Source organism: Numenius arquata, chromosome 8, assembly GCF_964106895.1.
Source record: "Numenius arquata chromosome 8, bNumArq3.hap1.1, whole genome shotgun sequence".
NCBI lineage: Eukaryota > Metazoa > Chordata > Aves > Charadriiformes > Scolopacidae > Numenius > Numenius arquata.
Window position 1 is genome coordinate 50,271,608 of NC_133583.1, and position 246,037 is coordinate 50,517,644.

Here is a 246,037-nt window from a genome sequence, read left to right on the forward strand (position 1 = left end):
GGGGCCGCAGCCGGCGGCCGAACGCCCAGGGCCGGCGGCGGCCGGGTGAGGAATGGCGGAGGGGGCGAGGGAGGGCGAGGGTAGGACCGGCCCCGGCGGCCCACCGCCGTTTAGGCGCGCGGGGCCCGGCGAGGCGGGGGCAGGCGGCGGGGTGCCCGGCGGTGCCGCTGCCCGTTCAAATTCGGATTCCAGCCGGCCGTTGGCAGCTGTCAGCCGGCGGCCGGCAGCCGTCCTGCTCGGGCCGGGCGGGCCCCGCTCCCCCGGTGCCGTCCCCGCCTTCAGGGCAGCGCGTCTCTTCGCTCTCGCCGGGACCTGCGCTGCCCCCGGCTGGGCTGCTGCGGGCCCCTCTGTCCCCGGGACACCCCCCGGGCAGCCGCGGGGTTTGCTTTGTGGCAAGCCTGGGCTTTCCTGGGCTCGCCAGGCCTCCTCGGCCGTGTCGGTTGTGGGACTGATTCTCTGAAGTGGGCTGGAGCGTAAGTGCGAAGAGGGAGTTGGGCTGGTGCCCGGTCACCGCGTCGCGGTGACCTCCCGCCGCTCCGGAACGGCGTTTACTTTGTGACCTAAAAAAAAAAAAAAAAGGCAGCTGTTTAGGGTGGTAGTTTTTATTTCCACGATGCGGTTTGGGTAATTGGTGTGCTTTACCTTGTGGAGAGCGCGGTTTTGGATCTGTGCGTTATGGTGGGGGTGGGATTGTGCCTTTTGGAAGGATGACTGTTGGGAGAAGGTGGCTCCAACCTCAACCTGGTTTTCTTTCTCAGGTCATGTAGAAAAGCAAATTTAATGTGAAGATGGGACTGTTGGTGTTTATGCGTAACCTGCTGCTAGCCCTCTGCCTCTTTCTGGTACTGGGATTTCTGTACTATTCTGCTTGGAAGTTGCACCTTCTCAGATGGGAGGATTCAAGTAAGTATGAGCACCGTGTAACTGTTTCTGGGCTCCCTAAAATGTCTGTTAAATAGTTGCACTAGTACTGAGGAGGTTCTGATTTAGTAGTATTAAAGGGATGTGATTAAGCCCAATCAAATGCTGAAGCTTTTAGTATACTTAAGGGGTTGAATTTGTGATTACCTAATGCTCTTTATGGCTTTACTTTTATTACTGAGTACAAAAGCAAGTTCACGCTCTATAAATCTAGTATTAGAGCCTTCAGTTCTCAGAGTATTCTGTGTTAGTTTATGATTCCTAATTGTCAAAATAAAGAGTTTGTGTGCTGAGGCTTTTGTTCCTTGAATCTTTCTGTACATTTAAAATATCTAAGACAAGGGTTTTTTTCTCTGGTTGATTTTTATTTCTTTCTATAATCACATGTACTGGTTATCTCATCATCTTACTTTGTCCTTCAGAAATCCTCATCTTCATTTGTCTTCCGTGTTATTATCTGCCAACTATGTTACCTAAAATGATATCTCTCAACCGTTTTAAGTCCAAAGAGACATCTGACCTCATTGAATACAATCTGAGGATTGTACTGTGCAGTAATGCCATAGGAGGTTTTAATTGCAATGAGATATAAATTAGGCTGTTTGATTGCTCAGTTACTGCTCTTATTTTTGGTTGTGTTGATTCCTTTCTTGCTTGCATGTGAGAATTACATATGGAAAATAGAAAAACAAGAAAATAATTCCCTCCTCTCCCACTCCTGCCCAAAACACAAGCCAGCCTTTTTTGCAGCTGTTCCACAGGCTGTTTCTGATGTCTCGCAGCCGACCGTTGCTCCCTGGATCAGTGGCTGAGAAACACTGATCCAGAAGGATTGTTTTTCTGTCTGACAAAAAGCCATCGGTCAAATTCCATCTTCTCTGTGTTGCATTTCTGTGCATGCAGCTGGAGGTTTCTATTGCAATGCTTATTAAACTTAATACTTTTCTACCTCTACCTGCTCCATATCTGTTGTTATGTGGTCTAAGAAGTTTTGCCTGACAGACAATGACTTGGATATGACATTTGCACTGATGCAATGTTTTTGACAGGAGGACTGCTAAGGTGTCATGTACTAGAACAGGTATTGAAAGACTGAATTTGTAACAGGAGGTGCACGGCGTCTTTCTGAGCAGGGATTGTTTCTTCAGGTTTCTTAATTTCAAAAATCTTGATTGTGACCTTCTGAAAACTAGCACTTTTGTGGATGAGGTGTAGAAAATCTTTCCAGCATGAAAAGAAGTAAAGAATGTAGTTAAAAGAACAGTTTTGCCTTACCTGCCACCACATGGTGGTCTGTTATGAATTTATACCTCCTGCCATCCGTTGCTTCCTTCATATCCCCAGACATTGTTGGGACTTCCCAAGGCCTGAGAAAAGTCCTTCAGGCCACAACTTGTATGTGAACTTTGTTAAACGTGGAGGAGAAGCTTTGTGTTTATGTGCCATATGCCGAGGTGCTGGGGTGGGTTCTAAATTTCTTCAAATTTTGCCTCTTTGGAATTTGTGCCTTTTAGCTTAGTGTGCCATTTGTTATTTTACGCCATGTCAGTTCCTGGGAAGTTTTGGCTTAACTGTGCTTTGTGATGTAGTGTTGCAAGTCTACATGCAAATATTGTGGATTTCTGTAACCATCTCTTACCCAGAAAGATGACTTAAGTTGCAGCCTATTTAGAGTGGTTTCTGTTGAGCCTACTGGCTGCTTTTGTGTACCCAGGATGTTCTGACAGGAGCACTGTGAGGTGGTATCGCAGACTTTTTGTTAGGTGTGTGTCTCCTTCTTTCTAATCTTGTGTCTAAAATGCATTCTTCGTTTATTCTTGGGAGTTGCGGTGTTTGCATTAAGCTTCTTCAACATGTACAAAGCAGTGATGCTGGGTTGAAGATTTAGCTTATTGGTCTTTATCAGTTGTCACAATTGATATAGGCTGTATCATTGTTCGTTTTCTTCCAGACATTTTATGAATTGTGTCTTAAATATCAGATGAAGCTCCTTGAAATATTAGTGTAAACAGCAGTCTAGTATAAGAGGGCAAAATTTCATGTGATTACTTTTGAAAACAGTTAAGGTGGTACCGGTTTTCAGTTGATCTTCAGGGTTTTGTATGTATCCAAAAATGTTTTATTTATCATGTAATTTTACATGAGGAACCTATGCAGATTTAAAATTCAAGTTTTAAAGCCTGTATTGGGGAACTTGATATGAAGAGTTAATGTTAAGCTTCTATAAATAAGCTCTTGGAAGTTAACAAATGACAGAATTGAAGTTGTTCATTTAACCATGATTAGGCTTCCTTGAGCATGTGTAATATGATACAATGTATAATGGTGCAGTTATACTTTCTATTTTGTGACGGAGACCCTTGCTTAGTTCAGTGGGTGAGACAGGTGGTGCTTGATAGCTATTTGTGGTTTTATTTCCTGAATTACAATCCAGTATGTGACCTTGTAAATTTCCTTAAGATTGATGTGATAATGCTGATGTCCCAAAAGGCAATGCTAAATTGGATGTGTTAATTTTGGGGTGCTTAATAATCTGAGATTTATTGATTTTACATCTAAGTTATCTTCTTATTAAATTATTCTCTCTTTTCTTGTGACCAGTGTCTTATTCTGTGTAGCAGTGACTCCCTGGCTTCAGTAGTCACATTCATCTTTTCTCTGTTCCGTTCTTTGTGCTAGAGGAGGCATGAAACTAAGCTGATCCTGACATCTGACACCCTTGCAATCTCTTCAGAGACTGGGTTTAGTAAACTTGACACCTGTATTTAGTAACGGACACAAACAAATTTGCCATAGCTTTGGTGAAAAATATTTCTTGCTGCTGCTGGTGTGATTTGTTCACTTAATGTTTTAGAAAATGCCTGCGTATGTTGTTGTTATGGCTAAGTTTGAATGGTAACTTTGTAAGGAATCTGGTGATGCTGAGAGACGTTTGTGTATTTAGCTGCTCAAGTAAATGAATAGTTAAAGTAATTTGTTTATTTGCACTTCTGACACCTCTAAGAAAGGAGGCTAAACTTCTGGAGAGGCTGAAAGATAAACATCAATGTCTCTCTTACCATCTCCATTTAACTTTAATCTGTCCTCCTTGAGTGATGCCATAGTGAGTTCTGAGAGATTGTTTTCCTTGCTGTGTGACTCTACACCTTGCCAAAACACAAAGGAGAATAGGAAAGAATTAATTCTCTAAGGCTTATCTTTCCTGTGACAAGAATAGATTGAATTCAGCTAATGTGAACTAATTAAGGTTGAATTAAGTTCAGCTGCTGCTTCCTTTCAAGACAAACCTCCAGTGACTGCTACCCCTTTCTCATCCTTTTAGTGAGTGTCATGGCTGGCTACTCTTCCCCAAGCCTGGTTTCATGTCGGTGGCAATATATTGTTAGTTCTCAGAGTAGTAGCAAAGTGCAAAGAAGTGGTGTGTAACACTGTGTGAATGCAGGAGGGCCTTTGAGTTCTGGTGATCGTTGGGAATATGTGAGCAGTGTTTAGGACAGAGGTAAGCTTTCCTTTTTCTTTTTCCTTTCCTGGTTTCTGTAATGCAGCTTCAGTCTCTGACAGTAGAGGTAAGAGATGTAGACCGTCTTTGCACGTTCTTCCCAGACGGGCAATAATGACAGATGCCCCAGCCCTCTGATTAAGAGTGCTGAGTTGTGTGGAGGTGTGCTAAGCATGTAGAACTCATAATGTGATGTGGGAAACAAACAAGGAACTAAAGTTTGGTATCAGGTTTAGCTGTCACGTACATTCTAGAGGGACCCTGCAGCAGCAGATAATCGTAACTCTGTTCATTGTGTTTCTGGAGGGAATTCTTACATAGTAATGGTAGTGAATGGAGCAGGTTTTGAAAATCTGAGACGTGCCTCTTCCCTAATAACTCCGTGTCCTATCCGTTCCACCTCTCCTGGTGCATTTGAGTCTGAGGAGGAAGGAAGATTACTATAGTGTGAAGACGACAGCACATGGGAAGGTGCCCCATTCTCTTTGAAAAGGAGGATGGGAGGTGGAGTCTTGCTGCCAGTGCCTCTTAGATTTGCTTTATCAGCTTGGAGGAATGCATTTTTACCCATAGCTGAAGGACAGAATATATTCATGTTAAAATTTAATACTGATGTTTGTTACTTAACCTGGTACCTGTATAGCTGATTTTGCAACTTAAAAATGAATGTGTTGGAAGGAAGGAATGATTCCATTAAAAAACATCCTGACTATGGAAATACTGGACTCATTCCTCCAAGACAGCGCTTTTTTTTTTTTTTTTTACCCTCTCAAAGTTTTGAAATACACTTGGGTTAGGGACAGTGTCATGCTATTTTCCTGTTCTCTGTTGTATTTCTATCTACATTAGCATTGAATTAATTTAAAGAAATATATAAATATATACTCTGCTTATGTACTTTTGCCAAAACCTAAGTTAATACAATTTGTAGCTATAGATTTTGAGCTTGTCAGTTTGAAAGTGGCTTTTGAAACATCTCCAGGAATATTCTGTTGACGTCTCCATAAAGAAATCAAGTCACTACTCTGTCGTCTGTTGCTCCATGTTATTTTCAGCTCTAATTCTGGAAAGGCAGCCAAAGAGATAAAGCTCTGGGAGGAGATTTTCTGAAGGTATTTCAGGACCCTTATCCTTTTTATCCTTTTTTTTTTTTAATGTCTGTTTCCATGGGAACTGAGGAGACATAAACAGGCAAAACTGACTCACTTCTGGTTGCAGGTTTTTAGTCCGCTTGCATTTCCATGGAAACCAGTCTCGCAGCAAAAAAGACTAAATTAATCAAAAGCAATCAAACCTTTATCTTTAATATAAATACTGATTTATCTCTTTTGAAGTGAAATGGTATTTTAGTGAGTTCTTGTATCAGGGACTAAAAATGTACTGAAGAAATGGATCTTTATACAGGGGTTTGGAACATGCATGCTTTTTTCTCATGTGGCTAAAGCCTCACGGTATGTGTGACGGTATGTAGTGTATGTGCAACTGTTGTATCTTGAGTTACTAGGGGTGTCGTTTGTTCTACGTTAAGGGAGTGGATCTTGCATACACAGACATCTGACTTCTTTTCATTCTGTTGTTTAATGAAAAGTAAATGAAAAGACATTCAGTCAGTGTGTAAGCAACTAGGCAAACTCATCCCCTCTGTGGAGAGAGGCATGTAATAGATTCGTGTTCAGACCCTCATCTCTGGGAGTTACTGTCCTACTTGCATTTGCCAGAAGAAGGAAATGCAGGAGTGCTCCTATTTAAAAAAAAAAAAAAAAAAAAAATCTCCAAGCCAGCTCAATTTGGCATTGGGAGCATAGATCTCTGATGAAAGCAGTTTGAGCTAAGCTGGCTGAATTTATGGTTAGGTGGATGAGGGAGCGTATCCTTTCTTACTGTAGAATTGCAATACACTCATGCCCCTGGTGTGAGGGGTGGCAAGCAAATGGTGATGGTAACCATTTCACTTGCTCTGCATCCATCTATGGCCTTAGCCTTAGGGTGTCTGTGTTCTTTATGGTAGACTTTATTACTGTTGCTGCTGCTCCCCAAGCTGAAAAGCCTGAGAGACTTTACCCTTGTGGGCATTAGCTTTTTTTTTTTAAAAAAAAAGCTTTTGGACAGTATTATGCAGCTGTGTAAGTTTCCTGAAAGAGTTGCTTTTTCTTGCTTTGCAGGAATAAACTGCGAGCAGCATTGAGACAGATTATTGTGAATTCACTAATGTTTGAGTTATTAGTAACTTCAAGGTTTGTTTCATCTATTCAGCTGTTCTGTAGTCTGTGTTAGTGCTGTATTTATTGCACCAAAATTGAGAACAAATGTTTAGAAAGTTCTCATGAGATGGATCCAGCTACAGATTTAAGGAATCTCTTTGCTACTTTTGCTTTAGGGATTTGAGGGTCACAATGGTGCTTTTTGAAATGTTAAAAAAAGGAAGTAATGTTATTGAGGCAGCAGTGAATATTAGAAACAAAGATGTGAAAATAGGAGCTAAAACAACAGTTGTCTGGTGTGAAGTAGCTTAGTTTTTCTAAGAATTATCCTGTTGGGCTGAGATGTTCCACTTGTGTTCAACTTCAAACTGAAAACTTTAGTGTACTAACTATAGTGAATGATTTTCTTACCAGTGCAGAACACAGGAAAAATGGATTTAGTGTCCAGAAATTGTTACTGCTGTTCAAGTTACTTTGTGCTCCCTGTTAACCTGCCAGAATAAGAAACGTGGCTAAACTTAAACTCCTGCAACTCGGGACATTCAGTTGCACTGGTATCTTTCACAGTTGTAATTGTGCCACCTACTTTTCACTTGGCTGGAGACAGATGTGTATGTTCCTGATGCCTCTTGCTCTGGCTGTTTGATGGAGCCGCACAGAACTGCCTGCCCTTTTCACCAGAGGCAGCTGCCTGTCTGCCACCAGGACAGAAGAGACAGGCTACTCAGCGGGTACGAATCAGAACTTTTAAGGTCTATGAAAGAGTTAAAAACAAAATCACGCATGCTTCTCTGTGTTTTACAAGGCAGTGCTTCACAAGTTAGGCCAAGGAAGGAAGGGGAATAAAAGGGCTTAATCTTCTTCTGACCTGTTACTGCATATTTACCCAACATTCTTTACAGCCTTGCTGTACTAGGGACTCTGCTGTCTCTCCAGGAATTTCTAGTGCTGCTGTAATGTTAACAGTGCAGGACAAAACTCTGCTGGGGCAACGAGAAATGATGCATGACAGAGCCGTTGAGGGAGGGAGCAAGCATAATGATACCTTGCCCTTGGGATTTCTTCAGAGGAGGAAAACTCCCTGAATGCTCTTCAAGCTTTAGGAACCTATAGGGGCAGGTTTAGTAAAGGGCATTAAGAGCATAGTATCCTAAGTGCTTTGTGGATCAAGGAGTGGCTCTAATGCCACTGTGGCTGTAATGTACTCATCTTTGTTCTGTCTTCATTTTAGCTTTTTTGGCTCTGGGTTACTGTTTTAGTTCTGAGCTAATGTTGCCTTTTTAACAAGATAGAAAAGGAAGGTGCAAGAATACTTCTCCATCCCCCTACACACAGCTGGGCCTCAGTTTTGCATCCTAAAATAGTAAGGTGCTTTGCTTCTCTCGACAACAGCAGCCTCGTTGCTGTTTGAGTCCCTGCTTAAGCCTTTATACTTCCCCCTCTCCCCATTTGTGTGGCTGGCTGATGGGTGCTGTTGGGGAACTTGCCCAGTTTAAAACAGAGTGTAGTTTTATTTGTCTTGCTCAGTTGACCTTAACCTGACTTCGTGTTTCACTTGCTCAGCTCTTGTGCGTTTTCTCCCTGTCAATTGCAAGTCTGGGAAGGGTATGTTCCTATGACTTTTGATAAGCTGACTAGGATAGTGTTCACAAGGGCCAGCACTCGGTGTCTTACATGCAGCCAAAGCTGTGTCCTCGGATAAAGTTTTTCAGAGGTGAAAGTCATCAGCCTTCCATGTTCTGGAAGGTACGATGCAGTGAAAGCACTTCACCTCTCTTAGCAATTGCTCTGCAGCTGAGTGCTTTCAGAGGTGAAAGGACTTATTCATCTCAGCTGACTGTGAACCCTGTAGCAATGAGTTCAGCTGGAAACAATACCTCCCTGTGAGGACTGTCTCATCTGTGTTAGTAAGTGGTTCTCTGCCTTTCCTCCATCTTGTCACTGTACATCCCCTTGGTGCTCAAAGCACACACCTCAGACCTGTCACCGTTGCAGCAATGGCTATTGTGCCTGAAGGTGCTACCAGCCTTAATGGAAGCTTCATCCTATCGCTCGTTTGATAGAATAGATCTCACGGACTTTCTCCATTGGCTTTAATACAGGCAGGCTGACGTTGGGCACCTTTCATGCCCATTTCAATTGTGCTTCACATCAGTTCTGTTGATGTTGGGGCAATAACTTGTGGCACAAAGGAGCTAATACGTGATTTGTCTCGAGTTGGACAGCTGGTGCTGCTGTGATCTGCTGACCGTGGTCTTAGTACTGATTCTCACCATGTCTGTCACGCTTAGTGATGTTTTGCAGAGGAGATTTTTCCCAGATTATCTTCTGCCAACCTTTTTGGTGCTCTTGTCACTGTAATGTCTCATTTTTTTCTCATTGCAGTCTGGGTTTACATCTCAGTGTCAGGCTGAGGCAATAAAGCAGGCAAGCCTGGGTATGACTTGCAAGGACAAGTACAATTGGGTCATGAGGTATAGCTCCATATGAATTATGTATCTCTTCTGCACTTTAGAAGGAATGTAATTGTGCACCCAGGCATCAAGCAAAAAGTAATTTGTACTGTGTGTGCATATCCTGAATAGATGTTTGAACCCGAGATAGCTGATTTCAAGTGGTTACTCCTTCATGGCACCACATGATTATTGCTCTTGTATGCATTGCTTTCTTGAGGAAGTAATAGCATCAGAAGATAGTGCTGAAATTCTAGTCGGGTACAGAAACCCCACAGGATGTTTCTTAACCGGTTCTTGGTATTTTGAATAACCAGATGCTTAGGCAATCTAAGATAGATAGATAGATCTGAGAGTCAGAATTTAGCATTTCTTGCCCTGTTCTAAAAAAAGAAAAATCAGTATGTGTTAAAATTAGAAGTTTCCATTTTTTAAGAGCTTATAAACATATATCTTGATTATCTTTAACTTTTTTTCAGATGATGCTAGGATCCCTCCTACTTTAACTTAGTCCCTGTTATGGCATGTCTTTTTTTTGCAGCTATTACCCTGTGGATGTCGTGTTAGGGACACTGATTAAACATGAGGCTCATCTGAGCTGCAGCAGTGCAGTAAATATGCCCCTTAATAGCTCCAATACAGTGTAACTACAGAAAAGTTTTAACTGGTATCTTTTCTAGCTATAGTGACTGTGCACATTCTGAGGAGTATCTTTGTTCAAAATATTATGTGCAGATGCATGTATGCTTTAAAATGCATAGTGAAAATGAGATGACACAGAAATCAATAAAAGGTGAGTCTTCCTCACAGGTAAGTAGCTGATGGCTTCCTACATGTGAAGGCTTACTCTAATAAACGTTGACAAAGTTAATAATTTATAAGTGTAATTGCATCTTTTTATCTTTGTCAGAAATGAATCAATCACAGAATAGCTTCAATACTGTACAAGTCTTGCTTTTCAGCTGTGACTGTATGTAGAGACCCTAATCCAAAAAATGTACTGAGACACATTTTTTAGGATGAAGGGTGATAACTTAAATAGATTTGACTCAGGAAGGCAGAAGAAACTGAGACACAGGAAAGTGAAATTATTATGAATTATGTCACGTAGCAGCTCAAGGGTAGAGCTATGAATAGAATAAAGGTCTCAAGGTTCTTGAGCTAGTGTCCAGTTGGCCAAATCAGGCTTTCTGCCCTGTAATTATGCATTCTACATCTGTATAGTTCAAGAGAACAGTAGTATGCTGAAGTTGCTTGCTTGGGGCAAAGATCATCTGCTGAAACACCAATATTTCAAAGTACTGTATTGATAAAAAAACTGGTGATGGTCTTCATGGGCAGTGCTGGTGGCTTGACATAGGTACTGTAATTAGGGTGTGATGTGGGTAGTGTAAGTTGCTGCTGGAAGATGCCCAAGATGCAACTTATGGAAATTCCTTAAGAACTATGTGTACAACCTGAACAGTAGTGAATGCTGGTTTGGGGTTTTTCAACCTTCAGATTAACCACATCAAAGGCACTGTACTTCATGCTTTCCAGCTGTATTAATATCCGCCTTTTTCTTTCTAAAGGTAGTATTTTTTTTAGAATGGAAAAGTTTAATTTTGCTTTCCATACAAAAACATAGAACTCTCTCCTATTTAAACTTTTTTAAAAAAATTAATATGTTCAGGCACAGACTAAGCTTCTAGAATTTCTGCTCAAAGGATGAAAAAACTGAGCTTTTAAAAAGAAGGGAATAATGGAACAGTTCAGGCAGTTTTAACCATAGCAATCACTAATGCTGTGGGTATAATTAGAAATCTAATTACTGTGAATTTAGTTGCTAAGACTTTTCTGCCTTTTGAGACTTGCCCCACACAATTCTATCAAGTTCCAAATAGAGCATAGGCGGTTCTCCATTATACTGCTAGGAAATTACTAATGCTGCTTTTTTCTGTTAGCCCTGTTGCTGTAATCTCTGTTTAGAAGTGCCTTATCTGAACATTGGAAAGGCTTTTATTATTTTTAAATATGATTCATTATAACATTAATTTCTATATATTTGAGTTTAGAGCTTTTGTATTTGGGTCCAGTGCTTCATTCAAAGCAGAAGCCTGAGTTAATACAAGGTAAAGACTGCAAATTGAAAATGTGGTAAATCTGATTGAATTTTCTACGTTTCCCTCACATTTAAGGATGCTTCAGATGTAGTTTGAATGTTTCTAAACTTTTGAAAGATAAGTTTGCACATTGGAAAATAGGACTTATTTGCATTACAAAAATACAAAAGCTTCAGTACTGTATAATAATATATTATTTCTGCTTGCTGCATATTTTGCTTCCCATAAAGTTAGTTTTATAATTAAAGCATATTGTATTATTTGAGAAATAGTTTGTGCTACTATGAATAGAGACCATGCCATTATACAAAGGGACTGCCTTTAGGCTGGTGTTTCCTGACCTGTGAATGCTTTAAGTCTCTTGATGTAGTTACTAAAACTTTTCTTTTTTTAAAGAAGAATTAAAAATAGCTCATAAACTAGGGCTAAGTACTCTTTGTGATGTACTCTCCTATGCAAATTACACTTTCTGCTTCAAAGGATGGATGGGTGAAGGACTAGAAAAATCTGCTCTTCTCTAGTGATTTGCTGCTGTTCTGATGCAGCCTTGATGCAGACGCAGCATTCCTTCTTGTGATTAACTGTAAGTGGGGCTTGAGAAAATGGCAATTGAGAAGCAAGAGGAACCATTAGGTGAAGAACAAAAACCTCAGTATTGTGAAGTTCACTCATTTCTAACAAACTATGACTGTAGCATAAAAAAGAATTAAGAAATTTTTCTGCCGACTTCAGTGTAATTTCAGGAAGTTAGGGCTACTTTGATTTTATTTAAGACTTAGCAGTGTAGCCAAAAGGTTTAAAAAAAACCCCTCTTGGCTGTTGTGTATTAATTGCTGGTTTTGACATAATGCTGTGCTAGTGTAAGTATACTTTGTTCAGCAGTCATGGGTGTTTTTTGTGCCTTTGCAGGAATGGAATTACTAACAAGTAGCTTTCCTTATCCTTGTTCCTGTTCACGCTGTTAACTAATCTTGCGATGGTTTCCTTCTTCAGGGACCTGTTCATAAAATGCTTGGAGAAGCAGAAGTTGCATGGGCTGTTGTGTGGTTTTCTTGTTTGTTTTGAGGAATTAGGTTTTAATTTTTTGGGGGTAAATGCTTTAATCTTTGTAAAGACTAAATAACATGGTAGGGTAGGTAATGTGAAATGAACGCTGGACTTGCTGTACTGGAAAAGTTTCTGCTGAGCCCACGGCTAAGCAGCTGCTGCTCCTCTGGCTTAGGTTCAGATACGCTGGAAAACTTGTTTGTATAGTGAATTGGACCAGGAAACTGATACAGTGTGAAAATACAGAGGCCTTTTTCTTCCCTCTCCCTCCACCTCTTTAGGAAATGTTATTTTTAATCCACGCCAGGCAGGCTGACGTGCTTAAACGGTATTTTTGCTGAAATACTCTTGAAGCCACGCAGGTGAAGAAGGGTCGTGCTTGAAAGCCTGTAGCTGGTTGAAGCGTGTGGTTATTGCAGGTTCCACTTGGGGGCAGCAGATGCCTTCTGCTTCACCCCCTTGCCAGCGCTTCCCTGCCATGTCAAGGACTGTTGCAAGTTGAATAAATATTATTTAATAAAAAACAAAAACAAAACACTCCCCACATGTGTTTATCAACGTTTACCCCACGTGATTTATCAATGACAAACAAAATCCCAAAACAACGCAAAAAGTACAGCATTCCTCATTCCTTTGCAGTTACAAAGTGGCAGCCACCATTCCCTGGGTGAACTTTAGTGAGTGCTACCTTAAAAAAAAAACAACTTCCATAGAGTCACTTGGTTTTTAGAGTAACTTAATTTGGAGGAACCTTGCTATTCATATCCAGTCCACTACTGTTGCCAGTAGCTATTTTCATAATCTGATCAAGTCCCATCTTGTGTCAAGTTTCTGGTTTTGCCTCCTGACACTCCTATTCAGAAGGTCTTTTAGTGCCTTATGCTAATAGCTGGTGGTTTTGTTTTTGTTTTTGGTTGTTTTTTTTTTAAATTCCATTGAAATTATCAAGCATATGCCCAAGGAACCTGAGGGGAGTGGGAGACTTTACACAGGGATGTAAGGGTTTGGGTACCATGCTTGTGTTATGGCAGAGGGAAGAAAATCTGGAGACATCTAAAATTCTTAGGAAACCAGGCTTTGTTAATTCAATCATTTACAGAACAGCTCATTTTATTTAAAGGACTCTTGCACTAGAGGAGAAAACACTACATAGTTAGAACTCTTCTTCTATCTCATGTTGTGATGAAAATCTGGATGTTTCTAATGCTGAATTTCTTCTTGCAAACAGAAGAGAAAATAGAGAATGAAAGACAGATTTGATAATTTGAATTGCTTTTCAGCAGGTAGAATTTATGTGGAAACTGAAGACCAAGAAATGGTGAAGTCCTCTGTCAAGTGATGATGACATGTTTATAATTTTTACAACAACTACTGCTGTTAATTTCATGTACTTTAAGGAGAGAATCAAAATATAATTTGGGAGAGACAGGTTTGTATTATGAAGCACACCTGTTGTATATCCTTCGTGTTTCATGGCAAAACCTGTATGGGTAAAAAAATCTGTATGGTTCTGCCCCTCCATCACTGATAACACTCATATAACAGCTATGTCATTGACGGTTTTCTTTTACTGTTGTTTCTCCCATCCCACGTTCCCATCTTCCTGCCATGTGTGACGTTTGATTTCCTGAGACAGATGTGCTGCCTTTTCATGTAATAGTACCTGCTAAGATTTTTCTGACATAAACTTGTCTGACTACTTTTCAACCTATATATAAGTTTCTGGTACCATCTTCCCATGGTATTGAGCTTCCCAAACTAATTGTGTTGTGTGAAAAAGCACCCCTAAAGCCTAGTTAAAACATAAATGAGTTAAGAAGATGAGGAAAAAATTTAGTTTTTCTAGAAACATTTGGTAAACTTGCCCAAAATGAAGGGCAAAGTGGTTTGTTTGTTTGGGTTTGGTGGTGTTTTTTTGTTGTTGTTTTGAAAAAAGTGATTTAGAAGATAGTGTTGTGAAGGTTTAACTCTGGGTAGAAGTTACGGTGAGAGTCTAAGAATTTATCTGGGTTCAGAAAAGAATTTAATATCTATATAGAGGTTGGAAAAACTAAGAATGTGTGACTAACCAGGATTTTAGGAAGCCAGATTTGGAAAGAGAATGAATCTTACTTAGGTATTAAACCTCTTTTTATGTGAACTTACTAGGAAAAAAAAATATATTCTGATTGAAGGGTTTCTTTTAAGGATGGCTCCGATGTGGCTGAACAGAGGCATATTCATTTCCTGTGAATTTTTGCCCTAATCTTAGTAGTGGGTGCTCTCAATGGAGGGATTCTACTGTATTGACATCTGATGATTTTAGGTTCCGAATATACCCTTTTAGGAAACCTATTCCAAGTTGCTGCGCTTGTCAAAATGTTTCCTATGTTGTAAGCACCTAAAAGATTAAGTGTACATTATTTCTTTGAAAGCAACTCTTTTTTGTACTTGTTAGGTTTACATGTGGTAACTATTGATATGAGATCAGCTTGAAGATGAAAATAGATTTAGTCTAGCAAAGCAGGGTTAAATTTGGAATTAGACTTGGGAAATGCTCAGAATTAGTCGGTGGTTGATGCTGGTGTCTTCTCTGTTACTTTCTTCGATCATTGTTTTGAAACTCAGGTTGATTCTGAGAAGTAAATTAAGGCTCATTTGGAGTGACCAATCAATCCCGTCCTGATTTGCTTTTGTAGGAAGTTAAGAAAGCAGTGTTTTTCTGGAGCAGAATCTCTATTCTGTTGTTTAAAACAGAATCCTTTTTGCTTCTCTCTCACCTGAGTTTATTTATTATTTTTTTTTATGGGTCCACTTAGCCATTATCATTGCAGTCTTAGTAGTAAAAAAGAGCTCTTTTACTGAATGTAACTGCAGTGTACTCTCACATTTGTATGCACACAAGTGTAATGTGCAAAGTGGGGAAAATACAGTTTTCATCTTGTATTATGTGTCTAAATATAGAAATCTAGAGGAAAATACACCTACATTCAGTAGTCTTAAATATGCCCTTACTGTCCAATTCTTTCTGGTTTAAAATAGCTTTCAAAAAATTTCCAGTGCTTTTAAGAACAGAGCAAGACTTTGCAAAATTATAGGATAACATTGGTTGGAAGGAACGTAAGGAGATCTCTAGCCCAACCTCCTGGGCAAAGCAGCATCAGTTGTTACATGACATCAGGTCTTTATCCAGCCAGGTTTTGATAACCTCCAAGAATGGAGACCACACAACCTCTCTTTACAACTTGTTCCAATGCTTCACTGTCTTGATGGTGAACAGATTTTTCTTTACATCTAGAATTCTCTTGTTTCAGCTTCTACCCATTGTCTCTCATCATCTCACCGATTCAGGAACCAGGCTCTGTGTTCTTGGTAATCTTCCTGCAGATGCTGGAGGGCTGCTGCTTTGTCTCCCTGAAGCTTTGTCTTCTGCAGGCTAAACAAGCCTTGTTCCCTCAGTCTCTCCTCATAGGCCTTGTGTTAGTGCTGTGGTATTTGATCATCTGCACAATCCCTTGTTTGTCTGTAGCCCTGCCTAGAGACCAGGCATGATGCGTTAAGACAGAGGGTTTATTGTCATTTGAAGGGTGTTGTGTTGTTTGGTTTTTCTTTCCCTAACTATCTTCCTGCTTCACATCAGTTAAATCGTTCCATGTACTTTCTGCTATTTCACCTTCTGTTTCAAACACCTCTTGATTGTGCGTTTGTTGCACAGGAGGTGCATAGTATTTGCATTGGAGCTTACTGAAGAAATGTCAGATCAATGAAGGGGCACTTAACATTGAATGTACAATATTGAATATACAGTAATGATATAGGTAATGCTGTTGCTACCACAAAAGCCTTTTGCTTCTCAAGAGGCGCAGTCTAAAAGCAGTCACTGCTAAGGGAGTATAGAACAGAGGGATGAGTAGAAAAACAGACTTTAGGCAACCTATTCCATGGTGCTGTAGTAGAGAAATTTTTCCTAATGTCCGGTCTGAATCTCCTAACCTGTAACTTGTGGCCGTTGTCACTTCCTTCCCCTGAAAGACTCACAGGATGATATGGGCATTAAGTTTTCCATATGCCTGCTTTTTTTTTTTTTTTCCCTATGAATGTAATTGTAGGTAGAAAGTGGAGTCCTGAAGGCAATGTGAGAAGTGGAGATATTATTCCAAGATAATCAGGGCTCTCTTGAAACTCCAGAGCTCAATAGCTGAGAAAGTCGGTGAGGAAAGGCAGTGCTGTTTGTACAATATTACTAATTTAGTTTCTGAGTACTTGACATGCAGCTATTTAGTAAGCTCAGAATAACAAAGAACTGTTTGGAAGAGGATGGCTGTTACAGACCGCTGTGTAATCAGATGTCAAGGACTGGTGTGAAGATGATGGTTGCAAGGGAGGACATGCATGTGGTAATTGGTTCCCTCTGGAGAAGACAGTGCTGCTGAAAATAGCTGGGTTGGGTGTGAACACTGCATTTGAACTGCTTTTACTGCTGCCAGCTGTCAATGATGGGCATGCCTGGGTTGTGAAGAAAAATGTGGGGATATTTATAGCATTGAACACAGGTTTTATCTTCACTGAAGTGACTGCAAATTTGGGTTTGCAACCAGTTTCAAGGTGAGTTGTGTGACTACAATGTGGTGCATACAAGAGGAGTAGTGTCCTTAATGCCCTTAAGTCCCTTATGGACTTGTGTTTGGTTTTTCTAATCCTTTTGAGCATTTGTAGTGCTTATTCCATCATGTTTCAACCTTCTGGACTTCTTTCTTCACCTCCCCCTAGTTCTGCAGTTTCCAGAATAGTGCAGATGTTTTTTTCCAAACTATTTTTGAGGTAGTTTATTTTTTTTAGTCGGGGATCCACACTAAGCTGTTTAAATCTCTCCCATGAATTACTTCCTACACCACAGAGTTTTAAATCAATGAAGACTTGAGGTATTCCCTCAGTTGTGCAATAAGATGTGTGCTGATGGTGACCATAGTCTAATATGGTGCTGATTCATCTGCCTTTTGAGTCCTTTTAGCCATTGCTTGCAGTTGTCTGTCTTTGTCTGTAGTGACTACACCCACAGTAGCATTGTCTCTTTTCAAGAGCAGCTCCAGTTGTTGTCTCTTTTCAAGAGCAGCTCTACTTGTTGTCCTTCAAAGGTGAGATTTCCAAATCATGCAAGCTAATAATCAGTGACAGATACCATAATGTCTGCTCTTCCAGTAAGAGTTGAGGAGTATATTCCTCTTCTAAGCTATTTTCTCTTAAAGTGACTTTTATCAGTTCTTCCTCGAGTGTGCCAGTGTAAACTTCATAAAACATTTTAATTAAAAAACTTTATTTGTGGTATTTCCTTTGTCTGTGTCCAGTGGGAGCTATTGGGATGAACGTTTCCAGAAGGCTTCATTTTGCATTGATTGCTGGGTGGTTCCCTTCCTACATCCTGTACAATATGAAGCTTCATCTCTGGAATGTCTGTCTGGTCCTGTAAAATGTTGGAGGAAATGTGGTTATATGCTGTGATTTGGGGTATGAATCCCCTCCTATTGGATGTTGGATGCTGTACTCTTAGACAGGATTATAAACACATGGAGGTGCTTCTTGAAGATAGGAGCAAATCCAAGTTAATCACTTTTAATTTCTCTCTTTCCCCATGTTGCTTCTCCATCAAGGCAAATGCTTTTGGCTTATCTTAAAGGATAGACTTGAAAGTGTCTCAAATTTCTAGATGAATGCTGCGCAATTGTACGGAGAAAGATATTATGTTGCTGTGATTGTAACCATCTTGGGACTTGGGCTATATTGAACAAGTCTTCTGCCAGAAGGCAGAAGCCTCCTTATTGCTGTCCTGATGTTAAAAATGGATGAAACTTTTTTTTTTTTAAAAGCACTAACAGCAGAAAGATCTAAGAATAGCAGTCCTGAACAGTCAGACAGTAAGGAATGGATGGTGTTTAGTTCCAAAATATGTATTAAAGTTTAAAAAATAATAATTAGTATGTATTTTTAACTGGTAAAATATCACTTATTTTCATATTTATGTTATGTATCTCGGTGCAATTAGCTTGCATTTTTGTTATCCTGGCCCTCTGTCTTTTAAGCTGGCTACCTCACTGGCATTAAAAAACAACTGTGAGTGAGCTGGAACTGTGAGGCAGTTTCCTTTCCTGTTTTATAACTGTTCAGTTACTTTGAGATACTTCAATTAGTTTACAAATTAAATATTTATTTTCCTGTGGGTTTTTTAGTATAGATTAATGTACTTCATTTCTAGTAGTGTTTATTTTCTTAATTATCTGATCTTAAATATTGCTGCTCATTTTAGAAGCCGTATTTTTTAACAATGGCCACTCAAAATGTTTTCCTTCATAAAAAATTGTAGAAAATAGCCTTGGAAAGAACTGTGGGAGGTCTTTCTCTAGGCCCTTAGAAACAATATTTTTAGCATCATTTTATGCCAATGTATGTCAGAAGTACTCCATGGAATCTAATGATGGAAACTTGGACAATCTATCCCAGTGATTATTTATTCTTCCCTGTAGACTGATTTTTTTCATGATGTCTACTCTAAATCACTTTGACTGCAATCATGTCAATGGCAAGCTTTTCTCATCCTCACTTTTTTTTTTTCCTCTCAATATGTGTTTATGTATTGTACGTTAGTTGATAGACTTCTTTCAGTCTTATTTTCTTCAGATTTGGGATTTTTAATCTTTGTAGTGGAGAAATTTTTTTTGGAACCTAATCATTGTAACTTCTAAAGACTCTACAACTTGTGCATATATTTCCTGGAGTGTAGTACTCCAGGATGTATTTCTTTGCAGGCTTTATCTGTATGAGTAGAGTAGAAAAATGTGGCTTGCTTTTATGATCTAGTTCATGCTTTCCAGTGCAAAGACATTGGGGTTTCAGTATCTTGGTGCTGATTCAGACTAGCTTGCCGTTCACTATAACTCATTCTAACACCATTATGTCCACTTGGAGGTATTGCGTTCCCTTGCCAAGGTTCAAATATTTCTATACTTGCCATATACTTGGATGTCTTGTTGCTGTTGCTATGGAATGTGTAAAAATGTGGTTCTGAATCTGTTCTCATGCAAAGACATGAAACTCCCTTTGAAGCTTAAAAAGTTGTGTCCTTTGGTCAAAGGCAATTGACTGCTGCCTCCTTTCAGAAGAAGACACTTGACTGGGTGGAAGTGTCTTGTTTGCAATATCATTAGGGACAACATGTTTTGTTGGGTTTCTTTCAGTTTCAAGCTCTGTAGACACTTTCTGTCACGTATCCCTGCCCTGATATGTTTTCTATATCGTGCATATAGTATAGGGTTCTTTTCCAATGCATGTTGTACAACTTTGTTTCTTGTCTTCCCAGTACTGAAGGATTTCTGTTTTCTATTTTTGAAGACAGGTGGTGTGTAGTTCTGGATTATATGTATTCGTTCACAGTTCAATTTTGAGACAGTTATCTTAACCGCATTATCTAATTAGAGCATTCCTTGCTCTTGCATGTCTTTTCCTCCTTGCTGCTTGTTCATACAGGCATTCTGTGATGAATATGCCTGTGCTTCAAATCAAGCTTAGGAGCTTTATTTGCCCTATAGTGCTCATATAGCCTGTACTTATCCTCCCTCCCCTTGCTTTCCACACGATGTGAGAATAACAGTATGTACACCCAGTTTCTGAATTTCTGTGCTGATAAAGATCATCAGCTAAACACTGTGAGGGTGGTGTTTCCTGAAGTTCGTGGCTTGTACTGAGGCTTCACAGTGACTCTCTGTGAACGTGTCTGGAAACTTAGTCCCAAGGAGAAGCAAAGGGACTTTCTGCCTGACATCACCTTTTCTGCTCTTGCTGTGCTGAGTCTGCAATGTGATGGCCCTTCTTTCAGCTTGGGGATGGTGGGTGGTCATAGGATAGAGGAGTCTGCCTGTGTTGTTACACCGGGGCCATCTGCAGATGGGCTGTAGTCTTCTTCAAGTTACTTTTTGAAGAACTTCTGATAGAACATTTGGATTACTCTGTGATATGTGGCTGTTGGATGATGTACTGATTTTTAAAATCAAAAGGCCGCTTTTGGCATTATAGAAAGCATCCAGAAAATATTACTGTTCTGTTAACTGGCTCTGGTCTTCCTTAGAGGACAGTATTCAATATTTTTTTTAAAATATTTTTTTAGTATTTAAAATTATTTTTAAAGCTAAAGTATCTCCCATTTTCCAATCACTGAAAAAAGTCTTGGGAAAAGAAATAGATTAATATCATAACCAACCCAAAACATGGCCCTGTAGTGCAAAGAAACCCACAAACATATTTACAGGAAACTAGGTAGTTAATGAATAAAGCTAGTTAGGTGTTCTTGGTGCTGTGGATGTTCCTGATGGTCAGGGCTGGGCTTCATCTTATGCTATGCTGCTTTGGAACAGTAGAGGGTACTGTTGGTGTAAGATACAAAATGAGTTTTTTCACACGAAGTTTGGATTCTTTTTTGCTCCTGTTATACTGGTCACTGGAACTGTTGACATGTTATTACATATTCATCTTTGGGTTGCCGTCTTGTCTTCAACCCATCCGTTTATGGATTTACTAAATAGCTTTGTGGACAATCCTCTATGGATGTTTTCTCATTATTTTTGCTGTCACAAAAAGTGTTTCAAAGATATTTCTTCTGATGTAGCTTGTTTTTCCTTTAGTATTAGGGAAAGACTGCTCCTTTGTTGTTCTAGATTGAGTTGTTGACTATTATGGACAGATTTCCAGAGAGGGTTTTTCTTCTGGAGATAAAATATTAAAAAGAACAGTAATGGTTTGGGGTCAGAGCTGCAATTATTCCATCTCTATTGTTGGACAGCCTTACAACAATCTTTCCTCCCCTGTTTTATTTACCACATTCTTACATAGTCTCTGGCCGCTGTTCACCACAGTTGTGTTTTATTTGAATGTTGACAGGTGTGCAGTTATTTAAGACCTGCTTTTAAGGAATGTTACTGCTTTGCCAGGGATCATTTCAGTTCTGTGGAAAGGACCTGAACTTTCCAAATCTAAATTTCTGAGGGTATAGTTACATGGTGTGTTGACTTTGGTGGCAAATCTGCTGTAAGTAACTGCGTACTAGTATTTTAAGGAGTACTTTTGGTGGCTTTGTCCCAGACTTTTTCAGTGATCTGGTTTCCAGCCTCCCCTCACCCTGTTGTCCTGGCACAGCTGTGCTGGGGGTAGTTGCAGGGCACACAAGGTGTGGAAATTTCCTTGATTTTACTTTGCTGCAAAAGTACTGTGTAAAGATGCTTTGAAGTTGGTGTTAATTTGGGGTTGAAATTGGTAATCCAGATTGGGGGCAAGACACCTTCAGTTTGGTCACTGCCAAATTCTGTACTGTACTGTAACCTACTTATGCTGTTGGAAATCCTAATATGGGTTTATTTGTTGTTACGCTGGCAAAAAATGCTGCTTTCAAGTAACATTTTCCACTTGACAAAATGATTTAAGCCATAATGTAAGAAAAGACCCCTTGTAGGTAGATGGTGAGTTAGTTACTACAGGATTTGTTGATCTAGATATAGTAGGAAACTCATCAAAGCCCCGACTTCTTCAGCTGCTGAGTCTGTCTTCCATTATGGTTTGTCCACATTGAGATAGTATTACTGGCACTACAGTGTGGTTTCATTGGTGAAAGACCCTATGTAGACAATCTTGAAAGAAATTTTATTCATAAATCCAGTTACTAAGTTCATAACTGTTTCCCCAATCTGTCTTTCACATTCTTTTGCATGTTTGTGGGATGATAGGGTAGCTTTTGGTGATGGAGTTACTTGGGAGCAGAAAGCAGAAGGGGGTTAAGCTAAGACAGAGGAGGAGTGGATAGAAAGGTATTGGTGTGCTTTTAGGCTTACGGAGAACAGTGCTACAGGCTATGGGAAACAGTGCTAGCACTGGTTATAAACATGTTTTGAAGCATCACTCTTCTCCTTTGAGCTTCAACCATAACCCTTGTTTCTACTGCTTGCCTTGAGCCAGCTTTTTCTGTTCAGCTGATTATGTGGCAAACAATGCCAGCCTGCTCTAAAACAGCAGAAGATCGGAAGGGAGAGGAGGTTTGACAGTTTGACCTTTCATCCAGGGGAGTCCTTGCAATGGCTCAAAGGAAGGGGCATTGGGGATTGCAATCAGGGGCTGTTCATTTGTGACTGCATTGTGAAGCTGTGCCTTCTGTGGCACTACCGTTTAAATTCACTAGGAGAATGCAGGGCAACAATAATCCATCTGCTTGAAATCCTCTGATGGGTGAAATTTCATGGGGGAAGTTGTCAGTGCAGGACACTTCAGTCACATTGAACAATGGCAGAGATCCCGTGAGCTAACTCAGGTAATTCCTGATCTGGGCACTCCAGTTTGCACACTGTTGTGTTAAAGTGGCTGTTCCTCTTGTGAGAGCCAGTAGTAAAGAACAGTTTATTATGGGTAACAGTTATGACCTCAACAGGATCATTCTTGGATTTTCGGTCCTGGACTCAAATAGCTGTAACAATACATTTCATAATCCCAGGAAGGAAACTCTTTGTAAGTGAACTCTAACCTTATAGTCATTAGATTTATCCTGTGCTCAACTCAGGATAAATTCAGTTCTCACTTTGAAACTCATTGTTAAGACTTCTTGCCTGGCGTAGCATTACCATCAGACTGGAAAGTTTGTCTTTTTTGCAGTTGACTCCTCTGCATTTAATTTGTTTTGAATTAGTCTGATGTGAGTGGAAGTACTTGCTCTAAAACCCTGAGAGCAGTGCTGATTTAGAACACGGGTGTTTCATAGAGTCACAAAATAGCTGAGACTACAAGGGACCTCCAGACCTCATCTTCACCCTCATAGTAAGATTGGGGTTTTTTTGTTACGTTTAAATATAATTTCCTGCTCCTCAGTTTGTTCCCTTTGCCTCTTGTCCTTTCACTGGGCGCCTCTGAGAATGAGTCCATCTCTGCCTTCTTTACTCCTTCCCATCAGGTTACATTACTAAGATCTTCCTGAGCCTTCTCTGATCAAGGCTAAACAATCCCAGCTCTCTCAGCCTCTCTTACGGCAGATGCTCCAATCCTTTAATCATCTTAGTTTGCCGGACTTGCTCCAACATGTTGATGTCTCTCTTGTAGTGGGGAGCCCAGCACTGGACCCAGCCCTCCAGCAGTGCCTCCCCAGTGCTGAGCTGAGGGGAAGGATCCCCTCCCTCGCTTGCCTGGGCAGCCCCTTGCCTCATGCAGCCCAGGATGCTGTTGTCTACCTTGCCATCAGGACACATCGCTGGCTCAGTTCAGCTGCTCCACCAGAAGTCCCAGGTCCCTCTCTGCAAAGCTGTTTTCCAGTAAGCTGGTGCCCAGCCTGAACAGCACAGGGTTATTCCTCCCCAAGAGCAGGACTTTACATTTCCTTTGCTGAACCTCATGAGATTTGTCTGCTCATTTCTCTGGGCCTTTTCTATACTTTTTGTCAGCAGGTCCCATACCCCATTCAGCAGGAGCCCCATGTTTTCCCCAGTCCTCCTTTTGCTGCTAAATTACCTGTAGAACCACTTTTGTTGCCCTTCATTTCCCTCACCATTTTCAACTCTAGGCAGGCTTTGACCTTCCTAAGCCTGTCTTTGCACACTAGAGCAGTGTCTCTATATTTGTCCCATATCTTGTAAGCATTCTTCTTATGTTTAAGTTTTGTCAGAAGCTCCTTGTTCATCCATGCAGATCTCCTGGTGCCTTTGATTTCCTGCATGTTGGGTTGGATCATTCTTGGGTTTGGAGGAGGTTATCCTTCAAAATCAACCAGATCTCCTGCACCTGTCTTCTCTCTGGGCCCATATCTTATGGGTTTCTCTGACGCAGGTCCTAAATAGGCTGGATTCTGCTCTCCCAAAGCCCAGACTTATGATCCTGCAGTTTGCCTTGTTTCCTTTGCCTTGGTTGTGACTTAAGGCTTGCTTCAGTGACTTCTCTGGTTTGAGCATCGCTAGGGTTAATATCTCAGTGCGGGATTGTGCTGGGCTGGCTTGGCCTCATGTTTTTAATCTGAACTAGAAATTTTTGTATCTGTGAAATTTATACCTTGAGTGTACCAGTCAGGCCAGGTCTGGGTAAGTGCTAAGTGTTCCTTCAGAAGACTACACTGTTTTTAACTTATATTTACTGATACATCTGTGCCTTATGTGTGTTGGTCTTATGTACCAATGCTGGTACTGATGCCATTAGTCTATCTGATTCCGATTGCTAGACACAGTTTTACATCTAACTTCCATCTAGTCAGATGTCATTAAAATGACTCCCTTGCTAGACCCATTTCCATCCCCTTATGTGTGCCTGGAAATGAGGTCTAAATTTGCACGGTCTAGCCGTGCCCTGGATTGTTCTGAGATCATGGTATCACCCAAAGTATTTCTTCATGGGGAAGCTATCCTGTCCTGTATGTATCTACAAAAGAAAAACTGGCCAAGAGGAGTTGACTGCACAACTAGTTGAGGAATTACATAGACTATTCTGTTTGTTACAGAATCAAAAATTTGGTCAGTATCCACACGGTCATTAATATGTTTCATGTAGCATGGGTATGGCCAAGGTACAACGGGATTCTTAGGAGTGATCAGGGGTGGTTTTCTCAGTGGAGTTTGTCCAGTACCTTTCTTCAAGTTCTGCATCTTCTCCCCACATGGTTAGCTGTAAGCAGTGGTTGTGCCAGCTGATACTTAAGGGGAGTGGATACACCTCTCTCAAATGCTGTACCTCAGACAGAATTGCAGAGTAATGTCCTAGTTAGTATCCAGTATTCCTGGTCAGTACAGATGGTGAAGCGCTGGCAAAAATACTTGCAAAGTGATTGGAGAAGGCTCTGCTTGCTTTCAGTCACTACCACCAAATTAGCTTAATTAAAACCAGCTGTGGGAAAGTGGTCTGCTGCAACTGATAAATCTCATTTCCTTCTCTCAAGTGTCTGTGGGCCTGGAGCTGGTGATAACTGCCTGCTTGGATGCAGTGAGGATCTTGAGGTGGTTGCAGTTCTCTTCCATATGTGCAATTTTGAAGTTGGCCCTAAATCCCGCTTTCGGCTCGCATTTCTCCATATGGAGTCCTTGGCCTTGAGATGCTCGGGTTTGTGTGTCGCATTGAATAGCATCTATTATGCTTAGTGTTGCCATTACTTGATTTGGGAGAATTAGTGGGCATGTTTGTTTTAGTATGGTTTAGAAAGAGTGTCAAGGTTATCCAGCCTGAGAAAGATGCTCTTTTATTAAAGTTTAAAAACCTCACAAACCCAAAAGAATCCCTTCCCCCACACTCAAACCCTGACTTTAAAAACCAACAGTTTAAGCCATTTAGAAACACACAGGGTTTGGGTTTTTTTCTGAATGACCAGCAGTCCTTTGTGTTTTGTGAACTGGTGTCTCAGGCTGCTGCATTATTCTGCTCTACTCATTGCTGTCTCCCTTCACTTAATCCTCTGCTCCTTTTCCCTGTCATCTGTTCAGTTGTGCAGGCAATTTCACAGTCAAACTTATGGCCAAAAAGTTGCCTACATTGATGGCTTGTCACAAACCAAGAAGAGGCCATTTTCCATTTCTGAATTGATCCCAAACCTGCCAACGTCAAGCTGTTGGATTATTTTTTTTTTTTTGCCAGTCAAATGAAGTTGTGTTAGATGAGGCAGCTGTTTTAGAGTAAGGTTAATAAAATGACTGTTGCCTTTTATAAGGAGTTCTGCTAGTGGAGTAATCCAGAAATGGCGAAACTCTAAAATTTGTGAATCCCAGTGAGCCTGTGAAATCCTGGCTGGGAGCATGCTTCAGCAGGTGGCTGGAAATGCTAATAAGGAATGGGGTCTGTTTTGGAGCGCTGCAGAAGGTTTGTCTTTCCGAGATTACGATGGATTTTCTTTGTGGAAATTGAATTAATTTAAGAATGGGAGTTGCTTTTGGCAGCTCTCAATTTCTGAAGTTCCAGCCTTTGGTGAAGTAGAGTTGGCAGTTTCACATGAACTTCATCAAAACCATTTGATGTTTCAGTGATGCTGATACTGCTGGATCACTGTTCTTAAGCAAGCTGCTCCCTTGTCTTGATGTTTTGATTAAAACAGTCCATTGATCTGGGGTGTTTTTTGCTTTCCGTTTTAGGCGTGGGTTTTTTTGCTTTATTGTATTTTCCAGAGGCCCTGCAAATCCTCTGAAAGTCTGCCTAAAGAGCAAAGCTAATATGGTGTTTCAGAGGCATGACTGAAAAAGGTAGATCATTGCATTGTGGCAGATCTGATCATTTGGAGCTTAAGATTTCTAGTGTTTTAGAAGGATGTGAGGAAAAATGTGTGTGAATGTGTGTGACCAAAAAAAAAAGATTTGCACCTTTCTACTGAACTTAAATTTTAGTTTCTTTCCTTCAACATTGTTCCAGCTTATAATAGAAGTAGTAGTAGTAGTAATAATAATTTCATCTATTGTGTTTGCATGTTGCAAACATGCAAGAGACTTTATGGCTTTCCAAATAGGGTCACTCAGGATTTTCAGACGCAGTACAGCAGACGAGCGTGGTCACACTGCTCATCTGCGTGCCAGTTCTCTGGTAATTTACTGCCTAGTTCTGTTTTGCACGTGAGCTTTGTGTCACTGCAAGCTTAACTTCTGACAGACAATGTGTTTTCAGTACAGTTTATCCTTGGACATTAAGTGTTCTTGTGGCTGGAAGAGAGACTGGCCTCTTTCTTAGTCCTAGCCCACCTTGGGGAAGTGGCAACTTGGTTGTGCTTTTAGCCACTGTTGACTCGGAAACTACACTGAGTTGTGTGTGGGATTTTGTTAGGGTTTTTTTTTTTTGTTTGCTTTGTTTTTTTAATAATGTTTGCTTGGTTTGTGAAACAACTTTAGGCTCAATGGAGCACTTGAGTGGAACAAATATTTCTTAATATTTAACCTTCTGGGTGTCTTGAAGTCTGTTTTCTCACTAGCTTGTTTCGCTGCCAAGTGCTAATTTAAAGGGATTCATTGTATTTTTGTGTGTGGTGTGATAGGAAGAGCACTTTTTCTTTAGATTATCTTCAGCTGTGTTTGTCTGGGGCTGGGCAGTGTGATGATTGACTTCCGCTTCTGCTATTGGAATAACTTTTTCATTGTCCTGCAATTTCTGCACATGGAAATGAGGAGCTGCTGACAGTATCTGGTCCACCTCTGGGTTATTTTTCTTATGTTTTGCTGAAGCAAATTTTGTATTTAAATCAGATGCTTCTGTAAAAGAAGATAACAGGAAACAAGAATCTATATGTGCACTGTTCAAACCTAGTGTGTACTCTTTCTTTGGAGGGCTTTTTTTTGATTGTTTTTTTTTTTTTCCTCCAAGTATGGGAGATTTCATAGTTAAGAGGATAATCTGGGAACAGAGTAGCATTTGTTTCTGGCATCTTTTTAGGATGCACAGATGCCTTCTGGAACATCTGTATTTCAAATTTGCATGTGTCAGTGTTTGTTTGGTTTAGGATGATGCAAGGTTTTTGCATAGACATAATGCCCTTTGTAGACCAGTTAGTGTGGCTGGAAGGTGAAGACAAGTTGAAGGCACATAAGCTGCTCTTCAAGACATTTGTGCAAAAAACATAAGTGGAAAAAAGGATCCAACAGACTTTCTGCTCAGTATCACCTTTCATGTTAATAAATGGTCTGGGTCCTTGTAATGCAAAAGAAAGTTTTGCATTTACCATTTTCTGGAGAAGGTGCCTATAAAGCACTTTTATTCAGGAGCTGGTTCGTGCTCATAAGCTTTTCTTGTGCCTTAGTCCTTCCTGTCATTTGTTTGTGTTCTGGGCAGACACAGGAGAGATGAGAAGTGTCACTATAAAGCTGTCCATATGAGCTTGCTGGCGGTTATTCTGGCAGCCGGGCCAGATGTTGTGCACTTTAAGTTTTTGGGAGGCTTTTGACCACTGGCTTAATATCATAAGTAGTAGATCATTTTCAAACAAACTCAAGAATGTGAGTTTCCTGATGGAAGCATTTATACTTCTGCTTTTGAAGACGGAGAGGTTTCTGAGAACTAGCTCGGAAAAGCCAACACACAGAAGACATTCTTTCCATACTAGGGAGAGAGAGAGAGGAAAAAGTGGTTGAATGGCTCTAGTAGGCATAAAATCAAGACCAGGCTATTAAAATAGTTGTTGTCCTAATTGGCATTAATTGCATGTGAGTATCTTTATTTATGTAAAACAAAGATAATGTGCAGCAGCCTTCCAGAGCTCTCTGGCAGTTGTGTGAGTGTATGTAAGTCACTGTCACTAATACAGTTCTTAGACTGTGCTTTATTAAGGTTAAAAGCACACATCCATTTTAATAAAAATACTACAAGAGTAAACCAAAAATACAAAAGTATTTCTAATGGTGAATGCTTTTTTTTATAGTAGCTAAGGTAACTATATATTTTGTTTGCATTATGAAAATACAGAATTAATTTTCCTTGTGCCAGTGCTGTGCAATAACCTAATCAGGAATTTTAGTGTATTTGTCTGTAGTTTGAAACGGAACCTTTTTTTAAGGATAAATTTAAGGGTATTTTACTTTCTTTATAGCTTCAAGCTGCTAGTTATGTAGTAAAGAGTAATAATTTTTGAAAGTTTTCAGGTGTGTTTGATATGGAAATTGTTCTAAAAGATTGTCCATAAGTTATGTGATGTGAGCACTAACCAAGAATACTGAAGGGAGTACACTATTGACATTTTTCTAATGATTGGAATAAATATTATTAGGTTAAAATTGTTTTAAAAATACTTTGAGAACAATTTGCACCTTTTGAAGTGTGATTGAAAGCAGCCAGAGAGCATTGGCCAATTAATTTCTGTTTACATCCGTTTTGCATCACCAAAATATTTTAGAGTCTGCAAATGACTTAGTGGAGTATTTTTCAAGGGTTTATGTCTAAATGAGTGTTGTCAGGTACTTTAATTAAAAAAATTAAAAAAAGTATTCTTACTTGACTAAATAATGGCTATACTAATGATTATTAGACACATTCCACACAGAATAATGAGATTTACCATTGTTTCACTAGTTTTCTGTCTTAAGTCATGTTGGTGGTTAAATCGGTCGATCCTCTAAATAATCCTAATAGTTAGGTCTGACAGTCCCGACAGTCATACACAGGTAAGTTTAAATACAACTTCCCCTGTACCGCCTGATATATCCAATATACAAGTCTCCTGTTAATTTTCATTAAAAAGCTCTAGTGTTGTTTCATTGCTGAGATTATCGAAGAAACACTATTAGTGACCCTTTTAAAATAAATGTGTTAAAGAATTCATACTTTTGAAGTATTAGCTGGAGGTATACATTCAGAAGAAGATATATTCTGAAGCTAAAGCAAGTGCTTTACATTTCAGTGCACAAATACTGTATTTCTTGATCCTAATAGTGAATCTATTCATTAAAAAAAATACGGTTTCTCTTCATGTTGCTTTGATTAAAGACTGGTACTACCATTGATGCTCAAAAAAATGTTTTTGTACTGAGTTGGTAGTATCTTACTGACCCATGTTTTCATATTTTTCCTGTGTAATTCCTCAACAGCCAATATACGTTTTCTGTCTTGCACATGGGTTGCAAGCTTAGAAGAGAGAAGTTTTACTGTTTCATAATTTATTGCATGTTCCACTATGGAATTTGGGTGTATGTCTGACTTCTTGGTGCTACAATAATAATTGAAACCAAAATATGAGACTTGCCTTAGGATATGAGCTCCTTAAAATACTGAGGATCTGCTTGAGATTACTTAAAGATTTCTCTCTGTCAAGAGAAAAACCTCTCGGATACCAGCTTTGTTGGTACAGTTTGGCCTGTTTGCTTTTGTGATTTTTACGGTAGATCTGTACCTTGTATTCCTCAAAGCCAAGTATATTTTCACTGAACTTCTCCAGCATCTTGATCTCCCCTTCTCCTTTGCATTTGGGGACCATTTGTCCATCTCTTTTGGGAAGAGCTACCTGGTACTGTTAGCCTTCCCCTGGAATAGGGGGCTGTGACAGACACCAAGGAGCTACAGATATTGGATGCTCGGAGTGAAGCACCACGTTGTCATTGTGCCCAGAGTTTCGTTGATCACTGCACTGCGAAGTTATGTAGTAGATCCAAATAAATACTGATCTTATGAGCAAAACATACCAGCCCTTCCTGCTACCAAACAGTTCTTTGGGCACTGTTGAAGACAATAGCAATGTAATATCCTTCTGAAACATTTGCCAGCTGGCTCAGGACATCATATCTTTTCATTCAGTTCATTCATTGCAGAAAAAAGAAAATTGGCATGCTCAGAACATTTTAAAAATACATCTGTTCGGAACTCGCTTAGTTAATTTGCCACTTCATTACGAACATCATGATGGAAAAGGAGCGAAATGCCCAACAGCAAATGTAAAAGTTGGTTAGGTTCCATGAAATTCACAAAAATTCATTAAAGAAATATTACTACATCTTTCAAGTTCTATATCACTAAGAGAGTTGGCGTTTCAATTAAATGACAGGAAATTGAGAGCTGGTATAGAATTACTTTGCAGTTTACAGTGTAACCAGTAGATCTTGATGCCACATGAAATTATTGAGATAAGTGGTAATACTTAGCTATATCCATTCTTAGCTCTGAAGCCTTTTTTTTTTTTTTTTTTCCAAGGGAAAAGAAGCAGATTGTTTATTTTTACAGATAAGAAATGCTTAATTCCATTAAAGGACTTGTTCAGGGTTGGAGAGGTTATAGCAAGATTACCTATATTAGCCGTGTTTTAGATTGGCCATGAGTTTGCAGAGACAAGCTCTGAACCAGCCATGTCTGTGCTCTCTGGGCAGAGTTTGTTCCTGAGCCTCTTCCCTCTGTGCCCAGTTCCTTGCCGTGGAAACTGGCCAGCTCCAGGCTCAAGCCAAAAGGGACCTGGTGTCCAGGCAGAGTGGATGGCCGAGGAATTTGGGTTCAACTCTAAACTTGGCTGTGAAGTCATCTGTCGATAAAAAGGGTGTGTTGTTGGGTCAGCCACAGAAATGGAGAGAGAACCTGCTTGGCCTACTTTAGTACTCTATGCTTTAAAAGTTAGTACTATATAAATAAGGAGAGTATTTAAAGAGCTGCTGACAAGAGCAACTGCAGAAGTTTTTCAACTTTGTACAGTGCATAAGTGAATTTAATATTTAGATCAGCATGAATTTTTTCTATTTTTATAATATTTCACAAATACACACATTTTCAAATCGGGATGAATCTTTCTCTACAGGTGTGTTACATGAAACGAGAACCAGTCCGATCCCACATCTCCGTAGTGATACCAGTGTAGCCAGGTGGCACACGGGACAGGCATTCAAGTGTAGCGCAACAGAAACACTGCAGCACAGCCTTGTTTTAAGACAAGTTACTAAAGTAGAAAACCCAGAACTTATTGGAAGTGTTCTTTACAATCAGATGTTTCCTGTTGCTGAAGATGTGTCCTGTTGCTGAGTAATTTTTCCCTTCCCATAAAGGGAATAAGTTTGAACTTTGAACCCGGGTCTCCTATCAGTTGCAGACAGCACTGGACTGAAACTCGTCATGTGGTTTGCTTGCCAAAACGTGCAGTCCCAGTATTTACTGCTGTAAGCTTGCACATCTGTGATTAGGAAGTGTGCCTGGGCTGTGTGTGTGTCGACTTCATATATTCCTCATCTTAGATATTGAAAATGTTACAATAACGGTGCTCAAACAATACGCTTGAGATTGTAACTTCTTGTGGCGTCTAAGCGTGGGAACACTACTGATTGTTTTTCACAGAGTACATATGTAGGAGCTGAGATTACTAGTAAGAGTGGTCTTATATGTGTTTCCTTTGACCTTCAGTGACACTGTGTGAAGCGGTGCATAGGGGATGTCTGTCAGTGCCTTGAGTTTTGGATAAAGAATATGAGTAACTTGGAGCATCCTTGAGGCTGTGGTACAGAAAATGTTCTTGTAGTGACCAGTGCTTATAGCCCAGAGCCATCTCACTGTGTTCAGAAAAAGGTGAAGTAGGAAAATCAGTTGCACTATAGAAGAAAGAGCTTAGTAAAGTGGAATAAAACAAGCAGTGGAGGGGAACACAACATTAATGCAAAAGCAGGATACTTAAGAAATTAGTAGGGTGGCACTTATCATTAGACAGAATAAATTACTTAGCCCTTCTCTAAATCTGTCTTCAGCAAGTAAAACAAAGCATTAGGAAGTGAAGGATGCTCTGCCAAGTAATTTATAAGTGCAGGCAATTGTTCTTGTGTTTCACTAAATCTGAGCAAGGATGTTCATACTTCAGGTATCTAAGTGAGATCTCTGTGAAACAGAGCTGAAATGATTTAATTCCCTTCAGTTCCTTGGATATAAGAATTATCCAGAATGTTGCATAGTCATGGTAAGAGTGGATTTTTTTTCCAGATGTTTTTTCTTTGGGGCAAGGGATTTTCTGACAATGATCTTGCCAAATGAATCCTGACAGTAGCATGTCTTCTGAGAGTGGCACTGCTTTTGTGAGCTTCATTTTCTGACTAGATGACATATAAGGATAGCTTTTGTTGTTACTGGCCTTTTTGTCACTTAGTTATGAACAGCTTTGTGCTTTAGGTGTTCCTTCCCTCGTATACGTCATGTTACAGAATATTGAACTCAAGTAGAAAATAAATTTTGATGGCTACTGGGGTGTTTGATCCTGTCCTTTTTGGTACTCAGCTGAAAAAGGGAGACAACTGAGTGACAAACCCTTTTCTTTATGGATGGTCTTCTAATTCTGTGGTAAAAAAGAAGCACCTAAAGTCTTTCTTTGCATTCTGACTCTGAATCAAAATTTTATTCTTTAATGTTTTTACTGAAATTGCTGTTCAGGTGATGAAGCTCTGCAGGATATGTGGTCTCTGATCAAGGTCCGGAGGTAGAAATTACATTAAATGTTATTAAATACAGTTTGCAGTTCTGTAGGAGTCCATCGGAGTATCTGGAGAGCAGGGATATGGAATGAGAAGCTTAACAGTGATCATGCATACAAGAAAGCAGTGCAGACCTCGGAGCTTGAGTCTCTGTATGAGGATGTGCCAAATTACAGCCGTATGTCGTGATGTATTATTATATTCCCTGTTTGGCTTGGTCTGTGGAGCGTATTACTGTAATGATATGTGGTATCGAGGCTGTGTTAAGCCTTTATTATTAAACTCTTATAACTCCTGTGGGACTGATGGTTTGTGGTTTCTCAGGACCACTTCCAAAGCAGCACGCAATCATTTTTTTTACGGAATTTTTTTTTCCTGGGGAAGTTGGTTTATTGCAAAAGTCTGGTTTTGTTTTAAAAGGAGGAAAAAAAAAAAAAAAGAAGAAAGGGTAAGAGAAGTTATTGGTTCAGCTTCTTTGGTTTCCAATTGGATGAGACAAATACCTACAAATCCTTGCAGGGACAATTTGTAAAAAGAAAAAAAAAAAGTTAGTGGCTTCTCAGAGGGACTTACTGTAAAAGTCTTGACTGAAATTCTGAAACAGCACTTAGGTAAACATACAGGTTCTTGATTAAATGTGGATTATATAAGAGTATGTTCTCATTCTGTGTTGCCACTGCTTGTTTTCAGTTTGTATATTGCGTTTTCATCAATGATGAAATCAAAGCAAGGACAGTATTTGCATTGGAAGACACAGCTCAAGGTTAACAAAACAAACAGGAGGAAGGATTTGCAGGAGACCGAAGGTGGGGAGCACTGGAGTGGAAAAGGGATGTGTGTGGGTGAAGAGATACAGGGTCAGGGACACCTGAAGTGCACCCCTTGCCTTGAAATACTGTCAATCCTTATATCTGGGTGGCTTATCTGGAGTGTGGTGTAACTGCAGCAACAAATGTAGCCACCTCAGATATGCAGGTTTTTTGTGGTGTGTGGGTTTTTTTTTTTTCTTTTGCTTCAGGACAAAACTCTGCAAACTGTGTTCCTTCAAGTCAAGGTCAGCTCTTCATCCAGTATGAAGCATTGTTGGAACAGAGTTTAAATTTGTTCCCAGAGCAGCATTGAGTCTCTCTGCACAGTCTGCCTTGGAGCTCCTGGTTCCTGAACCAAACAGGATCCTTGTGTGTGTTCCATAGTGGTGAGATCTCCCGGAAGAGGGGTCTCATACAGCAATCCTCCAAGCTCCAAAGGGGCTATGCTGGAGCACGTTCAGGTAGCCCTGCACAACACTGATTTTGGGGGGATGATGGAGCAGGTTCACATGTTGATCCACTTCTTGATGCTGTAGCTGGATGGTGGGTGGGAAGGTGACCCAGAGCATAGGTGACGATGCAACTTTGACGCTAAGTTAACACAAGGTGACCCAAAGCAACTTTGCAGTGTGGCTGGTGATGTCTCAGATGTTGTTATTCCCAGCACTGAGAGTGTTCTAAGTGAGTGTTTCTGCTGCCTTTGCTGTTTCTGATGGATTGGATCCGACCCAGAATTGCATTTGGATTTTGCTGTATCTTGTTTTTTTCTTTTTTTTCTTCTTTTCTTTTTTAAGCTGCTGTAGCCACTGAAAAAAATGACTGTAGCTAATGTGAAAACAGATGTAAAAGGCTGGCATTGTGGTGTGTGCAGCCTTAAGCTGTGCATATTGGCAAGTTATTGGGTGTCACATTTCATGATTTGGGCATAAAGGCTGCTCTCCAGTTAAGAAGGCAGGAAAAAAAAAACCGCTTAAGCTGCTTTATGGAAGCGGGTAGCTGAAAGGTTGGCGACTGCTCCTTCAGACATAAACACTTCTTGGCACCCAAAGCAAGGGCATATGTAAGTTGATATGTTTTACATAGTGTCTTATTAAGTTTTATTTGCCTTTGAAAGCTAGAACAGACTCGGGGCTCTGGGGGAAGGCACTGGGCACAGACTGAGCAGCCTCTTTATCTCTGGAAAAAATAGTCTAGAAAGCTGGGAGGATTGTGAACTGAGTGATATCTGGAAGAGATTTGAAGCTAGAAGCAAAGAAGCTGTTCTTGTGTTCATGGAAGCAGGCCTCGGTATTTGCAAATAAATCTGGCTTGCCTCAAAGAAATGCTTATCTCCATCTTCTGAAAAAAATAACTTGTAGCTTTGAATTGGGCTGAATGTGAATAGCTGTCTGGGTGGAAGAAAGGTGACACAAGATTATCTTCTCAGCCTTTTTCAGGTTCACAGCTTCTTTCCTTTTGAAGTGTAAATGCCAGAATTAAACACAGTATTTTAATAAAGATCCATGGTTTGTAAAATTACTTGCCGGGGAGGGGGAGGAAAGGGGGAGAATTGACTGTAATGCAGGTCATTCACAGCGAATTTGATGTTGAAACTGTGAAACTAATAGTCACATAGAGGACTGGATTGGAACAGGGAGCTCACATGCTTAACTTTGCTTGTAATTTTTTTTCTTTATAGGAGGACGATGATATTCTCAGTTAAGGGAATGAAACATTATACTATTTTTGTGGGCTGCAATAATGGTATTAATTTGATGCTTGTAATACTTTTCAGCCATTCTTGGATAAGTCCTAATATTTCATGCGAAGTGTTTGAATGCAAAATATATTGGAGGAAAATGAACAATGTTTAAATTTGGCATTAACTACAAAGCAATACCTTATGTTGATAAAAGTCTCAAGTTTTTTAAAAGTAGAACCCCACAGAGATACTTCAGAATTAATTGATGGCAGATGAATTTAATGCAGTTAAAATGAATTAAACCCCTTGCCATTTAGAATAATATAAAGATGTCTGAATTTTATTCCCAAAAGAGGAAATATAGTTGTTAAGTCCAGATGGATTTTTATTTTTATTGGAATAGGTTTTGAGACTAGTAATGTCTTTCTTTTTTTTTTTAATGTTACTACCATAGTGTTGGATCTGGGACAGCACAGACCTGCTTTTTTAAAATTGTTTTAAATTCAGTTAAATGAACAGTTTTACTAGTTTATTTTGAAAATTAGCGCTTTCTTATTGAATTTGTAAGATTTGGAAAATAGGTACGAGGATGACCTACGGTACAGAAAAGCCAAGGGCTCAGTCCTATGTCAAGTTACTATCAGCTGAAACATGGTAACTATCCCTGTCTGTGACTGTAGCCTGCCCAGATGTAAGGTGATGCAGTGGGAGTTTAACCTCTTTCCAGCACCTGAAATCTGACCACGCGTGGGCTTTTTGCCTTGCACTGAGGGCTTGCGCTGAGGCAGCTGCTGTGGTGCTGCAAAGGATGCACCATCAGCACATCACCTCTGAGGCCTTGGTTGCAAATAGAAACTTTAAGGGATTCAATCTGTTCATTTAGCTGAAGATACACAGCAGTAGGAGAACTGCCTCTTCAGTTTAAAGCTTCTCATTCAATAAAATTATTAGTCCTATCATGGTGGTTTGTTCTTTGCTGTGTTTCAGCCATTGACAAGTGGGCTTTAAGTTCTGGGCCCAGCTCTGCTCCACTGGTGATGGAGTAGAATTCAGTAGACTTTCTCCTTCAGTTGGGATTGGCATCAAAATGGATGGTAATCAGGAGGCTTACTACCAAAATATGTGTTGGTTTGTCTCAAGAATGCAGCTGGAAAAAAACCCTACCATTGAGTATGGTACCATATTGCAGCTCCACTTGGAACAGAATATCAAGTTATTACTGATACGTTTTGCAAACAGGTCTTAGACTGGGAGTGTGGTATATGAGGAAAATGAATGATTGATAAAGAGGTCTGGATCATGGCATGAGCTAAGTGCAAGCTGGCAATAAGGGCTTCTACATGGCCAAATGTCAAGTTGCATGTGTAAAAACTAGGAACTGGAAACCACAGTTGAAGTCAAGTGTGCCCCATCATATCAGAATATGATCATCATACATCACAGTAACTAAAAGTGTGGGGCATTAACTGATGAGCAAGAGCTGTCACTTGCGATCATGGATAAAAGCGCTGTTGTGATCCCCAGATGGCTAAATAAAAGGGTATCAAGCAGAGAGGCTGTATTTTCTTGATACTTGGCACACATGGTACAAAGGTGAAGGAAAATTGAAATGTATTCAGCTGTGGAGCCACTAGTGTAAGTAAAGATGCGGAAAACATGGTGAGAACTGCAAGGAGCACAAAATACTTGCCCTAACAAACAGTGTCAGGGAAGAGCCGATCGTAACAGGCGAATCCCCTAAGAGGGGACAAAATATTGATAATACATTTAATAAGAAAAAGCTCTCCAGTCTAGCAGTTAAAAGTATATTATGATTCAGTTTTGGTAATGTTGACCAGGCTTATTAAACATAAAATGAATTAATTTTCAATAAATTGTAGGTACTTTGTTGGGTAATGACATTGTGGGTTTTGCATACTCCAGCGTTCTGCCTTTGCTAGATGCCTGTTTTTTTGTCTGGCTGGTGAAGAAGTTGTTCTGCTTCCTGGCGGAAGAGAGCATAAGGAGTTACTTAAGAAAAATAACAAGAAAATGTTACGGCAAGAAATGGTGCTAAGAAAAAAGGGGAAAATGAACTTGTACTCTTGTGTTACAGATTCAGTGGTTCTTTCCTTTGACTCCGTTGGACATACAATAGGCTCAGGTACAACATTGCCTTCTTCTCTATCTCCCACCTCATGACAAGGCTTCTATTTAATCGGACGTGGTAGCCATGTTGGGAGGCAGGTCACTGAGTCAGACTTTTGTGAGAATCAACCATCTAGCCAAAGTGGGTAAATAGGTCCTTTCGTAAGGGTAGTGAAAGGATTAAGGGTCTTAGTGCAACATGGGGACTAAGATGTGGGACCCCTTCCATTACCCAGTAACGCAGATGACCTGGACACGTTACATATGTTAGTGATGCGGTTTGTGCTTCTTTTCTCATGTGAAAGGCATTAAGATGATGTCACCCACCAGCTGAAGAAAAACTGTTCCATGCTACTAAGAGTTTCTCAGCTAAACAAACAGTTGAGTTATTTGGGGAAAGACATCAGGAATGCTTCCAGGAAGGAGAAGGCGAAAGAGTCGTAGTTAAACAAATAGGGCTGGAAACTTTTTTTCTGGGTGGAGATTGACCAGCATTATCAAACCCCAGGGCAAATGCTGCCCAATCTAATTTCCTTTGGAACCTGAACATGACCTTCAATTAAACTGAACCAGAAATAAAAAATTCTTTTGTGTTGGGGGCATTTCATGAAACCAGTAACTATCCATTTGGCTACATGTAATATGTGAGCTGTAGCCGAGGAACACCATAGAGAGAACAATACTGGATAAAATTCAGTTTACAGTGTATGTATAATGATATATGAAGCGCAAAGGAAAGGCTAAGAATTACTCTTATAACTCAAAACCCTTTAAAGATGGGGATATTTACTGTCTTGCAAAAAAAAAAAAAAAAGAAAAAATAATCCAAGTGAAGATTTTATATTTTGTCTTGCTTACTAGCCTTTCCTCTTAGGTTGATAGGGGGAACGTGCTGCCTTCCAACATAGCACCTGTCTTCTGCCTGCACAGTTTGAGAGAGAGCCTGCTGCCTGGCACTAACAGCAAAGCTTGAACACAGATTTCCAACTTACTAACCCTGAGATAGTGGTAGTAACTTGCTTTGTTTACAACACTCCAAATGCTTTCTCTGCTCTCCCTGCATCTTCTCTAAAACTTATATCTGGAAATGGATCTATTGTGGGTGCATGGTCTGGTGTGGGAGTATCGTTAAGGTGCTGAGTGCAGAGTGGATATGTTGTTGTGTTTATGGGGGAAGAGACCCTCTAACTCTCTTTTTCTACTTAATATCAGTCATAACTGAAGTGTGTTGTTGCCTGCCTCCTTCTGTATTGGGTGATGGTTTCTTTAGTCTGCAAAAGCAGGGAGGAAGTTGCATAGGTTTGAACTAGAAATCTGTGAGTAAAATTCAGGGAAATACTTTGATTACAGCTGAGTATACCTGACTCAGCGTACCTACACCGGAGTTATGCTGGATTGACATTGGTACAGCTAAGACCAGAATTTGTCCCGGAGTCAAATTTTTAAATATTACTTATGGATTTTTGTTTTTCCCTATTGCTATTTTGGCTTCTAACTGTTGTGAAAACAGTTAACCTTGTGGATAGCTTCCAGTGCAGGGGATCTATGGAGTTAATCATAAATGTTGTGTTATGATACTACCAATAGGGTGGTAAACTTAGTTATGAAAAATAGTTCGACTGCTCCATGTCTTTTGGAGTTCTGTTAATGTGGAGGGTGGGAGACGAGCTAATATGAGCCAATGGACTGTCTGGGTTTGTTTTTAAAAGAACTGGTCTCTGTTCTGCTTGTATATTGCAACTCAAGCTTGGAGTGGTTAGGAGTGAGACAGTAAAATTTGATCTTTTGTAAACCCTTCTGCTGCAACGAGATTGAATTTCTTCGTTGAAGAAATATGAAGAAAATTCATATATTGGGGAAGAGAGGCTCAGAAATGTCCGAGAGCACTGTATGTTTATTGCTTTCATATTTAGTACTTTGCATTCACTGTGCTGCAAACTTTAACTTGCTCTGAACTGATATGTGTAATAAGATGTCAAGATGTGTGATGCCTGTCCAACTGAGGGATAGCTTTCCTTGTTGAACAGGAAGGAGAGAGAGAAAAACTGTGGCTATTGTGCTTCCGCTGTCCATCCCATCCCACCCTGCTGCAGACCCAGGAAAAGACAGAGCCCAGAAAGAACCCAAAGAAACAATGGCAGCTGCAGGCCCAGCCATTCCTAGTAGGTGATGTTTCAGGTTGGGGTAAGAAGGGACTGAAGTTACATACTTTGAAACATAAAAATACATATACCTTTTTCTTTATTAGTTGGAATTAAACAGCTGTGAGTAATAGTCCCCCTGTTAAGATTTCATGCTGCTTAAAACTAGTACTCGTTAACTTATATTTGCATATTAAACAGTTTCCTAGAATTGCTCTTTTGTATTTGTAATCATGCCATGTGAAGGGCAATGTCTTGTTGCAGCTTCTGTATTTTATTTGAATTGACAACCTTATCTTGGTTTTCCCCTTAACTCTTTGTCCCACACACAAATCTCAGGTTTTCAGGGAGACTGGAAATCTGTCCTTATGCATTTCAGATTAATGACACTATCTAGGTATTCCGGATAAACTTCCTGAACTGAGTGTTCAGAAGATCAGCTGGCTCTGGAGCCTTCAAGTACTGCTTCATGGAAGATTGTTAGCCTAGAGGACATGAGAATCAAATATGCTTGGAGAGAGACTGAACTGTCTGAGGTTCACGCTGTGGTCTAGCCTTTGTGAATCCAGATGTTTTTGTGATTTTCTTTGTAACTGCCCCTCCCTTTGAAAGATAAAGTTTGATGCAGCAAAGATAAATGTTTGATGTGATGTCTAGGCCAGCGTTTCAAGCCATTTCAGAAAGGAGAGTGTCGTGCTCTGAACTTGGGAAACATAAAGCAGGACACAGGGTGTTTGAGGAGACCTAAATTTCATTTGTTTGCCATAGACAGCTAGTACTCTTTTCTTTTTTGGTTTTTTTTTCTTCCCTCTCTGGTTGCTTTGTTTTACTTCGTTGCTAGCAAATCAAAAGTTGGACCTTGAAAGTCAGATTTATACCCCTGCTATTTTTGTTCAAGACTTTTTCTACCTCCTGCGTCTGAGAGCAAGCAAGTTACATTTTTCTGCTCTAAGCCTCATTAGGATAGGAGTGCATTGAATGTGCAACTTTCCCATCTGCTAATGTTCTTGCTGGAAACATTGAGGTTCAAAATACCTTATGGTTGTAGCTCGCACTGTTTAGATGTGTTTGATTGCCGTACTGGGCACTGGTTGTATAGCAGTTGTTCTCACTGCAGGCTTAAAACCCAATCGTTCTAACTTCTCAAGCAACTATGTGTTACCTAGGTCTTGCTCAAATTGTTTGAATATTTTAACTTTGTCGTTGCTTGACTTCTGCAAAGAAAATGGAGTTTTTAAAATTTGGTTTAGAGTATCTTATCTTTTGCGGCTCGTATGCTTGTGAAAGCCTACATGGGAGACAATGCTTCCAGATGCTGAGTTCACAATGATCGTGGAGTAATCATTTGAGAGTTTAGATCTGTGCTTATTTAGGAGTTTGCAGTTAGTAATTCCTTATGCTAAAGTCATTAATCACTATTGCGAGAAGCTGTGAGATCTATGAAGGAAACTTTCTCTGCTTCCTTTAGCTGCTGAAGGTGCTCAGATAACCATTTTGTGAAAGAAGAGAAAAGCCCTGTGTCTGTCGTCCTAAATACAACTTCAGAGTGAATTTGGTGACTCCTTTCCTACGTTTTGGATGAAGGCCAGGAGTTAAGAATACAACTGAAATCGTCAGGTATCAAATTGGTAGAATAGTGACAGATTCCTAGCATGAGAGAGAAACATTGGTGACTTGCAGAAGATCACTTGCTGTTCTTTGGCTTTCTTGATGAGAATCTGGTAGTATAGGAATATACAAACTCTGATCTTTCCCAGATTTCTAAGTTAGTTGATATTAATTTAGATATAATGTTAATGAATAGAATTTGTGAGGCTCTGGTAGATGTTCTTGGTTTGAGGAAAATATTTTTAATTTATAGTGTGGTTCTAGTGTGTTAGGTTTTTTGTGTTGGTTTTTTTTCCTCCAAATTCCATTTCTGACTATCTGTCTTAATGCTACATGGTAGTGATGGGAAAGGAGAGATGAACTTATTATGCTGTGTTTTCCTGCATTCCTGTAAGGTAGAAAATAAATGAGAAAGATTATATATTTTTTTTTCTGCTGGTTTTAGTGGCTTTATTCTGCAAAAATGCTTTTCCCTTTTCATTTTTGATTAATGAAGTTCTACTTCATTCTTTATTTCTTTGAGCTGTAGACTGTGGGAGCTGCCTGGATCTTTGCCAATGACTGTCATGTATCGGTTGCACAGTCCTTACGTGACTTTGCCAGCATGTTCAGTATCATCATCTGTCTTCTTATTAACGCTCTGTTCCTCCAATTGAAAATACAGCTGTGAATGAGTTGAGGTACAAATGCCAAGAAGTGGCTTAAAGAATACCTCAAAATAAAAGCTTTTTAATGGGATTTTTCTCTATCACGTTGGTATCTCTCTGCATCAAGTCACTACATCTTGTAAGTCACTATAAGCCAATATAGATTACTGTTTTGGTAATATTGTTCTTGACTTTTATTAGGAAATACGATACAATTTCTAAAATAAAGAATATGTCAGAAGATTCAGTAGGGCAGCATTAACTCCATTAGCCAAGTGGATACGTGATAGTAAATGAAACAACTGTTTGTTTAGCAAAGGTTGCAGTCTGGCTTTAAACAGATGACTCCCTGGGAAAAGAAAAAGGGCATATGCAGTTCATAGATGGAAATTTTTCATCTTCCTATTGGAGTCTTTCATAAATTCAGCTTAAAGTATACAGTTGTTTTTCTACTGTTGAAGGTTGCTATAGTTTTATTAGAAAAAAATTTGTAAGGAGTTATATAGCCCATAAGGCTATAACCAGAGGTTATAAGGTTAAGGTAACCAGAGCCTTTTAAAATGTAATATGCTAGAATGACCTCTTTTTTTTTTTTTTTTTTTTTTGGTTTTACTATACCTATTTTGGAGGTAAGACAAGTAGGCAAAAGACCTTTCTGATGGATGACCCCTACAGCACTATCAGCAAGTGATTGCTTATTTGTTCTTTCTGTGCCTGGAGGATGAATAATGTAGTTGCAGTGTCTAATAAAGGAGACCCCTCTGGTGTATTGCTTTCCTCAGGCTGTAAAGCTGGGCCAGATGTCTTTGGGGGCCCCAATCAGTCATTACAGGGGGAAAAAAACCACCTTGAAGTTACAGAGCTGGAAATTAATTCCTTTTGTTGCTAAATCTGAAACAATAAGTAGTATCCTCATGATTTTAGGTGTCACCAGGGCATGCAGGGGTTTGTGACTGGAGTCAGATTTCCCCTTTCCCTGCTTTGAACTCACAGGTTTGTATTTCAGTTGTGTTGATAGTGCTTCGTGTATCTAGTTCCATCAAATATGGCTGTTTTCATCAGGTGCAGTATCTGGAAAATGAACACTGAGCTTGGTGCAGCAGGATTGGTGTCTTTAGATCAGTTTGCACAGCCTAGGAGCATTTTTAATGGAAGTGAAATTCCAAGTTTTGCTGCTGATGTTGAGAATTCCTTTATGGTTCTCCTTTTTTTTTTTTCTGCTTAGAATATTGCACTATTTTTTTGCTGAAATATTCCAGGGGGAAGGGAAGGAGGAACATGTTTCAAGTTTATGATGTTTTCTTAAAAATTTAAGTTATTCAGTCTTTTCTGAGAATGAAATAGGAAAAAAAAACAACCCACCTCACAAGAAAATATTGTACCAACAGTTATCAAAATGTTCTCTGTACTTCTTGCTTTGGTCCTGGTTCTCTAGACTAGGCGCTTCAGGTAGGAGTAGTATTGTCAAGGAAGTTCTTTTGCTCCCTAAAAAAAAAGAGCGCCTAAATGAGTCTACGTATTAGAAGTTCTTGAAGAACGATTTTTCTTACTTTTTTTTTTTCCACACACATGGTGGAAATGTCAAATGGGCAGATAGTGCCTTTCCTTGCCCTGTAAAAATATACAGAGAAGGAGCAGAACTGACACCTGTAAAGACAATGGCTTAACCCTTGCAGCCTGGTGCTAGAAGCATGCCTCGCCAATCTGCGTCTGCATAGAACCCCAGTACATTTGGGATTATCCCTGGTGTTGCTTGGATAACCTGGAGAAAGAGGCTGTTAAACTTGTATGCAAAAGAGTAAATGGAGATGAGGAATAAACTGGAACACAGACTTTAGGAGGTGAGCATGCAGTCTGTGGGACAGGGCTACGGAGCCCAGGTGGCCTCAGCTCTACCCTTCTGAACTTGGCTTTACAATCTTATTATTTTTTGCAGTTATTTAAATAGCTTCAGAAAAGAATGCTTTCATCAGTAAGTTCCATCACTGAAGAGGTTAAAGGTGAAAATCCTAATGAAAGCATGCAACATTAAGTCCTTGTTTGTCCAGTACTTTCATTGTTGCTCAGTAATCTCAAGTGGGTTTTTTTTTTTTTAACCCTGGAAGAAAACCTTTCTTTTGTCCTTTTCAGTTGATCCATTGCACATGACTTTTTTTTCATTAATTCTTTCTTGTCTCTTGAGTTCTAGCAGAATCGCTTTACATCAGCTGAACTTTTGTTACTGTCCATATGTGTTTTCTTAGTCTGAGGTGAATGTGAGGTGTTTGACCTTTTTCATTGCAGGGTAAGTCATTTTACCTGGCCTTTGCTACAGATGGAGAACCTGCATGTGGACAGTGACCAAGGCTTAGCTCAGTTGCAGCCTCAGTTCCCCAGAGACCAAACTGCGCTGGACAGGATGAAATGTATCCGGGTGGTCTGAGCTGTTCTCGACAGGACTTCTGTCTCCTGAGTGTCATACCCATTTCTTTGACAAGCACAAACATTTTGAATAGAATAGCTAAAATTGTATGTTCTGCCTTCCCTCCTGGACTTGCAGTTACCACTTAAACACAGAACTAGAGCTGCATATAGCCCATCTTTTTAAAAGGTTTAATTTAATTTTCTGTTTCTGTGGGCGAAGTTATTTGTACTGTGCTTCTAAGTAGTTAGATGCTAAAGGAATTGCACTCAAGTCATCAGTGAAATCATTTATGGGTAGTTTGAAAGGATAAAACCAGTGAGCCAAGTTAATTCCTGGATTGTTGATTTCTGATTAGTAGCATAAGGGGAAAATTTTACGCATTTGCTTGTATATAGTTATATTGGCTACAGATGCAAAATGCAATTTGAAAACTTGATAGATATTGTACACTGTGCTTTATGGCTTTTTGGGTGGTCTGTATGGAGTTTACAGACATTAGATGATGCATTTCTCACTTGCTGTCTGGTAGCTGGATTTCTGTTGGATACTTGGGAGAAATTACCATGCTAATGCCAGCATTGAATTTGGCACAGGATTTGCATCATTTATAGAAATTGCTATGCTTGGCTGTACTTCTGTTCATATAATCCTAATTATATGCTTTATTATGAAGTTGTTGTCAGTTATTAGATTCTTTCTCAATTCCAATCTTCCTGGAAATGTAGAAATGCGTTTTATTTCTGACATAAGAGGACCTCTTGTTCTTATGGGACATGATGAAACTTCATTTCTCATGTTCATTCTCTTCTGTACACTACTGTACCACAATGTCAGCTGAGATCTGTAGCTTCCTAGAACAAGTGAGTGTGTGGTCCTTAGATTGCCTTGCTCTCTTTTAATACTGTTGCTTTTATTCTTCATGGCCTTTCAGTCTATTAGGGGCTGAGAATGTAAAGCCTTGTTCAGATTCTTCCACGATGCTTTTAGTGGGTGCAAAGTAAGTTATTACCTTTACTTGTTTTTGGCTTAAAAAAAAAAAAAATGGAACAAACTTTCCCTTGGTCAAGGATGATTGGGTTAGAGAAAATCCTATTCCATACAGCCATGTAAATGCCTTGTCTGGAGGCTGGTTGGTCAGACATGGCGTGAGCTGGATTCAGACCTACCAACCTGGTTAGATCTGAAGTGAGTTCTCCAGAACAACACCTGTTGGTAGCTCTGCATTGTGCTTCAGTGCAGAGACCTCCTTATGGGGGGGCCTTCATGATGATGTTGGAAGAAGTTGCCCAGAGAAGTTGTGGATGCTCCATCCCTGGAGGTGTTCAAGTCCAGGCTGGATGGGGCTTTGAGCAATCTGGTCCAGTGGGAGGTGTCCCTGCCCATGGCAGGGGGGTTGGAACTCAATGATCTTTAAGGTCCCTTCCAATTCTGACCATTCTATGATTCTATGTTGGCAGAGGCCAACATCAAACCACAGTTAACACGGCCAGCTGGTCCCAGGTAGTTCTTGTTGAAGATGCTGGCATATTTCTGCCTTGTTCTCTATAGCTATTTTGTTCCATTTTCTCTAATAGTCTGGCACTTCTGTATCCCACTGCATGAAAAAGAGGAGAACAGTTTTTCTTTATCAGCTAGTTAACTTGGTGAGTAAGGGTGTAAACTAAGGTGATGGGAGGCGAAAGCAACCTGTTGGTTAGGAAACGGAGAGGTTCCATGAGTGCCAGGGCAGGCTCTTACAGCCAGTGTTTTCAAGGGAGGGAGGGGCAGGAGTGGGATTGCCCCTTGCTGTGGCAGTGAGCTGTGTGATCAGCTCAGTCCATCTCCTGTCATCACCATACCCTGACCATACTGTATTTTAGATTCAAGTTGTACTTGTCTTTGATTTAGTGGGTCTGTGTCTTATTTCATTTTAAATTAAATGCATAGCTCCAGACGAGGATTGCCTTTTCCTGCAGCTGGGCTGTATGCGTTTGGCTTTCTCCAGGTATTTGGGGTTTTATCTGTCTTTTGTGAATCCGGACCGCTTCCAGGCAGCATGTGGGCTGCGCTGTTGTGTGTCGCAGTGACTTTTGGCCCCCGTGTTCATAGTGATACAGCTAAATGATATTGAAAGTCTGGAACAAGACTCTGATTTTTGCTAAAAAGGAAGTGAACTTTGAATCTGTAGTTTAGAGGCTCCTAGTGTCTTCCTTGGGGGAGAAGCATGTGGTAGAGATTCATTTCCAAGCCAGTAGTAACGCTGTGACTTCCAGCAGTCCCGGTGAATGTGAGATGGCCCATGGTTTCTCTGCCTGGAGTAGTTTGCATGTTTCACAAGTCAGCGAGAGGAAGGAAAATCAAGAACACACCTGTGTTTCTAATTTGAAACCAGAAATGTAGTTTTGTTTTGCTATACTTCATACGTTTTTTTTGGAAAGTGCCTGTTGCAAGGTAGTTGACAGATATAATTTTACAAGATTACTTTATACCTCTCAATAATCGTCAGTGGACATCAAAAGTAATGACTTTAAACCTAGGGAAGGTGAAATGCATGTAAAAGAAGGTAAATATTATGAAACATTGCTATGGAGGTATGTCATCTGTGGCACTTAGCATTTAGTGTGTGTATGTTTTCTGGTCCTTTGGTTGCAAAGCTCTTGAAGTGCTGAGTTAATAGAAAGCCCAGGATGTTGTTGAAGTTATGAGGTGGTGTATCTTTTAGTGCATTTCCTCTTCTTGTATTTCCTGTTAGGAAGAAGGGAAAGTTAGCTCGAATGGAGTAAGATTGATGACAGATTGGTAGGTGGCTGTAGACGTTTTTTAAAAAAAACCAAAACAAAACAACGCAATAATAAAAAAAAAAAAATCTCTGTTGCTGTTTGCTCAGTATGGATGCTGGTTTTGGAAGGAGAAAGGGTTAATAAAAATTGAAGGCATATTTTTTTTCCCCAGAATGACTACCTTCCTATGCACGATCCTACATGCGGAGGAGGTAAGGTTGGACAGGAAATAATTTCTTGTAGGAGGAATAAACTGGGAAGTTATGAGGAAAGCAGCACGTTGGGGAAACGCAACTGTCAGTATGGGGAAGGTGGAGGAGAGATGCACAGGTGCATTTCGAACATCAAGTACAATGGGGATGGTGGGTGGCACACGGGTACTGGCAGAGAATGGATGGTATGTGCCAGTATCAAGTGCACACGTGTTCTGCAACTTCTCTTACCTAAGATATGTCAAACATAATTCTTCCCTTGGCTCAGGAATTAAATCTTAATGGGATTGAAATCGATGGCACAGTTTACACTGACCTATCTGGTGCAATTGTTTTGTCTTAGGTACGTGTTTAGGCTTTCCTGTTCTGCCGGTAAGTGACAGCATGAAAAGCTTGTGATCTTGTTGGGTAAACTTCTGCAGCAGAAATTCTCATGATGTTTCATAAAGGAAACTTCTCTGTTTCCACTGAGCTCTTTCTAAAAGTCTATGAGATATTCCCCCCCGCTCCTTGTTTCTTTTAATACATCCTAATGATCCTCCAGATGACTAAGCTCTGAAGGGATTATCTTCTCTGTATTGGTTTTTTTTTTTATTGTTTGGTAGTGAGACCCAGTGCTTCTCAGTGTGAGGAGGTCCCTAAGCTTAATGCAACGTAAGGATACTACACCTTTTAGGTTCTCTTGCATATCTCATGTGAATTCGAATGGTTTTAAATTTTGTATCAAGTATTTGATTTATGAGATCAAAATGTATTCAAAGATGCTGATTGCAAAGCTTAACATATACAGGAGTTACAGATGTTGAGTGACACCTTTGTTTCTGTAGCTGTTCTCTGTTTGTGGCGTAAACTGTGACTTTGCAGTTTCCTATTGAACAATATCACCTGAACTTGAAGCATTTTTGCCACCGTGAGGGACTTTCTCTTGAAGACAGACTGCTTGATTTATGGAGTTATGGGTTGGAATAGACAAGAACTCAAGAAAAATTTCCAAGCTCTGCCACATCAGGACCTGGGACAAGTGTTTGTCATACAGATTGCTGGCAAAATGATTTCTACTGCAAGCAGGAAAGCTTTGTGTATCACTGCATGTGTGATTTCAGTAGTCCTTTGTTTTTATGACTACAGATATCTTGGTTAATTCTAGTGATTTCTAAATTAATGATTACCCACATAGTCTCTTTAGTATTTCCTGGAAATTCAGAAATGTTAATTTGGGAAAACTTGAAGTAGCAATAATCTGTGATAACTGCTGCTAGCGACTGGAAATTACAATATTGCTATTTTTAGTTAGAAATAATTATTGCCCTTCCATAAGGACTTGCTGCTTTTTGATTTTGGTGCCTTTTGCAAAAGAGACACTTGCAGTTTTTATGATATTGTGTCCCTTGCTTTTGTTTTCCAGAATATGACAAACTGGGCTTTCTCCTGAACCTGGACTCAAAATTGTAAGTAGAACAGTAGGACTCTTCTTTGTTTCTGTAACGACACGTTTCTGTTGTAAGCACCTTTTATGTCAGCTGGGCAGTTGGCACACTGGAGTATACACTTCTACCTGGGACAGCCAAGTCCTGCAGCAACCTGGCAATTACAACTTCTTTCCTTACACTAGGCTTTGCTGGCCACTTGGATTGTGATTCACTGTCATTAATTCCTTAATGACTGATGAAGAGGCTATAAATGTCCACCTGAAGCCATGACTGTCAGTCTGCTCTAGATATCCTACTGTTAATCTTCCAAATGAGGAAAAATGTATTAAACATTTGAAAGCAAGAGGAGTGTTAATCTGCAATTTACTGGGATACTTAGAAGTTTATATTTCCTTTCCACTTATTTCTTTAAAAATGGATACTGGTATTTTTCTTTGTAAACTGGAGTGGAAAGAACCTCAATACAAGGCAGTGACCCATTGCTATGTCAGAAGAACAACAAAGTGCTCAAGGATGATACTCATCATGCTTTTTGCCATAAATCAGTCAAATTGAGACTGAACTACTTAACACTAGGGGTCACTAGTGACTCTGTTTCTGAAGTCAACAGCCTTGTGGAAATTTTGGTATTGGGAGCAAAAAACCTACTAAAAACCTTCAGCCTCTACTACTTAAAAAGGCGCTGAAGCAATCTAGTGGCTTTGAATGACTTGAGGATGCATGCCCTGTACAATGTATCATATTAATAGAAAAAACATTCTTAATGTTTAGAAAGTCTTGTTGTACTTACAGGGTGTAATATTAAAGTTTTGAGTTTAGTCTTGCTGAGCAGCTTGAGAGCTTCCATAATGAAATAAAAGCCTCATAAGTGTGTTGGGAACTGCTGTTCAGAGGAAATGAGACAGTCTCTAGGTAGGAGCTTCTTTTACAAAAGCAGCTGGGTACATAAACTCAACTATAGTAACTTACCTGGCAAAAAGGTGCTGTAGAAGAACGTGTATGAGAAGGAATTTGGAATTTTTAAAAAAATTTTATTTTTCCTAAAAGCTCTATATCTCATTCAGTGTGCAGAAAGGATGGTGTTTACTGCATAAATAGCTGCTCAAGGTTTCTTTCTGGTCTCATTTAATGTAACATCCTGGATTTTGTTGCAAGCTGCCTGGACCCCATGCTGGTTGTACAGTTACCAATTTTCTTTATTGAATTTTCTGTATTGGGGGATCCTTGTGATTTAGAGACAATAGTGTATGTACCTGTACAACACTGTGGGATGAGATGGTACATTGTCTTCCATTTATACATGTAGAAGTCAAAACAAAGAGATTAGTCCAAAATTGTGAAGTGGGTAAGTAACCTTTGAACGAACATCTTGGTGTTGGTAAGGGGAAAAAAAGGTTTTTAAGTAGTCTGAATTTTTGTGGGGCTTTTGTCCCCAGACTACTTTGAATATTTTGCAATGTCCAATTTATTGAACATGCCCATTGACTGTCCACACGCTTTTGGCACAGCAGCGTTGGATACTAGCCTGTGCTCTGTCCAAACCACCCACCCAAACCTTTCCCCCTTTTGTGTTTACTGTCCTTTTCTTTGTTGCTTTTAGCAAGTCCCGTTGAGTCTTCCTTCCCCTCAAGCATCCTTTTTTTCTCTTCTTTGCTGACTTGTCTACTTCAATTACAGCTCTGAAACATAGGTTGCTACTTTTTGTACTTTAGTATGAGACTAAGGGAAGTTTTTACCTACGGGAGGGCTTCAAAAACCCTAAAATTAAAACATTCCCATGATAAAAAATTTCCATTATTTTTGATTAAAGAAAGATATTTTTTTTTTTTGGCTACTTAAAAAAAATAATATTTATATAGCACCCTAAATGTGCATGTTTGCTTTTCAAAGCCATAAAGTTAGCTTTTGGAAAGGCTTGTAATAAAAGCAACGTGATTAAAATAAATATTATCAGTTAAGGAGCAAAGAAAGCAAGTACTGTACATAGGTGAAGTCACTTTTTTTTTTACTGTAATTTTCCATTGTTGGTTTTAGGTTGGGTTTTTTCCATTGTTGTTTGTTTGTTTATTTGTTTCTTCTGTGGAATTAAAGCTGTCCCTGCCTTGAGAATGGACCTGATGACCTGCAGAGTTCCCTTCCAGCCTCAATTATTCTATTCATTTATTTTTTTCAATAGCAGGGGATCCAGAAAAAAAATCTGAAAAAAACATACTAAATAAATTTTGAAAGAAAATGAGTGACAACCTTGAGGAAGTTGCTGCTGTTCCACAAGTTGACCATGTGTGGTCAGGGTACCAAATAACTTTTCGAAGTACACACTGAATTTGGTGGAACTTAGTGGTTAAAAATGCTTTCTGCAACTCAATCAAGGTCATACCATCTTAAAAGCACTTTCTGGTTAAAAAAAAATTTGCTTAAAAGTTGAAAGGGGTAATATGTTCTGCACTGATGACTTTATTGGCAGAAATAATTTAATTACATCTGTTGTGATATAATCGTTCTAGTGGAATTTTGCCATAGATCATAACTTCATAGGGTTCACTTAATTGACAGCATGTGAGTCTTGTGTGACGTGAAACACTTGGGGCAACAAGTAGTTTTGTCTCTTTTTTCTTTAATCTTTCATTTATTCAAAATCTGTTCCTGGCTGTGTTAGTTGATGTCATTTAAACTAATAACCTGGAAGAATAACATCTTTAACAAAGGTAGATCTGCATTAAAACTTAAGTGCTCTGACTTAATTTTCAAATGACATTACAGAGGAAAGTGCCATGAATAAATAGTAATGTGTCAATTTGTCTTTGCATTTCTAATTTTTTCATGTATTACTACTTTAGTGTCTTCTACCCTGTACATGTCCTGGGCATGTTATTCAGGTATAATACACTCTGTTGTTGTTACAGCAATGTAATGATTCTGTTCGCTGGTTCTCTTTGAGTTGACGGAACTGGTAACGAAACCAGATTTGTTCACTTCAGAAAGAAAATCTGTCAGAAGTACTTGAGAAGTGTCCTCTGTGGGAACTGTATGTCTGATATGTGCCTTGCTATAGCATTAGGGAGGCTGGTGTGGCCAGGAATCCCACCTGGAAGGGGATGGCCCATTTCAAAGTTACTGTACAGTTGCTTCGTGGAAATGAATGGTTCTGATCAAAAGTCCTGTTGCTCTGAGGCTGTCAGAAAGCAGAATATCAAGAAAGAAGATGCTTCCTTTCTGCTGCCTGTGCTTAGGCTAACTCTTCTTTGGAAAGTCTTTTAGCATTTAGAAAGCAGGATGGCATCCAGGTGGGGATTGTTAATGAAATACAGGATGAGTGGAAAGCTGAGGACATCTGTAGGCAACATCGTTTATGAATTAGTTGTTTCCTTAGTCAAAACAAGACCTAAGGCTCCTCAGGACCAGATTAGTGAAAAAGATCTGTTGCAAGAAGCGTTTCTGGTAGTTATGCTTGTACCAACCATAACATCATGACCAAAATTAGAATATCAAAACAAAATACGCACGAAGTACAGAAACAGGCCAGTTGTATCAGTTTCTCCGAGGTAAAGAGGTTTCCCAAGCAGTAGAGCCACATACCATTTTAAAACCTTTAAGAATAAAATCCAACTTTTATTGGGTGTTCAGAGAAAAGTACTTATACAAAAAATATGATACAATTCACAGGTCTTAATTCTTGGAGGGGCCAATAGTTCCTGAACAATTTAAGGCCATCAATCACATTAGTGACTCAGCCAATGGATTACTAGGTGCCACAAAATGCCAAGATTTGCAGTTGCTTTCTAACATCTCTGCTTGGCAAAGGGTTGCATACTTTTATTATTATTAAATATTTATATTGTAGTAGTTCTTTGAGGCTGGCCAGGTCCTAGAAACAAGAGCTTAATTCACTACAAATTCTGAATCATTCTCTGAGCAGAATCTGTTTGTATTGAATTACAGGAAAATTCTGTAAAAGGATCAGCATATAATCACGTAGTTAATTATAGACTGTATCTTAATGCATATTTAGTGGGCCCAGCTGAAGGTTGCGTGGTCATTTCTTATTCTGTCACTTACTACTCTGTGAATGCTTGGTTTAGTCACCTTAATGATTACTTTGAGTATGCCTTGGCATATTACAAGTGTAGGTTCACTTGTCTTGCAGGTGTGGAAAAACTCCTTTTTTGTAACAATTTGTGTGACTTGGGGACTCTTCCCTTGAGTTGTTGTCCTCATGCTTCTGTATCAGCTTTCCTTACTCTGCTGGCATGCCATTTACTCAGTGAGATGGAAGCCAGTGACTGCTACTTCTGTCCTCATTTCACACTCATCCTTCAAAAGCTATTTTCAAAGGTGCTTTAGCAGTTAGGTTGGTGATTTGATGCTTCTAAACAACAGCCAGAAAAAAAGCTTCCCTTGGGTGATGGTGGATCTTTTCACCTGCTGCCACAGTCAGCTCGAAACCTGAATTTTAAAATCTCAGCTGATGAATGATGGAGGAAGTGTCCCAGGGTTTCACTTTGACTGGTGAAGAACTACTCCCTCAAAGTTTTGCAAATGTTGTAAGATGTGCTGGAGCTTACTGGAATCATTCTTCACTTAATAATACCCACTATTTTTTTGTTTATGTGTTAACTTGAGAGACAAAGTTAATTTTTTTTTTTTTTTTTTAGAGATAGAAACAGGCAAAAAAAAAATTGCTACCCCTCTCAATTAGAAAAAATGACTGTGAGATCAGTATGGTTGACCACAATAACGTAATAGTAAAATAGTTAATATATTGTATTTATAATATATGGTATAAATTTTATATTGTGTACTTTGGAAACTTTTAGGCAGTACTTTATTAAAAATGGGAATATTTTTTCCAGTGGGCTCTGTGCTTTGCTAAACATTCTGTGACACTGTGTATTTGCATGGTTTTCCAATATTATAGGGTAGATATGGAAGGTGCAGCAAAGATATTTTTTTTTGAATATACATAATAATGTCAAACTTTGCTTTAAAAAGAAGAGACAAAAGAAATTGAGTCTTTGGTGGGGAGGGAGGAGGGGAGGGCCAGAAATAACCTTCACCCTGCAAACTCAAAAGAAACTTGATCTATACTTTGAAAAGACCATAAAAATGGAGGGAGTTTGGCCTAGGGAAACACACAGATTGGGTTACTTCTGTTTGTTGAAATTTCTTTACTTCAGAGCTTTAATAATGAAGAACTGAAACAGAGCCCCTTCCCCTCATTTTGTTTCTAGGGTGGGAGGCTGCTTTGAAACTGTTTGTGTCTATGTGTGGTACTTTGCCATTAAGCACTGTAAAAATAAGCAATAAACGTGTTGGAATGCTGGACTTTCCCTGAGCCTGCTGCTGTGGGATTTCTTTGTGCCCTGTTTTCCTTTGCATTTGTCTTTTTGTATTCCTGCAATCCTGAGGGGGAAAAATAAAAGAAGTGAGAAGTCCTAATCATCACCTGCCCTGCCCAGGCAGGGTAAAGAGAGTGTCTCAGGGGCTAAATGGGGGGATTCTGACCATCACAAGCAAGAGTGTCTTGATGCTTTTTCTGAAAGGTTATTTCAAGGCTTAGCATACTTTATGACATTAGTATTTTCCTGTCAGTTGGTTATTTATTTCTCTTTCATTTCAGGTTTTTCTTTGACTTTGAATTAGTGTCCTTCTACCTAATCTCACCCAATCTGTACTAATTGTTTGAGCACTTCAAATATTTAAGAAAACGAACCCTAGCTATTCACAGCGGTTCAATTACCAGGCTGTTTGTTGTTCATCCATCAAACCTCCCACTTTGGGTGGGATGTAACTGCCATCCTTGGTTTTTTTTTGTTTTGCTCTTCTTAGCTCATTTCAGTCTTTTTCAGTTTTGATCCTTTGGAATTCTTGTAAGGATTTCTCACATGAGTCTCAGTTATCAAACTTTGGGATTCCTGTGTTAGACGCAACCTCAGTCGATGAAGAAGAAAAACGCTGTAGAACTCAGAATCACTGACTACTTAGATAGAACTGATTCATTACTTGATTTAAGTGCAAACAAAGTAAAAAAATTATGCTTGGTGCTTCTAAAAGGGCCACTTTCCTGAAGCTGGAAGTAATTATGAACCAATCCATATGGGAAAAGAATGCAAAGCAAAAAATATGAATGGCTGGGCATTGTTTAGAGCACTTTTATACTGTTTGTCCCAACAAGTTCAGTTTCATAAGAAAGAAATGTTTATGGAAAAGCAGTTTTACTGAGAGTATAAGGGAAAACAGTGATAATGTATTTATAGAAAAGGTAGAAAAGGCTGTAAATACGTGGAGTTTTGTTCTGTTTGGATGAGGTAAAAAAAAAAAAAATTGCTTTCCTTAATATCAACAAGAAAAATTCAAGTAGCAGATACCTAAGTTTATGTGCTTTAGAATTGGTATGTCTGGACAACATTCTTGCAAGAATTTCTAAAGAAGTAGCTGCTAGAGATATTAATAAATCTTCAGACACTAGGGGTGCTCCATATTCTTGGCAGAGAGTTCATGTACAAATATTTTAAAAGAAAAAAAGGAATGACTCATAAGCTTTTCCAACCCGTTTTGGATTCTGAGCACAATAACACAATGGCAAATATGAGTTTCCACCAAAAAAAAAATACATATAGTTCCAATTAGTGTACATATTAACTAGGAAACACTTTGTTAGATAGGCTGCTGCTTCAAGTGAATGTCTGTGAAGGTGCCTGGTATGTGCGAGATGGATTTCTTTCTTTCTTTGTATGTTCCTCTTAGGACAGGGTTTACACATTTTGTGCTCTCTTAACCAGCCAGACTAGTTGTATAAAAACTGGGAAATCTATAAAGAAAAGGCTCAGTTCTTTTTTCCCCTCCATATCTGTAAGGTGGAACACTTAGTTTGCATGTAGTTCTTCACCACAGTAGCATTAACCTTATTAAATGTATGTATGTTTGTTTTCCTGATGTGGATATGGTTGCAACTAGTTAACTTTACAAGTTTCTATTAACTGTTTTTTGAGAAAAAAATTTTACAGTTGTTGCATTCACAGAAGGCTAAATTTACTTTAGTAACAGAACCCAATTCACAGATTATCTATAAGCTCATAAACGACATGGGGCCCTCCTCCTGCTTTGCCCTCTGGAGAAGAGCATATGAAAAGCCACACTTCATGTTCTTCCTTCAGAAAACTGTTCTAAAACTGAGAGATAAATTACTTCACTAGTGCATAAGCTGCCCAAAATTAAGCTTGGTAAGTTTCTAGTTACTGAATATCCTCCTACAAAGACCTTCTTGCTCTCTGTATAACTTAAGAAAATTGAAGGGATTGGGCTATCTAAGCATTGGTCATTCCCAGAATTTCAGTTAAAGAGGTTAGAAATACTGCATTAAGACCATTAAAGGAATTAGTCCCATTCTAATTGGCTATACAGTTTTTCTACAAGGACTGGACGTTCTGTGGGATCATGTGTTTTGGTATCTCTTCTGCACCTGCCTGCCTTGACACAGATCCCTTCTTGCAGGTCAGCAGCGTTCCACCTCCAAAGAGAAATGTACTTCCTTTTTGTTTCCCCTTGGAAATGTTTTAGGGAATCCTCATCTGATGGTTGAATGGAAATAAAGTGTATTCCAGCAAGGGAGTGTTACACTGTTCATCAAGCCTGCTCTGAACCATGTCACTTACTCTGAAGAGCATTCCTGCAATTGTATCTAGACACAGCTTAGTTGTCAGCTCCTAATTTATATTTTTCTGTAGCTGGTTGTGAGGAGACTTTGTAAATGGGGTGCATGGGAACAAACAGCTTACTTCACTCAGCCTGCCTCTAAATTTGTCTTCTGCATTGTTGTAATGTGACCAGAGACATCAAAGTGTTGCTGTTTGTGTGTGCTAAGAATGCCATACATAATGCCATACAGGATGGTGATCTGCTAGGTAGTGACATGCTGTGAAACCATGATCATTAGCTTTCTGCAGAGATGATAGGCTAGAGGAACTCTAGGTGAGAGAGACTGAAGGAACCCTGTTAAATATAATCCGGAGGTGTGTTTTATTTCACTTGTTCCCAGTCTTATGACCAGAAACCTGACAGTAAGTCTTGCTTAGTTAAAATCTCTTTATTTTACTGTCTGAAGTTGTTCTAGGACTGGAGGACAAGGTAGGTTTTGATTAGGTTGATAAACTTAGAATATGCTTTTTCCTTGAGGAAGCATGACGTTTCTGCTAGCATTCTTGACAAATCAGCACTGAAGAAGTAGTCTAAAGGACTCCAGACCTGACAAGGGCATATTGGTGGGAGAGCTGGTGGTGTGTGATGCCCATTGCAATGAACCAAATGTGATGAAGGCTACTTTGCAGCAGAAGGGTAACTTACTGCTGCCTCTGATGTGCCATGTCGGGGAGGGAGTTGTGTAGCAGTGGTTGTTGTAAGATGTTTTTGAGGATATGGATGTTTAATTGAATTGTGAGGCCCAGATGAAGTTTTCTGTAATTGCTTTTGAGAAAACCAAATAAATTAATTCTTATGAAATACTTTACATTATACAGAAGCCCATGTGATTCTTTCTCAGCTCACAGCAGAAATGAAACCAGGCAGAAACGCCACTCCTGACACAAGCTGCAGCCCCAGTCCTGCTCTCAGCAATGAGAATCAGGACCACAAAGGAAGGGATGGAAAGCTGACAGAACATGTATGTGCTGTTTCTTTCTTGTCTGCCATGCAATCTGTTCCGGCTCGTTAAAGAAGGATAAACTGAAGAGCCAACTAACAAAATGTTTTTGATTTGCATATTGAACATGTTTGGGTACTTCTGTTTTATTTCAGACCGTTCAATTCCTACTTAGAAATATCTTACCTCTCGCTCTTGAAAAAGGCAGATCTTGAAGACCTGAAAAATGTGAGCAGTGTCCTATACAGCTGCAAAATGTTGAGTGCCTTCCTCCTGCTCCTTTTCATCCTCTTTTAGTGACCCTTTTTTACATCATTGAAGGCAGAAATCCCCGAAGGTGGTTGTGTCACTTGACTGAGTCAGGGCCTCTGATCTGTACAGGATTCAAAGCTGTATTTTATCATCATGGAGCTCAGGCTCAGATGATTTTGTGAAGTATTGCTATTTTGATGAATTAACAAGGAGGAGAGGATAGGGTTTGTCCTGTTGAAAAGTGAAAACTATTTCAACACTCAGCCTTGGAGCTCTCCTTCAGCCTGTGCAAGAAACATCTTAGAAACCCACTTCTCTCTCTTTCAGAGAGCCGTGAATAACCTCCTTCTGATGTAGGACTGATGTTCAGTGAAATTAGGGGTGATATAAGATGAATGGAGGTCTGATTAATTGGGCTGTTCACAGTTCTTTGAGACAAACTTTATTCTGTTCTCTGACTCATCGTGGTTACATATGGCAGTTTGGATGTTGGTTGGATGGCCTTTTCAGACAAGCAGCTGTTCTTTGAAGTGGAAAAAAAATAAGTTATCTTAGCAGAAGAGCATTCACTAGAACAATGTATGGAGTAAACAGGAGAGTTTTTTAATCTGGGTGGCTCTGCAGCTGTTCTTACTGTTAAGAGTTCCGGCTATTCTTAACTATTTACCCTAAAGCAGTTTGGAATTTTTTAGTTTCGTGAGGGCACGTTTAGTCATAGTATCTGCAAAGGTTCTTTCAGGTCAGGATTATGTTCTGTATTTACAGCGAGGTTTCTGGAGGAAACATTTTCTTCCCAATATGTAGCCTTCCTCTTCTTAGGACATCAGTGTGGTACTTACTACATTAGTTGATGTCTGCTTGAATTCAGGACATCTGTCTCTAATATAGGTTAGTGAAGACAGCTTTTTTTGGACTACTACTTCAGAAAGAAGACAGAAAAATTCAGAGCCTCATGACTATATACAGCATTTTGTAAAACTACTGTTAAACCACATTCCCCAATTGTGAGGTCATCTCTACGTACCATCTAAAGCAATTTATTCACTGACCAGTGGTTTTTTCCTCTCAGTTTCAGTCCAGCCCAGGAAAAAAAAAAAAAAAAGCCCTTGCCATTTCCGTAGTCATTTTCTTCTTTGGTTAAGAGGAGTTCAGTTGCTATTCCTTCCCAGGCTGTCCAGATCTTCCAAAGAAAAGTTTAAAGGACAACCTTTATCACCCTTACCCCTGCAAAGTTACCAAAGAAACTGAAAAGGGAGGGTATTGTGCACTGTTCTTGTTAAAGATATGCTATCAGGTAGCTGAGAGACATTTTTCAAAGTGGGATTTATTCCCCTAAGGCTTGTTCTCTGCCAGTTGCCTGTGCAATAGATCTGCTACTGCAACAGAAAGGGTTGAACTTCCTTTGTGGGAGTATGGACCTGCCCCAATGTCTTGTCTCAGAGTGCTCCCTAGAATTGTTTAGAGAAGGAGAAAAACACACCAGTGAGAAGTGATCCTTGCTCCAGTGTTGCTCTCCGGCTTCCGAGGAGAGGAAGCTTTGGTTTTCCTGAGTTGGGGCTGCTGTTAGACCTCTTAATGGCTTTTGATCCCATCTCTACATCTGGTTTCTATAACATGCTGATGTAAAGAAATCTACCAATTACCTGCATGTTATATGAAAGAAGTGCTTCCTTATGTCAGTGTTTCACTGTCTTTAGGATAATTTTGGTTGATGTTCCTGTGATATGGGAAATAGTGAATAATAAATCAATGTTGATGTTTTCAATAGCATTCTTCTGTGCCAGTGGGCGCTCACATATAGCTAAACACTGTGAGTTTCTCTGAAATGAAGTGTTCCATAGCCTGGCTGCGTACTGCAATGAAATGAACTACTTTTCTCAGAAGGAAGATTTGGTGATTAAAACCTTAGTGTAACTGCTTTTCTCATTTGACATTTAACATTGCTAAGCAGTGGATTTTGACATTCAAGTCTACTGAACTCTAATATCCACAGGTATAAAACTGTAATTTTGGCTATGATGCTTTTTAGTTCATATTTCTTTTCCCAGAGCTGTAGCCTTTGGGGCAGTATCTTTGTTTTCAGAGGTACCGATTCCTACTAGTCCGAGTAGGGGATTTCTGGATTCTAATTGGATTGAATTATTTATTCTCATGTCTTTAGCGCTTGTTTGTCTCTCCTGGACTGACACTGCTGGATTCATTATACTACAAATAGAAGAAGAGTGTTCCTGATCCAAAGAAAGCATTGCCCGTTCGTAGATGTAACAGATGAGGGTTGGTGATGAAGACTTAAGGGTTACAGCAACAAAATTATGACATTTCAATTTATCTTCTCACATTCCTTCATTTGGCCAAAAATGGGTGTGATAGGTGAGCGTTTTATTTCCCATCAGGCTTTTAATTGACTCCTTTTTATGGCCATTGTGCTAACAGTTTTGAGAGGTATTTAAATAGAGAATCACAGCACCTATATTTTTGCAAGTTTTGAGAATTACATGTTCTGATATTAGGAAGCATTATAATTTCTCACTTTGGGGAAATAGAGTTTATTTAGACAGTTCTTTCAGAAAACACTTCAGGTAGGAATCCCAATTGACTGCTGAGAGAGTTTTTATTGATTACTAGGTGAGTCCTAATACATCCCATCTCCAAGTAAGTGACTATCCTCTATTAGGATACCCTTGTCTCTTATCTGTAAAACCAGAATGATGATACTACTACTGGAAAGGATGGAAACAAGTAATTTTGTATCTATGGAAATGAGAATAGATAAAAGTCCAATAACATACATACAGGAGTTATGTTGATTATCATCAAGTTACAAGTTTCTTTGTCCAAAGATTAATAAATAGTCAAAAACTCAGGGAGCAGTCATCTCTATATATTTTTTTTCTTTCTTTGGTAAACAGCTGCCTTCTGTGAAAATAAAATTTCAGTATTTCATGCTTTTTGTTTAGTCTAACAATTGGTATTTCAGCCAGTTGTTTTCTTCTTTTTCTGTTTCTTTAAAGACACAAGCAAACCACCTCTCAAATGGACTGTTTTCTTTGCTCCTTATCTGTGTCTATTTGAACACAATTCTGCTTTTTCTCTGTGGTACTAGTCTTAAAGGTAAGATGTAACAAACTTTAAAAAAAGGGGAAAGCTTATAAAAACCAAAGGAGATCAGGGATATTACTCAATTCTTGGAGGAGTATGCAGCATGTGGTCACATACAAAATATGCCATGGACTTTTCTTGGATTTTTAATCTGCATCCTTTAAATCTGGTTTTATAAATTCAGCATTTAGTTTCTTTATTTACTTATTTAAAATAAACAAACAAAAACTTTCTAGCTTGAAAACTTCTCATTTTGTCCACAAGGATCCAACACTTTTTTTAGGAGTTGATAGAAGGTTGTTGATTAAGAAGCTCCAGGGAGGGTTGTTGGATTCTGTGAACTATAAGAGATGGTACAATGATGTAGTCCTTTCTAATAGAGAAATCACTTATAGCTGTATTTCTTAAGATGTTTATGTATTTAGCACTACCAAGACTAATCTGAAATTCCTTCTTCTGCGTAGTGATCTAATTCCTAGTATTTCAAAGACCTGGAATGGAATTCAGTAAGGAAGTAGGATCCTTGTGCCTTTTTTGTGGATGGAAGCCTCTTCAGTGTGTTTGTGCAAAGATGGCATTTCACAAAGGGGGAATGACACTGGCAGCGTGTTAAGGGTCTTCAGCTGTCAGCATGCATTTCCCAAAGGGTGGCATTGACTCACATCATATCTTTGTTCAGGGCTATGGAGGTGGCTTTTGGTGCAATGCCTTTAAAACTTTGTTTTCCTAAGCCAGTTTAATGTAACCTAATATTCTTCAGCTGGTGTTCTTGAGTAGTCCAAATAAATAATTAAAAGTATGTGTTGATAATCTTCACTGTTAAGAAATTAATTTTATGAGAAGCTACAATTCTTGGGGGTGAAGCAGAACAGGACATTTTTTTAGCGTGCATCATATTTTTTTAGAAAGGGATTTAGACCATCTCTTCTCATATGTGGTCATACAACCTCCTTGAGGAATTTGCTTACATACTGAAATAACATTTGAAAATATTTACATCTATTTAGCTGGCTATAGTGTGATAGATGCATTTCCTGTCCCTTCCAGTGTAAGCATTCTGCTTTTCCTCTTCTTTCTATCTCCTCATTCCTTTCTCTTGTTTGTTTAGTTTTTCCTCAGCTGGAGCTAGAAAAATAGCAGATATCACATGATCAGGCTGTGTAATTATTTGAACCAAAGTTTGGAAATTTCTAACAAAGCTGTAATCGGAGTTCCTTAAACTTCTGTCTCAGTGTTTCCAAACTCACGCTCCACTCCTGTTGAACATGGAGCTCCAGCCACCTACCAAGAGGAGGGTTCATCAGCTCATCTTGTTTCCATAGTGTCTTGCACTCAAGGAGATTCTGCCTGTTCAAAATGACATGATGATCATGACTCTACTTATAAAGGCAGATATGGAAATAACATTTTTTTTTTTCAGTCCCTTGCTGTTACTGGTGTATGGGAATTGGCTGCTCTATAGGTGAAAGCTGCTGCTGCTGTTAATGACTTCTCTTTCTCTCTGACTCAATAGCAGTAACTGAAAGAGGGTAAAAGAGCTGCATCGCTAGACCTGCCAAAGGTGTCCTCCCATGCCTTTAAGTGAACTGGTAGTATTTGCTGTGAGGCTGACAGTCTGTGTTGAAGGGAAGACTTGATGGGGCGCTTCCTTCCTCATCCATCTCTTTAATAGAAGCCCTTGCCAGTGGGGAAGGGAGGACTGGTTTATTGTTTTGTTTCAGGGTTTTTCCCCCTCAAATGGGATTTGTTGTTTTACAAGCTTATGAGGTATTATGAAAAAACATATTGAGGTCTGGAAGCTGTATATTTATTAGGCTATAAGTGACAAATACCATTCAAAGATCTGTAATCCTTTGATAGTAACTAAAATAAATGTACACCCTAGCCACTCCGTTTGTGTCTTCATTAGTGTCTTGTTTGGAGAAGTCCTGCAATTTTGAAGCAAATCCCATAATTGTTTCTTACTGTATGCTGATTGAGTTCACAAACTGGTTTTGAAATGTAGCCCTGGACTGGGCCTGGAAGAAAAACTGAAGCTTTATTCCAAGACTCTAGAAAATATAACAATATTTAATTGGCGACGTAGGAGTCCAAACTAAAACTTGGCCTTTTGGCCATGTATATCTATGTATGTGATGGATAGAGCTGGCCCAGGGAATCTGACTCGAGTCCTGCCTAAAATAAAATGTCCTGAATCTCCCATGGTGTAAATATGGGGTCTCGGCATTAACTGCTTTGATTTAGTGATCTGCCCTTTTTTCGTCTGCCAAATTACTTGGTGATATTATTTCATTGGTACTTCATAATAACCACTATGTTTTACGTGCCTTTCATTTTGTGTTCTCATCACGTCTCCTATTCATTCTTCAGGTATCATGACATACACTTTGTAGAGCTGCTGTATAGGTAGGACTTAATTTATTTTGGACCAAAGAGAAAGAAACCCAAAGGCAAAGGGTCAATCTAGAGAGCACGTTGTCAAAGAACTCCTTTTCCTTGTTTCAGAAATGTGTCAGTGTATTTTGTGTGCGAGAGTAACAGCAAGATGAATCAGTCCTCAAATAAGATTATCTCAAGCAGATGAAGTTTTTCAATTTTTATAATCTGCAATTTAGATTCCATGTGGAAGCTAAAGCAGCAAAATCTGTCTCTTAAAGTAGTTTTTGTAATATTCAATTACAAGAGCTTAGTTGTATGCATATTTTTTTTCTAGTAGTCCAAATACTTGAGTTTGTATTACTAATTTCTTTTCTTAAATGGATTTAGATTCCAGTCCTATGCGGATGACATGCTGTCCCTGATCAAGACATGATGAAGGAATTAACCATGGTGACGTTTTCATATTTGAGATTAAAAGAAGACACACATCTGCCAAATGCAAGCAGAAGGAAAAATCTTGTTACTTTTTCTAAATCCTCTGAAAGCAGCTGGATTTTTAACTTATCCAAATTGTGAAATTTTTTTAAGATGGATGTCCACATAAAAGTGTAGAGAAGCACAGAAAATTGTAAGAATTCAGGATGTGTGCTAGTCTCATAGGAGAAAAATCAGGAGGAAAAAAAAAAGGAAGAGCGCATTTTCTTTTTGGTGGAATAAGCCAATTACTTCCCTTTAACTTCACCCTCATGCAGGCACTTGTATAAAAACTGCAGATGTTTAGAGTTACTATGAATTGTTTCCCTCAATTATTCTGAATAAATTTATTAACTTACTGGGTTTTCCCTGCACAAAATCTGAGTAAAATTAAAGGGTTCACAGTGTCATCTAATTGTATCCTTTCTGCTGTCTCCACTAGCTCTTTAGCTGCCTCAACCCAACTGATGCTTTCACTGTAACTGGGAGCGTGAGGGTCAGTGGCTGGAGTGGATGTGCTTGGACCTGGAAGATGTAGAGGAGATTTGCACCTTTGTGCTGTAACAGTCATGATAGCCCTGGCTGGCTTATCACAACAGCCTTCCGTGTGATCCCTGGATTCCATGCACAGTGATGCAGCTAGTGAGATGAAGCTATTTACTAGTAAAGCCCTAAGAAAGTAATATTGTTTGGTTTGCTGCATAGTTCTTGACCTATCTGTTGTAAGCAGCGTTCAGGATTATTAAACGAGAATCAAACATACGCTCTTGTAATGCCGTGCACCGTGCTTTGGTAATTTGTCAGGCAGCCTTTGCAGAATGTACTTTCAGTAACAGTACTTCTTCCATTTGGAAATAAGAAACATAATCAAAGAAGTAGCAATACATGCAGCAGTGTAATAAGTATGCTGTCATCAGATATAGAAGAGGTGCTTATTCATAAACTTTTTCTCTGTACTTTTTTGTTACAGAACTGCGTACCTACTAACAGCTGTGATTTTACAAAGCTGGATTTGTTTGAAAAATTTATAGTTCTCTGTGGGATGCTTCATGTAGAATGTTTTGCAGTCTGATTTATGGAACAGCAAGCTCTCTGAGAACTGTGAATCTTGCAGGAAAAAAAAAAAACCACACCAGAAAACAATTTTATGTATCTGAAATTGTTAGCTTGAATAGCTTGATGAAGTAGCAGGATGGTAGACAGTGGGGCTGTATCCAGCCTAGACGTTTTGCTTTGAGTTGCACCTAATGTAGGCTTAATGTTATGAGCGTGCTCACAATGACACCATGTAATGTGTAATCCAAAGAAATCGAACAAATAAAATGTATCCTCAGATGGATCTGAAATGTCGAGTGCCCGTTTCTAGTTTTCTGTAGCCTGCTGGCTCAATATGTGGCTAGGAGAAAGGAGATGAGCAAATGTTGAATGATAGGAGGTGGCAGCTACAATTGGCTTACGAGAATTGTTCTGCCTCTGGCACTCTGGATCATGAACTTCATCACATCCAAGAAATCTTCACAGCTCAGCCCCTCGGGCTTTAGCAGCTCTGAATATCTTTGTGGGTTTCATAATTGACAGCTCCACCATCAGTGTGCGGCACTGATTGGCATTCTGTGCAACTCCAATGCAGGAGGGTTTCAGCCTACTATTCTTTTGCAGGAACGCCATGATGGGCATCTGAGTGACATTTTAATTTGATAATGAAAGTGCCATTAAACCAGAAAAGAGAAAAATGCCTGTGTTTGTGGCACAAGATATTTTGTGTGACCACTGAGGTCATGTGAGAAAGGCCTGCTGTTGAAATAGTTATACAAGTTTGCCAGCAATGACTCACTACTGTGGTGGCTGCAGATAAATTCCAGTTGCTTTCAACTTGTTTTTGAAGATTTTGTTATTGGGGGTTTCTGAATATTGCTTAAACAATAAAAATGCAGCAACACTTAAGTTTGCTTGATAAAGATTCAGGTTTCCCACATTTCTTCATATCTGAAGTGCTGCAACAAGCTGTGATTTGTACACCCTGCTGTCCCTTTTGACTGTGTCAGAAGGGGGATATATTTTAGCACCGTTAAAACCCTCTGTTTGTCAGCAACAGGCCCTTCCTTCCTGTCCAGTCTGACTGAACTCAGAACACAAATCATTCAGTGAAAGTCTTCAGAATTCAGGCTTCTAGATGCTCATGTCTCAGATGCTTTCTCCTGTCTCTCATTTAGAGATATGTATTACAGTGTCACCTATGGAAACCGAGCTCGTGGATTTGGGTTGTGCTAGACAGTGTTACACCTCTGTCTATCTCTCCATGTCTATGTAATATATTTAGAGAAATCTAGACTTTGCTGTAAATAATCCACAGTGTAAAGTCAAATGTATTATTCTGCCATCCTATATATGAGGAATTGCGATAGTAAAATATTACACATTTTGACCAAAACTATGCAGGAAATCTGTGGCAGAATTAGATCCATGCTTGTAAGCTTTTTCCAGTGCTTTTCATCTGCAAAGGTCTTAAGAAATTAAGTACTTAGTGACTTTTTATTTTCTCCAGTTTATTTCCTCTTCCAGCTGTTGAAGGTTTAGATTTTTGTTCAGCAGAAAAAGATTTTATTCTTTGGGAACTATGTATTTAGGAGGTTTTGTACTGTATCCAGCTAATTGTAAAATTAACTGTCCATCTACTGATCATCCAGTTGGAACTGGCTAGTGATCTCTTGGGCAGTGACCCCAGGGCCAGTACAAGAAGGATAGTTACTACCAGTTCATCCTGAAGTTACTGTCATTCAGATCCGTAATTTTGCAAGACATGGTTCTTTTTGTGTCACTCCTCACAATCCCTCCAGGAACCTTGGCTTCAGCTCAGGAGTCCGCTCACTTGAAACTCTCTGAATCCATGCTCATTATATTTAGCAGTCGTTTGCTAGTTAACTGATATTGGTAATGTACATGTTAGTGACACCTGGAAAAGAAAGCATGGTTGTGATAATAATGGGCTCTGCAGAATTATTTTTGTGGATTTACTCTGCAGATCTGTACTGTCATCTTCATTTGACTCCTACTATTGACCTGTAGGAAAAAACCTTTCATTACTTGCCTACTGCTAACAAAATGGAGTAGCAAATACAATATTATCGTTGCCTACTGCTAAAAAAATGGTGTAGCAAATACAATATTATCGATCGACTCTTTGCAGTAACACTTGCACTTAGCACTTGCAACTTCTACTGAATGTTGAACATCTAACTGTAAATGCATTATTTTTGAAAGAATATTAATAATTCTCATACTGTGACTGACATTAAGGTATCTAATATTACTTTGAAAGCACAAGTGAGTTAACCCTTGTCATGTTTTCGAGAAATGGATGAATGTAAAAATTTTGCAGGTGGTCAATAGGGACACAACTAAAGTTAAATGGTTTTTTCCAGGTCACTTAGAAGATCTATGTTGTAAGTATGTATTGAACTTAAATGTCTCTTCTTGAGTTGCTAATCTTGTTTCTGTACAAAAACTAAATGAAAAAAACCTCCAATATTATAAATTTGGCCCTGAAATCACTAGGCAAGCTGAATTAAGACACATCTTAGCAGAACAGTAGCAATGTCATCTGTTCCAAATGCTGAAAGCACACATCCCTTCATGATATCCTGTCAGAACTGCTCAGCAGTTTGTTTCAAATGCTTGAAAGGTATCTTCTAAATAATATTCTAAATAATACTTCTTTGTATTTTTAACTGTGATCATCCTTTGGAAGAATAACCAAAGCAAAGTGCTGTTTGTTTTCTTCTTTTTGAAAGGCTGAAGTCTAAAATGGTATCTTGATATTTTTCTTCCATGAGCTTTACCTTTCTAGGTATGAAAATCTTTCAGCAAAGCTAGTGGTTTAGTGGTATTTCAGATATCTTTAACCCTAACCTTTGTTGCTTGCCTGTGATGCTATACTGCAACAAATAAATACCCGTGCGTGTTTGCTATTATTACTCACAGCTGTTTTTCAGTGAAGCTATAAGGAAAAAAATACCCTAGAGAGTCCTGACTCTCTACTTTTTTTTTCTCAGGCCTCCAGAATTGGCATCGAAGTATGCAAATATCTCTGAGGGAGTGTGCAAGCCTGGTTATGCGTCAGCTCTCATGACTCTCATCTTCCCAAAGTAAGTAATTACTTTACTGGGGTTTTTTTTTCCCTCTTTTCCTGATGACTTCTCATCCTTCAAGGTGGGTGATCTGCAGAGATTGGATTGAAAACTGTCATTACTCTGTCACTTGATTGGTTGAAGGAGAAACTGGTGTTGAAATTGTGGGCTATTTGAGGGGTCAGTGGCAATGACTTAATTGATTTTAGTCTGACTGGGAGTCTGCTCAAAGAGTTCTGTGTGTTGAATAATAAAACAAATTACATTCTCAGTGCCTGATACAGATGTGTGGTCAAGCTCACTGCTGGTATCAGATGATGCAATCCTTAGGAGGATTAGGTCATAAAGTGACAGATTAAGTTATCTGGAGTAGTAAAGAGTGGTTTGGTTTTTGTTGGGAGAACAGGGTAAAGCATCCCTTGGGTGCATGGAGGCTTTGCAGTAGTGTTTTCCAAAGAGTCAAAGACATTTCATTAACAAGTTGTGCATCTTACTGTGTTGAGAAGTTATTGTTAGCTGAAGTGTTACTAGTTTCTTCAGAATTTATTTCCCTCTGAAAGGATGGAAAGTTGTAGTACCGTTTGATGACTGTCAGAAATGAGGAATGGAATGATAACAGATGAAGCAAAACTTACTTTTACATTTGGCTTATAGGTTTGTCTAATGCGCCATGTGGCTTCTGCATTTCAAGAAGTTTGTAGAATTGCTGGAAGACAGTTAAGAAGATAGATTGGCAAAACATAATACTGTTGAGGCTCAAGGATCTCAGTTCAGCTCATCAAATGGAAAATTTTACTGAATGGTTATTTAACCTTTGTGCAAGCTTCTAATGCATGTGGAAAAGATGCTCTAGTGCAGTGATCTCTTTGGCAAAAGAGGTCGTGGACTTCTTAACACAACTGACACTTTTCTAAAAGATATTTTATTTCTTTTTGAGGAGGGAGTTTCCATGACTTGCACATACAGAGGTTAGGTTGGGTGACCATGGCCTTCAGGGCAAGCCTGAAACTGGTGGTATCTTCTTTCTTTGTTGTTATTGGCAAATGTGGTATCTGCGAACTTTAAAAATTAAAAATAAAAATCTGACATTGCCTTGTAACCAGCACATACACAAAACACTAAGTGTTGAGATTATGTTCTCCATCACCAGTGTAAAACAAACAATTATCAGTATTGTCTTCTGTGTGAATTTTGGAACTCTGTTTAGAATATAAATAAATACTAGAACTGAAGGTAGATACATTATCATCCTCTTCTTTTAAGAACTTTGATTGCTTTTAAACCTGTGTTTGTATACATATTAAATGTAAATAGTATAAAAGAGGAATATAGGGTAATATAACTGTGGTAAGATGCCTGAAGTTTAAAGCCTTCCTTTCTTTATGCAGCTGAAACATAATTGCCCTTTCCAAGGCATGGCTGTTGTTACATATTGATTCTGCAGAGGTAAATTATATACACGGAAGAAGGAAGACTGTTTAGTACAGTTAAGGCCAGAAAAATACCATTAATGGTCCCTTATCCTGATTTGTTTCATGACACAGGACATGATATTTTCTTCCAGTAAATTCATCACAGAATGTTATTTATTCTCTCCCTGAGTAGCTACTTACAAATCACTGTTCACTCCCCTTCTCCCAGTAGCTAACTGCATTGAACTGATGCCATGCAAAGAGGTCATAACTTGTCTGTGATCTAACGAGGTGGTTGTTCTCATGTTCATACGTTGAAAAGTCATATTCATAGTTCTAAAGGCAGCTGGGGATTTATATTCGGTTGCTTCTCTAACGTGAAGCCTAAACCTTAGTAATGTTGACATTTTTTTCCAGGATGTCCTTTGATTCTTTATTAATTGAATTCAGTGTTGGACACTTCATTATCTTACCTAGGATTGGTGTAAGGAACTACTGGCTGCCCAGTAGTTTTGCAAAGAATTCCATGCTACGCCTCTGAGTTGTTCTCTTCTGAAACTTCTCTCATACTCAAAAAATTATGCAAAGTTAATATTACCAAGCCAGGTATCATAATTTCATATATTTAGAACTCTTAAAGCCAAATTAGCTTGCCTGTTGATTTAAGAATTTGAGCTACATGATTTCTTTTATTCTAGCTTTTGTTTTCAGTTGCTTATATCATTAGGAAAACATCTCTGTGGCTGACATTTTTCAGATTTCGTTGCTACAAAATGTCTGCTTTTGTTGTTTTTTTTATTATTTGTATAAAGTTGGTTTGGCTGTTTTCAAGCATGAATGAAATGAATAAATGTTTTCCCATTCTAAAGGTTCCTGACTTTCTAGTGCATTTTTAAATGTAAATAGGCAAAATATGATGGAAATAGTTGAGATAGAATAAATATTTTTCAGAGGATGTAACTCTTCTTGGTAAGTGCTTCTTTAATGGTAAAAATGTGAGTTCAGACTTTACCAAGCATAAGCAAGCACTAGACAGGTTAAAGAGCAATGCCCTGAGAAATCTCAAAATGTGGTTTCTGGTAAGGAAAGACTAAGTGAGGGTTTTTTTTATGAGATCCTCGGTCCATCAGTTCTCATTCTAGCAATGCTTGATGCCTTCGTCAATAATCCTAGCTGGAAAAAATCCTAGGTTAAGCGTGCAGATGATACACTTACTGGAGAGTACTAAATGAAGGATTGGTTACTTTTAGAGAAAAATCTGGATTGCCTGATTTAAATGGCCACAGTCCAACAAAATATATGTAGATATATCCAATATGAAATAAGACATCTGGGAGGAACAAATGCAGATTATACCTTCAAGACAGAAAAAATTGTCTTGGAAACAGACACAGGGAAAGCTTCATGTAATCTCAACAAAAGATCATAGCTGAAACACTATTTCAGGTTCATATGTACACGCATAAGTTGAGAAAGTTTGTGTGTAGCACTGACTTAAAATTAAAAACCCCAACCCCCCCAAAACCCCACAACCCAAGACTTCTAGAATACCATGTCTAGTTTGATGGTGAAAGTCCAAGAAGGGAGGGGAAATAAGAGATTGAAGGAAAGCCACAAAAATGAACAGGGACTGGCTTTAAACAGTAAAGTAAACAAGGCTCCTAGAAATAAGTCATCTTTCTGAAGCAGGAGTTGTATCCAAATGAGGAGAATAGGAAAGAGCATTAACTTTGGCAAGTTAAATATAAACCATAATGAGGTAGGCCAAAAAATGTTGAGGAACAACTTTTTATAAAGGCATAAAAAAAAATTTAAAGCTTTTTGTCTAACTGTCAAAAGCAGAAAGTCTGCCAGAGATCCTGATGGGCTGATAGATGATCTTAATATTACATGCGAGCTAAGGGAAGGTAAAGCTATAGCAGAGAAGTTATTTGCATTGCTATTGACCGCAGCACAGTTCCCACGTGGAGCCTTCCTTTCTGGGGGACAAGCTGGGGGAAGCTGACAGAAGGTTGACGTTTTGGAGCAAATTGGCACAATGAATTGCTAGGAAAAGTTCTCACTTTGTGAAGAGCTCAGTGGTGAAGTTGCTGAGTTACACACGGTTGTGTATAATCATTGCGTAAATTGGCCTTAGAATGGAAGAATGAAAAGCAGTAAACGTGTCAGGCTTTTCAAGAGGGCCCCATGGAGCGTTTGGGAAAGTAGAAACTAATAGTGAGCCTGGTTTCTGTCTTAGGCACTTTGGTAGAAACTATTTAAAAAAAAAAAATAGAATTAATGTTTGTTCACAGGAATAAAGGCGATGATAGAGAGGAGTCCAGTTGTCTTCTGCGGCAGGAAGTCCTGCCTGTACATCTGCCCGTGTTGTTTGAATGAATCAACGATCACCTGGAATAATGTGTTCAGTTTTGGGCCCCTCGCTACAAAAAAGACATTGAAATTCTGGAGTGAGTCCAGAGAAGGGCAACAAAGCTGGCGAGGGGTCTGAGAACAAGTCTTGTGAGGAGCAGCTGGGCGAGCTGGGGTTGTTTAGTCGGCAAAAAAGGAGGCTGAGGGGAGACCTTCTCGCTCTCTACAAGTACCTGAAAGGAGGCTGTAGCGAGGTGGGGGTTGGTCTCTTCTCCCAAGTAACAAGCAATAGGACAAGAGGAAATGGCCTCAAGTTACACCAGGGGAGGTTTAGGTTGGATATTGGGAAAAATTTGTACTCTGAAAGGATTATCAAGTATTGGAACAGGCTGCCCAGGGAAGTGGTGGAGTTGCCATCCCTGGAGGTATTTAAGAGATAGGTGTATGTGGTGCTGAGGGACATGGTTTAGTGGTGGTTTTGTCAGTGTTAGGTTGATGGTTGGGCTTGATGATCTGAAAGTTCCCTTCCAACCTAGACGATTCTATGATAAAGGTGATTTAACTAATGTAGTATCTCTGATTTCTTTTTTAAAAAACAAACAAAAAACTAACCAAACACTTGGTGTTTCAAAGACTTTTGGGAAATTAAAATCCTGTGGTAGTTAGGTAGTGACTAGGTAAAGATTGGAAGCTGTATGGGAAAAAAAAATAAGATTGGAGGATACAGGTATGTTACTCTTGGAGTCCTCTGGAGAACGTATGCTGGGGTCTCTGCTGTTCCAAGTTCGCGCTGTCTGGAATGGAGGGTGAAAAATAAACTGACACATATTTCCAGGTAGCAAGACCAAAAGCTGACTGTGAGAAACATCACCACTAAGTGATGGGGCAACAAAATAGCAGGCCAGTTCAGTTCTGATAGATGCAAGGTAGTGTTTGTTGAGAAGATTAACCTGACAGCGTATACCTAATGATGGACTTTAATTATGCCTTGGAAATCGGGAAAGACATCTTAGAATTACTGTGGATGGTTCTGTGACTTATTGACCAGTGATAGTTGAAAGACCATGGATATATTAGGAGGTAAATGCAAAAAACCCGAGAATATGTTATGACATTGTATAAATACCCTTTGTCCCTCCATCTTCAATAACACATCTAATTCTCTTCAACTAATGTTGAAACAGATCTAGAAGAATTAGCTGTGTATAGTGGTAATAAAGACTGAACGCAAACATGGAGCTGTTTCCATGCTCAGGAAGAATGACTCAGGAAGACTTAGACTTTCCAATTTGAGGTAGAGGAAGCAGAGCGTATTCACTAGTCTGTGTAACATAGTGAATGGCATGGGAAAGGTGTTTAGGTGATTGCTTGTCTCTGTGCAAGATTTGGAGGTATTAAATGTAAATATTGCACACCAGGTTTAAAATAAGCAAAGGGAAATGCTATTACGTGCTATTTCCAGTTACATTTTTCTGAGAATGAGTTCCATAGTGGGCAAAAGATTAAAAAGAATAAAAAGACTGACAGTCAGGTTCTGTTGACTGTAAGGATTCAGAAACAGGCATGGGTATCTCTAAGTTACAGGAGGCCGGAGCTAAATGGATGTTGAGGGCAGAGTGTAGCTTTATAGATCCCCTGTTTCTTAGGCTTTTTACTGAAATATTGGCTGATGGACAGACACCAAGTATTGGGCAAAATGGACATTTGGTCCAATCCATTGTGCCCATGCCTGTGTTTTTGTTTTGTTTGATCCTGGGTTTTTTAATTCTTATGCCTTAAGGGCAGACTGGCACAGCTTCAGAAAAACATGCTGTCATCTGAGTCACGGCAGTGGCTCCCCACCAAGAGAAATGGATGCATGATCTCAGTGTAGGAGCTGGCTGGCTGGGCTGTATCTGCTGCTCACTGTAAATGAATAAGTTATCTAATTTTTCACTTTTCAGGACAATACGATTCTGCCTCTTGCAAATCTCCCAACAGTCAAAGGGCCTGAAGTAAGGTTACTGGTTTTGGAATGATACAAAAAAAATGACAAGCGTCTTTGGTAAAATGGCATCAATAGGTCAGTGAATTAGACTACTATGCTCAATGAATTAGACTATTTTTAGTAGGTCTGAGGTCACCTACAAGTCTGGAGCTAATGCTTTGACCTTTTTGTAGAAGGCACTAACTCGTGTTTGCAGTGGTAACACTGAAGTCTCCTGCATGTCTGGCCTTACAGTGGAAATGATGCTGCCTGTGTACAGTTCTTTCTATGCCCTATTCTTTGTTGAATGAGAAAGGAGACCTCTGCCCACAGTTTGCGGCTGACATGCCAGCCCGGGACAGTTCAGCTACTGACAGTTTTCCAACCACAAGCTCTTGTAAATTGGCAGCTAATACCAGAAATTAGAGGAGGCAGGAGAGAGGGAATGTCTGCAGCCTGCGGCCTTGTGAATCTGTGTTTGGTAATGGGAAAGAAGTATCAAAAAAAAGATAAAGAGTATCTGAAAGGGTTTCAGAATAAGGGGGAACGGGGAAGTTCAGTATACAACAAATCTATAGGTGTTTTAACCAAAACTGTGAATTTAACATTTGTGATTGTGATTTGATGATATGACTGTTTTTAGCACCAAGGATACGCTTGTAAACATCTCTTTTTAGTCAATTGGTGCTAAGAAATAGTCTTATATGAATCACAAACTTAAATAAGTCAGTTTAGAAACAAAATCAGTTGTTTTGTTTGATTATTGTGGTGCAAACTTCCTATTGATTAGCAACTGGTATTTTCTTCACAGTTTTCTTATTTTTCAATACCGCCGCCTGCTCTCCACTCTGAGGAAAAACAGCTCTCCTGTAATATTTTCATGCTGAACTGTTTCTTTGATACCAGAGCTTGGCAAAAATTTCTTTGCCGTTGCTGTCTTGCAGGTATAGTTTATGCAGCTTTTATACTTTCGGAAACCCCCCCCCACATTCTTACATGCATTTATACGTGCAAATGGCAAATAGGGCTTCAAGTGGAACTGAAGTGTTAGGAAGGGCTTTGGTAGGGATCAGGATAATTTAAAAATATGGTCCCTGCTTCCCCAGTTGTTTCCATATCCCCTTCCAGGAAGCTGAGCCTCTTATAATAAGCATACAAGAGCATCTTTCCATTCCACACTTTCCTGCTTTCTTACTTAAATATTTAAAAAGATATATTTTAGAAAGAGAATTTTTAACTCTCTGCTTAGAACTGACTTTATTAATGTTTGGCTGTCTGGGTGCCTCCTGCGTTACTGCCATACCCAGCATGGGCTTGTACTGAAGTGACAGGGCATGAGCTCAGTGCTAGAGACTGTCAACGCAGGTGACGGCTGCTTCCTTTGTGATTAACTATTTAAGGAGAGCAGGGGAAGCCAAAGGATGGCAGCTTCATGTGGTTCGTGCAAGCTCACTGAAGAAACAGGCTGGATAATTAGTTTGCCACTGAGGATTGCTATGGGAATTCAAAACTATTCCCTGACTGTAGCGTGATCCATCTGCTGCACATAGTGGGTAGTATCTCTTAATTTTTTAAGATACATAAAATTGTATATATATGCTGAATTAGTTATTGATAGTAGGGGTGGGTTGTCTTCTGAATGCGTGTTTAATGTACATCTCATTTTGAAATACACTGAAGTCGTTCCTTTTGTTAATTTGAACTGTGAAAGCAGCATGTGTCCAATGAAAGAGTGGATACTTCTTGAGGCTCCCACTGAAGTCAGGGTCCCTGTGTCCCAGGTGCTGCTGTGAGAAAGACTTTCTGTTTTCCGTCAAAATGAGATTGTTCCTGTTCTAGGAACAGGGAGTAGACAAACCCCTGTCCCTCCTTTAAGTCTCTTGCTCTGTGCTTTTGTGTTCAGGAATAGTGTACCATGATGGCAGAGATTATTTCACTGAATTTCACTGAATTTTTTTAGAGTTGGAAGGGACCATATAGATCATCTAGTCCAACTCCCCTGCTGAAGCAGGATTGCTTAGAGAATGCTACTCAGGACTGCATCCAGGCGGGTCTTGAAAATCTCCAAAGAAGGGGACTCCACAACCTCCCTGGGCAGCCTGTTCCAGGGCTCTGTCACCCTCACCGTGAAGAAAAAAAACTTTGAGCTTTCAGAGCTCAAAGTTACATTTGGTGTTCCCAGTAAGTGCTGTAATCACAGCTCTGTAAGGAAATTTGTATTTGCCAGTGCCCAAAAGGGTGATTGGGGGTGCCAGAGCACTGACCAGGAGTCTTTATCTCAACTTCTCTCAGACCCCGTATCTTGCTTATTCTGCCTGTTCCTGCAGCAAAGGCAAAGGAAATACTTGTTGTTGCATTATTGAGGTTTGAATTTGCAGGGACAAGTTGATGCAGGCGTATTTTCTCCTGGGCAGCGCTGAACATCATTAGCTTCCCTCAGTTTCTTGGTTAACTCTGGCTAAAGGAGTTCAGGACTCACAGGAGGGGAAAGGAGGGACGAAAGAGGAATTGACGGTGCCCTGGTTGATTAAGCCCGTCAGTGTTTCCCATTGCTCCAAGCTGTTCAGTGCCTGGCTCACGCCAGGGACATGGGAGCATGCTGCTGCTCACGTTTACCTCCTGTCACCTCCTTACTCTGTGTTTTGTAAAACCCAGGCTAAATAAACATATGAGCCGAAACATGCACGCTCCTCAAATCACTTCTGGTGTCTGGGCAGCACCTCCCCACCCAGAGCTCCGTGGCTTTTCCAGTAATACATCTTCCCATGCCGTCAGCTGCTGACCTACTGTCACTGCTGGCAAAAGGAGCATTTTGCACTGCCCTACTTTTCTTTCCGTGTGATTTTTATGTAGTAGTGCCTTTTTATCTCCCTTATATGTTAGTTCTGGAGTGAAGATTTTCTCACTTTTTCACCTCTGCAGTTAGTGCTTTGGGTATTATATACAATTTGAAGGCACTTACCAAGAGGATGTTTTTTAAAAAATATATATTAATGTAGATTTTGAGTGACAGAATTGGGTCAGACTATACAACAGGTATAATTCCTATGTTTGTTTTATTGTCACGTGCTCATTTCAGAGACTTAAATTGCTCTCACTTCTGCCTAAAGGTGAAAAGTGTGTTATTTCACAAAACATTTTGTCACAGCTGGCTGTACTTTAGTGAACATACAGCACAGTCTGTATTTGCTTTTAATGCCCAAACTGGGATTGTTGTCTGAGCTGTTGTTGGTATTTATAATTGGTGCGATTGGATTGCCCTTCACAACTCCCTGACTGCTTCAGTCTCTTCCACCTGCCTTGTCTGCAGGAGGAAGCTGGGATTAAGAGGCAACATTTGATAGCTCATGTTCAGTGTTGCAAACCTCTGGTATGGAAGTGGTGGTAACCAAAGCTCCATTTAAAATGTGGTCGAAAAATTAATTTCTCCATGACAGATTCTCTGCATTCACTTTTTTTGTAGAGAACAATGATCAGGAACGTGATTCCAGAGATAAGCAGATGAAACTGTACACAGAACTTCACTGCTAGCTCTTAAATTCATAGCACTGATTAATCAGCTGGAGCTCGTACTTCAAAACAAACTTCAGTGGCAACAGCTCATTTCTTCACTTCTGGCAGCCTCTGAAGATTAGCATGCTGCTGCAGTCAGTTTGAAATAGATGTGGCATAATGCAAGAGCAGATTTAAAAATAAAAAAAAGGCTCAGGTTCTGTGTCTACATCCCCTTTTCCACATGGCACTGATAGCTTAAGGAGTTCATGCCACCCCTTGTGCTGCCCCATTACCTGAGCTGGCATAACTGCCTGTGGACAGGTCAATAAACTGGGTAAGTAAAATAATCCTTATGTTTGAACATAGTTTTCCCTCCTCTGTCCATCTACTCGTTTTGTGCAAGATTATTTTTAATCCAGATCAGTTCACTGATCCAGTTTATGGAATTACCACATCATTATACAAACCCTGCCAAAGGTGCAGCTTGGGAATGAAGAGCTAAGGTGATGGGACTGCAAAAACTCCATAAGCCAGCCTGCACACCAGGACAAAGAGGTATGGGGAGCTGTGACTCAGGAGGTAGGGATCTGGCTTCACCTTCAGTTCATGCAAGTTCTTCTCTCTATCTCATGTTGACTTTTTAACCTTTAAAAAAATTTGCAAAGCAGTAGATGCAATTCCCATGTGCTGAGCCATTTTTGGAGCTGAAATCTGCCATGCTTAACTTCTCTTGAGTTTAAAAAAAACAAAGTATGTGAAACCCTGTGATGTGCAGGCTTTGTGCCTGAAAAGTGTCTTTGCATTCCTTTTTGTGACTTCTGAATTAAGTGAGACTGTTAGATGAAAGCTGGAATGTGGGCATGTGGACCTTACTGAGCATGTGCCTTTCTGGCTTCAAAGAAGGTGCAGAGCGTATGCGCTCTCACCTCAGTGTAAGTACACTGCATCTGATGCCAGAGTGGGAACAGGACGGGGGTGGTTTTTGGTTTGCATTTTTTTGTTTTCTAGAACACGATGGTTATTTCTAAATTGTGAACTTTAACAAAAAAAAAAAAATAGGGACAGCCTTGCAAATGTGTAAATAAATAACTGTATTTGCGTGAGCATGATGATTGTAACAGAAACAATAAACTTAATCCGTGCCACCAACTAAGCATATTTTATTGTGCATGTGTGTTTGGGCTCTGGTGCTGTGGCCCATCTGCTCTAAAGCTATACCAATAAGAACGTTTAACTTTCAGGAAAAAATCTTGCAGTAAAGATTGCTCGAGGATCTTAATGCATTGTGTGAATGTAAATATCAGTGAGCATGAAATGAAACAAATGAAAAATATCAGCATGCAAGTTAAGCAGTGTATGTAATATCACTGTGGTTTTGATATACGTGTCTTACCTTCTTTTCTTCAGATTCCCCTAAGAAAGTGGTTTTGGGTATCTCCCTTTTTATTAGAACTCAAACTTTGGCTCTCTGAAGGTTCATCTTTCTTGGTCCATCCCATCATTGCCCTAGAGCCCCAAGAAGTTCCCTGGTATCTCTTAGGCTCTGGCTGTCACCAGGGATTTCCCCTTGCCATGGAAAAGCGTGCAGCTTCCCTCAGAGTTTTCTGAATTGTGTTCAAGAATGGATAATTGTTCCTTCTGAACTCCCAGTGGTGGTTTTCATCAGGTTTCCTATCTCGGGTAGATTTCAAGTCAATTTATTTTCCTCTTCTACCTTTCCCTCCTCCTTGCTTATTCTCACACTTTGTTCTATTATTGAAAGATTTCAGGAGTGTCAGTGCATGCAAATGCTGTCACCGAGCCAACGTACATTGGCTAAGAATATGGATGAAAAGCAAGTCTGGTAATTTATGCAAGATTATTAGGCCAAATTAGAAACAGTCTGGGGAGCCCTACAACTCTACATTAGGCAAATGAAGGTAAAAACTGGAAAGATTAAAACTTCTCTTTGTAGCAACGTGAAAAGTCACTTGAGAATGTTGTTCAGATAATATTGTAGAAGCTCTGACTACTGCAGTGTGAACAGCGTAAGCTCCTTTGGCAATTATTTTCTTCGTACCTTTTACTATCATTCTGAGCTAACTATGCAGCAAAGTAAAATCCATTCATTAATTGCTAAATACTATAGAAGCAATGCTGTAACTCTTGTAATAGTCTCAGGGATCACAGTAGCTTGCTGAAGTTCCTGTAGTTACCCAAGAACTCTTGCTCACTGGTTCAACCCAACCCAAATCACTGGTAATGCTGGAAACCAAGGCAAGAGCGTTACTACATACTGCAGCGAAGCTGACTGCAATGGGATGGCATGTTTCACTGGTATTACGCACTATGTTTTTAAATTCTGCTTCTATTTTGCTAAATTCTGAAGATTTATGCATTCAGAAAAAAATTGTTTCCTTTTTTGTGTAAGCTGCCGTAACTTCAAGAATGATCACATCTTTTTCTCTCCTGAAGCACTTTGAGTCATTGATTTACTTGCACAAGAACTGTGTGCAGGTCAGGGGCTGTAGCTTACTCCAGTGTCCAGCTTCTAAACCAGAAAAACTGTGTCCAGCTCCCTTAAAAGAAGTGTTACATTGTGATTTTCCTGAAAATCATTGCATCTACCATGCTAATTTGTTATTCTTCCAAGCTTAAACAACTGATGTAAGCTTCAGACTTGTGTACGTTTCAAATAACGTGTCTTGTGCTGTTCTCGGAAAAAAGAAAAAAAAAAATTAGAGGTTTTTATGGTTTACCCTTTCTAAACTGGTATTTGTCACACCAGTTTTACTATGTTTCTAATCTGTTTATCAGCTGTGCCAGCCTAGGGTCATGTTTATATGAGGGCTTACATAGGAATAGATGTGGAATTGCACTGCTGAAAGTGATGTCAGTGTGATGAAGAGATTCCTGAGAAATAAAAGTAATTTAGGAAAATATCTGTGGCCTTCTGCAGGGCCTCAGAGAGCCTGAAACAAGAATAATATATAAATATGCCTGTGCACAAAACCACAATGCTTTACCTGTTACCCTCCTAAATGAAAAAGTGTGTGTGCATCTGCTTTTACTTTGGGCCTGCCTCTGTTATGGAATCTCTGCTGTCTTTAATGGAAGGTGATGCTGTATTAGCGCCCAGAAGAGTTTCTTTCTGGGCTTGGATCTTCTTTCTTTTTTTTTTTTATTACAGAAGGTTTACGCTGAGTGCGAAGACTGACCCATGGATGAGCTGTTCCAAATATAAATAGTTCCTGTGAATGCTTCAGGAAAGGTGGAATAGTGTTAAGTCACCTAAAAATGATAAGTAAGGGAAAGCTGTTTGGGACACAATGGCTTTCCCTGTCCCTGCAGCCACCACTGGGGTCTGTGATGTGCTGGCTGGGGCGGGCTGGGCACTGCTGGCCCCGAGCCTTTAGCGTGAGCAAGCCCATAGGACAGCAGCTGTTGTGGTGGGAGAGTCTCTGGTTTCTTGGAAAGAAAGGACCAACTTTGGAATGGTCTCAGGGATGTTCAAAGCCACACGAGATGCTTCACCAGGCAGTGAATCAGGGATAAGCAGCACAGCATATATCTGTTCTGCAAGTTTTGTTTATATTGTAAGAACTTGTTTGTAAATGTGTAGCATGACGGATGGGTAGGTATTTAAAGCTACAGTAACCAGCTCCAGGCAGTCTTAATGCAAGCTGTGGCACAACAGGCAACTCCTTAGAGCCAGCGGTGGCCAGCTCTTTTAGCTTTTGATTTGTTTCTTAAACAGTGTCTGTGGAGTTTAGGCGTCTGCAGGGGAAGATTCTGGCCCCAAAGCTCTGATTAAACAAGCCAGCACAGAGTCCATTGTCGCTGGACTTGTTCCTGCTGCTCTTGGAATGGATGAGAAAGGATGTCCAGAATTTGAAGGAGGCAAAGTATGCTTACAGGTCCTGGTTTAAGTGAAGAAAACTAAAATAAGAAAACCACAAACTTTCTCTGTTGTTTTCCCTTGTTGGGGATTTTAGTCAGCACATGTACCAGCCATTTCTTCTACTTTGGCCAGATCTGATCTCGTGGGTCATAATAACTATTTCTGGAACAACAGGATACCAAACAGTTTATAAATGCTGGGCTTGTTTACTTCTGCTCTGTGACTGCTCATTTCACATAGGGGTTTCCTCATCTGTCAAGAGTAAAGAAACTTGGCTGAGTAGACGCATCTGTGAAGAAGTAGTTGGCCTTGCTCTGCCATGGTGTCCTGGCAGATGATCTGTCCTGCTCAGCCAGCAAAAATTTTCTACCTGTGCTCAGCAAGGGAGGTATTTTAGCAGAAAAGAAGTAGTGTCATGGAAGAACTGCTGTGCTTCGCTCCTCCCAGGTCTGGCATCTGTTCCACGTGGAGAGTGGGGGGAAGGTTTGCAGTGCTGATCTTCTCTGTCTCCTCTCTGAGAAGCAGGTTCTTCAGTACTGCATTATTAGGATTTGCTATGACTGGGGGACTCCTAAACCATGTCCAGACAGGAAATGAGAGGAAACAGGGATAATAGTTTGGGTGTTTTGGTTTTTTTCTCTTCATAGTAGTAGGACTTGATTTCCAGTGTTCTACCATCTCTTGTGGGCTGTTGGACAGAAAACACAGAGGCATAATTAGCTGCCAGATATTGCATCCTCCGAGTAGGAAGGAACAGTGATGGTTCCAGCCCGTCCAGAAGAGGAGAGAAATGCTGTGAAACAAGCCATGTCTGGAGCGCACTCTAAGATACAGAATAATTCACTTAGAAATTCAGAGCTGTGTGAGATTTGCGGTGCTGGCTGTGGCACGTTCAGCCGTCATCTGAACAGTGGCTGTGCCGTGATGAACTGCTGAGATGTTTTGATAGATGCCAGTTAGTGGGATGTTTTTGACAGATTTTTTTTGTGATGATTAATGTCACTCTAAGCAGTTGTTTGTATTTCTACATGTTTGTTTTCATTCATCTCTTATTTGTTTCCCTTTTGCAGCAGTGCCCAGTTTACCATAATGAGATTCAGGAAGCTGAAATCAGTCTCAATTAGTGAGGCTACTGTAAATATTTTCACTGACAGAACTGTCTTTATTCAGTTAAGATCTCAAAATATTTGAATGTTGCTTTATGATAAACAGTTAGAAGATCCAGTAATTCAAATAAAGTGATGCTAGGAGGGCAGTTTATTCTGAGATAATCCTGTCTTTAGCTAATCTAAAGAAATCATGCTCTCTGAAGGTGCAAGAACCCTAATAGAGGAGAGGTGAGAAGCATGAGAGGAAATGGAAGAGGAAAAGGTTCCTGGAGACAGAATTGTTGATTACTAGATCTAACTTTATTTAACAAAGTTGTCTGGCCTGTCTAGAAGTGCATGAGGCATTGTTGCCTGCAGTTGATAAACTGAGTAATGATCCAAGTTGCCCGTATCTGGAGAGTGTGAAGCAGCCATCACTGACAAGACCTTCTGCCTTGGTAGGGGAGATGACCTGTAAATATCCAAGACATGACCTAGGAAGAGCCCTCAACAGCTTGTTCACAGTGACCAGTCTATGGCTGTTAGGGGTTAAAAAATTAAGTGGGAAAATCAGTGTTAAGTACCGAGGTACTTAACGTTTTTCTAGAGTTGTGGGAGTCTCTTGCTTCTGCAGGCTATATTTTAAGCATGGCACTGACCTAAGGCCTGGCATGTCAGCCAATCTAAGGAGTTAGACACAGAAGAGTGGAGGTTTCCAAACTTGTCCCAGTTTTCAGGTGTTGAGAAGGTTTTTCTGGTATATTTTATTTAGGTTTGGTTTTGTATTTTTTGTAGATTACAGTGCACCTTCTGCTTGTCAGACCATTAAACAAAATTAAAAAAAAAAAAATTGCTAGCAGATCACAGTTTAAAGTCTTGATTAGTAGCTTGGAAATAGCTACAAAACAAAAGCATAAAATTAACCAAATGCAAACTTCTGAATATACCTGGCATCGATCTTTTGGTTTCATCAGCTGCTAGAAAATTTTGGATGCTTGTCTTGACTGTGGAAGCCAAGTGTAAGCTCCTTCATGCTCTGACTTGATAATGCTGCTTTTCACAGCAATCCTGGGGAGGAAGATGCTTGTTCCCTGTCTCCACCTTCCAAAGTTTGCTCCGTGCCGCAGCCCTGGGCTGGTTTCTCTCTCATGCAAGACGATCACTTCCCTCCCTCTCCCGTTTGTCCTCAGAGCTCTCCTCTTGGCTCCATCTGCCTGTCCGTATGGATGGACCACACGGATTGTGTAGGATGTGGCCCTCCTTTACCCCTCTTGGGCTTCATCTCTGTTTACTGTTTTTGTAAACAAAATAGTAACCTTCAATGTTCACAGCATTTTTAAGTCTTCTACAGCACTTCATAAGTCCTGTATCAGGAAGTGTTCAGTGTGCGCAAGTCCCAGTGCTTCCTACCTGTCTGCAGACTGCCCAAAGCACAGTAATGGTACAAATGAGACCTGAGACAGGTGTCTGCAATTTATTTGGGGAGTTTTGCATCTCCAGCTATCTCATTATGAAACAGCTGGTTCTAGATAGCATGTACCTACCAAAAGCTTAGGTGGAAAACAATGTAAGAGGGCCTAAAAAAGCTCAAGGTCACTTCCAGTCTTGAACTCCCTAGAAGCTGAAGATGGCAGGACTAAGTGTATTAGAAGGTGGAGTAACTGAGTTGCGGGTACGTGGCTTTCACGTTTAAATTTGAGTACAGGCATTTTAGAGGAGTGGTGGTGAAAAGAGCTAGGAGAGGGTTATGTTGCAAGGCATAGATTAGAGTTACGTTTTATGTTTTATGTTTGTTTATTCACATGTGCGTTCTGTATTTCTACCTTTTTATCTAAAAAACTGACTTTATATCAAGTTTGATAGATTTTTCACTTTACAAATTCTCTAGTTTTAGGAAGCAAGGAGGAAGAGGATGGAACGGGCAGACTCAGAGGCAGCAGATAAGACTAAAAGAGCATGTGCTGGTGGACCAGAGGGTTCTGGCTCTCCGGGGCTTTTTAAGGGATCAGAAGGGCTAGGGAGGGAGTACCTTGGTGATTTGCAGCAGGCCAATGCAAAGCTCTGCCTTCCAGGCCCTGGAAACACTCTCAGTTCCCTCTGACAGGTACAAACTGGTGGGCTTCCAGTAAGGGTCAGTCAGGAAAAGACCCCACAGTTCACATCGCCCCTGCAGCGTGACAGCCACCTTTACTGTGCCGAAATGAAATGAGCTAATTTGTTTCCCAGCAGACTAATTGCTCATGGTTTATTATAGAGACTATTTGGTGCCCTGTTCTGAAGACTGTTTGTTCCGGACAGCATGTTTTAGAATATGTTTGTATGTGCTGGCAAATTTTTCAGGTTTTTTTTTTTTTTTTTAAAAAGGTCACCTTGGGTTTAGGAAAGTTTAAAGAGCTGCAACAGCTAAATAGATACAAGAAATTCAAACAAATCCTGAAGGTGGTTGGGCTGTGGAATTCTTTTCAGCTTTTCAGTCTGAACTTCCTTAAATTTGCCAAATTACTGAACTGACTCATTTACATCTGTATTCTAAGGCTTTCCTGGCTTTGTTGCCTACAGCTACCTTAGAACTTTCCAGGTATTTCATTAAAATTATCCTTGTAATATTGCCTGTGTTACGTTGTTCTGGCCTAAACCTGATTCTCAGATTCTGGAGCTAAAATAACTACTGCCATTGTGTAGTTCCTTCTGCTTGTGAGATTTGTGTTGCCTTTCCCTTATCTGTCTAAATGAATGACAGATGTTTTTGCAGGGGCTGGTCAGTGGTATTATGCTGCGTAGCACAATGGGACCTCAGCTTTGGTCCTCAGGCTCTGCCGTGGTTAACGTTGTGAGTAGCATTCCTGGAGGCTAGTGGATTATTCTGCTGGCAAAAGATTTTTCTGCCCTTTCTGTGCTGAGTCTTTCTGACTATTCTACAGTTCTGCATGCTGTACTCTCTGGGCAGCTCTGGAGTTACGAGCTACTGCCTTATCTATCCTTTTCCTTCCATGGTAAACTCTTCTATTTGCCCTGTAGACCACCATGTCTCCTGCTATGCTGTGATACTACAAGCGTGAAAACACTTGTCAGCTCATTCTGGTGAACAACTGTTCATGGTTTCTGTTACTCTCTGTCTCTGAACCTGTAGGAACTGTTTGGCAGCTGGATGATAATGATCTTACTTTAAAATTTGATGTGGTGCCATGTTTTTTGTGTTTGGAATGTACATTGGAAACAGCAGAAATGAGTTTTGGCTGGAACTTCAGTGCAATCTTGCAGGCAGTAAATAACGAAGACTTTAACAGGAAAAGAGAACCCAAACACTTTGTGTTCTGGGTTGGCTTGTATGAATCAGCAAGTCCTGCATCTGTGTTGCTAAATAACAAGTCCCAATTGCTAAATGTAACCCAAATAGTATATCCATGTAGAGGCATAACCCATGGGATTCTGCTCCAAAATTGATCTACAAAAAACACCAAGCTGCCTCCTCTTCACATAGCTGAGCCCTGAGCTGGGACTTTCTCTTTTTAGTATTATTACAGTAATGTGCTGCTTTCTCCTCTTGTTTACACTTGTATTGCTCCTTTTAGTCTCTTGTAAAACTGCTGTTATGTTCATCCTCCTCATTTGTCATACTTCCAGCAACAAGATCTGCCTCCTTTCACTAACTCTCTCTTTTCCACTCTATTAAATCCAGGCTTATTGGCCTCTGCAGGACTCTGTGGACAGTTACTGCCAACCACTTAACTGTTAGCTGAGTTAAACATAAAATCTTTTTTTCTTTCCAAGCAAATCTGGGAACATTCTGACAGCTCATACAAGCTGTTTGCAAGCCTATAGCGGATTTAATTGCAAAGATAAATTACTAGGGGATACTTTCCTGTAAAATATTCGGAATTATTTAATCCTTGTATCTGGGTACCTGAGACTAGGGAGAAAAACAAGATGAGGCAGAGGAGAGTCTGGCAGAAGGAAAAGAAACTCGATTTGAATTCCATGCTCTGTCTGCCAGAGGTTGCCACAAACTACCCTGCGAGTTTGAATGTGGTAAGTTTGAGCAGCATGTTACGTATGTTCATGCACTAGGCGTGAAGTGGTGGAGATGAACCTGCCTTTGGGACGAGGAGGAGCTCATCTGTGGCTCTTGGGCCAGAGCTTGTAGGCCTCCTGGGTAGCTTTATTCTCTCTGTCGTGGCTCTGCTGCTTTGGGGACCAAGCTCTTGCCCCAGCACGGCATGTCACTGTGCATGTGTGACTGCCAGGTTGTCTCAGCGGTTGCTTGAGGTCATTGCACAACGTTCCAGTACATAATGTGGATGTGCTACAAGGTCTCTGACCTCAAGGTAGGTTAGAGCATCAGTCGTTTTTTATGTTGTATTTCTCAGTTGTATTTATTAATTGGAGGGAGGTGGAGTCTATCTAATGCATTGTGACCATCCTACAGGCAACTCTGTGCATTGCAGAAGAGTAAAACTGCATTTTATTAACAAATAACAGAAATGTACAACAATGATAGAAATCACTGTAAAGTGACCATTGTACTAATATAATAGAAGCTATAAATGTTAAGGATCAGCTTCATAGGAACTTTTGACTCCTTTGCTGCCATTACTATTTCTTCTTACAATTTTCATTTACAGATACTCTGAATTATGCTGATGAGGAGGGAAGAGAAGCTCTTAATTTGTTGTCTTTCAGTTTGCAGATAACTGGCAAAGTATTTTGGCCACAGGGAAAGAGAAGAGGTTTTCTTCTTGCCTGTGTCAGTTAAGCATAGTGATTTAGTCCTCTAGTTTGGAACAAGGCAGAAAATGAGAAGACTAGTAATGGGAATTCTTGTAAGGTGCTAATTTAGTGTGGTTTGTCAGTGTTTTCTGCAGTGCTTACTTGTACCATCTGAGATTAATTGATGCAACTCCAAATTTACTGTCTTGGTTTGCCTACAGTGAGGAGATAATTTTAAAAAAAAGCCCAGTAGTTATGTCTGTAGCTTGGTATCTGGAAGACTGAAGGGGAAGCTAGAATAATTCAATTAAAAGCATAAAAGCTCTGCCTGCTGGGACCTGTGCCACAGAAGAGTATAGATTTCTTTTCATTTCTTTCTAAAGGAGCACATCTCCTGCAAGTGCTGTAAAAAGTAGTTATAGAAGGAAGGAAGCCAGCTGAGGTACCAGAGCAATATTCAAAGTGCGTGTGTCACACTCCTGCAAGCATTAGGAGTTATGTGCGAAAATAATCATTACCACAGCTCCGTGGAAGCAGGCAGTATGTTTCACAGCAGACATTAGTCCATTAGTACTGCTGGTGACATTTCTGCAATGTCTAAGGTGCTTATTAAAAGCACATCCATTATAGATTATGCTTCAAAAAGGGGACATCTGTGGGCATGGATCACCTACTGCAACGTAATATTAATGTTAGTTTTTAAAATTTATTTAAAAGAGAAGAATGTGCTCAATGAAGCCATAACTCAGTAATTCTTTGCTGTGTGCCTAATGTTTTATACTGCTGTGGCATAAATGTGCTAAGAAAAAAAATGCATATAATATATTTTTACAAGCTGACTCTGGTTTCTTTTGTGATCAGTTTCAAATCTTTGACTTCAGCATTTCCAAAGTTTAGTCTATACCCATGTTTTATGTACCTTAAAGTCTGATCTTGTAGCTATATATGCTACAGACCTGAATGTGTGCAGTACCTCTGAAATCTAGGCCAAAGTTTTTTAGACTTATTTTACTTAAATTGACTTAGGATACCCACAGTTCGGTTTTCTATTTTGAAAATGTTGACCTCAATCACTGAAAGTTACTAAAGCACAAAATTTCACATGGAGATGGAAAGGTATCCCTCGTGCTGCCTGTCCGTTCAAATGATCTAACAGAGTAATGGTTGAACTGTTCTGATAAAACTTACCTCAAAGTAATTTCTGAGTCAGTTTTGTCATAGGACTATTCAAGACAAAATAGTCTGAGAAAGTTCTAGGTGGCTTAGGAATAAATGTAGCAGAGTTGGTGCCTACTTCACAACCAGGCCAAGGATTAACTTCAGCTTTTCTTCCTCCTTCATTTGGATGGGGAAAGATAATGAAGGAAGGGCTAAGCAGACTAAGGTGCTTCCAGAAGAAGACAACAGGGCCTGCTCTAGGATGGCTGCTGGAAAGCAGGAGGGGCAAATCTCTGGATGAAGGGCAGTTTTCATGCCCTGTGAATTACAGCAGCAGCAGCAGCAGCGGTTTGTGGGCTTGACAGTCTTTGCTAAATCACTGAAAAGTGATGCTTGTGTTGTTAGGAGCCCTGGCTTCACCAGAAGGATTCTGCCAGGGATTGTTACAGTCCTAAGTGAGCTACCTGCTTTTTGGGTGTCCACGGGCTCTTTCATGCCTGGGAGGCTCTGGCCTCCAAGACCTTTTTGCACTCATGCTTTGATAGTACTTCTGGAGAATAAAACCTGCCATCTAGCTGCCAGTGTAACCTGAGTGCTGACTGCTACTTCCTTTCTCGTCTTTTGCTTAATACTTTTTATCAGATCAGCTGGTTTGATGCTGAAATGATGTAGAAATGAAACCTCAGATCAGATAAACTCAAGTCCCTATTTCTTCCATGGTGTGTTTGGATTCAGGAAATGTCCTGCTTTGTGTTGGCCAAGATGGTTCATGGGTATAAATTATGAAACCAGAGCAGATGTCTGAGCTGCATCATTTACAAATTTCTGACCTGTCTGCTAATCACTGCATGTTTCATAAGGTTATTGGGAGCTATGAGTAAGAGAGGAGTTGACAGATTGTTATATTATTAATTTGACCTGAGGACAAACGTGAAGCAACTTCTCTATTTATACTTATTAGTTGTATAAGTTTATATTAGTTTATAAGTTGCGCAGTTTCTGTAGTTTGTCAGAGGACTGTGCTGAAGAGTAGTTTAAAAAAAAAAACAAATTAGGGAGGAGTAGTTGTTGCTTTTACTATCCATTTCCTTTACAACACAACATTTTACAGCAGTGCCATAACGTGCACTCTCGTTGGACGTGCTGGGGTTTCTTGTTCTTTTAGTCTCTGCTCTGTCCTTTCATCCTTGCCTGCAGCAGCACTGTTGGCTCTGTGATAGTCCTGAGTCTCCCGACACAGTTCCCTGTTGTGTCACAGCGCTCTGATGTTCACTTATCAGTTCTACCTCTGCATTTAAACTGCGAAGGTGTTCAGTCGTGTGGGTAGACATTGGGCATTTGCATATTTAGGAGACCTTTAACTAAAATGCAAATATTGAGACTCAAGCTTCTCCATTTTGCTTAATTAATTTCTCTTCTTCAGCGTGAGCTCATTGCTTTCCTTATATTGATTCTGCAGGAGTCATCAAATTTGTACGGGCACCCTCAGTTCAGAGTAAGAGGCGAAGGATTTACACCTAAACCACAAGCCTTGATTGTTCAAATTATCCTTTTGTGTTTTATGCCAGGTAAATATGCCCGTTGGCAATGGGATGATATTAAAGCTACAGATTTCCAGTTTTGTTGAATGGGAAATTTAAGCTGTGACTTCCAGAGGATGAAATCCTTAAGTCATATGCATTAATCCAGTTTTCACAAGCTCTCTCTGGCCAAGCATTAGGTCAGTGGAATAGCTGCTGGTATTGATCAAATTAAATGCCTTTTTTTTCCATTTTGTAATCTTATCGCTTGCTTAGGCTGATTGAGGTCAGCAAGAATTACAGCTTTTGTATAAAATGGAGCTTTAGCAAACCCTTGTTTCTGAGATTTGACCTGGATAGGAATTGAGCTCTTGCAACTTTGCAGTTCCTTGTTCCATGGAAGGAAGGATCACAGAATCACTGACTGGGTGGGGTGGGCAGGGACCACTGGAGAGGGTCTAGTCCAACCCCCTGCTCAAAGCAGGGTCACCTGGGACAGATTACTCAGGGCTATGTTCAGTTGGGCTTGGCTATCATCTCCACTGTTGGGAACTCCATAACCTCTCTGGGCAACCTGTTCCTGTGTTTGACCACCTTTACAGTAAAATTTGGTTTTCTTATTTTGAATGGAATTTCTTGTATTTTTGTTTTTTTCCTGTTGCCCTGTACATAGGGCATCACTGAGAAGAGTATCTCTGCCTTCTTGACTGCCCCATTGGATACTTATGCACATTGATAAGATCCTCCTGAGCCTTCTCTGCTCAAGGCTAAACAATCCCAGCTCTCATAACCTCTCTTAGGGCAGATGCTCCAATCCTTTAATCATCTTAGCTTGTTGGACTTGCTCCAACATGTCCATGTCTCTCTTGTAGTGGGGAGCCCAGCACTGGACCCAGCCCTCCAGCAGTGCCTCCCCAGTGCTGAGCTGAGGGGAAGGATCCCCTCCCTCGCTTGCCTGGCAGCCCCTTGCCTCATGCAGCCCGGAATGCTTTTGGCGGCCTTTGCCGCAAGGGCGCAATGCTGGCTTGTGTTCTACTTGTCCACCAGACCCTCATCTTTGCTTGTCTTACAGTCTCTGCTCCTTCTCAGAGATACCTTGAATAAAGGCCTCATTCATCTTTGAACTATCTTTCTTCCTTCAGTTTCCTTAATTGCACCTTTGCTAATCATTTAAAAAGAACCCCACTGATCAAGAGGTAGTGTACCATGGAAGTTATCACTAAAACTAGTTGGAGGGCTGCTGCTTCTTCGTGCTTCTGCCCGTAGTAGCAGCAAGTATTTTTTGAAATTGCGTTTAAATAGAGGCATTTTGTTTTCATTTGTACAGACAGGGAAGGGGTGGAGGATAGACTGTATATGATTGAAGCCTTAGCTTTCCTCTGTGTCTGGTTTGGTAAATCTGCCCTTCTTTTTGCTTTCAAGCCCCGTACACTTAGGAACGAACTTCAGAACAGTAAAATCTCTCTGAAGCGGTGTCTCTGGTCTCTCTCACTGCTAAACTAATGAGCACTAAATCACCCGTCCTGGACTGTATACATCTAGGAATTTTAAAGAGGCTTAAGAATGTAATGATTGAGCTGCTAACCAAAATGTGCAATCGCTCGTTAAAATCAAACTTTCAGCTGCAGGAACAGAAGGAGTAAATGTATTACCTAAACTTGCAAAGCAACTTGAGAAACCACAAGACAATAAACTTGCTTACCAGGAAAATGCTTTCAAAGAAATATTAAAAATAGACTTCTAAACATTTAGGTGACCATGGTATGACACAGACTAGCACAATCCCTATCATTGAAATTAATGCGGTGTGAACCTATTTGAAGTTTTACTATGTATGTAGTGGCTCAAATCTCACAATTAATTGCCTTTTTTTTTTTCCTGTGACCTGTTGCACCACTTACGACATTTCATTTGCTTTCCTTATATTACCTTATATCTGCTTCTTAAGCATTTTGTTCTCCCCATCCTTTTTCTTAACTTGTTACTTCTTCCTTTGCATCTGTTGTCTTCCACCAGGTCTACCCTGGCTTGCCCCCCGGTGTACTGCTGTTCTTACCCTGCCAGAAATCTGGGACCAGTCAGGCCTCTCCTGTGTTACAAATGGATTCTCCCTTCCTTGGATTTTGTACTCTTCCCAGGGAATCTGCTCTAATCACCTGCTGTAGCCACAGAGATAAATGCTTTGTTGTGTGTGTCTTGCCTTCAATCCCTCTTCAGTATTTGTTGCCCATAGTCTCACTGCTCTCCATTCCAAATGAGAGGCAATAACAATACTCAGTATAACGTTTTTGCCTTCTCATCCCCTAACTTGCTTTCTTTTCATCTTCTACAATTTTTTTCTCGTTCCTTGTCAGGTCTTTTCCTGAAATTTCTGCTCTTCTGTTTGCTTGCCTGCACCCTTACAATACTTCAGGATCTGGATAATTTGCCTCTCCACCTTAGAGAAAACTTGTCTTTTATCCTATTGCACTAGTGATTGCCCTCCTCCCTTCATCTGTCTGCTCAAGGATAACACTCCATTTGTGTCCTTGAGCTTCTCTCCTCCAGTTCTATCCTAGCTTGCTTCCAGTACAGCTTACACTCCTTGAAGGCCCCTGGAAACTTCTAGACCGAGGTTCTGGTGGCTTCTTTGTAGGCAGTCTTTGACCTCTTCACTGCTAAGCTTCAAGGGCCAGTCTCAGATGGGTTCCAAGCAGAATTTAGAGGTACGATGCTGAAATATGGTTTTAAAGAGTAAATTCTCTAGTCCCAGTCACCAGAGAGCCCATTCTGTGGTCTGCGTAACCTTGCATTTACCACTTCTCTTGTTATATCTTCGTAGTTCTTCAAATCACAAGCCAGTGTCCAGCCTCCCTTGCCATTATACCGTACTCTGGCAACTCTGTATTCTCCCCAGTTGTATATCGTGACCTGCACAGACCAGCATCCTCATCTCATACCCCTTAACACAATGAGCACATTTTCCCCACTGTACTTTTCCAGTACTTTCCACTTTTCCCAGCTGTGGTCCTCGTTCCCTGTGTCCTAAGCTTCTGTTGGCTTTTCCTTACCAGGAAGAGCAAATTCTGGCATGACTTTGAGCGCTGCTGAGGTGTGGTACGGCAGGAACTGCCTTGATGAGTATCGTCAGATCCACAGGAACTGGGGTGTGTAGGCAGTGTTTCAGGCAGTTCCTGGAGATGAGCTGATGTGATGTGATGTGTCTTCACAGGATGGGGTGGAAGAAGCAGTGTGACAAGTGATTGCTTAAAACTGGTAGTCTTTTAGGTTGTTCCAGCCAGCAGCCTTTACCACCGTCAAGCTGGCTCTTCTGACGTTGTTGTTTGTCCTTACTTATTTTCTCCTCTCTTCTCTCGCTGCAGCACTCCTTCACAGGTCCTTCAGAAGCTCTTTCACACCCAGCTCTATCAAGCTTCCTCTAGGAAGAGGCCCGCAGAGCTCAGACCTTGGTCCTCTGCTCTTCCTCTTACTCCTTGCTAAGAAGAGGTTGTAGTAGAGAAGACCTGCGTGTCTGCACACCTACTTCAGACCTGCTTTCCGATCTACTCCAAAATAAAATCATAGCCTGTCTCTCTAGGAAGGATGGGTTCTGTATGAGAAAAACATGATGTGTTTAGTTTGCAGAGAGAATACTATAGGTGTGTGCAATTTAGTGAACGGCAGAAAAGTAGTAAATTGCATTAATATTAACCCTTCTTGGCTCTCAATTAAATATAAATAGACCATGTTTCAAATTGGTCTAACCTTATAGACTTTACTGAGACAGGATCTGAGATGCATCATCCTATATTAATACAAGTAATAAAACAGCTATAGTAACAATAGGTTTGTAAGAAAGCAAGAATGTGAATTCTTGCTTTTTTAGGCACTGATTTTGAAGCTGATCAAGGTCGGGAAGAAACTATCTCTCTGGTCAGTTTATTCCACTGTGGCTTAGTACAAAGTTATTTTACTTTTGTGGGAAGTTTGTTGCTGTTTTTTGTTTTAGGTGGGATTGCTTATCTGATTTGGTGTAGCTTTGATGCTTGAAGTAATACATGCCCTACTGTCATGCAATTGAGTAAAAACATGTGCGGCTGCACACATCTTATTCATAGCATTTTTCCAAACCTATTAGCTAATCTAATCTCGCTTAATTGGTTGAGTGATTTCAGTGTCTACCAGAGGTAATTCGTCAACACTTCCCACACAAGACTGGGTCTTAAGTCAGTATTGCTGGATCAAAGCGTACATATCACTGTACTTCCCGCAGGTCAGTAGAGACGACATGTGAATGTCCAAGGCAAAGGTGTACACAAAGTAGAATGGGAGAATGTCACCTACTTCTGTGCTGTCACGTTGATACTCTGAAATTGCTCAGTTGGCCAGGGCTGCCGTAGCACTTCTCTTCTTCCTGGGCCTGACTTGTTCACATGCCAGCTCTTTGACAGCTGCAGGACATTGCTGCAGAGGCAGTTTTCCTGTGTCTGAGCTTCATTCCCACGCTAGCTAGTGGGTAAAGAGGAGTAACGTGGCTGTTTGTCATTTGTGTCTGAACAGACCTCATCTCCTTATGAAATATGTCATTTTGAAAGCTAGCGTTTTACTCCTTGTGTGCAGCTGCTGAAGAGCATTGGCCAGCTCAAAAGAGCAAGAGAGGATCTTCTTGAAGCAGTTGATAGCTGCCGTAACTGCCACTTCTTGTTCAGTAAAGTCTGTGGACGTAGTGACTTCATGTTCTTCACCAGCTGGAAGCCCAGACCACGTCCTGAGCGTGCCATGGTTTCTGTGCCTCTGCACTGTTTCCCAGAAAGCAGCTGGGGCTCATTGTACGTGTATGGCACTTCAGTCCTTTACAGATACTTCATTTCTGGTGCTCCTGTTGGGAACTACATTGTGCAGAGAGGGATTTTCAGTCATATGCAATAAATCTGAAACTTCCCAGCCATCGATAGCTACCAAACATCTTAGGGAAAGCTGTCCTGCGTGAACACAGGAGGCGGCTGGTCTCCTATGTGATGGGAGAGGGACTACTGTCTGCAGTACACCCCAGTCTTAAAAGTTCCTAAGTGGTCTGCCAGGCCAAAAAAGGGTAGTTTCTTACCTTATAGGTGAGAGCAAGTGGCTTGAGGTAATCACCAGAGAAGCCAATTGAAAGCTTTGGGAGATACAGTCTGATGAACACGTAAGGAATGTAAGAAATGGATTTAAAGTCTTCTTCTGCATAGAGATAGAGCGCATTTCCCAGATGAGAGCTGCATGAAACAAAACTTTTTGAAGCTTGGGAACATCAAATCCCAAAGGCAGAATAAGGGAAGACCTTGAGAGGGCAAAGGGGGATTGAGAAGGTAGGAGGTGATGTGATTGCTGAGGCAGCTGGATGTGTAACAAATGAGATAAAAACATATGTCCCTGTTGGTGTCTGAGGGGAAGGAAGCAAGAGAGCAGAAGGAGATCTGATCTTCTGTGGTGAGTCTGCTGGCCGAGCTGTGCTGAACTCTCTGTTGGCTATGGGGAAGGAAAGGTAGAACGGGAAATACACTGATACGGTCTTTCTGCATAATGTGTTTCTACTTCTATGCATCAGAACAAAAAAGATTCAGTTCCTCATGCATCAGGTCCTATACCTGGGGAACTCCTTGAAAAAGCATGTGACAGCTGCAAAATGTCAGTATGAATTCCAGGGGAGTCTGGACAAACATTTGGAGGAGAGATCCATTGCTGCGAGGGAAAGGAGGGTTGCTGATTAGACAAGCCACATCAAGCTCAGGAAATCCACTCAGCTGAAAATGTTTGAAAGGTGTGTGAATGTTAGGGAGGAAATATTTTATCTCTCTGCCCTGTTCTTGCTTTACCTTGGACATCCATTCATTGCCATTTTTGGAAAAGAGATTTTGAACTCTGATCTGACCCAGCACAGTCTCACTCACATCCTTAGGTAGAACTTTCCTTACTGCTGGGCAAGCAAGCTGATGAATTCTTAAAGAAAATAATCTCAAGCTAAAAATCAAGCAACACTTCACCCCCACACCACTCCCCCACCCCCTCGAGACAACCAATTCTGATGCAGTAACTGTAATTACCAGGAAAGCATACGTCTCTGATCCCCCTGCCTCTGTTCTGGGGTTAGTGTTGATGGTTAACGCTTGCACAGCTCGGTGGCTCGAGATGGCTGCCCTCCGAGTCCAGGCTCTTCACATGCATTTCAAGAAATGCCCGTGATAGCTTTCAGTGGGTGGTAACAGTAAACAAAGCAGGCAAAGTTTGTTCAGATTTGTGCTTTGCAGCATTAAGCGCACTCCTTGATATGAGAAGAAGCGAATAGTCATGGAATGAAAGCTCACGCTGAATGTTACAGATTCTCCAAAGCTGTGCTGGCCACGGGCAGGTTTGGAAGCAATTTGTTGATCCTGCTGCACATCAGCCTATTCTTATTTCTACTAGAACTGCTCTTGTTTCTACTAGAGCTGTTCTTGTATTTTTACTCCTAATTCCTATTCTCAGTGTGGGAGATACTAATCCCTATAACTAGGGATGCCATTTTTTAAGGGTTAGCTGATAACAGCTGATGGGAGTGGACCGGTTTTATTGCCTCTAAAGCTTGGTATCACCAGAGGGGCTGTCGATTTGATTCACTTCATCACAGGCCAAGATACTAAAATGAAAACCATTTCTGCAGAGCATGTATCGGGCTGTTGCTGTGGAAAAATGTGCACTGGGAATATTCAGAAGTAGTTACTAGAAGATAAGAATGGTAACATGAGTGACCTGATTCGTTCAGAAGACAGGTTACTGTGCAGTTTCTGTTGACTTCAACAAAGTGTTGATGAGATAAAAATCTTTTCTTCAGTCATTTGTAGGCTTAAGTTTAGACAGTGATGTTTACACAGCGTTGACATGAGAATCTGCAGGTTTTATAATTGTGTTGCTTGTGAACTTCACTGCCAAGTTCACTTAGTCTGCAACTCGGGAAAAGCACAATGTCCAATGGAAAGGAAAGGTAGAGTTCAGGAGTGCTGAGCATGAGCATTACAGAGGCGGAGAGAGTAACGTGGGATGATATTGTGCTGTTTCTGCTCCATGGCTGTCTGTTTGGAATCTGTTAGAACGCTTGCCCAAAGAGCACCCATAAATAGTTGTGGGAAGTTCTCCTTTCGGCCCACAGCATTTCTATTTTCCTGACTAATGAATATCTGCTGCTTCTCTTGTCATTGAGATCAAGGGATACTCAGCTGAAGTCGTCCTTCAACTTTTCTGTTTAGACAGGGAAATTTAAGAGTATCCTGAATTGGATGGTTGTGTGCTTTAACTTTTTCTAAAGTACTCTAAGCTAATATGGGGGAATTGTTTTTAGAAAAATAACTATTTGGGAAAGATTTGGAAGGGCAGTCAAATCAGGATTTTATTACAGCTTTGAATAATAAATCATTATTTTTAAGGAACTTTATTTGGTAGTTGGAACCATAGCTATCTTGTTATTTCTTATTTCTTCTATTGTACTTCAGTAAGTTCAAAGAAATGACTGAGTATTTGTTGATTTACTGGAGGGTTAAAAGTACTTAAGATGATAAGATATTAGAAATAGCTGGTGATTAAGATTACTCATTATTTATATTATGGTCTTCGTTTTCTTCTGCCAGTGCATTGCAAAGCTTTCACTTTTTAGGCTGTGAGCTTTCATGACTCTTTCCAAATTTTCTTACCAAGGTGATTGTTTTGTTAAAACTAAGATTAAACGAGAACAAAATGACTGCAATTTGTCATTGCAATGGAGAGATTTCTTGCACTGTCACACCAAGCATGTCTGCTTCCAAAACGTCTGGAGGAAAAAGTTTAATGCCTTCACGGAATTGGTTTTAAAACTTTCAAGAAGTGGAATGAAAACACAAACAGCTTCTCTATGACAGATGTAAATTGTAAGTAATTGTTTGTGGAGCACTTGAAAACTATAATGGTTGTGTGGGCCATCTAAGTGGTTAGACAAACATAGGTGGGCAAAGAGAAGAATGACAAAATAAAACAAAACCGGATGATGCTAAGAAAATACAGTCAATAGACTGAATTCCAGGGTGAGGCGTAGAGCAAGTTACTTCTTTTGTGGCTCCCTGATGGATCCATGGAGATGCTGGGTTACAAGGGCGCGCTCTATACTTTGTTCCACCCACTCACTAAGGCTATGGAAAACTCCCGGGTGTGGCAGGATTTCTGTGTCAACCAGCAGCACTGCACACTGAAAATACTTAATATTGGGTTGCCTGAGGGGTTCAGTGGGAGAATATCAATGATAGGAGTGAACTTACTGGTGCTTTCTATAAAGGCTGAATGCAATTCACGCAATTAAATGTTACTACTGGGACAAAAGTAGTGGATCGACAATGTTCACTGCCCTTTGTAATATTCTGGAGTGAATACAAATAGCAACAATAAATATGCCTGAAGCATTTCTTTGGTTTGGAACTCGGTATCACTCAGACTGCATTTTGTCCGTGTGTTATAGCTCCCTTTGATAACAGCCAAAAGATGTGTAACTTCAACTTTCACCGTTATGTCTTGTTTTCTTTCCCACAGCTGTAGGAAAAGTGCTTTCTTTATCACGGGTACTGAAAGAGAAGACATATTTGTGTGGGGTTTTTTATCCCCTCATCTTCACCAAAACCATTTCCTTTAGTAACTAATAATATTTAGTATTTATTTCAGTGTCTTACATAAATCTTAATTGCATAAACCAGCAGCATGCTTTTTTCTACTGGCTTTTCTTGTGGGAACTTGTTGAAATGAACTATCCCATTGAAAAGTTCCTGGAATGAGGAGGACTGTTGTACTGTTCTTCAGATGGTACAATGAGAATAACTGGGAGGGTCTCTCTGCTTTGATTAGTGAATCAGGGAGGATATCGATTTCCCCCTGAAGATCTGTAGCATTTTGGAGAGCAGGCTTTTAAGAGCTTACCTTGTGCTCCAGGCATCCATCGAGTTCTCAGAGCAGAGTCCTTTGAAGTGACTGCTGTGGGTGCTGTTCTTGCTGTACAGTTGTCCCGGTTTGAAGTAAAACCGAACCAATTTTCTGTTCTGTAACTTTACATCCTAGCTAGGCCTCCTCTAACTCTCTGAAATTAACGGCATATTGTGGAGAAAACTGCTCGTTCTCAGAATAAGACCAATGTTTGTGCTCCATGCCAAGGAATGGTATGTGGAGAGGCCCTTGCTTATACTTATTGCTGTAACAACCAAGGTCAGCCAATTTCGTTATTTGCCCCCTTAGGGGGTCAGAAACGGAAAAAACGTAGAGGGGTCACATCAGTGGGGAGGAGTGGACAGGACAGGTGACCCAAACCTGACCAACTGGGGTATTCCATCCCATCTGCCCCATGCTCAGTATAAAAGCTGAGGGATCAAAGGGTCAGCCCCCTTCCTGCGATGGCCGACGTCCAGAGAGGACTCTGTCTGTTCATCTGCCTTTGATCCCGATCCATGTGTTCCTGACTCCAGAGCTGGAATCCAGTTCCCATTCGTCACTGAGTCCAGTCTGGGACTTCCCCAGTGCCTGCCGGTGACGTGACTGTCATCCTGGGAGCTTGATACGGTTTTGTATATATTGTATCTATTTCATTATTTTCTTCTTTATTTTTATTTTAATATTAATTCTTCATTAAAGTAGTTTAGTTCATTCTAAACTTCTGAATCTCCTTATCTCTTTCTCCTCCTCTCTCCTCTTTTTTGGGGGGGAGAAGGGGGGGAAGGGCCATCTGTCGGTCCGGTTTTGGTAAATTCGGCCGAAACCACGACAACAGTCTGGTGCCAGATGTGTGTTGGACTTGGATTTGGGGACACAAGAGAGCATAGGACCCCTGTCGGAGGATGCCATAAGTGTGCTGGCTGGAAAGATGGCTCTTATTTTTTTACACCTGTGTTGCAAGTAGGACCGAAGAAGTCAGCGTCGTTCATGGTTCTTTTTTTTTTTTTTGTCAGAGTAGTTGAGTGGCACCCCCAGTCTCGTCTTCCCTGTCTAATCTCTAACTCAAGCCAGACACTTTCTGTGTGGGATGATGAAGAAACGATATAGCTGTCTGTGCTCTCTACTGTTTGCAGTTTTCTCCACTGCACTCACTTGCTCCTTGAGTCAGTAAATCCTTTCAGTTTTGTCAGGTGGCCTCTTACATGGAAACTTTTGCCAGTGTCCAGTCTCTGTGCCTTATCTCTGGAAACAGTACGCAGAAAGAGGTTTTACAAGCTCAGTGTCTTACCCTTGTTTTGTTAAAATACTTGTTTATTTTTAAAACCATGGGACCAAAGGAGAGAGGCTTATATTAAACAGGGCTGATATTATCTGGAAGATTTTAATGCATTTTCCTTTACAGATAACTCTTAGGCTAAGGGCTGGAATTAATAAGGTGACAGAGAATTACATGAAACTGAGCACAGGGTCCATTGTCTCCCATACCAGTAATTTTCTTGTGACAGAGGGACCTGCTGGCAGAGGCACTTGGGGAGAAAAGCCCCCTCTGAAAACACTTTTTCCAATTTGGATGCACATTTTGGCCCCTTTTTTTTGTTTAGGTTCCCAGTCTGAGCCTGAGATGCAAAAAACCTTGGAGGTTTTTGCATCTGGTTTAAGGAAGAAAAAGCCTCTGTCTGAACCTTAAATAGTAATAACTGGCTGCCCCCAGTTCGTCCTGCACTGCAATGTGAAGTGTATTGTGCAGCAGTTACAGAAACACATCTGGAATTTTTCCCATCGGGATTGATATGAATCTCATTAATAGCAGCTTTGTAATCTATCTGTAACTGTTTTTTAGTAAGTCATATTTTTCAGATATTAGTGATTTTTTTCTTTAATATGCATCGTACAAATACACATCCGGTGGCTGTACCTGGGAGATGGCACCTAAAGCTATATTTATCCAGTTTCACTTAATAGAAGAAAAAAAGCCTATTCTCTGGTCGGATGAATTACACTGCTTTGACTACTAGGCAAGCTCGAAAATCACACAACTGCTTCTTGAACAACTTCCTACAAGAAGGAGCATGCCAAGGTAAATTGTTTAGGCAGTAGGAATTTGCTCAGCGGACAACATTTCCACCCTCACTGTTTTTTTAGTTAGGATGTCCACCTTCTGAATGGTGCAAACTGACATCGTGCAAACTTTTCCAACCAAAAAAACTTGTCCAATTTCAAAATGTTCAGAGAGAACATCTCTCACGCTTTCAGTCCCTTCTTGTTTTTGCTGCAGAGTTTGTTCTTGTTTCTAGTTCATATCTTCTTGTTTTCTCAATGGAACTGTAGACTTGATTTGATATTGTCAATGCTACGTCAGCTTTTTATGTCAAACCCAGCTTGTGATGACTTTAAATGAAATCTTTTGAAAATAACTGACAAAAAATTCTAAGAAACATGACAATGGACTATCTGTGTGATTGTCTTCAATTTATGTAGTGTACAAAGAAGCTGAACAATTTACTTCTTGTCTGTGCTTCTTTGCATTTAATTATCTGCCTGTCTTGTGTGCTGTAGGCAAGTATTGGTGCAATGGCTTCTACAGACTTTTTTTTTTTCTCCCCTCACTTTTATTGTTTTGCTTTCATTTCCTGTTTGTCTGCAGGCAGACTTGTCCTTTGCCCGCATTTTCATTGGGGAGGCTTTCTCAGGAACACCTTAAAGTCACTGTTGGGAGTTGCACTGATGAGAATTGCAACCTACAAAAATATTCAGTAATAATGAGTCCGGACAGAATATGCATGCAGTTTGAAAAGAATGGTTTCTTTTTATTTTTCCTCAAGTTTCTGAGCCTTTATTAGTTATTGAGGTCTTATTTCCAGCTATTAGGCTAGGAAAATATTTTTTATTTGCTTTGGGGTTTTTTTAATGTGAAAGCTGAGATTCTCGCAGGAGTGTGATACGAGGAACTGGGTTCCACAGAACTTTTCAGAATATTGGACTCTGTGTAAGAAAATCAGAACAGCTGACAATACCTCTGTTGATGCCGTGGTGTGTGTGCAGTAGATAAATAATTTCCATATCATCTTAAAAGGAATTTTTTGTCTGGGTTCTGAAATGGCATTGATCATTCTGGAAGAATCTGAGCCTTGAAAACATTAAGACTGTTTTCTCTCAGAACAACCCATCTGTTTCAGTAAAGATGCTTGAAACATTGACATTTCTCTGCCAGTATCCTCACTCTAGTAAGACTTAGGCAGGAAATTTTTGCTCCAAGCAGATTTTTGACCTGGATAAGATCAATATGCCAGAGGTGAAGGAACATCAGGCATTCAGGAACTGAATGAATTACGAAGTCCAGTCCCCTGCCTCTGCAGACACCAAATCATCCAACCCCTTTCATAAACTGACCAAGCTTCACTCAAGTAATTTGTTTTGCACTTCCCTGTTTTCCTCGGCTTCCATCACAAACCTGTTTTGGAGCTTACCCGTTTTAAACCTTACTTCAGCTGACTGCATCGTGATCAGGTCGTACTCATATGTCTTTGTTTGTTTGTTAAAAGAGCTCTTTTCCTTCCATGCTGCCTCCCCTGTGCTGTACGCAGACAGAGCAGTCACATCTGTTCTGTGCTTGTGCTGAACAATATGTGCGGTTTTGGTTTAGCTGATGGTTGAAGGCTCTTTTTCATCATTGTGCTATTCTCTACATACGTACCAATTTCTTTTTAGCTTTCTTGATTTACGTGCACAAAAACTATATGTGCCGTCTGTTCTAGACGGAAGAATTAAGTATTCCAGGCTCCTCCTGCAGTGGCATTATTATGTGTTATGAAGGCCGCTAAAGATTTCACTATTCCCTTCAATGCTTTCAAATATGAAAATTGCTCTTATACAGTAGGATAACATCAAGATAGATATATACATTAAATAACGTGCTAGGTGAAAACAAGATTAGAGGCTTTTGAAACAGTGACGTGCAATTTCATGTGCTCTACTGTAAGACTGCCAGGAGTTCTGGAAAGTCAAACGTGCTGATGGTGGCAGGAACCGAGCGGTGGGTGGGGAGAGTTGCTGGTGATGGTACGGCTGTGGATTAACTTTTCTCTGCAAGTAGAATAAAGAGAAGGGTAAGATGGCTTTATAAAAGCAAAGTTCAGTCACTGCATTTTAACAAACCGCTTAATTAGTATCTATGACAGAAGATAACAGATCGGTGGTGGAAACTGTGCCCATGTCACAGTTTCAGCTGGGTTGGAGTTAACTTTCTTGCTAGCAGCTGGCGTGGGGCTATGTTTTGGATTTGGGATGACAGCAGTGTTGATGTGTTTGGTCGTCAAGGTCTTTTCTGCTCCTCACACTGCCCCACCAGCGAGCAGGCTGGGGGTGCACAAGGAGCTGGGAGGAGACACAGCCGGGACAGCTGACCCTAACTGACCAAAGGGATATTCCATACCATGTGATGTCATGCTCAGTATTTAAAGCTGGGGAAGAAGAAGGAAGGAAGGAATGTTCAGAGTTATGGCATTTGTCTTCCCAAGTAACTGTTACTTGTGATGGACCCCTGCTTTCCTGGAGATGGCTGAACACCTGCCTGCTGGTGGGAAGGAGTGAATGAATTCCTTGTTTTCTTTTGCTTGCGTGCTTGGCTTTGGCTTTGCCCATTAAACTGTCTGTATCTCAACCCACAAGTTTTTTCTCACTTTTACTCTTCTGATTCCCTCCCCATCCCTATTTGGGGGAGAGTGAGCAAGCGGCTGCGTTGTCCTAATTGCTGGCTGGGGTTAAACCATGACAGCCCATCATCTGCAGCTTTCTGGAATGCGTGTTATATCTTCACCAGAAAAACCAGTTTCCCTGCCTTTTGGGAGTGCAATGTTGCACAGCAGCAATTAGCCTAGGTAACTGCTGTCCTATTCTTTTTCATTAGAAAGAACAATCCCTTTCCTGTCCCAGTGGAACATGAGCAGGAACGTAATGGTGCTAAACTTTGGCCAACTGGCAGAGTTGCTGGCTGGTATCTTCCATGTGAGCTGACTCTTTCTGCTAGGGGGAAGGATTGGACCCTTTCTCCTTCCCTCCTCATCTCATTTTTTTATTTGCACAGAAGGCTTTGAAAACTCAGGCAGTAATTACAGTCTGCTTTTGCTCACCTTCATCATGTTTCCAAATACTACGTAATCTCATCTGTTTGGCTCAGTGCTCCCTCAGAAGGCCTTGAACACCCCACCTGGCTTCTGGTAGGAAAAACTAGCTGTAATTCAATCTTGCATCTTTGACAATAACACATGAAAAACAAACTATGACATTGAAATGATGTTAGGAGACTGGTTTTTAAACTAACATCATTCTACGCTGTCTAGAAGTTGGCTTTTCACCCTTGCATAGTTTTGTTTTCGTATTAGAGGGTTCGGTGAGCAATGACAAATTTTGCATGTTGTCTTATATGCTGCACCATGAGGCAGGTCAGGACAAAGTTTCTGCCTTGTCTGAATTTTATAGCTTAGGATTTTTTTGCCCTTTTTTTTTTTTTTTCTTTCCCTGAAAGGAAGCTAACCTTTAAACCAAACTTCTTGTTATTTTTGTGTGTGTGCTTGTGTGGTTTTTTGTCTCAAGCATTTGGAGAATCAGTAGGAAAGTCTGAGGATTTGGTTGGAGCAGGCAATCTGGTTTCTTTTTGTCTTTAATAGTTTCTCTCAAAATTTTTCAGTCCCCAAAGTGATTATTTGCATTATATAGACACATTCTAGGTAAGCTCTTCAGGGCAGTTTGTTAGACCTTATGCATGTCAGAACATAGTCAGCAGGAGGTACTGAGCTGATATTAAATCAGTCTTTGATTTTTGTGCCTTGGTGGTGCGTAAGCGCAAGACATTAATGACTAGAGAAAGGTTAAACTTTACGTGTCTTCCTGTTTATCACAAAGGTACAGGGTACAAACAGAAAGCAGTCTTGGCAGGCAACAGGCTCGCAAAATCCATGTGCTGCTTATCTGCAGTTGTGTTTGTACTGAAATTTGATTACCGTATATGAAGGTAAGTACTTCAGAATCCCAAGGAGTCTGAGGGGTAGCTCTTGATTCTCAACTGCAGCACACTGTAGCTTGGGTACTTGGTCACTTCTTAGCAACATTGTCCCAGTGTGAAAATGGTTTTAAAAGAAATAGACCTGTGCAAAGCTTTAAAAGATCATCTACTGAATTTTCCTTCTTAAAAGTACGCACAGCTGTGACTAACCCATGCTGGACAGATGCAAACTTGTTCTTAAAAATAATACAATAAAATCAGAAACTAATGTAGTTGATGCAGATTCTGTAACCCATGTCCAGGCAATAGATTTCAATGTGTAATAATCCCAAGCATAAGAAACCTTTTACTGATGTTGAAGTTTCCTTTGCTGCCTTTTAAGCTCAGGGCTACTATTTCTATTTATCAGGGATATGGAGATACTACCTTTCTCTTTTGCAGCAGCCTCACAATTTTTAATGGCTTATTATGTCCTCTTTCCATTTTCTCTTCTCTAGACTAAACAAATTCATTTCTTTCTAGCTTACCTCAGAGATCATGTTTTCTAGACCTTAGATCTTTTTCACAGCTCTCCTACAGTCTGTTTCTGGTTTGTTCATGTTCTTCGCGTGAGGCCCATGGTCCTTGAGCTGATGCTTTCTGATTCTGAATAAAGTGGAGTACTTAACAGGTTTTACAGCTGTGATACTTACATTTTTTCAGTCATGATAGGATGTTTATCTTTTCTGCAATAGTATGACAATGTTCTGTCTATGAACCACAGTGCAGAGTATGGAGGCCCTTTAAGATATGTTGGAGCAGCTGGTTCGGCTCTAAATAGAGCAGCGAGCAGGCAATGGGAAAATGCCTGCAGTGATGAGTTTAAACAACCTACTAGGTGACGGAGAGCAAAGAGAACAAGAAGGCTGATGGATGTTCCAGATGCTTTCTTCTGACAGAGCTGCGAAGGAACAAGTGATTACACCAGCTCAGTAATGGACAGAACCCAAATGCTAGTTATTAGGAAAGGGCAGAGAGCAAAGCAAAGCAGTGTTGTACCACAGCACAATTCAGTGGCATCTGTATGGAGAATGGCCAAATAGTTGAGGGCTTTTCAGCCTGGTAGTAGGTACACTCAGGGTCTGTAGGCACATATAGCATGGGAGAAGATGGATAGGTATCAGTGGCTCACAGTCTCTTCCAAAGAGGAACTAAGGGTCTCTAATGGCAGTGGTAGGGTGCACTGACCTAGTGTGGCCGTTCTTCAGTATGAAGTTACTTTATATTACTTCAATACAGTATGAATCTTTACTGTATTATCTGATTTTCTTTTAGACTATAGCTGCAGTTTGTTAAGATCAACTTAATTTTTGGCCTGTTAGAGATTTTCTTCTTGCAGCCTTCCATTTTTTTTTGCTCTTTTATTTGCTGATTTAGTAAAAGTAGTATGTTGGTTGTAGGATGGGGTTAATCCTTATTAATAAAGTTTTTTAAATTTTTCAGCTGCTTGAGGAATCCTTGAGCTGCTTGGATTTTTGACAGAGGATTAATGTCAATAAGAGATGTGAAATCAGGACATCACAAGCCTCCTCGTTCCCTATGTGATCGCACCATGCTGCTCCCCAGAGAAGGGGGAGGCAAGGGAGAGAACACACATCTAGGTCTCACTAGGGAGAAAAAGGAAAAGGTTAGGTTAGATTTTCTCTCTGTACTTTTATAAATGCCTCTATCGGAGCTAATTGTTCAGTGCTAGAGTGCTTTGGTTTATATTTTGACCATTTAATTAATAAAATTGGTAGATTTTGTGCTTTCTCTCTAACCATGGATGCTTCTGAGCATAAGCAAACAAAAGAGAGGGTAGAAGTCATGCTGGGAAAAAAAAGTCATTCTTTTGTGTGTTTTGTTTTTTGGTTTTTTTGAACAAAAAAAAAGGCTGTTCATGTCTTTTTAGAAGTGGAGTGTGCGGGTTATATAGAACATGAGGTTCTAGCAGCATTTTGTTTTTTCCTTCAGCTTCCAGTTTTTCTTTGCTGCTGAGTCTCCCTAACTAAAGAAGGAACAATAGGGTAGGGTGGCTTAAAGGAGGAGGGGAAAATAAAGGGAAGGAAATACTTAAAGGGTGGATGTCAAGAGGACGGGGCCGGTCTTTTTTCAGTGGTACCTGGGGATAGGACAAGAGGAAATGGGCACAAACTTGAAGATAAGAAGTTCCACCTAAACATGAGAAGGAACTTCTTTACTTTGAGGGTGGCAGAGCACTGGAATAGGCTGCCCAGGGAGGTGGTGGAGTCTCCTTCTCTGGAGACATTCAAAGCCCACCTGGACAAGTTCCTGTGCAACCTGCTCTAGGTGGACCTGCTTTGGCAGGGGGATTGGACTAGATGATCTCCAGAGGTCCCTTCCAACCCCATGTGATTCTGTGAAATATCTGAGAAATAACCCCTCAGTGGATCCTAGTGGCTGCCAATCTGCCTTTCCTTAGTGTCACGGTTTCTAGAAATGTGGTGCCATGTGGTTTCCTCTACTCTTTCAGGGACTTGGCCTTATCTTCCTCCTTCCTTGTTCTACGCAAAGACTATTGATCGGTTTACTTATTTTACTTTCTCTCTGGTGTAACTTATTCCCTTCTACACATGTATGTATTAATTGCCTTGAAAGCAGCAGGTAGGAGTAGGGAGCCAATTCTAGTCAAGATTAAATACCTGAAGTCATTCAATAGCTGCTTTGATGGCGCGGTGCTGGTCTGGGATTTGCACTGTACTTTGGGAAGTTAACGCTGCTGATGTTGATTGAACACCTCAGCACACATCAGAGAGGAGTAGCTGTGAACGGATCTGTGTATCAAGGACAGAATGGAAATGGTCAGAAAACTTGGCTGGGGAGCTTCAGGCAGGCTGGTTCAGCCCTCCAGGTAGAAAATTTTTTGGGTCACAAATCTTCTTACTTGTCAGGGAGAAAATAACTGGAAATGTAACTTTTTTTTTTTGTGGCATAAGCCGTAATCTCCTAGGCACAAATATGTATCGCACTTTCTTGTGTATATAGAATCTCATTTATGAATAGTTTCCTGGCAGTACGCTTCCTTTTGCTGTGTGCAGTGACAAATTGTGTTAGAGATTTTGTATAAGGAATGTCTTTGTATAAGGAATGCAAACTTGAGAGCTGGGAGAGATTTGGACTGTACCTCGTAATTATCATATCCAGCATTTCATAGAATCATTTAGGTTGGAAAAGACCTTTAAGATCATTGAGTCCAGATTTTGTCTAATTAGATGTCATTTGCTGTTTTATTGGGGTATGCCATTCAAACTAGTGGTTTTAGATGCTTGGCATTTCTCTCCAAAATCATGCAGGTGCCCCAGGCACCCAAATTTCTCACCTTTTCAGTGGCTGCCATGTGCTATGGGGTTGCATTATGTCTGTTTTGGAGTTTGAGGTGGGGTAGAAAGGAAGTGGTTAAAAATCAAATTTGAAAAAATCAAAACTCTTGCTTTATGTGCTGTTTGCCCACAGAGCACAAGCCTATTTCAGGTCTGGAGCTGTGGTTGTGGGTGAAGCCCACCTGCCTTTAGGCAGGACCGGCAGATGACTCAGGTAAAACGCAGCATCCCATATGTAAGCTGCTCAGTAGATACAAAATTTAACATCATTCAGAAACATTTACTTTTTCTCTTTGACAAACTCCCACGCATTCCTTGGAATGTATTTTAGGTGCTCTGCAGAGAGCATTCCCATGGCCTGTTTAAGGCATATCCTGATATTTCCTGAAGGGTCCTAGAATATGCCAGACGCGCTTCAGAGCCGAGACAGAACAGCCATGCTCCTGGAGTGGTCTGGCAGACACCGTTTCCCTGTCACTGCTGGACATCAGTTCTGGCCTGCTCTAATTTACTGAGGTGGCAAAGCACTTCTCATAGATCATGAGCTTACAGCATTCATGATTTCTTAATATTTCCAAAATGGAATTACCTTCAAGATTTATGGGAGCTAAATATCCTCTAATTTGCTCTTTTTTCCCCATATGGATATAGTATTTCCCCCAAAACTGTTCCTCCTTCCTCTTTAAATGAAGCAAAAAATACGAATTAAAAGTCAGTTTCTCTGTCTCCGTGTACGATGTTGTTAAATATTACCAAATAATAGTAGGTGGTCTAAGGCTATTGTGTTCTTTGCTAGAAAAATCTTGGAAGTTTACTTGTAACGCATACAATCACAAAGCCAATGGTCACTTCACCCTTCTCTTTGGGCATCACTTTGGTTATATGCGGAGGGAACATATAGAGCATCAGATGAGTCCTGCTTCAGCTGCCTTTGGGAAGTCCCCTTGGGTCCCAGGAGGATCTGACCTTCCTCCTGGTTTTACCAGGCACCTTGTAAGGGGGAATCTGCATTAGGGACAGACATCCAATACTCCATGTCAGACTACTGTAAACTGTCTTTTCCCGGTGCATGACTTGCAAATAGACTAGTTAATTGCATCTGTAAATAATACCAACTTCTGACCTGAAGCCTGACCTTACAGCCTGTACCTTCTCTTTTGTTCAGTGCTCTTAACTAGCTAAATGCTTTATTTACACTGCACAACTTTTAAGCCTTATTGTAGGGAATCCTCTTGGTCCAGATCTTTGGTCCTCAACATAAGAAGGACATGGACCTATTGGACTGAGTCCAGAGGAGGCCACGAAGATAATCAGAGGGCTGGAGCACCTTTCCTGTGAGGACAGGCTGAGAGAATTGGGGCTGTTCAGCCTGGAAAAGAGAAGGCTCCAGGGAGACCTTCTAGCCCCTTCCAGTTCCTGAAGGGGGCCCACAGGAAAGGTGAGGAGGGACTCTTTATCAGGGAGTGTAGGAATAGGATGAGGGGTAACGGTTTTGAACTGAAAGAGGGGAGATTTAGATTAGATACTAGGAGGAAGTTCTTTACTGTGAGGGTGATGAGGCACTGGAACAGGTTGCTCAAAGAAGGTGTGGGTGCCCCATCCCTGGAAGTGTTTAAGGCCAGGCAGGATGGAGCTTTGAGCAATCTGCTCTAGTGGGAGGTGTCCCTGCCCATGGCAGGGGGGTTGGAACTCGATGATGAAATGGTCCTATATGAAAATTAATATTTCTGTAGTTTCTTTTGCTAATTGTTTCCTTCCACTGTACTAATTGTTTCTAGAAGAGACCATTTTTTAGTAGCTGCAGTGTTTGTCTGTTGAGGGTGTAATTAGGATAATGTATTCCCATAATGACATGATTAAGAAGGACTAGTTCTCTCTCTCGTAAATGAGTTTGGATAGATCACAACTGTTTGGTTTGGCAAGGACCTCTCTTGAATCATTTATGTGTTAATGAATGTAGAATAAAACACCTACATCTGTACTGAATTTCCATTCTCTGTAAGTTCAGTGCTGCTTCATGATCTGAACCATTTCCTTTCTTGCCTGTGTTATGATAGCTGCTGTGTATGGGCATATGAGTGAGGCAGAAGCAGCCATGGGAGCCGATGACCCCAGCCTTGCTCTCCACATGCATTTGCCCAGTGCATTTGTACCTGCACAGAGCAGCAGGCTTATATGTAATGTACAATATAAAGGCAACTCCACACCCCTTCCTCACATGCTCACGTAGACAGCACATGAATTGGCTTGTGCTTACAAAGCTGGAAGTAAAACTGGCTAAATTCTGGTTCCAATTTACAATTTATTGTCACTAAATTAATAGTCAAACAATAGTGTGGAAGCTCTAAATTGCTGAGTGGAAGTGATTGCCAGGCTGACAACCAGAGTGTTTTGGGTGTCCTCATGGCACAAATTCAGACAGATTTGTTTCACTGCGAGTGCCTTTGGGTGAAAGGAAAATCTTCCATGTTACTGTATTGCTGGTAAAAATGTAGAATCAGCACTTGAGTATGGTTTCTCTCAACCCCCCTACAAAAAAATTATCCTTCCTAGTTCAGGAGTTAATTTCTCTCTCATTTTGGTTTTCTCAGGTTCTCAAAGCCGGCACCGATGTTCTTGGATGATTCCTTCAGGAAATGGGCACGTATCAGGGACTTTGTACCCCCCTTTGGAATTAAAGGACAAGGTATGAGAAAACTGTACAGCTGTTGGAAAAGGTGATCATTCTGCAGATGACACATCTTGCTTTTCTGTATTGAAAGCTCAGGTTGTCTCTTGGTCCCAACTTTTTTCCTGTTCTAGAGGAACGTTGTACTTGTAGCTCTCAAGCTCAAAAGGGTTTTTACAGTTGGAAAGTGGATTTCAGAGGCTTGTCTTAGAGAGGATGGTTTAGCACATGGTGAGAGTTAGTGTAACAATAGCAATTTAGATGTACCATCATTCTGGAAGAAGCATTTTGACATTAACTGCTGTAGCATCTTGTAACATCTTGGCTGACAGCAAAGAGAGTCCCAACTGATTTAATGTACCTTTAAGTTGGTAATTCTGTAGAGAATACGAAGGACTCCTCTTTCTGAGTATTGGAGCCTCGGTGCTGACCTCTGATACAAATCTTTTGGTTGTATAATTATTTTATAGTTGTGCCATTTGTAGACTTGTATAACAAATAGAAGTTTGTTCAGATGCTTTGGTGGTGATTTGTAATATGCCCTGTCCTCCAGCTGGAGTGTGGCAGCAAAGGCTGTGTCTCAGGTATGCTGTGGGAGAACAAGAGTGGTGCTGGTGGTGATGAGATGGGAGCCAGTAGCCCACACAGCAAAGGGTATATTTTGTGGGTGACATAAACTGCTTGTATCCCGCATGTGCCACCAAGAGCCTCTCTGGGTGAATAGTGGTGGAGCAGAAGGGTTATGGTCATAGCAGTGATTTGCTGCAGACTTACTGAAGTCTGATGTATTTATTACGAAGTGCTTATAGCATTGCATCAACATCCAAGGTTTTTTTTTTTTTTTCCCCACTGACAAATTCAAGATTACAGATGGCCTCCAGAGGAATTGAAATACCTGGTGGACAAAGGACTGCAGCCACAATAGGCTTGGGTCTGTCCCTCTCCCTGGAAGCAGATGTGGTAGCTGTCAGAACAATCTCTGATCAAATCAAGGGCTCTACTGACAAATTTCTTTTGGCTTGCATCAATTCCCTTCTTTGTTTTGTATATGTCCATTCCTTGTCCAGTTGGTCTTTTGCAGCTCAATAGGCAACTAATTACTGTCCTCTAAATCAGCCAGCAGAGTTTGAAGCAAAGAAATAACAGTGGCAGCACAAGTGGAAGGCTGTGTTGACCACAGGAGGGCTTGTCCCCTTCTAACAGGCACACAAGGTGTAGAAAGCTAGGGCAAGCTGCCTGACCAACGTGGAGGTGGGATTTGCAATTACACATGATGTCAGCTAGACCTAATAAAAATCATTCCGTTAAACTGAATCCAAATGGAGAAATTCACCAAAAGGGGATGACGGAACGGCTCTGGCAGCCTTCTCCCTGGGTTTGTTGCCAGCTTGTATCACCACTGCAATGTTATGTAAATCTGGTGTTTTATATTGGATTTCCTCAGTTAAAAAGAGAAATGAGAAATTGCCATTATTTAAATGGCTGTGAGCTGAAGCCATGGGACGGAAACCGTTGAATGGGTTATTTTTCTAATGCCCTCCTGGGACTGAATTTTGTGCCAAGTTTCAGTCTGGAGCAAGTTCTGTGTGTGGGAGGGTTGAATTATAAATCTCTGTAGCCCAGGATTTCTAATGGCCGTGCTGACAGGCTGTGAGTCCTAGTGATGCGAATGGCGCCCTTTCATGTTACACATCACTTGGAATTCTTGCATCAGTCTTTTCTGGCTGTCCCATGGGATGCATTCTGGCTCAGCTGAGTGGTTGGATGATGGGATCAGCACCTCATTAGGGCTTTCAGTCAGGGCAATCTCATGATATCCAAACAACTGACCCAGGCAGGCAGCGCGGAGCGCAGTCACGTGCTGCTGCGAGATGAAGACTATCAGAGCGGGGATGTGCATGGGAAAAAAGAGTAGTCGGGGTGGCTGAGAAAGTGTAGAGAGAGACGTGCCTGTGTTGAAACAGACAAGGCAGGAGTTCTGCTCTGTGCATTAGGAAGCCCTGTGACACCACCAGCTGGGATTTCTGACGTGCATCACACTGGGAAAGGCCATCGGTGTTTATTATAGACACCGACTGTAGCTGGGTTGGTAATGGGAAGATTTTGCTGAGAACTCGGTGAATATCATCCGGTGTTTTCAAGTCACTGTGATTTAGTCCAAGTGCAAAATGGCTTTTTTTTTGTGTGAAATATAGCTACAGGATGAGGTCACTTTCAGTCGTACTGTAAGTTCCAAGAAACTCCTAGAAACTAATCTGTGGTAGCTTGAAAGTACTAAAGTTATGAAATCAAGAGATCCTTAGCAGCTTAGAGGCTAATCCACCATTTCTGCTTTCTCTTGTTAAAGTTTCTCTCTATTCTTCAGACACTTAGCTAAGTTTTTCTTTGCTTTGTCTCTGAAAAGAACTGAAAGAAGTCCTTTTTCATCCATCACTTGGTGTTTACAGGTCCAAGAAAGAACAATTCCAAGATTGCAAGAGCAAGTCTTGCAATCTTCAGGGGAAAGCAGCTTTTGAGGAGCATTGTCTACTGAGCTGTGCTAATTTGAAATAACACATCTGTATAAATTACATGTAAAAGAGTAGAAATGGCTCAGAAATTTTCAGGGCAGGACTACTGCTCTTTAAAGGCGATCATATCAAGGAGAAAGCAGTATGCTGATCATTTTGACACAGTTCATCAGGGATCTTCATTTTCTTCAATGAAATCTTCAATCTTTCTGATTTTAAAGACAGTCCTTCCATCTCCAGATGCTAAAAAGTACTCCGTATAACATAAAAAGCGTGTTTCTTCATGCAAGAATGTTTGCTCCTCTTCTCCATTGGTCATTTTCTGATTTGGCCATTAGCCCATGCAAGGGGGTTTTATGACCAGAGTGCTCCACTCTCTCCAAGAGCATTTGTTTGTAGGAGGCCTCAAGGTCAGTGAGGTTCTGAATATGAAAGTTTTTAGACTTTCCCCCAAATGATACTGGTTCTGAAATGGACTATTGCAGTAGGAATAATGCACGTCTCATGTTAGCTTGGAAACTGCTGCTATCGTTGATTAACCACCTTAGTGATTGCTTGTCTGCTAAAAGAAAGCAGCACAGGAATAAGCAGGTGGTGACCCTACTGCTTTATGAACAGGACTTTCTGATGATGAGGCACACAGTAGGAAGTCTTGTGCAAGCTCATTTTGAACAGTGGTATCTGAGTGCCCGATACAAGGTATTAGAAATAGATAAAGAGGTGTTTATAAGTTTGTACCTTTTTCTTAAACTGTCTTAAGTGGGCAGAGAGTTTTAGTACATGTTGTACTTGTTGACTCTGCCTCTGTTCACCGAAGATATGGACCAAGGATTGATCCTAATTGATCCCAATCTCCAGCAACCTGGGTCCAAAGTGAAGCTGCAAACTGTCAGGAGTGTTGGAGCTGGTACAGCAGATTGAAGGTGTCAGTGCATTCATCACAGATGACTGTAGCGCTTTGTGGGAACTCTTGCTTTCTCTGTGTGCAGAGAATAGGGAGAGTAATAGATATTTCATATTTCTGAGAAGGTGTGAGTGTATTTGCTCATAGGTTTAATGCCACAAAGGGTCACTACAAATACCTAGTTTAGCCTTTTGTGTAACAGTGGCTCTACGTTTCACCCAGTGACTTCTGCAGCTGGTTATGAATGTATGAGGTTATCTTTCAGAATCTAAATCAAGATTTTCTAAATGGTGAAGAGTGACCATGTTGTCAAGTAGGCCAGTGTCATATTTACAGCACTTACTTTAAAAATGAGACTGTTAGTGCCACATTGAGCTTTGTTGTCTCCCTCTATGTGACTTGACAGACTCTAGAAATGGGATGTGCACATACGAGTTCTTGGAAATGATGACTCCGTCTCTATTAATAAATAAAATTACTGATCTCTGGTCCTGAAGGCAGTTGAGCTCATTGTTCAAACAGGTTAACTCCCTGCCCGCCCCCCACCAGAAGAGGGTGGCTGTATCCAGGCTTCCTATCAAGAAAGGTCACTGGCCTGTATTAGCCTGTGACCTTATGAATGCGTGAGAATTATAGGGGAGGATATTAGTTGGCCCTGATGAAAACCATTGGGGAGCTGTGCTAACACTTTAATGGTATGGACTCGTGTAGGACAGTGTGCCTGCTGCTGATTTGTTTATTAGTGTGTATATAGCCAAAGGGAGGGATGTCATTCAGGAACACGATGAAATTGGTTAACCTTAAGAGTTGTTGAGAAGATCAAACTATAATAAGAAGTTGGAACTCTAAAAGCTACAAATGTCAAGATGTCCTGTGGGGGACAGCTCAGGCTGCCGAGCACCCTCCTGTGTCCCAGGCTATTGTTTTGGCATTAACTGGGCTGTTGGAGTGCCTCCCACGTTTCACCATTTGCGAGGGTCTAATTTGCTTGTAGGAATTCTTCTTTCCCAGCAGCCACCAAGCCTGCTTTTTGCAGCTTTTCTGTGAAGAGGAAGGAGACTCCAGCAATCTCAGGCTCTTAAACGAGTTACTTTGAGATTATTTTTTTTTTAATTGACATTTCTTCTTTTGTATTTGCACCCTTTTCTAGCAGTGCTTCTATCAGTGTGACATATGGAACTATGAATGTGCATGTGCTGTCCATATTGTTGCAGAGATTCTCTATCATGTGCACTGCTTTCGGGGTTAAATTGTCAATGAATAAGCAATGGAAAAATTGTTTACAGTGTTAGTGAGATTATTAATCCCAGAGGGCCTCCTCCCCAAATTTACCTCTGTAGCTAAAGCAAAAGGAAAGGGTTATTTGGAGAAGGGCAACAAAACAGGACTGGAGAAATACCTGACTATTAATAGAATTTCTCAGTACATGTGGCTTAAAGAATATAAAAGGCTTTCATAAGAAAGAGTAGCTAGTATCTGGCATCCTTTCTGTGTAATGAGGACGGGAGAGTTGCTGCAGTTCTTTTTTAACTTAACTGAAAACATATGGCACAGCATACGCTAAAAAAACTAAACAAACATCATCCATGTAATATCTCTTCCATGCATTTAGTCAGTAATTGTGCCATTGCTTAGCAGTAATTATAGGTCTTCACTTCTACCTTTGTTCCTGCTAGATTGTTTTAAGCGGAGAGGCTGCTTTGTTGGCCCTGACTCAGTTTGTCTTTGAAGGTGATATTTATTTCTTAGGGAGTGAATGTCAAGATGTTCACCATCTCAGAATTTGCCTCCCACCAGGAATCTTGGAAACAATTTCTCCCCCATGGTGATAAGAAAATATGAAGAACGTGTTTGAAGTGCTACAGTTTTATCAAGTGTAGTATGTGGTACTGGCCAGGAGACTTCATATTTTCAACAAGAGGGGCATCTGGAATTGGTGACACGTTTGGTGACAAAGAAGTCAAGCCTTTGCCCAGAGCACCAATGCTAATAGATGTATTGTGCAATGGTTAATCGTTCTCGTATTTGGTTTTATTTGGATGTTTTCTTTTGTGTTAGTCCTTCTGGGAAGAACCATGGTTCAGTGCTGCTTAGTAGTGATTTCGTGAGTCTCATGGGGGAGATGTCATTCATCTTCAGTGAAAATGTTGAGGTTTTGGGCGTGCAAAAGTTGACATATCAAAATGTTATCGGGAGAAAATCTCCTCTCTTTTCATGCATGTTCTTTTTTTGCATAGCTTTTTCTTCCACATCAACTTTCTTGGCATGAGCAATACTTTATCTCTGAAAAACCATGTTCACTTGGACATCACAGTTGAAATTTACAGCTGACCCAAAGGAAAACTATCAGAAAAGTAGGTCTTTCCCAACCTACTCTTCCAGTTCTTTATAGAGGCTGGAGTACCACATGCAAACACCTTCTCTATGTTTAACTGGATCTGCTTGATAACGAGGTGTCTCTTTTCTGCTTTAATTCTCTAACCTTGTCTTTATGTTGTAGTCCGTTGTACGGATGACTTTTCCTACTGTGAGAATTTTTTTGTTCTTCGTGTTCTTCCTTAACAAATAAGCCAGAAGCACAAGCATCTATAGCTGTTGGTTCTGTTCAGAGTAGGTATTAACACAAAATTGTTGTTTCTTCTTGAGTTTGAGGCAGATTTCTGAACTAGTTTCCACTAGAATTTTATATTTGACCAAAATTGGTAATAGTTGCCATTATCACGTGGGAATATATCTATAAAAATGATGCTGTTTCCCCAGGGAATCTAGCTGACTTTATAGCCTCAAGAAACTAAATGAGAGGTTTAAAGGGAAAAACTGTAAAAGTTTCAGAAGAGGTAAAGGATCAGCTTTCCATTTCTGAATAAAGCCTCTAAAGGGAAGTTATGTTGTGAATTTTGAAGTTAAATCAATTCTCACTCTTGAGCTCTCTTGATGAAAGTACAACCCTCCAGGGCAGTCCCTTCTTTCAATCAAAATTTATGCTTTGCTCTTGAATGTGCTTCAATAGTCTTTCTCCCAACCGTCTGAGAAGGGAAAGGTGCCCCAAGTTTGCAGTTAATTGGGTGACTCCATACTGGAATTCTTCCCGGAAGTGTTGAAGTGCAGTTGAGACATGAATGTTATTCCTGTCTTTTACATCCTAGAGGGAAGAGCAGGTCTTCTGTGGCTGTTGTGTTTTGAAGTGCCACATCTTAATGCTTCTGCTGGGGTCAGGAGGATTAGAAATCCCTGTAGTAGTTACTGAGTTTTTTGGCCCTGAAGACATTGTCTGGCCACCTGTGAAGGGGCATCAAAAATGCAGCAACAATGGGAAGAACAGCCCTCTAGAACAACTGTATTTATTTTCCCACTTGTCTTTGGACAGCACATTGTGAATCTTTCAAGGTCCATTTTCATTTGGCGTGAACTAGCCTGTTTCTACAGGCTTTATTGCTTCCTGTGCATCAGACTTGAGTTTGGATCAAAATGGTTAATGCGTGGTTATTGCAAAATGTTGCCCATTTTTTGGCATAATTGTTTTTTAAATTAACGTTCCAACTTTCCAAGCCCTGGGATTATGTTGGGAACTAAGCTTGTATTCTGAAAAAACAAACTCTTGGTTGTGAAGAAAAGAAAATCCCTGAAGGCTCTAAAACTACGATGCAAATCAAGAGTCCAAATGTTATGTATTTTATTTATATCTTGTTATAAAAAAAGGCCTTGAGGGCTTTCTAGAGCTTACATCTAACACATGCCAGGTTTTCCTAAAATTGTTAGGGAGGTACCATGCATCTTCAGTCTTTCTTTTTTTTTCTTTTGTTTTGTATCTATGCAACATTATATGGATGTTGCTTTAGTACCATGAAAAATCAGCAATGGAAGTATTGTGATATTGGAAGTAGTGGCAGTTTTAAGTTCTGCTGTTAGTAAGGTGTATCTCGAGCAAACCACCTCAGCTGGCACAGCCAATGACCTGAAGAAACCATTTGCTTGTTTTCACTCACAAGAGCTGATTTGGGTACAGATTCCTGCAGTTTGTAGTTAACTGTCTTTGAGAGCTAGTTCATGTGTTTGCAATTTGCTTCTAAGTACTGGAAGTCTTTGTAGCTTCTTTTCTCCTGCATAGACCTCATAAAGTTGCCTGATCAATAAAAAGAAGTGGTGTGGGAAATCTCAGACTCATTTTGATATCTTTTGTACTCACTGGATTTACAGCTTCACTAAAATACAAATTACATCTGTCTGCCACTAGACGTGATGTTTCTGGGAGAGAGCTGTAGGACAGAATATGTGATGGGACTTAGGTCCATGGCCTCGTGCTGGGCACCATGGTGGCAAATCCTTCTGTCAAAGATCACTTCTCAGGTCCTGTATGGAGCAAGAGCTTAAGGGAGAAAAAAAAAAAAAAGTGCTGAAGAAGGCACTTTATATAGAGCTGAACTTTTTGGGTAGTGTAAAAAAAAAAAAAAGCGTGCACTGGGTTTGTGCTTACGACTTGTTTGTAAATATGCAATTTGTTTAACCCATAGCATTGATAGTGTTTAGCTTGCTCTCCCCATGAAGCTGACACACACGTGTCATTCTGTTATTGTGGGACAGGGACGCATATGCAGAGGAGACTGGTATGCTTCAGGGATCTCTGTCAAGCTCACTCTAGTCAATGTATACCGAAAAGCTGAAGCTGGTGTCCAGTGTCCTTTAGAAGTGCTGGTTAGAGGAGTAGCAGCTGGGTGACCAAGGGTGGAGAATGGGCGCTGACCGTGGCTCGCTGGGCAAACACGAAGAACTGAAGCATTACACTGTTCCCTGACGCTAATGCGTGGGATTTGGGTACTTACTGCTGGCAATAAGGGCATTTAGACTTGCTGATTTTTTGAGGAAGATGGCTGGTATGGACACCTTGAAAAATTACAGCCTCCTCTTTTGGTGACTTGAGAGTGCATGAACAGCCCAGTTTGCCTACTTCCAAGGCAGGCAGAAGGTAAACCCTGTGAGATGCCTGCAGTAAGCCCTGTGGAGTGGAAAGGTCTCCCATCTTTTTTTAATGAAACAAGCGAGAAGCTTACGCATTAGAAACAACAATGTTAAGTGTTGTTGACATTTACAGTGAAGTTCTCCACTCCTCCACATAAATAGCAGAGAAAAAGGCTAGAATTTAGACTTAGGCAGGTTCTCACTGTGTGGTCACTGCCCGCCAAATTTCTAACTATTTACTTTTAGTTTTTCCAAATGTCTGAAAATTTCAGGGTCAACCTGAAGTCAAGACACACTTGTGTTCAGAGAAATCATGCAGTCCTGAGCTGCTTTTCAGTCTTCTGATGTTCTAAGGCAAAGCTGATAGAATATGTCATGATAACGCAGGATTCTTAGATAAATGTAGTCAACTCCTCCTCTAGATGATAGGAAAATGTGCAGAGGCTTCTTCCTTTGTTTATATAGTAATAATGTGTGCATAGTGGCTGATAGATGAATGGGTTAAATAATCTCCTGCTCTCCCCAATAATCTGAATTCTCCATTACAAGAAAAAAAATACAATAAACAAACTATGGCTGCAGACAACTGCAGTAGATTGCTTGCCCTGGTGGTGTGCTCATTATGTAATAATGAGAGAAAGTGAAGGTGAAAATGGAGGATATTGGTGTTCATTTCCATTAATTTATCATTAAAGGATGGTAGCAGACCCACGTGAAGAACATGTAAGCCAGAGAGCTGTCTGAAGATGAAAGCCTTTGCAGAGGGCTCCTTATCTAGGATTCAAAGGCCTTATTCTGTTCCTAGTTATGTCACTTACCTGCCTTGTGACCTTCAGTAAGTTTGATTCGCTCAGAGTATAAAGACATTTACTGCTTTCAGAAACGAGGAGAACAGGTGGAGGACCCAAGAGGGTGAATTCTGGAATATCACAGAATCTTCTTGGTTGGAAGGGACCTTTGAGATCATCGATATGCACGTGTGTTTACATGTATGTGTATATGTATCACCTTATAGCCTTTGACTTGAAGGAGCTGCATAAAAGCCACATACTTTTAGTGTTGGAGTAAGTTCACTTGCCTAATACTTCAATTAGAATTAAACAGCACCTGCGTTCCTCCCTATATGTAATATATGTACGTATGTATGTATGTTCTATGTTTCCAGTGGGAATTTTGTATTTCACAAAACATGCAGCTGCCTGTTTGGCAGCTGAGAAGAGGCCAATGATTAAATGCTTTCCAAAGATGAATTTGCTCTTTATCCATACAGGTTAGGGGAGGAGAGTGACAGGGAAGAAGTGCATGGTTTTGCCCGTGCTGTTCAGTTCCTGCCTGCCTCAGTATGTCTGAAGGGTTCCACGGAGAGTGTGAGGCAGCCATGGTACAGTGCTGCCAGCTCTCCTTGCCCGGGGTATACATGACGTAGAGCTGCTGGGTCTGTGGGAGCCGCCTCTGTGCCAGCAATGAATGGCAGGTGATAAGTTCTGCTTGGTCTGAGCTGACCTTCCATGGAGCCCTACAGGTCTCTGCACCGTGCTCTCCACGCTTCATGTTTCTGGGCATATGGTGCTAAGACACGTCTGCTGGGCTGATTTGCTGAGGTTCTGCATTGAACAAAAGTAGCTGAAGCTTTTCCAGACTGGAATTGGCCCTCAGAGAATGAGACCTGTTTGAATGGGGATCTGTCTGAGCTAATGAGTTCTGTTACACCTGAGCTGGCCATGTGCCTGGGCCCTGGAAGTGAGAGCTGAGTGCACGCATACCTGTTGCTTGTAACAGGAAGGATTTTTTCCTTTGTAGTATTAAGCACATGTATACTCAGGCCCCTCCTGGCCCCTCCTTGGTGCGCTGGTGTACAAGGCAGAGCACACCCACCACTGTGTCTGTTTTTCTCGCTTGCCAAGCAAGAGAGAAGTTGTGCCTGGGATAGCATTGTGTCTGCATCTATGCCATGGTTTCCTCACAACCTGGGTAAACCATCTGCCAACAAACAACAAAAAAACCCTGAAACAAATTGTTTGCATAGCTGTTGCCCTAATAAAACAATCTTTTTTTTAAGCGTGTTCCATATTAAAGCAAGGGCTGGTGCCTTTAAAAAAAAAAGAAAAGTAAATGGATGGATGAATGGAGAAAATCTGACAGTTATCAGGAACAAAACGTGCTCCCCTGAAGCACTGATCTTGGATTGCTCTGTTCTTTGTTCTTTGTTGTGTTCAATGCAAGTAGGTCCCAATCATAAGCTCTGTCAAGCTTATGTTAAGAACATACCTGCCCCAGAGAAACTCGCTGCCCTGGGTGTCAGCTCTTCCCACTGCTGTCCCACGGCAATGGAGGGGTTTGATGGCTGAGGTGCAGCAGATAGGTCTGCTGCAGATCAGATTTACTACTAAATCAGGTAATGGTTTAGTATATGTTGTTTAGAAGTTTAGCACTGATATATGGGACACCAAAACTGGTTTGGTAGCCTTTCTGTCACTGTTCTGTAGAGGAGTGTTTTGAATCTGCCCAGACAGATAGAACATGTTGGTTATTGCTAGATCATGGGGATACCAATCATGTTGTACATACACTGGAGCAGTCTCAGTGGCTCAGGTCTTGAAGGCTTGGCCTTTCTTTTACCCTTGCAAAACTTGCTTTCAGTCCTTGACAGATCAGTGTTCAGCCAGTGGCTGGGCACAAATCCTGTTACTTGAAAGAGGAAGGAATTTTTCTTTCTAGTATTTGTAACATGCACTTGCACCCATTATTATCACTCAGTGCATAGGTGTATGAGGCAGACTATACACATCACACTTTCAGTTTCTCACCCTGGGGAAAGCATGCTCCATCAACTAACTTTACCTACTGCACCTGCTTTCCTTGTCCTTGATTTTCTTTAGTCACAGTCTAGATAGAGATAAACGCTCCATATTGACCCAGCTGTGGTTAAAGATTCTGCCACTGGTTCTCTATTGTAGGTAACTTCATTGCCTTGTGGAAGACTGCAGGTCAGCCACAGCAGCATCTGCTGATCTTGCAAACCCTGTCCCTAGAAGATATACTGAAGGAGGTCTTGTCCTTCCATCCTGGTGCCAGTGAGCAAGGTGCCAAATGCAAGTGCCCACCTCAGCAGCAGTGTAGTGTCCATTTTCTAGTAGAGTTCCAGCTCAGTCAAAAAGATCTAGTGCCTCTTCTGAGCCCAGGCCATTAGCTTTTCCTGTTAGTGCTTGTGACACTTGCTCTTGGCTTCTGATGAGGATGCTAGACTAGATGAACTGGCGCTGAGGACATCTGTGCCACCTTTGTTCCTGCTATGAGTCAGCACTTGGAAACAAAGTACTTTGTCTTCTATTGAGCTTCATTCATCAGTTTTGAATGATAACACTGTGATTTGCACAACTTCCAAACATCTTGGATGCCATGTGTTGTTGGACTGTGGGGGCTGCTGAAGAGATACATCCCATTTGGCTGTTCATAATCTGTACTGAATGTCCTATATTGTTGTTTGTTTTGTTTACATTTTCTCTCTGGATGATGGGAATGGGGAGCATCTCCATCCCAAATGCTGCCCTATCCAGTCCTAAAATAGTCATATTTCATTCCTGAGCATTTGCTATGAAGGCATTACTAATTAGCTGGCAAGGTGAGAAAAACAGGATTATTTGAGTCAACTGTATTCCTTTAATGTCCTTTTTAATATAGTATAACGGATGGCCTCCAAGTAGTGTGGGGTGTTAACTGGTGGGTGGTAGAGCAAACCTGGCATAAGAAAAGTTTGGTAGATGGGAGGTTGCAGCCCTTGACATGCAATGCTTTGATCTCTTTTTTGAGTGTGGGAAAACAACCACAGTAATGTACACTGTCCAGTAAAAGTCAACGTATGAGACAGGCCAAGGAGAGGACTGTGGCATGGTTCCATTAGAGGTCATAACAACCTACTGCTGTTTCAGCAGACTTAGGGAAATAGCATTCCTGTTGGAGAGGGAGCCTGCTGCCAATGCATCAAAAGAAATTCTTCAGATGAAGGAAAATTAAACAAAACCACTATTCTGTTAGCAAAGTGAGTTGCTTGTACCCTACAAATTGCCTCCTTCCTTACTCCACTCCCAAATATGATCTTCTGAAAGTAATCACACTTCCCAGCTTATAATGGTTGGCAGGGGCTGTCAGTAATGCCGTGTCAAAAACTTCCCCAAATCTGAAAGTAACTGTCAGAGTTGTCTGTTTATCACCTTTGCCTTGTGTGTCTCACCAGCTTGTTGTCAGGTTCAAAGCTGGTTGGCAAATGGGCTGCCTCGAGCTTGTGTGTTCGTCCCACATCTTTGTCCTGTAGTTTCTACAGAGGGATATAGTAAATAAGAACAGAACCCTTTATTTGAAATGGACTCCCCTAACTGTGCTGATTACAGTAAGTAGCGTCTATCAGGAAAACTATTTAATTTCACTGTGAACAATCACTTGATATCAGTCTTCCTTATGTTCCTGTGTCGTTTTTAATCTTTCATAAAGCAATGAGACTTACCTATTCCTTTTGACTGGTTGTTTCCTAAGAACTTTTGAACTAGTTGACTGATATATTTAAGGGAAGGATATGATCGATATTTACAATCTCATAAGGAAAGGGGAAGGGAACTAATTGTTGCTTTGTTCTTATGTTTCTCCTAGGCATCTGGTTAAGGCCACAGTTAGAGTCAGGATTTGGAAACAGATGGACTTTTTGTCAGACCCAGTGCAGCCATTCTGAAGTTACTGCTTCATTGTAAATCAAGACTAGCCAAAGCATTGCTGCTTCTTGGCCCTGGATGGGCCATGGTAAAGGAGTTTGGACCTTTATGGGGGAGAAAGTGGAAAAACTGGGGACAAAGGACAAATCAAGGAAGCAGACTCAAAAATTTCCGTAGTCTATAGCATTATTTGTGTGTAATCGTTGTGCTTCTATAATTTAATACATTTAATTTGTGTGTGTATCTACGCTTGCATAACTTATACCATCTGGCTGCCGCAGCATTCACTGGGTATCAGTGTAGGTTGTGGTTCCATGGGCATTTCTTTAAGCAACTGTGATGGTTTAACTGGATTCTACCATCAAGAAAGGCAGACTGAGGAGAACGTAAATCAAAAGTAACCCGGGAAAATAGAAAGTATCAGTTTTAACCTGGTTCCGTTCCTGCATCCATTTCACCGCTCAGCTGCATAAAAGCTTCTCTGAAAGCAAGCATTGACAGTGATACTGGCTTTTTCATGTCTGAAGTGTTTGTGAAACTGCAGTTTCAGGGAAGTGGGTATGAAACCACTGCCTTAAGCTGTACTGGTTTTGTTCCCTGTCACTCTCTCCGCGCAAGACATTTGCACGCTGCAGCAGAATTCAGCACATTACTTGTCTTTGCAGCCAGTGTGTGACGGTCATAGTCCAGAGAAAATAGGAATATGCAAGTTAAAGCATTTACTCCTAATGTGAACCTTATTTCAGTTCCTCCAAGTAACTGCTTCAGATGCTTTACATCACTTTGTTATTCATTTCCATTAAAAGTGAGGACTTGTTCCTAATGTCTTGTTCCTTTCTCCCCAGATAATCTGATCAAAGCCATCCTGTCAGCAACCAAAGATTACCGTCTAACTCCAGCTCTTGACAGGTAAGATGAGACCTTTTAGAATAGAAGGAGTAGGAGTCATTCTTTTCCACATGTCCTAAATAAATTTTGCTAGATATTTTTGCCAGAAATTATTGCCAATAAATTTGGCTGTGCTTTGGAGGTAGATCAGGAGCTGGAAACTGAGTCCTATTTCCAGTAAATCTGCAAACTCCGGAGACCTCCAAGTCAAACATGAGTAAAAAAAAGCATTTACCTTTTGACTATTTCCTAATCTTTTGTTTCATATGGTGTCACAATACACCCTCTTGCACCTTTTTCAAATAAGTAAACAGCAGATTTTCAGTAAATTCATTATTCTTTTTCAGCCTTTCTGACAAAGCAACAGGATCACAAGAAACTCTTAGAGTGAAAGAAGGGACTGGGTTGTTTTAACAATGTTTCATTGATACCCTGCTCTTAAGGCTGGAACCTGTGATTGTGTTGGCCAAGGCTGTGCCAGAATGCAATAGCAGTCTCCTGGGTCATGTGGTGTTTGAACTGATGACTTTAGAAGAAGCTCCTTTTGATTCTTCAGTCTTATGGTAGAGATTGCTTCTGAAACTCACTGGCATGTTTATGATTGGCTTCCCAATGATAGTTCTTTGGTCTTTCCTATCTTTTTCTGTCATTTCTTCCTTTGCCCTGCAGTTTTGGTTTATTGCCAGTTAGTTTAGAGGTAGTTTCTTTCAGAAGCTGACAGAGGGTTTTTACTGGGATGTGATCTCTTTTCAAAGTCCTGGTACTATTCCTTTCCAAGCAGTGGTGTTTCATTGAACCCAGACTAACAGGACAGTTCTTGCTTTCTAAACATACTGGGTTTATTTCCTGGCCAGGCTCCTCTCCTGCCCACTTTTCCACGACAAAGTTCATAAGCTTTTCTAGCCTTTCCTCCACATCTCTCACATTGATTGTAGAACTTGCCTCCTGTAGTTAGAGTTGGGTGTTACTCTCTATGTGAAAGTTTATTCTTAGGGTGTTTTTTGCAATCTATGTCCTAATTTAAGTTGCTTTGAAGTTTGCCTTGCCTCCCAGCAATGACAGATAGGGTTAGCCTTCAGAGTTTGGATTAATTTGAGAAATGATGTCCAGAAGGCAAAATCATTTTACAAATGACCTTCTTAGAGATCTTGCACACAACTCGCTCTCACCCATCTGGGGTTTATCTCAGCTCTGGTTGGAGAGTTAATATTTTAATCTGTTGAAAAATCCACATATAGGCTCTTTCAGAAGGTTGCTTGTGGGAAATTAGTGTTAATGACATAAGGGCAGGTAGAAGATTCTTGCAGGTAAGGTTAATGTAATTGTGACTGTTGCTGCTCACCTGTTTTTTGAGGAGTGAAATGTGGTTTGGTTTTTTTAAAAAGTAATTTCTTAGGAGATTGTGAAACATAGCCACTCTAGCATGAGCTTCTCGCTTTGATTTTGCGTTCTTCCTAATGGGTTTGGTGCAGAGATAGGAAAGACCTAACACTGAGGCCTTCGTGAAATGTATGTAAAGTCCCTGCGGTATCAAGTATGAACGAGGCCTAAGGAACAAGCTAGAAATTCATTTCTATAGCATTGCAGTAACAAGGTTCGGTGGTGTGTATGCTTGTAAACACATGAGTATCTTGGGGAAATACTGTTTTCCTGGGAGATTTTGTGGTAAATGCAAAGCAGTGGATATTGGTTGTGTAGTACATATGCCTCACAGTCAAATGCCTCCCATAGCCTTTCCAAGTGAACAGGTCTTGGACAGAAAAGATGAAAAAAGAAGCTGGTGTGGGAGAAAGGGAGAAGAAAGGCTTGGGGTAGCACATCACAAAGTGAGAGCCTAAAGCAGTAGATGGATGGAGTTGCAACAGAAGGGTTATTACTAGAGAGAGCTTGAGTACTGCAGGAGGTGTTAAGGCTATCTCAGTGCTGCTCTTGGAAACCTGCTTGGTGAGCAGAGTATAGATGAGGACTTGGGTATGCTTCCCAAAATGTTCTTCGGCTGTGATTGTCAATGAATTACAGTGCTGGCAGCAATGTGTATCTGCCATTTTGGATTCCAGAAGAGCTGATGGAGCAGACTGATGAGGGAAGGTTAGCTACTTTCTCATCTTGTCTCAGGCTCGAAGTGGAGCCCAACAGTTCCCATCTGGCAGCTCCAGTGTGCTGGCAGCAGGACCTTGAGGTTCGGCTCACTCCCTTACTGCACAGTGGTCAAGGAGAAAGTCCAGACTCCCCCCCTTTGCTCACCACCTTGGAGCAACTGGAGAGAGTCTGACTTAATGGCTGACAAAATGCCTGTATTGTGAAAGAGTTAGGTACGAGGCACAGCTAAAATCTGTGAGGTACAAGAGGCCAGACTAGGAGATCTTGGGAACCCTTCCACTTGTAGGTGCTCTGAAGTCTAGTAGACTGACTCTGGCAGTAGGAAAAAGCTCCCTCTCCTTGTGCTGCTGTTATTTGAAGAGGGTCTTTAAAGTGGGTCACTGAAACAATTCCAGTTTAAAGGTTTTTTTTCTCTTAACCCAGGTCGTTCCGGTGACCTCATTTACAGAGTGGCGTTGTAACGCAACTCCCACAGAAGAGTTGCGTTGGCACAGGGCTGCAACGGCAGGACGAGAGGCGGAGAGGGCTGGGGATGGGTGGGGAGGCTGAGTGCTGCTGAGGCTATTGAAGCAAGTGTTCATGTAACCACACGCTGAATGCAGCTTTCCCAGGGGAAGGGTGGGAGAGGCAGGAGAGGTGAGGTCAGAGCAGTGCGTGAGAGCATAGGAAGGAAAGAGGGGATTAGACTTGTATGGTGGGGGATCTACACCAACCCTTTGGTCTTGTCCCCACCCAAACTTCTCCATTTCTGTCGTCCTTCACAAAGCTGTCCCTTGAGACGTTACCTTCACTCACCTCCCACAAGCCCTGGAAGTGAACTTGTTTGTTTGATTGTCCCTGTGCCAAAAGGGCATCCTGATGCACCTTTTCTAACACAATGTACCGACATGGTGCTGAAATGAGGCAAACTCAATCCTTCCGGGTACGCGTACACCTTTCATCATCCCAAAGCAGCTTCGCCAACTCACTCCAACTAATCCCTCCATTGTGAGGAGAGTTGTGTTAATAACTAACAGCAGCTGGAGGGCATGTGAACAAATGCTATAGTTCACGCCTGTAACATGGTGTAAGTGATGTCGTGCTTTCTTAGTTTTCTTCATGACTCTTTATTATGGCACCTTTGTGTTGAACTACTTATAGTGACCTGCTTCTGCCCCAGGGCAGGAGGTAGGTAAAGCTGCCATTGTGTTTGTGAGGGTAGTTGCAACTCAGCTCTAGGCTTTTCTGGAGAAGATTGGAGATCCAGGGGACTTTAGAATTAGTGTCCTCTTCCTTCAGTGCTGCCATATCTTTCTCCCTAACGCAGGTGTTGGTGGGCCTCATCTTTGACACTTCAGAGTTCTCTTGCCCTCTGTTGGCTTTTCCAGGCCTGGCATCCCTGACATTTTCACTGCTTGTTTTAGTGGCTCCTCCGGTGGTCTGCCCCTCATTCTGCAAATTGATCAGGGCTTGGTTTCTAGTTCCATGGCTCTTCTGCTGGCTTCACTTCAGTGGATTTTGGGGTTAAATCTCTGTGGTGATGACCTGTAAATTTCCTATGAAAAGACGTGAATATAAAAGCCTGACTGACCCTTTTGTATTGCCTCCGGGTGATAAAAAGGAAAACTGAGAGTGAGTTTATAATGAAGTGGAGTCTTTACTAACACAGCGTATAACTAACAAGTGAGGAAGGAACTTGGTAGAGCAGGAGAAGAGATGTGTGTGTCCTTCTGGCCCAGGCTGATAGCACCAGTTTAAGTAGCAGCAGCCAGATCAAACCAGAATATGCTAAGCCTCCCTAAGCATCAGTTACCCTAAAGATGTGGTTTTTTAATCATTCTGTTATATCTTTCCGCAAAGCCTTTAGTTCCAAAGTTGCGTAAAGGAAGGCTTTGTGGTTTTTCTCCCCTGACAAATCTGTAAAAGTGCTTTGATAAGAGAGGAAGAGGAAGCAGCAATTGCTACAATGCATACATGTGTTTACAGTGCTATATTGTTCAAGAAAATCTGTGCGAATCCCGGTTTTGGTATAGATGAACTCAGCCTCTCAGCATCTGTGTCAGAGGCTGTACATCTGGCCACAGCTCCCAGCTTAGGGCTTTAGGGAAAGTCTTTCTGGTGTGAAAAGTCCATGACCCTCCTTCATACCACCCGGGTAGCAAAACCTGGGCTGTGTCTGATGTGTTCAGTCCTTGAGCTCTTCTGGAAAAGAAATACAGCTTTGACATACTATGTAAACAAACAAAAAGGTGTTTGCACACCTCTTTGTGGAGAAACAATTGAGCTGTAACTGATGCTGCCTGCGTGGTGTGTTTCTTCAGACAGAAACTTGCCTGGAGCCAGCAATGACTTTGCAGGTTTTCAATGCTCAGGCACCGTCAGTCAGTGCTGGCTGTGAAGGAGCCCAGCTACTCTGGTACCAGATGTCCAAACTTCTGGTCAAGACGTGAGGTCAGGTGCGTGATGTCCCTGCCAAATGCTTTCCTTTCACAGTGCCATCAGGGTGGCCCTGCAGTCTTCTCACTGTCCCACAGTGTGACTGCCAAAGCTGGTAAGACTAAGCTAGCTCACCTTTCTGCCTGACTTGATCATAACAATCTTGGGCTGCCCAGACTTGATGTACACGCCTGATGTGCAGAACCCAGGCAAAGTCCAAGACTTGCCACATCTTCATCGTGTGCACCTGAAGAAAGCAACCTGCACCTGAGTGTGCAACAGAACCTTCCAGCTTTGCCATGAGAAGGCAGAGTACTTTTGAAGGAAATTTAAGAAAAAGCTGCTAGAAGGTCAAACATTAGACCTTAGCGTCAAAAAGATACTAATGAAAAATCTGATCTGCGGAAGAAAAAAGAGGACACATTTAAATATATCAAGAGCACCAGGGTACGAGAGTGTTCAGACATGAAGCTGGGGAAAGGTGATAACCTGTCAGTTATGATGAGTAAAGGCAGAACCATTCAGTGTAGTATTTGTTTCATTTATTTGGGTAAAGATAAAATTATGTTGCCCCATTTTACAGCAATGAAATAATTTCTGTATTTTTATTAGTAACTGTGAAGATGTTAAATGACAATTATGTGTCTTTTTAAATCAGTAAGCACTGATGAATATTTAAAGAGTTAAATAAAGAGTTGTTTTTGTTATTACTGTTTGATTTTTAATCCTTCTTGGAATGTTGGGTAGAACAGCAAGCGTTGTGCCATTCCCGGAGAGGTATGGGAGATGACAAAGAGGTGGCTGTAAGTTGATTAGCTTGTTTTTGCAGGGAAAATCCCAGAAAGTTAGATCTGGAACACAGATGGCAGCATAATTGATGTCAGTTATCTTGGATTTTGTGGAAATTAAATCTTGTCATGCAGATGAAGGTGGGGTTTTTTTAGTTGAACTAGAAGCTTGATGGATAAAGGTAACGTTTTTAAGATAGGCATTAGTTATTTGTCTCAGTCTATTATATTCTGATTCTACATGGCACTGTTGTAGACTTATCCTTTTTAGGAATGGGTTATATCACACAGCTTTAAAAAGTTACTGTCAGGGTTGAGAATTAATCCTTTAGTGACACTTTTAGTGTAATCCTGCTGGCAATTGTTCACGGTGGTTAAGACCGATCTGGAGGAAATGTAAAATTACACTAGGAAAATTTGCTAGAGACTGGGGAAGTATGGAGTTGGAGGACTGGGTCAGTCTAGACTTTTTTATAGGGCTCTATTCTGAGCAATCCTTTACTGGAGCCAAACCAAGAGTCAGGCATCTCAGAGGGGACAACAAATCATGCTTACAATTCTGCAAACCAATGACTATAAAAAGAGCATTGGAATGATATACATAAAATCTCTGTGTAAAAGGGACCCTGCTTTGAGCAGCATTAGCTCCGCATGCTGGCCTTCCGGAGTCAGTGCTTTGGAGTTTTGGGGAGAAGTTGAAAACGGTTCAGAGAGGTACTGCAAATGTGACTGAGGATCTAGGAGAGCTGCCATACCATAAGAGATGTGATGAGCTCGCTCTGGTTTGTATGGTCAAGGGAAAATTAAGAATGGGCTTTGATCAGTCTACAAGTACTGTGTGGGAACAGGGCCACAAAGAGACGCTGCTGGAACAGCTTTGGCTGGTGGAACTGGTTCTTTTATCTCCTGCAGCGGCTCATGCTCACCAGGCTGACCCGTGACTGATTGTCCACCTAGAGGCAGATGTTTACATACAGTGGTTTGTCAGTAAGTGGATTACATGCAGATGTGGAAGGGACTGCTGACAGTAGATGGTGCTTTAATTTAGCAGAAAAGGGAAGAATGCGATTGAGTGGTTTTGAGGCTGAAACAAACACATCTGTATTCAAAATTGGTAAGAGCTAGTGTCCTAACAGTAAGTGAGAAAGGGATAGAGAAGGGTATCTATAACTTGTAGCCTTTGGACTTCTGCATGGTATTCTTCAAAAAATAACAATATAAAAAGTCATGGCTAGGAGTCAATTAGGTAGAGAAATTACAGTATTTCACCTGACAGTCTGTTGTTTAGGAGGTCACACTTTCATGTGATAATCATCAAAAGTTGTATTTTCATCTGAAACTTCTGACCAGAACTGAACTATATATATTTTTTTTTTCCTCCTGCAACACCTTTTCCATAAAGGTTTTGACAAAGGTGTTACCGTCTTTGTCACTGTTGGGTGTATTTGGGGCTGACTCTTTCTCTTCCCTCCTTGCCACAATATACTGCCTGAACCGGGTCTTGCCTTTGCTTTCCCCTTGTCACCAGAACTGTATTTGTTTTCTGTGCTGTTGTCTACAAAGCTCTTTCTCTTTTGCCTGATTTGATTACTGCAAGCATCCAAGCTTCTTCAGCCCTTAGGGATGCAAGCACGGGGCTAATATGTCTGTTTTCTTGAGAAGGTTTTTTCTTTCGGAAAGGCTGGGATCTGTGGTGCATCTTATCTGGGCTGGGGAAGCCGTTCCTGAGCGTTTCTTGGTGCTGTTAATTCTGTGCATATCTCTGGCTAATGGCTCTGTCAGCAGGGTAACCCTCAGTGGTTTGGCTGAGTCTTTAAAGTGTGCTCCAGCCCCACTCTGCAAAGAGGGACCCCACATAAGAGCCAGTATGAGGAAAGCTCTGCTTCAGTCTGATCACAGTGAGGACAGCCTAGAAAGAGACCAGTCGACTGTGCCTGGGACTAGGAAGGCCGCCTAGCCCGGAGATCTGCTCCAAACAACTGATTGCCTTGGACCCTTTCCGAAAAAGGCTCTGCAGACACGTATTCCTTCAGTGAACTACCAGAGATGGAGGCACATTGCCAGAAGAGCCAGCTGCGTTTGGGATTAGATGGCTGGAAAGAAGTCTTCTCTCGCTCTTCAAAACGAAATCACTTTTTAACATCTGCTGCAGAGAGTTCTCATGACTCGTGGTTGCACGAGAAACTGTTCTCTTCATTCTCTTTCCTGTTTCTTTGTTAATTAAGGTTATTTTCCTTCCCCTTCCTCACCCATTGTGTCTCCATATATGTTTCCTATTGGACAGGAGGGGTGGGGGATCCTTTTTCTTTCCATTTATTTCTGTCTCTTGAAGCCTTATGATAACTGCAGCAATTTTGCACTCAGCAAGGTGAGCACGCCCCAGATAACCTGGCAAGATCTGCGTGCACTCAGAAAATTGCTTGGAGAGAGGACTTCCTCACTAAGCCTTTGGTTTATTGTTATTTCAGTGCTAAATGAATAATGAGAAGGTTTAAGTAAACAGATGGGTTTGATTCAAGCCCATCATACCAGGGGTGTGGGGGGAGAGGAGCTGCTTGTCCTGACAGCTCATCTCATTAGACCACACGTGGTGTGAAGTGTTGAAAGCAGTTCATCACGTGTAATGCCTGGGCATGGTGGGGTGAGCTGGGGATCAAGTGTATCTCTATCCTCCCCTTAATTCTTAATGTTCCAAAAAGTTTCCTGTAGTTCTCAGATAGATGCAAACTAAATATGTGCAGCTCTGTGTGTTTGAAGTTATGTTACAAAAATCACCTCTTTCCTCTCTTTTTCCACAGTCTCAGCTGCCGGCGATGTATTATTGTGGGAAATGGTGGAGTACTTGCAAATAAGTCATTGGGGTTAAAAATCGATGACTACGATGTTGTTGTCAGGTGAGTCTTTGTCATCATAGTTTTGTTGTCATATATTCAGTTTCTGTATCAGTTCACATGTGCTGGAAAAGGTTAAACCTACATTAGTGACAATATCTATTAGTATGGAGGTATTGACTAACATGGAGGGGAAAAAACAAAGAGCATTTAAGTGTTTGTTATAAATGATGATCACATCAAAGGGTAAAGATACTTCTCAAACATTCAATTTTCCACAGCTGTTTGGGAACATGCTGTCTCCTATGATCCCACTTGAACCTTCTCTTCATAGCTCCTTTCTAATAGCTGATGCTTTTGTGATGGCCTTGGGTGGTGAAGTGGTGAAGCAGTAAAACCTACTGTTAGACCTGCTCCCAGATACATGCCCTGGGTAGCTCAGGGAAGTATTATTGGTCATACGTGTGTCGCATTCCCCAGGACCCACACTTGACAGGATGGGAGGAAGTAAGAACAGTGCAGCATAGGGTCTTAGGAAGCAGTAAGCCTCCGTGAGTGAGAACAGACTAACGGTTAAACACCTGTAGGTGCACCCTAGAAGCTGTGAATACTTTGCCTCTGTCTCACTGCGGATGATGATGTTGAATAAGGGAGCAGAAGCAGAGTGGCACGGGAGTGGAAACAACCACAGTCAAAGTTAGGACTTCTTGCTTTCGCTCGGGACCTGGATCATCGCCATCACAGAATGCCTGAAAAACGTGCTGATATGTGAAATCACAGGTCTAGTCATAACTCTTAGTAATAAATCTGTCAAATCAGGGAGGTGTTCTGGGTGACTGGAGATTAACAAACATAATACCTGTACTAATGGAGAGTGAGAGAGTGTGTGTGTGTAGGAGAGAGGGGGGACATGCTCTAGGGAGCTACAGACTCATTAGTCTGACTTGAAAAAAATGCAGAGCTTTATAGCAGATTCTGAACCATGAGTAACAAAATATTGTGATGATAAATAGGAAAAGTGGGATAAACTACAGTGTAAGTTTATAAAAACTGGTTTAACGTAGTCTAATCTGCTGTGGTTTTTTTCCTTAGTAAGATAACTGATTTCATATTAAAGGGAATGTAACTGATGTCATCTCTCTGAACTTTAGTCAACCATGAGACATGGTAGCAAATAGCAAATTCTTAGCTAAGGTGGAAGAAAGAAAAGGATTAGTAAAAGAATTTCAGGCATAGAGAAGATATCATTTAGCATGGTCTCCTCTCTCTCTTGTGCACTAGTAATGGGCACATGAGGAAAGAATAGAATATACATAGAGTAATAAATACCCTCTGACTCCGGACAAAAAGACCAAGGAAAGATCCCTTTCAGTCCTTTGTTCCTGTGAACAGTTGCCTGCTTCCCCAACAGTGCTCTGGACACGGCGATGACTGTTCAGAACAGGATGAAACTTTTACAGCCCTTCTTCTAGTTTGTCCCGCTATCAGTTGCTAGCAAAGAGCTCTTACTGCTCGTCATAGTCTGGTGACTTGCAGTTATTTGAGCTGAATTAAAGTTCAGTTGTAGCCTCTTCATAGGTTCATACTGTTCAAAAAGTAGCAAGAGAACAGTTTCAATCCATCTGGACTAAGCCACCCACTAAGATTTACATCAGAGTCCACTATTTAATTTCCAAATGAAAAGTTCAACCTTTTCTCTCCACATCAGTAAATCTAAGTCAGTTTGCAAGCTGAGAGGATAAGAGGGCAGCTAAACACCTGTGCTGTTTGTGGGATGGATAAAGGAGAGAAACGTCAATTGTAAAGGTTAAATGAAGCCAGGCGCTTGGCTGTGGGAGTGAGGAGGTGAGACCAGACTGCTTAAATGTATCCAACTGCTTCCTTTACTCCTGGGGAAGTCCCTTGTGAAGGGCATCCTTTTTCAAGAGTTGCAAAACTCCTCTGAAGGATCAGATTTAGGATCTAGGAGGTGAATTATAAGGGAAAAAATGTGGTACATTTGTGAACAAAGGAGTCATCCAGCAGTATGTGGAGTTTTTTGATGCATCGTGTGTTACCATGTGAGGATTGCTAATTGCAGCAAAAAGTTTTGATCTTGTGGTGAAGAGAGTCAGATCAGCTTTGACAGTTCTAAAACAGCTTGGAGTGAGTTAGTTACTGTTTTTTTTTTCTTTAACTGGATATTATCAGATTTCAGTGCAGACGTTATTCCCAGCTGTCACACTGTTTACCTGGCAGGAGCTCCTTGCAGCAGTCAGTCATGAGTGCTCTGAAATGCCTCCTTAGAATAGATTGCAGACAGGGGAAAAACAAGTATATGGCAGAAATTCCTGGTTAGAATGAGCTAGGGATTCACCTGATGATGATACTTTAGTGATATTTGGGAGGGTCTTCATGGTGCTTAGGTTAGGAGTTAGTGTCTCTAAGCTCACGGTGTCGTCAGTAGATACAGAGACAGAAAAACATTCTGAAATTTCTTATGGAGAACACTACCTGCCCATGGGCAGTACAAGGAGGACTGGCATCCTAATTAAAGTTCTCATAAGGTTTAGCTGTGTTTATAACCATCGGTGTGTCCTGCCTGAGAAAGGGCTCAAACTGTGTAGTGTGCACCTTCATGAGCACAGATTGTGGCTGCCAGAACTTTTCCCGCTCCATTGCCCGCGCTGCCCCTGGGGCACTGACCCCAGGGCTGACAGTGCTGGCTCGTTAGCAGGACTCCATCGCTATGACTCCGTCAGCAGCTCGCATTCTGGCCCTTTGCTGGAGACCCGAGCTCATTTTACTTGGGAAAATGGTTTGTTTTGTTTCCTGTCTAGGTGCAAAGTGGGGGTCCCAAGTTTGGGGAGCTTTGACAAGGGAAGCAGCGAAACAGCAAACCTGGCAGCTGGGGGTGGGGAAAACCCTGCCAAAGAGCTACACGTTGACATTTGGAACAACTGCAGATGCTAACCTTCCCCTCTACTTCAAGAAGACAGATGAAAATATGTATAACTAGCTTGCTTTATGTAGTACTTCATTGTACTTATCTCTGTTACCTTTAGGGCCAGGTGCTATGTATATAGGCTCATCCACCCCAAAGAGACACAACACCTTGAAGTTTAAATAACATCCATAGCAAAAGTGAGTGATATGTGAACACACAATCAGCAACAGAGGAAAAAGCAAGGCATCAGGCTGGCTGGGATCACTGGTTTTGGAGCCAGTCAGGTCTAGATACCACAAGGGCTTATAAACCACAAAAAAAAAGCTTCATCTCCTGTATAGATTGTGATGTTGCCGATTCTTAAGTTGGTTTCCCCTTAATATTTTATTCCTAATGATAAAGTAAGTATTTTTACTAAAAATACATAGGAATTTATTCTCCTTTATTCTGAGTACAATTTCGGATTGCATGCAGGGATTTTCTTCTACTAAAAGGTTTCCCACCTAAAATGCTTACCCGGGCTGAAAAAAACAAATCCAGATCCTCATTAACATTCCTACAAGGCAAAATTTGCAGTCCATAAGCACTTTCCAGTATATTGAACTACCCCAAGTCAAGAAGGCTGCAATAATTCAAGCAGGCAATGCTGTTCCATCAGGAAGTGCTGCTTGATGTCAGCAAGATTTGTATTCCAAGTTACTTGAAATTTCCTCAGCTTTGGCTTTCTACTTTTGAATAGAAGTTCTGAATAATGTCATGAAAGTCATCATTGCTGTTGATGCCAGAGCAGTTTGTTTTTTGAAGGGAAAAATCTTTGTCCCCAAGGGGTGTTTTAAACAAAAGCACAGCTAAACACATAGCATTCCCTTAGAAATCAGTGTGCCCAAGAGCAAAGCTGTGTGTCTGCTTGGGTGTTTTCGGAGTGAGATGTGCTTCCACAGCAGGAACTCCTCTGGGTCAGTGAGACCACAGTGATGCTGAGCCTTACCCCAGCTGCTTCCTTTGCCTTGGCGTTGCAGGGCAGCTCACCTTCTGGATGGGCCAAGTTTGGGGAATTAAACCAGATGGAGATTGTTCTTTTGTTTTTTCTTGAAAATTATTAGCTGGCTTAGTTCCCTAAACAATCTGACTGCAGGTAAGATAAGAAGTATAAGCTCTGGACTGGGGTAGGAGCATGAGACCAGTTTCAGTCCACTTAAACTGCCATCCTCTATTTCAGCCCAGCCTTCTAGAATCCAAGTAAGATATCCCAGGAGTGATAGGGTGTTAAAATATTAATGCTTAGTTTGTAATTCTAAATTTGCAAGGGCAATATTTTTCAGTTTCCTTTTCCAAAGCTTCCAACCCAATTTAAATCACAAGAGTAGATATGCAAAAATGGTTTGCATTATATTCAATGAAATTATTTATATAGCTTCTATTTAAACTATTGCTGCTTGGCATAAAGCTTCATAAATGTGTGGGATGAAGAACTGCAATACTTAATGTTTGCTGCTATAGCAGCTTCTTAGAGGAAGCTCTGGCCTGGCAGTGATTGCTGTATCATCAACATGCGTGAGTGTAAGTGGGAATCCATGACAGTGTCTTCTCTGGTTGCCCTGCAGGCTGAACTCCGCTCCAGTGAAGGGCTTTGAAAAAGATGTGGGTGGCAAGACAACTCTCCGGATCACATATCCTGAAGGTGCAATCCAGAAAATGGAGCAGTATGAGAAGGATTCCCTGTTTGTTCTGGCAGGATTCAAATGGCAGGATTTCAAGTGGCTGAAATACATTGTTTACAAGGAGAAAGTGGTAAGAATGCTGTCAGCTGGCATTGTGAAGTTCACCTAATTAGTGGGCAGACATGATATCACAGTCATATTTGCCAGGTTTTGGTCTGAAGAGAGTTCCTCTGTGTGTCCAGCTTGCAGTGAAGGTTTTTTTACCTCCATGGACTTCAGCTTTAATTAAATATGCTTTACAAAGACATCTCTCTGTAACCTGACCTTGCATCACAGATGAGGCTTTCTATTCAAGATTACGTTAGTGTGTGCTGTGAACAATTAATTTAATTTTCATTTATTTTAAAGAGTATATAAAAGGACCAACTTTTGCATGGGATTTATGGACTCTTAGGATTTAAGAGCAGAGGAAGGAAAAGAGCAATGGCAAGGAGAGAAAATGGGAGGTTGGGGTAAGGATGTGATGGCACAGGAGAGGAGGAGGATGCAGCAGCAGCACAACTAGTTGAAAAGGCTACAATCCACAGACTTAATATGACCTCTTGAATAGCACAAGCCATTATATTTTGCTCTCTTACTGCTGTACTGAGATTCATTATTTGTGTTTGGCTAAAGTATGATCCACAAGAACAGTATCAAGTCTAATTTAAAACCATTGAAATGGTAAATCTACTGCTTTCCCCATGTAGATATTTTGTCCCAGTCAGTTGCATTAATGTCCTTAGTCAGGATTTTTCTCTGTAATTCACCCATCCTGAATGGAATCAGGTTGTGATCATTGACTTCTCATTCAGTGGATGGTTCATCTTTATCCGTTGTCATGAAGTCTGCAATAAATGGCCTGTATTTGGGTGTAGTTCTTGTTTTAAAAATCTTGTATCTTGGTTTTCAAATGTTCTTTAATGATTATTCAACAAATAACCAGACAAATGGATTAATGTTCAGAGGATGGGATGTTATATCATGTGTTTGGAGATGAAGAGAGGAGGTTGGCAGCTCACCGTATACAGGATGAAATAGTCTGGAATTATAATTGCACATGGTTGTTACATAGATGGCCTTAAGGGCTCATACCTTGCTCTTGTCTCACACTGGCACCAACTTGCAATTATTTTCCTGGTACCAGACAGATGAAGATACCTGTCAGCCTCTGGGCAAGCGCAAATGGGCTTTTGTAACATGAATAATTGAGTCAAAAGTAATTTTCTTTGGTTTGTGTCACACTCTTGTTTGACATTCTGAGTAAGCGAAAGCCCTGGCAGTGTCAGTGCCTGCAACCTGAATGCAGTTGCAGGGACTCCTAGGGTTTACCTTGAAATTCAAAGGATGGATTGGTTCACTTCAAAACAAATTGAATTTCCACCTGATGTTTGCAGTCTTGTGGTCATCACTAGGTTCTAATGTGGTGTCCCCTGCTGCTGCAGAGATGCAGCAAATAATCTGTTAAAACTTGCTAGAAGATTGGGAGAGCGATTGCAGTAATCTTAACTCAGTGCTGTGGTGCCCAGCTTGGCAGAGAGCAGAAAGAACTTGAGCTTCTTGCATTGCATGTTACTTCAGGGCTTTTGTGGTTGACTCCTTGTCCTTCACTTCTTTGGAATAAACACTCCATTTTTATTTTTTTTTTCGGTTCTTGTAGGTGATGTTTTCCAGATATCTTAATTTCTGTTGCTCTTTTGAATGGCTGTAGTTGATTTCATCTTTTTCTTAAAGAGCAGTGCCCAAAAATGTAGAGTACAGCAAATAAAGGGGAGCAAACAGCTACTTCACTAGCCTCCCAGTTCTTGTTCTTTATACATCCACTGCTTTGCCTTTTCCACAATGGCATGGGACTGAAGGTGAGTGTCCAGTTCCTTGAAACTCCAGGTCTCAGGAAGAACTGAAGAGCAGCTGCCCCCCCAGCTCTGCATCCTGTGTTTGTACCGTTCGCTCTTCCTACCAAAGAGCAGCACCGTGCACTTGTCCCTACTGATTCTTTCTTCCAGAGCATTTCTCTAATTTGCCAAGTTCCTTTGGCAGAGCTCTCCAGCATACCTGCCATTCTTTCCAGATTCGTGTCCTCTGCAATTTAATAAACATACTTTTTACTCCATCATCCAGGTTGACAATGAAAATACTAAACAAAGTTGGTTCCTAGGCAGACCCCAAAGTAATAACATCCTTCCATTTCTAAAGTGAGCCCACTGAGAACTCCTCCTGGATAGGTTTTTGGCCAGTTCTGAACTTGTATCACAGTACTATCATTAATAACATTTTTTGGCATGTTTGTGAAAGTGGTATGTCAGAAGCCTTGCTGAATTCCAGTTGATGTCTTGCTTCTCGCTTATGATACTTTTTTTCCTGTATAAAGAAATACAACTCTTTCAGTAGGGCTTCAGTTTGCTCCTGACAAATCCACCTGGGTTGCTACTCAGCTTTGTTATTTTTTTCGGGTGCTTACAAATAATTAATCTTGCTGAGAACTGAAATCATAAATCAACTCTATTCCCATTTTTTGCCTTCTTAAGGCTAGGCGCTACTTTTGTCCGTTTTTCAGGCCTTTGACACCCTACCTCTTCTACACAAGTTCCCAAAGGGAATCATTACTTGTGTTGAGGCTGCTGAGCCAGTTCATTGAATACTTTAGGATGCAGTCCAGGTGACTGGAAAACATCTGTCTTGTCCTCTCTAGACTGATCTCTCTTTATTTGAGGCTGAGATCTTGCTGTCACTGGCTTTAGCTGTGTGCAGGTGGCTAGCACAGCTGCTTTTTCTAGTGGAGACTGATGCAAAAAGTGCTGTCTCTTAGCTAGAAGTGACCCAATGGAGAACTAACAGTGCTATGGGAATAAGGCGTAGGCGTCTGTTTGTTCTGGTAGTGAGTATTAGTATTTTTATCAGTGTGTGGTAAGTTCAAAACGACAAATGCCTGCCCATTGCTCTCTGTGGAGACTTTCTGTTTCTCTCTCAGCTGATTTTCCAGAGAAAAGGGAGTTTCTTCCTTTCCTGGATTCACCTAGAGGCACTTGCTTGACCTAGGAGCCCTGTATGCCACTTTTGCTTATTCCTTATCTGAGATTAGGCCTGTCCCTCTGCAAGACTTCATCCTTGCTGCAAACCAGCGGTTACGGTCAGGAGTCTGACCTCAGGATGGAGAGAAGGGAAATTGAAGCACCCAAAGGCTGTGGAAGTAGACACATTCCACAAAAAATGGGCCACACTCTGTCTTCTATTTCCTTTGCCCCGAACATTGATGGCAACTGAATGTGTTCAGGGTAGTGTCACAGGTGGGGTATGAGACCTTCTGAATCCCTTCAGACACTGGACCCAGAGCTGCTTGGACCTACTTCATCCAAGATTCTGGGCCAGGTACTAGGATCCTTACTTAGTCCTCTCTTAGGTAAGTAAAATGAAAGGGAGTTTATCTGAGAAAGAGTAAATGAAAGGCAAATGGCTATTTATTGCTGGGGTCAGTGGTCAGATAAGCTTATTCCCCCTGCAGCTGAGAGGGATTTGCTCTGTGATATGTTAGTCTTCTGGCAGCACTTGCAAACTGAGGAAGGGATAAGTACTTTGAAGAGAGGGTGATTTTCAGGAGACGTTATAAGGAAGAAGAATCAGTGTGATGCAGAAGCAGCAGCAGAATGGTGAGGCAGAGGCTTTGATGTGTTACATACAGTCTGGTGCAACAGCCTTCTGGAGATCTGCATGGTGCCTTCATGCCCTAGAAGACACTATATGCAGAAAGAGGACCACTGGAGTATGGACCAAAGAAAAAAAAGTAAAAGCTTTTATTTCACACTAAACCAGAAATATCTAGAAGCAAATAAAAACTTGAGAGAAAAGATTAATCTAGGAAAAGGACAAGTTTGGCTAAATATTCATACTGCATTAGCAGCAAAACAAAGGTAGTCTCCGTCATAGAGTTCTGGGTGAGTTGACACTCAAAATTTTGAGTCTGATAACGAGTTAGAGCAGTTCTGTATCACTGGAGAGTATAGACCTGCCTATAAGAAGGGGAAAGGTGAATGAATATGGGCAATTAAAACCCTGGTAATCTGATTTCAGTCATTTGACAAGCATTAGAACAAACTGAAGGAGAAAATAATTGCACTTGTTGCAGGTAAAGGGATGGAGAAAGGTGACGTGTTCAGCAGAGGGGAGGATTGCACCATGCTGACCTAGTATGTCGGTGTACAAGTGGAAAGGAAGTGGGTTGGAGTCCCGCAGCCTGCAGTCGCGGGAACCCATGGTTATTGCAGAAGGGTCACAGATGTGAGTCGTTCGTGCGTCTGTGGTGACTGGTCTGGCAGCGCTGACTTGCAGTCATTGCTGCAAGAGCCTGCTGACACTTCCAGGCACCCCTCCTCTGATGAAACGGCTGCTGGTAGTGCCTCCCCAGAGAGGGATTACTCATGGACAGCCACTCAGAGCACTTACACTCTCTCCTGGACTGTTCTTTTTGCCAAGAGACATTGCCCATACATATTATAATCCACCCGGCTGCTTCCCGCTCTTGTCCCACCCTGCATCACCCCGGGTCTCTCAGTGACAGCGGCTCTTCCTGAATACCCAAAGTACCAGAGGAATTATAGGGGGAGGGAGGTTTGGCCATGTACCTTCTCTAGTAAAATAATGGTCAAAAGCTGAAGGTTTCTCTATTGTGTTGATGGTAGATGGTTCCTGAAACAAACAGGGGAATTTACAAGCACTAGTTATGCAAAACAGCCATCACAGCCTGGCGCTGAGGCTGCTTCCAGGGTGGTTTTTTGCCTGTCATCAGTGAATCAGAAGGAGCTCTTTTGCTTGCTAAGACTCTCTTCCCTGAACATCTGGCACATGGTGAGGGCCAATGCCGCCAAGTAAGGGCAAAGGTTTCACTAGAATTTGGCAGCTCACAAGCTTCCTTCTCGTGTGGTAATGAGCCTGCGGACGCTTCCAGCAGGAATCTCTGCAGCCTTTGCCAGGAGGAGTCACTTGAGCAGTAAGTGCCAGCGGCACCTTGAAGGTCTCTTTGATAGTGAAAGTCATAGGAGCGAGTGAGCACCTGCCTGCGAGCGAGGCCAAGTTCGGCTGTCTGTCCCTTGCAGGGACATGCCTCTGACAACTTGCTCACGGCAGTGATGCCATCTGAAAAGCAACCGTCCTCCAGCAGTGGGCACAACATAACCCATCCTCCTTTGTGACTGCTGCTTGTGAGCATCTTGTGGATGTGGCAGCAGTGGAGACTTTTTTTAGCCTTCTATGTGGGGACTGCGTTTCTGCTTTAAGTCAACAGTTTAATTCCAGTCCTGCTAAAATGTATGTTGCGATACCTTCCTGCTTTGATCAGCCTGTGTTATTGTGCTAGAGCCAAGGCCGGACTGCTGCCAGAGCCCTCACTGTCTGCTGAGCTTTTGTTTAGAACTTCTCTTCTTCCATTAGTTAATGGCCTTGTCATGCTACATGTTTGCTCGGGCAGACTGTGAATGTCACGGGCTCGTAGTACACTGCGGATTCCTCGGATTCGGAAATAGCCTTGCCTGTGGGCTGCTTTGCATCCCTGGAGAAAAAAGAAAACAAAAACTGAGGAGCCACCATGCTCCTCCTGTCAGCTTGAGGAAAATAGTGAGGCTATAAATCTGTTCTTGCTGTCAAACCCCAAGTAAAGCTTCATCCACGTGCATGTATTTCCCGCTTGTTTTGGAACTTGAGCTGGCGGTTTCTCTCGGTCCAGGCTAGGGAGGGAGAACTTGCTTTAGCTTTTGATGCTGTCACTTGCCTTTGGTGACAAATGGAGTCACCACTGCCCCTGGGAGTTTCACTCTAGAATCTGCTTCTGGATTGCAGATATTTTCTTTCCTTTTCCTCCTCCCAGGGGCTTGTTTTATATACACAAAACATATATTCAGGTATACACAAACATAAATATTTTGTATACCGTTGGCTTTTTCAGTTTTTAAAGGACTCTTCATCTGATTTTAGTGGAGCTATGAATCCACCACTAGTTGTCTTAATGCATTATGAATGCCAAGCTTGGTTACAGATTTCTGATGCCGGATCCTGTGCTGAGATACAGAGCTCTAGCCCACCTGCTTAGAGATACCTACCTGGGCAGGTATTGCCTTGTGTCCTTCTGCTCTCCTTGGACTTGGGTGGAAAGGGACAGAAGCTGGACTTGCTGCTCCATCATAAATGAGAAGAAGCTTTTGAATTGGGAAGTCAGCTTAAGGGTTGCCATATTTCTTTCACAGATTTGAGTTTTCACCTAAATAGCCATTTATAACTAATCCCTTCAGAAGTATAGTATAGGAAGGCATGGCTGGTGAGTAAGCCTTCCTTACCAATGTGCATAAAGGACATGATGAGGCTTGCACTGGGGAAGAGGCAAGAAAGCCTTTTCAGTGGTGATTGTCCTGTGGTCCTAGGACACAGTGCAAAAGGCCGTTACCACTCTCAGAGCGTGGGGGGATTTCAGGAGGAACTGATAGCAAAGAATACCTTATCACATCATCAGGATGATTCAGTGCCTTGGTCAAGGCAACTGAACCATTACTAAATGTTGAAGCAGACAAAATGCCCTGTAATAAAGTGAAAATGTGAAGCAGACTCTTCTGGCTCCTGCCAAGTCTCTGACTGAGAAGAAGAGGAAGGAGAGTCTGCATGATGTATTCTGTGGAGAATATTCCGTATTCCTTTGACAGAGAGTAGCTGGGAGTTAGTTTGTCTTTCTGGGATGAATCTTGAGACAGCATTGACTTTTTTCTTAGGTTTTGATCTCTCTCTGGCTGTGCAGAAGGCTAGTCTGTACTGCCTGTGGGGTTGTGCTCCCACAGTCAGGACCTGCTCCCCCAGTGCAGTGCATTGGTAGGAATGGCCCAAGGGAACCAAGGAAGACGTACGTTTGAAAAAATAAATTCTTCTCTGTGGCTGCCCTAGGAGACCAGAGTCATTTCCAGAAGAAGTAAGAACACTGGTGCCCTATGAGAGAAGGTGAGATAGTTTTTTTTCCCAGTCGTGGTTAGAGGAGAGGCTGGAAAATATGTAAGTGTGCTATATAAAGTCTTGTCCCTGCTGACCAGAAGAGGGAGAAGACCTTAGCTCTGTATTGTGTAGCTTTTAACAAGCTTTCTGGTAGCACTGTGGTGAGGACCATACAGGAACCTCAGTAGACAAATGACCCAGTTTGCAACGTGGGCCTTGGGGGAGACTTCCTGGCCAGATTCCCAAAGGAAGGTTGTTGTTACGGAAAGTGCAGGCTGGAGCTTGCCCTTCATACATACCTGCATGCAACAGCGGAATAAGATTAAGCAGGTCACTACATAGCTGAGAGCTGTTCCCACACGGGCATACTCCATGTGTCTGTAAGTACGCTGTCAAGCATCAGCTGGTGACAGGGGCTGCTCTGATGCCGTTGCAGTGTGCCTTCATAGCGTTTAATGTTATCAGATGGATGCATGATGGACAATAAAATTTGTCCACCGGGATTGGACAGTCATCAATATCCACAAGTCTGTAGCCACATTCACCTAAGCTTCTGGGGCAGATGAAGACAATAAAAAATAGCCATAAGTGCAGTATTTCCTGGCTGAAAAAAATCCAGGTATCAAAAGTTTGCAAAGTATCTATATTTGCAGGAATAACATCATTGATTACCTCAATTTTAGACAATTTCTCCTTCAAATTCAAATAAAAATTATTGGTGTGCCTGCCCTTCCAGTCATTCCCACACCATGTACGTTTTTTGTCCTTTTGTCCCTTTGTCCCTTGCTTTGCTTGCTATTACCTAACTCCAGTCTTCCTTGTACTATGCTTCCTATTAAAGGATGAGAAGTATATACTCATGCCAGGCTTCTGTAGTCCTTAAAGAACCTTTATCCCACATCTGCCAAGACAGCGTCATCTTCATTTCTGGCTCAGTAATCCTAGCTGTGACGTGAAAATCAGAGAGCTCCAGTCAGATTTTTATTCGTTAGTTCCTTTTCCTTCACATCATTCTTAAATGAAGAGACCCAAGCAGAATTACCTCCTTATGAGACTAAATCATTACCATCATAGGACATCCTTTCTGGGATTGCCTCACCATCCTGCTTTATCCTGAGATAATTTCTTCCTAAAAATTGTCATCTTCTAATCTCTTCTGATGTCTGCTGCCATCCAACTGACAATGCTGTCCTTTCCTAGCTATTTGATCACTCCTTCCTTCTTCATCCGTGACTCAACCAAAGTCAAAGAAGATGGATAATTTAAAGAGTTGCAGGTTTTCCATATCTCTTCTTTTGAAAAACCACATGAATGAGGGCCAGCTGAAGAGTTGGTGCAGTTGTCTTGAAAAAGCATTGGGAGGGTGTTCATGTTGCACTCACCCTCTTTGGCAGGCTCTGACAATATTCAGACATCAATATTATGCAAATCCTTGTAGATGCATTTTAAGGTCATAGTGCATGTAAACTCAGGTTATACTGGTTAGCTGCTTTGATCAAAGATAGGCTTGGAATATCTGAGGCAATGTAAAGAAATTTATTCGAAATCTGATGCTGATCTTCATGAAACACAATTCCATAAACAGCAGAGCTAATGAAATAGCCCGATTGCCTGTGGATTTATGTCCTGCTCCCTTGTGCCTCCCTTTTGCACCACAATACCTCAGATTTCCCCACCTCATAAATACCCAGTATGTTCTATCCTCCCTTTTATCCCTCACTACTGCCTGGTGGTTGCATGCTGGCCAAGACATGCATGTTCACTGACCCATATGTACATGATTGGGCACCTGGCAGACCAAGTAAACACGTAAGTGCTGAGCTCACACGGCATCCTCTGCCGCTGGCCTCACATGGAGACATGTGGGTGTCTCTTCCACTCAGACGTACATGGCTTTACCACCAGTGCAGCCCGTGCCTGCTGAGGATATTGCATCGCCCACGTGCGCAGCAGATGTTCCTCCATACTGGAGCAGTGCTTTGTGAATCCAGCACATGGAAAAAGTCAGAGAACATCGTCAAGAGTGAAACTGAGACGTCGCCCAGAGGGTATCACCTATTCATGCAAGTGTTAGTAGAATAAAGATGTTCTGTGTTAACACTTCAGTAAAGAGCTACAAGAGTCATTTGAAGTCTGCAAAGCCTCCCTTAGACTAAGAGATTTGAGTTCAATTTATTTAGCTTATGCATGAGATTTTGGGGAGATTTACTTGTAGCCTCTCTCTATTTACCTAGAGGGAACATTTTTTTGAAGAAGACTTTTTAATTTAGTATGAAGAAGTATATCTGAAGCTAGGCAAACGACCAAAAAAGGCAGCACATTTATATCAGTTTAATTATTTTTGCTACATCTGACCTACAGGCTTGATGAATTTATTCTTGAAGTCTTAAAATCAAGACTGGATATCTTGGTAACATTCTGCTCAAGCAGTGTGTGAGCAAAAGCCTGAAAGGAGAAGTTGCTGATGGAAGGAGCACTGCTCCCTGCTATGCAGGACATCCAGGAGGATGTTGGCAGGATCTCACTTGGCCTTTCGAGCAGTGCAGAATAGCAGAATGTAGTGGCTGGGAGCTGAAGCTAGATAAAATCAGCCTGGACAGATGTAATTTCCTAGAAATCTGTGCTTATAATATTCAAATGACATACTTGCTGAGGTGAGCACTGACTGTCGACACCTTTTTCTGAAATACAGACTTAATTCAGTACCTGGGAAAATTCTGTTTCCTGGGAGAATCCAGAACACAGGGCTGCGCTCTTGTGTTGCTTTCTCACCGTCCTGTTCTGTGGCTCTGGGAGCCCCTGTCCTCACTCTCTGTGACCCATTTGTTGACTGAGGAGCAGCCATTAATACCCTTGACAGCTTTTCATGAAAGTAAGTTATTCATCCAGTTGTCTGCAAGGGTCACAGCAAAATTTTCTCTTCCTGGGGCCCAATTAGCCAGATCTGTTTCTGCATCCCGAGGGAAAAGGCTTCGTGGAGTTTCTGAGGCGAGCAACCTCCATCATAACAATATTCCCCCGAAGAGCCCTTCGGAAAGCATTGCAACACCACGGGATGCTGGGAATTCACCCATGTGCAGTGTGAAGACTCAGAGAGGAGGGGAAAAACACTGATTTGATTTTGTAAATAAAATCACATGCTTTCTCTCAGTGGCTGAAAAGAGACTCCCCTTTCACAGCTCCAGGAATTTTGCTGTCTGCATTTTTTTCTCAAAACTGAAAAAAAAAAGTCTGAACTGTAAATATTTATCCAAGATGTGTAGTTGTTAATATGATCCAGTCTTCAGTCATTTTGAATGGTGTCATGATGACAGATGTTAATTCAGAAAGGAATAGATTGGGCGATTTATGCCTGAAACACATGTGTTCCTTGGCGGGCTCGATGGATTACTTGCATAGTTAATGCTGTCTGAGCAATCTGTAACGTTTTCTCTGCCTCGAAGCACCGAGGGCTCCAGAACAGGGGGTTGACCTATATCTCCAGTTTGCTATAATAAACACTGAGGTAACTAAACTCCCCGTGTGCTTTTATCTTCCTAAATTTATCTCTCCCCCCGTGCTCCAACTGTGTGTGGTGCTTCCAGTTCTTCCCAAGAAGAATGGCATCTTCTTTCTGCAAGAGAGGAGGGTGCTTCTGTGTGCGTGGGGTGGGAATCCCTGACCACCTCCCCTCTAGATTCAGCTTCTCTCCTACCTTAAGGCTCACAGTTATTTAACGGGAGCACTTGTCCTGACAGCAAAAGTGAAAATAAACCAAGCTACGTGAAGGTAGTAGGCAAGAGAGATTCTGGGAAGACCCCACATTTTCTTCTAGTATTTGTATTCTTACAGTTGCAAATTTATGGGATATGTCTAAAGGCGTTTCTTGTATTCTTAGTTAAGACCAGGTTTGTAAAAATGTTAGTATCTTATTTTTTATTTATTTACTTAATCAGAGACATAAAATCGAAGGAAAATGGCCAAACTGTTGGATGCACAAGGCTTTTGGTAGGTCTACTTGGATGTTTTTCTCAGCTGGTTCCATTGGTTGTGTTCTGGCCGTTTTCCATGAAATGAACTTTGCCCACAAGTGACAAGTACAGAAAATATCGAGCTTGGCCCAGGCAATCAGCACTTTGACTATTTGGAAAAAACTTTTAAATGTAAATGTTCTGTTCGGATTACAGTTTATTTAAATTCTCATCTTTTAAGAATATTAAGTAACATGACTTTAAAACTCTTCTTTTGTAAAACAACTATTATTAATGCAAGTCTAAAAAATAAAGTAGGGCAGGAGCTTCCTGGCATCTTCCCAGCCTCTTGTTATTTTGACCTTTCTGCTTTCTCCTCCTAAAGGATGCTGAATAATTTGTATATATTCTATATGAACACTCAGTGACCATACAAATTATTTGGCTTCTCGTTTCAGCAGAGATGCCAAAATAGGAGAAGACAGATTTTCTGTGTACTCTTGCTGTAAAAACAATGTAGAAATTTCCCTAGAGACTCACTTTAAGATAACTTCAGAAAGCAATGAGGGTTTCTAGGCCATAATTCTTCCTGTGGTGATCCTTTAGCCTTTTTTTGTTGTAATGTGCCAAGAGTTTAGTCTAAATATGTGTTGTTTAATGAGTTGTTGTTTGTATTCAAACTCATGAACCAGTTCAGCTCCCTAAAAAAGACTTTGCTGATGGGTGTCCTCAGATGCCCTGGGATGCCCTCATGCTTTGTCACCAAAGCCTGCAAAGACAGCTTTTTTTAATTTTTTTTTTTCCCTTTTGTGCAGGCACACTGTTATAAGTGGAGCAGGTAGCTGTGCTTATAGTTGGGATCACCTTATGTTTTCTGTTATAAGCAACAGGGAAAATGCTCTATTATTTTATTACACTGTCGTCTTTGAGCTGATGTTTTCCATGCCGCGTGTTTGGCACAGCTGGAAAGTTCAGCTAAAATAACTGTCTCTCAGGATGAGGCTACTGAAAATGCACAGTTTTATCCCTGTTTAAAAAAAAAAAAATAGTCTCCCACCCTATTTTGCTGAGATTCTCTAATTCTTCAGGGCAGTGGCTGGGAATCAGTGAGGCTGTGTTACCATGGCAGCCTGATGTGGCTCGTGATGTTCTGTGAAATCCCATGGCTTGGTCTGATGTTCCCCAGGGGCTGTTAGATGTTGGCAGTACAGGGTTGCCTGCGCTGGGCACGGTCTGTCCTGCCAGGGCTCCCCTGCCCTGTCTGTGCTGGTCAGGTGCTCTCCTCATACGGTTATTCAGGATGCAGCAGCATCTCCAGGGACGTAGGAATAAAATAGGATTTTCCCTTCACCTGCTTCTCCATAAAGAGACCGGGGCGTGAACTGGGAGCAGGGAATCTCTTTGTCAGGAAATGTAGTGACAGGACAAGGGGTAATGGTTTTAAATTGGAAGAGGGGAGATTTAGATTAGATATTAGGAGGAAATTCTTTACTGTGAGGGTGGTGAAGCACTGGAACAGGTTGCCCAGGGAAGTTGTGGATGCCCCATCCCTGGAAGTGTTTAAGGCCAGGCTGGATGGGGCTTTGAGCAACCTGCTCTAGTGGAGGTGTCCCTGCCCATGGCAGGGGGGTTGGAACTCGATGATCTTTAAGGTCCCTTCCAACTCTAACCATTCTATGATTCTATGACTCTCAGGAGCCCCTTCTCCTCCTGCCAGGCAATGTGAAGGAGCAGTAGCCTGGTCTGGTGCGTGGCAAGAGAGCAAAGCAGGAGTGTTGGAGTGATGGATACTGGGGACAGCAGAAAAGTGAAGGGTTTACAACCAGCAGGGAACTCCTCAGACACTTGCAGGTTTGTTAGGTGCAAATAATTCAGGAGCCCTGTTAGAGGGTGCATTTTTCTCCTCTAACAGCTGATCTAGAATACCATACCTTTCTGGAGCTTGTTGCACTTAAAGGACTGTGCCTTGGGTTTAATCACTCCATTTGGTGGAGTTTTTCTTGAGTTGATTTTTTTTTTTTTAAACATACTAAGTTACTCTTTAAAACTTTTTAAAGAGCTTTATGGTTATAAAAATCAAGCTGCCAGAAGTTAGGAAAAGCAAAAACATAACATTGCATTTTCAACATTAATTCAGTTTTCCTGCACAGATGTTACCCTTAATTGCATAATTACATCGTGGCTCTTTTAGAACACAGCTGTCTATCTAGTGGAAAGGGGCAACTAAGATTTAGACTCATTTCTGTAATGCAAGACAGCCTTGGTATGAGTAGCTAGAGAAGCTGTAGAACATGATGTGGATATGAGAAAGGAAAGGAGAGGAGGAATAATGGTCTCCTGATTACAGACACTGAGGATTCCTCTTGAGGAATCCTTCACCTTTTAACTGACTAATGTGATGCTGGGCAAGTTAGATCAGAATTTCCCAAACAGTTTAAGTCTCATGGGGTGGATACACAGGAGAGCTGAGTGTTTGGCAGCAACAAAGTCAATGGAGTTGTACTGTAAGCTTAGCAAATGTTCTGAAAATCCAGCATAAGGTATCTGAAGTAGAGCATCAGGAGGCAGTAGAAGCTGTGGGCATTCATCTTTGTCTGTTTTCTCCTCAGTAAAGTGGTGTAATGCATGCCAAATATTGCAGGGATGCTCTAAATATGAAAGTATTGTTTGTAAAACACTTAGATATGTGGCGAGAAAAGAAAAATCTTGTGGGAAAATTAGGAAGTCACTGTTCACTACAGAAATTCTGAGCTGAAGCTCCGAAGTTGCAGGGCTGTCCTACTTCAACACTTACTACCATGTGGATTTGGCCTTTCAGCCGTGGTATTCTTTTAATAGATGCTATGTGAGTATGACATTTCATAAACTATGTCATAAAAATAATAGCGAAACAAAAATACCCTGTAAATAATGGTGATATTATAGGGCCTGTTCTTCTTTGGGTTTTTTCTGAAACTGTACTACTTTAGATATTTTTTCACTGAAGAATTATTATTATTCGCAGACAAAAAACCACAACAGAAACATAAATTGTCTAAATCCATTCCTTTTACTAAAAACTTCCGTCTTTCCTAAGATATTTCAAAACAGGAATATTTCTTCAAATTTTGGCTCAAAATCTAGCTCACATTTTGAACAGAAGAGTCTGTAGTACAGTCTATCCATCACCCTGTTTGCGCATAATACAAACACGTCTTCTGACATACCGTATGTGAGCTATCATTTATGCTTTGACTTGTGAAACACAGTATTCATTAGAATAATCTTCAGGTTTTTTCTGCAGCTCATCTGACGTGTTCCAAGTTCTATTTTCTTCACAGGACAATCTCTTTTTCAACCGTGTTTTGTTATCTTACAACTGTGTACTGTATTTTGTTCTCAGTTGGATGGATAAAACCATAGAAATATGTTTAAAAAAAAAAAAAGGAATTCCTTTCCATTTACAACGTGGCATAAAAATACATTTGCTCTCCTGACTCTTTAGAGCTGGTCTTGGCCTCGTGCTACCTAGTCCTGTGAATCAGAAGATGACAGTTGGTATTAGACCAGCAGCACAGAAGGCCCACGTCTGCCTGTATTTAGGTTAGCTGTAGCACTCAGTTATATAGGTCAAATGAAGTTTGAGAATCAGTATGCCTATTTGAATATGCTTTTCTGCTTATTCAAAATATATGCTTGCAGGTAAACAGGGCAGAAGCTTCCTACTGACAGCCGTGGGAAAGAGCACGTGTCTGTGTTTTAACGATCTGACCTGGTGTGTAACACACCAGTGCCACCCTCATGTCCCAGCCGGTGTTTGTCACCATTGAAGTAGCTGCTTTCTGAGCTGGTGTCTGGTCGGGGCAGCTTCCAGTTTCATGGGTAGCCAGGGTGCCGTATAGTTTTATATGTCTAGCACAAAGCTTAAAGTCTGCAACCACAACTTGGAATTAAGTTTCCCTTCTCCGGTAGTTATCAAGCCTAAAGAAGCTACTTTCTGGCCAATGTAGTGAATTATTATTAGCTCAACTCTACCGATGAAGCAGCATAGTTAGATTTTTGCCTTAATAAAAAAAGGCCTAGTAGTACCATGTATTTAGAGGTGATTTTGTCTCCATCATGCTTTGCTGCTCTTTGCCACTGAAAACACTGGGTAGAAAATGTGTTTGGGTTTCACACTGAGAAATATTAATAAAAACTAAATTTGAGGGGTTTACAACATGTCAGGAGTTCTCTTGGGTGCTGCGAGGCTGCTGGGAGATGGGGACAACAGGGGAATGGCCTGGGAAATTACAACCATTTGATTTTAGACTTGGTCAGTGGAAGGGTATTTGGATGAAAAAGAAAAAAAAAAAACCCACAAAAGAAAACAACCAAAAATTATAAAGATTAGAAGTATCATATTGTAGTTGCATCTCTTTTGGCAGTGGGACAAAGAGAAGATGAGGGAAAGGCTTGAGCACAATGTGCAATGTTCCTGCTTCAGGCAGAGTAAGAGCTTTTCAGTGGGGCAGATAAGAGTGGAAGAATATACGAACTCTAGAAAGTGAAGATAGGGACATTCAGAACAAGTGCTGCCCATCGGAGCCGTGTACAGAGAGAGGGTGGTGTGGTGAGGGGTTCTCCTTCACTTTGAGGAAGTTGGGTAAATACATTTGAAGTGTGGGCTAGTGGGTCCGGCAGTTGACTATCAACCCAGACTGCAGGCTCTCAGCACCTCTGTTCTTGTTGCTAAAAATTCCTTGTTGCTTTGATAATCAGTGCAAATGATGCAACTTCATTTATATAACAGCTTGTAGAAGAGCATTTTCTAGGCCTCCATGTCTACTTGACCGCTGAGAAATGCAGCGTTGGCTGATAAGATGGTTATTTTCTAGTGGAAACACACCTTCCACATCTTAATCCAGTTTTTGCCTGAGCAGAAACCTTTCAAAAGCCTCTGCAGATGGATTGCAGCGGTGCTGCTGTACCTTGTGTTTGTGTGACAGTGAGTGCTTGTGGATGACGGGTATAGAATAAACCACATTCCAGCCTAGGTGGGGGCAGAGATCCCAGTGAACTGTGTGCTCCCAGGCACGGTGAAGTCTTGTGACTGGTACGTCATCTCCTGGCTTTTTCGTTCTCTCATGCCCTTCTTCCTCTCCATTTCTGGTGTTACCAGAGCTTGAATGAGCAGTGTAATCTCCATTTACCACAGGTTCTGTCTCGTCTTTCCTGTTGCTCTGCATCAGAGTATTGCACACCCAGACTTTATTCAGCTTTGTGTTGTGCACAGCTGACCTTTGCAATCTCCCTGTCCCCATCCCATCAGACTTAGAAGTCTCCCGGAGCAATGCTGCTTGTACTCCTAAATCCAGTAGAATCACAGAGGTGCAGAAGAGGTAGCGTCCATGTCATCAGGATGCAGTAGCTTTACCCCTCATTTTGCTTAGTATATTAAAAATATTGTTCTGAGAGACTCGGCCTGCTTCTAGCTGTTTGTATCTTCTGTTGAGGTGTGCTCCTTGGCCAAGGCTCTGAGTTTCCATGTTTTATTTTAGCATATATTGTGATTTGCCTTGGTAAATCTGAGAACAGGAGATGGAAAACTGAATGGAGACAAAAATAGCTTGCAACCAGCTGTCCCTATTACCCTTCAGTATTCTGCAAATGGACAGAATGAGGAATTATAGCTGGATTGTCTTGTCCCTGTAGCTATTATGTGAGCCCTGCCATTTTTTATCCCTTCTTCATAACCTGCCATCTCCGCTCTCACATGTCTGTACCCGTTTGTTCCTGGAGTAGTGTCTCTAGAGGGGATATCTCTGCCTCTCTCCCTGGATGAGAGCTGTACAAGAGAGTGGCTGGAAAGCCCTGGCCCATCTAAATTCTTTCTACTTTTTAAATAGTTTCTTCTAAAGCCTCCTGTACAATTATGCAATTTTGAAAACACTCCAAGATTGCTTAAAAATGCTGTGGCCCTCAGGCTTGCTCTTCAGTCATGTTTTCCTGTCTACCTCTCTCTGTCTGTTGCTTATTTCTTTATGCTTGTACTATAAGCCTTTTTTGGCAGCCCTTGGCACCGTGACCGCTGATCTGTGGCTGAGGCTCCAGGTGCACGGTAATACCAACAAATAATAAAGGTGGGAACTTAACACAGGGAAACACCATTTCCCCTGTAGGTGGACCCTATGGTTTCCTCCTCGATACCAGGAGGTGATCAGGTACTGCAGGGACATTGCCTGGGCAGTTTTCAGACTTGCTTTCTGACTTGTTATCGTTATGATAATCAGGAAGGGAAGTATTGCATCCTCAGAGGCCCACCCTTAAGCATTTCAGGCTTACTCACTGTAGCAGAGAGCAGGGGATGCCTCCAGCCTCAAACTGTGAGTCTGAGTTCCCGAATCTGGCAGGAAAACGTGCCTTCCCTCCCTCCCAGTGCCTGCTGCTCCTCGGGTGGCTGTCTCTCTCCTCCCAGCCTAAAAAAGGGACAGAGTTCCCCCGATGGGTAGTAATTGCTTTGGAAACCTCACCGAACATCTGTGTCCAATCAGACCAAACATCCACAGCAGGCGGAGCGGCGGCCGAGCATCAGCAGTAGCAGGGAGCCCTGGAAGGGGCTGCGCTCCCGTTGCCACCGCCATGGATCCCCGGGGGCGGGGGGTTGTGTCAGGGGGAGCACCTCCCGGGGCCCGCAGTCGTGGTGGTGCTGTGTTCTGCAGCTCACCAGTGACAAGCTGCAGAACAAAACCACAAGGTTCGAAACGTAACTCAAAACTCAGAGCCAAACCACAAGGCTGAGAATTTCAGTAATTATAAGCCAAGAAAAGAGTTTTTAGTTCTCTAGCCCTATTAGGGAGCTTTGCCTACCCTATGGGTGGAAGTATGAGAGCTGTCTGCTGAGGTTCCACATTTCTCCCTAGAATTGTTTTAGAAACTCCAGAGGGAAAACATACCAAAATGAAAGATTATTCTCAGCAATAATGGAAACTACACAGGAAAGTTACAGGGGACAACACAAAGCAAATAAAAATGAGACAGAAGGGAGAAACCAGAACAATTTTGGAGCTGTGCGATAGGTGAGAAAAGTGGTCAGGATGAATGACAGGAGAAACAGCCACACCGAAGGGACCAAAGCGGCCAGGTTATATTCTCAGCTATGGATGGGATCCACTAGCATTGAACTAGCTGAGAGGAGCCCAGGTATGGTCATAGCCATTCACATAGCACTGGGAAAATGAGCAGCTCTGATATGTGTAATTATCTTTCTGAACAGCTCCAGCAACAGCAAAGAATAAGTCTCAAGTGTTTGTAATTTTTTTTTCTCTTTTACTATTTTGTGTGTGATGTAAAAGCCAAGTAAAAACTACTTCAATCCCAGAACTTATGTAGAATCTCTTATGGAGTGTGAGTCCAAACAAAAGGCAGCTTTTGTCCACTTTAAATAGCTTGCAGACCTTTGGTTTGAATTGTTTGCAAAATTTAGGCAATGCCATATTTAGAGTTGCACGTGAAATCATAATTAAACTTATAAATTTATTTTAGTTTCAGGGTCACACGCTATTTTTCCAGGGTGTGCCTGCTTAAACCCATGATAAGATGGTTTCACTGAATGAGTAGCTGTTCAAGATTTTTGTTTATCATCTTCATTTCTGTGAGACCTGGAGCGTGCTTAATGCAAGTGGAATCTGTGATTTTTTTTATTTAATTTTTTTTCCCTCCTCCCTTGGAACTGAAAGACCTCTGCTTTATGTATGCCTTTAGGAAATTCCAAAGGTTTCATATTTATCCAATTTTTAATGAATTTTCACAAGAGGCAAAACTCAGCTGACATACCAAATCCCTCAAATCCCTTGGTCAAATGGATGTTGGACTTTATTAATATTTGTAAAGTTGGTGGGTTTTTTTTTAACTTTTGTTTTTAAGTGGTGGGATCGCTCAGTGGCTGAAAATGTCATATCATAATGGAAAGTGTTAGACTGTGTTAACACCAGGCATTCTTTCTAATTTAACTATGATGAAAGAACATACGTGTTAATTAGGATTTTTGCCATTTAGGGTCCTGAGAGCACTTTGCCATTGTTGAAATGAAAACTTAAATTGTGAATTTAAGGATTCTTGCCCTAGTCAGCAAAAGTGCATTAAGTTTAGGCAACTTTGAGGGGGAACATGGGGTCAAAATGGGATAGCAATGGCATTTAGCTATCTTAGGCTGTTTGCTCTGTTAATGCCTCTCGTAAGGCAAGAGCCATCTACCACAGTTTCATTCTTTAGGATCTGAAATTCAGCAGCTAAAGATAACCATGGGATGTTTCCATAAAGAAGCCTCAGTAAGGTGTTTAGCACCAGGGCACAAGAGTTGGCAGGAGCCATGTGCAGTACAAGTAGTCTGTGAGATGCAGCAGGCATAGGCTGTGGCAGAATTACCATTGATAATTACAGGGGTAATCACTGCTGGGCAGGGGAGGCTCCTGAGGGTGTAGCAGGAGATCATCAACATTTTCGGCAGTGCTTTGAAAGCAACTGTAAAGCCACTGCTAAGCTGCAAGCAACCCAAAACTGGTGTAAATGATGACTTCCAAAGCACATGCCTTTTATGTTGAGTGAAGTATCTGCCTCTGTTGCTTGTCATGGAGATCACAGGAGACTGAATTCAGTCAGATTACCCTGCCAAAGCTGCTGTTAGCAGATTAAAATTCCTGCCATCCTCCCTGTGCCTTGCTCTGAATTTTTAACCCAAATGGAAGTGAAACATTAGAATGCAATTGTTCTGTAAGTCCTATGAACAAGGAGCCTCCGGTTATTTTGAGGGCAGTACATGCTATACCGGTGAACATCAGGGCCAGCAGGAGCAATGATATAAAGTAATCTGGCAGAGAGGCACGAGCAGGGCTCTAGGCAGGGCTTGGCTAGCAGGGTAGCGGTATTCAAGGCCAGTATTCTCCCATGTCTGCAGGGTGAGGACTTTCATTGAAAAACTATTTACTGGAAAACCATAAAGGACATAGTTGGTTTTTCCCTTGTACCATGAGGATGCATGGCCCTTCACAAGACAAGATGGCACCTTTATAAGCTTATGAATTAATTCACATAAAACCTAACAAAACCTTTATCTAGGATAAAGGGGAAGCGTGCAGCTCACACTGAAAGTAGAGCTGTACAGTCATTTTTAGTTCTCTGAATGTTCTTAAAAGCATTTGCTGTCCAAGGGTACATCCCCTTGGAAGCAGGTGGGAGCAATCACAGTGTGTGCTGGAAGGCTTAAGCCATTAACCAAACTAGCTGAAGTGCTAATAAGAGTGAAAAGATGCCACCAGGGACAGAGTCATTCATGCTGAAGCCCAAGCGCCTCTGTCTTCATCACACTCATCATCCAGACTAGCTCACCCCTCCAGGATGCACCCTCCCACTGCAGCCTCATGCTAGTGCCTTGTGGCAGGGAGCAGGGACAGTGGGAACTGCTGCCAGTAGTGGTGTTTGGGGTTTTAAAAAAAAAAAATACAATTTGCTCTTTTGTATATAATTGTTCTTTTTGTTTTATCTTTCCTTTTTTTTTCTTTTTTTTTTCTTTTTTTTTTTTTTTTATCAGAGTGCCTCTGATGGCTTTTGGAAGTCAGTGGCAACCCGTGTCCCAAGAGAACCTCATGAGATACGTATCCTGAATCCCTACTTCATCCAGGAGGCAGCTTTCAGCTTCATCGGGCTGCCTTTCAACAATGGCCTGATGGGCAGAGGGGTAGGTATAAAGCAGAGTAAGCAAAATCAAGGGGAAGGACGTTGGACATTGAATGGAAGTGACTTTGGCCCTTTTATTGTGGCAGCACTCAGCCTCCTGAAGGCCAAGGCAAGATCCACCCTTTCTGGTATTAGAGCTGCTTTTCTGGAGGCATTTCTGAGGCTTCCAGCACCAGCTGAGTGATTTACCATCACCTGCAGCCTGCCAGAAGAGCACTTGCTTGTGTGGGTAGAGGGAGCTCCTTCCCAAAAAGAAGAGGGAACCTTGCTGTCTGCACCCGCAGCACATCTGGAAATGGTGCAGGTCTCCCTAAAGGTCGTGCTACTGTTTTGCAATTTTCTGTCCTCATGGAGACCATGGCCTAAAATCACTGATACTGCACTGCTGATCCTGTATCCCAGGCTTATAGTAAAAGAGGGTAAAGGTTTGTTTTATGGGGCTTTTGGTAAGAAATTCTGATCTTACAGTGACAAGGTTTAGATGTAAAAGCTTACAAAAGAAAAAAATGTAAAACACACTTTTAGGTCATAGTTATTAATAAAATACCTCCATGGACATTCAAGTATCTCTCACCCCCTATGCAGCTTTTTGGAGTGTTAGCATGGAGTAGGTGGTGACTTGGGTATTCTGGATTATCTCACACTGTAACGCTGTCCTCAGAACCTATTTATATTTACTCTACCTAATATATCAACCATTAGAGAAAGTATTACTTGGGTGGGTGAATTAGTCATGTACGCATGTGATATAGTTGTTGATAGAGACCACACGTGACATTTTTGGGTACATTAGCACAGCTGACGAACCCAGAGAAAAGCACTTTTGCTGGACAAGGTCTGCTTGCTCTGCCCCTGGCATTGTCCTTCCATTGTCATCAGTACGAATTTGCCATGTTGCAGCACGGACTAGACAGAATAGTGGCTCATTTTCCATGCTCTAATTATATCATGAAGTCAAATATTAGAGATGTTTGTTTTGTGCAGGTCAGAAGGGTGGGTGCCTGGAGGTAAGAAATTCACTTCTTAAAATGCAGTGTGCAAGATGCGCAGACAGATTCAGCCACACAGAATGGTTCTTTTGTGAAATGCATTCCTGCGTGTGTACATACAGAAGCTGTCTAGTGGTTCTGGGAACACTGGATTTTTGCTCCACACATTGAAAGTATCTTAACCCAAATATTCCCATCAGCTAGGAAGTAACTTACTTCACCTCTCGCATTCTCGAGAACATACCCTTAGAAGGATGTGATCTTGACTTGACTTCCAGAAAATCAGGACTGCTGCCCCAATGAAGGACAGAAATCATCAATCTTTTGCCTTTTTTTTGGTCCAGATTTGTTTTTATTTTTAAACACGTTATTTTAATACACAAGATATTACTTAAGCTGAGAGGAGAAGAGAGAATCCGGAAATGAAAATGCTGTGAACTGAAGTTTATGAGGTTTTGATAGGTTGTTTAACACACATCAGATTTGGAAATGAAGGCATCTTAATTGAAACCCGATGTTTCACTTCATGAAAGTCCATTTGAGCATTTAAAAATAGTTTATGGAGCTTTAAGGCAAGCAATTTTTGCCCATGACCCCTGCTAGATTGTGTAAATTGTAGTTCATTCCTTTAGATGGGGCAGCAGGGTCTCTGCAGGTGCATCTGTGGGGCTGGGACGGTGTTGTACCCTGTGCTGTCTGCGCAAGGGCACTCTAATATAGTGATGCTGTCAGAGTTTAAAAACAGGGAGAGAGTGTTTCTAGCCTGTAGCTACAAATTTTACTGCCGACATCAACTATGGATTGCTGTCTTTGAGCTGCTGGGACTATAGGCTTTAGTGAATGCTGCTGCAAAGCTTCAACAGAACCTACTGCTGCCATTGTAAAAAGGGCAGGAGAGTCTAAGTGGGATTTTGGTACTATAAATTTGCTACAGACCTTTTTTCACTGAGACTTTAATTGGGAAGAGTGGAAATCAGAGCCAGTAGTAGACCAAGAATCCAACTCTTATTAAAGACTTGAGAGATATCCAAGCAAGATGAGGCAGCTAGAGCAAGGAGAAACGCTCCACACGAGACAGTGTGACCCAGCAGCTGCAGAACATAGCTGGTTGGGTTCAGGGTCGTGCTTTCGAGATGTGAGACAGCCTGGAAAACTTTACTCAAGAAAGAAGCATATGAGCATGGAAAAGGAAAACGCTGAGGTCTAGCAAGCAAAAAGCACAGTGAACAACATGTGTCCTGAGTTTCTCAGGGGGAGCCAGGATGGGGGCAGATTGGTGCCCCGGTGCTGCAGGATGCTGTGGTATGTTGGGCAGGCTACACACAGGAGGATCAAGGCTGGGGATGCCTTAGTAATCAAGGCCAACACGAAATCCTCATAAATAGCAGTAATATTCCACTCTTCTTTGGTTCTGATGCCTAAATAAACTTCAGTGCTTCTCTTACACACCACATATGGTAACAATGTGCTGCCAATTAACTTTGTAATTTGGGGGCTTTTTCAGCAAGGTTGAGGAGAGCTAGTAAAATAGTTTGGGGCTGATCTCAAAGTGTTTTTCCCAGGATTCAATAAAGGGTGAATGTAGTAACATCCTCTGCTTTGATAATATAATTTGGGCCAGATGGTTCTGGAGGATAGTAGGAGGGTACGACTCAGATGTGCATTTTGATTGCACTTGTGGCATAAGTAGCCGAAAGGCTGAGCAAGGAGCAAAGCTGGTCACCCACAATGAAAAGTGACTTCTCTCTGAGACCAGTAAAGCTTTTCAGGAGTTTCTTCAGTCCATTTGCTGAAGTCTTAAGAAGAGGCAGAGCTGTTTCCTATTGCATGTGGTCTTCTCTTTTCTTGGGATAAGCTGATGATAAAGAAAAACTTTGGTTTAGGATTCTAGCAATGTCTGGGTAAAATTAAATGTTAATACTTGAAGATGGTTTAGCATGAAAGAAATGAGGTAGTAAAGGTCTTCTCTTTGATTAAAGAATCCTCTTAAGGTGAAGGCGCAGGCTTAGCTGTCTCACTAGCCAAAGGTGTGTGTATGTGATTTATGTTTAGGTGGAAGTTCTGTGTATACAGGTCTCTTGGGCTTGAAGCCAGACATCACTGGTATTGCAACTGGTAATTCAGGCATGCAATAACCTACCTTGCACTGCAGACAGCTTACTGGGGGACAAACATGAACATCAATCCGTTCAGAGGTGTCATTGCCTGTTGCACATACAGCACTAGGGATGGTTATTGCCATGGTGCTTTTTGATGCGTAGTGAATGGTCTTGTCCACTCAGTAGCGCTCAGAGCCATTGGAACAGTGGCTTTCTGGCTCCTCTGGGAGCATGGTGTGAGGTGGTCAAGAGAACATTTCAGATTACACAAATTATCAGGACTCTGAGGACTCCAGTGCAGACTGTGGTGTTTGTTTCTCTCTCTCTGCTGGTGCTGTGCCTCCACGGAACTGCTTATGATTTAAGCTCTGCTGCCCAAAACTGTCTTTAGTTTGTTGGTGTACTGGAAATGGCTGAATCTATAGACCCCTTACTAATGAGCTAAAGCAGCCTCCTCTGGACTTCATCCAGCCTCAGCACCAACTTGGTGAAGAAGGAGCCATGTGCAGGAGGTGTTATCAGGCTGCATCAGGCACCCGGCCATGGATTAGCACCTCTGCAGAGTGCTGACAGCCCACAAGCATTGGGGATTAACCTCTGACGCTGGAATGTTAGCACGTCCTGCCCCAGGGCTTCTCTTTGCTGTTACATGGTTTGGCCTGTGGGCAGGCAGCCTTTCTGGAGATGCCAGTGGTGACCCTTTGCTCCTTAGACAGCTTTTCAGCTCCCCTGGCTGGTCATAACAACCCTTTCTCTCATTGGCACTGAGTTGCCCTGGTCTCAGCAATCTTTGTCCCCTTGGCTGTTCTCGCTGCATTGCCACTGTGTGAAGGCTGTGTCTTGGGGACCTGTTGGGTCTTTACGGAGCAGAAGAGAGGTGGGGGATGGCAGAACCAGTGCAGTTTGATACCCTGTCCTTCTAGTTGCCGTGCTTCTTTTTTTGCGCTCTGACAGCATCTTCTAAAGCAGGGAGAGGGACAGGTAAGAGGCCACTGCAGCTGCAGTTAGTTAAATATAGAGACTTAGTGTCATTGTTAAGCTTTGGGTTTGCAAGGCAGCTCATCTGCTTCATGGACTGGACTCTTCATTACTGCTGCAGTGGGATCAGTCCATGAGCTGCTGGGGAATGGACACTCGGACAAGCCATTATGTGGTAGCAGGTAAATGCATACCAGCCGCTTCTTGGTAAGTCATAGAATCATGCCCAACCACATGCTTCTGCACATGATAGATGCAAAGTCACTGAAGGGAGTTTATTTTTCTATGAAAGAGTCGGCCATGAACTCCCGTTTAGCATAGGGTGAAGCATATACATGGTTACCGTAGAGCAGCTAGCATCCAGTAAAGTCATGCCCTTGCTTGCCCTTTGTTAAATTGTTGGGTCCTTAAGAAATACTCCCTGTATTGCACAGGAACCTGCTCTATGGCAAATGGTGAATCAGAGCTTGCGCATCAGGTTAGATGTGGTCAAAAGATATTTGATTTGGGCTAAGTTGTATAGGAACTTCACAGTTCAATGGCAGAATGGAAACCTGCTGGGCAGCTGGCTTGCCGTGTCTCCAGCAACAGGCCTCCAGCCCTTCCCTTTGCTCTGCTGCAGACTGCCAGTTCTGGGGGCTCTCTCCCACTTACGGCAAGGGATACCTAGGGGAGGTGAAGAAAGAGTGTTGGAGATGCTCTGCTTTGTCTTTTGAAGCCCAATATTGCAGCTGGTTCTGCTCACGGATGGAGGTAGCTGTGGGAGCAGCACTGTGGGTTGTTAGCTACTGTGACAGGGACCACTCTGCAGGTATTTGTATGCTCACAATAAGTGATGCTAAATTGTTTTTTATGCCATCTTTCCAAACTTGCCAGCTAAGGGAAGCAAAGAGTAGGTTTGGGGTTGTTCCCATGTAAACGTAAATGAACCAAAAGAAAATACAGTGACTGTTGTGTATCGCATGTGATGCTATTATAGTTTTGTTCTGTATTTCTTCTGGTTTGACTTTATTGCTGTTTGGTGATCAGGTTTGTAACCGATAAAACTAAGGTAGCAATTTTTCAAGTTTTCCCTCAAATAAATTAATATAGTAGTCAAACTAATTTGAATATCCAGTTGCATTATTGTTTGTAGGGAATTTATTCTTTAGCAATGCTTACCCTTTTAGCGAAAAAGGTAACAACTGGAATAGTCAGAGCAGTCCAATATGTCTTACTCTGAGTTAAGTAAAATCCCATAAATAACTGGAATTCATTTAACATATTAAGGGGGTCAAATATTTCTAAAAACAGATTTACAGCAGTCATTTCCTTCCAGTCCAGCAGGCAGTGACACAGGAATGACCCGGGCATGGAATGAAAAGCAGTGAGGGCTTTTCACATGCACCAAGCAAAGAGCAGTTACAGTCCCCTGGTTCAGTTGCCAGCACTGGATCTCCAGTGCAGTCCCAGGAGGTGATGCTCAGACCCCAGTAAGTCTAAAGGAGGGCTGGTGTTCATTTCTGCTGGCTGGCTTCTTTCTTGTGTGAGTAGAAGTCAGTCTTTAAAGCCTCTTCAGGGGGACCAATAGAAGATGAAACAGCAATGTCTTGAGGGGAAGCCTTTTATCTTTCCCCTTGTAGCAGAAAAGAGTGTAGGAGCAGTTGGGAGAATCTGTCCTATGTCTGCCTGTACTGCTAAAGGCATTCCTGGTCCCCTGACCTGGTGGTGCAGACTGGCTGTGTTTGCACCGCACAGAGCTTCCAGTGATCCCGGGCGCAGCACAAGACTTTGCATCTTTGCCTGTCTTGCCTTTATGCTTTTTTTCACCCAGAATCCACCATGCATGTGCTCACCTCCCCTGGAAGGAGCCACGCTTGGGAGGCACAGGCAGCCTTTGCCCAGCGCTGCTGCGGTGACGTGTCACTCACCACTGCTGTGTTTGCTGCTTCTGTTTGTCAGACGGCCTTTTGGTGTCGTCTCTGGCTCATCTGTCAGTGTGCTGCGTTCTCTCAAATGGGACCAGGCAAAGGGCTGATCTCTGGGGAGCATTATATTAGATATTACATTTTCCAGATGTTTGGGCTTAGACAAGCAGGTCAGGCTTGGAAATGTGGACTGTCATTTCAGGCCAAGCTATCCAGGGAGGTTGCCCTTGCAGTTGTTTACCAGTGCTGGAGCGGGGATGCTGAACTTGGTACCCACCATGGGCCCCAGCTGGGAAAGAAACCTATGAGACACAGAGCTTGCAAGGGCAAGTTCAAAGCTTGTGGCAGGGAACAGGCAAGAGGAGGGGACCGCCAATGCTTTCTGGGGCCTTGCCATTCCCAGCTCTCCCTGACTGGTGGACACCAGTTCAGGTCAGACACTCATCATGGCCACATCTGGAGCAGTGGTCCTGCTGGGCCACTCCAGACAGCCCCATGCTGTGGGCTGGCCTGCACTGGCCAGTCTTCGTGCGGCTGGGCAGCATCCTAGGAGGCTCCTGCCTCGGCACTGGCCACTATTGGGCCGCTGTTCTTCAACCATTTTGTTGAAAGCAGCATCGCTTGGTGGTACAGGAATACCCAAGCACATAGAGGGCCACAAGCAGGAAGACAGGCTTTGAGCTGGTCCAACCCCTGAGGCGGGATGTTGTGATTTTGGGTTTTTTCCTTAGCAGTGGTCTAGAATGACAAGAGGTCTGCTCAGTTGTTTGAGAGAGTTTTATTTTCATAACTCAATGCGAGAGGTGTGGTAGTTGCTTTGGTATGTCTTTCGGGCACGGCACAAGGGTGTGTGTGTGGTGAGAGCACTGACGCATTGTGCAGGGCATAGCAAGCCAGCTTTGGCACAGCAGTGTCCACGATGCCTAACTTCTTTTGGAGCAACCTGTCCCCTAGCTTGCCCCGACGGTTGTACGTGGTTCATTAGGTTCAGATTAGAGCTTAGTAGCAAACGATTTTATATGTCTGTGTACAATCAGGAGAGCTTGGAAACTGTGTAGATGCGGCTAGAGAATAATTATAACCATTTCCTCTCTCTGATACATGTCCCCTCACATTTGCACTTCTCTGCTAAGAGGAGAGCCCTTTCCCCTGGACCTGGAGAACGCTGCTGAGTTGGCTTCCCTGCAGCACAGCCTGGGACACATCCCTGCCTCCTACAGAGCCTTCCCTTTCCCATGCCGCAAGCTGGACATGAGGCAGCGCTTCATTTTCAGTAGAGGGAAGGAGGAGCAGAAGCTCAGCAGGCTTTCACAAGAGAAAACAACTCAGTTTCTATAGTTTAAACCAAATCAGGACCAATACACTGTATTGCCTTACTAATGACATGCAGTTAACCAGCAATCATGCTGCTTTCATACTTCTGTTTAAATTGGCTCCTTTTTTTTCAAGTCACTCTAATTCCTCAGTTACTGTTTAATCTGTCTGATGGTTGCTTCTTCTTTAATGTAAGCAGTTTGGAGCAAATGCCCAGTTATGTGTATTTGATCCAGGCACATGTGGGTGTACACACAATTTGTACTCATGTTCTTCTCTTAGCAGGTGCTGTTATCCACACCATTTACTAAGGGCGGGTTCTGCAAGCACCCCTGTGCCGCCCGAACAGTTACTGCCCGCCGTGAATAGCAGGGATAATTTTTATAGAATTTTCTATGTGGTCCTCTCTAGCCCACGTGGTTCTGACTGCAGCAGTGGAATGTGAGGCTGCATCTCAGCAGTGGTGTGAATGGCTGCAGATCTCTGTTTTCAAGGGGAACACACGCACTAGGCTGTAGCTAGTGTAGTACTGGAGGATGCTAACATCAATAAGGCATAATTTAATTAAAAACTGCCATCAGAACCATGAGTTTCTGAACGTGAATTTTGCTAAGGACACTATATGATTTTCTAATAGTTGTAGGGGCCAAACCAGATACATCTACTACAATCCAAAAGGTTAGGAAGTTTTTGGTAGTCTTTGGTATTTTAATAATTTTTGAGAGAGGAGCAGGCAGTACTGAGATACTGGCATGTCAGGAACTACTGAAGAACAGAAGCAGATGAGAAAATTGTCTCCTGTTTTTCCATAAAGGCCATTGGAGGTACTGTACGTAGGAAAATACGTAAGAAAAAAGTCAGGCAGATAATTTGGTGACCAAAAGAAAGATCACTTTTGACTTCTGTAATCTGTTATTCTTCAAACAGATATAAGAGTATGCTTGAAAGAAAGTTATGGTAGTTTGGCAGTCCTCCCGTAAGGTTGGGTAGTATGATTAATTCTTTGTGGTTTGTAAGAGTCACATTAGAAAGTTAGCTCTTAAATGTTAACTTTGGCAGTGAAATTCCCTCCAGGCAAAGACCCCGTGTCTCCCTTGAGCCGTACCGTGGGAATGGGCCCAGCGCAATTGGGGGTGGTATTAATGCCATCATATTCCCAACAGCGACACATTCTCAAGGATATAACCATTTACTCACTATGTTTTGGACACTGTAACTACAGCTCAGCTGAGGGAAAGGATTTTGTGGCAAGTCCACTTACCAGCTGATGCAATTCCAGTGACATCCGAATGTAATCTCCCATGTAAAACATAAAACTGAGAATATCTGAATTTGAACTGCCATGTCTGGGAAGACAGGATGTTCTTGCCTGTTTTGAAATTCGGGGGAATTTTCTTGTCCTTGCCTAATACACTTCTTTCAATTTTTTTTAAAACCCCTCCTTGATGTTTTATGGCTGCCAGTGAATTAACAATTAACTAAAGTAACCAGAATAAAACCAATATTATTTGTGGTGACTATCAATTGAAATTAAGCAGTGAGAACAAAATGACTCTGCTGTTTTTCCTAACATCTAGAGCCAGCACAGGAGGATGCAGTAAGGTCTTTTCATTTCAGGTGGGCACTGTTAGAGTTGCACTGCGTATGTTTGAGTTTAATGTCTCACTGATATAGCCATAAGCAGTTTTTGCACGTTTGTCTTCAAATCAGTGTAATTCCAGTGCACTGTAGTGGAGTTCTCCATAGCACATGGGTTGCACTCCCAGCTCTGCGCATCTCAGCTAGGGTATGGGTGACATTCTGTGCTTGGAAAATGTTGGGACTGGTCAGGCAATGAGAAGCGAGCAAGGTAGTATGCTGCCAAAAGCCAGTTCCTTTGAATGAGAGGCAGAAACTCAAAACATTGTGTTCCCAGACTGTTACAAACATCAGGTGAAATGCAATAGCATTGCTCGCCAGTTCAGGGTAAACCATTTTAAATGGAAAACATAAGCGTGCAGTTGGTTTCTACGTCTCAGCTAAGAGGCTGTCATCCTTGGTGACTGTCTGAGCATGTCCTCTGAATTCATGATACTTTTGATATGGCCGGTGTTGGATGCTCTACAAATGGAGATAAGATATGTGGGTGGATTTCTCAGCCTCTCCCTAGCCCCTGGGGTAAAGTTACCTCTGGATTCATCTGGCTAAAGGCGAGCTAGAAAACTCTGCGAGCTAGGGTTTTACGCTGGAAACACAGCGGTCATGTTCATCTGAACGTACAAGAGGAGTTGCAGCCGTACAGCACCACAGGGTCTCATCAGAAGCCAGATGGGAAGGGCTGAGGCTGGACTTTGGTGTGTCAGCAGATGGGAGAGGACAGTTGGGGTGTCCCTGCTCAGGGTGCTAGCACCCATCTCTGGCTGGCTTCCCACTGCTCCTATCTTCCCAGTATGCTGTGGCTGGGACAGGTATGGGACAGGCCAGAGGCTCCTCTGGCCTGTTGGGGTGCCTCTGAGCAAAGGAAGGGGACTCAGTGCACACTGACTGAGTCTGCCTGATCTCCTCTCCATCTCCCAGAGCGTTAAAATGACCTCCTTAAATGACTTTTGCCATCAGTAAAGAGTTTGTACTGTTCCTTTCTTCTGCTCCCGTGTGGTTGCCCGTTCGGGATAAGTATTTCTCCTTAGCCTACCTGGAAGCCAGTAATGTGCATAGAGTTTGTAATCCAGTATCTACTGGATTGCCTGTTTTAATTTCAGAAAACTAACGTATCCACAGTTATTCATCCTCCAGCTCGTCTGCTGTCCTGTTCTCAGGATAGCAAAGTTGTGGAAGGGGAATCTGACCATTTGCATTAATCCCTCTGCCCTGAAATACCCCCCTGGAGAGTCAGGTCATAGAGCCTCAAACAAGGGCTGCTGCTTTTGTGCCAGACGATTTGCAGGAAGCTGGCTAATATATGATTTTCTTTACAAGCTGGCAGGCTATTGACCCTGCAAACTGGCATTGGGCAGCTGATGTGCAGATAAAGCCAAATACCCTGTTCCTGATTTTCTGCTTAGTAGCAGCAGAGACAATAAGAGGAAATCTTTGATTATAGAAATGGCAACCTGCTAATGACTTCCATTCCTGCTTTCTCTCCTCTCAGAACATCCCCACCTTGGGAAGCGTAGCAATAACCATGGCGCTCCACAACTGTGATGAGGTGGCGGTAGCTGGGTTTGGCTATGACATGAGTTCACCCAATGCACCGCTGCACTACTATGAGAACATCAAGATGTCTGCCATCAAAGAGGTAGGGAGCTCCTGCCGAGCACATCTTCCTCCCAAGCCCGCCGACCGCCCCGACTCCAGAGCCTGACTGGGATGATGATGTCAACTTACAGCTTTCCTGTATGGGTCAAAACACAGCTCCACCCATGCATTTGCCTGTAAAATTCTACACATTCTCCCAAGCGCAATGTGTGTTAAAAACGGTTATTTCTGCTGGGAAAAGTTCTCTGGAATGTGTATATAATGTGATTCCTTCTTCAGGCAGCAGGGAAAAGATTCACATAAACGTTAACTCGAGTAGGGTGAAAGGGAGCAATTCTGCTCTGGGGTTGAAAAGATGTGGCCGCCTCCTGCTTTTTGATCCATTGTATTGCTCTCTAATCCATAGGCTTCTTTCGCTTAGATGATCCCCTCCTCAGCCCCTGTGAAATGTGGGGGAGGTGAGATTAGCCCGTGCATGTTAGCTCTCAGCTGACGGTTCAGCAGCAGTTAGCTAGTGTAAACACATCACGGCTCTGCGGAGACTGCTCTTTAGAGCCAGATCTACACTAGAAACGTTTTCTGGTACTATCACAGTGAGATGAACAGCATTTTTAGAGGAACAAAAGCTCTCGTGTTGGTATAATATAGCAGTATAAAGACACTCTTTCAGGTCTGTCTTTTCCTGTACCAAACTAGAGCAAACTTGGACACTGGTCAAAGCTTCTATAGTGGGAAGGTTTGCTGCTTTTTTGGTAGAGCTCAATCTTTCCCAGCACAGATGTGGCCCAGGTCTTCATTGGCTCCTAGGTAGGAAAAGTTTCTCCATCCTACTCCATGTTGTGAAAATTTGTATTGTTCATGGACAGTAGCGATCTCCTGGCTCTTGGCATTTGTTCACCTTGAGCATTTTGCCATTGATCCAGTGCAGGATGGAAGCTGGGAAGTTGTGTTTTTCCAAATCGCAAGATTGTACGTGTCTTAGGACTCTCACAGGCTGCAGGCTGCATGACCCTAGGCAGACTCAGAGGAATTAGAAATCAGTGATTAGTCAGCTTGAAAAATGAGAGGAGCATGCCTAATTATCAGAGTAATGAAGCTTTGGAAAAACCTCTGAGCAGAGGCCAAAAGAACAAACTGAGTTTTTTTCCAAACTGTGAGGAGGTCCCCCGTATATCAAGGGCCTGGACATTTTGGTCCTGAGGTACCTTCTGGGCCTGTGGAGGGTAGCAAGAAAGTCTGCCTTGCTCAATGGAATAACTATGGATTTAATCTGCCCTGGCTGGGAAAGTGAGTGCCCATTTACGGGATTTAAGGGGTACATCCAGAGAGGAAAACTGAATTGAGTCACTATGTACTGAGGTGGTGTCTGGCCTGTGAAATCCCCAAATGGAAAATAGCTGAGGAATATCATTCTTGCAGTAGTAGAGGAGGTATCACCATTGGCTTGCCCAGTTCTGACTTCCCCGGGTCTCTGCTTGTAACCGCTGCCTGAGACAGGACCCTGGGCTGCCTGGGCCCAGGTCTGAGTCAGTGCAGCTGGTTCCTTAGTCTTCCAGCAGAGACACGACTACACCAGAGTGAAAATGGATGCAGATGCCTGGCTCCAGCAGTGGGTACAGAGACCGTCCATGAAAGTTTCTGGAAAAGCTTTTGTCTCTGGTGCCACTGTGTCCACTCTGGTGAATCAGCTGCCTTTGGTGTAGAATCACTCTTGCTCAGTTCCTCCTGTCTCATAAGGGTGTCAGTCCCACAGTCTGCTCTTGGACGTGGGGACACTCACAGCAGATGTCTGGGATGACAGAGTCTCTGGTTGAAGTCACCAGTCCAAATCACTTGAATCTTTGATTCTGAAGGCCAGCACCCTGAATGGGATACAGAAGGCAGTGGAAGACAGGAGGGAGTCACTCTTGGACACCATATGTGGTCTCAAGAGTAAACCTTGCATGGCACAGGGCAGTAAATGAGGATGACCATGTGAAATGCAACCAGTAGGGTCTCCTAGAGAGACTTGTTGGTGCCTGGTTTGTCAGGCCTCTGCTGTCTGGAAGCTGTCAGTCATCGTGTCCAGGATGTTCTGTACGGAGGTGAGGGAGTGTTGAAAGGTTCTGGTGAAGCCTCACTAATTCAGATGTCAGTGGGTTTGTTTCTGCAGCCGGGGTTGCTGATGAGAGCTCGGCAGGCCAGCAGAGCTAGTTCTAGGAGGAAGGTTCCTGTTCCACTTGAAGGCTGGTTATTTGATATGTGTCTGCCCATCTAATCCGCACATCCTTACCCACAGGCTCCTCTTACATTTCGCTGCCCTGGTACAAGAAAAGCCATCTGTTCCCAAGTATCAATAATTAATGTTCCTCCTGCCTCTGCCCCTCCCAATATGACAAATTGTTTGTGATATTGTGGAATGTGAAGAGCAGAGAGAGGATTGCATTTCTTTCTTTCCCATTTAATATTAATGGTAGCTGGTAATTGTTAGTCACCTGAGGGTGAAGTTGAAAGGTGAAGGGCATGATGGTTGGGTTGTGTATTCTGCAGTTGCCCCCAAAGAGCACACAAGTGGAGATTTGTCTCAATCTAGACTAGAAGCATCCTGCACACTCCGCTTGAAGGGAGACCTGCATGTCATTTTCAATCGGGAGGCTGCCCTGCATGAGCACCTTGTGCCAAACATTACCCTTGGCACTAATGAAAGAAGACTAACCCAAGCTCCACCAAAGTGTTTGTCTGTTCCTTCTGCTCTGACATCCAAAGGCCCAGCAGCATTTTCCTCGGTGTTACTTCGGACTCCGAGATTGCATCCAGGTCTAATTCTTGCTGATCCTCCTCTACAGTTCAGCCTCAAAAGGAGCCACTAAAGCAGGCTGTGCCTTGAAGTTATGCAAGTATCATCTTTGTCCTCTGTCCAGCCTGTAGACCCATGCAGGCTGGAGTATTCATTCCTGGGTAGGGGAGCGGAAAAGGTTTGCTTAACATAGCAACATCACAGCACTGAAACAATTGCTGTGGGGTGCAGCTGTTCCACCATAACTAACATTTCAGGCAGGAGCCCCTGCGGTTTGACCAGGCTTTGGTGGGGCAGAACCTCTATTTCTAAAGTTCAGATCTTTTCCCTGACTGCCAGGCTCCTCCGGCCCGGGTGACCAATCTTCGGTGTTTAAGCCTAGAGAGCAGCTGTAGGGAAGCACTCCAGCTCCACCCTGAAACCATCGCTGTCTTTACAGAAGAAATGTAAACACCAGCAGCGTCCTGGGTCTGGAGGTGCCACACGTGTGTGTGGCTCTTGGGAGCACCCCTGGGAACATCCATCGAATCCCTTCCCTTGCCTGGTGTCCTCAGAGGAAAGGGACCTGCTGGCGAGCATGTGTCCTCTTGGCAAGGTGTGTGACTGATTTACACTTGAGGCCTGCTTGACATCTCTCTGGACACCCTTGAAACCCCGTGACTCATCTCTGAGGAATTTGTTCTGATTACATAAAAAAAGCCAGCAGAATGCGCTTGCTTGCTCACAGCTGGGCGGAGATGCCTCTCCCATGCCAAGACTGAGGTGATAAAATCTCTGTGGAAATGGATGTTATTTTTCCTGTTGCTCTGTGGGACTAGCGGCTGAATTTCCAGGAGGCGAAACAGGCAGCCAGAGTGTATATTTTTGCTTAGTCTTCACTTTCCCTGCAGGGGTAGAAGCCCTCAAGGCCCAAGATTGTTCTGCAATTGCTACCACAGGAGGCAACTGCCTCCACTGCCTCTTCCAGCATCTCACACTCCCGAGGGCCGTGCAGGCGTTTTCTGCCCCAGAGGAAAAGGCTCTGTGAGGAGTCAGATGCTCTGGAGTTTCATCAGTGTTACCAGTCAGGGGGAGGTATATATGGTCTTGGGACCCTGGTCAGTAGCATGGCTGCAAAACACGTATGGATTCTCCTGTGCTTGTAAATGCTTATGGGAGTAAATTTCTCTGGCTTAGTCCTGGATGGCTTCCATATCCTCTGTCCTGGGTGGCTTATTGTGCTCCAGCCAGGGTTTATCCAGGCAGATGGTGGAGAAGACCCTTTTTCTGTTCATAAGCATGCTCCGGAGAGCTGGAAACAGGCTGGTGCAGTGCTATCAGTTTCAGGCTGTGAGAGTGCAAAACCACCCCTCGATCCCAGCTCTGCTGCCCAGCACCTTTTCTCGTGTCTCTCGTCTTCTCCCCACCGTGGCCAGGGGTGCAGAGTCCCTGGCCTGCACTTCAGCAGGGGTTTTCTGGGTGGTATGGAGACACTTTGCTGTTCTCTGGTCTGTTACTGGGAGACCCCTGCCCAAGAGACCCCATGCTGTTGTGTAAATTCTCACAGGTGATTTTTCAGCTCTGATCCTGTCTCTTTGTTTTATGTTACAAAATGTGGAATGTCCAAGTGTGTCATCTCCCTTCAGTTACTATTTTCTCTATTCCCAGTAACTTTGCAACAGCTTTCGACCCTTGCCTGCTTCCAGGAGTGCTATACAGAAAACGATTGAGTCCTTGCCAAGGTGTCTGCTCACTTGTTTCTGTTTTCATGGCAATGAGTCCATTGGAGCTAAATTTTGATATAGTTTATTGTATTTTTATTTCTTGCTTAGGTCCTGTAATGCTTCCGGCCCAAGCTCTCCATAAAAGTGTATTTTTATCACAGGTCACTGTCTTCTATTAATGTAGAAGTGTCAGACCCACTGGGAACGTAGCAAAGGAAACATGGAAATGTTCCCATGAGGTGAGGAAAAAGGGAATAATTTTAAAATACAGCAAAGGCTTTTCCGGATAAAAAAAAAATGAATGAACCTGCCTATAAGGATTACAGTAGACCTTCATTGCTAATGGCAAACAGCAGGCTAGTGTTTCAGGCAGAAATTATTTCAGGATGGGAAAGTGACAGTGTTTAGAACAGTAAGAACATATCCGTAAGGAGCTGATGAAACTGAGAGAGTAGGAGGCCGTACTCAATCATGGGAACGAAGCATGAGACTGGCTCCCAGCATCCCTCTTCCGTGTGCTCTGCCCCGAGCCTGGCAGCACACAGCCTTCCCCGGCCTCGTGAGCCAGAGGTGAGCTTCAGTCTCCTTGTTTCTTGCAGGAGCAAGAATGTGAACAAGGAGTCACCTCGGGTGCCACGGTCTTCTCGTCAGCTGGCCGCAGACTGCCTCACGCACTTGCGTTTGGTAAAAATGGAGAATGCGTGGTTAAAAGCCACCCTTATCCACCCAGAGCCCATCTGCGGCACTTGTGTCGCGCGGTGGAGCTGCTGACTGGTCTCCTTTTCACTGTAGAAGCAGATCAAGCACCAGCGCCGATGCTGTTGGAGGTGTCAGCTCCTTTGATACAGCTGTGCCCGGCACTTCAGTGACTCGCTGCCTGACCCGAGGGGGAGGTGGCGTGACTGCCTTTGATGGCTTCTTTCTGATCATTGGCTCCACTTCCCCAGCAGGTCTTTGTGGGATGCTGGAGGACACCATCTTGTAACACTTCTTATTCAGGCTGTGTAAGGGCTGTCACAAGGGCCAGGGGAGGTGGCCTGCAGCACGCAGTGACACACAGCTTTGTCTCTGTCTCTCCCCGCCAGCAGCTACCTCTCAGAATAATCCGCAAACATCAAGTTTGGAGTTTCGGCCCATAAAGGCACAAACAATAGTGCTTTATCATCATCTGGGCTCTCTCTGTGAAGCCGTCCTTTGCATTTTAAATCAACACAAGTTGCTTGGGAGGGGGTGGTTGGGCCGCTTCAGGCCTCCAAGTACCTTAAAGTTTGCGGTAGCCAACAAGAAGAACAAAACTCCTTTGAAAGCCAGGCAGATGTCTAGCCTGGTGATTTATAGACTGAAAACACAGCTATTCGAGCCTGGCTGATGAATTGCGATTGGAGTACGAGGAATGGTGCAGACTGAAATGGAGGTCAGCTTTGGAGGGGGAGGTTAGGGGCTGGGGCAGGGGGACCTCTGAAAGGGCAGTGCTTTTTCTCGGGGCCGGCAGTGATGACTGATGAGGTTTATACATTTTTGTCTTTGTTTAAAAGCCACCTGTTTGACAGCATTTTGGCTGAATGAAGGCCTCACATGCTGTTCCTGTGCATAAGAACTGTGTGTCTATGTAATAGAAATCTGGAAAAGATTGATGGAATAGCAGTCACGACCGGAGCACAGGTATTGCCTTGTTCAGTAGGACAGAAGTACGGTAACACTCATGGGGTAGCACTGTGCACTAATACCAGCAAGGAAGGTAAGGCTGTAGGATGGACAATGACAGAATTAGGGTTTGGACAAGATCTCTGTAGGAAAAGACAGCAGAAGATCTACAGGGGTGTGCTAGAGCCCAGCTGCTGACCCCAACATGAAACACAGGACTCTGTAGGGGTGCTAGGTGCCACCTGAAATGGCACTGTCATGGGTGTACGTTAGCAGCCAGTATTACTGTCGAGGGGCAAGCCCAGATATTGCGAGATGCATTAGCTAGCGCAGCTCTTCTCACCAACCGTGAGGGCACAAGAAGAGCTGGTGGTCTTTCCAAGCTGCTTTTAGCAGGCATGAAGACTGTGCAGAGGATGTTTTGGGAAATAGCCTTTGATCAAGTGCCTTCATGGTTAAATTAAACGGAAAGGCAACAGAAGGGATGTTATGACTCAGATTGTGCTTCCAAAAGGAGAGAGCTTGATAAGCAGGGCTTTATCTAGACTGCAGGGTGGCACTCGGCAGTGCTGGCCGGGTGCTCAGTGGAACTGGGGCATATCTTCGGACCTCTCTGAATTTAGGCCTAGCCTAGGGGAACGGGCTACTAAAAGCAGATGCACTGAAGAGGTTGTGGACTCGTTGCAGGCTTGAGATATTTTTTGTGGGGTTTTTTTTTTTTGGTCAAATTATCTGCAATTTGTGTTTACAGCAAGGGGGGGACTGGCAGGAAAAGGCTGTGGATATAACTTCATAAACAACAGCTTCACAGTGGTGTTAGAAATAACAGAGGAGTGGGAGAGAGCATCAGGCAGTGAGGGGACTTCACCCTGATCATTGGAAGGGACAAGGATAAAGTGGAAAGTGGCAAAAGTGAAGCTGAATTAGATCTTGCAAAGGAAAATAAACAAGCTCTGGACAGTCCCACTGCCAAACAAATAATATGTAAACAAGGAAAGAATTACCAGAGCTATGGTATCCAGGGAGGTGAAGGAAGCAGAAGGCGCAGGGATTAAATTGCCAAAGTGGGAACCACATGAACGAATATATTACCTCCATAAGGGAAATATGACGAACGTGAGGGAGAGGGTAGCTTACGGTGAGAAGTTCATAGAAATAGAAAATGGCTGGGTCAGCAGTGAAAGGCAAAAGCTGTTGAAGCTAATGCAGTAGGTGTGACAGCCTGAGAGATCTCCTTCCTAACCACTGTGCTGTTGAGCCAATTAAGCTGCAAGTCCAGAGGAAAAGGTCCTCAATAAATCTATCAGGTTACATGTGGTTCCACAGGATTAGATTGTAGTGGACATAATACCTCTTTTTCCTTTCTTTTTTTTGGGGGGTGGGAGTGAGGCAAGGAAAATAATCCTGTCAAATTCAGCCCTCTTAATCTGACCTCAGAGGTACTATTCAGAACTTCAGAGCAGAGTTTAAATGAAAGAATAATTAAATCCTGAAAGCAAACACAACATGGATTTACCAAAGGCAGGTTACAAAAACTAATTTAATATCTTTATTTGATTAAAAAAATCATTCTGAGGACAGAGGAAGTGTAGTAGCTCAGTCTGTCTGAAGTTCAGTTGAGCGTGCGATGCTGTGCCTTGCGAGATGTTATTAGTTAAGCTTCAGAAGCTACGGTTTGGTGCAACACCTGTATGTGAATAGTCTCTCTAAAGGAGAACACAAAGAGCAGCACTGAATGGATGGCTGGGAGTTCCCCCGCAGGAGGTCATGTTTAGTGTTTGCTTTAATGATTTTTGGCACAGAAGGCAATGGTGTGCAAGTGGAATTTGTGATGAGACAAAACCAGGTGTGGTCAATACAAGGGAGGATCAAAATACCATCCAGGAAGACCATGGGCACCTTGAGAACAGGAGTAAACTGGGTGGCATGAAACCTAAGAGTATGAATGGAAGGTCATGCTGTTTGGGGCAATACCAGAAATTTTCACTCTAGGCTGGGATAGCATTATTTCGCAATGGCAGAGGAGGAAAATGCTTAGACAGGTACAAATAAATCACAGGATAATTCAGGTGTTACTGTGAAAAAAAGACAAATACAGTTCTGGAAAGATTAGAGGGAAGGACTTCTTGTAGAGAGAGAGAATTGCCTTTGCACGAGGCAATGGTCAGCCTTTTTTCTGGTTCATGAGAAGTAAATTTGGGGTAAATTGGGACAGAGGGAGCTACTACACTTCCGGGAAATTTCCCAGTTTTCACAGGGGAAATGAGCAGCCTGTTTTGGTAGAAGACATGGCTTGTTTAGCTTGGTAAAATGAAGACTGAGAAGAGATAAAGTTGCTCTCTCTATATATATTAAGAATAAGCAGGAGCTAAAAGAGCTGTTTAAAATTTCAAGCTGGCGTAAAAATGACTGGGCTTAAAGGAGCTGTGAGTATATCTCCTGAACGTGAAAAGGGGAGGGTGCCCAGCCCTGCCTTTTGTTTCAGTACGTGTGACTCCCGGGGGTGCAGGTGGGATGGGGTGGTCTGCAGTGCTGCTGCTTCCCGGCAGATGGACTGAGAGAGGAGGGGGCAACGGGTCCTGAAGGAGGCAGGACACTGGTGTCACGGGAGGTGAAACTGCGGCTCAGGGGTGGCCATGGGACACCCAGTGTGCGTGGTCACCATCCCCAGACCAGAGCAAGGGCGTGGGCAAGGCAGAATCACAAAAAATAAGCAGCTCTAGAGATAAGTCAGTGAAGGTTAAAGGTAGAGGTAAATTAGCACCAGCGGAGACTGGAAACTGGCTGTTACCAGTGAAGTAGCGCTTCTTGCTGCTGCTGTGATTTCTGTTTTTTCAGGTTTTCTGGGAGAAATGTTGCTGACTTGCAGAAATATGGAGGATATAACAGAACTGAGAAACCTGCTTTCCAACTTGCTGTTTTTCTTGAATGCATTCCTCATTGACTTCACTCTCTCTGATTTAATCTTTCTGTATTTTAAGATATTGCAATATACTTGATAAGACTAATTTGCTCTGCAGCTGAGGCATTCACCGATTGTAACTGATTACAGATGGGGAGCTTACCTTCTTCCTGGGTTGGTCTCTGAAACGTTTTCTTAGTCTTGAAATATTCTACTTGGCTTCTCCTGAAGGGACAGAGGATGTTTTGTGCTTCCTCGTTGAGTTGTCAAGAAAAACAGGCCAGGTGGTGTGGGGCTGCTGCATTTGCATAACCCTGAAAGGTGGCCTTAGCTGATGATAAATTTTGATCTAATAACTGTGACCAAACAATCAGACATCGGACCCGCTGCCACCTCTCTGGGATGGACAGCCATAGCAGTGCATCTGCTTGCAGAGCGACAGTCCTCCTGCTGTTTTTCTCTCCACTGAAAAAAGCAAACATCCACTAATCAGAGAGGGAACCGAACCAAAGGAAATCCCGGCCTGAACCCCATATAGCAGTGAGGTCTCTGGAGCCTCCTGCGGTGTTCCTGGTGGAGCTCCCAGAAGTTCATTATTCTGATTGTGGGCTCAGACAAGCAGCCCGTTTGTTTGCACAAGAGGAAACAAACGGTTGCACTCAATGATTTTTAGGGTCTTTCTGTGATTCTAAGCTGTACCAGCAGTCTGCTCAATGCGAGCGTCAGAGTGGGGAGAGCACAGAGCCAGCCTGCCAGGTTGCAGGAGCAGCGGTGGTGGGGACATGCAGTGATGTGAATGCTCTGTGCTGCTCTGTCACTGCCTGGAGGTGCAGATTCAGGAGAGAAAAGCTGGAGTTTTCTGCTTGTGATGCTGAGGTGAAGCTTCAGAACTTGGGGCAGGAGGTTTGTGAACGTGAACAATCCCACATACAGGAATAGGAAATGAGGCAGTAATGTCTCGGTGTGCACGGAAGAGAAGGTCAAAGCAGTCAGAAGGGACAGCGAGCATCTTGCCAGCGCAGCCAAAGCGCATCCAGCATCCAAGGGCAGGAAAAGCCTTCTTTGCAGTAGTAGCAGGAATAAACCACCAGTGTTGCAGCCGCTTCATGTAATCATCCTCCAGGCATGGATCCTGCTCACAACCCTCTGCTTAAAATGTCAAAATGAGCACTCTGACAGCGCAATTGTGTCTGTGGGGACACAAGTGGCCAGAGCGTTGCCTATTTCTTATCATCCTGCTGCAGCTCAGGGCACTGTGAGCTGAAAGATTTCCAGGACAACTTGCCTGCAAGCTTGGGTACACGGAGCACCTCGGCTTACCCAGTGAAGGGTGGCAAAAAAGAACTTCCCCTTACAACAGACATAACATGGTCCTGGCCCCGAAGCAAACCTGAGCCTGCCGAGACCTGGCTTTTGATGAGACTCTGCAGCCGGCTAAGAGCCCTCCCGCCTGCCATTGGTGTGTGCTACCCAGGGTGCTGTTTAGGGTGTATACACCCTAAAATCTGCTAGGGTGTATTTTGTTGCCTTTCCCCTGTCGGGGCAATGGGAGTGAAGTGCCTGCCTCTCTGGCATTTTTGAGAAATCTGCTCCGTCTCTTCTTCCCACTGCGGCCGCTGGTGCTGGAATGCAGCTTCCTCCGCCTGATTAGCTCTGTCTGTCAGTGGGGTGAGTCCCTCTCCTGTAATCAGTAACCGGAGCTGGTGTTGAAGACATGTCTCATCCTTCCTGCCTGTGTTGCTGTCAGATGTGGGGGGAGCAGCACTGCACTGAGCACCCTGCTAGTGCTCTTTGGAGGGGACAAAAGCCCATCCTCACCAGGGAATCCTCTTCCTCTGTGGTCTTACATTCAACCACAAAACATTTGAGAGTACTGCCGCAGACACCACTCCAATGCATGGATCGAGTGGGAGGCTGAATTCCCTTACATATGGCTTTCTGCTTGGAAAGAGGAGTCTGTGGCAGTGCCTAGGGTATAGAGCAGCCTGGATGCTGAACAGCCAGAGGTTTATTGGTCCTGGCAGCAGCCTTGCAGTCAGTGGTGGAGCCAGACCCAGCCATAATGTGAGAGACTGCAATTGTATCACCCAAAGTTTTATTATCCACCTCTTGTACTTAAATTCCTGCTCCACTTGTACCTTTCACGCAAGCAGATTTCCCCTCACCATCAGATAAGGCACTTGCATGTGGCCTGAGGTGACGTTTTAGGTGGTTTGTGTTTGCCTAGAAGTGGCTGCTTCCCCAGTTACCGCCTGTACCAAAGGACGCAAGCAGGTTGTAGTGGGTGAAACTAGTTGACTTCTTTTATGTTTGATGTGGCTGAAAGACGTGAAGGAGGGATCAGCTTGTGCTATGACGTCTCAGGCACATCGGGTTCCCTGGTGCTCCAGATAGACTTTGAACAACAAGCCCAGCCAGATGTAAGTGGATGCATGGAGACCGGTGTTCCCAGCGTGGCCTCTGTGCCAGCAGACAGCTGCTCGCTGCCTGTTGGCAGGAGCACACACGCACACTTGGCTGCCTCTGCCGGTGCCGTGCGTTCCTAGCAAGGGGCTGCGCTGTCAGAAGAGATGTTGCTGCATGGTGGAGGCCAAGCCTAGGCCCCCCAGCTGACATGCCACATGTGGGACTGTTTCCAGCATGTTGGGGGATCCTGGCTGTCCTGCCGAGTGACAGGCACACACAGCCCTGGTCTCCCAGCTCCCTCTGCTCTGCACCACCATCGCTCCTACTGCTGCTTTCTGAAATCCATGTGTTTTTTCCTTTTACGAGCCAGCTTTCTTCCCAGTGCCAGTTTTCAGTTTCTGCTTTTATGCTAGCAGAAGCCAAGCACTGAGTTGTTTCTGGACAGCGGCTTTTCAGTTTGGAGATGGAGCCTTCAGTGTTTTCAGGTCCCAAAGAGCACCAGCACAGTTTAGCACGAGTGGCCCTGTTGTTCCTGGTGCTGGTGCCCCGTTTGTAGCATTCGGGTAACGGTGTCAATGGAAGCAGAAGTCAAAGACTTCTGAGCACAGATTACAAGATAAGACCTGCCTGAACTTTCCTTAGCAGCTTTAACTGTCGGCATTCCTGTGCACTGAGGAGATGGAAGTGGCTTGTAAATGCAAAGTAGCAACAAGAGAGGTATCTCCAAAATATGCTGGAGATGTAGAGAGGGACCTTCAGTCCCTTGGACCTCTTGGCCAGCAGGCTGCACACCATGACTGGGGCTCAGTGCCACACAGCAGTCATGGCTGAGAGCTGCTGGTGCTGGACAGGACAGGACAAGCAGCAAATGACTGGAGGGCGACACGCACATTGTGTGTGGATTGTGGGCTTTGTGAGCACGTGCCCATGGTTTTGCAGTGGGTAAACTGGGTTTAGATACCTAAAACAAAGTGCCCTCAGAGGGCTCATTGGGCTGGCACTTTGTTGGTTTGAGGCCATTTCAGGGAGGCTCCTGTAGAGTAATTTTATCATGGTCCAGATTGTATTTAGAGCTCAGATCACCTGCTGGCCAGAGCACTCTGCTGGAGACCTGGTTCTGTTTACTGGGATTCTTGTCCTGTAGGGAGATTTTGGGGAAAGTTGCTTTTCCCTGCTCTGCCTTGGTCTCCTCAGGAGACAAACCACTTACTGCTTTCATTAAGTGCTTTAATCGTACCAGCGCAGAGGGGTGATGGCAGATGCTGTGGTTATGGCTAAAGCCTGCTCTAGGGAACACATCTGGGTGGGCTGACACCAGCTATAGCAATCATTGCTCTGAAATGCCTGGCTGGGACATGTGACCATTTCACCCTTCACATTGTATTTGTGTAACCTTTAGCATGTGATTTCCTCTTGGTAGGGGTAGCAGAGGCAAGAGACAGCTTTGGTGGGGCTGGTCTTGGGGCTTTTCAGCTGCATGCACCCCTAAGCATTTCCCTAAGAGACCTCCCTTGGCAGGGAGCTGTATGTAGGTACAACATGTCCTGCCACCACGTTCTCTGCCAGCGCTGTTCCTTGGCACACATCACTGTCAATGTTGCGCTGTTGGACTCTTGTTTGCGGTGGCTTGAGAGGACACTGTAGCAACTGTACCTGCCCAAGGTGAAGGCACCTCTCACCATGATCTCACCATGGCAAAAAAATTTCACCCAACCCATGGAGAGACCTCCTACATCAGGTACATCAGTCTGACCCTGCTGGCTACATTGGCTTTAGATAAGAGAAGGCCCTTGGTCTGCAAGGGCTTTTCTGATCTACAGTGGGGTCTGTCTCCTTGGCAAAAGCCACTGCCCTGCCCCAGCTGAGGTGTCTCACAGTGTGAGAGATGGGAGCCTGCTTGGCCAGGATAGCTACTGACCTTCTGTCTTTCCCGTTTCCTTCCAGTCCTGGACGCACAACATCCAGCGGGAGAAGGAGTTCCTGCGGAAGCTGGTGAAAGCCCGAGTCATCACTGACCTAACCAGTGGGATCTGAGTGGCTGCAGCCACTGCCTCCAAGGGAGGAGACGAAAACACACGCTGCAGCTCTGGGAGCGGGCACTGGCAGCCCCCTGCAAGAATCCCACCTCACCGAAGACACACAGAGATGCCCAGGTGCTCTGGGAAGACCCCCTTGCAGTGCCAGTCTGCATGAGGGTTGCATCTGCTGCCTCCAGGCCTAGAGCTGGAAGGAGGTGGGCAAGGGGCTGAGTGGGCAGTTCTTGAACTCTGCATCGCAGACGGATCTTCTGTGTCCTGATTTACACAGGAAAGACTCAGGAGAGAGAAGAAAGGTTTGTGAATAAAACGATTTGTGCCAAATGGGAGGTGACGCTGCCCCGAGGCAGCAATGCCTGAATGTACAAAGTATTATTTTTTAAAAGAAACTCTGCTGGAATCGTACTAGAAATACCAAGGTGCAAGGCAAAGTCTGCTTGTGCACAGCCCTGCAAAAAGCCCGGCCTCTCCATGCTCCGTCTGCGTTGTCACCGGCCTCAGACCTTTCCCCAGGAAAACAAATCCGTCCAAAACTTCGGTGTCATTGGTGCTGCTATAATTTGAAGGGAGAATAACGGCTTTCCTTCCTTCTCCATTTGGAGCTTCTGGTTGGAGATGAGCATGGGTTTGTTTTTCTGCACTTTTCCTTGCTTCCCACGTAGAGGTGGCAGCAGCAGCCACTTACTTGGCTGCATTTTCCATAGCCATTTGCCCTGCTCTGCCTCTGCCCTGACCCCAAGGTGGAGCGGGGAGCTGATGGCTTTCTCTGCCTGCAGCAGACCCTCCCCACCTTCCTGCCGGTCATGGTGCTGAGGAGCCTCATTGTGCTCAAGGCTTTCAGGCCTCAGGCCTCTTGGTTTGTGCCTGCTATGCAGGGACCCCATGGAGTCCACGCAGATTGGTGTCATGGTTTCTGGACAGCATCTCACTTTATTTTTGCGTGGGAGAGGAGTAATTTATTCTTTGGAAGGAGGTCAGATCTTGCTCAGAGATCTGAAGCTTTACAGTTTGAGAGCAGGCCGCCGTAGATGTTTGTTTTATGTTCCAGACTCGATCATGTTCCCTATTTAAGCGATGTGTGGCCTCAGTGATGATAGAGCCTGCTGGCACGGGTGGGGACCTGCTGGGAACCCTCACCCTCTGCTCGGCCCCTGCTCACTTCATTACCAAGCTCTTCCCGTGCTGCTTCTCCTGCTCTCAGGAGCACATCCCTTCCTTTGCCGTCTTGGTTCCGAGATGCAGTATTTGCACATTTGATTTGTATACGTATTTCAGAGGAGCTGGAATAAACTGAGCAACGTGGCCGAGTGCGAGGACAGCGGGGTGGTCTCATCCACCGGTAGAGCATGGGCCCGAGAGGGATTGCCAGGGGAATGGTTACAGGTGGAAATCGGCTCCCACACTCTCCTAGCCTGGAGCGGGATGGTCTGCGCCCACCATGACTGTCCCGAGCCAAGTGTCTGTGTGTGTGGAGGCACAAGCCAGTGGAGGGAGGGTCCCAGAGGGATGCTGGCTGGGCTCATGGTCCTGGCACTGCATCTGACATAGGCAGACTGCAATCCTTGGCCTTGCTTCAAGCTGAGGGAGAGCGTGGCCCTGACATGGTCAAGAGATGCTCAGAGCAGGGTTTGCATGGTTCCCCTGGGCCACCTTTGCTCCCACTGACTTGCAGGGGGCTGTGGCTCTGGGGCTGAGACCCCAAAGGGGATGTGCAGGAGGGGCAGGCAGTGACCCAGGCATGGGGTAGAGAAGCAAACTGTATGGAATGGTTTGAGACCAGGCTGCATCTGCCAGGCAGAGGCAGCTCTCAGGACACGGTGCTGGGTGCTGCCCACAGACCAGCATGGGACACGCTCCTCAGGAGCCTCCTCTGCTTGGTGCACCCATAGCCAAGGAACTTGCTCAGGGCCAAGTCCTGTCCAGCTGCTGCTTGCCTTGTAGTCTGTGAGCTGCTCAAAAATGCTGTCTCTTCCAGGCTGCAGAATACAGATGCTGAGAAGCTCTTCTTTCCCCTTCCCATGTCCCTTCCCCTGTCCCTGGTGGCCTCACAGCCAGGTGATCCCTGCTTCTCCCCAGTACATGCCTGCCCTGGCAGTGCCTGCCACCAGGATGCTCTGTAAGGTTTCCAGCAGGTTTTTGAGTGTGTGTTGTGGCAGATACACATATGAGTGTTCTATCCTAATTCGCTTTTCCTGCTCAAGGAGCCCAGGGGACTGGATTTCCATGGCTCTGGCCAGGCAACACTCTCTTTGCGGTTCATGCGTGGACCTGGGACTGTCATCTCTAGACTCCTTGCCATGGCATCAGTGGGAGTGCCTGGGCTGGACCTGGCTGAGGTTGTCCCTCTGCCGTGGTGCTTGAACTGGGTCTTTAACCAGCTGTTGTGGGAGCCCTGGGGCGGCGATGGGCGACATCCGTATGCTACAGTGAGATGAGATGCCAGAGAGCGGGTGGCTCTAGCTAGGAGGAAGAGGAGGGGGGTGAAGAGCCTTCAGTGTCTGTACTAGGTTCCTCCCTGCCCTCTGGGGGAAGCACCCCTATGGAGGCTTGTGATGCCATTAATTTGATTTAGTCTGTTTTATTGAGCACTACAAAGCTATGGGGCACTTTTACCTTCCAGCTCACAGGCTCCGGGTCCACGGAGGGAGTGTGGCCCCTGCTCTGCTTTCCCTGGCAGGGACAGGTCCTGATGGGAAGCTGTTTCTGCAGACCAGCAAGGTGACTCCAAGCCCTTCCCTCCACCTTGGTGGGGGTCTCCAGGCAGAAGTGCCCAGGCTGAAGAGATGAGTGCATGGTCCAGGGGTCAGGACCTGCAAATATAAGGAAAGAGAAGCTGGGGGGTTGTTTGGGGGCCAAAGGCCCTAACTCACTGTCCCATTTGACGCTGGTGGGGCGAGCACACCCACAGAGCAGCCCTACGGCCGGATGCTGGGGGTGTGTGCCCCGGCCCCAGGAGCAGGGCGCAGCACTGGGTTTTGCTCCTGGATGCTGTTCCTTTGGCTGCCTCCCTGCCTGCACCTGCAGCCACCTCCCGCCCTCCGAAAGGCTGCAGTCCTGCCAGCTCGGAGCGGTACGCGCGGGTCAGAGCAGGGTCAGTGGGACGGATGTGAGTCTTGGCCTCTCCCTCGCAGTGACTCACCTTTTCAGCTCGGAAGGGAGAGCCCAGGGGAATTCTCCACAGCCTAAATATAGAGCGGGGTTGCCTGGTGCCTCTGACGCGCCGCGGTGCAGAAAGGCCACTCGGGTGGCAGGGAATCTGCCTGGAGTGATGCCAGGGAAGCGCAGGGAGGTCGAGGAGCCCGTTCCTGCAACGGGGTTTTGCTCCGGTTGATGGAGAGAGCAGGTCTGGGGAGCTGCAGGGCAGCCAGCACATACTGCTCCGGGGGAGAGGGTCTACCAGAGAGCTGCTGCTGCGCTGACCACACCATGAGCACAGGCTGCTCATGCATTCGTGCCGTACAGCCCTCCCTGGTGCCCACCATGCCGGCGTCGGGCTCCCTCCACCAGCTCACCCTGTTATGGCTGGCGACGCTGTGGCCTCAAGCTTACACGTACCAGAGGCAGCACAGCCGCGGAGCAGGAGGTGGCAGCGGGATCCTCTGCGGCCCAGCATCTCTGGGCTTCCAGCATCTCCGGGCTTCCAGCATCTGCTTTTCCTGGGAGGGAGCAGCGGGGAGGCCCTACCCCTCCATGTGGGTGCTGCTGGGAGAGGGGGAAGGTGTCAGGACAGGGCTGTGTGTCAGACAGGGGCAGGCAGGCTGGGGGCGGGCAGCACCAGGGATGGGCAAGGGCTTCCAGAGGGCCTGGCAGGGAGGCGGGCACTGTGGTGAGCTCCAGCGGCACCAGGACCGCACGTGCCATCGGTACAAGGTGCATCACACACAGTGTTAGGGAGTCCTTCCGTGCAGGTGACCCGGGCCACTACCCAGCCCCTCTGGGCACCGGCTCCTCGCACAGGGACTCGCTCGAAAGGCCAGTGTGCTCGCCGGTACTGTACCAAGCTGAGGTGCAAGAACTCCATGAGTTTTTAAAATTAGTTTTAGATTCTGCGATTATTTTTTTTTTTAATTTCCCATCTAGGCAGGGAGGGAAAGAGTCTTGCAGGCTCCTCCAAGCCGGCTTATGTCACATCGATTCAGTCATATCACAGAAGCAATAAAGCTATCAAACAAGCTTGGCTGGCCTCTTTCTTCTGCTGGCTTTGGCCTTCTTTAGGGGAGGCAGAGGGATTCCCCTGCTGGGGCTGTCCCCAGCCTGGTTTCACTAATGATTCCTCCAGCACAGTAACCCCGAGGCAGCTGCCAGGAGCTGCAGGTGGCCAATGCCACCAGCCTGGTGCTGGGGACAGGAGAGGGCTGCGCTCTTTCTTGCTGGTGACCTGAGGGGTGGGAGAGGGGCGTGTGGGGTGGATGCATGGCAACTCGGGGGGCAGAGGGGTGGGGGCTTGTCCTGCCCAGGACAGGCTGCCTGTGACTCTGCCTCCTCTCTCGGGGACTCCCTGCCAGCGGCGTGGCTTCCAGCTGAGGGTCACAGCAGCAATCAGGCTGGGTGCGGCCCCAGCAAAGGCAGGTGTCCAGCCAAGTGACCTTCTCACCATGGTGTCCAGGAAGGAAGCAGTTTAGGAAGCCGGGGGCTGAGGCTGTGACCGGCTCTGACACCTGCCATGTCCCAGTGGGAGGAACATAACCCCTGCGGCAAACCCCGGCGATGCTTCTGGAGCCATGGAACAAGTTGGGGACAGTCCCATGACTTGGGAGAAGTGGCTGCTTCCAGGTAGGTGACAGGTCTGCTAGACTTTCCAGCTTCCAAATGCAAGGGGTGTCCTGCTGCCAGCACCAATGGGACACCATGGAAGCGACTGCCCAACCATCCCCAGTGTGTGCGAGCTACAGATCCCTCCCAGAAAGGAGATGCTGGAGCTGTTCAAATCCCTCCTTCCTGCTGTCCTCTCTTCCCAGCCCTGAGAGAGCCCAGCCACTGCTGGCATCAGGCTGGACCAGCCCCAGGTGTGGCCCATGCCCCGTCCTGGCCTTGGGAAGCCTGTGGAAGGGGAGAGCACAGAGCCTGGGACCAGGACACACGGGGAGAGCCCATGAGAGGCTCAGGTCAGCAGAGACAAGGACACTTGTTCAGGAGTAGGTGTGCCTGAAGGAGCCACATCACCACTGAGAAGGGGACAATGCAACAGGTCGGTCCATCTGTGTCACAGCTCTCGCACACACGTGTTTTGTCACACCCAGCCATGGCCTCGCATAGGCACAGCAGCGGCCACAGCGTGCTCAGTCCTGCCATCTGGCTGGACTGTCACCCCCATCCCACCTCACACAAGGGTGGTACCTTCAGGGACAGATGTCACATCAGGCCCTGGCCCCACAGGGCTTGTTCCAGACCAGCCAAGGGACACCTCAGCCCTGGGGGTGTGGGTACACAGGCTGATGCAGATGGTGCCTTGGGAGGCACCAAACCTGCTGCCAGCAGCAGTCAGGGAGCAGGTCACCCGTCTGTCTGGAGACTCGGGCGGGTGGGGATCCTGCCCTGCACCCCAGCACCCCACGAGGCCTGGTCCGGCTCAGCACTCCCCAGGGCAGAGCTGATGCTCGTGGAGCCCAAGGGCAGAGAGCAGTGCCCAGATTCAGGCACAGCACTGGGACGTGCCACCTCCTGCCACCGTGGTCTCGGGGGGCACAGGGAGGAGGCGCTGCTGGCAGGATGTGCTGTCCCTGGGCTGACAGGACCAGTGGGGTCACATCTCCCAGGACAAGGGCCAGAGGCAGTGGAGGGGGCCACAGCCCCCAGATGTCTGCCGTAGTGGCCACAAAGGGGACACCCCTGGGAGAGGACAGAGGCCAGGTTTTGCACAGCCACCTTTTCACAGGACCATGGATGCTGTAGCCCACCTTTACGGGGTCCCCTGGATATTCCTGCGTGCCATGACCCACACAGACCCAGCATTACACCCACTGCAGGCTCCCACTGTGCCCTGGGGACATGAGGAGCAGCTCAACCCACAGGGAATGTGGGAGGGGACGGGGTATCCCAGTGGGGTGAGCCAGCACCTGGGGCTGCGTCCAAGCCCCGAGGGCTTCCCATGGGCGATGCAGCCCTCCCCTCCATTGGCAGCCCCTCCTGGGCTGCTCCCCCTGTGTGGGCACAGCTGTGTCCAGCACCCAGCCCCATGGGGACAGCCAGGCAACCTGGGGCAGGACTTGCCACTCGCATGGAAACTTGCCAAGCAGGCAGTCCTGTTAGTATGCAGCTCCCCCAAGCAGAGAATCCTTTTCCCTGTCCCCTGTCTCCTGCCCCTGGCTGATCCCACTCCAGGGATGCTCCTGGGTCTCCAAACCTCTGCTGGGCCAAGGCATCCAGGGCATCAACTCTGCCAGCTCCCATGAGGGCATCATGGATGGGAGCAGCCTCAGGCCATGGCCGTGGGGCAGCGCAGCCCCACGGCAGAGCCCACCCTCCCACACAGTCCCGCTAGCAGACATGAAGCCACCCCGGGCCACAGGCTTGGCCAAGCCACCTGTGCTGGGAGCAGGGGGAGACCAGGGCCACGCGGTGCCACAGCAGGGCAGAGGCAGCAGCTCTGAGCCGCGTGCCACCTCCACCGTCCCTGCTAGCAGTGGCGGGGACGGCTTAGCCGGCACCACCTTTGTCAGCACATTCCCTGGCAGGTGATGCCGCAGGAGGGAGCGGGAGTTGTCATCCTCGCACTGGATAATCCGACGAGATGAGACAAGAGGAGGTGGCCGGTGGTTCACACACACCGGCTGGCCCTCCCCGCCACAGGGCCGCGGGCTCCGGGCTGCCGTACGGCGGGGAAGCAGTTAACGCCACACGGGGGGCCCGGGTGCCGGGGCAGACCCCACGGGTGACCCGTGGGCCGGCGTGCGGCCGCGGCACAGCCGGCGATTGAGCCGCTGGCCCCGCTCCAACCGGGGAGTTATATAAGCCCGGGGAGGTTGCGCCGAGGCGGCGGAGCGTTGCCGGGGCAGATGACACGGCAAGCAGCATCCCGGGGCACGCAGCCCGGCCGGACGCCTCCGGACCCCGCCGCCGGCAGGGCCCGGGGGGGCGGTGGGCCATGAGGGCTGGCCCCGGGGGAGTATCGCCCGGCCTGGGCTTTGCCCCGGCGGCCGGCTCCGGCCAGGGGAGCACGTGTGAAGCGGGGCCGAGCGGAGGCGGCCCTGGGATTTGGCACGTTTGCAAGGAGCACTCGAGAGCCCCGGGATGGACGTGGAGGGCCCTGGGCGGTGACGTAAGGACTCACACGGGCTCGGCTCGGCTCGCCAGCCGGCCCCCATGTCCCCGGGGCCTGCGACGGCCCCGGCGGAGGGAGGCAGGGAGACGGCAGAGGTAAGGAGCCCGGCGGCGGGTGGCCCCGCCGGGGTGGACCTGGCCGCGGGGCGCCCGTTGGCCGTGGCCGCGGGGCGCGGGCGGGCTGGGAGGCAGGGCAGGGAGGCCGGACTCCTCCTCCGGCGAGGCCGGACGTGAACGCCAGGCACACCGGTGGCCCGCAGTAGCTCGGGGTGCGTGGGGCGCCGGCCAGCCCCGCCGCGGCCCCGGCGCTGCCGGGATGGCCCCCGCCCTGCCTCCCCAAACCCATCCCCGCGGGGTCCCCACGGGCGCGGGTGGCCCGCTGTGTTGCAAGGGGTCCCCGTGGGGCTCTGCTCCCGGAGCGCTCCGGGAAGGGCTGAGTCTCCGGGGGTGTCCGTGTGTCCGTTCTGCCAGCGCTGTGACCGGGCTGTCGGGGCAGGGTGCCCTACTCAGGGAGCGTCCGTCCCTCCGGGTTGCGTGTCCGCCTGTCCGTCCGCCGGCTCGGGGCTCGGCCGGCGGGCAGGTGGTGGTGGCCGGGGTCGAGCGCCGCCGGGGGTCCCCGTGCCGTTCCCGGCGGGGTGCGAGTCTCCGCGGGAGCCTGGCGGCGGTGCGGGTCCCCGCGCGGAGCCGGTGCTGATGCGGGTCGGGCTGCGGCTCCTGCTGCTGGCGGGACCTCGGTGTCGTCCTCGTCCCGGGGCGGTCCTGGCGCCGGTGCGTGTCGGAGTCCCGGTGCCGCTGCGGTGCGGGGTCCCGGTGCAGAGCGGGGTCCCGGTGCCGGTCCGGATCCTGGTGCAGGTGCGGATCGGGGTCCCGGTGCCGGTGCCCGCCCCACCGGTCAGGTGACGGCGGCTGGAATTTGACACCGCCGGCGGCGGCGGGAGCGGGATGGAGCTGCCGCTGTCCCGCACTGCGCGCCCGCCCGCCGCCACTGCAACCCCGAGGCGCACCGGGACCCGCACCCCGAGGCGCAGCGGGAGCGGCACCGGGAGCAGCGGCGGGAGCCGGTGCCGGCAGGGCAGCGCCGGCCCCCGCCCGCGCCCCGCCCCGACGCGGCGGCGGCGGGCGGCGGGGGGCGGCGGGGAGCGGAGGCGATGCGGGGCGGCGGCTGCCCGGGGGATGGTCCCCGCCGCGGGCACGGTGAGTGCGGACCGGGGCGGCGGGCGGCAGCGTCCACCCCAGCCTGCCGACGGCGCCGGGCCTCCGCGGGGTCTCGTACCGGGGCTGAGGGGGGGACGGGGCCGCGGCGGGGACGGGGTTCCCTGCCCCGGTGGGGAGAGGCGGGACACCGCTGCGGGTGCCGGGGTACACGGGGACGGTCGTACCCGCCTCTTCCCTGGGCTCCCGCCCTTTGGGCACGTCGGGAAGGCACCGGGCGGTGAGCGGGGAAGAGTCCCGGGGCGGCGGTGCCCGGGCCGGCACTGCCCGGCGCCCCTCGGCTCTGCTTTCCCCGGGCCGGGGCCGAGTTTGGTGTCGCCCGTGTGCCCCACGTGTCCGACTCCGGCCTCCCACGGCTTTGCGGGGCGGGTGCCATCTCCGCGTCACACGTGGGGTTCATTTCTGACACCCCTCCGCGTCACTCCTGCCGGGGGCAGCGCGGTGGGATGCCGGGCCTCCGCCGGTGCCCGCAGATGTCCGTGGGGGTCTCCAGGCATCCCCCCGCGCTGCCCGGCAGGACCTGCAGCTGCAGGGCCGGAAGGGCGAGCGGTGGCAAGAGAGGCCCCAGCATAGCCCCCTTCCAAAACCGGCCACTTCGTGAGCTGAGACCCTCACCCTGGGGCTACGGCACCCGCTGGCCCTGCGTGGATGCACTTCGCAAGTGGCTCCTGCCTCCCCCGGGTGCTTGGTGCAGCCCACGGGGCACCCACTCCCCGTTACCCTGTGCACTGCACGGGCAGTGGGGCTCTGCACGGGTGGGTGTGGGATGACCCGTTGCTGCTCAGCTCCCGGGCGGGGGACGCATGTGGTGGGGAGTCAGGCAGGTCCTCACACGGATGGGCCTGATCCTGACCCTGGAAGGGGCACCTGTGCCTGTTAATGGCCCAGTTGGGCTCTTGCAGCCGTGGTAGGGACAGACGTCAGCCGGGTCTCCGCTGGATCTGGGGGAGCTGGGTTCTGCCGTGGGGGGGCGCAGGTCTGGCACCCCCGTGGGGTGCTCAGGAGCTTGGCTCAGCCCTGTCCGTGCTGGGGGAAAGCAGGGGCCAAGCAGGGCCACCTGCTGCCCCTGCCTTCAGGGGTGCGGGGCCAGCGTGGGCTGCGGTCCTGCGTGGGCTGCGGTCCTGCGCGCTCGGGGAGCTGCCCCTGGGGACGGGGCTCCGTGTCTGCGGAGGCGCTGGCAGGGCCGGCATCGGGGCTGCCCCGGGGCGAAGGGAGGCTGCCCTCGCCCGGCGCCCCGCCGGCAGCGCTCCCGCCGCAGAGCTCGGGGCCGTGCTGCCGCCGGACGGGAGAAGCCTGAACTGCACCGGCTGCGCCGTCCCGTCCCATCCCGTTCCGCCGGGATGCTGGGGCCGAGGGGCCGCGGCGGGGTGGCCGGCCGCGGGAGCGGGGACCGAGGGGGGAACCGTCCCGTCCCAGCGGGGCGCGGGGACCCTCGCCTGGCCCCTCCGGGGGTGCCGGCCTGGGAACGGCATGACCTGGGGCAGTGGCTGGCGCTGGGCCACGGGCCGCCACGGGAGCGACGTGCTGCGTGGGCTGTGCTTGGCCAGGCTGCGGCGGCTGGCGGGGCCGGGGGGGCCGGTGCCAGCCCTGCTTGCACCGGGAACTCGCCCTGCCCCGTGTACGGCCCCCGGAGGAGGCACGTGGGCTTGGCAGTGCCCATCACGGCCCCTTGCCGTGGTGTGGCCAGTGCAGGGTGGCATGAGACACAGCAATCATGACTTCGGGACCATTCCCTGAGATGCAGGAGGGACTGGGGGAACTGATTTTGTCTCCTTGTCCCACCGATGCCCAGCTGCGTCCCTTCACTTTTTGGTGAGGAGCGCTCTCCTCAGCATGTCCCATCCCAGCTTTGCCATGGAAGCACCTGAGACATGCCAGGGCAAAGCCATGGAGAGGGCAGGGGAACTCCTCGCTGCAGGATGCCACCAAGCTCCGAGGAGACAATCCTGTCCCAAGAGACAGGGGATGCACCAGATGGGCCAAGGAGGGTTAAAGCCCCCTTGGGAGCCACATCTGAGGGATCTTGTCTTGTGACAATGGGGCACAGGCGCCTCCCTGCACCCCAGAGGAGCTGGGGAAGGAGGTGCAACATGTGGCTGCAGACTGGGAGTTGCCCCTGCACCTCCCAAGGGACATCGCTCCCCTGAGACCGTGGTTACTGCTCTGCTGGGACCAGGCATGGCAGGACCAAATTCCCCTGTGTGTGTTGGGTCAGTGGATGCTGGGCAGTGGTGTTGGGGTGAATGACCACAGCAAGCCCAATGTGGTGCCCTGTGCCCCACCATGTCCCCATGGGACCTGCCTGCCCATCCTCCCCCTCATGGCTCCACTCGCGCAGGCTGCTCTGGGGCTATGTGTCCCACCTCCCTGCAGGCAGCAGGCAGGGGAGCCAGTGCAGGGCCGGGGGGTGGCTGCACCGGGGACCCTGCGCTAATGGATTTGGAGTTTCCAAGGTCAGGCTCCCACCGCGAGCAAGAAAAACATTCCCAGGGAAGGGCCATGGGAAAGGAGCCCCCCCGTGGCGTTCCCAGCCCCAGCCGCTGCCTCACAGCCCAGCCTGGCATCCCGGGCTGCTCGCGCGAGGAGGCAGCTGCGTCCCCTTGAGGGAAGGTGCTGGGTGAAGGCTGAGCCACCCCAGCTGCCAAATCTCTGGGAAGGGGTGTGTGGGGTGGTGAGGATGCCTGGCTGTGTAGGGAGGGGATGGGAGAGGGCATGGATGGGATGTAGGGGGAGTTGCAGGGTGCTGGGGGGGCAAGAGAGGGGATGGCATGCTTGGCAGGGGCAGGGGAGAGGTGTGCCAGCTTCCAGCCAGCCAGCTTGATGTCCACCCCATCCCCTCTGCATGGGCACTGACTCCCACCTCTACACTTGCAGGCAGCATGGAGCAGCGAGCGGGGCCACCAGAACCAAGACCTGCAGGACCCACCACGCACCTGCAGCCCAAGGTGAGCCCAGGCCTGGCTGGCCACAATGACCAGGACCACTCGTCCCCATCCCCATCTCCAGCTTGTGGAGCCTCATCCCTGGTGGGGACCTTCACTGGGGCTCACCACACTGTGCTGTGCTTTATCACAGGAAGGGATGCTGTGGGGGCTCCTTGCCATCCTCTCGCTGCTGGCCGGGCTTGCTGCAGGCACCCTGCGAACGCCACACTGCAACGAGACGCTGGACACGCCCCCCACGCCACGGGGCATGGCCACCGCCAGCCCAGCTGTGGAAGACGGGGTGGAGGTACCACTTGCCGCTGCCTGGAACCACCTGTATGGTGCGTATTGGGGCAGGACCCCCCACCCTGGGCATGGTGGCCCCGTATGTGGGGCATGGGCAGGTTGGGAGCCACTGTGGTGAGCCCCAGCCTATGTGGGGCCACCTCTGCATATTGGGGCTGGGCAGGAGGTGGGCTGAACGTGTGGGGCCCTGTGATTCACGCTGGGGATGGTGGCAGAGCCCTGGGGATGATGAGCTACTTTGCCAGGTGCCCACCCGCCCCACCGCCCCATGAGCACCTGTCCAGTGCCATCGCAGGTGGTCAGGAGGGGTCTGCAGGCCATGGCGAGGGAGGGACAGGCAGGCTTGGTGGGCTCCAGGAGGGTGACAGGTGTGGGATAGGGTCTGACGGTGCCATCCCCTCCACATACAGGGGACAATGCAACGACGGGTGGCCCAGGTGCCACAGAGCTGGCGGAGGACCTGCTGCTGCGTGCTGAGCGCTCACCGCCGGCCACCGGCAAAACCAAGAAGGGGCCGCGGAAACCCTTGCGGGGGGCCCGCGGGCGCAACTGCCACATCCGCAACCTGATGGTGAAGGTGCGTGACCTGGGCCTGGGCTTCAACTCGGATGAGATCGTGCTTTTCAAGTACTGCAGCGGGTCCTGCCACCGGGCGCGCAGCAACTATGACCTGACGCTGGGCAGCCTGCTGCGGCAGCAGCTCATCACCCCGGGGCCGCAGGAGCGGGTCCTCAGCCACCCCTGCTGCCGGCCCACCCGCTACGAGGCCGTCTCCTTCATGGACGTGCAGAACACATGGCAGACAGTGGAGAAGCTCTCGGCGGCTGAGTGCAGCTGCATCGGCTGAGGAGGGGGCTGCCAGCTCGGCCCCGGCTCGATGTATGCAGGCAGACCCCACCTCATGGCGCACAGCAGCACCGATGCTCAGAGGAAGGGTCTGTCAGAGGCGTGTGCCCTCAGGTTTACGTGGCCACGAGGGACTGAGGCGAGATGGAGCCGTGACAGGGGTGTGGGCAGGCGAGCCCTCTCCTGCTCAGTGCCAAGCAGCTGGTGCCACTGGCTACACAGGGTCCTGCCCAGGTGCCCCCCGGCTCAGCACTGGGAGAGGAGCAGGAGGGGGTATGGAGCATCTCCGCAGCTCACAAGGGTCTGCTAGCCCAGTGTCCACCAGCAGCGCCCACCTCGCCGGTGACCTGCCTGGACTGGTGCTCCCACACCCCTGCTTTAGGGGAGCTGGGGCCAAGAGTCATTCAAGCTTTGGAGGGAGACAGAAAGGGGGCAAAACCTCCCTGTCCCCTTGGGCACCATGGGGCTGGTGGTGGCCGGAGCTGCCCTGCAAGGAGGGGGTGTCCTGTGGGGACAGGGGTGCAGCAGGGCCAAACCACGCCAGTGTGGGGTGGGGGACCTGCACCTGGGCTAGCGGCAGCCCCTGGTGCTCCACAGGGTGGTGGGGCACAGGCACCTGCTGGGACCCCTGGCCGGCTCCCCGCAGTGCTGCGGCACTGAACTATTTATTACTCTAAATTATTTATTTATTGTTCTCGAGCGGCAGCTCCTATTTATGACTTTGGGCCCCCGGGGGCCGGGTGTAATTTAACCCCAGCGCTGCTGTGAAGCCCTGGGCAGCGCCCCGTCCCCCGGTGCCCTGTGCCCCCAAACCCCCTTTTTTTCTATTATTTGTAAAATTTGAGGGATAAACTCTATTTTTGTACAGTCGCCTTTTCCTGTAGCAATAAAGCGATGGGCTGCGTGTCCAACCCCTGCGTGTGCCCGTGACGGGGGGGGGACGGACGGGGGTGACCGGCGTGTTTGCCACCCGTGGCCCGGCAGCGGGAGGCGGTGCTGAGCGGGGTTCCTCGCCGGCGCCACGCGTGGGGAGCCGGGGCGGCGCTGGGTGCCCGGTGGCCGGCAGGGGACGTGCGTGGGCCCGGGACTACGGCTCCCGGCGTGCGGCGCGGCGGCGGCGGCAGGTCCCGGGCTGCCCGGTGGCGCCTGCGGGGCGGCGGGACGAGGCGGTGCCGCAGCGGAGCGGAGCGGGGCGGCGGTGCCGCCGCTTGGGGCGTCCCTGAGGGCGCGTCCCGGACCCACCGCCGCTGCCCGCCGCGCCGCGTCGATCCAAGCCGAGCCGCCGCCGCCGCCGCCGCCCTCGTCGGGGCGGGGAGGCGGGTCCCGCCGCGATGCGGCTGCCCGTGCGCCGCCGCTGTCGCCCGCCCGCCGCCGCCACCGCCGCCGCCTCCTAAAGCGCCGCCGCAGCCATGGAGCGGAGGGCGGAGGCGCCGCCGCCGCAGGGCCTCGACTTCACCGTGGAGAACGTGGAGAAGGTGAGCGGGCCGCCCCCCCCGCTCAGCCCACCCGCGGCGGGATGCTGATGCTGCCCGCGGGGGTGCGGGGGCTGCGGTTCGGGGCGTGCGGGGGCGGTGGGGAGGCACCTGCTCGGCGGTGCCAGGCCCGGGGAGGGCGGCGGGTCGGCATCGCCTCCTCCCGCAACGGCCCTGCCCGCCCCGGGGGGGGGTCCGGTGCGCGGTGCGGGAGGTGGAGCCGCCGGTGGCTCCTGTGCGCCCGGAGCAGCCCGGGGAGGGTAAATGATGTGGCAGAAAGAGGAGCAGAAGGGAGGAGTTGTGTCTTCGACGGGCGTCCTCAGGATCGCCGTGCTGCAGCGCCGGGCAGGGAGAGCCTACGGGGCTAGTCCTGGCTGCCCCCCGACATTACCCGTGTCTCCATCAAGCAGGGAACGGAGGACACCCAGGCTCTCGCCAGGTGCTAGGAATTGTTGGGAATTACGTTTGGGAAAAGCCTTTGGAGGGCGGATGGCTTGGTGATGCCTTTCTAAACGTGGATTGATCCAGCCCTCATGCTCTTGGTGATGCTTGAGGTCCTCGCAAGCAGCTGTAGGGCAAGAGGAGCAAGGTCGAGATTGCCAGAACCTGGGATCCAGGGAATGGCCACGGCAAACCGAGGCCTGCCAGCATGGCACTGCTGCTGGGAAGTGCCCCGAGCATCCTCCGCGTGACCTGGGGTTCATCACAGAGACTGAGCAGGGCACCCCAGCGAGTGCTGGGGGAGGCAGCCCAGCAAAACCCTTCCCTTGGACCATCTTGGAGGTGATGGGGGCAGGGCAGCAGAGGATGCATCCCTGAAGGGCAAACAGCGGGAGAGCGCTTCTCCCCTTCCACTCACCCTGTAGCCAGACATCCACTCAGAGACTGACAGCCTGTCGATCCATAGCTTGGTCCCCAGACAGCTAGTGGGAATCCCAGCGTCCTCATTTTTCCTCAATAAGAATAGACCGAGTTCCTTGCCAAAGTGATGCCCACGGGCACGCTGGTGGGCACACGGCTTGTGTTTTGCACCCAGCAGCTTGCCTGGCCCCCTCGGGAGGTGTTGAGTCAGGGATGTCAGGTTTGTAGGTGGGCACCGGTTGCCTTTGTGGCCTCAGGTGAGACCGCCCACCTCTGCCAGGGAAACGGAGATAGAGCACGGCCGGGGGGATTAACTGATGTCTGGAAAATGCTACATTAATGCAACCTTCTGCAGCTTAATCTGCATATACCCAGGGCTGCTGGATGATTTTGCCTCTGACTTCCTTTCTCCTTGGCAGATACAAACCACTCCTTTGTTTGCACCAACAATGAAGCGCACACTTGCCCAGGAAGGGTGGGCAGTGCCAGGGTGGGGGGCACCCGGGTGAGGTGGGGCTGTGCCGAGAGGCAGCTCATCCTCACCGTGCCGCTCTGGATTTAGCCTCCTGCCGCCTGGGAGGAGGCAAAGATGCCCTCTAGGATGCTTCGGCTCCCCTCCCCCAGCCTGCCCGGCTTCTCCTGGTCTCCGCAGGCTTTTCCATCTCAGTGGTGTCATCTGAAGATGCGGAGGTGGACCGTGGTGGGGCTCTGAGCTGCTGGCTGGGGGTAGCAGCATGGTGCCTGCCCAGGGGAAGAAATGTGGGGTGGGATCAGAAAAAGCTCAGAAGATGAGCAGCTCGGAGCCCTCCTGTCTCTGTCCTTTCAAGGGAGGGCTGTGGGGTGTTTCTGGTACAAATGGAAGGAAAGGTGGGCTTTGCTGGGGGTTGAGCTGGTGAGAGGCAGGTGGGCAGAGCTGCTTTGTCAGAGGTGATGCTGGCAGACAAATGATGCTTCTACTGGCCTGGGCTCTTCTGCCTGAAAGGTTTTGTGCATGGCTCTATTAATAACACTGAATGCTGATTAGAGTTGGGGTTTGACTCCACTCTGAGTCAGCCAGTGATAAGTGCTGGGGTTAGGAACAGCGTAAGAAGGTGGTTATCTCTTAAGTCAGAGGGTCGAAGCTTCTCCAGGTCACCCACAGTGGAAGTCATCACGTGTGGCAGTTGTAGCCAGGGAGGTCTCTGGTGAGACCGTGCCCGTCATGCTCTTCAGATGTTTTTCTTGGAGAGGATTTGCGTCCCTGGAAGACCCTTCTGTACCCCCACTGTTGTTTATTATGTGGTGGGCTGGGTAAATGCCCCTGCAGTTTTGTTGGGCTCTGGGTGCCCAGGTAGCTGAAGAGGATCATTGCTGTGTTTATCCAGTATGACTTGTGCCAGAGAGTTGGATCCTTCCAGCTGTGACCAGTGGTTGCAGGGAGGCAGGAGGTTGCAGATGCCCACGCTGCCCTTTGCCAGCCGGCAGGTCTGAAAGCCCATGGGCAGCAGGCGGGCAGCTTCCTCTGTTCCTGAGGAGGTGTCACGTTCAGGTGCTGCACTGAAAGTTGCTCCCTGTATTTTTTTTGCTCAGTTTTTCCATAGTCAGCTCTCCCGTGACACAGGGAAGGAGCTGGACCATGCTGGGGCTGAGCTGTTGCCCTACGGTTACTGTGTTAGTGTCCCCTGGTCCCAGCTGAGGGCTGCTCGGCTGCTTTTTTGTTTGCTTCCGAGCCTGACCTAGATGCTGCTCTGGCTTCGGCGGAGGGAGAGCAGGCTGGCGTGGCCATGCTGTGTGGACCTGCTGGGCGACCGGCAGCTCTGGGCTGGCTCCACTTCCCCTGCACCTGCTGCTGAGCCGCTCTCTGCTGGAGGGCTCGGAGGGAAGGGAAGGCTGGGCGAGCCGAGGGCTTCAGGCTACGAGGATGCTCAGCTTCCCTCCACCCCCCCCCCACCCCCCCCCGCCATGCCTAAACGGTGCAGTCTGGTTTGTGACCTGCCTGCGCTTCTGCGTGCCCAGGGGCTGTCCCCGGCGTGACTGACAGCCTGATGGTGGGGCGACGCTGCCCTGGGGAGGTGACGCTTCTGCTGCAGTATGAACCCTGCTCCCGCGAAGATGGATCGCAGATGCTCGGTCCCTGCCGGCTGTGTCCAGCTCGGAGGAGCAGTGTACAAGCAGGGCTTGTGTCTTGCATTTTTTGGGCTGCCTTCCCCCAGGTCAGGGGTAGTGGCATCTGACACTGCAGTGTTGGACAGGAGGAGAGGAATGCGAGACCCTCTTTGCCTGTTTTCAGTGCAATTAAATGTGCCCCAGCAGTATCCCCCTTTTTGAAATGAGAAAGAAGGCAGTGCCGTTCCTCCGTGGATTTCCCCCGTGCCTGCTCTCGCCCACTTTTTTTGTCTGATTCCTTCCAGGTCTTTCCTCCCTTGGCCTGCCTCGTCCTCTGGGGTGTTTGTAATATTCACTGACGTCTTTTCCCTAGCACATTAGCGGTCTGGCATCTCTGGGCCTTCCAGATTGCTGTGTGCCTCTCTGGAGATGCCTGATGAATGCACAGAGTCTCTCCGGCAGGATGGGTAGGCGGGGTGTCATGGAGCTGACATCCGGAGCCTACCGTGATGGGAGAGGGGTGGCTTTGATCACCGCTCCTCGGAGATGCTGAGCCTCGGGGATGTGGCAGCTGCCCGGGCTGCCTTTACCCAGCAGGATGGGAAGGAGAAACCCAACTGCATCTGCTTTCTTCAGAAAAAGGTTATTGCCTGTCTTTGGAAACCCAATCAAGAGAATTATGGATGCGTCAGGGTTGGGGAATGGCATCCCCTGACGGGTGCACCACTGGCAGTGGCTTGGCCACTTCTTCGTTAGGGACAGCTCATGTACGTGACATGTGGAAGTCGTGCTGGGGATGGTAAGTTAGGGGGCTCGAGAAGGGAGATTCTTGCAAAATTGAGGGAAGTGAGGAGTCACCTTATTTGGCATTTAAGCAGATCTTCACTGCAAAAGCAGATCCCACCCAGAGCCAACCTTGGCTGAACATCTTGCTCCTTCCTGTGGTGTGGTGGTGATGGGATGAGAGGGCAGCACCTTGTGTTTGCCAGGGCTTGGCTTTGCCCTACAAGGGCCATCACTGGAGCTTTATCTCAGGTCTGACATCTTGCGGAGCAGTAACGGGTGAGATTGTCGCCTGAGTGCCAGTGGGGATTCCCCTCTAAACCCTTGCAGCCTTGTTCACCAAAGTGATGGGTAGAAACAGAAGATGGTGGGCAGAGGTGTTCGGGTCACCCTTGCAACTCATCCTGAGCTCTGTGCTCCCAGGGTTCCTCTGACCCTGCTCACCCTTCACTTGTGAAGGTCCCCAGCCACCAGTGCTGAGAGGACTTGTCTCCTACAGCCCCCATCCCTGCTGAGGACCATGCAAAAGGCTGCTGGCAGTGAAGCAGCAGGAGGGATGCCAAGGCTGCCGAGCCATGTCTGGGCTACAGCCCCTTATGGACAACTGAGGACTTGGTGTGGGCAAGCTAGGCTCAAAGAGGGATGCAAAGTGGCAGCATATCTTATTAGGTGTGGGGAAAAAAACCACCCCATTCTTCGGGATTGCTGGCAAAGTGTGGGTGCCTTGCACAGGAGCAGCACGCCTGGCAGAATGCGCACGGCTTTATTTTGCATCCATTTGCTCTCCTCGGTGCTTCGGCAGGCTGCCACCTTCCCGGGGCTGCTGGCTGCTCAGCCTGTCCCGCCGTGGCAGGGGGAGGACAGGGGGAGGGAGGACGGCTGCTGCGCGGGGCCGGGGGAGGCAGGGATGACGTTCCCCTGGCTTGGCAGAGCCATAATAATGGCTGTGCTGTCGCAGGCCCGGAGCGCCGGCAGTGTGAGGGTGCTCAGCTGGAAAGGACAGCGAGAGACATCCTGGGGGGTCCTGCTGGAAGAAGGCTGGTGGCTGCCTTGGGGCCATGGCCACCACTGCCCCTGACATGCCACGGCTGTGGGCACAGAGCAAGGAACAGAACAGGAATGTGTTCTGCATCTTGCTGTTTTCCCTGCTGGGTTGCAGACCTCAGAGCTGTACCTCCTGTCACCTCCACTAGCTGAAGCATACTGGCCCCTGAAGGGGACCTGTTTCCCTGTGGAGTCCCCCCCCAGGAATGGCAGGTAGCACAATCCCACTCTGTGGGGCTGGAGCCTCGCGTCTGGGCCTCCTCTTGTCACCCCCAAAACGGCATGGACACAATACCTCTCTGCTGGGAACCTTACTGGATTTATGTAGTGCAGTTGTGGAGACAGCCCACTGGCTATGGGCTCCCTGCAGAAGCTCCGAGAGGCTGGGAGATGCTGTGCTCATAGCAGCTCCTTCTCCCTCATGATACCAGACTGCGAGCTAAGATCAGGTGCCTTTGCTTGGCACTGGTCCCCCTCCCGCTGTCCAAAGCGACCAGTGTGGTTCCTCTGACCCATGCCTTTTGGGCAAGCTCCCCTGCCCCAACGCAGCTTACTGCTGGCCGTCTTGAGCAGCTGATACCTCTCCACTATCTAGACCCTAACTGAGACTTTGGCCACAGCTTTTTTAGGGCAGGGAAGAGCCATCATAACAAGCTTGAATTATTTTCAGCCAAGCAGAGCTGATGTTGGAGAAAGCTCCTTCCCTGGCCAAAGGGCATAGCTGACAGCCGGGCTGTTTACCAGCTCTCATGTTACAGGTCTAATTGCGGAGGAGGCAGGTCTGGTGGCAGCCACCCGCTCAAATCAAAATGCACAAAGCCTCCCTGTTAGATGTCACTGCCTGATTTCATGCCTTCTGCTTCTCCCTCCTGGCGCTAATGAGTTCCCCTCATCATCTCCAGTGCTTTCTGATGGGCCTGAGAGTGCTGACCAGTGTGGTGATGTCAAAGACCAACAGCATGCAGTGCCGCTGCCTCCCTCCGGGATGAGAACGGTGCCTTTTCTTGCTGGGGAGGAGGATGACAGGTGTTCAGGTACCCTTCTGCAGGGCATGGTGCCTTGCAGCCTCCTGTCCCATGCTCTCAGCAGAGAATTGTACTCAGCTGATGTGTGTGATAGGTTAGGGAAAGTCTTCTCCCAGGGGTTTTTAATCTGCTGATTTGAGCTGGGCTAGGATGGTTCCAGTATTGATACCCACCCTTGGAGGCCCTCTGGAAAGCTCTCCCGTGTCGTGTAGAGCACCAGATGGGTGCTGCCTTGCCTCTCTACTTGGCATCCTGCACCAGGCAGGAACAAACAGCTGAACAGCCGTGCTCTGGCCAGGAGTCTCCATGGCCTGTCCCTTCCTGGACAGGGTGGTCTGGGAAGGTGGGTGAAAAAGCCAGTAGCCACACTTTTCCAGAATATTCTTCTGACTTCCAACAGCTTGCAGTGTTACTCAGCGTCAGCTTTGTTTCCACCCTCTGAATAACTTAGTGTAGTTGGTAGACTTTGTCATATTGCCTCTCACCCTCTCCCCGAGGTGCGGAGCAGCAGAGGCTCCAGTGTGTGTTCCTGGGGGAGCTCTGCTGGAAACCTCCCCAGAGGCCCCCTGCGGGAGGAACGAGGCTCTGGGGTGGTGTTGCTGGGTGATGGATGCCTCTCCAGAGAGCTCACTGGTGACAGCAGGCGCTGCTGGAGGGCCGGCAGAGCATGAGGGGTGCAGGCGAGATGGTGGTGGTGGTGGGAAAGCCATCTGCATGGTTGGAAAGCTGACCCTGTCTGCAGAGGGGTCTCACAACCTGGTCACTCACTGTTCCTGTAATGCAGTGATGGTGACATTTCCCCAGCAAGAGTGTTGAGGGGAACATCTACCATAATGCTCCCTCTGCCATCCTTATGATGGGACATGTATACAGCTTATGCCTCTTAATATGTGATGCATGGGGATTTTTTCCCCCCCCCCGAATTTTCTAAGTGTTAGCAGGAAGACAATTCAAAATAGAAGAAATCAATTAATTAGAGAATGTGTGGGAGTGTAAACGGAGAGGTTGGGAGGAGGTGGGGAGGCTGGGGAGCAGGCAGAGGGGACCGCTGCCGGCCTTTGCACCTTGTTGGGGTGCCCAGTGAGCAGGGAAGGAGAATGGGCTGTCACCAACTCTGGGAATATCAAGTGGAATTTCATTTGGAAAGAAAATAAGCAGCAAGCTCTGATTAGAGCAAATAAGAGACTGAGCCAGTAATGGAAGAGATAGTTGAGAGCTTAAGCTCCAGCCCTGCTGCAGGACAACTCAGTCTTCAGCAGAAGAGCATGGGTAGGAGCCAGGTTCCTACCCCCAGGAGTGGTTGAGCTTTTAGCACGTCTGCAGCTACTACTCCGTAGTGAAGTAAATTGTTGGTTTGATGGGAGGGGATGACAGTGCTTACGTCTGCCCCAGCACCTGAGTGATGCTTCAGGCAAGAGTCTAAGATAACCAAGAGCAGAGCAAGGTTTCAGGTAGCTGCTGCTAACTTGTCCACTCCCCTTGGCCACTCTGTCAGGAAAAATTTCACTCTCCCCATGTCCTGCCTATCTAGGGTTAACCTTTTCTGTGTCAGGATTTTAGTGGGACAGACGCCTGTCCCTCTGCAGCCCATGTTGGCTGGCTCTGTCTCCTACGACGTACTTCATAACCTCTTTATTTCTCACAAAGAGGTTATCCTTGTTTCCCCCCGCCACAGTCTTGAACAGAGGCTTTTCAAATGATGGCCCAGGCAATGCCACTTCTGTAAGGTTCCTGCCATTTTGTCCTGCTCTTTGGTCTTGTGCTGGGAAGCAGCAGGAGACACAAGCGCCTGCTTGGGAAGCTTGTTCTGTGCCCCAGGCTGCCAGCTCTGCACGCTTAAAAACAGGGTTTAAATCCTCTCCTGGGTACAAGAGCCACACAAGAATTTCATAGAGCTTTTTAGGGGGGAGGAGGATATTTGAGACCTGGAGCCAGGATGGGGACACAAAAAATCCTCTGCACCTGCTGGAATCATCCTCCTATTTGATGGTGGGGCTCGACGGGTACCTGATAGCCTGACAAATGCCATTGCTTTTCCTTGCTCCTGGCATGTGCAGTCAACGATATGAAATGAAATTTGCTGTGCCAGGCAGAAAACCTTGCTGCTGGAAGACAGAGTTCGGACAAGGGGTAGTTACTCTTCCCCTCTGTGTGCGAGGGGCATCACTGGTTACTAGTTGCACCCACTTAGGAGAGGTAACTAATTAATGTTGCCCTTAAGATCTATATAATATTCCTCTGCAAATAAAGCCTCGCAGCTTGCGTGAGGCTGTTCATGTGGATCTGAGCTCTGCAAAGCAGTAACTAGATCTCCCAAAGCTGTCGGAGCAGGTGAGTGATGTTCTTCTCCTTACAGGGAGATGGATTGAGCAGCCCTGGGCTGTCCCGGGAGGTGGTGGCAGAGGCATGATTAGATGCCAGCTCTCCTGGCCCAGCTGTAACTGGGCGGGTTTGGGAATGCTTCAAAGAGATTCTGTGGAGGGATTAATCCCTGAGCTTAGTGACTGTGGGTTTCCAGGGCTCTGTACAACCTGACAGATGAAGATATCTGCAGCGTCTCCTGCATTTCCTGGGCTCCCAGGCGCAAGCTTTGGGTCACACAGGCTTTCTGAGAGCCGGTGCATCCACAGCACCTTTCTGAGAGCGGGTGCAGGTGGAAGGCAGGAGTGCCGGTGTGCCATGTCCCTTATTGCCCTCGCGCTGTTGAGGGGTCCTGCACCCACCCCAGTGACAGCACATCATGGGGGAAGCAGGCAGGTTCAGCAGAAGTGAAGGCGAGGGTGGGAGATGACTAAGGAAAAGAAATTTCCAGAGTGCTGCATGAGAGGAGGAGGGGAAGAATGCTTTGCAGGTCTTCGTCTGCTGCCAGATCATTCTCGCTTCGCTGAGAGCCCAAGGAGGGAGGCCAGCTAAGGCAGGCTAGACACGGGGAGGGGGCAGGCTTGGCAGGGCTCAGGCTGGCGGGCAGCCCGGGCGCTGGGCTCCATGCCGGTGAGCCTTCACGGTGAGCCTTCCCCTGGTGGGACCGGCTACGGCTGTGCTCCTTGGCTGCTCTACAATGCTTCCTGCTCTCTTCTAGGCTCTCCATCAGCTGTATTATGACCCAAACATCGAGAACAAGAACTTGGCTCAGAAATGGCTGATGCAGGCACAGGTCTCCCCCCAGGCGTGGCACTTCAGCTGGCTGCTTCTCAACATGGACAAGGTGCCCGAGATCCAGTACTTTGGTGCCAGCGCTCTTCACATTAAAATCTCCCGTTACTGGAACGACATCCCGGCCGACCAGTACGAGAGCCTCAAGTCGCAGCTCTTCACCCACATCACCCGCTTCGCCAGCGGCTCCAAGATCGTGCTGACCCGCCTGTGCGTGGCACTGGCCTCCTTGGCCCTCAGCATGATGCCGGAGGCTTGGCCCTGTGCTGTGGCAGACATGGTGCGCATGTTCCAGGCGGAGGACTCCAACGTGGACGGGCGAGCACGGTGCCTGGCGCTGCTGGAGCTGCTGACGGTGCTGCCCGAGGAGTTTCAGACCAGCCGCCTGCCCCAGTACCGCAAGGGCCAGGTACGCAGCGTCCTGGCACAGGAGTGCGGCTCCGTCTTCCCTTTGCTGGAGCAGCTGCTGCAGCAGCAGGACTCCCCGGGTTTCATCAAGCAGAAGGTGTTGAAGTGCTTCTCCAGCTGGGTGCAGCTGGAGATCCCGCTGATGGACTGCGAGAACCTGATCCAGGCAGCTTTCACCTCTCTGCAGGACCCGGAGCTCTTCGACACAGCAGTGGAGGCTGTTGTCAATGCCATTTCCCAGCCTGATGCCCAGAGGTAAGGGCAGCCTCTCCTGTGCACTGCTTGGCACTGGCTGGTGCTCCTGGGCATTGATGGGGGAATGGGGTGGGGAGGAAAAACCTCATGATTTTTCTAGCTACCATCAGCCCTGGAGGTGATCATGACAGGGCTTGAAAGCGGGAGATGTTAAAAGCAGCCAGAGTCTCCTGGTTTCACATAGTTGGTCCTGCAAGGCTTTGCACCATGGTTGACTTGTGGAGACCATGTAATCTTGAGCAGCCGCAGCTCATCTCCACCCTCCTGCTCTCAAGCAGAGGAGGCTGCTCCCTTCTGGCTCCTGGTGTCAGACCCTGCAACACCCAGCTGGGGAGCAGCTGCCCAGCTCTGGCCAGGGGGAGCTCAGAGACCCTCCTCTGCCTTGTGCTGCTGGTCCAGCCAAGGAGCTGATTTGATGCAGAGATAATAAAACCAGACCTGTCAGTCTTCTCCCTCCTCCCGGCTCCAACAGCTCATGCCAGCCGAGGACTCGCCCTTTGTTTGTGGCTGTGGCTGCCCCTGGAGCAGCTGAGCTGGGAGCCAGGGCTGGGGCAGGTCCTGCTGGTGCCGCGCTACGGGGCTTCGAGCTCGTCTGCTTGGCCGAGTTGTCCTAGCTGCTGTCAGCTCTCAGGACCGATGCCCGCAGAAGGGAAAGTACATCTCCGGTTCCCGTGGCCACGTCCCCTCCTGGCTGCTTAGCAACCTTCCCCCAAAGAGGAGGGTTTCCTTGAAGGCTGAGCTGAGCCGCTGCCGCTGTGCATCCCTGTGCATGGCGCAGACTCTGACCCTGTGCAGCGGTGCAGATGCCGCTGCGTTGTGGTTGTGAGCCCTGGTCCTCCCCTTGGCTTCAGAGCAGGGGCAGCCAGCGTAGTCCCCAGCTCGAGGAGACCCCGGCTCCTCAATGACAAGGGGGTTGCATCTGGGGACTGCGAGTCCCTGTGCGCAAAGGGACCCTTTAGGATTTTGATGCATTGCTGGGTGTGGGGAGGGGTTGCCTCATATGTTCAGGAGATGAACGCAAGCAGCTTTTCCTTGTATGGGGCAAAGGCTGTGGTCCAACACAAGCCCCTGTAGCAGGACAGATACAGAAAATGAGAAGGTGAGAGAAGATGACTTGCAGTCCTGAAATGTTGAACTCTCTGCCTTCCTTCTTTCTGTTTCCCTTGAGTTTCAGAAGTCCCTTGGCTGTGATTCCCCACCTGTGTGCAGGACCCTGCCCCTGCAGCGCTGTTCTTCAGTTGCATTAAAATGTCGAACTTTCTGTTGAGCTTTCAAAGTTAATTTTGGTGAGAATCATGGCTGGCAGCAGAGCTTCCTCTCTCCTGTGCTGACCCTGCCAAGTATTTTCTGACCCCTTTCGGTTCTGCCACGCTGGCTGCTCCCTTACAGCATCACCGGCACTTGCTCCCCATCAGTCTCTCCCTGGAAGCCTCATTGGCTGTGGCAGAGCACCCTCCTGTCCGTAGGCGTGCAGGCAGTGGCCAGGACGGGGCGGGCAGCCGGCCTGAAAGGCTGCCCAGTGTGCGAGCCTGGTGCAGCCCCCACTCCCGGGGTGCAGGGACAGCGGTGGCATTGTCACAGGGCAGCCCTGCCAGGCGGCGTGTGGTGTCGGCTGCTCCAGAGAGGAGCAGGACTGTACTCGGTGCTGAGATCTGGCGTGGCTTCAGGAGTAGGGTAGCACATGGAGCTGCTGCTTCCCGACCCTGGTGGGCTCTCTCTTCCCCTTTGTTCCTTGTGTCCTCCATCGTGCATCCCTCCTGCTGCTTTCCCTGGTGCCAGCTGTCCCACCCCTCCGGCTTTGTGGCTCAGCCGCAGCAGATCCAGCTCTTCCCCAAGCCCCCAGGGAGTCTCCTGACCTTTCTGTCTCTTTTCTCGACAGTCTGGGAGATCCCCGCTGCGTTTAAGCCACTCTCTTCCTCCACAGTCTCTCGCCTTTGTTTCTGCAGGGGCCTGGCTCCCCGCTGCCCTTTGCCACAGGCTCAGAGCATCCCTGGCTCTGGGCTGCTGACGTGGTGCTCTCCAGAACTTTATAGGGCATCGCTCTGTGAGAGGGTTGGTCTCGGGGCTCTCTGCTTTCCCACGGGTTCCCCTGGATGCTGTGTCTTTCCTCCTTGTCCCCTCCCAGCTGGCTTCATTGACGTTACTGCAGAGGCAACCATGCGGGTGTGCTCTCAGCAGAAGGCTCAGTGGCTCATGAGCTTGGCTTCTGCTGCTGAGGGTTAGGTAGCCTGGGGGTCATCTTCCCAGGAGAGCACCACCTTGCAAGACATCCCTCATGCTGCAGCTCCTGACCCCAGGAGCAGCCGGCTGCCACCCGTGTGCAGGTGGAGAAGGGCAGGTGGGACATCATGGGCAAGGATCACCTGGCCATGGTGCTGCCTCATTCTTGTGTAAGTCGCTTGTGCTGGTGGCTTCCATTTCGCTGTCTGCCAGCAGCAGCGGGTGGCTTTCCTGCCTCTGAGGTGTTACTAGAGATGATGCAGCAGATTCGTAGGTGCAAAGCATTTGATCTCCTTACCTCCAGGCGGGTAGGAGTCCTTTGCACCCAGATGAGGGGGTGTCTCGGCATTGCTGGAGTCTGGACGCTGCTCCTCTGTTAGGATACAGTGACCTGAGAAGAAACCTCGGAGGCTTGGCCAGGAGCTTGCAACTGGAGTACCTCTGTGCCCTCTTGGGAGCAGGGGGAAGCTCCTGAGTCGCAGGAGGGCAGGAATGGAGATATTGTTGCATCTTGTTTGCAGAGGAGGCTTGGGCTGGATTTTCCGTCTCGTTTGAGGATTATCCCCCGGCTAAGCGGGCCAGAGAGCTCAGCAGCGCGTGCTGCAGGAGGAGAGCTGGCACGCAGCACTTGGCCACGCTCCTGCAGCCTGGCAGGTAGCGTCGGAGGGGAGAGGGACCTTCACACAGTGTGTGCCCATCGTGGGAGTTACAGAGCGTGGGCATCGGACACTGAGCTGGCTCTCTGGAAGCAGCAGGGTGTTGCTGCAGTGGTGGAGCTGGCAGATTGCAGGTGTCCGGCTGGCGTTGCTTGGTGTCCAGCCCACCTGTTCCTGGTCTTGGCACGTGGTGCTGAATCCCCAGAGGAATTGCACTAGAAGAGTTTTCCAAGAGCTTCATTAGACACAAGTTTTTAATATGTTGTGTGTTTTCATCAGGACGTAGCTCAGGTTTTAGATTAGGAAGGATGAGATTGTTCTGTGTGAGCTGCCTATACCATCGCTCTGCAGGTTGTCCCGTGCACCATGGTGTGGTTTGGGGAAGGTTGTGGGAAGGGCGGAGGAGGTGCTGGTCCCACTGCGGATGCTGCAGTTCACTGGGCTTTGAGAAGGGACCGCACAACCTGTGCCCACTCAGGGCCACGGCACCAGTTGGTTGCTCAGGGCTGGGAACCAGCATTAAGTAGGTGAGGTGGCCTGGGGCTCTGTGCTCCTGGATGCGGAGGAGAGGAGCCTGGCTCTGGCTGGCTTGGTCATGACTCTTGGGCAACTGGTTAGAACAACTCAGCTAGAGTAGGAGTCTCCCTCCTCACTGTGGACCCTTATGTCCACAGAGGTGGAGAGCAGAGCAAGGTGGTGCTCAGGACATGGTTCACCCAACCTTTCATAGAAGTCTTCGCTAACACAGGATGAGTTGCAGCATGGAAGCAAATTCTCTCTGTTGGCTGTGCAGGGAGTCTAGAGGACCAGCTCAGGTCTAGGCATCTCACTGTGAGTATTTCAAGGTAACCAGCAGAAGCAGGATCCCTGTCATAAACTCCTACAGTTGTAAAAACATATCTAGGGTAGAGTGAGCCCAGTGCTGTGGAGGAAGGATGGCTTTGCCCTACATGGAGCAGTGGAAGGTCCCCTCTGCCTTTTTGTCAGCTCCCTTGGGCTGACCCTGACTGCAGCATCGGTTCCCTAGGAGAGAAGCTGAATTCTCAAATTCTCCATTATCACAGAGCTCCCACACTGCTACGGGCATCGCTCGTGGGGCATCAAAGGCTTGAAAATAGTTTACACACAAATACCTGGCTGCTTTGTGATGTGATTTCCTCTGGGGGAGAGGGACGAGGAGGAGGTGAACCCCAGCAGCACACAAGGCGGGATGCCAAGGCAGAGATGCCCTCTTCCCTCTGTCTTCTCCCACTGACCCAGACCTGGAGGCTGCCACCACCAGTGTGGCTCTCTCCCTGTGCCGGTGGCATTGGTGGCTTTGTTCGCTCCTACATCGGCCACAGCAAGAGCTGCTGGCACACTGTGCAGCTGTGCTGCTCCAGGGCGGACGTGCGGCTGTCTTGGTGTCAGTGCTCACATCTCTTCCCTGCGGTGGGCACAGCAGAGCCGGCATCCCGTGTGCCTCCCGCTCCGAGCATCCTTTGCCCCGCACCTGCGTGTGGCGGGGCAGGCGAGGAGTGCACGGAATAGCTGCAGCTCCGGATAACATGCCTCAGCGGGCAGGGAAATGGCAGGCTGCTCATCAGCCTCCAGCACGGCCTCTCTCCGGGGGCCCTGGGCTGCGTTTCACCTTGGCTGCCTCCTTCTCGTTGCCTTGGTTACCATCACTTCCAGGCAGCAGTGCTTAGGGGAGGCTGATGTGCGTGATGTGATGTGGGAGAGCTGTGCCACGCAGGGCTGCAGCAACCCGGGAGGATGGGGGACCGGGGGGACATGCTGTAGGGCCAGCATCCTCCCTGGGCAGGAGTCCCCAAGGGTGGCTGCCCACTTCAGCCAGCCAGAAAGCACAGTCTAGATGTGCCCATCCTGGAGAGTCATGAAGCTTCCCATCAGCAGTTCTGGATGTCCTCATGCAGAGCTGAGTAGCAGGAGCTGCAAGCATGGTGAAAAGAGCCCGCAGGTCTGCCTTTGCCACCATTCTCCCTTTCCCCCTCCCCACTGACGCTGTAGCACGTGGGCACAGCTCCCTTGGAGCTGGTCATGGTGGTGACAATTTAGTGCTGCTGGGGGCTGCTGGCAGCCCTGCCAGCAGGTTTGGGCAGGCAGAGGCAGATGCCCACACCGTGGTGCAGTGAGGGATTTGCACAGAGCTGATGGCCACTGGCTCAGCCCTTCTCTTTGCTTGCAGAGGTTCCACTCTGGGAGTACTTGGGGCTTCAGCTTTCATCCTGATGCCACAGGCTGGGAGGAGAGCCCCTGTGGCACAGGCTCCTGGATGTCCCGTTGCACAAAGCTGCTTTCCAGTAGGGAAAGCTGTGCAGGAGCCCTGGGAGAGCATCAGGAGGGATGGAGGCTGCGGCAGTTGGTGCCGGTGAGGCGATGCCCAGCACTGATTCAGGCTGTGCTTGCAGGTACGTGAACACCCTCCTGAAGCTTATTCCCCCAGTGCTGGGGCTCCAAGAGCAGCTGCGCCAGGCAGTCCAGAGCGGGGACATGGAGACATCGCATGGGATCTGCCGCATCGCTGTCGCCTTGGGGGAGAACCACTCCCGGTGAGTGCTGGGGGTGGTCCCTAGGAGAGGGAATGAGCTTGGAGCAGCCCACTGTTCCCCACGTGCTGCTTCATCCAGGGCCTGTCCTGCACATGGTGATGTGTGTCAGGGCAGAGGAGCCAGGCTTATAGCGGTGGTGCCATCCTGACCGTACTCTCTGCTCCCCAGGGCCCTCCTGGACCAGGTAGAGCACTGGCAGAGCTTCCTGGCCCTGGTCAACATGATCATGTTCTGCACCGGCATCCCCGGGCACTACCCCGTCAACGAAACCACCAGCTCCTTGACACTCACCTTCTGGTACACGCTGCAGGTCAGTGGCCATCATGGGGCAGCCTGCCTGGATCCTGCACTCCAGGCAGGGATGGAGGCACCGGTGCACAGGGACTGGGGGTCTGGCCTGGCTGTGTTTGGTCCCCAGGGATTTCTGATGTCCCAACTCCTCGCTTTGCACTCACAGCCGCCGCAGGGTACATACATCAGAAGTGCTGGCCCCATGGCTTGCTTTTTCCACCCCCAGTCTTCTTTGGAAGTTTGAGCCAGCCTTTAAGGGGCTCGTTAACATAACTAATTAAAACTTCATGCTAATTTATTGTTTTTCCAGCAACAGACCTGGTTGTTTAGCTCCTTGCTGCATGGCTACACCGGCAGCAGGCAAGGAGGAGAGTGCATGCTGGGCTTACTGCAGGCTAGACCCTGCTGCCATGGCAGTCGTGGTCTCTCGGAGGAGGAAAGAGAGGGCTGGGGGCTGCTATTGGCTGCCCAGCATGGGGTCCATCTCCCAGGGCCAGTGTTCCCTGTGCCAACAGAAGCCCTGCCACGTCGTGCTCTATTTTTAGCCACCGTTCATCCCCCCAGCTCCGTTCCTCCGCAATCTGATGCGGCGTGGCTAAGCGTGGGCAGGGAGGGGGGGCGATGTTGGTGCCGTGCTGGCAGCTCCTCTGCTGCGTAGGGCTGGGCCGAGGCTCCTACCTCCCCTCGCTGCTTCTCCAGATGGGTCTGAGGATAGGGATGCAGGCAGGAGAGCGCTGTGCTCCCCAGGCACCCATCCCAGCCCGCCTCGTGGGGCATACATGCTCCTGATGCAGGCCTGCTCCCGAGGCTAGGACATAGCAGGGCAGTGCCACCCCACTGAAACTGTGCTGTCCTCAAATGCCCAAGGATCCACCCAGCTGCTGGGGCTTCTAGCATCTTGCCTCCAGATAATGATGCTGCTGCACAAGGGCTCAACATCAAGTGGACTTTGGGGAGATGGAAATGCAGCCTCTGAAGCGTGACAGGTCCCACCAGCCCTGGGAGATGCCTGTGAGCGCCCCGTGCAGCAGGCACGCGGGCTCCGTTTTCTTTCCCCTGCAACACCTGATGTATTCTTCCTCCTGCCACCAGGACGACATCCTCTCCTTTGAGCCGGACAAGCAGGCGGTGTACCAGCAGGTCTACAGGCCTGTCTACTTCCAGCTGGTGGATGTGCTGCTGCACAAAGCCCAGTTCCCCTCTGATGAGGAGTATGGCTTCTGGTCTTCGGATGAGAAGGAGCAGTTTCGGATATACAGGTACAGCTGGGAGGTTTGGGTTTGCTCATCAGGCAGGCGAGGACGCAGACAGCATCCTGCCTCCCTGGAGCCTGAACACCACGAAGTGGTGGAAGGAACTGGTGCTTGGTGGAACACACTGTGCTCTATGTTCCTCCTTGGAGACCCAAGGAGGGACATGGAGGAGATTCCTTCCACTAAGAGCTGTTTTGGCTGTGGTGTTGGTATGGAAACAAGCTGGTGTTTTGGCATGGCACCAGTTGCCCTACCTGGGAAGCCCTGGGAGCCACATTGGGCTGGGGTGGTGTCCTTGTGCAGGCAGCACCTGCACCCTGCCTGGCAGCGGGAGGGAAAGTAATGTGTCCATGCATGGAGTGCTCTGCAGGGGATGGGGACAGTGTTTGGAGACCCTCCATGTTCTCTGCAGGGTGGACATCTCTGACACACTGATGTATGTGTATGAGATGCTGGGTGCTGAGCTCCTGAGCAGCCTCTATGACAAACTGGGACGTCTCCTGACCAACACAGAGCAGCCGTCAACGTGGCAGGTGAGTGAGGAGACCCAGGTGCCAGGCTGATGGCTACCAGCCCCTCAGGAACCTATCCTTGCCACGGGGTGTTGAGAACAAAGGGACATGATAGAGATGAGGAGTGTGACCACCTTGCCAGCACACATGCAGCCTTTCCGGGGTCTGCTGGGAGGAGGAACAGGACTTTTTCAGCCTCCTTGTCCTTAGTGCTGCCCAGGGACCAGCCTTTTCTGCCACTGTGATGTGGTCTGAGCTAGTGCCTGGGGCTGGGGTGGGCATCAGGGGTCAGTGCGTGGCTCTGATTCTGTCTCTCCCGCCCTCGCAGCACACGGAGGCCTTGCTCTATGGCTTCCAGTCCATTGCCGAGACCATCGACGTGAACTACTCTGATGTGGTGCCAGGGCTGATCGGCCTCATTCCCCGGATCAGCATCAGTAACGTGCAGCTTGCCGACACCGTCATGTTCACTATTGGTGAGGGCTTTGCTCGTGCGCAGGCTGGGCTGGGGAGGTGGGCAGCCCCTCTAAGACCGCTCCTGCCCGGCAATATCAGCAGTGAAAAGCAAAGCTGAGCATCCTGGGACGTGGGGAGCAAGAGCCTGTGGCGCAGTCCTGCAGTCTGATCCCATCTGTGTGTGCAGGGGCCCTGTCGGAGTGGCTGGCTGATCACCCCGTCATGATTAACAACGTGCTGCCACTGGTGCTCCAAGCCTTGGGCAACCCTGAGCTCTCCATCTCCAGCGTCTCCACCCTGAAGAAGATCTGCCGAGAGTGCAAGTACGACCTGCCGCCCTATGCTGCCAACATTGTCGCCGTGTCACAGGTAGGAGCTGGATGCAGATGGACGTGTGATGGTGAGCTGGGATGTGCTCTGGACACACCATTCCCTCTGAAAGGATCAGGGCAGGGAGACGCAAAACAGCAGCTCAGGGCATCTTGCTTGGCATGGGGGGCTTGTCTGTCCTGATCCTTGGCCAGAAGGCCCAGGTGGCAGGCGCTGCAGTGAGTGCAGAAATGGCAGACAGTGGCAGACATGACTGCTGGGGGATCTACTGGGATTGCGCTTGGGTGTCCACCCTTTCCCCAGGGTTTTGTTTGCCTTGTTGGGAACAGCATCCTGCCAGCTCTGCACCTGCCAGGCAGCTGGTGCTGCTGCTGAGCATCTTGCGGGGCATCCTGGTGTTCGAGCCTCTCCATGGAGACCGAGCTGGTGCCTACAGTGCTTGAGCAGCTTGTCCCATGGTCTTTCTTGGCTCTCAAGATCTGGGGCAGCTGGGGCTCAGAGTCCCGAGGCACTAGGAGGAGGGCTGGGCTTGGGCAAGATGCCAGGGTGTGCATGGGAGCAGAGAGTGGCTGGTGGATGGAGGGAAAGAGTTGCTGCTTTTAGAGCCTGAGGGGCTCTGAACTGGAGTAAGGAAGCCCTGGCTTAGGTTGGCTTCTCAAGCCGTCCTGCTGCAGAGCCCGTCCAAGCCAGGGGGTCCCCTCACTGGGTGGCTGAGTGGGCTGGCTCAGGGAAGAGCTTATCAGGGGACAAAGATTTTGCTCCCTGCCTGTGGTGGGTTGTGGGGAGTGTGTGCTGCTTGTCTGTGACCACATGGGTGTTCGTTGTCTTGACCTCCTGCGTCAATCCTGCCTCCTGGAAGGGAAGGGTCTTTCTACACCACTCACCCTCCTTTTCCTCTTTCCTTCTCCCTTTGGCAGGAGGTGTTGATGAAGCAGATTCACAAGGTAAGAGGAGTGGGCTCGCGCTTCTGGCTAGTTGTGCTTGCCCCCATGCCCCTTAGTTGTCCTTAGCTGAAAACACGAGGGGTGCCATCACAAGTTGGGCTGTCCCGAGGGGAGAGCTCAGCACTGCAGCCAGGTTGTGCAGGGTCAGGAGTACCTGCTGGCTGCCTCTCACTGTGCTGCTGTGCTCCCACTGCATGCGGTCTGGGTCACGCTGTGGGTATGTCCCCATAGGGAGGGAAACCCTCAGGGAGACTTAACTGTAGCAGTTCCCAGTCCCTCCAAGCCCAAGGACGCCGAGACAACAGACATGTCTTCAAGAGGAAAAAGAAGGGAGATTAGCATGGGGACATTGCCCAGGCTGTGCCTGTGACCAGGAGAGGGTGGTACACTTGACCCCATAGGTGCTGAGACAGGTCTGTCCAAAGCGTGGTGAACTGAGGGAGGGTGAGCGGTGCCAGCACAGAGATCTCTTGGGCACCAACTGGTCTTGCCTTGGCGGGTTGCTGAGAAGAGGCCAGGTGCTGGTGGCAGAGTGCGTGTTCCCTGGGCTCTGCTGTGCTGGTAGGGACCTGCCCCCTCTCTACTATGAGGTGCACTGAGGGTGTCCCAGATAGAGCAGCTCAGGAGCTGCTCCTCGCTGGGGTCCTGGCTGTGCTGCCTGGGCCTCTGGCAGCTGTGTTAGCTAATATGTGTGTGGTAGGACGGCAGGCTGGGCGGTGACCTGCCCTGTTGTGTCTCCTCTCTGTCCCAGACAAGCCAGTGCATGTGGCTGATGCAGGCTCTCGGTTTCCTGCTCTCTGCACTGCAAGTGGAGGAGATCCTGAAGAACCTGCACTCCCTGATCACCCCCTACATCCAGCAGCTGGAAAAGCTGGCTGACGAAACGGTAAGTGCTCTCGTGCTACCTCCATCCAGAAGTGGCTTCTCCTGCTGGCTGTAGCCCTGGGCTGATGTATTAAAGCAGCGTTCTTGAATGTGGGCTCAAGCAAGAGCACAATGCAGGGAGCCCCTCTCTGGCACTTTGCCTCTGCAGTCCTGGTTCCTCAGGATCCCAAAGGCATGACTGTGATTGAGCAGCACAGTCTGTGTCACGCTTTGACTTTATTTTCCCTGGCAGCCCAATCCCTCCAACAAGCTGGCCATCATCCACATCCTGGGCCTGCTCTCCAACCTCTTCACCACCCTTGACATTAGCCACCATGATGATGACCACGAAAGCACCGAGGTCAAGAAACTGCCAGTGCAGCAAGGACCCAACCCAGTGAGTAGCGCAGTAGCTCGATGCTCTTTGCCACAGCCTGGCCAAAGCCCCAAAGCCTTGCTATTCACTGCTGGTGCCAGGAGAGGGGAGATAATGGGGAATATAGTGTGTACCATGAAGAGGGTAGTGTTGGTGCGTCCCAGCTAAAACAACTCCTTCAGCTCATTCCACCGCTCCTGAGGTGGGCAGAGGTGACCTGCAGGATCCCTCTTGGCTGGGTGCTGCTCTGGAGGACAGCCTGAGCGCTGCCTGCCAGCTGTGAGCTGTGCCAGGCTGCTTCAGCAGGGGAGAGAGCTGCCCAGCTTTGGAGAGGGGAGGGGGCAGTGGTGCCTGAAGGTTTAAGTCCAGGCCATGCTTAGTCTTGAACCTCCTCTCCCCGGTGCTGTGAGGGACAATTCTCTTCAGTGCCTCTTCTTCCTTACAGGTGGTGGTGGTTCTGCAGCAAGTCTTCCAGCTCATACAGAAGGTCCTCAGCAAGTGGCTCAATGATGCCCAGGTGGTGGAGGTAACCAAGCTCCTTCTGAGTACTGCCTGCAGCTCTGCCTGTCCTTGCTGACCTGAACTGGGGACAGCAAAGGACCGACTCTGGGGGGTGCTGCTTACCTGTTGTAGGCAATTCCATCTCCCTTTAAGAGAGGTGTCTTTCTGGTTTGTCCAGACCCATGCTGCTTGTTGTCACCAGCAGCATCCAGCCATTCTTGTCTGTCTTGTACCTTCATCAGCTCTGCTCCTCTCCAGTTAGGGAGGCCCTGCTATCAGCAGGGAGATGGGATCCACTGAACGCTTGTGTTCCCTAAGGGGAGAGCTCTGCTCTGACCTGGAAATAATGTGGTCTGGTTTTTCTTCAGTTCTCTCAGTCCAGTAATGCCCAGGTGCAGCATCCCACCAGCCTCTCCTACCCCGGCACTCCAGGAGCCTTCCTGCAGTAGTGGGAAGGGTGTTTCCTGGTGTTGGGGAGCATCCTGTGCTGCAGGGCAGGGTGCCAGTAGCAGCGCAGGTCTGACCCTTCTGCCTGGCTGGTCCCTATCCACATTGCCAGCTCCTCCCTCCCTTGGGAGAGGTCTCCTGACATGGTTGCTCACATGGGCCCTCTTCTCCCACAGTCTGTCTGTGCCATCTTTGAGAAGTCTGTCAAGACCCTCCTGGATGATTTTGCCCCCATGGTGCCTCAGCTGTGCGAGATGCTGGGGCAGATGTACAGCACCATCCCCCAGGCCTCTGCCATTGACCTCACCCGGCAGGTACGGAGCCACGCTCGGGGCAGGGGCTGCTGCTCCCCAGGGAGGCCGGGGGCATGCAGGGCCAGTAGCAGCTTCAGTCCTTCTCTCTCTCTTGCAGCTGGTTCACATCTTTGCCCATGAGCCTGCCCACTTCCCTCCCATCAAGGCCCTCTTCTTGCTCGTTACCTCAGTCACGCTGACCCTCTTCCAGCAAGGTACGTGGGATTAACTCTTCTTCGTGCTGGGGCTGTTGTCAGGCTGTTGCATGCACAGAGTCTGGAGGCGTCTTACCAGGAATGGCTGTTTTCACTCCTAGCTAAGCTAATGGGGCCATCTCTGTTTCTTGGATTCATCCCAACCCCTGGAAGGTGGGTACCTTCCCTGCAGGGCAGCAGAAGCAGGGAACCCCTGGGCGAGACTCTGGACTGCCGTGACAGCCCGGCTTCTGCAGCAGGGCTGGGCATTGCGTGCTGCAAGGGTCGAGCCAGAGCTCCAGTCCTGCTTGGCAGGGAGGCTGTGCTCCTCAGGAGATCCTGGGGCTCCTTCCAAGGCCAATAGTGCTCATAGTGGTCAGGAATCAAGCCCTCGTATGAGCAGGAGGATGTGTATGTGAGCATTTGGGAATCGACCTTCTCAGAGTCACTGCTGGCCACTGAGTCACTGCTGTGATGCTGAGGATGCTGGCATCCTCCCACAGGGCAGGGGCCCCTCTTCGGCTTCCTGCCTGCTCTATAAAAAGCGAATGGGGTTAGGACAGGCCCCTTCACACCATGGCTCCCCTCAGCCTCTTGGTGACTTGCCCCATGACAGGGACAAATGTACCTTGGAGCTGCTGGCTCTGGTCCTTCAGCACCTCTGTATGCGGTCCCCAAGGGGTCTTGTCCGTTGCTCACAGCCGGGTGCCGGGTAGGTTGATGCCGCCCCCCCGTACAAGGCTCAGAGCTCTCTAGAGAGGTGGGGGAGGCTTGAGGACCCCAGCTTCATCATCACGCCATGGTCTGAGCAAATCCTGCTGCGCTGAGGTGTCACTGGGGTCGGTGGCAACTGAGCCGGGCTTATCCGGAGATCAGGTCCCTGCTTCTGCCAGCGGTGTGTGGATGTGTCTATGCTGAAACCCTCTTGGCTCGGCACCCGGGGAGGCGGCGATGCCTCTGGGCAGCAGCAGGCATGTCTGCAGGAGGAAAGGGGAGGGGACAGAGCCCGAGCTGTGCCAACGCTTGGATGTGAGCTTTGCTCAGGCAAGCAGCCGTCCAGCTCGCTGTGTGCCCAGGACTGTGTGCTCCCACCCACCCTTTGGGTCCCCTTTGGTGGGCAGTCAGTCCTGAGCAGGGTGAGCCCCTTCTGCTGAGCCCACGGGTGGCAGGAGAGGGGGTGACACATGGCCCCGCAGGGGCCGAGACACATCTGTGCACAGATGTCAAGGTAGGGCGAGTGGTGCTGGCATGGAGATCTCTGGGCACCGAGCTGATCTCTCCCAGGAGGATGATCTGGAGGCGACCTCCAGGAGGGTCCTGGACTCAGGGTCTCGGAGAGCATCTGGGAATGGGGCGGGAGGGCAACTGTGCCAGGGGGTCCTGAGCAGCTGGTGCTGGTGACAAGCATGTGCACGCCTGAGCCCGGCCAGGCCTGTCAAGCGTTTGCTGAGGTGTTGTCGTTCACTTGCAGTTATCTTCCAGGACCAAACGGTGCTCTGAAGACACCCGCTCAGTCCCCATAGTGCAAAAGCTCTAATTCTCCTTGGGGAGATGGTGCCCAGCTAGCCCCTGCTCCTCCTCCTCTTCCTCCCCAAGGACACGAAGATCTCCTCCTTGGCTCTGCAGCACCCAGGTGCTAGCTGGAGACCCTGGGGCTTCAGACCCTTTCCTTTGCAGTTTCTTTCTGTTCTTGGGTTCTCCAAGTTTCATGATTTTTTGTATGTTTTGTTTCTTTAACTTGCTTCAAGCTGCTCATGTTGCCCATCCCCTTCCCCACACACCCCTCCTCCCTTACACTCCTGTTTTCACTTGTAAATTCTTTCTGTATCACATAACTATATGATGTTGAGTTGCTGTTTGTATGATTTTTCTCTTAAGTTACATCTTTATTATATTTTAGGGCCCAGGGATCATCCTGATATTGTTGATTCATTTATGCAACTCCTGGCACAGGTGTGTTTTAGTTTCTTATTCATTCACTTTCTGTTCTCTCTCTTTCTCTTTTTAATTCAATTTAAACCTATTTTTAGCTTTCTGTTGACAACGTTTTTTTCCTTTTAGTTGAATATCGAGTTTCTCCATCTGTTTCCGTGGAAGTTGAAAACAAAACATTCTCCTTTAGTTCTGGGTTTGCACCATCCCCAGGGCAGTGCCCTCCTCTGCAGGGCAGCCTCCCGCTGCCACCCCCTCGCCTTGCTGAAGCGGGGCACTTGGGGCTGCTGCTGCTGCCACCCTCGAGTGACAGACAAATTAGAGCATTAAGTGGATGCTTTCCAACCCGTTTACCTGCCCTGCGATGGGTCCTCTGGAGTGGGGATGGGCTGAGCTGGCTGCCTTGCCCCAGGACCGGTGGGAGGAAGCCCCTGCCCACAGTAGCAGACAGCTGCTGGGGTCTGGCTCTGAGCAATGTGCTTGTGATGGCTTCTTGGATCTGCCAAGGTGCCACGCTGTCTCCCACCCCAGCAGCCTCTCAGGGCAGTGGTGGCAGTGGCAGCTCAGGAGCGCTCTTGTGCCCATCGGCTCGGTGGCACGCAGGGACAGTTTGCGTCGGCGTGACAGGGGCTGCAGGCTGGCTCACGGGGCTGGCACTTGTGTCACCACTGGTGGTGCGCAGGCAGGGCCGGCGCCATGCTCTCTGTGTATTTACATCTGCTGGGAGCAGTGGGAGCCCAGCATGTTCCTCAGCCTGTGGTGGCCCTTGAGGGAGAAGCCCTGATGTCCTCGATGCACTCAGTGCCCCCATTGGAAATACGTCCCCCAGCACCTACCCAGAGGGTGGGTGGGTGGGTGGTGAGGAGGGGCCGTCAAAGTCGCTTTCTGCTTGATTTCTGTAACAATGAGACCTTTGACCATGTGTGTTGGCCTGGTGGCTGTGCCCAGGCAGCTGCCAGAACTGTGACCGTCCTACCCTTGCTACAGCCTGGGAAAGGTGCCTGGCATGTCCGGGTGCTGAGCCATCAGCCCCCTCCTGATTGCAGCTTGGCCCATGTGTGGGTCTTATGGGGTTGGAGTGGGCGAGGAGGTTGCACCTCGCCCCCAGTCAGTTTTGCTCCCCAGGAGTCTCACCTTGACACCCAGATCCCGCTGAGACCCATTGCATCTCACAAGCAGCGTTTTCTTCCCCACTTTTGGTCTTGAAAACATAACTGAGCTTATCAGAAAGCATTTGCAACTTTTGCCAATGCCAGTTTTGGGAGCTGTGACCTTTTAATAAGGGTTTTGAACATGATGGGAGGATCAGTGAATGGGGTCTGTGTGTGAGGTTCATGGAGGTGTCCTCCCTGCTGCTCAGCAGGTTGGCAGGACCTGCACTCGAGCACAGTGCCCGGTGTGGGGCGCAACATTTCTGTAGATACAGAGCAGAGAGCACAGAGAAAAGCACCTAGGAAGGTGACACATGGTGAGGAAGAAAGGCTGATTGGGAGCCTGAGGAGCTGCATGAGTCTTGGGGTGTGGAAAAGGTAATGCCACAGTTATAGGTAAAAACCTCTTTTCCATTCTCCTCAAGTGGGACAAACAGTAACAGCAGGAAATCATGGAAAAGGATCCAGGTTAGGCAGTAGGAGATCTTTCTAAGAGCACAGGGAAGCACTGGAAGGTCACTTGGGAGCTGCTGTTGCTTGGAGGGCTTGAAAGGACTCAACAAGTGTATTGCTCCTGGAGGGCAGGTAGAGGTGGTCCTGCTGGGTGGGTAGGGTATTAGGTGGCCCTGAGAGACTCTTCCAAGGCTGCTTGTTTCTTTGGTAAGTGCTGAGTTTCTCTGTGGCTTGGGGTCCTTCTCTGTGCCTGGTCATGGCATGTTTGTGCTCTCTTGGAGAGAAAAGTACAACTGTGTTGCACTTCCACAGGGTGTGCTGTGAGAACAACCACCACCCATCCCAGCTGCTGGGAAGCTGTTCCATGCAGGATCTGCAGGCAATGCTGGGGTAGTGTGCTGGCAGCTGGCCCAGTCTCCAGTGTGCCAATCTCCAGACAGGCTGTGTCCTTCAGAGGTCCTGCTGCACGAGCAGCTCAGAGGCTCCTACCTCTGTGGTTGCTGTGTCTCGGATCACTCTGAGGTGTCTGGCATCGTGCTGCCAGCCTGCCACCATCCACAGCTACTCAAAGACCTGATGTTTTCCAGGCCATTTTCTTCCAGCAACCCCACGAAGACCAAAGGATTCCATCACCATCCTCTCTCCTCATGCACAGGCCTTGTTTCAAGGTCTCCTCCTTTTTCTGGCCAGATGCTTTGAAACCCATCAAGAAATGGCCTTGCTGTCCCTCCCGGCTCCTTGCTCTCAGGATTTCAGGAGCTGTCTGATGGCAGAGGTGCGTCCAGCCTCTCCTCTTCCAGAGGACCATGCCCTGCAATGATGCTGTTGAGCATTTGTAAATCCAAGGATTAAAGTTTGAGAGAACTGCAGATCTCTTCAGATCCAATTTTGATGTGGCAGAGGCTGTGTTTTTATTCCAGCCTGCTCTGCCTGCAGAGCCTTTGGCCAAGTAATGCATCTTCCAGAGCAGCACTGAGTTTGGACCCAAGAGTGTGTCGAAGTGTGGAGACTTTCCCACTTCCCTGACTGTCTGCTGCTGTTGTTGATCACCTTGGTGGAAATGTATCATCCCTGTTTCAGATTTGTCTGGTTTCTCCTTGCAGGCAGTGGTTTTGTTCTCTCCCTCTGCCAGCAAGTACTTTCCTACCTTCTGATAACTCAAAAGCTCCTACCTAATACCTACACATCAGCCCTCTGTCAGCAGCACATGGGGAGCCGTCTCTCTGTGCGACAGGATTTCAGTTGACGTTACAATATATTTATTTTGGCTTGGTTGCAGCCCATGAGACTGCCCAGTTGGTGCAGCCGATCATTTTGCCACCATGCTGATTGGTAATCTTCTTTTGACGATGGCTGGCTGGTCAGGAGAGCGTGCTGGCTTAAACAAAATGCCTTACGGACGCTGGAGGCCCTGGAGTTACTGTTACTACTCAAAGCTAAGGGTAAAATAATAACCAGGCTGCTGTAAGGCTGCATGGAGTGGTGCTGGCACCCTTTGCAGTTAAGTCTGCTCTCAGATGCTGCCCTCCCACCTCCACTGTGTGCTGGGAACGGTGCAGAGCATCACTGATGCTGTCCTTAAAGTGGGCGTCCCCTCTGGAGGGCTGCGGGGCTCAGTGCCACCTAGGCAGGGTGCCGAGGACTGCACAGCTGTGGCAGCTGGGGCTTGCACCCAGGTCTGCATCTGCAAACCCAGGCAGGAGGTTCTGGTGTTTGGGCGCTCTCGATTGTTCCCTGGCCAACAGGTATCACTAGTGTGCATGCTCCTGCTTGCATAGGCTTTTTGGGCTCTCCAGCCTGCCTTCCCACCGGCAGCTGCAGGCATGTCCACCCACCCTGGCAGGGCTTCACACTGGCACGGACCTTGAGAGTGCTGCGGTGACCTTTCCTGACTGGGAGCTGAGGGACAGACTGGGCAAGCAGGGCCTTGCCAAGCGGAAGACCTTCTGTGATGACCCAGTCACCGCCGTGGCTCCCTCCCTTCTTGGTCTGGTCCAGGCTGCACGCAGCAGTCTTTGAGATCACCACGCCTGCTCCAGCCAGAGCCATGGAGCCCCATGGAGGACATGGGGCATCCCCTCTCCCTGGCGGGCAGGGGCTTACTGCTCCTCCCTGTCCCTGGTGCCTGGCCAAGCTCATGTGCTCTTTCCAAAACTGGAGGCTCTGCTCCACCAGGCTTGTGAGCTGGGAAGACGTGGTGGTGATGGACACAAAGATTTGATCTGTGTGTTCTGGAAAGCCGCATGAACTGGCTGTGCGGCCCTCCACTGTCCCCTGTCTGCTGGAGGAGTGGGGTTTGGTGTCCCTTCCATGCCTGCCTGCCTCTGAAGAGCAGGGCACAGAAGAGCCTGCTCTGAAGATCTGTCTTGGGGGGGGTCTCCCAGATGCTGTGGAGAAGAACCCAACATCCTTTCCGTGCCAGCCTGCAGGACAGCCCTTGCTGGAGAGCCAATGCCAACTTCTGCAGCGGCTGCTGCAGCAGAGGATGTGGGGGGATGCTTGAAAGCATTTAAAGACCTGTCCCCATCCCAGAACACATGAGGAGAGCTGCTCTGGTAGGAGATGGGAAGGACAGGCTGGCAGTAAGAGGCCCCAGAGCTGGAGCAGGGTTTCTCCTGCTTGGAAAGCACAGCTGGACCTACCTGGTGCCACTTGCTAATGGGAGAATCATAGAATCATAGATTGGGAGAATCTATGGGAGAAGCTCCACAGGGCCCAATCTCATGGGGGTAAAAAGCATCTCTGTCTACAATAGGTGCGCATGTGTGCTGAGATTGGGCTTGTGCTCTGCACTGTCTTGGTGGAGGTGTCCTATGGGAAGGAGCCCTCCCAATATTGGCACACTTTCCTCCAAGGCATGGATGGAGTGAGGAGCAGATGCTGCAGTGAGTCTGCAGGAGAGCTTGGCGGGCTCTGCCTGCCATGGGTCTGGTTTGGCTGGGAGAAGCACCCTGCAGGTAGGTGGCAACCTGAGCACATTGAATGACTTGTGCCAGCTGAACAGTCTTGCAACTCACAGGACAGGTTAACACCAGCCCCTTGGATGGCCAGGGTAGAGGAACCTGCATCTGGGTGGTATCACAGGAGCCAGCTGCCCTCAAGCAGCATGCTGCTGGGCTAGAGGCTTGTGGTCACCGCTCTGGAGCCCACACCAGGGCCCCAGGAGAGGTAGTCCCCCTTGGCTAAAACTGCAAGGTCTCTTGCAAGCGTTCATCCGGTATGGGGCTGACTAGATGGCAGCAGCCACGATGAGTGGATGTGTTTCTAAACCATTGCCCAGGCACTAGTTAGCCTTCTGATGGTGCTAGTACGTCAGGAGAGATGGTGCAAAGTGTCTATATATACACACACGGGTAAAATGTGGCCCCTGATTGCCCTCATGAAGGTCTCTGCTTGTATCTCGCAGGGAAACAGGTCCCTGCAATTGTGCTATCTCAGCCTGGTACAGCGATGCCTTCGGTGCCCAGACCTGAGTTCTTTCTTGCAGCATGTGATACAAAGACACAGAAAGGAGATGGGCTGACCCTGAAAGCTGCTCCTCAGCTTCTTGGTCGCAAGCGTCTCTGCACTGGGCAGATGGCCATGGGCTTTCCCTGGAGAAGAAAGGGTGGGCAATAAGCCCATTTTGCTCCAAGTGGAGACCATGGCTGTGGGCAGATGGCTGTGCATCTTGGGTGCTGCTGGCTGAAAGCTGTCCCTGCTTTCATTCAGAGGAGCAGCCTTGGAGGACAGCAGTGGCCCTGCACACAGCTCAGCCTGAGGGCTACCTGCCTGCTGAGCTCCAGGCACAGAGCAGGGCCACTTCAGTACTGTGGCTGCTCTCCCCTGTGCCACAGTGACAGCAGGGCAGGAGGCATGGCTGCCATGCCCAGTGCTGGCCCACAGTGGTGGCATAGTGGTCAGGGCACAGACATGGTTGCCTTACATAGTAGAGCTCGCTGTGGCAGGGCAGAAACCCTTGCCATGGAGTGGAAGGTGCAAACTGAAACATTTCTGTCCAGTAACTGCCTAGTGCCAGCACAGGGGGGACCAAGTCATTGCAAGGGGTGCCACAGCTCAGGGTGTCCCCAGCAGTAGTGCCTGACTCCCACAGAGGCTGTTGGAATCACTGTGCAGCAGAAAAAGGTTTTCTGATCTCAGACTTGCTGCTCAGGAATAATGTTGGTATCGCCTTGTCATTTGTTCCCCTGGAGCCCAAGCAGATCAAGCTGCTGGTCCGGTCTGGGGTTACTGCTTGAACCAGTTGCTGTGACCCCCAGGGACACCAGCATCTTCAAGAAGAGAGAAGCAAAGCACACAGGTGGCTGGTCTCTGCTGGGCTGCATGTGGCTCCCCTTGTCCTGGGAGTGCTGCTGCTGCTTGGTCTGCTCTGATGGGACAGGAGACCTTTGTCCCATCACTGTGTCCAAAGTGTTTGTGTGTACACCGCTGTGGCATCTGTCCTTAGGTCCTGGGGTCGGCAGTCCCTGAGCATAGCAAACTGCCTGGCTGCTTGATTGACATTTTCTAGTGGGGGGGTGGAAAGTGATGGTTTCCTGCTGTACTGTGTGAATCTGCCGTGTACCGTAGGTGTGCCCAGGTAAGTGTGTGTCCAGGCAGAGGTTGTCTGGGGCACCAGGTTCCTCGGAGGCTTCCTGGCTGCCTCTGCAGCGCGGGGTTTATGCTGCCTGTCTGTGTGCCTTGCAGGCTCTGAAAAGGAAGCCGGACCTTTTCCTGTGTAGCAACCTGGATGTCAAAGCAGTGTTTCAGTGTGGTGAGTACCACGGGCATGGGTACGTGCTCCACATCGCTCTGTGGAGAAGCCAGCCTGCTCCTCCTGCAGAGATGGGCATGGCCCGGCCAGGGGCTGGGGAGCAGGGGGCTGATTTTGGATGGTGTGGGGGGTTTCTGGCTGCTGACAAGAGCGCTTTCTGTCCACAGGTGTCCTTTCGCTCAAGTTCCCTGAGGCCCCAACAGTGAAAGCATCCTGTGGCTTTTTTGTGAGTATCGGGGCATCGTACAGCCCCACCTGAGGGTGGGCAAGAGCGGGGCTGCAGGTTGGACAAGGGTGTGGAGCCCATTCCGGCGCTGAGCGGGCCGGGCTGTGTGTTGCAGACAGAGCTACTGCCCCGCTGCGGAGAGATCGCCCCAGTGGGACAGGTCGTGCATGAGAACGGCAAGGTGCTGCTGCAGGCAGTGCTGGAGGTGAGAGACACCGGGACCACGGGCTCCCTGGGAAGCTTTAGTCTCCATTCCCCTGCGGAGCCAGGGGGACAGAGAGCCCAGCAGCGTGGTTGGGTACAGGCAGGGTGACGCCAGGGGCTCAGCAGGGTCCGTCTGCTCTGTGGCAGGGCATCGGTGGCCAGGCCTCCCGAAGCCTCATGGATCACTTCGCAGAAATCCTCTTTGCCTTGAACAAGCACTGCTTCAGCTACCTGAGCGTCTGGATCAAGGAGGCCATGCAGCAGGACGGCTTCCCCTCGGCCCGTGTCAGCCCTGAGCAGAAGGAGACCTTCAGCCAGCAGATCCTCAGGTTTGTGCACCCCTCCCTGTGGTGGCCGGTGCCCCACATGCGGTGGGAATGACCTCCCCCCTCCGCCCCACATGGCCTGGTGTGTCCCTCCTGCTTCATGTTTGTCCCCTCCCACTGTCTTAGCAGAGAGCGTGTGAACAAGCGGCGAGTGAAGGAGATGGTGAAGGAGTTCACCCTGCTGTGCCGGGGGCTGCATGGCACGGAGTACACAGCAGACTACTGAGCACCACCTGGCCAGGACCGCGGACAATTTGCCTGGACCAGCTCTTCCCCGCAAGGAAGCCCCCCCACCCCATCCTCCCTGCCCTGCTGCAGTACGGCTCCGTAGAATAACCCTCCACCTAGAATTAACCCACTCGGGACGCTCCTCAGCTAGATTTGGTGGCCGCATCTCGGTGTCAGCATCTTTGTTTCCCCCAGCATGCTCCCCCCTCGCAGGGGACGGGAGTGCCGGCTGCAGGAGGCGGCGGTGGGCAAGGGGGGAAGCCTGGGCAGGATGGCCCCAGCACAGGCTGCCCTGTGCCTGGGCTACCAGCCCTTCCCTGGCACTTCCCTGTGGGTGCCTGTGCCCCATGCCAGGGGGGCTGCCCCTGCGCCCACAGCAGTGACTGGCTGGGCAGGGGGGCTTGCCCCCTGCTCATTTGTACGTGTGTGGTTGGGAGGGGGGAGGCCCTGCACCTAATTATATTAAGAATATTTCTATGTTGTGGCTGTCGTTATTGCAGTGCCCAGATTTTGCTTGCCCCATGCCTCTGGGGAAGAGCCCAGCAGAGAGGGTTAAATCAAGGCTGGGGTGCCTCAACGCCTCCTGTGTCCCCCCCAGCTTCGGGAGAGATGCTGAAAACCAGTTCTCTCCCCCAGCCCTGGCTCACCATGCTCTCCTGTCCAGCATGGAACAGCTCATGGAGCAGAAATGGTCCTGCCACACACAAGAGGGGCCAGACACCGCCCCTGCCAAATGTGGGGTCCTCCCTGCAGCATGGGGTGCATGCGCCCCATTTCATCAGAGCAGGTGAGGGGCTTTCTGATGCTTTGCTTTGGTTCCCCAGCCCAACCTGCGAACATGGTTTCATTTCTGGGGGTCCCAGTTCTGTGTTTTCACTCTGGGATGTCTGGTATCACCCCTGCCTTCACTCCTCAACCCATGGTTTATTCTAGAAGACAATTCATTCACAAGTCCTTTTCAGTTCAGCTTTAGTTAGCAGCAGTAGCCCACACAAGCCTCGAGTCCTGCTGCTGTCAGCTTGTGCGAAGCTGTGACCTTTCCACGTAGGGCCAAAGCTGCCCTGGACTGGGGAGCCCTCAGAGGCAAGTCTGGGCCAAGCACCTCTCCTGGCCCTGCTGCTGCCCTGGCCCTGAGCCCCGTGGTGATGCCACCGGCATTCCCGAACATGAATGCAACTCCTGCTATCCCACCGCAGGCCACATCCAGCACGGGGCCAGCTGGTGGCAGGTCCAGATCCTTGTGACACCCTCGCAGGCACTGCCTGGGCCCCTGCACGTCCTCTGCTCCTCCTGGCGCTGCTGCCGAATCAGGAGTGCTCACGTCCCTCGTCCTCATAGGCAATGGCAATCCCTCGTCGGCCCTGCACAGCCTTGGAGACGGGTGTCTGCCCCAGCTGCTGCTCCAGGCCCCGCCAGCTGCGAGACTGCAGGAAGGAGGCTGGGAGGAGAGAGAAAGGGAATTGTTACTGGGAGCATGAAGGTGGCACTGACCCTGCACCAGTGAAATCAAATCACAAACCAGCAGGGCTGATCTCTGCAAGGGCCTGCGTCTGGTCCCTGCAGGCCAGGGCAGTGCTGGGGGGCAGCTGGGGGGCCAAGGGGTCACATAGGTGGGCTGCACGCATCTCCCCCGTGATCAGTGAGATGTCGGGAGTGGCCTCTGCTGCTGGGACAGCCGGTGGGAGATCAACATATGCACAGGCACCTGCCGGGAAACGGTAACGTTAGCCTGATGCTCATGTCTATCCTCCAGCCAGAACAGAGCGAGGGCAACTGCAGCCTCCAGGCAGGGAAGCAGGGCAGGACATGCGCCGGGAGCATGTTGGGCAGTTGTTTTCCAGCTGTTACCTGGCAGCAAGTCTCTGAAGTCAGTGAAGTAGTTCCCTGTCCACTCCCGGGCTGGATTACAGGCCAGCTCCAGCTCATAGGGTGTCACGATGGGCCGGTAGAATTCACTGGAGTCCAGCAGGGTGTTCTGAGCACAGGCCACCAGCACAAAAATGTCCACCTCCAGGAAGTTGGCCAGCTTGGCAGGGTTTGGTTTCCCCACAGCCAGTGTGTAGCTGCGCTTGCCAGCCCGGCACAGAAGCTCGCGGAGGTGCTGCAGCACGGTCAGGTAGCCTGCCACACCAAGGGTGCCCACCAGGATGCCCACCACCCGGGCATCCCGGGCCCGCTCCACTAGGTAGAGGCGTCGCATCAGGGCCCGGTTGACGTTGAGGGTCTCGTGACGGCCACAGCCGGTGGCAGGATCGAAGGAACTGAAGAGGCAGCGGTTCCAGGTCAGCATGAAGCTGATGAGGGCCAGGCCCTCAGCTCCCACGTAGAACATGGCACAGTCCTGTAGCCCTCCCAGTGCCTCCACTGGGAACTGGCGACCAAACTGCCGCACCTCCCCAGGTGGTGTGGGCCCAGGAGAGTCCCCACACACCACCCTGGAGAAAACAATATTGGGGTACTCGGGGCACAACTGCTGCTCCAGCTCACCTGAAGGGAGAGAAGAGTGAGAACGAAACACAGCCACAGACCTGACCCACAGAAGGTGGGACAGCAGATTAGGGGAGAGGAGAGGACAGAAATCAAGGCTGACAGCATCTAGGGACTGCCTGCCTGCTGCTGCTTCTCCCCCTGGCAGCTCTGTAGAGCTCAGAGCAGCACCAGAGACTCCCTCCCTGCCCCAGACCACTCACCCATCGCGTGGGCATAGATCACATCACTCAGTACCACCACACGGCTCTGCCGGTCAGGGTAGAGCTCCCGGAAGGCTTCTGTGCAACGCCCAACGTCCAGGGGCTGTTGCCCGAAGATGTGCAGCACCGGGAGCTTTCTGCAGGGGCTGAGGCAGGCTGGGCCATAGTGCAGCACTGCCTCGGCACCCACATGCTCGGCAGCCACTTCGTCCACACAGCAGCTGCGGGGAGGGAAGACCTGCTGTTAGATGGGCTCTGCACCACGGAGCTCTTCCTCCTCCCTGGCATCACTGTCCTCAGCTCGGGCAGCTCCAGCCCTCAGCCCTGCCAGATAAGGGACGAGCAGCCCCGTTCCTGCCCGCGGAGGACCCCTGGGACGCCCCCGCCCCGCAGCCCCTCACTGACCTGCCGTACGTGGTGTCTCCCAGGACGTACATCTCGGCTCCGGTCGCCGCCTCCATCCGGGCCGCAACCGCCGCTGCGTCCGCCAGGAGCTCGTCAGGGAACTGGAGGGCAACCTTGGGGGGAAGCAAGGTGTGAGGCACCGGCTCGGGGCGGCCCGCAAGCCCCGGCCACGCTCCACTCCCGGCCACGCTCACCTTGCGGAACCCGCCGCCACGGACGAAGGCGGCGGCCCGGCCCATCTCGTAGAAGCCGTCAAGGTCCCCCCGCGGCGGCGCCGCCGCTGGGCCCAGCTCCCGCCGCAGCGCGGCCTCCCCGTCGCTGCTGAAGGCTGTTGCCATGGCGCCGCGGGACCGGGGGTCAGGCCCGCCACGCGGGACCCCTGCGCCCGCTTCCGGGCTGGAGCGCGGAACCTGCCAATGAGCACTCGGCACCGCCCTCCCCGTTCTCGGAAAGCCCGCCCCTGACGGAGCGGGGCCTATCGTGCTTCACGGCAGGGCGGAGAGGGGAAGGACAGCCAATGGGAAGAGCCGTTCGTCGCGGTGCTTTCTGGTCTATGTAGTTCTCTTGCGGCTCTCAGGCCGGACAGCCAATAAGCGTGCGCGGTGGCGGCGGTGGCATCACGTGTTTTCCGCTCGGGCGCTGCGGTTCCGCTCACGTGTCCCCCGCGGGTCAGGTGACGCGCTCGCGCCCGGCCGGCCAGCTCCGCTCCGCTCCGTCCCGTCCCGCGCCGCCGCCGCCATGACGGGGCTCGCCCTGCTGTACTCGGGGCTCGGCCTCGCCTTCTGGAGCACGCTGCTGGGCGTCGGTCAGCGCCGGGACGGGGGGCAGAGGGGCTGGGGGAGGACAGAGGGGGATCTGTGGGCCTGGGCCGGGCTGTGGGGCTGGGCCGTGGGGCAGGAGGGGGCTCTGGGCGTGAGGAGAGACTGTAGCTCGGGCTTGTGTCCGTGCGGGCTGCTGCCCTGCCGGAGAGGGGCTGGGGAGGTTCGCTGTGGCATAGAAAAGGGAGGTGGTGGTCGAGGGGGTGCAACGTTATCCGTCCCCCGGTGGCCGAGCTGCCCTGGGGCAGAGGTAGGAGGGCTGGCCTGTCGCCTGCCATGGCACCGGGAGCGCTGCTCTGGGGCTCTTCGGCCTGGACATCACCCCTTGGGCACTTTGAAGGCTCGGCCCCCCAGCAGCACCGTGTAGCTGTCAGCCGCCGTTGGGTGCGCAGCTATTGGTGCTCTGAGCCTGTCTGTTTTGAGCAGCTGATTTACTTCTCTGTATGTGCGTGTGTGTAAAGGTGCTGGTGGCAGTCAAGGGTTGTGTTTGGATCTGGCAGATCAGGGGAGGTAAAAGCAGGTGCCTGGTTTTTCAGGCTGTGACAGTTGATGTCTCCTGGATGGAGGAGATGGTCCTCCCGCTTAGCCAAGCTATGGCAGCACAAGGAAATGTGCAAGTTTGTCTGGATGATTGCAGAGCTGGTGCATGGCTGTTTTGCAGCTTCTGGCAGCCTAGGCTCTGCTGCTGATGGCGTTGGGCTTGGTGGCACTGAGGATGGATTTAATGCTTTCTGGGAAGAGGATGACTCCACGGGGTAGCGGGAAGATTTTATGCTGGAGTTGATGGTGATTTCCTCTTTCAGCGCAGAGTGACGTGACCACAAGCCAGGCAGAAGCTGGGGAGACCTTGGCTCCTGCCTCAGTGTTTGGGTGAGGGGAAAGACAGAGTCAGATGCTGAGGGTGTCTCACTCTCTCGTGTTTCCAGGTCTTGGTGAACCCAGTGCTGGGACCAGGGCTGCCTTCCTGGGCTCTCTGAATCATGCAGCTCAAACCAGCGTGGACACACACTGCGAACTTTAGACTGTTGGAATATATCAATGAGCCGAACGCAGATGCTTTTAACTTCCCCTGCCCTGTTGCAATCCCCTTTCAGGGAAGGAGTGAGTAGGAAGCAGTCTCGCTCTGCACAGTGTTGCATTGGAGCTTCTTTGTGCTTTCCCTCCTTGTCCTGGACCCTGCTTTGGTGCTCCGGTCCTGCTGCCCTGGCTCTTTTCTGTCCTTCTGGCTGCAGGGCTGGGAGTCAGAGCTCACAGGAAAGCATCGTTCACCCTGTTTCTTTTGTATATGAATCCAAGGCTACACCTGCTCTTGAAGAGATGGAAGGTGCCCTGAGGATCTGCCCTGAGCTGGTTGTAGCTCTTCTTTACCACACCTGGGGAGTAAGGGCAGCTAAAGCTGGCTGGGTTCAGTTCCTGCTCAGCCAGCCAAGCAGCAAAACCAAAACATAAGTTACAGACCTGCCAGGCCCAGCACCGTAGATCATCCCTGAAGGTCGTCAGGTGTGCGGGCTGGGATATGGCCACCCGACACGCTCCTTGGCCATTGTGGCACCATTCCTCATTTGTGTGTGTCACTGCAGGGGAGGGGGACACCACAATTCTGCAGGCGGGAGGAGTGACGGCTTCCTGGTTTGGGGCCTGCTCATCTGGCAGGGCTTGTATGTTCTCCCTGTGCGTGGGGTGCTGAGCAGCGAGTTATGTGTGGAGGGGTTTAGCACACAGGGACAACGGGGACATCCCTGCTCTGAGGCTGGCGGGTCTCCCTAGGCTGCAGCACTCCAAGGCTCTCACACAGCATGAATTGTCCTCAGGTCTTGGCTGTGGACAGATCATGGCTCCTTCAACCTGGGGCACATGGTCCTGTCCCTGTATTGCTACTAAGCACATGGCTGTCTTGCCACCATCTTGGCCTCCAAGCTGCAATTCCGGGGTGGGGGGGAGGGAGCAGCGGGACACATGCAATGGCCTCTTTGCTGCATTTAAGCATTTCTTCCATTTCCTCTTTTTCCATCTGTATGGTCGGTGTTACGCAGCTGTTGACTCTAGTCAGCAATGGTAAAGAGCCATCGCTTCACCCTCTCTCTGGTGTGGAGCAGACAGTGCCACAGTGCCAGACAGCCAGGTTTCTTTCTTTTCCAGTTGCGTGCTACAAGTCATGCAAAGAGCGAGTGTCTGTTCTGGTCTGTAGCCGTGGTTCCTGCTTGCAAGCTCAGAGCAAGGCAGGGTTTCAGTGCGAGCACCTCTGCATCTGCTTGGGCTGCTGGGTGTGATTCCAAGCTGCAATTCAGCATGGGAGAGGAGCACTTGGGGTACAGCAGGGTGAGCTGCCCTTGTAATCCCTCCCTGGAAAGGAAGGGCTTTTCAGGGCTGCTCTTTGGTGTCTCCTGCCTGTGTTGGAGTACAAATTTATCTGGAAATGACTAACCTTGGGGGAAACACTGACAGACAGCAGGCACATCTTGAACATCCACAGCCTTGAAAAGGGGGATGCTGGGAGGCAGCTGCAGCTTCTGGTGTTGACAGGGTCCTGGGGAGTGGCATGGACCCTGGTGGGATGGTGATGGAACAGCATGTGATGATCAATCAGGGCACAGCTTCGCACCTCTCTCCTCGCTGTGAGAGAGAAGAGCTCATGGCTGGTCACCCAGTGCTGTAGCTCTCTAGCGAGGCTGAGCCGTTGGGTGATGTGGCTGGAGACCATGCTGGGGCACAGGGCTCCCTTCAGCCCAGCGTGGCCTGTGAATGCTCAGCAGAGTCAGGGAGCAGAAAATGGGTGCAACAACCACACCAATCCTCAGTGAAGAAGGGGATGGGGTGTGGGAGTATTATGGGTCTGGGCTGTCTCTGTCCTGTGCTGATATGGGAGTGATGGGGTTTCTGGAGCTGGGGCACCCTGCCCCACAGCTCTGCACGCCCGAGCCAGTCCCAGTAACCCTCCTGCATGCTGTGGTGTGCTCCTGGGCTTCTGCCTCTGGGCTCCACAGGTGTGGGAGGACATGGCAGTGTTAGGCTAGTCACTGGTGCCTGTCTAAGGTTCCCATGTCACTCTTGCTTTCCAGGGATCTGCTACACAATATTTGACCTGGGCTTCCGCTTCGATGTGGCCTGGTGAGTTCCCCGTAAATACCAGTGTCCTCCCCACCAGGCACAGGGCCGTGTGAGGAAGTGGTCGGTGTTGGCAGTGCCTGGCAAGGAACAGCACTTGCTTTTGAGCAACAGGCAGTGGTCACTGCATCACAGGGGAACAAGAGGTGGGATCTGCCCCTGTGAGGTGGGATAGATGCAGCCCGTGTGTGTGTGTGTCTGGCTCCATATAGGGTCTTTGTGCAGCCATCACTGCCTTTCCCACCTCTGTCCCAACAGCCTCACAGCCCAGGCTTCCCCTTCACAGTGAGGGTTTGGGAGGAAGGTCTTGGTCCATGCAGATGAGGGTCCTTGGTCACTGGCTGGCAGAGAAATGCTCGTGTCCCACTGTCTGGCAGTGCCCAGCCCATCTCAGTCTGTATGATGGGGTGGGGGGTACCTGTTGTGGGGCTGTGCACCATGACTAGAGGGGCTCAGCATGTGTGCTAACTCAGGGCACTTCTTCCTCTCCAGGTTCCTGACGGAAACCTCACCCTTTATGTGGTCCAACCTGGGCATTGGCCTGGCCATCTCCCTGTCCGTGGTGGGAGCTGCTTGGTGAGTGGGGCTGGTTCTTCAGCAGGCTCTCGCTGTCCCACCTTGGTAGTTGCTTAGATAGTGTGGTTTCTCACAGCAGGGCAGGAGCAGAACAGTGTGTACATGCAGGAGTCTGGGGCTGAGTGGGTCACTGCAGCAGTGGGGCCAGGTTGCTGGAGTTCTGGACAGGCCACCTCATGGGCTGCCATGGCAGCAGAGAAGCAGGGATACCCCTGGCTCTCTGGAAGTCATGTCCCTGAGCCCAGGCCGTGCAGTGGAGGCTCTTGTGCCCGAGCAGTTCTGCTGGTGTAGGTGGTGGAGCTTGGGACCACTGGTACCCTGAGGGTGGACAGACCAAGTTCACAGTGTCCCCCAGCTGCATGCCCGATCTTTGCTCAGCTGGGAGATCCTGGTTTCCCTATTGAATCCTTCAGTGAGTGCCAGACCCTCCACCAACCACCCTTGTCTGCCACAGGGGGATTTACATCACAGGCTCCAGCATCATCGGTGGTGGAGTCAAAGCCCCTCGGATCAAAACCAAGAACCTGGTGAGGTAAGCACAGACCTGGGGTTAGTCCTGGTGCCATGCCTGAGCGAGGCAGGTCCCAGCCCAGTGCAAAGGCTCCTGTCCTGTCTCTAGCTGGGTGCTGCTAGCAGACTATTCCTTGCTGAGCTGTTTGCTTTCAAAACAAAGAGCCCTAAAGGAGCCAGAGTGCTGCTTTGAAGAGTCACTGTGTGATATCACGCAGTGAATGGGCCCAGTGTGTTCAAAACAAACACCCTGAGATCACACTTCCTGCCTTCATCGAGGCTTCCCCTGGCCAGACCTTGCACAGCCCTTCCCCAAAGGAGCAAAGGGGGCTGGCGGAGGGCAGGGCTTCCTGGTCCTGCTTCCCACAGGGTCATCACAGCTTCCTCGGGTGGTACAGCACAACCAGCACCCAGTCTTTGTCCTTGGCAGCTCTCCCTTAGTTGAGAGGAAAGCAGTGGGTAGGTTGGGCTGCCTTTCTGCCCTTGGCAGCAGTGGGACAGGCTCAGATATGGCCATGGAGGGATCTGGCTGCTCGCTGGCCCGGCACGAATTGGTGGGTGCTGCTCAAGATGGGGCAGAGCCTGGGACACTGTGCTCACGCTGACTGGGACACTGTGCTCAGATTTTGCCTTTCTCCACAGCATCATTTTCTGCGAGGCTGTGGCCATCTACGGGATCATCATGGCAATTGTCATCAGTAACATGGCTGAGGTATGGGAGAACCTGGGCTGCCCTGCCAGCACTGAGCTGGCCTTAGGGCTACAGTGGGGATGGGTAGCCAGTCATGGGCCAGAGTTGTGAGCAGTGGCCCTCTGGGGGGGACTTTGGACACTGTTTGTGGCTCTGGGAGCCCCTGGGCCGGTGGTCTGTGCAGTGGCCTTTGCATACGCTGAAGAGTGGGTTGGGGAGCACACGCAAGGCAGATATCAGGAAGCCACCCATGTGTGGCTGCCTCATACTGTACTGGGGACAGATACTTCTGGAGACCACAGACTTGCCAGTAACCCATGGCTTGTGCTTTCTCTCAGCCTTTCTCTGCAGTCACCCCAGAAGCGATTGGAGCCAGGAACTACCACGCAGGTAAGTCCCTGGTGCCATCACTGTGAGCATTGCCACACCCTGCTGCTCCCTCTGCCCTGGGCCATAGAGAACGAGACTGCAGGGCCCAACTCACCTGGCCTGTAGCCTGCTGCAGGTGTCTGAAGGACATGTGACTCTTCTGACAAAAAGTGGCTTTTTAGTTACCTTCTTGATGCCCTCCTGCGCTCAGCTGGGCTGTGCTGCCCTGCAGCAGCGCTGCTCCTCACTTCAGCAGCAGCAGAGTGCTGTCACCTGCTGGCCTGGCGCTGCGGGAGCCAGGACGCACCCTGGAGGGATCCTGTGCCCCAAACAGGAGGATGCTGCTGGTACTTGATAGCTCTGGGTCTTCTGTCACCTTGAGATGGCGCTGCTGCGGTGTGCCCTGGGTGCGGGTTACCCCCTGCTCTTGAAGTGTTCATCTCTTACAGGTTTCTCCATGTTTGGGGCTGGCCTGACCGTGGGGTTGTGCAATCTCTTCTGTGGGGTCTGCGTGGGCATTGTGGGCAGCGGGGCTGCCCTGGCTGATGCACAGAATGCCAGCCTCTTCGTCAAGATCCTGATCGTGGAGATCTTTGGCAGTGCCATAGGGCTGTTTGGGGTCATCGTTGCTATCTTGCAGGTACCTGCCTCCTGGGGCCATCAGGCTTATGTGAGCACAAGGTGCCTGTCACCCTGGGTGCTCTTCAGCTCCAGGGAGACACACCTGGGCTCCAGCACAATTCTCTGCATTGGGACAGGGAGGCTGCTCGTGAGGTTTGGGGTGTCACAGCTGTCCCCACAGCATGCTATGCCTATTTGCAGCAATGAGAGCTCTTTTGGTGGCTCCTCTGAGCAACTGTCCCCGAGAGTGTCACCTCGGGTGCACCCTGTGTGATGCTCGTGTCTTATTGGTGGAGCTGATAAGCTGTCTGCAGCTTCTGGGTGGGACTGGGGTGCTGGGCTGGGGTTTGTGGGGTATGGCCTAACCTCTCTTTCTTTCTTTCTAGACATCTAAAGTAAAAATGGGCAATTGAGCCCTGTCCCACCCAGCGTGTTCCAGCCCGCCCCAAGAGGTGCTGTATATATTTATTTAATGTTTCTATCCTTGACTGGGGCGGGAGCTGCCCGGCAACGGGAGCGGGACCCCGGCTGTGTAGAGCCCTGTCCCGCTGATTGATTGGCCCCTCGGAAGAAACAAATTTCTCTGTGTGAATCTGCTCCCAGTGGCCTGGCCCAGCCCGTGGGGCCCTGCTGCTGCGTGTCCCCGGTGTGTGTAGAATCAACCACCAGTGCAATTCTGTGTCCGTGAAATAAATATGGTTCTCGTCCAAGGATGCAGCTCTTCCTCTGCCCTGCGCATGCTGGGGAGGCTTGCAGAGAGCGAGTGCTGATTTGGGCTGACCCCCTGCTTGCAGATTCCTCTCTGTGCCTCTGGCAAAGCCCTTGCCTGGCTCCAGGAGCCTGGTGGTGTCCTCCCTGTGTGGGGTTTATCCTGCTGCTTTCTCAGCCTGCAAGAGGCCGCCCTCTCTGGGCTGTAGGAACACAGAGCTCTGCTTTGCTGCCCAGAGCAAGTAGGAGGCTGCTGGAGCAGGCAGCAGGCAGCCTCCGCACTGCTTCTGCCAGGCTCCTACCAGCCCTGGCACTGCTCCATGCGAGGCATGCTGGAGGCACAGGCACAAGCTGGTTTGGACCTTTCAGCTCCCATCCAGGTAGTTTAGCACAAAGGGAGCGTACAGAGTGTCCGTAGCCCCATTGTGCAGCTGGGGAGCACCAGACGGGCAGAGAAGCAAAGCTTTTGCCCCTTGCAAGGCTGTCCTCCAGCCAGCAGCTCACTTGTGTGAGTGCTGGCTGGCTGCTGCTGCCTGGGCCGGTGCTGCTGGGTGCCGGAGATCTCCGGTCTGCGGTGCCCCTCTGTACCAGTGGCCCTGGCAGAACTCCCAGGGGTGGGGACATTTTGTGCTGGCTGTGCTCCCCTCTCCCTGGCCGCGGTGAACGCAGCGTGGGGAAGCCGGCTGTGGACAGCTGGGCCTGCAGCTCTTATGCTGCTTGGGGGAAGGGAAGAACAAGGTCTTCCTGCCTCTGCTCTGCAGAGAGCGTGGAGCCGATGCCTCTGCAGTCTGCTGTATCCAGCACAAGGCCTTCATCCTGCTGTGCTGCCAGTTCACCTTCATAGGGGAAGCATAGATCCCCTGGTACTGTTAGTGCTGCCTCAGAGCGGATACCCATCTCTCTTCCCACATGGATGGAACAGAATGGGGCAGCAGTGGGACTGTCGGAGTCAGGGAAGCATTCACAGCTGCTGATTTTTTGCTCTTGAGACTAGGGCAGCTGCCTCTGCATGGCCTTTCCCAACTCTGCTGGTTTCCCAGCTCTGCTTCCCATTTTCCTGTGCATTTTTGAGACAGCAGTGTCTCAGCCCAGGGCGTGGGAAGACTGCTGGGGCAAACCAAGCCACTGTTCCTTCCAGCAGTGCTCACTGCTCTGGGGCTGGAGGCTGCACCAGGAGCTCTGTGTGCCCCACATAATGGTGGGGACACAAGCTGGGCTCTGCCTGCTCAGAAGAAAGGGTGTCTGGTATGGGCAGTTCTGTGCCTCTGTGAAGGCTGTATCCCCATCCCCTGGCATTGCTGCTGTGAGCCAGAGATATCTGAAGCCCCTGGGAGCTGCAGGGCCATCCTGTCAGACCTGTGCTGAACTCGGGGGGCTGCCTTCAGGAAGGAGATACCTGGGGTTGGAGAGCCTGTGCTGGTGGTAGAGAAGCCGCTCCATGGGTTAATCATCATCTTGATCATTCTTCTGTCTTGAAAGACTCACCCACTTGTCTTTCAGCAGTAGGTTTGGCCCTGCTCTGCCTTGGCTTGATAGAAATCCATCCACTGTGAGAAATGTACCTCTGCAAGGTGCTTTTCCACCCTCTGAATCCCGCCTGTGTGTATCATGGCTTTGGCAAGGGAATGGGCTCTGGGGCTTTCCCACGGGCCCCTTGTGAAGACACAGGACCCGCTAGGGCTGGTTGTGCGGTAGTGTGGGTAGCCCATGGCCCCCCTCCCGCAGCCAGCGGGGGTGAGGTGAGCACGCCCTGCACTCCCTTGGGTGTGCTAAATACCTGCTGCCCAAGCATGGAGAAAAAGCTTGAGTGGGGCTCCAGCATCTTGCACCGAATCTCGTTTAAGAGCAGTAGCAGCAGCGGGAGTTGAAAGATGGTTTGGTGACCACGTGTAAGTACTCATGGGGGCAATGCCACCTGCCAAAGAGCCGAAGCAAGAGCGGGAGGCAGAGGTTGGACAGCTTTCAGCAGGGGTGGAGCAGGGCTGGGCTGCTTGGGTGCTGCTTTGATCTCTGCTGTAAGGTTGTCTTCTGAAGGGAGCTGCTGCTGGGCGGTGGGAAAGCCCTTGCTCGGGTGAGCAGCCAGGCACAGGGCACGACGAGAGGCCTTGAGCGACAGGGGCTGCTCAACGCGGTGACAAGCACCATGGTGGGGCTGGCAAAAAGGGAAAGGCTGAGAACGGCACCAAAATTACTCGCGGTGGGCCGAACTCTGGGTGGGACCAGCCCAAGCTCTTTCGGTGATGCCGTTTTGGCAGGGAGAGTGAAATTCATTGCTAGGAAACACCGAGGAACATGGAAAGGGGTGGGGGGTGGGGGGAGAAAGGAACCACAAATAGGCTGTGATGGGCGCTGAGCCAGCACCAACACCCAGGGATGCAGCAGTCACCCTGGGTGGGTGACAGTGCTGCCACCCGCGCTGCCAGAAAGGGAAGGAGGGGAGAAAGAAGCACCGAGAGACCCTGTCTCTGTGTCCCCGGGTTTCGGGGGGCGGGGGGGTGGCAGGGTGCGCGGAGGATCCCCGGTGCCGGGCTTGAGGCCAAGGGCTGAGCATCCCGGGACGAAGCGGGGCGGGGGGGAGGCGGCATCCTGGTGGGGTATGCATCTGTGGGCTCTCGGTCCCGGCGGGGCTGCCCTCTCCCGCCGGCAGCGCGGTCCCGGGAGCGCGGGGCGGTCGGCGGCGGCGGCCCCGCCCGGTGCGGCGGCGGGCGGAGCCGGCGTGCGGGCGCGGCCCCGTCTCCCTGCGGCTCTCGGTGGTGCGGCGGCCCGGCCGGTTGGGCCCCCCTCCCCGCCCCGCAGCCCCGGGCATGGGAGCCCGCGGGCCGGCGGCCGGGGCTGGAGGAGGAAGAGGAGGAGGAGGAGGCGGCGGCGGCGGGGGCCGCTGACCGGCGCCGGGGCGGCGCGGCAGCCCCGAGGCCGCGGTGAGTATAACGGCGCGGACAGGCCTGGCCGGATGGGAGAGGCCCGGGGTGGCCCCGGGATGCGACTCGGGGGATGCGATCCCGGTCACTTATAGATGGCACCGCCCCGGCTCGGGAAAAAGCCTCTTTTTTGAGGTTGTTTCTCGTTTTTAATAAGTTTTTGTGTGTGTTGGGGGCTGGGAAAAATTGGGAGGGGGCTGGTTGTGATGAACGCATCCCTTTGCCCCGCTTTTAGCTGGGGGAGAGTAGGCGTGGGGGGAGCCGATGGCCCCGGGGGCACCGGCTCCCCCTCCCCTGCACCTCTGGTATCCTGTCAGAAGAAGGATGGAGCCCATGGAGACGAGCATCCCCTCCAAAACGAGCATCGCCAGCCCCACAGCATGCACTACACCAGGGTGAATCCCTGGGGACCAGCTCCCCAACCCCAGGTTGCTTTCGGCCTCTTGCACCCTGCGAAGATACTGTGCTTTAGTGGGGGCATAACATCGTATTTCATAGCCCCCCTGCTTAAGCGGGTATTTTTAAGCCCGCTCATGCTCGTGGCATCCCGTGGCCATCGTTTCATGGAGTGCTTCGCTTTTGTTCCCATCGAGAATCGTGCTCTGCTCACCTTGTGGACTACCCCGTGCAAGGGTCCCTAAAGCCTGTTCCCATTTTTCCCTAGCACCTCCCCACCTGGCTGTCGAGATGCCACCGCTCCATGTGCTGCCTGCTGCGAGGGCTGTGGTTTCTGGGGAGGGTTTCTGGCAGGTGCTGGGGGCAGGCAGGTCCTTTCATCAAGGGCTGTGTTCGGTGACAGGGCACCATGACCGTGAAAAGGTTTGGGAGATAACAGCAAACCCAGCTTTTCTCCAGAGGACAGCTTTCTAGAAAAAACCTGGATGAGGGGCTAGGGTGCTGGGATGTGCCAGGAGACCCCCTGCCCACAGGGACCCCACTCTGCATCCTACAGAGAAGGTGAACACAGGTGATGCATAGGGCTCGCCTTTTCCAGCACCTCCCTGCCTACGGTGGGCTTCTGCCAGCACCCCGCTGCCTGCCGGGGTCAGCCCTGTGGCTGGGAGGGGGCAGCTGGAGTGGGGTTGGGCAGGGGGTCTTCCTTTACACCTCAGCTCCGATCCCTGCTCCCAGCCAGTGCTGCCGTCACCACCGGCTGAGTGCCCTGCAGCTCCCCAGGGGGCCCCACTGGCCAGGGCTGGCAGCTGCCGGTGGGCTGGCCCAGGCCCTGGGATGGTTGCCAGCACCCTCGGGTCCTAGCTGCACTCCTGCCGGGGGGTCCTGCCTCAGCTCCCCAGCTGCCAGGATCCCCTTGGGGTCCCTACAGCGGCACTGGCCTGTCCCAGGGTCCCCAGGGCCTTGCGAACCCCCGTGCCTGTCCCTTGTGGTTGCCGTGGCCTGTCCTAGCAGCTTCCCTGGGAGCAGGGACTGGGACGGGGAGCAGGGGAGGAACTGGGGTGCACGACCATGCTGTGGCCCAAGCCCTGGTAGTGACGAGGCTGGGAAGAGCCAGAGGGTTTGGCTCGTCAGGAGCTTTCCGGTGACTCTGCCGGCTGCCTTCCCAGCAGGACTCTGGCCCAGCTCCAGGTGTCACGTGGGAGATAAGGGGTTCCTGGCTTCTGGCACTTCCTAGTGTCCCGGGGGGCCTCCCCACCACCAGCAGCAGGAGGAGAGAGGACCTGCGCCGCTGGCTGTAAGCTGGACTCCCCTGGACGTGGCAGGGAACCCTGCCACAAGGACCGGGACATCTAGCTTGGCTTGGTGTCTGCCGCGCAGCTGCTGGCCCCGCTGGGCGCCCCGAAGAGGCCCTTGCCAGTATGGCGCGTGCTCCCAGCCCTGCTTTGGTGCCGCTGCTGGGGTGCAGTGCTGCTGGGGGGGTTGGAACGGGGAGCAGGGAAATGGGGTGCCTCAGAAAGGGGTGGCTGGTGGGGACACCTGCAATGCCCTTGCGACACCTCAGGCTGGCTGCGTTTTGGGGAGCATGACGTTCTCCATGGGCCCAGCCTCCACAGAGGCTCTTTGTGGCACCCGTGGGGGTATCCCTGTACCCTGCTGGGGAGTGACGGGGTCTGGGACCAAGTCTGGCCTGGTCTTGGCCTTTGAACATGAGGAGAAGACTTGCTGTATGGGGCTGGGGACCTCTTGTCTCTTCATGGCTGTGTCTCCAGAGCAGGGGTCTGAGTGCAGCATCCCCATGGGGTGCTCTCTGGGATACCAACCCGTGACCCCATCGCCTCCTCCTCAGGCCTGCACTACTCCTGCTGCCCTGGTGTCATTCGGGCTGGGGTTGGGGGCTCATGCTGGTGGTGTCCTGAGTGTGGGGTGTCTCAGCAGGATCAGGACCGTGGCTGGAGCCGCCCCCCTGCCCCGCTGAGCGCACATGTCCGCCTGCCCATGCCCAGAAGATGACCAGGCTGCTGTTGGGGGTGACCCTGGAAAGGATTTGCAAGGCCGTGCTGCTGCTCTGCCTGCTCCACTTTGTCATCATCATGATCCTCTACTTCGATGTCTATGCGCAGCACCTGGACTTCTTCAGCCGCTTCAATGCCAGGAACGCCTCGCGCGCCCACCCTTTCTCCAACTCCTCCCGCCCCAATGGCACTGTCCCCAGCTACGGGCTGGCCGGCGCTGAGGCCCCATCCCCTAGCGCCAAGCCCAGCACCAACCAGTCCGCCACTGAGAAGCCCTTGCAGCCCTGCCAGGAGACACCTCCTGGCTTAGGTGAGACGTGCAGGGTGAGCGCGGAGGGGACTTGGGCTCTGTCTCTGAGCGTGGGGCTGGAGTGGGCACCTGTGGGTGGCATCCCTGTCCCCTGGGCCCTGAGTATGGCTTCTTGTCTCAGGGGTGGAGCAGTGGAGAAACCCAAGCCTGGAACTGGTACCAGGACAGCTGGTTTCTTCAGGTTTTGTTAGCGGCTGGCCCAGTCTCTCTGCCCCTGTTTGGGAAAGGTTTTGGCCGTTCTTTGCCCTCGGCAGTGCCAGTCCCCCTTGCAGGTCCCCCTTGCTGTTTGCTCACCGGCCTGGCTGGGAGCAGCAGGTGACCATGACCCAGACTGTGTCCTGTCCTGCGGGCATCACCCTGCCCTCCCTCTTGCAGTTGGGCGCCTGCTCATCGAGTTCAGCTCTCCCATGAGCATGGAGCGGGTGCAGCGGGAGAACCCCGACGTGCGCCAGGGTGGCAAGTACACCCCCCCAGACTGCCTGCCCCGGCAGAAGGTGGCCATCCTCATACCCTTTCGGCACCGTGAACACCACCTCAAGTACTGGCTGCACTACCTGCACCCCATCCTGCGCCGGCAGAAGGTGGCTTACGGCATCTACATCATCAACCAGGTGAGGGGGGCAGGGATGAGGGGTTGGCAGGGCCAGGGTGGGCAGGCGGGCATTGCTGAGCTCTGCCCCACAGTTTGGCGACGACACCTTCAACCGGGCCAAGCTGCTCAATGTGGGGTTCCTGGAGGCTCTGAAGGATGATGAGGAGTATGACTGCTTCATCTTCAGCGACGTGGACCTCATCCCTATGGACGACCGCAACCTCTATCGCTGTTACGAGCAGCCGCGGCACTTTGCTGTTGGCATGGACAAGTTTGGGTTCAGGTGGGTGCAGGGCTGGGGTGTTTCCCTGGGCAGGGCTGGGATGATGCCTGGGCCACCAACCTCAGTGGTCATCTGGGGCAGGCGTGCTGGCTTGAATTGTGGACATTGGATGGGAGAGGGTTCAGAGCCCTGGTGGCAAGGTGATGCAGGGGAGGGCTGGTGCTTGTCACTGGGGATCCCCATGGGGCTGACCCCTATCCCTGCCTGTCCCTGGGGGCTGACATGTTTGTTGTCACCCTGCAGGCTGCCCTATGCTGGCTATTTTGGCGGTGTCTCTGGGCTGAGCAAGTCCCAGTTCCTGAAGATCAACGGCTTTCCCAACGAGTACTGGGGCTGGGGAGGAGAGGACGATGACATCTTTAACCGGTAAGTGCTAACCCGTTGCCGGTACTGGCTAGTTGGGGTGTGCTGGGGTCTCCCCGCGGAGCACCAGCTTGGCACCCTCACCAGTGCAGGCACTCCTGGTTTTGTGGGGAGTCGTGTCACATGGTGGGGAGGGATTCAGTTACCCTGCAACTTGAGGACTGGTGACCCTCATTGATCAAACTGTCCCCTCCCAGGGTGCTGGGGGGCTGTGGGGCACCCGCGTGCCTTTCTTGTGGCTGAACCTCCCCCAGCCTGCCCCCCTCCCGCTCTGGTGTGAGCTGCGCCAGCGGGTCGTTATGACTGCGGGCTCCGCTCCAGGCTGGGGCCGGGCTGCTAAACTTGGAAGCATCCAGGGCTGGGATGCAAAGCTTGGAAGCGCCTCAGTGGTGGCCGTGCAGCAGCCGAGCAGGCATTTCTGCCAGCAGCCGGCAGGCCGCAGCACAGCCGCATGCAGAACTGGAGCCGAATCCCCCTGCATGCACCCCACGTTCGGTACTGGAGCCGGATGGCTCCTTCCTCATCTGCGGGTTTCCCTATGGCGCTGCCTGGGGAAGAAGCGTGCAGCCTGTGGTGGACAACCAGCCTGTAATGGCTGGGCCAGCAAAACACCCCTTGCAGGTGCCAGTGGTGGGCACCGTAGTGCGATTGTGGTTTCTATCTGAGGTGGGCTCGGGGTGGGGAACAAGCAGCATGTGGAGCTGTGGGAGAGCTTCAGGCAGCCCTTAACGTGTTGGGGGGGTCCCGAGGGAAGGGCTGGACACTGGCATTTGGAGAATGTAAACAGCATGGGCTGACCGCAGCTGCTGGCCTGCAGAGATAGAGGTCACCAGGCAGGAGCAGTGCTTTGGGCACGCTCTGCCATGAGGCACGTTGCACCCTCGGTCGTGGCACTGGCCTGGCCATGGTCTGGCTTTGGTCAGCTTGGCTTGGCACAGCCCTGGTTAAGCAGGGATAGGTTTATTTGGGCTGGGAGCTGACCCCAGAGGTTTCTGGGCTGGGGAATGAATGTCCCAGCCTGGTGCCCGTACACTGATCCTCCCCTGCTCCCGGCCCCCAGCATCTCCCTGAATGGCATGAAGGTGTCGAGACCCGACATCCGCATCGGGAGGTACCGCATGATCAAGCACGAACGTGACAAACACAACGAGCCCAACCCGCAGAGGTAAGTGAGCCACAGGGTCCAGGGCAGCCAGGATGCTGGGTGATTGCTGGGCCACCTGTGGCCCCTGGGTCCCCTGCTCTGCTCACCTGGCACTGAGGCAAGCCCTCCTGGCCCCCTCCCACCTCATCCCACTCCCATTTTCACCAGATTCACCAAGATCCAGAACACCAAAATGACGATGAAGCGGGATGGGATCAGCTCACTGCAGTACCGGCTGGTGGAGATCTCACGCCAGCCCATGTACACCAACATCACAGTGGAGATTGGCCGGCCGCCCCCCCGCCTGGCCCGGGGCTAGCACTCACGCCCCTGGCAGAGCTGCTGGGAGCCAGCTCTGTGTCCGGGCTGGCTGGGCACTGTGGGTTTTGCCCCGGCTCAAGAGCCAGGACTGGACAGGGATGTTTTCTGCCCACTCTGCTGCCTTCCAGAGACGGCTGCCCCCCTAGCCCACCCCTCAGTCCCCAGGATTTCTCTGTTCGCCCTGTCCCCACGAGTGTGTTTGCAGGACCCCCCGCCCCATACTCGGTGTGTCGGCGGACGAGCCCAGCCACCCCGTGTGTGGCTCCCGGCACAGAGGGAGGGGGCAGCCCCAGCCCTGGTGAGGAGCCCCCTGCCCATGCCAGCTCCTGCCTGCACCCCGGGCGGGGAGGGCGAGATTCTGCTGCTCGGGGAGACCTGGGGGGTGTCCCCACCAGTGCTGCGAGAAGCGGGGTGCAGGCTTCCCCCTTCGCCAGCACTGAAGCTGCTGCTGCCCCAGCTGGGGGTGGGAGCAGCCTGGGCCTCCCCAAGCAGACAGGATCAGGGCCACGTTGCCGCCCCAGCTGGGCGCTGCTGGGCACGACGACGTGGCTCACTGTCTTCCTCTGCTTTAGTCTGGTGCTTAGAGCCGGGCCCCGTCTCAGCTCTGCCAAACAGAGACCTCTGGTTAGCAAATGCCCCTCGCTGTGCCTCAGTTTCCCCAGGCCTGGGGGCAGGGGGGCGGCTGTATC

The 246,037-nt window shown here is 46.7% G+C and overlaps 6 protein-coding genes across 12 annotated transcripts; 5 read left to right on the forward strand and 1 right to left on the reverse strand.

Moving 5' to 3' along the window:
* Positions 1-758: 758 nt before the first annotated feature.
* ST3GAL3 (ST3 beta-galactoside alpha-2,3-sialyltransferase 3) lies at positions 759-185,890 on the forward strand. Of its 7 annotated transcripts, none has more exons than XM_074151206.1 (11): positions 759-903; positions 37,667-37,714; positions 48,875-48,917; positions 67,791-67,883; positions 110,329-110,423; positions 124,324-124,387; positions 132,468-132,563; positions 137,031-137,217; positions 157,587-157,733; positions 168,147-168,293; positions 181,629-185,890. In XM_074151206.1, exons 1-11 carry the CDS (start codon positions 789-791, stop codon positions 181,716-181,718), a joined length of 1,125 nt encoding a protein of 374 aa, XP_074007307.1. In that variant the 5' UTR covers positions 759-788; the 3' UTR covers positions 181,719-185,890. The 7 variants fall into 7 exon arrangements, with proteins under 7 accessions (XP_074007307.1, XP_074007309.1, XP_074007310.1 ...); XM_074151208.1 differs by having other exon boundaries at positions 789-903; positions 157,677-157,733; positions 181,629-185,884; XM_074151209.1 differs by lacking the exon at positions 67,791-67,883 and having other exon boundaries at positions 789-903.
* Positions 185,891-190,128: 4,238 nt separating this feature from the next.
* Positions 190,129-194,269, forward strand: ARTN (artemin). Its single transcript, XM_074152605.1, has 4 exons — positions 190,129-190,174; positions 193,067-193,137; positions 193,268-193,457; positions 193,833-194,269. The coding sequence occupies exons 1-4, from the start codon at positions 190,129-190,131 to the stop codon at positions 194,267-194,269; spliced, it is 744 nt and encodes a 247-aa protein (XP_074008706.1).
* Positions 194,270-195,677: 1,408 nt separating this feature from the next.
* On the forward strand, positions 195,678-226,992 carry IPO13 (importin 13). The gene is made up of 20 exons (XM_074152090.1): positions 195,678-195,743; positions 204,618-205,354; positions 210,642-210,782; positions 210,951-211,092; positions 212,166-212,332; positions 212,739-212,859; positions 213,167-213,314; positions 213,482-213,663; positions 214,542-214,568; positions 215,320-215,454; positions 215,686-215,829; positions 216,254-216,334; positions 216,933-217,070; positions 217,168-217,264; positions 219,144-219,196; positions 225,466-225,532; positions 225,700-225,758; positions 225,874-225,963; positions 226,110-226,291; positions 226,418-226,992. Exons 1-20 carry the CDS (start codon positions 195,678-195,680, stop codon positions 226,512-226,514), a joined length of 2,874 nt encoding a protein of 957 aa, XP_074008191.1. The 3' UTR covers positions 226,515-226,992.
* A 425-nt stretch (positions 226,993-227,417) lies between these two features.
* Positions 227,418-229,988, reverse strand: DPH2 (diphthamide biosynthesis 2). The gene is made up of 6 exons (XM_074152386.1): positions 229,806-229,988; positions 229,612-229,724; positions 229,207-229,427; positions 228,365-229,003; positions 228,036-228,221; positions 227,418-227,954 (listed from the first exon to the last, which is right to left on the reverse strand). The coding sequence occupies exons 1-6, from the start codon at positions 229,947-229,949 to the stop codon at positions 227,824-227,826; spliced, it is 1,434 nt and encodes a 477-aa protein (XP_074008487.1). The 5' UTR covers positions 229,950-229,988; the 3' UTR covers positions 227,418-227,823.
* A 293-nt stretch (positions 229,989-230,281) lies between these two features.
* Positions 230,282-237,009, forward strand: ATP6V0B (ATPase H+ transporting V0 subunit b). The gene is made up of 8 exons (XM_074151521.1): positions 230,282-230,416; positions 233,489-233,537; positions 234,027-234,110; positions 234,565-234,642; positions 235,263-235,332; positions 235,650-235,701; positions 236,130-236,320; positions 236,688-237,009. The coding sequence occupies exons 1-8, from the start codon at positions 230,350-230,352 to the stop codon at positions 236,712-236,714; spliced, it is 618 nt and encodes a 205-aa protein (XP_074007622.1). The 5' UTR covers positions 230,282-230,349; the 3' UTR covers positions 236,715-237,009.
* Positions 237,010-242,329: 5,320 nt separating this feature from the next.
* Positions 242,330-245,346, forward strand: B4GALT2 (beta-1,4-galactosyltransferase 2). The gene is made up of 6 exons (XM_074151520.1): positions 242,330-242,645; positions 243,021-243,256; positions 243,330-243,520; positions 243,764-243,886; positions 244,944-245,048; positions 245,196-245,346. The coding sequence occupies exons 1-6, from the start codon at positions 242,330-242,332 to the stop codon at positions 245,344-245,346; spliced, it is 1,122 nt and encodes a 373-aa protein (XP_074007621.1).
* Positions 245,347-246,037: the final 691 nt, after the last annotated feature.

What these genes read in the sequence shown, in the direction of transcription:
- ATP6V0B (XM_074151521.1), top strand. Translation starts at nt 230,350, where the DNA reads ATGACGGGGCTCGCCCTGCTGTACTCGGGGCTCGGCCTCGCCTTCTGG. An exon ending in TTCCGCTTCGATGTGGCCTG is followed by an intron (nt 233,538 to 234,026) that starts GTGAGTTCCCCG and finishes CTTCCTCTCCAG; the next exon opens with GTTCCTGACGGAAACCTCAC. An exon ending in TCCGTGGTGGGAGCTGCTTG is followed by an intron (nt 234,111 to 234,564) that starts GTGAGTGGGGCT and finishes TGTCTGCCACAG; the next exon opens with GGGGATTTACATCACAGGCT.
- ARTN (XM_074152605.1), top strand. Translation starts at nt 190,129, where the DNA reads ATGCGGGGCGGCGGCTGCCCGGGGGATGGTCCCCGCCGCGGGCACG. An exon ending in CCACGCACCTGCAGCCCAAG is followed by an intron (nt 193,138 to 193,267) that starts GTGAGCCCAGGC and finishes GCTTTATCACAG; the next exon opens with GAAGGGATGCTGTGGGGGCT. An exon ending in TGCCTGGAACCACCTGTATG is followed by an intron (nt 193,458 to 193,832) that starts GTGCGTATTGGG and finishes CTCCACATACAG; the next exon opens with GGGACAATGCAACGACGGGT.
- IPO13 (XM_074152090.1), top strand. Translation starts at nt 195,678, where the DNA reads ATGGAGCGGAGGGCGGAGGCGCCGCCGCCGCAGGGCCTCGACTTCACC. An exon ending in CCTTCTGGTACACGCTGCAG is followed by an intron (nt 211,093 to 212,165) that starts GTCAGTGGCCAT and finishes TCCTGCCACCAG; the next exon opens with GACGACATCCTCTCCTTTGA. An exon ending in TGCAGCAAGGACCCAACCCA is followed by an intron (nt 215,830 to 216,253) that starts GTGAGTAGCGCA and finishes TCTTCCTTACAG; the next exon opens with GTGGTGGTGGTTCTGCAGCA.
- ST3GAL3 (XM_074151206.1), top strand. Translation starts at nt 789, where the DNA reads ATGGGACTGTTGGTGTTTATGCGTAACCTGCTGCTAGCCCTCTGCCTC. An exon ending in CTTTGGAATTAAAGGACAAG is followed by an intron (nt 110,424 to 124,323) that starts GTATGAGAAAAC and finishes CTTTCTCCCCAG; the next exon opens with ATAATCTGATCAAAGCCATC. An exon ending in AGATGTCTGCCATCAAAGAG is followed by an intron (nt 168,294 to 181,628) that starts GTAGGGAGCTCC and finishes GTTTCCTTCCAG; the next exon opens with TCCTGGACGCACAACATCCA.
- B4GALT2 (XM_074151520.1), top strand. Translation starts at nt 242,330, where the DNA reads ATGACCAGGCTGCTGTTGGGGGTGACCCTGGAAAGGATTTGCAAGGCC. An exon ending in GCATCTACATCATCAACCAG is followed by an intron (nt 243,257 to 243,329) that starts GTGAGGGGGGCA and finishes TCTGCCCCACAG; the next exon opens with TTTGGCGACGACACCTTCAA. An exon ending in GACGATGACATCTTTAACCG is followed by an intron (nt 243,887 to 244,943) that starts GTAAGTGCTAAC and finishes CCCGGCCCCCAG; the next exon opens with CATCTCCCTGAATGGCATGA.
- DPH2 (XM_074152386.1), bottom strand. Translation starts at nt 229,949, where the DNA reads ATGGCAACAGCCTTCAGCAGCGACGGGGAGGCCGCGCTGCGGCGGGAG. An exon ending in GGAGACACCACGTACGGCAG is followed by an intron (nt 229,428 to 229,611) that starts GTCAGTGAGGGG and finishes CCCTCCCCGCAG; the next exon opens with CTGCTGTGTGGACGAAGTGG. An exon ending in GATCTATGCCCACGCGATGG is followed by an intron (nt 229,004 to 229,206) that starts GTGAGTGGTCTG and finishes CTCTCCCTTCAG; the next exon opens with GTGAGCTGGAGCAGCAGTTG.